The sequence below is a fragment of the Aythya marila genome (assembly GCF_965140915.1).
Source record: "Aythya marila genome assembly, chromosome: 1".
NCBI classification, from domain to species: domain Eukaryota; kingdom Metazoa; phylum Chordata; class Aves; order Anseriformes; family Anatidae; genus Aythya; species Aythya marila.
In genome coordinates, this window is record NC_139042.1 from 134,629,262 (window position 1) to 134,917,619 (window position 288,358).

Sequence of the window (288,358 nt, forward strand, 5' to 3'; positions counted from 1 at the left end):
CAACTCAGTCTTCAGGCCTTATGTATCCCGTTCTTCCCAGATCAAAGAAAAGCATATCCATCTCCTTTTCAAGTCCAATAGGCCTGGGTCAAAAGGCATGTTCAGGTCAACAGGGGGCGTAACAGCAAAAACCTTCGATGGCTGTGGCAGCAGAGGGGCCCTTGGCGATGGCATAGCAGTTGGATCAGTAAAGGAGCCCACGGCTCCCTCACTGTCTGGAAAGCCACACATTTGTGATTGTGGCTCCATAGGGCTCTTTAAAGCCTCAGAGATTGCTCGCCAGGTGCCAAGCAATCCCACTGCAACCTTGTCGTTTTTAGTTGCAGAGTCCCACACCTTGACCTCAGTTTGGTCCCATATTTCAGGATCATAAACTGTCTGATTGTTAATAAGGAGAATAAGCTGTAAGGTTACCAGGACAGTCTTTGTTCCTAAGGACGTATGATTCCCCATAACGCAGAACTGCTTACCAGCAAGAGGCAGTTGTGTGCACAGGTCTGCTTCTCTCAGCTTGAGCTTCTCTCCAGCTCCAGTGTGCCTATTTCCAGCGACTTTCTGTACAAGCTTCTCTGAGCAGTTTGCTGAGTTTGCCCGAACCTATCTTCATGAGGCAATCAAAGTGTACCTCTCACTGAGCATGCACTCTGAATTTCTCAGAGCCTATTACTTTAAATGGAGACAGGAGAACTTTTCACCAATCATAACTAAGATATGCTTGACTAGAGTCACTCAAGCTCCACCTAAAAGATAGAAAATAATATAAATTGGCCTAAGAGAGAGGGGATGTTAGGGAAGATACCACCGTCAGGGGAGATACCATCCCGAGGAAATACAACATCCTTAGGACCTCCTGACTCCTGGGACCAGTCGATGGGCTGAGCCTCTCTTCCCCCCCCATTGGGACGCCTTTGGGTGAGATTTGAACACTTGGTTATAAATCTTTCTAGAGTCTTTGATCCTTTTAATGCGTTAATTTCTAGGCTGCGCACCTGTCACACCTGTAACACCTGTGTATTTCATGCATGCTAGCTTGCTTTTGCAGACAGCCACTATCGCCGGCAATCCAAAGAACCTATGTACCTGTTGCTGTAATAAATCACACTTGATTGCATTGCTATAGCTCTCATTAAGTGCAACTAGGGTAAGGGTGGTTATTGGTGAATCTGTGACTGTGATAGGTCAGTGTTCTGAATCCAGCCAGACCCCTAACAGTTGATGCATTAATGGTGAATCTGACTGGACCCCTAACGGTTAATGCATTATTGGTGAAATCTGTGATTGTGATAGTTCAGTACCCAGAATGCGACTGGGCCCATAACGGTTAATCAGCTACACCCCTTAACGCAACACTATTTCTTTGTCTTTCTTTCTCCAAGCATACTCAGTTGAAAGGAATTTCATTTCATTTCATTTCATTTCATTTCATTTCATTTCATTTCATTTCATTTCATTTCATTTCATGCTTCATTTATTTTAATTTTAAAGATAGGCACAAGACCTGAGAGTCTGAGCCCTTGGAGGCTCAGCCATTACCAGTGCCACAGGCTCTGCCATCATCCCTGCCACCAGCCTCTCACTTTGTGCTTTCACACAGCAGCAAAGAAACCCAAGAGGAAAGGGCTGCAAAACTGCTACACATCAAGTGGTTCAAATAGGCAGAGCACTGTGGGGACAGAGTTGGAGCTACTATTAAACAGAAAGATTTCAATCCAATGTAGTCTTCATGTGCTGCTCATTGCCCATCAAAAACTTTCTCTGCAGCCTTATTTTGGAAGTATAGAGCCTGGGGCTCAAGGAATTAAGCCAGCTGAATTATATTTTATTTCCTCAGTACTTGACTTATGTCCTCAGGCTTGGCTCAGTCCTTGTTCCTGCTGACCACATTACTCTGTGGATGCCACCTCAAACCCTAAGGAACGTGCTTAAGCAAGTGAATTTATCTTGAAGGGCGGTGTAATGGTGATGGTTTGTGGACAGCAAATCCTCCATTTTGGCAGGTCTGCAGGTGGACACTTGGATCTCCAGTGTTGGTAGCTTTCCCTGGTTTAATGATACGACCCCCAAAGTCAGATCCCTACAGACCGAAGTCCTGCACAGGGCAGACTGCAGAGGTGATGATAATCACCAATACTAATCCCATCCTACAGCCTTCTCCAGCAGTCCAAGTGGAGAGCAGTGGAGGAGCTCAGTTACAGACCCTGAAAAGTTGCCCCTGCCCAAAACATAGCCTGGAAGGGAGGGCTTGTGCTCCAACAGAGAAATAAACATTTATGTTACTTGGAATAGTTCATCTCAAGGGTACACAGAGACCCAGTGGCATTTGTACAGGGATTTATTTGTATTTACAGTTCTACAGCACTGTAACAGGGACAGAAATGTTTACCCAGATCTGCTGTGCTGTTAAATTCCAGCGTGAGGGGGTTCACCACAGAGAACTGCTATTTCTGCACTGGGAGGTCTCTGTTTTTTTTCAGGCAGATTTGTGGAATAAATACAAATCAGAGATCACTGAGTCAATGCCCCTGGCAGCAGTGGCATCTGCCTGTCTTTGATAAGGATTTTTTAGTGGGAGCAAAGTACGTAGAGTGAAATTAAAAGCTCCGCTTTGTCTTTTTGTCTCACCATTATTTCATGTCTGCGTGCACGGCGGGGGGCGGAGGAAGGGGGGGAGGGGGGTCCAAAACATGGATGGATGCTCAGCACCATGGGTACTCAGCACCCTTGCCCCGCTGGGTGCTGTCTTGGCCAGGCATGAGGCAGGCAGCTTGGTGGAGGGGGGTCAAGTTTAGGCTTCACTGCTTGGACATGTACTAATGCCTCCACTTTGAATGCTGGTGGGCGTCGAACAGGCCTTTGTGCTCTGGGTCTGCAGATGGTGCTTGCCTTGTGGATAATTAAATACTTTTTATTTTTAGTTACCCCCACCCCCCACCCCCCAAAGGAAGAAAAAAAAAAGGAAAAGATTTGTCTTAACATTTGTCAGCTATTAAAAAAGTGAGGGGTAGGGAGGGACCCTCAGCTATCAAGTCTGTGTTTCTAAGGGCCTGGCAGCCTGACACCTTTGAGAGCAATGCCTCTGCCTTGCACTGACTGTGGAGAGTGGAGGCACTGCCCCGAGGCTGCCTGTAACAAAACCAGAGCCCGTTCAGCAGCCACAGACCTTCACAGTGGCTCCCTTTCCCCTGCTCTCACTGCCCTGCTCCCCAGCTCACTGTGCTGGCACATCAGCCTGAGCTCAGCACGGCCATCCAAATGAGCTTCCTCACCCAGGGGGTGGTCAGGCACCGGGACAGGCTCCCCAGGGCAGTGGTCACAGCACTGAGCCTGATGGAGTTCCAGAAGCATTTGGACAATGCTCTCAGACATAGGGTCTTTTGGGTGGTGCTGTGTGGAGCCAGGAGTTGGACTCCATGATCTTCATGGGTTCCTTCTAACTCAGGATATTCTGTGATTCCATGACTGGAACAACATTATTTTGACCATGCTGCAGGGGTTCTGACCTGTCAGATGTTCACTCCCATTGCAAGATACCTCCCAAGCCACAATGAAGTTTGATATTTAGGGTTTTCTGGCAAGTTTGCAGCTAAAAATGAGGTGCCACAAACCTCCTCCATGTTCTAGGAGTGGTGATATTGTATAAACTCACTTTAGGGTAGAATAAATCTTGTGGTTAAAAATGAATGAGAACAAAATAGACAACATCTTGTTATCTGTCGACTTTCTGTTATGTTGAAGCATCTTGTTAATTGAAACATCCCGTTATCTGTCGATCCTCAGTTAGGCTGAAACTTGAGATAACTTGAGCCAACTCGGCATTCCTGCAGCTTGGAAAACAACTGATTCAGCCAACTTGGCATTCTTCAGCAAAAGGTGAAAAGCACATCATGAGGAAGACCAACAGTCTTCCTCCCAAAGACCACTGCCCATGTCCCAAAGACCCCGGCCCACAATTCTTGGGAGGCTTTGCGCAAGCACAAGGACTGATAAGCTAATTAGCATAAGAAGCAAGAGTAGGTGGGTTTAGGTAATGAATATGTATAGGCATTAATAGAACATTCATTGTTTTGCTGTATAAATATGAGATAGTTTGTTACTTTGAACATGCACATTAGGTGGAAGGATCCCCCGTGCATCCAGCACTGACAATGAAGGATACTTCGTCACTTAGAAATTTTGGCTTCAGTCTTTGAATCAGTGGGACCCAGGAGTGATGCCGTGACGGCCTAGGTGGCACCCATAAATGAAGCCTGCTATGTGTGGGGGACATGTTCAGTTTATTTTTTGCAGTTGTGAAGCAATCAAGGAAGAGGAGAAGAAAGTAATGTGTAGTCAGTGGCTCATCACAGTTTTTTATGTGGCAATTTCAAACCATGAGACAATTATTAAGAGTTGTGCAAATGCACTTTAAACAACATATTATCCAAACCAGAACTCCATTTTTCTCAATTTGCTGCTTCGTGCACTTATTTCTGTTATAAATGAGGTCTCAATTCAGTCTGAATTTTGTAATATTTATAAAACAAATATTTTTAAAAGGTATAAAAGGCAAGTAAACAGCGCTGGGTGTGCGGGGAGTCTATGCTCCACCAACATGCACACACAAACATCAAACATTCTAAATATAAAGAACATAGCTTTACATACTAAACACAAGTACATGTATGCCTATATATACGTACAATACGGAAAGGTAACAAACAATCCTTTAAGTTCAATGACTTAACAGTCTCCATTTTCCACTCCTTTTCTTGATTACATACAAGTCTCCATTTTCCATTCCCTTTGAACAATATGTCTCGCTTTAAGTTGTCAAGCCAACTCGGTGTTCAGGCTTTACGTATCCCGTTCTTCCCAGATCGAAGAAAAGCATATCCATCTCCTTTTCAAGGCCAATAGGCCTGGGTCAAAAGGCAAGTCCAGGTCAGCAGGGGGTGTAACAGCAAAAACCTTTGATGGCTGTAGCAGCAGAGGGGCCATGGCGCAGCAGTCGGATCAATAAAGGAGCCCACAGCTCCCTCACTGTCTGGAAAGCCACACATTTGTGATTGTGGCTCCATAGGGCTCTTTAAAGCCTCAGAGATTGCTCGCCAGGTGCCAAGCAATCCCACTGCAACCTTGTCGTTTTTAGTTGCAGAGTCCCACACCTTGACCTCAGTTTGGTCCCATATTTCAGGATCATAAACTGTCTGATTGTTAATAAGGAGAATAAGCTGTAAGGTTACCAGGACAGTCTTTGTTCCTAAGGACGTATGATTCCCCATAACACAGAACTGCTTACCAGCAAGAGGCAGTTGTGTGCACAGGTCTGCTTCTCTCAGCTTGAGCTTCTCTCCAGCTCCAGTGTGCCTATTTCCAGCGACTTTCTGTACAAGCTTCTCTGAGCAGTTTGCTGAGTTTGCCCGAACCTATCTTCATGAGGCAATCAAAGTGCCTGTTCCCGTCCTGGTCTCCATTCTGCCAGCCTGTTCCCCTTCACTTCTTTTTCCTGCTTGTTTATTGATGTAACTTCATCGTGTTGCCTTTTTTATCTTGAGGGGAGGCTCCCCTCTTCTACCCTTCTCTCCACAGCAGTTCTTTTCAAAACAACTTTTCATTGGTCAAACAACTTTGAATGTAACAACAGCAAACACCCAGAAACATCCATGCCTTAACGGCTGGAGAATAAGAGAACCATCTGGAGAACAAGAAACCGGAGACTGCATGGAGTCTCCTGAATCACCCTTCTTTGTTCCCTCTAAACTCTTTTATATTCCTGATGGCCTCGTCGTTAAGAGTCTAATGTTATCTCAACCACGGGGCTTTCCAACCCCCATGGCCACATTCCCAAATCTCCCCCTTCTTTATTAATATCAACCATTTTCTCGACACAAATTACCATTCCATATATAACATCTTCAAGTAGCAGAGGATTGGAGGGAGCGGGAAGCCTAGCTGCAGCGCAGGCAAGGAGGCAGTTCTCAATCCCTCTTGCTAACTACAGCCTGAAATTAAATTATGACACAGTGCCAGCAAGTGAAAACAAGGTGTGTGTGTGGGGGGGGGGGGGGGGGGAGTGGAGGAGAACACACCTAGAAGCAACAGCCAAGCAAAAAATCCTCTCTTCTCTGGAAAACAAACAAAAAAAAGCAAATAAAATAAAATAAACAACAAAAACCTGCCCAATAGGTGCAAGCATTATTGCTGTGTCTCCCGCTCTGCATAAGTATTTGTGGTAGGTTTCATAGGGCTTTAACATTGGCATGCTCTATTTTGTTTGTTTGTTTTGATTCAAAGATCGAAGCTGAAATTCGTTTAAGTGGTATATTCTTTATTGCAGCGCTGGATGCACGGGGGATCTCTCCACCTATCGTGCATACCCAAAGCGGAAAGCAGTCTTGAATTTATACAATCAATCTATCAATATACTACAAGCGCCTATACATATTCATTACCTATCCCCGCCTTCCCTCGCTTCTCATGCTAATTAGCCTTTTGGCACCTTGCGCCTGCGTAGAGCCTCCCAAGAATCATGGGCAGGGGTCTTTGGGACGTGGGCAGGGGTCTCTGGGAGGAAGACCCCGAGTCTTCCTCACAGTGTACTTTTCACCTTTGGTCAGGAATCTGCTGAGTTGGCATGTTTCTTAATTGCAAGAGCTGGTTGTTGCTAATTCTTCCGTTTGTTGTACCTTTATAATGAATTCCAGTGTCCAGTTTTGAGATTTATAGTCCTTACATTTGTTTCTCTGTCCGTCTGCCGCTTCCTTATCATGAGTTCCAGTGTCTTGTTTCGAGATACACAGTCCTTGTCTGGGGATTGTCCTTGCCTCCCCAATGCCTCCCTAGTACCTCCTTAATATTGTCCTTGTCTCCCCAATGTCTCCTTAATCAGTTTGTTTGTTTGTTTGTTTGTTTTTATTGAAGTTGTGCTCTTCCACCTGCCAGAAACCAGATAGCTTCTGCAAAGGACCTAACCTCTCATTCTTTAATTGCTACATTTATACAGTGATTTATAAACAGTTTGGCAGACTGGGCCTACTGCTCTCGTCCCAGCATTGGACCAATGCCTGAATGCACAGGTCTAAATGCAAAGCCTGCAAGGCTGCCAGCACATCTGCAGCAGCAGCAACTGCATCTCTCAGCCCGCGGCAAGTCTCCTTCCAGTAACCTGCCATGAGCAAGAACCCAAAAATTTTAAGATGGTGTTGGAGAAATAGGTGCTGGTTGCTTGCCCTCACCTCTGCAGAAACTGGCCAGGAAAGGCTCACAGTAGTCCTGACCAAGGCAAACTGCACCCCTTCAGCAATGAATGGCATGACAACTGTTAAATTGTCAATCGAGTTTAATGCATCATAAAGAAGTAAAACTACATTGGCATATATAAGACAAACACTTTTTTTTTTTTTTCTATGCACACTATCCACTGGACAGTCCCCTTTTCAAAATAACTACTTTTAACAGTCCAAGACACTTCTTCAGAAATTCTTCACATATTCAACTTTCCACGCTTTTCTTTTTTTTTTCTTTTAATTTGTCTGAGAAGGAAAAAAGAAAGTTAAACCTGAAAACATTTACATTGCAAGCCACATTAGAATGCATAATTGGCATACAATAACCAATGTATAACAATTGTGTTTTATTTAGTTCACTTTGTTCATCAATAAAAGAATATAAAAATCTTGTTCAACCGAGTGTTGTGTATTAAAATAGATTTGTATAGTACTGCACAGTTTCTCCCGGAGTTGTGAAAATGGTTGAAGGGACCATGTGCTGCCTAGTGATGGGCAACAGAACAAACCAGTCCCCCACTTGTTTTTTTTTTTTGTTTGTTTGTTTGTTTTTTTTTTTTTTGTTTTTGTTTTTTGTTTTTAAATAAAAAAGAGAGAGAGAGTGAGATTCGGCACCATGTGATAATGCTAACGTGAGAGACTAGCTTCATGCCATGCTCTGGTGGCTTCTCACTTTCCTTAAGTATCTGTTGTGCTAATTGATGAAGAACTCAAATGACAGAGATAATCATATCTGGTGGGGGTGACACTGAGAAAAAACGGGGTGCCCGTCACTCACTTCCCAGGCTGGCAGTGGGGCTGTGGGAATGGTGGGTGGCCTGCAGGGGGCCGGTGGACCCTGACAGGATCAGGAAGACTAGCTAGTAAAACAAGCAGGCGTGCAAGGGTTTTCTCAGGCTAATGCCAAATGCTTCCCAAATGTGCTAAAAGCCAACAGAATCTTAAAAAGAAATTGTTTCCAAAAAAAACCTGAAAAAAGTAACCCCCCAAAACAGCCTACAAACCCTTACGATCTGCCGTTGCCTGTCACTCCCCAAGAACTCTTGATATTATCCAGTAACAACCCCTTGAGGCAGTTTTTTTTTTCCTCTACCATTTCAGCAGATATTTCTGCAAGCAAAAAGGAAAAAACAACAATAATAATAAAAAAAATACATACGATACCAAAAGTTACATACTTTTAACAATAAAAATGCAGTACAAAAATGTAAAGTTAACTTTTTGGCATATTATCTGTACTGTCAATAAACAAAAAACAGATTTTTTTTTTTCTTAAAAAAAATAAACTAACAAAAAAGAAAACCTCCAAAATAACCTCTTTAAAAAAAACAAACCCAACCTGCCAAGGATATCCACTATTAAGGTTTATGCTAAATCTTGCACAAAAACTCCATGAGAAAAATACACCAATAGCAAAATAAGTAAAAAGGACCTGCAAAAAAGTAAGGAGTTTTACAGTCACACTTTTTTAAATACTTAGGAACGCATATACAGAAGCATCAGCATGAAAATACTTCAATATTTTACTAGAAACGCTAACTTCATACAGTTTCTTTATTTAAATATCTGCAATTCTCAACTCTAATAATACTGGAAAAAAATGACCTTTTGTTTTGAAGGCTCTTTGAGTGTCCATTCTGGTCAAAACAGCCCCAGCTCCTGCTCGCCCGAGTCAATGGAGCCAACTTTGTTCCTTTGATAAGAATCCATGTCAAGTCCTAAGTAGCTTGGTTTCTTTTGATATCACCAGTCTCCCTCCCGCAGCTTTCAGCCCAACTACGTCCCCACTAGCTCACTAACTCTTTGCGTTTTAAATTTTCCCCTTCAAGCAGAACTGCAAAACTGCCTGTCTCCCCACAAAAAGGATATTCCACTTTCTATCGGCTGTACTCTTCCTGTTCATTCTCAGTCATAAATACATTAAGGCCAACATAACAAAAAAATCTCATCAGCACTGAAGGTCTCGGCAAACACATAACCACATCCTGCTCCCTGTGAAGCAGCCGCCACAGTGGCCTACAAACTGGACCTTGCTTGTTCCTTGAGAGTTCTTACGTGTACAAAACCCCAGATTGTTCCTTCGCTCCTTTGTCTCAGTTTAATCTCTCCTTTGCGCATGGGTGTAAAGTTTCTCTTCCCCCTTCCTTGTCTCTGGTGCAGCCGGCTCTGTCAGTTGTTGCCCTGTGACTGCTGCAAGGCTTTGTGCATGGCAGCAGAGGCAGAGGAGGGTTTGATCCAGGGGACGGTGAGCAGGGAGGAGGTGGTGGTGGTTGTCATGGTAACCTGAATCATCTGCTCATTTTGGATCAGTCTAATGAGGGTTTTGAGACGTTCCAGTGATGACTGAGTCCCTTTCTGCTGGGCCAACAGGCTGGTTTTTCGCTCTAAGCATTTCTGTCAAAGAGAAGGGGAGAGAGAAGGGAAGACTGAGAATACATTCAAATCGGTGTCAAACATCTCTCCAAACATCCTTTTGTGTCTCGAGTGCACATCCTTCTTGAAGTATATTCTCCTCTGGGGATAGCAAAAGCATGGCTTAACGAATGGAGCAAAAACGGTGTCACATCCACTGCAGCAGCTAAGGTAACAACACTCTTCCACGTCCAAATGCATGCAGAGGGCGTTTCTGACCTTGTCCTGTATGCAGAAATGCCTTCTGCACTCCAGACAGGTTGTCAGCCTGGGACTGTAATAGCTGTATTACTGGAAAGCCACAAAGCCACCAGTGAGGTCTCTCAATCTCGCCCAATGGCACTGACAAAGATTTGAGGGACAAACCTCACCATGGTGCATTTTGTGCCTGCGACAGATTTTATGGAATTGGTACTGTGAAAGTAAGATGTTCTCTCTAAACATGGTGTCAATAAATTTCTGGTGGAAAACTTAGAATCTAAGAATCTTATCTATCTTATCTATTATATTATCTTATATGTTATCTATCTTATCTATTAGATTAGAATCTTAGAATCTAATCTATTATACCACAACAGTCACAAGAAAACCTTTTTATTGTGGGGTGGCCAAACTGCACCCCACCATCACTTGAAATGTTTCACACAAACTTACATGAAAATGAGCATGAGAGCAGGAGCCAAACAAAAGCATCCCAAATCTCCCTCTTCTCCAAGAGGAGATGAGAAAGAATCACTAAATCTCCCTCCTCTCCCCAACTGCTGCAGCTACCATCCCATCCACTGAACACCGGCTGGCCCATGAGGGACTATGTCATGTACCAAAAACCAGAGCCTGCCTGCTAGATGGAAGGGGATGGTGGCCTCTCTATCACCTGACACCTCCCAGTTTCTTTCTCCTGTTGGTCTCAGAGTTTTGGCAAAACTGGTGACTTGTCCACAGATTGGTCCCCTTTGGCTACAGTGGGGTGGGGGAGTCTCCAGCTCTGGAGAAGTGGCAAGAGCTCAGCTGAAAGTCAAGTTGTTCAAAAAGACACTGTGTGGAGCTGCTCAGAGATTGGTGTACACAGGTGAAATGTCAGGTGAAAGATAAATCACGTTCTGTCTGTACCAAATAATACCATTTTACCTGGGGGGTATATGCAAGTTCTCTCTTTAATTTAAATCTCTTTTAAGGAAAATATCAGAAATGAAACTGCTGTGTGCTGGAACACCTTCAATTGCTTTTCTCCTTTCAAGTGGACATATCTCCAATAAATGTAACCATTGTCTGATATTACCATTTAAAAAAGACTGTCTCCCTCTAAAAGATCCTGATTCTGCTTAGGTAGAAAACTTATGCTTTTGACAATAGTGACATATAAATGATAGCTGAATGCATCCCCACATGCCTTTAATTTCATGAACACCTCATGCTACTGTACCCTCTGAAGCACTGGAGATATTCCATACATCAGAGTCACTTCTTCATACATGTTTATTTCCATTTGTGGTGGTGGTGACTATGCACAGTTACAGGGAATATTCCCCACTGTGATGCCTTTTAATAAATCAATACTTTTCCTTCTTTATTTTAAATGCAATAAATATTTTAGTATGCCTCCTCTGGATAATTGCAGTGGTAAAGCAAGTAGTGACCAGTTACTCCTGCAGCTGCCACTTTGATTTTTCCAGGGTAAGAAAGTTTCAAATATTTATTGAGCCTGCCATGCAAACTAACAGCTACAGCTTAAGAGTGGGCCTGAGGTGAGCTAGCCCCAGATAAGCTCCTTCCTCCATGGAGGACAGGGATTGATTATAGCTTTGATTTCAGCCCACTCATTATTGCCAGAGACTGGTCCTCATAGCACAGTATGCATGGAGACATCTCCAGCAAACAGAGTTGTGAATCCGTTTTCACTCATGGAGAGGTTGTAACACCATTTATCCTCTAAGACAAATAAGGATGGCTATTTCTACCCCATCTCAGGAGTTCTGGAGCTGATGGACAAGCAGCTACCAATGGAACACATGCTTGTGACTGATCTTTCACCTGGAGAATGGAAATGCCTTAATGTCACTGGATAGATCAGAGCTGTGTAAGGCACTACGAGGAAGGCAGGCACAGTTACTTTGTGTTTTTATGTGTGCAACAGGACTTCAGTCACCAGTGATTTCTCCTCCTCAGGCTGCCCAAGCAGTTTGCTTTTGTGTATAAAGCAAGTCCACATGTTTTTCCTCACACAGAAGTGTATGCATGCTTCAACATCTAGCTTTGGAGCATAAACATTTTTCTAGCCACAAAATACCAGTTTTTCAAGCATAAATTATTTATAAACATCTCTGTGGGAGACTGTCCCCAGTAAGCAGTCGTACCTTTACTGCATTGTTGAGAAGTCGATCTTTTTCTTCTAACTGTCTATGCTCACTCTTCAGCTCACTGCTTCTCTTTAATAACTTCTGTTTCTCTTCTTCTTTGACTATGGAACAATAACATTAAGGATGCAAAAGTTAAGAAAAGGCCATATACCAAAACTGTGTGTTTGACACCACAAAGCAGAAGCATGTGTTTTGAAAGGTGAGCTTAAGGTCTCAGAAGCCTTTTGTCAGCAAGTACAGATGGCTAAATCTGGAGTTTCTGTTTGCATGTCAACAACTAGCATGCAGGACAACCCAAAAGCTATCATGCACCTTTAAGATGAACTAGAAACAACCCTTGGACCACATGTGACCCTGGAAGTCTTCAAGAAAGAGGTGTAGGGTATTTAAGAACTGGTCAGCTACCTGGTTCAGGTTCAGTGACCCTGGGTGAAAAGCACAGATCAAAACAATGCCATACTTCTGAAAAGCTCCTTACAAATACACTCTAATGCCAAACAGCCAAACAGCCCATTGTAAAAGTGCAACAGAGAGCAAAACAAGAGTAATGGCCAATGTATAATAATACACCATCTGATACTAATGACTGTGATACCAAATAATAACAAAACAATTATAGACTGGTATTACTGTAGTACATGAGATACTAATCTGGCATCATGCTACAGACCCAACTGTACAGCTCTGCTTAGCCTGACCGTGTCTCTCTGCCTCCTAGCCTGACATGATTCTGCCTCAAAATCAAAATCCCATTTTTAGCCCTGTTCCCAGGAAGGCACCACTTCCATTATAGCCTCCTCCACTGAGTGAAATTCCTCTGAGATCAATCTCAGATTCCTCAAAGAGCAAAGATGGAGAAGGAGCAGAGAGAGAGAAGGGAAGAGAAAGTCACCTACTGTTCTCAGACATAGCCTCTTATGGCCCTTTGATTAATACTACCATGATAACTGGTAGCATTACAACACTACTTTAGTATCAGTGCCACGAAGGATTCAAATGGTATCGCCCATCACGAGCAGAGAATCGCTTCTCAAAAGCTGCGTCAATCCCTACCTGTTTTATGAGTAACATAGGAGTGAACAATAGCCAGAGTTCCAGTCCATGGCACATTGTCATCTTTCTTTAACACCTATAAGCCCAGGAAACAACAGAAAGTTAGGACCTCACAAAGGCACACATTAATGTTTTTCTTCCTCCAGCCTCACAGCTCTGCAAGACCTGTCTCTAGGGTCCCTGTCTCAGAATTCACAAGCTGAGAAGTAATGAGATAATAATTTGAGTAGCACCCTCCACTGGGGATCACTCCTTTTCACATCCTTGTACCTACCAAACAGTGCTAAAGGGGGTTGCAAAGCCTCTGTTTTGTGTTGCCACGACGAGAAGACACTCTTCAGCCCTTGACAAGCAGACCTCCACACTGGTGGAGTATACAGAAGCATTGTGGATGGTCCACAGGAAAACATGACTTTGCAGACCTAATCCTAGGCTGCTCTCCTCTCTATAACTATGTGCTAGAATTTCCCTTTGACATTTTCAAAGGAACGTAACAGTGATTTCAGTGCTAAACACAAAGAACTCTAAGGCACAAAATCTAACCCTCCACTCTACAGTTAAGTGACACTGCGCTGTTTTAGTAATTGTTTTACTGTTCCTGCAATCAGCATTATTCACAGCAACTAAACAAATTAGCATTTCTGACATAGCTATGATCAATAACTATCATGTAATAAATATGATTTAAAGAAGATGAAGCACACTCCTTACAGCTTTCAGATCTACTGGTGAAGTGTCTGCTTCTGACACTGTGTACTCATACATAATGTTTACATTACTTGTTTTGCAATCTACATGCTGGTGACTTTCTTGTAAAGAAGAGAAACAAAGGAAATGGAGAGACACTTTCAATCTTTTTCCAGGACAAACCTCAGCAGATACGATTACGGTGAAGAGATAATAAAAATACCAGAAATAAATGCTGCAAACTTTATTAAAACCTCCTCAGTAGTAGCTAATATGGTCCCCTAAGCTGTGACCATAGTTTAGTTTAATTTAGTGGTACACAGATTAAAGGTTTTTCCTATTTTCTCTTCTCAGTGTGCTATGCTACGAAGCTGGTGAAGGGCCTGGAACACAAGTCCTGTAAGAAGCAGCTGAGAGAACTGGGATTGTTTAGTATGGAGAAGAGGAGGCTCAGGGCAGACTTTATTGCTACCTACAACTACCTGAAAGGAAGGTGTGGGGAGCTGGGAGTCGGCCTCTTCTCACAGGTAATTAGTGATAGGACCAGAGGGAATGGCCTCAGGTTGTGCCTGGGGATATTTAGGTTGGAAATTAGGAGACATTTCTTCTCAGAAAGAGTAGTCAGGCATTGGAACAGGTTGCCCAGGGAGGTGGTAGAGTCACTGTCCCTGGGTATGTTCAAGGAAAGGTTGGACCTGGTGTGTAGGGACATGGTTTAGTAGGTGACATTGTTGGTAGCATGATGGTTGGACCAGATGATATTGGAGGTCTCTTCCAACCTTAATGATTCTATGATTCTATGTCCCATGTAGCTTACCTTCTGTTGGCACTTTGGACAGACCCAAACCCCCTTGGGGGCAGTTTTGAGGGGTGGGTCCAAGCAGTTGAGGTGATATGCCCTGGGACATGTGCCACAGGGCTGCAAGTTAACGCCACGCTTGCAAGCAGTGCAGTGTTCATCGTGGTGGATCTCATTCTACAAGAGAGGAGAAAGAATGGCTTGGGTCAATTCAACCCATTGAGCACTTCTCCCTAGGCAGCACTCACAGCCACTGTTCCAGCAGCTAGGCTCATTCAAACACAAAATCTACGTGTCAGAAGCACCCTGGCAGCTGTAGAAGGCAACAGATATAACGGTGTATGACAGCAACAAATACAAATAAACAAGACAGAAGTGAGTTCCCTAAATTGATATAGATAGAAAAATAAAAATCAACTAATCAAACACAGGAAGGAGTCAACTAAATAGCCAGTTTGTGATGTTAGAATTATTTCATTTGTTCTTGATAAAATGTCACTCTGACACATGTATCAACATGGGCAGCTCTACTTTAAAGCGTGGGTAAAAGTCAATATGTGGATTACTTGTTCTTCAAGTCCAAGGCAGAAGGAAGCAAGCAAGCAAAAGTTTCTGGGGAAAAAGCAGTTCCATGTTTTATGCATGATGCCTCAAAGAGCAGTTAAGAATACAGTGTGCTCGAGTATAGCTTTTCCCTACGTACCCTCCTTTTGTGAACTCCTCTAGAGGGCTCGGCTCCTCTGTCCCTCTGTTCTCCCTTTTGCTAATTGTTTTCTGTTCAGATTCTAACAAACTATCTCCAACAAGACTGATTAATACTTTGTCTGAAGCAATCTATAACATGAACTAAGACTCATCAACAAAGTTACAATGTAATGTAGTAAATAGCTATGCTAATCTGATGGCAATGCTAATTACTCTTTGTATAATTAAGTGCATTTTAACAGAGACCGATTTTGAAACTTTTATGGTTTGTGAAACATTACAAAGAAAATCTAAATTTTCCTAATATTTTTCCAGCAAGGAGAATAATAATGTTGTATCTTTGTTAATTCCAAACATATATTTTCACTTTTAGGGTTATTAATTATAATGTTTCATGATAATTTTAGTCAGGTTTACATCTTGAATTTGAAATCAGTCCTGTCAAAACCAAATCAAACCAACAAACAAAAAACCCAACTCTCCAAGTATTACTGTTTAAAAATTATCTACTCTAAATTTTTAAATGCAAACTAAAGAGATTTAATACATATAACCTATAATGGTCATTCATTTTTCTTAAAATATTCATTAAAAAAAAAAAAAAAAACACAACAAAACAAAACAAAATATCTGGAATAGCACTTTCTCATTTAGGGGATTCTACAAAGGGATTAAACTCAAGCTGTGTATATGCAAGCCCTTAAGATTCTGCCTCTGAAATTGTAACTCTGAGGTGCAAAGATTTACATAAATGAGAAATATTTCCCGAAAGTAGTATGAAAGGCAAAGAGAATACTGCAATTCTGTAGTAGAGACTACAATAATCAGAAGAAAGATCTGAACTACACAGTGATGAAAAAAGACACTGGTAAATACACAAATTTTGCTACACATACCTTCCAGAATGGATCCTCATTTGCTAGCATGTGAAAGAAGGGTAGAGAACAGATTAGTGGGAAATATATCGCTGCAATGAATGCTAGTTCTCAGCTATGGGAGAGATTTTAGTCAAGCTGTGAGGTGGGACATTGTCAAAATTAATGCAATAAATTCTTTTCTTTGGGCAGAAAAGAATGCAATTACAAACAGGAGAATGAGCAGCAGCAAGTATTTCTCAAATTGAGATTTTAAAATTTACATTGCAGGAATCCAGCACCCAAAGGTCTGATAATATGAGAAGCACAGATACTATTTTCAGTTTTCAAAATGTTTACTGTGGAGCTCTTCTCTGTGTGTCACTGGTCTGAAAGTCTTTCTTAAGGACTTCAGCTTGCTGAGTGTTTAACAATCTGGCCCTGAACCAGCAAGGCACTTAAGCAAGTGCTTAACTTGGAGTACAAAAGTGGTACCACTGACTTACTGTTAAATACGCTTAAATGTTCAGCTGATTCATGGCCAAAGTGTTCAGCTACTTGTGGGAGAGTTCTGTGTTATCATCAGCTCTTTATCATCAAGCTTCTCCCACCCAAAATGCTACTGTTTTCCGACCTTCTGATGAACTGAGCTCTGGTGATTGCATTCACAGCTTGATAGGAACAAGAAGCACCAGAGCTCTCTGGAAAACAGGCCAAGCCTTTCATAAAAATATTTGTGACATTGATCACACTTTGATCCAAAAATAAAAATGGAGAAAATTTTAACAGCTTTATGGAAACTGCACAGTAGCTTGTGATTTTTGCTGCTGACTCATAAGAGACAGGTACATGCTGTTCCAGTGACAAACAGATGATGGAGAGGCCTTTCTTTGGATTGGATTGGTGACAAATAAACTCATATTTCTGTCCTTAGCTCCTTTGGTTCCCTCCCTGACCACAACTGGGAATACAGCTGTCCCAGTGTGAGCCCAGCAACCTGTGAGTTGCACACATAGAATATGCAGACACAGAGACACCATGCTCACACACATGTGAAAAGAGGAACATAGCAAAGGAACAGCTTCACCTAAGTTGGACCAAAGGCCCAAGGTCCTTTGCTAAGAGCATCTAACTCTGCTGCTCAGGCAGAGTACAAGAACTGGACAAGCACAGCATAATTTTTTAAATAAATTATATTTTTTTTTCAAAAATTAATTTTCATAAATCACTATTATTATTTTTTAAATACTCCAGAAGTATCTTCCCAAATGCTAGCAGTCTGTAGTTTATGGGTTTCCCTAACCTGGAGTTTGCATCTTCATCTTTACATTTAACAGACTTAGATAGATTTTTCTTCCATAGATTTACCTGCCTTTCCCAACAATTGTAGCTTCCTTTGGCATTCAGTTCCATAAATAACCACAGACTTATAAAATCTGCAGATGTCACTACATACACAAATACACACAGAGAGATCCATGGGTATATGACACCACGATTACTCAGGGGGCATAAATGTTATTCAGATAAACAGAGGCTTGATAATTTAAGAGTCTTTTCTACAAATGATGTATGTCAGGGGATGTGCCCTCATTTCAGGTAAGACATTTTCAGATAAATGAATCCTGTTTAATTGACATTTTGCTGAAAATTTACAAGAAATGTTCTCTTCTGTATTTCTGGAAATTACAGTTGTTTCTTGTACTTCATAGAGGTATTTTTAGTTTGTTTATTTCTCTTTTCAGCTCAGTTTTATTGTAAAGTTCTAGACATTTTAAAGTATGTCAAACTATGCTTTCTAGTTAAAATTAAACCAAAGATGGATTTTTTAAAGGAGTGTTTTATAGCAGAAGGGGCAGACAGCTATGCACTAAAGGCAGACAGCTACACCTCTGTTATTTCAAGCTGTCTGGGACTGCATCTGCCTTTGGTCAGAGCTTACATCACATTGTGCACAACGGTGCCCAGTGCATGTAAGTAATTACAACCTCCAGAGGTGGGGGGTCTGCTCTAAGGAAGTTCAGCGTAAAATTGACAGAATCTGCAGAACCCCAGCACAGATTCTGGAAACTGGACGAACCAAAGATACAGGAACCAAATAGGAATTAACAATTAAGGAGAGAGTGCAGTGGCTTCCAAGCAGCTCAGTGACAGGCACATTGCTGGAACTATGTACCCTGCCTCCTTCCTTGCAAATCAAATGGTAAACGTGGATGAAAGAAGGTCAGAGATGTCAAATCCTAACTTAAAAGAAATCTATGAAGGGGCTAGAAGCATGGCTTGCAAACATTGCCATTCCCTCCAGATATGTGTTTACCAGGGAAAAACAAGTGGTATGATAAGACAAATAAAAATTATAATTTTAATTTTCAGGCTAAAACTGAGCTGAGAGTAACATTCTTTGAACTAGAGCTTACACGAGGATGGGCTCCTGCTAAGAGGCATGTCGTCATAGCTGTTTACCGTGTAATAACCTCTCCTGTCCTCTGACACCACATGCACTTGAGGCATATGGTAAGTAGGCCAATTGTCTGCATCTAGCACATGAAGTTTTGAAAGTAGAGAAGCACCGTCACATTTAAGATGGCGGTCCTGTGGTGCAGGAATGCAAGGCAAGGCCAGAAAGGTGACTAACACTAAACATGACATTTGACAGGCATACCAAACAACCACTGAAAAACTGTCAAAACTTCGAGACTTAATTGAAATTATTCCTATAAATACTCCTAAAATGGAAATAATATTTGAATCTGAAAAACGCCTGCATTCCCTTACTTTTAATGCACAACAACAGAGCCCAAGTTAAGAAGGCAGCACAAGGGCAAGGATATAATCACACTTCTCTATTTTTCTTCTCTTCTGAAATGCAACTAAAGTTTCTTGCATTGTCTCTTAAATTCCTACATGGGCCTCATCTAAAGAATTAAATTGCACTTAGTGTTGTCCTTGTTTCATCTCCCACTTCTCAACCCTTTGCCTTCTCTAAATGTTGCACATTTTTCCATGAATGCGCTCTTCTCATGAGCTATTCATCATCTTCACCAAATGGATCCTCTGAGCTGTTCTTTCTCAATGCTTTTACCATGAAATTTTCATTTTCTGAAGTTCTTATAAATACAAGGTTGGAAGGCGTCTTCAAGGCCATCAAAGCTAGTTTTATGTCTCCAGCTCTTGGACTGAGAAAAACTGTGGTTTTCAGCAGTTGTTTTTAAAGCAAAAGATGTGGTATATTTCTAGCCCTTGAGGATGGACAACAGCTTCTTAAAGTTGACAAGAAGAGGCAAACGAAAAGTCCAGAATATAATTTTTTTAGAGCCCAATTTTTCAACATGTTTTTAAGTAGTTGGAGTTGGCAATACTCTCTTCTTGAATCAGTCCTCTAACTTCATTCTGCTTACAATACTAGAGATCAGTCCTCTAACTTCATTCTGCTTACAATACTAGAGATCAGATTTGCCATTGATTGCAAAGTCTTTGGATCAGTTTCTATACAGTCGTGACCTTTAGCTTTATCCTTTACCCATTTTTGCAAGTAAACCATCTATTTTCACTCCACACTAAAAAGCGCAGGAATCTTACACAGAGCAATGCCCTATGGCATGCTAGTAGTAATTCCTATGAAATCCTGCTATTAAATATTTAATGTGTCATCAGAGCAATAGTATATTCACTTAAAAATATGCTTACCTCTTGTTGAAAGGAACAAGGGATTATTCAAATAATTTGAGGCAAGGCGTTTCCGCTGCAAGGAAAAAGAAACCATAGCATCATTGAAAGGTGTTCTAGTTGTCTCTTACTGTTCCATATGGCTATACTTTCTATGAGCTTCCTTCATACATAACCAAGTATCCAGAAGCTCGTTCAGTGACTTAGATTATTCATTACTTACCCTTAAGATAGCTATATAAACAGTTGCATTATTTACCTTTCTAACAAGTTCTTCACAAAGCAGTTTTACATGCATTAGATTTTATTAACAAGAGAGAAATACAAATTGCATTTTATTGACTGAATTTCAGTATATGTTCCAGGCAACTGCAACAGTAACTCCAAACCTAGCAGATAACATCCATAAATGAAAAATTGCATAATAAATTGTTTCTGTGAAATGACATCTTTATTTGCATATACAGAAATAGAGATGGATTTCCCACCTGCAGAAAAACATCACTATCCACCGTGACACTTGCCCACAGTTAGTAGAACCATATTTCCTTTGTAAGCTATGCATTAGGACCCAAGTCAAGTATTTCTCTTTCAGAAGTTAATGTATATGACCTCTAGAAGCTTGCAGTCATGTCAGTCTGCTGTGGTTATTAAAGACCTTCAAACTTGCAAACACAGTCCACTGGAAACCTGACTGAGATGTTTAACTAACTGTAATGCAGTCCATCAGCAGCTTAGAAGATGGTAAAAGCTGATGGTCAATAGCTACCTGGGCTTCATTAACAGTCAACATAACCCTTAAAGGCTCCTCTAAGCCATCATCGTACAGCAGGACTGAAAACAGTACCATTTTCCTCCATTAGATGTTAAGTCTATGCTTGGAGGAAAAGTAGATTTTTTTGTGGCTAATAAATAATTTTTTCTGTGATGAGTAAACCATTCTTTTCTAAACAGGTGCATGGCAGTTTGTTAAGGAATTTTGAATTGATGTTTCTTTGTTCAAAATATATCCAGTTAGAAACTTAACCCTTTCCTATGCTGAAGGACAACAACAAAGAAGCTACGAAGAGTGGGAAAATAGAATGGTATCTCAGAAACATTTTTAGAAAAAAAAAGCTGTGAAAATGAAAAGCACACCGTTCAATTGAAGACATAAGACTGTGATCACATTTTTGTAATCAAGGAAGGTAACATTACCACTACAGATGCTGAGCTCCTGCAGTTTTGAGGGGCATTGGCAAATAAAAAGTCTAATTTATATGCAATTTCAACTTAAACAATCATGAATTAAAGAGCATTCTGTAGACTAACCGTAAACTAAACTGCACCAGAATGCCTAAAATGCCTCAAAATACCTCAATTCACTGATTAGCAAATCGATCTGAGAAGCTAATTGATCAGTGAAAAAACATCTGCCTCCATTTTACTTGAACGGCATTCCCCATGGTCAGTACTTAATGACAGTTCCTAATGAGGACACAGCTGATCAGCCATAGGACTCTTTTACAGACATTTCTTTCTCTGTGCCGTCCTTCACTTCATGATATGCTTTTGAGAACAGATATAATAAGGAGTATGAACTAGGGGTGCAGCAGACCTCCTTCATCACCCCCTCCATCTCTGCTCCAAGATAACTGAGTTTCTCATGAACGTTGATTAGACTACAGTCACAAAACTTGATTGTAAGTTATTTTAATAAACTCATCAGGACAAAAAGGCCTAAGAGAAGACACTGCAAATGTAACGGTAGCAAGCCTAAGGTTCCTACTGTGTTAAACACTGGGTATATGAACATAAGTATTTGCTCTGAAGAGGTTGCTGGAGAAAAACTGAGTCCTGAAGAATTCAAGTGCCCAGAGAGGGAGCATAAAAATCATATTTCAAAAAAAAAAAAAAAAAAAAAAAAAAAAGAACAACCAAGTTATCACTGATAGCTTTCTTCTTAGCCTCATCTGTCTGCTGTCTGCTAACACAGACATTTGCAAAAATTTTGGTATTCCAAAATTTCATCACTGATACCTACGTAAAGAAAACTTACTTTATCTAGGCTTAAGGAACCCAGAACATGGAGTAATCTTGCTTAAATGGAAAGCTGGCTGCAAATCAGTTTAATTTCTGCAGAAAGTTCAAATAGTAACCCCAAATTGTGGTAAAATGTTAAAGATGGAATTTTAACATGCTAAATAAATAGAAACTTAATAAAAACACATTTTTAGAACAAGTTAAGTCTATTTACATGCTGACTTTATACCAGGTTTGCAATGCAATATTTTGTAGGGCCTAATTTTGCTATTGCCATAGATGTAACAGCATACACATAACAGATGATAGAGATCATGCAGATCCATTTTATTTTTAATTATGCATTATTTTACTTATTATGCAGGCTTTCTTACCCTCTGCACAGTACACTGATTCTTAAACCAGTATGTTCCTTTTATGAATGTCTATAATAAAAAAAAAAAAAAACACTAAGTGAAGTTCTCTGAAGATAGGAATAGGAAAAGAGGAATGGCCATGCAAGTCTGAAGATAATGCAGCACTTCTATTCTTCAGGTCTAACCTAATGGGATCATGTGTATAGGTAAAAGAGTAATTAGATCCCACATTAATTTAGTCCTCTCAGCCGTTACTAAAACTATCATGAGTGCTAGTTTGAAGTAAGTGATGTTGTGGGGTGAAAACCTGTTGCTTAGCTACTGAGATTAAATATTTTTTTTTCTTTTCCACATCAATATATCTTTACAACTGAATACATGGCTCTGCATTCATATATACTTTTGTAATAAGAAGTACTTAAACCTTTTATTGGCATGAAATAGCACTGTGGTAAAAAAAAAAAAAAAAAGTGAATTATCAAGTACCTCGGTTTCCAAGAGTCCACTGTAGGCTGGATTCGCTGTGCTTCTTCTCTTCCTTTCCTGACGCTTGCTCTGGATTTCTGTAACCATGGAAAAAAGCATGAATTGTATGTTTCTCATTCATCAGGGAAAAATGTAGCTCTAACTTCTTAATCAAGATGCTCTTACCCTCAACCTCTTAAGCTCTGTGTTCAGGTTCAGTTTCTAAAGTGTTAATTGGGTTGCATCAGCATTAATATCAATGCTGACATTAATAAGATTTTCCTTGTAAGACTCACAACACAGGCATGTTTTTATTTTTCCCTTCCTCCATGGTGGACTTCTGCTGTCCTACAAGATTTTTATGATGATCCCTTCAGACACACATATAACAAGCATCAAGAAAGAGCTTTCAAAATGCTATCAATGACTGCTATTAACAAAAATTAAGCATACAAAGCAGTTAAGCCTTGAAACCCATATCAGATGAAAGTATAGAGATCTTTTTAAGTTTCACTTATATTACTTTTTCTGTGCAGAGGGTAGATTCAGCTCTAACTAGGGCACTATGACTTATTCATCCAAAATAACACGGCTTCATGATCATAAACTTGCAAAGTATTTTTGTGAGCTGTACATATAACTGTGCCACTTGAAAGAGCAGTGCAAAAATAAGCTCATTGAATTGCTGGCCTGTTTGGGAAAGGGGGAAGAACAGGAGAACTCCCTTCAACTAAATGGTAACACCTATCGAAGATGGCACTTACTCGGGACTGCATTTAGCAAAAAATAAGTCATGTGAAATCTTCTGGATACACACACAGAAAAAATGAGCGAATTCCTGGCCCACTGAAATCTGCAGATTTAATGCCACTTTTATCTGAACTAGGATTTCATTTCCATCACACGGAATTTTTCCAGCTCTTTATGTCTGTTCAGAATGGTGAGATTATTATAAGCGTGTATTTTACAGTCTACTTTTTATTCCAATAATAAGGTAAGAGCAGACACGCTTTAGCAAGGAGAGCCCCCCAGCATCCATCCCATGACATGAAGTGTGTGCAGCTGGGCTGATGCTTGTTCCCCAAGTGAATATTTTATGGCAACGTTCACACTCTGCAGTGATAAACTACAGAACTCTTTTTAGTCTAAATGCCCCTCCCATGGTTGTGATACCTCCACTCTTTTTGTTCTGAGTAAATTTCTCAGAAGGAGCAGAACTGGCAGGAACACTAGCCTGTCAGCCCATCAGAGGACCAGGAGCACACCCAACAGAAACTCATGACACCATCTGTTTCTTCAGAAAGTCTAGCATCTTTTGCCAATGTGTGAGAGCCATCCCAGAAGGTCCTCCGGGCCAGAAAATGGTCTCAAGGATATTGAGCACTATCTCCCATTTGCAATCCAACAGTAAGATACAGTCCAGCTTTCAGGATGTCTACAATACACGGGAATTGGATTCCTGGCACACAGTTCTGGCTTCCAGACACCCTTTCCAAATTGAAGTTGATCACTTCTCCACAGAGTAAAAAGGGCAGTGTGCCACAGTATGTGGTTTGAGTATTGCTGGTCACGTCCTGAACACGGTGTCCGTAGGGACAAGGCCAACACTCTGCATGGATTTTGTACAGCCCTGAGTTCCCAGATACTGATTTGAAACTTCTCATTCACAAAGCACTGTTGGCTAAGCCGCCACTCTTGCAATGGTGGATGTAGCAGACAGAAACTGGATAGACAAGAAAAACAGAGGAGCAACTACTTATGTATTCTGGCTGGGTTTTCCCACTGGCATGGGAACATGTCACCTCTCACACTCAGGTGTCTCTCCTAAGGCAATTCAAAGAGTACAGGCAGGTCTGATTCACAGCCTGACATGAGACAGACATATGCTGCCATGCAACTCCTGGAGCTGTGCAGCATCTCAGTATGAAGAAACGTGCTATCTGGGACTGCACTGAGATGTGCAATAAACCCCATTTCTGAAACCACTGCCAGCATGTCGTTAACATCCTTGGTGCCATGAAACCTCCAAACAGGAAGCCATTGTATGGGTAACACTTCTGCTCCACCACTGAAGTATTCCCTACAGTGTGCTCTTCTAGCTATGAAGAAATTGCCATCCTGGAGCTTCCAAACCCTTTGGCAGCCTATGAAGGGAATCTGGCAACTGTAGCAGGATGAGCACTACATGTGGATCCAACAGCCTGCCACAGAGCCACGGGAAGGACGATTGTTCTCCATATCAGTTCTTACAAAAGGAATGTGCTCCTGGCCAGAAGTGCCAGAGACATCACAAAAGAAGAACCCATGTGCCTTGATGCTGGCAAAGAAATGGAGGAAGTGGAGCTGTGCTGACTTTTGACTTTGGTCTCAACAGCATGAGCAGGAGCCATGGTTTCTGCAGCCAGCAGCAGTAACCCAAGCTACAGGGTCAGTGCATCCAGGGGCTGCAGCATCTCAGCACTCACAGCAGCACAGGGAAGAAGCTGGAGACAGACTGACTGCCCAGACAGACTTACTCCTTTTCAGAGGTTGTCACAAGGATGCAAGATTGGGACTTTCCACTGGTCTGGGAAAAGAAACAAAGGATTTGACACAGCAGAGCTTTCTGTATGTTGGGGAGCATAACTGCGCTATCTTCACAAGAAGCCTGTGATGGATCTATAGTTCTCTGCCCTTTTGGGTCTCAGGTTTAAGAGAGAATTTCTTTAGGACATGCTCTCACCAAGGCAACAGAAATATTTGATGGAGCCTGACTCACACATGTGGTAGAGACCTGGAATACAGCTTTGGAAGAGGCATCACTGTGGTGCAGAAATAAAATCTGGCTGGGGGGAAAAGCAATTGCAGTGAAAATAGATGGAAAAAGAGATGGAGAAATGAACTAAAATAGCACTAGATGTACTCCACCTTATGCAGCCATCAGGGAGGGAAGGCACAATGTCAGCACTTCACTTATGGAAACTGTGAAAAAAAATATCCATGCTTCTGATAAAAGGAATATGTACATCCAAGAGTGCATCAGTAAATAATCACAACCAGCTAGACCAGAGGCATAGACTGGTACACTATCTTTGTTACTTGTCACTTCTGCTAAAAAGTATTGAGAGTGTTTTCTCTTTCTTTTTCCAAACAGGGCTTAAAAAAGTAAAAATAAGTAATTTGGTTTAACTTATTAAAGCATTCCAATAAGATAAATGGAAATACTTGATTTTATTTTCTTTAGCTAAGAAGTTTGTGTCTAGAAAGACATGAACTAAAGACTTCTTTTAAATATTCTGTTTTTGATCTAGATTTTTTTTACACAATGGCAATGATAAAAAACACTCTTATAGCATAGAGAAAAAGATTATGTCACAACCACAAGCTACATCACAGAATTATTTAGTTCACTAATTTAAAAAATACAACCAAAACAGAAAAGAAAAAAAAAACAACTAAATGGTAATACATTTGATAGAGACTAATAATCTTGAAGATCGCTTTATCTTGGAGGTAAAGCTTCAATAAACTAATGTATGTATAATGTAACACTCTGTATGGTCATTCTATGAGGCCTGTAATGACAGTTTATCTTTAGCGCACTCTGTATCCTGCAGAATGTCAGTGGAAGGGGCCCTGAAGAACAGAGCTCTTTTCCCAGTAAGGTGAAAGATCCTCCTCTAGAAGTTAGCTGGAAAGGCTGCTGGTCTGATAGAGAAATCCATGCAGAAGCGGATCACAGTCCCTCACCACAGAATTAGCAAATAAAATGAAGAAATGCAATAATGCTGTGGATTAATGATACTGAGTGAATAAGCTTTTAATGCCTGAATCCTGATACAGTTTAATTCTAAAAAATGTAAAACTGAGGAATACATTAGAAGTACTAAAATAAACTGAACTGCATAATGACCACTCCTTCCTGATAAACAGCAATGGCTGATAACTGTAAATATGACACAGCACTAAAATAATAACCATTAGCATGTGAAAGCTATAAGGGTATTTTTGGCAGTTGCAATCACCAACACTCATGAAGAAATACCCTTTCCATAGTAAATACCTCTTGGTGGGAGCTGTTTATTTCAAGGTAGTAGGAATATAAAAAGTGAATTTGTCTGAAAGAATTGATTCTACAGGATTAGTATTATAGCAGTTAGGTTCAAAATGTGCATCTCTGCACTCACTGTATAACAGAATAGAGTAGTACTTGGTGTTCATGAACATAAGCATTAAATCCACACAAACAATTTATTAGTTCCAATAAAATCCAAGGGCAAAGAATTATTCAAAATGAAGTTCTCTCTGCTGTAAGCATAATTTGCACTTCAGCCTAATTTCAAATGTTGTCTTATTTTCTTTAGAAAAAAGAAAACAAGAACCAGTCATCATTTGCACTTTTGGGATTATAAATCTTCTCCTGAAATTGCTATAGCTTTTTAATTTCCATTTCAATCCATTACCTTTAAGGGACTAAAAAGTCCGATGGCTTAAAGTTTCTCTAAACTGCTTTCAAATTCTCAGTCACTGGGACATTAAATGTTTTTCTAAAATGCAGATTTAAAGAAGAGAGAGGGGAAAAAAAAAAAAAAAAAAAAGCAATAAAACACCAGAAAAACTGCTGCATATATTGCAGAGACTTTATAATTAAGATGCTATTTTCTTCAGAATTCACAGCCTCTCTTAAAAACAAGGAACAGAAGCACAAGAAAACTTATTAAAAAGAAATCAAGCTGTAAATAACTTGGACTCTTGAGTCAGCAAGATATCTAAGAATGTGGCGAACTCTAAAGCAGTTCCATTTGGCTGCGGAGCAGCAGAGAGAAAAGATTTCACTCAAAACCTGAGCTGTAGAACATATGCCATCTTACCTTCCAAATGTTCTGTTGTAACCAGTCCTAATGCTACCATGAAGGCAATTTTCTATGGAAAGAAATAAACACACATTAGATTTTCTACTACAACAATTCTGGTAGAAGTAAATAATCTGGCATTGACAGAATAAACCCAATAAGGTCTTTCAGAAATGTCTATTGCTTGAATGCATAGAAATATGAAGAACTAATTGAAGATTTGCTTCAGATATGCCTGGTCAGTCATGCCCTACTTGTAGGACTACATAAACTTTAACAGTTCAGAGTCTTATAAAGCCAATGATGTATGATTATTAATTGTATATAATGCATGACCAAAATTTCATATTGCTAGTTGCTTTGTTACTCCATTCTTTAGAAAAGCAATTGTGTATTATTATTACTGTCTGGCACTGTTTTTATTGGATACAAGCAAGCTATATGGAGAAGATACGACACACTTGCACTGAACTTTTCAACTTTTGAAATCTCCCCCCCTCCCCCCCCAAAAAAAAGAATAATTCAGAAATTGTTTGTCCCAAGTTACAGAAAGAATATCACATGCATGAACTGTGAAGGGGTCCACTGATCCCTTATCTTGCCTCAATGGGAAAGCTAACAAACATCTCCCACTGATAGTGGTGAACTCATTTTACAGCGAGGAATGTGATCTAAAAAAATTACTCAGAATTCTTGGTACACTGTGTACACGCAAACCACATTTGCATACTAACAAAACTTTGAAATATGCCTATGCAGTTATAGGGCAATTACTAGCGCAGATTCTACATTTTCTGTCAGAGATTTTTCATTCGGAATTTTTTTCCAATGAAATTTCTTGCAAGAAAAATTTTTGCTGAAGATTCCTTTTTTTTTTTTTTTCCCCTTAAATGGAAAACTGAAATTCTGTTGTGTAGTTCGAAGCCCAAACTGAACCAAACTACTTGGTTTTGCATCACATCTATGGTACTGTGGGGTCTCCTCTCTCTGCTGTGCTGAACAACCTCATTGGATCGTGCTAATTTCAGAATTGGATCGTGCTTCACAAGGTGCAATTCCACAGAAGAGATAATCTGGCTAGAAAAAACAAGCTATTAGGAATCTAGCAAGCAAAACTCACAATCCAACTGTGATAATGCACACAAAGACCATTGGAACATGTAATTGTCATGCTCACCCAAAATAAAATGTGTAGATTTAGGTTGAACTAAAATTGAGTGTGCAAGTGGTAGATGGTCAAAATATTCTGTTTCAGAGAAGTGTCAGGACAACATATTTCAACACTTCCAAGTCAAAATTAGTTTGACCTTCTTGTTTGTGAAAAACCTGATGATTCAACTTTTCATTTCAGCCCATTGTAAAATCAGCTACTAAGTTATTGAAAGTACCATTTCCTTTGCAATTCTGACTTCCACATAGTGAAACTCTGAAAGTAAACACATCCTCATTTTATAGATGAAAAGATCTAGCTAAGGGGTAGGTACTTCACAAATCAGAGAGTCAGGATTGGATATCCTTATTCTTCTTACATTTGTGAAAATATCTACGTCAAAGAGGTGAACTAACAAAGTCGTAAGATAGGAATATTGTCATTCCATGATCTCCTAGGGTGTAATTCTTCCTGTAGATTAAAAAATGGTCACGTAGAATCTCATCACTGGCAATTTAGATAACATTCATGCTATATTTCTGCCTTCCATAACTGTGGTAATGACATGCACATATACATACGCACATCAGACCTTGATTTCATTAATGCTCACTCCTTACATGTCTAAAACACCAGCTGGGCATGGTGGGGGTTCCACACGTGAAGGGAAAGATGAATATTTGATCAGAGACCCACTGTGTAGATCTGAGAAGAAAATTTGTCAATTGAGTAGAATTACAAGCTTCACTTCACCCCAACTAGAAGTAACTTTATGGCAGGATGTCTCTGCTCTGAGCAGAAGTCATAGCAACATTTAGATAAAGTGCGAATGGTTAATGTGTGATTGTGTGATTTTCCAGTTGGAACACAGATTGCCTATATTACTCAAAATATTGCCTATATTACCTAAAGATTAGACTGTAAAGGGAGCATACATTTTCTGACATCTAAACTAAAATTATTTCAGTACTGGCATGCTTGATAAATTTCCTCTCTTTATACTAAATTTATTTGAATACATATCTAATTAAATGTAATGACAGCATACGTGCTTATGAAGAGCTTTCATAAATTGACTTGATAATTATCTCACTATTAAAGACAGGAAGGTTTTATAGGTATTTGAAATATGGTTTCTCTTTAAAAATCCCAATAGAAGCTGTATTCTTTTTAACAAGCACGTTATATTAACAGCATATTTGTTTTCATGGGTTTTGCTGTTTCACACTCTTGCAGCTCATTGGATTCCACTCAAAATACTAGTTCCACTGCAAAGCTTTACTGTCAAGCATCCCAGAGAAATGGCAATGCAATGTTGTTTCTGCTCTGTGCAGGAATCCGCAAAATTGATTCTTTGATTTCTCCATCTTTGCAATGCAGGCTCAACTCTAGCATTTAGTCCACAATAGCAACGTGTCTCTCTTCTCAGTTCTTAAGTAGGATTAAAATCACTGTTAGCTAAATAACCAGCATTTCTGGCAGTTATTTTTTATTTTAAGTAAAAGAATGTTAGAATATGCATGAAAATGCTGCCAGCAATGTAAAATTTTAGTAATACACAAGCTGAAGTGCAAAAAGTTTTGTGCAATTCTAACTGCTTCTTCTATGCTGAACTCAGATACTTTTAAGTAAAACAAAACAAACCAACCAACCAAACAAACAAAAACAACTAAAAAGCATACTGATGACAAAAATAAAAAACAAAACAAACAAAAAACAACAAAAACAGACATTTGCTCCACAGAGGGATCACTCCCTTGTGTAATTTCTTAATTTCTTTGCAGAAATCATTCTGGTGGGAGAGGCGGCAATTACTAGACGGGCGGCAATTTAGTTTGGCAGTTAATGGCCTCCATCCTCACCAGCACCTGGCTTAGTGAAGGGTACAGGAGACCATTCTGCCAGTCACTCCTCAGCCTCCGGGTGACAACACTCACACAGCTCACGTCCCAGGAAAAGGCTCTGACCACTGGACCTGGACATCCTGGCTGACTGGCTCCCTCCATCCCTTCTGGGAAAGCCACTCCATAGCCACTCATCCAGGACTAACAGCTGCAAAATGCAGGCACAGCGAGATTTTCTATAGTCTAAGGATACTTGGGAAAGAAGAAATCTTAGGTTTATGCAAAAGGAATACATATTTCAGGGCTGTTGTGTCCAGAGCTAGCTTCCCGGCTTCCCAAAAGAACAACCAAGCCAGAAACTAAAGACAACCAGCAGGTTCTCAGTCTTTTGTGTTTGTTCAGATATGCTTAGAAACTGCAGGCAGAACTCCTGGCTACTGCTAGGTCTGGTTATTTCTGGTTTATTTATTTTTAATTTTACATTTAATATGTTAAATCCCAGTCTGTCATGACTGACATTTATGTAGAGATACACTCAAGTTCATGCCTCAGTTTTGTGCTTTGAAGATAAATAAAGGTGTGGAAAGAAGTGCCTAGATTGCTTATTTTCTTTAAAAAATTAAATCATCTGTTAAACAGCTATGAATGCTTTTAGAAATGTGTGGTATGTCTTTTCACGAAGCAAAACAAAGATTTTTACAAAACCATTTCTTTTTGTAATTACATGTTCTACGTATGTCAATACATGTGTTTACACTAATTATGTTGTTAGTTCTAATTACACTAATTGCATAAATACATGATAATCAACTAAAGTTTACTTTCAAAGAACAAAAGAAATTAACTTTAGACTTACATATTTATGGCTGTGAAACAAATATATGAAAAGTCACACTTAAGGGCATAGCTTCAGCATCCTACACAGAAAATTGTGTTTGCCAAGACATCCTGTATACATGGTAGGAACAATGTTCTTGGTTACAAAAAAAGACAGTCAGAGGAGCCAAAGGCACCAGGATATACTAGTTAGCTAGTTATACTAGTATACTAGTTATTTAATGGAAAGCTCATTAAATTTAAGAATGCTGTACCACAATTTGTCCCCAGTTGCACAGTCTCTTTCTTTGCATTCCTCTGGAAGATTTTTGCTCAGTATTCTTTTGTGGGGAATAAATTATGGTCAAAGAAAAATTGATTTTTTTTTTTCTAGCATTTTCTTTTTAAGCAGGATCTACTAGCCTTTCTACCCCCTAAGTGTTGGACAATAAATAATCTTTTGGAAATAGTTTCTTAATGAAAACAGATGCAGTCCCATCATTCAGTGGCAATGAAGATTCACACAAGGGTCAGATTTTAAACTCAGGGGTTTCATATACACATTTCTGCAGGGCTTTTGCATAAACCTGTGATATTCTATGTTAAAAGCCACAATATTTATCCCCTAACACTGTTCCAACTTTTGTCTTCAAATGTCACAAGGAGTGACATTGCCCACATAACATTAAAAATTTATATTGTGATAGTTCTCTTAAACTTACAGCACCAAGGATGCTTTCTTGCTCTAAACTTATTAGAATAATAAGGTTAAGATTTCACATTATATGAACATTTCCGCACTATAAGTAAGTGCAGTTTGTATAATTTTTCAAATTGCCTCAAAAGTATGTACAAGCTAATTTGAATACAACTAGTCAAAACCCAAACACCTGTTAAACATAGATTCTATTTCTACAAAGTCGTCTGATTTGTATTTTCAGTTTACATAGTAAATATTGTTCATGAAAGAGATTTAATCTTATTACTTGCTTTCTACTCTCTTCCTCAATTTGAATGATTTTAATGTGTTTCAGGCTAGAAAGAATCTGTGTACATGTGGGAATGTGGGATAACGCACACAGCAAATGCAAGGAACTATATTGTTACACACAATCTAGAGATTGCAAGATTCATTACCAAGAAGATGAAAATGTAAAAGCCCATCTTACAAAAGAATTGTTAATTCAACCTCAAATAAAGCCTGTAAATCCGGTGTTACATATTCGATAGCATAAAAGAAAATATTTTCAGCTTTTATATACCTTTCACAAGGCCTGGATTTTTACGATGCCTACAATTCTTACATTTTGCAACACTGGGAGGTTTGAAAGATGCAAACCAAATTTGTCAGAACAACTCACAGGGGCAGAACATACCTTTTGCAGTGAACCATAAGCACAAATTCAGTAATTATGTATGCACACTGAAAAAAAAATTAGTAATGGCCCCTAAAGCTTAATCATACTGTAGTTCAATTATTAAACTAATAATTGTTTAAAAAATCACCTCTGGATTTTCTTCCTTTTTCTTTTTGGTAGCAGGGCATCCCTGAGCTGGCTCTTCAGGAAGTTTCTTTGTCTCCACTTTACTTTCTGTCTGAGTTTGGACTTGAGGCTGAATAATGATAACCTAAAAGACAACATACAAATAAAAGAACAGAATTCACTATATAAAACTGGAATTTTCTGCCTGAAAATGTGATTCTTCATTGTAGTGTTAGTTGATACCTATACAGGCAACAAATACAAGTCACAAGCCACAGAGTCACAAGCCACAAGTCACAAGCCACAATTCACAAAAATATTAAAAACTGGATACCTAGCTTAGGCCCCTAAACATTCTGAAAACAAATTTTTATAGATGCATCATAAACCAGCAGCATCCTAAGGGAGCCATTTGATCAGCATCTCTGAAAATTAGGACACTTTCTATTTAGAGGGCTCCTGAAGCTGATTCAGCGGCCTAACTTTGGTGTTCATGATGTCAGTGACTTTAAGATGTTTCCCTTGATTTTATTTCACAGAGACATAGAATAGAACTACTACACGTTCAAAACAAGAGTCTTATCTCAGTTATTCCAGTGTTATTACAGAGTAAGTACATGTGGATTGGAAAGAAGATGCTCCTTAGGAATATTAATGGTACAGATCAGAGTTCAGTCCTCAGCATTTATGGTTATAAGCAGTGGATATCCATTTTTGCATAAACAAAATAAAATATATGTTTTAAATTAAATTTAATTCTGGTTAGAACCTTAGCTATAGGAATTACTACACAGATCTCTTAGGCATGCACGTGTTTGTATGTACATCTGCTACTATTTGAATTACCACATAAAGATTTACAAGTTTCAGATAACATTACCTCAAAAGCTATTAAATTAGAAGGAATGAGAGACAATTTCTAACCACGGAACTATACATGACTTTACACCCATACTTAAAGCTTCATAAAAGATACAGAAGAGCTTCCCAAGGTCACCTTCTTGATGAAGGTTATTGGCTTTGAACACTGAGCCTCTTCCATCTATTTCACTGCTAACCTTCAAAAAATTTATTTAATTGTTATAATTTATCTCCACGCAGTCACTCTAGAAGACTCAAGAGCATAAAAAGGTATATTTATTTTTTTTTAACCAGTAGCCAGTTAAAGTAAGAAAAATAAATTCTGTTAGAAGAGTGTAGAAGGGATGCTTACTTTTATTTACCTCACAAACCATCCTATATCCTGTATTCTTTCTTAGCACTGTATGGGAACCTGTGCTGCCAACAAAATCCGGGGTAGGAGTACCTAGCAATAAATTACAATGAATGTCCGCTGAGTACATTGGCAGACTTTATTGAATCTGTTTCTAGTACATGAGTGGAAAAGTTCTTATATTTCAAAGCTAAAAAGACACACAAAGTGGAAACAAGAAATTTGTAACTTGATTTTTTCCTACTGATCTGCTGATCAGTTTTGAAACCCGGAGCTCTCATTTCATTTGCCCATGGAAAAGGGAATTCCTGATTATTTGATACACTCCCCTGGGATCAGTTGATATAATTGGTATCTCTGTATAATTGAAGAGGGAGTCCATGGGGAATTTGAGCCTGTACAGAATTCAGGGATATTGTTAGTAAGAAATGGTTTAAGTAAAGAGAAGATTGTATTGTTCTATTAACATCAGGCTACACAATGATACATCTAAAATCAAGGCATGTACACAGACAAATGTCTACTGGTGTCCATGTGTCCCCTTAAGGATTTTTCCACTGCTTTCTGATTATTTCCTTCAAAAGGAACCACAAGCACCACTCTGTCAGCGCTTTGCACTCCCAGAGGAACCACCAGTACACAAGAGATAAGGACATACTGGAAAGTGTCCAACAAAGGGCTTCCAAGATGCTGAAGAGACTGGAGCATTTCTCCTATGAAAAGAGGCTGAGAGAGCTGAGACTGTTCAGCCTGGAGAAGAGGAAGCTCAGGGGGGATCTTATCAATGTCTGTAAATACCTTTTTACAGAGTGCAAAGAGGACAGAGCCAGGCTCTTTTCACTAGTGCCCAAACTGGAAGACATGAGGCTCCCTCTTAACATCAGGAAGCCCTTCCATGCTGTTTGGGTGACGGAGCACTGGCACAGGTTGCCCAGAGAGGTTGTGGAGTCTCCTCCTTGGAGAACTTCAGAAGCTACCAGGATGTGGTCCCGGGCAGCCTGCTTTGGGTGGCCCTGCTGGATGGAATTTTCCAGATGGCCTCTAGAGGGTCCTTCCAGCCTCAGTTCTTCTGTGATTGCATGACCATTCTGCTCACATCTGTGCCATAATTCCTGAGTTTGGCAGATGAAACACAGCAAGAAGCAGAACTTACCTTGCTGTCGGCACTGATGAGGAGTGGTTGCACTTTGACACTGTCGTTGACCATAGAGACGGTAGTGCTGGTGCTGATAGGAGTTGCATTGTTGGGGGAGGTGGAGATGATGGCGTACGCCACACCGGCACTGCTCAGCGGTGACGAGAGAGGGGTAGGCTCGGTGATGTTTTGTGACTGGCTGTTAGGTGTCTGTACATGGCTGACGGTGTTGTTGGCAGTGGGGAGGGCAGGGCTGGGGTTTTTGATGCTGACGACAGTAGCCTTTTGGAAGGTAGAAGGCTGCTTGGATGGTTGGTCTCTGCACGGGGAAATAGGGAGGCTGTCTGGAATCAGGGTCTTTGGCCTAACCTGCAAAAAGGGTTAGATGTTATGAGGCATAATCCAACACTCTAGTGCAAAAACACTGCATATATGCAGTCTAGCCATAGAGCCTCCAGTTGTATTAACTACACAACAGGAGCGCCTAGAAAAATGCAGTGTAGCAACTTGAAGTAGACAGCCATTCATTCACTTGTAGATGTATTCCCAGCACTCCTCACCTGAGTCATTTTGTAGTCCCTGACTCATTGCAATGCTAAACAAGAAGGGAGAAAAAAGTCAATTCCTCACTTTTATTAGCACACTTCCATACACATGCTATTCAAGCCACATTCAGTTCTCAGTAGGCATGTTTAAGTCAAAGCCTTTTCCAAAGAATGGAAAACCCAGATGCAATAATTTCCTGTTCTGAAGGACACAACACTCTTGCTATGGATTAAGGAGTGGGAATTGAATCATTAAGGGAGTCGTGGGAAAGCATTTACAGGAACATTAAGTGTATGCACATCGTTTGTACTGGTGGATCAGTGAATGAAGCTCCTTATATTCTTAAGACAAGCCATGTTCAATGGACACAACCACTCCGCTCAACAACAACAGAGAGAAAGAGAGGGAAAAAAAGACACACAGAAACATACAGCTTAGTATTTTGTGCTGTAAGGAAAAAGCTGCTGTGCGGCTGTGGGTGAGTAAAGAAGGCACTTCTCCATGGATGGATGGGGAAATCGTTTGCCAACATCTGTGAAGACTGAGGCTTTACATAGAGCCATGAATGATAGCTGAAAACAATTGTCTCCAGCTAATGTGATGTGTTTCCAGTGGGGTAATTAATGTCACCCCGTCAACATGGCTCTGACTTAACAATGTGTTAAGTACAGTTCCAGAATTGAAAATAAATAATTTAAACTGCTTCACAAGAAGTTAACTTCACTCCTAGCTTATTCGTTAACATGGCCACATAAAACAGCCGGCTCCCTCTGTGCTTATTTCATCCTGTCACTTCTCGCACCTTCCATACTGTGAAACAAAATGACAAGCTGCAGCAGACAGGCGGTGGAAACAGCTGCCTGTGCCGCTGTGCGTCAGCCAGCAAGAGCCCTTCCAGTGATGCTGCCTCCAATCTCCAGCCTAAGTAAGCCATTTAATGAAAAGGCAGGGATTCACTGATGTAGGGAAAATCATCTCTCAAGGCTGGCTGTCGTCCTCTGTCATATCAAGGAGGAGCTGTACCCATTTCTCCTTGTAGAGAATATGAAGCATGGCAGCACATGTATCTCAACTCTTTCTATTCCAGCAGCACAGTGCTCAGTTGCCACTTGGCTCCTAAAACTGATGAATAGTATAAACATGCATTAGAAGCACAGTCCTGGTTAGGAGCACATAAACTACAAGTAATCAAGGTAGATGTAAAGTGAAAGAGCAAACAGAGGCAGACAGGAGGCTTTGCCTAAAGTACAGCGGCAGACGAGTGACAAAGCTGGGAAGCTGTTGTGTTTGGCTCACAACTTCAAATTAACACCAAAAAGCCTTGTGGACTCAGTGCAAAGTGACTCAAAGCTACACTAACCAAGAACTAACCATGTTCAAGATATTCTGACAGTAAAAGATTTTTTTTTGCTCTTTTTCCTCCATCTCATGAGTTCCACCCCACATATTTTATGTAAGGGTTATTTGGTTTTATTATTGAAGATATTAGACTAATACTCTGGCCAAGATATTTAAGAAGGTAGTCTATGTTTAGCTTCATATTCAAAATTAATTAATGGTCTTATTTTATTTTCAAAAGCAGTGCAGAGATGTTTGGTTTAGAACCATCCTAGCCCAGGCATTTTGCAAAACTAAGGCTTCTAACATGAACAACAGCCAGTGAAATAGCAGTCGTGAAGCAGAGACAGACTCTTAAAGCATTCATGTCTACATCAGAGTCAGTTATACAAGCAGATATTGTAATATCTATTTTTATATTTTCATAATAGTATTCTTTTTCCTCCTGTGTTATACCTTATATAATTCTTTCATATGTAAGCCTTTAACAAGTTGCTCATGCCACGTGCTCAGAGATACATGTACATTCACAGAAATAGTGTTGTTACTCAGAAAAAGTCCGAGACGCTTGGCAAAATACAGTTAAAATGCACTCTCATGGCCAAAAATAAAAATAAAAATAAAAAATTATAAGCTGTTTGGTAAACATCTAAATGATGGATCTCTCCTTAAAACAATTTTCTTGTAAATTGGTATAACATCAGTTACCAACAGAAATACTGTAAACATGGAAAGAGATAAGTCCATATATATATACAGGAAGAAAGATAAATAAATAGTAGCTCAGATCAAAGATTCAATGTAACAGTCACTGAGATCTTTAAAAAAAAAATCAAGTCTGACAAAAAGTCATCTCTGTAGTTTTTCTAGCCAAAAGCTGTCATGCAGTCTACCCAGATCTGCTGTATCTGTCACTCTCACTTGCATGTTTGTGTTTAATCAAAAGCCTAATTAAAACTAAATGCAAATATATATTCTAGCTACATAGTTATCTTTTCTACACCATTATCTATATATGTATTGATTGTCAGGTGTAATACTTCAATGAATCCTATACACGCTCTTTACACAATTATATCAATTCTGCAAGTTGTGGATGAATGCATATGACTGTGCTATATAATAAGCTATTCCTGCACAATTAAACAGCTGTAATTTTCCAAAGTAACATATTCCCTATAAAGCACTACCTATTGAAGTATTTGATCTGATTTAGCACACATGAACATAAGCTGGAGATTTTCTGCCACCTTGTGATATGAAGGAGGTATAGCGGTCTTCATTGTCCTGCAAATTCCCTAAGTTCATTTAACGTTGTGAAAGTAGATTTATTACAGAATAATAAAAAGGGTTGACTACAGAAAAGTTTCAGGTGCTCCTAGCATGAGTTAAAGCTAAAATAAGTGAAAATAATATTTATATCCTCAGCCCGTAGGCATGCATACAAAAAAGAAAAGCACAGAAAGCCCTTCCCCTCTGCAGTGCTCTAACACCTGTGAATTGAAACACTAGGCATAAGTATTTAAAAAGTAGCTAGGCTAACATTTAGTAGAGTTTCACATTTAAAAACTAACCTGCTATAGTACTCTGTGAGAATAAATGGTGCTATCTGGGAAGAAAAAAAAATGAAGGAAAGAGCTAACAAATTCCTTTCCCACACTGCAAAGCTGTAGCTTAAATTTGGGAGACAGAAGGAAGACAGCAGCACCAGTAGAAATCTGACACCTGACAATCACCAATGAACTGTATTTTACATGCAAGCTAAGAAAGAAGCCTTTTCTACTGAAAGTAGCATAGGTTGGATGGCACCAGTCCCTATTACAAGAGGCACAAATACAAGGTGCATAAGTTTGTAAAAGGAGAAAAAAAAGAGGAAGTAACAGACAGCATGTGTGTCACAAAGAGAAAACCACAACTGTTTCTCCTGTAGCTCAACCCTCCTTTCCCCAGATATCTTTAATTTAACTTCTGACAGCTGTCAAAACAGAATGTGATACTACCAGGGCTATAAATGTATGGGAAGAGAGGGCTGTTGCTTGAATGTAATGATTTCACAAAAGCCACGTTGTTCTCAAATGTGCTCAATAACCACAATAACAGAAACATTTGATTTTAGGCTGCAATATTCAGACACCCATGGTACTTCCCAAATAGCCTGCAGGTGAGTACAGTGTTTGAGAAGATATTCCCAGACTTGAGAATTCACAAGGTGGCTGTCTACTTTTCAGGCAGGGAAATAACATGGAGCCTGATCCTGTGACATGTACAGGGTGCACTTTTGTTCAGCAACCTCTAATTTCATATATTTTAAAGAGTTTAAGATCAGAAGGGCATCAGCTCCTGTGACTAACGTGACTTCTTGTACACACTATATCATTAAACTCCATCCAGATGTCCCTGTGTGAAGCCCAAAGGCTTCCATTATACCAAAACATCATTCCAGCTCTCAAGAGCACAAATTGTTGAATACCTCAGAGGTGCATGAATGGTTGAGTGGCAGAGGTTGGAGAGCCTGATATGTCACCATTGACAAAAGCAACTGATCATAGGCAATCTATTTCCTGAGCTATGTTCCATCAGATAAGCCACTCATGTGCTGTAGTGAAGAAAAAGATAAGATAAAGAAGACAAACCCTTACAAAATAAGCCCTCAAGATCCAACCCAAACAAGTATGGGGGAGAAGGAGAAGAGAACAAAGACACATGATTCCTCCCATCTCTGTGGGCAATGATATACAGTCCTAAAGGACAGGATTTAATTAGAATAGCTAACTCGGTGCAGATCTGCAGGTGCTATGAGAATTCTGGCAAATGTGTTCTCCTTACGGCCCAGTGAGAAAGGGAAGATGATAAAAAAAAAGTACTTCAACTACAAAACCGAACGGGATTATTGTGATCCTTCAGCTCACAAACCAGCCGTAGTACTTCCCCTAGAAACCAAAGGCTGATTTTAACAGAAAATACAAAGAACTTCTTAATGATGAATTCATCATCAGCCCAATAAACTGTTTTAATATTTCATTACACTCGTAACTGGCATTTTATTGCAAGGTTGAAATTGCTTAAGTTCAGCTTCCAGTCCTGGATCTTGTTATAGCTTTGTCAGCAGCACTGAAAAGTCCTCCCCCTCCCCATAACAGATATCAGCTGGATCGTGCTCAGCATCAATCAGCCCTTCATACTGGCAGGGCCGATCTGTATGAGAGTAAATTTTTCATTTCAACGCAATATCACATTGCCTTTGAGAGAAAGACCATTATTCACACTTTATTTTCACTTCACCCTTATACTTGGACCTTAAAAACAAAAACTCAAAATGGATTTGGCACAATTCATATGTCACAGTGGCAAAGTGCTGGGAGCAGCAGACAGAGCTTTCATTCTTGAAAAGCTTTAGAGGATCACACAGAAAACATTAGCAATGGCTGATAAAATGAGTGCAATGTGGTGTAATTATATCCTTCACCAGAATGAACAGATGCACACTGACTTCAGTAAGGCTGTGTCTATTTATGCCAGCTGAGGGCTAACTCTGTCTTTTTTTTAGATCACTAAAAATCAGGGAAAAGAAAAAATTCTTCATAACTTCACAACAGTGAAACACCCTAAAATACAGTATGCCCAGTAGACATGAATATGAGCATTTCCACCTTGCTTGATTGTTCCCTTCCTTATAAGCTCCTGTTGTCTTTGGCTTGCTCTGAGAGCACAGACAAATTAAACACAATTTATTTTCTTGCCACAGCACGTAGATTAAAAAACACAAGTGACTACGGATCCATATATGTTTTTTTCCTTCCCTTTGATGGAGCTACACAAAAGAGAAGTTTCTCTTCAGTGTGTACCACAAGGAAATGCCATGTAAGATGACCCAGTTCAGCGAGTCTTGTCTCCACATAACATCAGCCTCCCCTTATCATCTGCCGCTGTCCCTGAAATATGAGCTTGGAAAGCCACAGAAGAATTATATGAAATTCAGAACAAAAGCCAAGCAAGTTTACTATCCCACATTTTCAATCCTTGCTGCTCTGGACTGGGTGAGCTAGGAAGAAATCTTAATCTTCACTGAAATCAACGGCAAATTTTAACAGGCTTCAGTATGACCAGAACCACAGCTAGCACCTCAGAATGAACACCGGTCTCTCATTTTACATGCTGTGCAAAGTAAATACCACAAAATCACTCTGTGATATTTTGACATATATTCAAATCACATGCACTAGATTGGATGTTTTCCTCTGGACTGTATACCTACCATATTTTAGTACCTCAATTTGTTAGTCATGGTCAGCCAACTTTAGTGACAAGGTGATACCCAGATATAATAACCCCTTTACATTTTTTAAGACAACAAAGGTATTTCATAGAGTTTTATTTCTCCTTCAGCCTTGCTTGATACCAGAAACAGAAGTTTTGCTCAGATAAATGTTCATGCTGGAATCTGCCAACTCTGCTTTCTGCGGATGTTGGCAGAAGGCAGTCAGGAGGGAGTTCTTTATTAAAAACATTATCAGTATTTTGAACACAAAACTGTATTTTCAGAGGAACTTTACTGACTTTTGGTAATGAAACATACATCTCTCCTCAGTTATACTTCCTGTATTTTCTGGTTTGGCATCGCTGCTACCGAGTTGGTGATTCATTAAGTAGCTTTTTTCCATTTACAAAGGCGAAAACTACCATTAAATCAGCAAATTAAAATCAATATTATTTAAAACAAAAAACAAACAAACAAAAAAACACAACAACAACAAAAACCAAACCACACAGGGGTTGAAGTTGACAAGGATTTGTTTTTTTTGTTCTGCACAATGATTCTGTCCTTGAATATGCAGTTATGTGTCTCTGAGGAAAGAATTTAATCCTCATTGTTTAGGATTACAATACAAATATAAAAGTTAGACTGTGATTTAACACAACAGTCAATAACTTCTATTTCTACTCTCCTCAGTATTTCAAGCCAGCTTGCTTCTCTCTCAGATACTCATCTATGATTAACTTGCTTCAATTTAAATACAAAGTGTCTATGAAGCCTTTAGGCACAACGAACATCTGTCTGCTCTCTTTCTATCCTTACACATCTATAGGTGGGCTCTGGACCAACCCACACAACCAGGCTTTCCTTGGGCCTGTGAGATATGTTGATCTGATTCGTGTCAGTATGGAACAGTGCTAGGGCCGCATGGTATGATGAATGTGACCTTCTGTCTTACATACTCTTGTATAACCACAAGTCTAAGAAAAACAGAATGGTTAATGTATATAGTTCTTGTACCTTGCAAAGGAATGTTTTAACAATTCGTGTCAATAGAGAGCAGTTCTGTCTGTCTCTGGGTCCTGCACTGGCAATTTAATTCTTCCACAGATGTGGTTTCTTCCCTTTCCTCCCAGTGTCCCAGTCTCCCCCTCATTATAGTCAATTTATCAAATCTTCAGAAATATTCCTCAAATCCATGAGCCTACTTGCTTTTGTTATACCGAACTCTTATTCCTAACAGTTACAGCCTTTTTGCCTTCTTTGTGGTTGATTTAGCACTGCTATAGATGTGACTGGAGTGTCCCTGTGAATGGCCTGTGAGGAATGTTTTAACAACATCATGAAGTGTCAATAGAGAGCTATTTGTATTTGTATGTTCTTTCTTTGAAGTCTCTGATGTCTGGGGGTTTCAGAACAACTGCTAACAACTAGTAACTGTTATGACTTCTGAATGGGACACTATGCAAACCCCTGATATCTGGCCAGGTGGCCAGGAGATTAAGGAGAAGAAAGAAGCTGAAGGATGGCTAGAAGACAAATCTTGCAGGGAACTCTGTAAGCTTTTGACATGCTGCCAGGGAGTACAAAGGGGAAGGACAAGAAAAAAAAACCTGAGAGGAAGACTACAAGCCTTCAGCATGAAAGACCCCCAGAGACCCCCAGGGGGACCACCGGAGACTGATGCGCATGCTCCAGTAGGAGGGTTTGGATCCCGGAAGCTAATTATAATAACCCGTGTTTTTATTAGAAGTAGTAATGAATATGTATCAGCCTATGAGCATAAAAATCAGCTGCTTGATGTAACTGGCGTGCATCTAGGTGGAGTGGAGACTCCCGACGCACCCAGCGCTGTTTGCTTACCTCTATTCTTTTAATAATTTTTAAACTTTGATTATAATCCTATTTTGGGACTGAGCGATTTATAACAGGCCCAAATTCTGCTGTCACTTTAAAGACCAGGATGTCACTGTTTCATGCTGTCCATCATGCTAAGAGCTTTTTGTGATTCTGGACAACAATAATGGCACATTATAATAATTTGACCAGCCATGACTAGTGAAAACCAAAAAGTTTAAATGATGACATAACTCTGCTCAGGGTTTAAGGAGCTGAGACTGGATGAAGCATCACTAGTCCTTATGTATCGCGTCACCATTATCCACAATGACAAAAACAGGTTCTGTTTGCTGGCAGCCTGAACCAGATGAAAGCACACAAAAAGTTCAGATATCAAGAGGTGAAAGTGAAGGTTTTAGGGACATGAAGTGGTGCAGTGACTTCTTCCAAGCTTCTGTTGAGGTACGGCAGATTGGGAAAAACTTTCTTTCAGGCTGTTGTGTGACCAGAGTCCTACTGTAGGTTTATACAACTGACAATGAGGTTCAGAGAGGCAGCACAGTCCAGACCCAAACCATCCATCTGATCACGGATGCAAATGGTGTCAGTGGAGAAAGGGGACACTTCTCACCCTCCTGATACTCTGCAAAACAGCATTTGATTTGGAGAAACACGAGACTTTACCTGGGGAAAAAGGTAGAGTGTCAAGTGTTAAAACAACTTGAATTTTTCCTGTATGTTGTATAGTTTAGGCTCCTACTTGCAGACTATCATGGAGATGAGTCTTTCCAGATCTTTTACAAAATGTTCATGACACTGACTAGATCTGAAAGACTCAAGAATCAGCAGTCCCGGTTCTTCTTCACCACCACCATGGATAAGTTCTCTAATTAAGAACAGAAACTCAAAAAGGCAGAGAAGATGGAGGCATTGTGAAGAGTTTGCATCTGGGTGCAGACCTCTTTCCTACACACATACATTCAGCTTCTTCCATACTGCTGAAGTCTAGATTTCTTGTCAGTGCCAACTGCCAGCATATCACCATCCTCAAGGAACACTTCTTATCACACTGCCTTATTCATACCTTCATCTGTCTTGGTGCACATGTAAAATACGTAGCATGGAGCACTCTGGATGCTCCAGCAAACCATGCCTCTATCAGCAACACAGGCTACCCATCAAACCTATCCACTAGTGAGTAACCAAGATTCCCACAGATTTTCCAACAAAAGTGACATGTTTTCATCATGAGGGTGGTCAAGCACTGGAACAGGCTTCCTAGAGAGGTGGTTGATGCCTCAGGCCTGTCCGTGTTCAAGAGGCATTTGGGTAATGCCCTCAATAATATGCTTTAACTTTTGGTTAGCCCTGAAGCAGTCAGGCACTTGCAGTTGCTGATCTTTGAAGGTCCCTTGCAACTGAACTGAACTGTTCTGTTTTGTTCTATCCAATAGTCAAAGCTTCCCTTCAAAGGGAGTCTCTACAGCCAGACTAATGCTCATATAAGGAGGCATCTCAACCTTCTTCTCTAAGAGTTGAGGACACAAACCTCATCACTTTCAACAAAAAACATTTTCTTTGTTATCGTCCTCTGACAGAAATACACAGTGGCATGTAATTAATACTAATATGCTTATTTAAAATAAACAAACTGATAAAAAGAAGTCCTAACCAGAACCCTCAGCTGCACATGCTTCTTCCCAAAGGGAAAGGATGAGAGAAGAAATAGCTTACAACAGATGTTAATCTTTCTGCTTGATACATTACTGAAAGGCATTCCAAATACAGTGATGAGCACAGTATAAAAGCTTATATCACAGAATCACAGAATTTCCTAGGTTGGAAGAGACCTCAAGGTCATCGAGTCCAACCTCCAACCTAACGCTAACAGCCCTCCACTAAACCATATCCCTAAGCTCTAAATCTAAACGTCTTTTGAAGACTTCCAGGGATGGTGACTCCACCACTTCCCTGGGCAGCCTGTTCCAGTGCCTCACAACCCTTTCAGTGAAGAAGTTCTTCCTAACATCTAACCTAAAACTCCCCTGGCTCAACTTAAACCCATTCCCCCTCGTCCTGTCACCAGGCACGTGGGAGAACAGGCCAACCCCCACCTCGCTACAGCCTCCCTTGAGGTACCTAAAAAGAGCGATAAGGTCACCCCTGAGCCTCCTCTTCTCCAGGCTGAACAAGCCCAGCTCCCTCAGCCGCTCCTCGTAGGACTTGTTCTCCAGGCCCCTCACCAGCTTCGTCGCCCTTCTCTGCACCCGCTCAAGCACCTCGATGTCCTTCTTGTAGCGAGGGGCCCAAAACTGAACACAGTACTCGAGGTGCGGCCTCACCAGAGCTGAGTACAGGGGGACAATCACCTCCCTAGCCCTGCTGGTCACGCTGTTCCTAATACAAGCCAGGATGCCGTTGGCCTTCTTGGCCACCTGAGCACACTGCTGGCTCATATTCAGCCGACTGTCAACCATCACTCCCAGGTCCTTCTCTGCCTGGCAGCTTTCCAACCATTCCTCTCCCAGTCTGTAGCTCTGCTTGGGGTTATTGCGCCCCAGGTGCAGGACCCGGCACTTGGCCTTGTTAAACTTCATGCAGTTGACCTCAGCCCATCGGTGCAGCCTATCCAGATCCTCCTGCAGAGCTTTCCTACCCTCCAGCAGATCGACACACGCACCTAACTTGGTGTCATCTGCGAACTTACTGAGGGTGCACTCGATGCCCTCGTCCAGATCATCGATGAAGATATTAAAGAGGACCGGCCCCAGCACCGAGCCCTGGGGGACGCCACTAGTGACTGGCCTCCAACTGGACTTGGCTCCATTCACCATGACTCTTTGGACCCGGCTATCCAGCCAGTTTCTAACCCAACGAAGCGTGCGCCAGTCCAAGCCAAGAGCAGCCAGTTTCTTGAGGAGAATGCTGTGGGAAACAGTGTCAAAAGCCTTGCTGAAGTCAAGGTAGACCACATCCACAGCCTTTCCCTCATCCACCCAGCGCGTCACTCTGTCATAGAAGGAGATCAGGTTCGTCAGGCATGACCTGCCTTTCATAAAGCCATGCTGACTGGGCCTGATCGCCTGCTTCCCCTTCAAGTGCTGCATGATGACTCTCAGGAGGATCTGCTCCATGAGCTTTCCTGGCACTGAGGTCAAACTGACAGGCCTGTAGTTTCCCGGGTCTGCCCTCCGGCCCTTCTTGTAGATGGGTGTCACGTTTGCTAGCCGCCAGTCGATTGGGACCTCCCCCGATAGCCAGGACTGTTGATAAATGATGGACAGTGGCTTGGCCAGCTCCTCTGCCAGTTCCCTCAGTACCCTTGGGTGGATCCCATCCGGCCCCATCGACTTGTGCACATCTAAGTGCCGTAGCAGGTCACCAACCAGTTCTTCATGGATAATGAGGGCCACATCCTGTTCCCCATCCCCTTCCACCAGCTCAGGGTACTGGGTATCCAGAGAACATCCGGTATTGCCGCTAAAGACTGAGGCAAAGAAGGCATTGAGCACCTCCGCCTTTTCCTCATCTCTTGTAACTAAGTTTCCCCCCGCATCCAGTAAAGGATGGAGATTCTCCTTAGTCCTCCTTTTTGTGTTGATGTATTTATAGAAACATTTTTTGTTATCTTTAACGGCAGTAGCCAGATTGAGCTCCAGATGAGCTTTGGTCTTCCTAATTTTGTCCCTGAACAGCCTCGCTACTTCTTTAAAGTCCTCCTTAGTGGCTTGCCCACTTTTCCAAAGCTTATAAACCCTCTTTTTCCTCCTAAGATCAAGCCACAATTCTCTGTTGAGCCAGGCCGGTCTTCTTCCCCGCCAGCTCGTCTTTGGGCACGTGGGTACAGACCGTTCCTGCGCCATGAAGACTTCCCTCTTGAAGATCGCCCAGCCTTCCTGGACCCCTCTGCCCTTCAGAACCGCCTCCCAAGGGACTCCACCAACCAGTGTCCTGAGCAGTTCAAAGTCAGCCCTCCGAAAGTCCAATACAGCGGTTTTACTGGTCCCCTTCCTGGCCTCGCCAAGAATAGTGAACTCCACCATTGCGTGATCACTCTGCCCGAGACAGCTCCCGACGATCACGTCCTCCACCAGTCCTTCTCTGTTTGTGAAGAGAAGGTCTAGCGGGGCACCTCCCCTGGTAGGCTCACTAACCAGCTGTGTCAGGAAGCTATCTTCCACGCTCTCCAGAAACCTCCTAGACTGCTTTCTCAGGGCTGTGTTGTGCTTCCAGGATATGTCTGGGAAGTTGAAGTCCCCCACGAGTACAAGAGCTGATGATTTTGCAACCTCTGTCAGCTGCCTGTAGAATTCCTCATCCGTCTCCTCATCCTGGTTCGGCGGTCTATAGCAGACCCCGACCAGGACACTAGCCTTGTTGTCCCTGCCGATCCTAACCCAAAGGGACTCGACCTTGTCATTCCCAACCTCGAGTTCTACAACCTCGAAAGACTCTCTAATATAGAGAGCCACACCACCACCCCTTCTATGCTGCCTGTCCCTTCTATAGAGCTTATAGCCAGGCATTGCAGCACTCCAGTCATGAGACTGGTCCCACCACGTCTCCGTGATGGCAACCAAGTCGTAGCCTGCCTGCCGCACGATGGCTTCCAGCTCCTCCTGTTTGTTACCCATGCTGCGTGCATTGGTGTAGATGCACTTCAGCTGGGCCATTGCCTTATCCTCCGGCCTTGCCATTGTTCCCCCTGGCACAGCCCCAACAATCCTAGCCTCAGCCCCATCCCCCTTCCTACCTAGTTTAAAGCCCTCTCAATGAGCCCTGCCAGTTCCTGGCCCAGGATCCTTTATAGAATAAAACAGATTAACAGCTATATTTATTAAGGGCTACATTTTCAACCAGGCCCCTGCAAACCTTTCCTTTGAAAAAGCAATTTTGTTTCTATGTTTTCTGCATGCATACAGTCAATGAATATTAAATACTGCTGGAAAACCCTTTGCTTAGTTATATGCCATGCTGATTAAGTTACCTTGAATTGGATTATGCCTCCTCCTCCACTAGCATTCCAATACATCCCCCTGGAAGTGCAGAGGGTTGTATGCCAGAAAGGTGAATGACATCCCTTAGGGGATTATAGTCCTTTTCTCCTGTGACATCGTAATAACAACTTCACCCAATTCGATTATTCCATACTCAAAAAAACAATAAAATACTAATCTCTCTCTTGCACAATCCAGTTTAACTTTTTATACAGACATGCATATCTGCTAGCTTCTTTTCTAGTTTCACAGAAGGCTGACTCACATTTAGTGATATGATTTTTTTTTTTTCATTTTTTAATGCCTATGCACAGTCTTAACACATTACACTTAAAAATGTTTTAGACTTAGGACACACACAGAGGTTCTGACACAGACCAGTCTGATACGACACTTCTCCTGCAGTACACAGTGTCATTGCAGAGCTTGGGTTCTGGCTATAGGAGTTACTTTCCTTTTAAGAAATCTTCCAGAAGTCCTGTCACTGAGGAGGCCAGGAGCTGGTTTTGGTACACATGTGAGGAGAAGCAGCAGCTGTCAGTGGGACTATGCTGATGGTAACTATGACAAGAAATGTTATAAATCCGAATATGCACTTAGGTTTGGGGAACATCTAAAGACCACAGCCTCTGACAGGTTTCACACTGTACCTGTGATGAATAAACGTGGCAACAAAGCAGTCCTTGCCCCAAAGCAGCCTGAAGTGATCAAATTCAGACCCTACTGAACAACGCATATTAAATTCACTTCAGAAGATAAAAAAATAAGCAGCTCTTGGCAGTAGAACTGGCTAGGGGCTACTGAAAAACACGCATGTTTTATGTAAAGCAGCTGTGTATACCTGTTTCTATTCACTGCTAATCTATGTGATAATTCCACCATGGCCTTCTGCTGTGCAGCTCTGTGCTATTCCAGTCAGGAATGCCATCAACAAAGCAATCTCAAGCCCTGCCTTCAACCAAGACTGGAAAAATAGGTCAGAGAAATAGCATAATAATCTGATCTAACTACTAGTCAAATCTTCAGTATCTCTTCATCAATTTGAATGAAAATTGGATTGGGCCCAAATTACTTACAACAAAATGGGAGGCTTATTTTAATGTCTTTGCTGCTTTATTTAAAGTGTCCCACTGGAAGAACTTAAATTAAGATTTCTCACGTGCCTTCAGGTAGCCTACAGTGTGAGTGACATTTTTATGTAAAATGGTTCAAAATAAACAGATTGTCTGTACCACAGCTGGAAACTGGAGCCCTAGCCTGACATGGGGCCACCCCTCCTTACAGCTGACAGGTGCAAAATAGAGGAATAGCTCAAGAGTAAGAATGCATCATCCATATGTTTGAGTAAAGGACCTCCACAATTTGGTTCTGAGAGTGCAGCAGAGTCTACAGTTTCATAATGTCTCAGCCAACTGGAAACTTCAAAGGCCAATATAAGATGAAAAAGATGATCTGGAATTAAAATCCCGAATGTCATGGGTCACAGCAGAAATGTTATTTATTTGAGGAAAACAAAAATAAATTAATATTCTGGAGAAAAGTTTTTTAAAAAAAGGAAAAATGTCCACCAAAGAGTCTTGTTCCAGTAAATAATGAATGCCTAAATAAATATTATTTGTACTGCACAATAAGCTTGTAATTGATGTTTATTTGTTCTCCATTTAGTAGCAGTTCTGCACTAAGTGACAGGATTTTTCTGCCATTTGAGAATGTGCAGATTTTGAATCTTCATTCCCTATATGGACGAGCTCCTGAGGGTCATACCATAAACCCATTCAAATGAACAAAACAAATGACAAGTATCCATACAAATGTGGAAAATGAGAAAGCTGTATGTATTGTTTTACGTAAGTACAGTTAAGTGCCTCAGTTTATTTATGTGATGATTTTCTGCTTGACTGTAAAATCATATCAAAATGTAAACTTGATCTCTTTTAAGCATCAAGCAGAAAGTTTTGATGGGGAAACAATATGGAAATGTTAAATTTCTCTGCAAGCTTCAGGAGGGAGAGGAACATATAGACCGTGACAAACTGCAGAGAAAGACACAGCCTGTAAATGGGGCAAGGCAGTTGCCAAAGAAGGTGGTCTGGTGCTGTAAAAAGTCAGAAAATGCTCAGAACATAAGAAGTTCTCCTGGTACTGTGGTCTTCTTTGTAGCTGCATACTTCTGTTTTAGTTTTGACAGCAGTAAGATTGCTTCGTAGTTATTTCCAATGCTATCTGTATGAAGTAGAAAACTATGGCCCAGGGCTGCTGTAAAAGCACTGGTATTTCATCAATATTAAGTATGATTGCATAAACTGACCTGAAATTAAAGACTGTGCTAGGATACAAGTGAAAAGTGAAATACAAACACAAATACTGCCATGAGCTCAACAGCAAGGTAGAAGGAATCTGTGTTATTTTCAAAAAGTTCAGGAAATCAGCTTCTTCCACTTTTTTTCAATTCTTCAAAATGTAATTAACACCAAAGGAAAATTTTTCTTCTTACTAACAAACTTACTAACTTCTCTAAGTGCAACGTTTGCAATGTCATCATCATTGCTAAAACATAACCTTAATGATAATTTAAGCCCCTGTTACAGGTCTTTCCACTGCTCTTGAACCTCATCTATTTTCAGAAGCAATCTGCTAATCTTTGACACCCCAAAACGGCAAAAAATCAATGTGTCATTATGCTGAAAGAACAACTGAAAAGCAAAGTCTCAAACTTGATAAGAAAACTATGACCTTCCTTTACGTTCAGAACTTTGTTTTCCACAAATGTAATTTCAAGAGAGAATTTAAGAACTTTATCTTGGAAATACTCCTTCCTCCAGGCAGATTTAGCTCATAGATCTGCTACTAGATTCTGCACTAAGAAAATATTAGGAAAAAAAAAATACAGGAGCAATAGGAAGACCCAACATTGACTTCAGAGATAGATCAATGTTCATATAAGAAAAATAGACCTCTCAGGGCCACACAGGGAAAATAGATTTATACTTAATAATCACAAGCCTGAAAAGAAAATCATAGAACTGCAATAAAACACATGTTGAAAATGACATTTAAATTTTTTGAGAAAGAAGGTTGAAATGGGGAACAAAGTATATAGTAGTGGAAACTGTGCTGGATATTCAGAAAAGAAAACTCAGGTCTCAATCTGTGGGCATAACTTGCCTTTCATTCCTACCCAGCCAATCCTGCCTCAGTCTGGCATCTGGGTTGGTTGGGCCAAACACTATACTGGGATAGGCACAGAGAAAGCAAGTAAGTTAGTAAAAGAATAAAAGAATGCATGTGTCTAAATTTTGAACACAAAGGTTAATACCTCTACCTCTTTTTTAACTATACATTTGCAGATTTTTGCATTAGTGATTTCTGATTCATTTTATAAAGCATAAATTTAGAACCTGAGGTTTGCTTTTTTTTTTTTTTTTTTTTTTTTTTTAAATGGCTAAAACAGTATGCTTCCAAAAGAAAACTGATTTTTCTTTTCTTCATAAATTGGAGAAAATCACAGTTCTGCTGTTCAACTCACCGGTGAGCTGCCCAGTAATATACGGGATCAAATAAGTTAGTCTTTGTTCAGCCAAATGAGTGTGCTGACCTACACAGGCCTGGGGATCAGAGAGGAACAGAGCAGAATACATACAAAATGACATTAAAAAACAAAACAAAACAAAACAAAAAAAAAAAAAAAAAACAAACAAAAAAAAAAACAAAACAAAACAAAACAAAACAAAAAAAAAAAAAACAACTTGGAACTGTATTTTGTACCTGAGGTAGCACTGCTGGTCCTTGTCCTGCCAACCTCTGCAAGGAGCTGACCTGAGGAACCTTAATGGGCACTGCAGTGATAGTTCCCAAAGTCTGTTGGAAGAAAAACAGTTGAAAATGGTTTAAAACAATGGCACAACTTTCCCAGGTAAACTTTGCCCTACCCAGCAATTCCTTTTCCAGCTCTTTGTCTCTTCCTTTGACTTGTGGCAGAAGGATATACCATGGCAGTCCACTTGGAGCTCTCTTACCCCTTGTAAGAGACACTCTTCCTTCTCTTTAACTATCTCCTCAAAGCACTGTTCATTAAAGCCTGCTTTCTCCTCACCACAGGTCCTAATTGTGAGTGCAAAGGATATGCCTCATTATTGTGAAGTTTTCTTGGAACATGTGGCAAACACAACTGTGCAGCCATGGCTGAAGGCTGTCTAGGCACCTGCATATTTTCAAAAGAAAAAGATGAAATGCACCACAGTGAGACTTCAAAAAGTGCACTGGTAAGATGATGCATTTCATGGTAGCCAGGGTCATAAGTGAAGTTCACTGTGTCTTAGTAAATAGTAAATACTGAATTATTGAAGCTGAAAGATACTTACAAATCTACTGTAGCACACTATAACAAAACATTCAGCAAAGATAGCACCCATTTGGGCCAACACAATAGCTATTATCATCCACCTTCATTTTCTCTACTCTCTTTTCTCTCTGTTGCATAACAATTTTACTCAAAGCTTATTTAAGAGATCTGAGGTAGCTCCTTCTATGAGCAAATACATTGCTGTCTTCTACATACAGCTTACTTTGTAGGCAGAGAAGCGATATCTATTAATCGTGTATTGTCTTTATCCCTTATGAATTCAGAAAGACGCCAAAAGAGTAAACAAAATATGCTTTTGCAATACATTCAAGAACATATTACTTCCCCACCCCTAAAAATTGGTGTCTGCTCAGCCCCTATTCTTTGCTGACTTCTCATCCATCTATAGTGGTACAGATATCTATAGATGTACATTTATGAATTCTATTATAGGTGGTCTGAATGGCACATCTTTTTCAAGCCTCACCCACAGATGTTCCTAAAATACTGAATCTGAGATGTTGTAAATAACTTGTACTTCATTTTCTCCAACAAAAAGGACAGATAGTTTACAATTTTAAGATGGGGACCTAGGTATAAAGAATATTACAAACTTTTCCTTTTTACCCTCTTTCATTCACTCAAACCCAAGTAAAGTTCCTATTTTGGTTAACTGGCCAGTATTCTTAAGACAAAATTTAACAACTTCTATCTAATGTTTGTTAATTGCTATTGGGACGACACAGCAATATAAGCAAGCAGATGACTGTCATTACAAGAGCAAGAGACACTTAGTCACTGATCAAAAACTTATTAGGCTGCTAGAAATGGCTAATAAGGAAAGAAAAACAGGTTCAAGTGAATTTTTCTGAATTTAGCTTTCCTCAGAACAAAGGTATTGGATCACAGACAGTAAACATAAAGTATGCTAATGTTATCGCAATCTGATCATGGAATTTATCAATAAAAGTGAAACTATAGCATAGCCAGTTCAAGCAAAATGAGACTGTACCAGGTTTGTGCTGATATGTTATTCTCAGACTTCAGCATCAGAGTTGTAAAATAGCCTCTTTCATTTTAACTATAGTGTTTGTTAAGAATACTGCGTATTTTCATGCTGAATGTTTTTGATGTACCTGTCCTACTGATTTACTTTCCTACTGATTTCACATTTTCAGCACTGCCACTCCTCTCATATGGTGATGTGATGTGATATATTCAGGAAAGTTTAAAATTTGCCAGAGTTAACCACCAAGGAGAGTTGCACAGCTATACAGTTGTACAGTTATGAACATGCAAGTCATTTTTTTTTCTGAGTGGATTTTTTTTCTGAGTGGATTTCTGAGTGGATTTTCTTGTGGATTATCAGTACCCTGGATTATCTATGGAAAAACATACTCCATTAATACTGTATTGAGCCAGAGAGGGGAAAACAAACAAACAAACACAGCATTTCTATCTGAGGACACAAAAACACACAAGATTTACCTTCCTGCATAAGTGAGGATACTGGCAGCAGAGTGAGGTAGAGGGAGTGTTTCCACTGCAGTTATCACTATAGGGTGACACAAGGGATAACAAATATGGGGAGGATACTAAAACTGTCTGAATTAACGACTTCTTTGTCCTCTCTACCGTATCATGGTCTCATACATTGGGAAGGACAACATGATGAATTCCTGCAGTCCGGATGGAAGGAGAACCTGAGCTGCCACCTGCTGCTATCACCATTTACTAGATGTATCACCACCCCCTGCTTTATACTAGCATGAGCTAATTAATTCAGCCCAGTTATTTTGCTTTTTAAGGTCAATATCAAAAGGAATTTCCCAACCCATGCTAGAGGATCTAGAAGTTTATCGCACAGTATGATCTACATTTTCCCTCAATTCCAGCAGTGTTTATGAATAGAACAAGTTTTCTTTGGTAATGCAATGAGTCCAAGCCAAGTTTTCTCTGCAAACTCCAAAACTTCTCTTGGGCAGCACATATATCTCTACTGCAAGCTAAAACACAAAGTTCTTCCATCTGGAAGGTTGTGCCTAAAGTGTGGCTGCAACTCTCATTGTTTTTATACATGCTACCACGGGCCTTGGAAAAGCACATTCAGATATTCATATTCCTACAGATATGACTGGATTTGCAAGGATTTTCAGACTGGCAGACAGAATACCATGCATCCAAATCAGAAGTGCTGACACTGAGTGAAATTGTGAATTGACTATAAAGATATGAATCCATTTGCTTGGAAGACAAGATGTGGTTATCAGTTGGTAGGATGCAAAAAAATTCCATGTCTGAGTAACAAACCTGTACTACTTCAGATATCAATCACGAGAAAACTAAACTAACCTAAACTAAACTAAGCTAAAATAAACTAAAATAATAAATCTGTCTGGAATACAATGCCTCTATCCTGTGAGAAAGGAGCACATCTCAGCTGCTGGATGCATTGCTGTGCCAATTCTGCTATGTTTAAAAACACACAGCAACGGAATCAAAAGGAATGTGAATGGGAAGAAACAAGAAATGCCATAAAACTACTCTGCACTCTTCTCTTGGCTTCACTTGAAAACAAAGGCAGGATGTATTGTCTGTGGGTATCAGAGGAATGAACTATCATTAACTCTGTCACCTGCATTTTCAAAAAAAATTTTCCTATTTATTTTCCTGAAGTAGGAGTTCTGCAGCCATCTCAAGACAGAAAAAACAAATTACAGCATTCTCGGGTTATGAAATTTTCAGTGACAAAGATACAGCCTATTGCTTGCAAATGCTGTTACAGTAAGGATCTGTTATTTAATATTCAAACAATGTCAGTACAAAAATCATATGGCCAAGAGAAAATTCAAAATTTTAACCTCACATTAATAATAGCACTATAGTATGGTCAGACAGAAAGCTATCTAAGAATCTACTTTAATTTTCACCCTTTGCATTGGTTAGTTATTTTTTCTCAGCATGGGCAATAAATAGATCAGGATGTATTAGAAAAATTCAACAACAGAAATCTCTCAACTTTTCCTGCAACACATTTCATCTTTATCTCAAGGTACTTCACCTAGGCCAATCTCCATTTTAGTGATGAAAAAACTAACATTTGGGGCAAAATAACATTGTCAGGGCTAACCTGTTGTACAGGTGGAAAAGCCAGACTTCCTTTTTCCAGTTTCTCATCCCTATGGTTGATTAATATCATCTCATCTGTCAGTGCACAGTCACATTTGAGTCCCCTATTTTTTAGGTCAGTGACAACTATGTTGGTGAGCCTGGTGGATCAAACACTTGTCACTCTCTAATTCCACACTAACATTTTAATCGATGTGGTGCTTTTTTTTTTTTTCTTTTACCTCTCCTTCCTTTTTTCCAGTTTGTCCAAAGAGCAAGCTGGTGTACATTCTTACAAACCTTTAATTAAGAAGCTGAAAAGACATTTTTCTGGCAATGCCTGACCTTTAAGCACTTTGTATGAATTTATTGATACCAGCAGAAACAATAATTTAAAAGGTTATTTTATGAGTGCTGAATAGTTTATGGCAGCACTTTTGTCAAGATAAATGAGTTTCTTATTACTACATTTACAGCTCTGAGCATTTTAATAAAAAAGGTCCATAAAAGTCAAAGATAACTTCAAACCTCTCCTCTATCTAAGTCTACCTGGGCTTTTCTGGTGACCCTCTGAAACACCTACAATGTGGAAGGAGCACAGAAATGTGTAGTGATGGGGGCAAGTTAAGAGCCAAATTTATGTTGACCTCAAGAATTCTTTTGATTTTATACATATAAGACAGATTTATTATCTTTAATACTATGACGAGTTTTCAAATAAAAACAAACTTGTCAGATATGTGTCTCACTGCCTAATTTACCAAACTTTACATCCAGCAGCACTGATTACAGGTAAGCATCTGGGAGCTTGTGACCCCTAGGCCAACTCCTACCACAAGCACCAGCCCCTGTCTTGGACTGGAAGAGGAACCTCAACCATGCCATCACCCTCTGTAAGAGTTAATGGCTAATGAACGTGTATGGCCACAACACAAACCACTTCTAAACTTCTGTCTTTAGTGACCTATACAGGGTGCACGGCTACCTGGAATGCCAGAGGCACCTTTTTTGCTTGAGCAATCTGCAGGAGCCCATGGGGAGGAACCAGAGCAGGCCATTGTGTGGTGACCTGCAGTCTCAGTTCTTGGGTAGATGTTTAACCAGTAGCATGCTCTGAAGGATCACAATTGAATTGCAAAAACATGTGAAGAGAAGCAAATGAAACACTCTTTATAAATGGGCAGTTTACTAAGATTATTATTATTATAATTAACAATATTGTTAATTTTGTTATTATTAATTATAATCATAATAATAACAACGAGAACATTCTTTAAAAGAAAAGTAACCCCAAAGTCCCAAGACAGGAGTATACACTTGCATTAAAAGCCAAAAAACAGTTCACCCTGTGTTATCAAAAGAAAAAGAAAAAAATTAGAAGATACTGCCAGGTAAAGCCAAAACTAAATTCACTTCTTGACTTCAATTCTTCTATTAATGCCCAATAGCATTGTGGCTATTTGTTGTATCTTCTCCTCTGATGTTTCTTCTGCATTAAATCAACACTGTTCCTAGATCAAGGCACTCAAAGAGAACTGAGGGACAGAAGTGTGTAGGGACAGTGGCAAATGGAAGACATAAAAAGTGAAACAAAGCATGATATGGTCAGAGCATAAGAATTCAAAGGATGAAGGCTAGAGATGGTTAGATGATAAAAAAATGCTGAGCCAGAAAAAGGGATGAGATTTGCATTGTTGGTGATCAGACTGAGGGCCATACTTCAGTTGTCTACTCTTTGTTACAGTGTTATTAGTTAACTCCTGAGTTATTAAATTCATGGCTTGGATACCTTTTGATTTTAATCAACTTCTGCATCTCAGTCCAGAGTATGCAAGGCATATATCTCGTTTTTATTGAAACCTATTTACATTTTACTCAGTTTGGTTAACTATATTTTTATTTATGTATTTATATATTTCTGTCTGACTATGTCTTACTAGTTTAGCTTTGAATTATAAATTTCTTTCCCTCCTCGTTGGGATGCACTTACAAAAGCCTGTTCCTACAATTCATTATCCATCTAAACTCATTGTTGAGCCTGGGTACAGGAGGAATTTTGGTTTAGATCACAAATGTACAACTGTCAGGGGACACAACTCTCTTCCCATTCCAGAATTATACCAGACCAGACAAAACCACTGAAGTCAATCCCTGAAGAGAATCAGACTTGGGGAGCAGCAGAAGGTTAAATAGCCACGTAGTTTCAAAAGCCTGCCACTACAGCATGTTACCAAAATAAATACTTAACTCAGGAACATATGGGTTTGTTGTAGTTTAGCAGAAGAGTTCAATTATTTGAGTTCAACTGACACTGCGTTGCTGTATTATTTACAAACTATTTTATATTGACATCAATACTGCAGCACAAATATAGTGTTCTTACAATATATTACAAAAATACTAATCTTTTTTTTTTTTTTTTTTAAGTACACATCCATCTCTTTAAGATCTAGTTCTTCCTGTTGCAAATAATATACCTAAGCTATTAAAAAAATGTTTTTGTCTGTTATGTGTTCAATATTGGCAACAACAGTTTTACAGAATGGATTTTTAATGTGGTAGTGACAGGGGAACAGATTGCTATGGCAACAGCAAAGATGAAAATTCTTAACCTGAATGGATCATCACTGAAGTAATTGCAGGTTTTTTTACTCATTCTACATCCATTTTACAACTTGAATGCTGCATTCAACCTTGAGCTTGCTTTATATAAATGCAAAGCACTATATGCAACCTCCAAGTTCATTTGACTTAAAACTTGCTGCACCTTAGCTCAATAATCCCACATAGTTACCATTCTCTAGATAACCTAAATATCTGAATGCTATTATTTTTCCATATAGTCATCCAGTAAATGCACTGTGCACTTGGATGTAACTTTGAGGCTCCTGCAAGACATGCACATACATATTTTTAATTTCCTTCTGGACTAAATTGCTATGAAAAGCTATGGACATTTTTCCTCATTTTCAAAGTATGGTGAAATCACTGTACATGGTATTTCTAATAATCTGGTAGAATAATGGCATATTTTAGTTTCACACTTGGATTGTATCCCAAAGAGAGTGCACTTCAGGCACATATTTTGTGTAAACAGTAATTTAGCTGGGATTTCACAGAAATTTCTATTCCAGCTTTTAAAAGTGCTTATTTCCCCCACTTCCTTTCTTTCCACTCAGAATTCATTAATCACATTCTTGTGTGCACATTTATTATTGTTATGAAGTAGACAAATAGAGACGTAACAAGACCCATTGCTTTTTTAAAGTACCAGGTTTTTTTGAAACCTTTCTTTCTCTGGGCTCCAACAGTATCATTTAAACCACCCCCCATTACAGCCAAATAACAATTCAACCTATGTCAGACGCTTTTGCACTGTAACTGTGCTACTGCTCCCACTGCCTGTTGCATGGCCCAGCAGGAGGGTAGCAGCAAGCAAGCAGCAAGAGGCAAGGCACCATCTTAAATCCCAAACCTGCTCTGAATGTGACGGTGTGACCCAGTTCTTCATTGCTGCTGCATTATTTGTGCTTGTCGTCAAGGAATCCCACAGGTGGTATAGAAGCTCACAAGGGTATCAGAGGGGAATAAGAATAAGCAGAGATAAAACAAAGAGTTTTCTGCTTTTACCACAGCTCTCAGACTTTTCAGAGCACTACCTCTACTTTTTGCCACTTGCACATTCCCATCTGGGCATCAGAAATACAGACTCAGTTTAGCCACACTGTGGACAAGTATTTTGCCAAAGGAAAGATGCTGAATGAAGTTCAAGGGCTTCCCTGCTTCAGAAGCCCCACTGCTTACTTCCAAGATGGTAGAGAGCCATGCCAAATACCTCTTCTTAAACACAGCTTCCATCACATTATTTCCTGGTTAGTATCTTGTTTTAAGGCACCGTTACTGGAAACACTCAGGATTAGATCAGTCTAACTTCTTTAAAAAAATAAAAAGTTCAGCAATGCAAACTGTTTTAGCATGAACATACCTGTTCTGTGATTTTAAGCTTTATTCAGCAATCATATTCAATTAATTAAGTCTCCACCTCCTGCACAAATGAGTATAGTCTCACCAAGTTGCAGCAACACTGCTCAGCAGCTGTGATCACACCTATAGTCTCTTGCTCAGCTTATTCATAATAGATTTGCTGTTTAACTACTGAACTGTTCCAGGTTGATGATGTTTTTAATGACTAATGTCTTCAAATTACTTGTTCTCTGTTCACAGCCTGTGAAAATATTTCTGAGTATGGGGAAAAATGTATGTACAGCATGTCGCACAAAGCAGAGTCTTGCCTCTCTCAAGAGAATTCAAGCAGGTGCAAAATCTTCAACAGCAGCCTGGCACCTGCTAAGGCACTGCTGCTCTGTCCCAGGGCATGAAGGTTAGAGCATGGGAAGAGAAGGTGGTGCAAGGAAAAATTATGGAAAAAATGAATGCCACTCCTTACAGATTGAGGAATCCTCACACACCAGAATGGCCCATGCGGCTACTGAAAAACAAAGACTACCTTCCATCCACATTGTTCCACATCATTCCACCCAAGCACCCAAAGGGCTCAGAGCTGCTTTTGTAGTTCTGGCTGTGAGTTTTTATTATGCATTCTTCAGTTGCTCTGAAAACATGAGGGGAGTGACAGCTTGAGATGATCTAATTGCTCACTGCCACACAGGCCCTTTTGTCAGACCCTGAGCTAAGGTAATTCAGCTTTCGAACCACAAAGAAAGTTTTCTGCTCACTGAATTAGCTAAGGAAAGTGTCCAACAAGCACCAGAATAAAGACAAGGGGAAAAGCAACGTTTCCTAGCTGGGGGGAGGAAGGGGAAGCACAAAACACAAAGGCAAAAGCACAGAAAAATGGCTTGATGGTTCCAACCTTTCTGGAGAAACCAAGCTCTTAGAGCAGCTCAGCCATAATGACTATAACATTGTTACTGAAGGTAACATCCTTGAGCACAGAACTTGGGGAAGGAACATGGTTTTGCCCAAATTCCACACAAGGTGTGTATAAATATGACTGATCTTAATGTTTTACTGTTAATACAGTTAGCTAGAAGAAAGAAAGCAATAACTTTCCCAAGAAATGTTAATCTGATTGTGCAAAACATTCCATAAGCTTGCAGTATTTATTTTTAGGCAGGCCACTCAGCAATATTGAGCCACCTGCCCATCATCAAAACCCAGTGGGAAATACTGTTGTAGTACACTACAGCTGAATTACCCACCGCTATTGAATTCTCAACTTTGCTATTCAACAGTTCTAGGATTGCAGCTGTTCAAAATCGTTGTAGATGGCGTTATTTAGGTGCCTTCTTCTAATTAAAAGGAAATAATGCAGAATAGAGCAGCACCTTATTTAGTTTTGGAGGGTGATAAACTCTATAGAATTCACTTTAAAATGTAGTTGATCCTTTGATGATCTGAACAGAAAAGCTGAACTTTTCTGTTGATTTGTACAGATAGTAATAGGATTTGGCAAATATATATGTATATAAATAAATACATCTAGATACATATATACACACTGTGTACAAGAATACACACACACTTCAGAATACATCATCATGTATTACACATAATATTTTTTCCAGAGTTATAAATATACTAAAATGAACACTAGTATTTTCCCACAATGACAGAGCCAGAAAAATCTGAGAGTTAGTAAACAGAAAAACTCCTCTACTTCCTGAGGTTCAGCATTTATGTTAGTGCTAGCAAAACTAGCCTTCTAAATGCTAAAATCAGTAAATTCTCCTTTGTTTGACTGCCTAGAAATTGTACCTGTGCCTCGAGTGCAGAAATCACAAGTCAAAAACTAGAAAAAAAATCAAACCACAGCTCTAGCCTACTGTATAGCTGTGTGACTTTTTCTGGCTCCTGCTTAAGAGGTTTTGTCCTGCTAGTCCCAGATAAACCTGGATACTGGGCCGTTTTCCACAGTCCTAGTAGGTGTGAGTTTCAGAAAAAGCCCCAGTGTGCTTGTGTCCAACCTCACTCCAAGTGAAGAGTTAAAAACTACCTTCTCATTCCTCCTCTTAGCTGTTGTCAAGCCTTAAAGACATTAAAATCTTAATGCACTTTAAGTTTAACAAGTACTATTATCAAGATACCTGAAGGTTCACTTCTTGGCAAGCCTGGAAGCAAGGTGTCAGCATCCTAGTGTCTAGAACTGAATCCACAAACACAGGAAGGTGTTGTGACATACACTGTCCACCTGCTAGGGCCCTTACTGTAGTTCTTTAGTAGGAACCCACGTGTCTCGGAGCAGGTATGCAAAGAGTATGAAGAGACACCTTAGGAAGAAATCTGCAAATCGGCACCCTGGGTCAGAAGCTGCCTAGATAGACTTGTTCAATACTGGTGTTTTACTACTTACTCCAGGTCTTGTTGGTACTTTGCTCTGAAAGAGACCTGCTTCAGAGCAACTTGGATTCATCTCCTGAGAGCCCACCTGGGGGGAAAACCTGTGTTTAAGCAGTTTCATTCACAACAAACTCCCAGAAAGCAGTGCTTTCCTTTCTTCTTCCTTCCTGTCTTTTCCTTCAGCCAATTTCATGGGAGCTGAAGTACCTGCTTGACAGAAGGAAGATTTCAGTTCTCACATTGGCCAGGACTTAGTCTCTAGTAACCAATTTAACTGTCAGAACATACTTGGGAGCTAGACTCTTCCAATCTTTTCTGCTAAATTAGTCAGTGAGATAAGAAAGAACATGGTCTTGTGGCTCAATGGTCTGAGAACCCTTGGGGGAAGAAAGGACCAATAATTCTAATCAATGCTTTGAACATCTTGCTGTTTAACCCTTTTTGACTTGACAAGAGTTCTTGCACTGCACCAACACTTTGGCATACAGGGAAATTGACAAGTAGGAATACAGGCAGTTACAGATTTCACCTGTGTCAAGACTTGAAAACTACTGAACAAATAGTTTGGGACTCTAAGTTTTGAACTCAAGACAGTTAGGTTCACTTCAGCACTGAAGTACTTTCAAAGGTCTACTCTAAATCTCTTTTGCTAGAAATTAAAGACATATGGAAAAAATACATCCTGTTTTCAGTTTACATCCGTTGCCAGTTTGGCAGCAGAGCAATGTATTCGTAAGGCATAACCACAAATCTCTATGAGCACTAACTTGGTCCCAGTGAAGGTCTGTCCATGTATCCATGCAGAGATCATTGCAGAGATCAGAACTTCACTCCATGGTCATTCCCAGAACTAAAAGAGGAAATACTTTTTTTTTTTTTTTTTTTTTTAAACTGGAGATTGGAGTTTTAAACTCACAGTAACTATCAGGGAGATGTAGAGAGAACTTTACTACCTGAAACGTTTTTAATTTTTTAGACTAACTGGCTGTTACTCAGCCAGGGTCATTTATAGTATGCTGTTGACCCCAAAAGCAAAACACTGATAAAAAATGCTACATGGGTTTTCAGTTATATTCTACTTGTAGACATGAAAGTTCTGTGTAGTCTACATCCTGATGCTATAAATTGAAAAACGTGAAAATTAGGATGAATGGGTCACAAAGATGTTTTTTTCTTTTAATGGTTAGTTTCTTCTCAAAGACAATGTAGTAATCATTAACGACATATTAAGCCAATCTTATTGCTATTAGGAAAATGGTTAGAAATGTTATCTTGCAGACAGTAATAAAACTTCCCGAGTAATTGCTGCTCCAAGTCTAGCAACATACTAGACTTCACTGGAGACATTCCAAATTCACATATTTGAAAACACTTACAGAATCATACTTTGCTCTTGAGAAGACTTACGAACTGAAACTTATTAAAAGTATGTCTTGAGTAAAGACTCTACATATCAAGACATAGGTTGTTTCTGGTCCTGTGTAATAATTTCTAAATGCAGAAACAGTTTTTGGCCTCTGTCTAGGAACCTGTTTGATCTCATATTCCCCAAGACCTGAGAACAAAGTGTAAACACTGAACATCGTAGGGTGGTTCAAAGCCACTTACTCTTGTTTTGAAGCCCACAGTAAGAACACAGATACAGTAGAAACCTGAAACTTCTTATCTGCTTTTTCTTATTAGGAAGGTTGGACTTTTCCAGCAATATCCAATGCAGTGTCCAATTTCCCATATAACAAGAAATATTAAGAAGTGATACAAGTTGATAGAACATTGATTATTGGCTGTATATTTTGAAAAGACAAGGGCGGGGGAAAATGAGTATAGTAATATTTCACTCTGAAGTTAACACTGTGAAATCTGCAAATAGTGGGATTTTATTAGAGCAACTGCAAATTAATTACCACATACATTCTTCTACTATCATACCCTGTAGCATCCCTGGCAAATTTCTCTGAGATTCTCGCTACTGTTAGGCTAAAACAGTTGCTTTTTGGAATGTTTTAACATACTCATTCCTGAAAGAGAAATGCATATTACATTAATCAAATAAGGCTGTCTAGTGTGTTCATTTTGTACACATAAGGACAGTAAATATGCAGGTAAGATCCTTAAATCCTCCTTGCCACTTCAGCAAACTACAGGAAATACAATGTTACTTATATCTTATCAAAGTTGTCAGGTACTTCCTAATATTACCTATTCAATCAGTAAAAAATCAAACTTATCTCTAATGCAGCCAAGTCTCATTGAAGCAGTGAGGGATACAACAATCAAATTGTTTGTATTATCACAATCAATCACTATATGTGCAGACTTGATGACAGTCACTGAACTAGGGTCTTAATAAAATCATACTGAAGTTTACAATAAGGACCTCACTGAGGTTGTCCTCGTTAACTAAATGTCTTGTATAAAAACAATGGGGACATGTTTTTGCTTTCACCGGTCAAATCTCCAAGGGCAATATTTGGACAAAAAATCAGAAAGATTAAGATCGAGCACAGAAAAACAGGTAAATACAAACTCTGTTACAAGCACAGGATTAATCCTACTGAAAACGTGAATTACACACATGGAAAACTTAAATTCAGGGTTATGCTCACCTACAGGAAAAAATCTGAAGTTACTGTTTTGAAGCCCAATTGTAAGAGCAACAAAAATAAACTTGGTTTCTCTTACCTTGCCTGGTACCTGGCCTATTTCAAAAGGGTCTACATTTCAATTTTCATACTGATAAAAATCCAAGTCCAATGCCAGTCTTTCTACTCAGAGGGCAAAAATATGACACAAGTCTACAGCGTACCTCCTGCATAACAATTATCTGCACTGAAGCAAGATCAACCCTAAGACTGATTTAAAATCAGTCAAAGAAGAAACAGGCTCACGATAAATGAAAGTTAGTAGCTAGTCTTTTCCCACACATACACATATATGAGTATCAAAAACACACTATATAGTTGTTAACAGCCATCCGCCAACACTCTGTCCTTGTCACTGATGGAAATGGAAGTATATCTGTCCTGCCATATTCTCTATTCTCTAAATTTAGAGATGAAAAACTTTGGTTAAATTTGGATCAGATCACTCTCTGACTCACATTATCCTGCAAGGTAGCAATCCTTCACACGTCATACAAAATGGCCTCTGAATGTTTTGTGTAATTTCACTGCATATAGTCAAAGAATTCAAAAACATATTGTTAAACAACAGGAAACCCATACAAATAATTCTGATATAAAAAGCAGAACAGTGCTTATGTGTTTAAATATGCATTCAGGGAGCAAGGTCTTCAGCTAGAGTAAACTCACATAACTCCATTACTTTGAGCACACCTCTGCAGCTTCCTAAACAGTGAGGGTCTGGCCTTCCATACAGAAATACCTCCACAGACAGGTTTGTGTTTTTTCTTCTTCTCTCTCTCTTACATACACAAATGCTTTTAATTGCTTATTGTGTTGCAATTTAACTTGGTTTTTGTTTGTTTGTTTGTTTGTTTGTTTTATAAAATGGCTGTGATGTGAAGAAAGGATAAAAACTAAACTCTAACTTCAATAAGTGCTAATAAATATTAATAAAACATAAGCATCATTTTTATTGCAATGTGAAACCAATTTATTATCCACAGACGAAATCAAATTGCTGCCTTTATTACTGCTAGGAATGACTTCTAAGATATTTCTATTTACTACTTGAGTATTTGTCAGCACTCTGTATTTACAGCATCTACTCTCAGTCTCTCTCTGTGTCTCTGCTAGTTATACATAAAATAATTTAAGAACAGCGTTTTCTGATACAGTTTTCCAATTAATTTAAATATAGACTCAGATACACATTATGAGATTAGTAGCAGACCTATTGCCAAATCCCGATACAGCTATAACAGCAGCAGGAAATCTTATCATGCTTGTATTTGCAATATAGACATTGAAAGAAGATAAATACAGAGTTTACAGTCTGGTACCAAACCCTGAAATTCCTGCAAATCATTCAACTACCCCACAAACTCCATTGATAATGAAAAAAAAAAACACCTCTTGATGATAAATAGAACTAAGACGTTTGGCTAGATTCCAAAGCCTTTCATTTCCTAAAGTGGTGCCTTTTATTAAAGTAGCAGTACACGTAGAATAAGTGGATGTTTTTATTCATCCTATAATTTAGAAAACCTAAGAGATGATTTTCCCACCCCCAAAGCTGATCATCTTTCATTATTACAAACTGCACTTCAAGTTTGAATCACACATCCCTCACATTTTCTATCCATCCCTTTGCATTCTTGTTCCCCCGTTTTAAATAGAACTAACTTGAAAATTCTGACATTTTCAAGAATGCTTGCCTGGTAATTTCCGTGAGGCATAGACAGCCTCCAATTACAACAAAATAGCTCTAGTGTATTACCATTTATAGAGCATTCTTTGGTTTTCTGAAGTGAATCAAAGCTCTCTGTGGGAGCTACTCCGATTAGCATCAAAATAGTAATGTGCTAGAAACTCTTAGCATTAGAACAAGGGACTCCAAACTTTGTTTATGTGTATGATATATAAGAATGTATAAAAACATCACAGAAACTTCCATAAGAGGATTACCTATATATTCCTACACATGAAGACTTTCTGTATTAGGAAGTTAAAATAGCTCCCAAGGAAAGGTGTGAAATTCAAGTAAGTGCATTTCCCTCCTTTCACCTGGTCACTTCTGGATTCTCTGTACACCAGCCAATTAATTAAAATGAACTGTCCATAAGGACCTGAAAGATATACAAACAAGCTGAGAGCTCAGTCATTCTTCTGCAGGATCAGGAATCAAAATGAAAGTCCCTTTAGTTGCCTCCTTCTGCTCACGTTCTTCAGTAGGCACTCTTCCCAGACACTTGCAGGAGGGAAATCTATTCCATCAACACTAGAGCAGCATATCCAGATCTACATCTCTGGTCACATGAACCTGCAGAGGGTCATTAAGTGACATGAACGTAGCAGAGGACAGAACCACAGGACAGTCTCCAAAATTGGGACTTTGTGTTGTTTCCTGGTACAACCCACAGCGTGCTGTTTGTCCGTCCCCACAGAAACAAAATGGGAAGGGTTGCTCCTACGTTCTTAAAATCATCAGGCAGTCAGTGCAAGTCCATTTTTGCTCATCCTTTCCTGCTGAATACTCCACTGCTTTCACTAGAAATATTTGGCTGTGTAAGGAATACCACATTGGGCATAATGAGGTTTTATTCAGCTGTTGATAGTCTTTATTCAGCCTTTGATACCAGTTGGTGTTTGACCCTATTGTAGGCCAAATGAAAACACAGATTGAGAAAAGAAGAAATCCATGTACTTTAGATGTATTGACCACATGCATATGTCTGGGATATTTAAAAGGAAGCCATTTATAATCAGGAAGCATAAGTGCTTATTCTGAATCTGACATTTAAATATTCCATCAACAGCAACCAGCATTGCAAAATTGTTTAATTAACCTGAAAGGATGTAATTTTATGCTGTTTAGCAAGAAATACAAATTTTAAAGTGCTTTTATGCAGTATATATCAGAGCAGTAAGGCCGAATTCTGCTCTTAAGCTACCCCCATTTAAATATGGAGTAAATTCATATACCTCTCTTAATAAATCTGCAGCTAAAATGGTGCAAATGCAGGCAGAATATATCACACACTCCCTGTAATCCATTTCCTTAAACTACCATGCTCTTTACGACATTCTAGTTGTAGAGTTAAAAGTCAGTAAAGCCTCAGGAACTGAATGGATCACTGTGTGATCCAACTGGATCACTGTGTGAACCAACTGAATGGTGTGTGGGGCTTTGAATCATTGGGGTTCTCCCTCCCCTTGTCTTTTTTTTTTTTTTTTTTAATTTAATTTGGCTGAGACACCTCTCTTTTTCTACATTTACAAATACATCCTGAACATAACAAGCCTTAAAGCTGTCAAAGTATGATCTAAGAGACTGAATACATTATATTAAACCCTTTGAGGTCCCATACTAAAGCAATCCAATGTCTTTGTGCTATTCATATTTGCAGTGTGTCTGACTGTCTGACAGCCTTAGAGGTGTGGTCCAATGGACTAAACACAGGACTGTGATGGATGAACCTGTACTCTCTCCTATGGTATGACCCCAGAAGTAACTTCATCTCTCTGTGCTTCAACTCCCCCATAAAATTTGTCTTACCTCCTCACATTGTGTGCTCCTTAGCAGACATACTCTCCAACAGATATGCTTTCAGTATCTACCATGGAGACCAAACAGAAAGGCTAACTGAGTGGTTAACAGGCTCCTAAGACTGCTTCAGCTCTCTCCTTATTCAGGGTGTCTGTGTGTCCGCAGGCAAGACCCTTGGGCCCAGGTATGGCAAGCAAAATTGCCAGTGGGATTTAGGGCAGGGAATACTTCAGAGAACCTAGATCCCTATCACAACCTCAGCAAAGCCCATGATGCAAAATTTCCTGTCCATCCTGCTGTTCTTCACAGCAGCTCGAGTAGGATCCCAGAGACGGATTTTAATCCTTAGGTTCCTCTAGCTCTGTCTAATTGTACCAGACATCAGAATTCCTCTGTCTACAGTAACTCTGCTTTATGAACCTGTGTCCGCAGGGCATGATGACATGGGCAGCACCACAACGTCACCCTTGGGCTTGCCTGTTTAAAATGCCACAGGCTTTTTGTGTAGTTCACTCATGCACTGTTAGTCACATTAGCTCATGCTGAAGACCAAGCAGCAGGTCAAGAAGTCAGTATGAAGCAGATGGTTATAGACCCACAGCAAGAACTGAAAAGGGTCGTGGCATGCTCCAAGGGCACATGGGACAGATTTTGTTCCCATAGATGTTGTGTGTAACATGAATATATCTAAGGGCATTCTTGAAATGACCAGAAAGTCCAGTAGTGTGGATGCCAACACATTGATTCTGCCAAAGGCAGCCCTTGGGAGTTTCCTCTGAAGCAGCATAAATGGATCCTTTATTTCTCAGTTTTCCAATGGTGAAATGTGGAATAATAGCACTTTAGTCATAGTAACTCCATATTGGGAGGATAAATTAACTATTGGCTTGTACATAGAAATTGTGGTAACATGGATCATAGAAGAAAGCTATATATAGCCACATAACCAATACAGATAAATGTAGCTATAAATAAACCCCTAAGTACTACTGCAATACAAATAATAAATAACAGGCAAAAAGACTTAGTCATACATGCAGGTGGATTTCCAATTATGGAAGAAGCACTTTTACAGAAAGCAGAGTGGAGCACATTAAGTGGGATGGAGAAGAGAAAGGTAATAAATCATGCTACAAATAAATTATTCTGAAAAATGGCCATCACAGGCAAAGGTATGTTCTTACACTTTTGGAATGCAGTTTTTGTAGTAAATTGAATAAACAGACAGCTAAGAAGTATATATGAGCATCCGATGTGTATAAAAGCCACTTTTTTGTGGAAAAAAAATGGATACCCATGTAGGTTGCTCGATCTAAAGGATACAAGTATTTCTTTGAGCAATGGAGTTAATGAAGCATTTGTGGAGAACAGTTTACTATCTTGCCAAGAATTTATAGCCCTATAAATCCTCATACTGTATTTTACTTTGAAATAACCTCCCTGTATAAAGCCCCAAGATGCAACAGCACATGTGCATGGGGAGGCTTGCCAAACTTTCTTCCAGCTGATTCAGGGAATACACGCATCAGAAGGAAAGAATGGAGAGGAGCAGAAGGCAGATTTTGTGTAGTCAATTTTGGAGTCCTAATGGACAGGGAGTCAGTGCCATGCAAAGATCTTTTCTCATAGCCTCAGAGTAACAGGGAACAGAGCACCACACCCAGATGATGGATAAAGGCCAGCTCTTTTATTACCAGTATCCTAATGTTCCTGCATCTGATACCCGCTTCACATTTTGGAAGCCTTCAGGAGTTGCCGTAGGTGAGCAGTGCCCAGACAGCAGATGACAGGTAAATACAGAGACCTCTGTCTCTGATGACAAAGCCAGGGCCAGGGCCAGCAGTGCTCTTGCTTCAGGGTTACGGGTAAGCTTAAACCCAGCAATGCTGTGCTGCCCAGAGATAGCTAAGCTGGCTGCAAACAACCTGTCTGGAACTACAGTGGTGCAGCTGCCAGAGAGGCAAAGGGTGCGTTGAGCAGTACCCAGCATGATGCTTCCAGGACATTGACTGCCTCTGCAGAGCCACTCTGTGCACTTCTGTGAGCTTCTGCGGAGCAGCTCTGTGTATCCACACCTTTGCGCTTCACAGCCCAGTGCAGATATGCCCTCCCAGTGCTTTTTTCTTTCATTACAGCTCCCATAAAGCAGCCAAGAGGGCTGACAGCTGTATCCCTCCTCTTTGCTGGTTCTCCTGATAGCTGACTGATCCAACCATCCTTTGAAAAGCCGATAGGTTTTCTGCTTTTCCCAGAACTAGGTTCTGGGATGCCTGCTGGCCCTCAGTTTTGCTATTTGGAAGAGAATGAGGAGGTAGCAGAGGGGCATTTTCTTTACCCACTGCATTGTTCCAGCACAGCAGATGGGACTTTGTCCTTCAGCAAAGCAACCTCGGATCCTGCTGATCTGATTTGCTGTTAGGAAACAGCAAATACCACGTAAATACGATTATAGTCAAAACATAATTTGAGAGGTTATAGTAAAATTTGTTATAGTAAGAGTACTTTGTAGGTGCAAGCATACTGCTATCTTATAACTATCCAGCAGTTCTAGGGCATTCCCTATAAAAGCAATAGTTATACTCTGAAGGCAAAGCAACTTCTAGCATGTATACAGCATATGCCAGCAAAATTCAGTTTATGCCAGCAAAACTCAGCTTTTGCCAACATAACTTGTTCCAGGTCAGACAAATGAAACTCTAAGCTTCGTTTCTCAGAGCTGGAGAAAGGGCTATACTCATGACATCCCTGCACGTAGACTTTCATCAGTGTAGCTCCATCAGTCATATCTTCATACACTGTATTGACACTGAAAGGCTGCCAAGGAAATGCATAGACCTAGCACTAGTTTCTTGAGCTCACGATTTCTGATGCTTACAGATTTAAATCATGGTTAATACCACAATGTTTCCTGTTTCTAATAAAAGATGTGATAATATCTAAACAATCCTCTGGTATCCATTATGCACATAGTTGTTTAGATACTTTTTTCAATGCAGATATGGCTTCTATTATAGCCAACGATGTTTCAAAATCACTTTAAAAATCTGCTTGGTAAACAACAGCCTAAAATGAAAGTGCTGACATACAGCTGCCCAAGTAAAAATTCTGTAACAACCTTATATTTAACCCTATCTATACTTAAAAGTTCTGTATTTAAATTATAGTGTTTGATGCCCTATTTTTTTCCACTGAATTTAATTTAGCATTTCATTCTTCCTGCTAGATACCACTTGAGATGACCGTATGCACATGCTGATCCCCTTAAATGCTTTTGAGCAGAAACTACTGTGTCTAGATGTGGTCTACCTTGACTTCAGCAAGGCTTTTGACACCGTCTCCCACAGCATTCTCCTCAAGAAACTGGGTGCTCTTGACTTGGACTGGCGCACGCTTTGTTGGGTTAAAAACTGGCTGGATAGCCGGGCCCAAAGAGTCATGGTAAATGGAGTCAAGTCCAGTTGGAGGCCAGTCACTAGTGGCGTTCCCCAGGGCTCGGTGCTGGGGCCGGTCCTCTTTAATATCTTCATCGATGATCTGGACGAGGGCATTGAGTGCACCCTCAGTAAGTTTGCTGATGACACCAAGCTAAACGCTTGTGTCGATCTGCTCGAGGGTAGGAAGGCTCTGCAGGAGGATCTGGATAGGCTGCACCAATGGGCTGAGGTGAACTGCATGAAGTTTAACAAGGCCAAGTGCCGGGTCCTCCACCTGGGATGCAATAACCCCAAGCAGAGCTACAGGCTGGGAGATGAGTGGTTGGAGAGCTGCCTGGCAGAGAAGGACCTGGGAGTGATGGTTGATAGTTGGCTGAATATGAGCAAGCAGTGTGCTCAGGCGGCCAAGAAGGCCAACAGCATCCTGGCTTGTATCAGAAACAGTGTGACCAGCAGGGCTAGGGAGGTGATCGTCCCCCTGTACTCGGCTCTGGTGAGGCCGCACCTCGAGTACTGTGTTCAGTTTTGGGCCCCTCGCTACAAGAAGGACATCAAGGTGCTTGAGCGGGTCCAGAGAAGGGCGACGAAGCTGGTGAGGGGCCTGGAGAACAAGTTCCTACGAGGAGCGGCTGAGGGAGCTGGGCTTGTTCAGCCTGGAGAAAAGGAGGCTCAGGGGCGACCTTATTGCTCTCTACAGATACCTTAAAGGAGGCTGGAGAGAGGTGGGGGTTGGCCTGTTCTCCCACGTGCCTGGTGACAGGACGAGGGGGAATGGGTTTAAGTTGAGCCAGGGGAGTTTTAGGTTAGATGTTAGGAAGAACTTCTTTACCGAAGAAGTCAGACATTGGAACAGGCTGCCCAGGGAAGTGGTGGAGTCACCATCCCTGGAAGTCTTTAAAAGACGTTTAGATGTAGAGCTTAGGGATATGGTTTAGTGGGGACTGTTAGTGTTAGGTCAGAGGTTGGACTCGATGATTTTGAGGTCTCTTCCAACCTAGAAATTCTGTGATTCTGTGATACTGTTCAGAAACTCATAACATTATATTTCATGCCCTTGCCCTTGCCCTCACTTTGCAGATGCAGAGGAATAGGCTATACGACACCAGTAATCTCATTTACTACTATCAGTTTGCCACCTTAACCCAGTTTGCAGAAGGCCGTCATTATCCTCCATCTCACAAACTTCATACATTTTCGCTGGAAAAAAAATAATTCTGAGCCATAACAATACTGCCAAAAAAAAAGGAAATGCTTATTAATAAATGTCAACAGTGGAACAAGTTCCCTCTAAAATTGCAGTGCTAGTAGCTAAGGTGTTACTGCTATTGATCTGTAATCACTGCTCCGGGAACAATCAAGAATACTGAACATGAAGCAAGAACACTTTTTTTTTTTTTCATTTGACCAGAAGAAGAAACCTTGCAAAATAAATTTAATTTGGGTAGAAGAGTGATAATTAACATGCAATACAGCACTAAACTTCCCAACAGCTTAGGGCCAGAGGTCAGCTTGCATTTTTATACATTTACAATTCAATATTTCTAACTGTTTTTATCCATGCTTGCTGACTATTCTCAAAAAGATTAAACTCCTATAGTCCTCTGCTTCAGAAATGTGCCATTGCTCAGCTTTTTATTCCATAATTTACTAACATAATGAGAGATACTAAATCACAAAATTACAGTTCTTGAAAACTTGTGAATGTGAGGACTTTACTAAAAAAAACACTGGACTTCTTCTTCCAGCAAAATAAAGGCAAACTCCACGTGCTGGACAATATTCCCACACTATTTTGATGACAGCAAACTTCTGCTTAAAATGAAACTGTTCTTTGCAAAAAAAAAAAAAAAAAGTCCTAGTACTGGGGCAATACTGCAGCTGCACCTGGGCTTTATTGCTGTGAGGTACAATACGCTGCTAAACACAGCACGTCTGGGGAAGTGGATGGTGGAAGTGGGACCTGTTTGCCCTTTTGAAAAGGTAAATGGGAAGCACCAAGGGTAATTCAGCAGCAGGATGGCTTACCAGGTCAGAAAGTCTTTCCTTTAACAACTTACCCAAATTTCAAGTTTGCAGCCAACTGTCCTAGTCTGTACTGTTCCCCAGCACCTGCGACTGCTATTTCATAATTCAGGCTAACTAGGCTAAACAGCGTTTCAAACTTCTTCTTCCACTGCTTAGATTCTTTTATTCCTATAGCAGGTAACAGTGACAGTAAAAGACAGTCACAAAATGATAGACTGTTGAAACACTGAAACTTTTATCATTCATGTGATTATCATTTATATAGTTATTTTCCAGAATTCTAGGAAGTATCCACTGGAACAGCTTCAAGTATCCTTTCAATAAAGCACAAACACCTTCAATGAAGGAAACTATCCAGCGTGAATACAGAGGAGAGATCCCAAGTCGAATTCCCCATGCAGCTACCTCGATGTAAGCAAGGAAATCATTAAGGACAGTGATGCTTCGGCAGGGACAAGACCACTTGGTTCCCCAGGTGGCTGGGTGTGCTTTCCCTGTTGATAGTGAATGAAAAATGGGATGGCCATTCGCTCACTCCAGCGTTTCGGACAGGGGGCTAACTGAGCACCCCGAAGCCTTAATCCTGTAACATGAGGTGCACTTACAGACATGTTCAGTCAGTTTGCCCTAATTCCTGCTATCCTCTTCCTTCCCCATCTCCAGACTCACACCCTGAGCTGGTGCACACACCAGGTACACCACCACAGCCTCTAGTGCTGAATGGAGGCGAGAGATTTTGCTCCGAGTTGGACACCCGAACCTTTCAGACTCAGAATCACGCTCCGACTTCACAAGCTTCGCTCCCCACCTCCCAAGCCCCTCGGGCTGCAGCACCCCCTTCCCCACTGGGGCCATGCCCTGCCCCTCAGGGCTCCCCCCTCCCCCAGCTACCCTGGGGCTCCCCCCCGTCCCCGTGGGCCAACCCCTGCCCGTCTCCCGGAGGCCCCTCCCCGCCGCCGGGGCCCTCCCGCCCACAGCCCGCGGCGGCGGAGCCCCCCCCCCCCAACCTGCTCCCGACCCCGGCCCCGCCCGCCCTTACCTGTGCCCGGGAGCCGAACTCGGGCGGGCGGCGAGCGGTCGCCAGCCGCGCCGGGGTCTGCAGGTTGATGGGGGAGCTCTGGGGGAGCTCCACGCCGCCCAGCCCGCCGTTGAGGTGCGCTGTCACCATCGCGATGGGCGCCTTGGCCGGCACGACGGAGATGGCCAGGTTCTGCGCGGGGTTGCCGCCGGGGCTCCCGCCGCCGCCGCCGGGTGCCTTGAGGAGCGCCGGGACGACGCCGCCGCCTCCGCCGCCGCCAGGCTTGGCGCTGCCGCTGGCGCCGCTGCCCACCAGCAGAGCCGCGGGGCGGCTCCGCACCGCCAGCTTCTGCCGGGGGAGAGGAGAGAGAGAGAGAGGGGCCATCGTCACCGGGACGAGGAAGGACCGGGGCCCCGCCGCCCGCCCGGCGGTGTCCGAGGGCGGCTGCCGCAGGGTGGCGAGAGGGGGAGGCCGGGCCAGAGCTCGTGGAGCAGAGCCCTCCGGCTGAGTTCCTCTTGGGCTCACCCCAAACGCCGCCCGAGCCCTTTCTCGACTCCCCTTAAACTCTCCCTCTTCTTCACAGCTCTGCTTTCAGGTTGCTCCAGAGTGGTTCCTCTCGTTTGTAACACCAACACACTTGTTACCATCTAGGTAGGGTATCTCCTCTAAGCACTGTTTGAGATTTGTACAGCCACTGTGAAGCTGCCGTCTGGTGTCCGCTACTGCTGCTGTCTGGTACTTAATCCTGCAAAGGTTTCTGCCCGTGTTTAACTTTATTCACAGCGTGGTCCTGAATTGGCTTTAGTGAAATTGCATCTACTGTGTAACCTTCCAGGAAGGTTCCACATTTGTAGGTCTGCTGCTGTACTAGCAAAGCTATTGAGTCTTGTCTACTTGATTAAAATACTGCATATATGTGTATGTGTGTGTGTATAAACACACAAGTGTGCTTAGTTCTTTTAAGAACGAAGACTGAAAACTGTTCTGGGCATAAGCAGAAGCTGTGTAGTACAAAACAGATGTTTAAGGAAATACCTACCTTCTTCCCTTTAAACCTGCTATATACTTTGAAGCTATAAAGCCTTAGTGGTCAAACATGTTTGCTCTAGGGACCGTAGGTTTTGTGTTTGTATGAAATTAAAAGCATGCATTTTATTAGAGATAGCTGCTTCATTTTTATATAAAGAAACGTGTGTTTTTTTTTTCAATACATCAACATTATTCTAGTAACTGTGACTTCATAGAAATTGTTTTAAGCTTTGTTTGGTTTTGCTTCATGCTTTTTTTTTTTCTCCATTAACCTAACAGTCATCCCAGGAACCAGTGGCAATGCTTTCCGTGTCATCTTTTAAAGAAGAAGGGAGAATCTTTACTCTCAGCACAAAAATACATCTGTCTGTCAGTTTTAAAGTACTTTAGTGAAGGTTAACAGCTCAAGTGCATTTAATGTGTGTGCAGAAAGTTACTTATGACAAAATTCTGTAAAACTTGCATTTATCTGTTCCACTGGTGCTCCTTGCACTATCTCACTGTCCTGGTAGTATGTTGTTCCAGATGCAAAACTACTGCATGCAGGACAGCTGAACACTGCCTCTTCCCAACTCTACTGAAAACTTCCTTGCATGGTGGCTTACAGCACAGTACAAAGCTTTCAGATTAAGATTTCAGCTTTGTGGTTATGTCTTTGTTTTATGTCACGTGAACACCGCTAAAAGCTTACAGATGGCATGAAAACACTGTACTCTGTTACAGGGATGTAAATCCAATACTTAGAGTCCAGTGGAGTTAGTCCAGGAGTGAAATCCTAGCTCTGTTGCAGACAACCAGAGTTTTACTGCTGACACCAGTAGCCCTGTGACTTCTTTTTCGTGCGGCTAAGACCACTCTGCCCCTGAGGAGCCCATGTATTATTAAAATATATTTTAATGTTTGTCCCCCAAAAAGCAAACATATAGGTTACTAAATGAATGAACAACTTATGACAAATATTTGGTCTTACTGCACTGATTGCATATTTTCACTTAAATAAAACTTTTAATATGTAATCTCCTAATGGCATTAATACAGCTTTGCCTTTTTTTTCTCAGGCAACAGAAAACATCAAAGCAAACAAATCTCCAAGATCCCAAAAGATACACAATATGTGGCAGATCAGTGGTACAGGCAAGTAAATAAGTAGGAGTAGATTATTACTTTCCTGACAGAATTTAATAGCTAGTAATTGCTTTTTCTCTTGTTCCAAGAGGGGAAAATATCCTGAGAAGTACAAAAGCAGAAATTCTGCAAACAAACAAACAAAATAAAATCACTACTCAAACAACCATCTGTCTATTTTCTGCCGTTCTCCCTACGTACATTAACAATGAGTTAGTTTTGTGACTCTTTGCACATGATACGTGTTAGTGTTTTGTCAATAAATTGAAAAAAATGTCTACATGTATTTATGGAACAAAAAAAATATTAAAGGAAGTAAGTGCTACTGCTTGCTTCAAAGTCTAATTTGACATAAACATTAAACACTCAACATTGACTGTTCACCTCCTAGTGGAAAGCTTATGTTTTGATTTTGGTTCTTGACCTTTTGGAAGAAAATACAAAAAATACATGAATTCTGTCCCTGGGCTTGAAAGGACCAATCCACCCATGCCAGCTACTTCCACAGGAATCAATGGTATACGAATTTTATTTAAATAACTGCAAATTGTAGAAATCAAATATGAAAGCATACACAACAGATCAGGTGTTCCAGGTAAGCTTCCAAAAAGGAGTTAAAGAAACTAGGGAAACAGAGATATGGAATCTCTTCTGTGTCTCAGTTAATAACTTTCTGGAAAAAAAAAAACTTCAAAAATGTCCCCCTTAATCAGATTATGCTAGTAAGAGAAGAGAGAGAATGCCCTTTTTCTTTGTAATGATCACTTTTACTTACAGAATCATAGAATGGCCTGGGTTGAAACTGACCTTAAAGATCATCTAGTTTCTACCCACCTGCTCTGGGAGGGTTGCCAACCACTAGAGCAGGCTGCCCAGAGCCACATCCAGCCTGGCCTTGAATGCCTCCAGGGATGGGGCATCCACCACCTCTCTGGACAACCTGTTCCAGTGCCTCACCTCCCTGTGAGTGAAAAGCTTTCTCCAAATTTCTAACCCAATCCCCCCTGTTTTAGTTTAAAACCATTCCCTCTTGACCTATCACTATTGTCCTATCACTATCAACACATATAAACAGGCGTTCACCCTCCTGTTTATATGCTCCCTTCAAGTACTGGAAGGCCGCAATGAGGTTTCCCTGGAGCCTTCTCTTCAAGCTAAAAGAGTCCAATTCCCTCAACCTTTCGTCATAGGAGAGGTGCTCCAGCCCTCTGATCATCTTAGTGGCCCTACTCTGGACCTGTTCCAAGAGCTTCATGTCCTTCTTATGCTGGGGGTCCCAGGCCTGCACGCAATACTCCAGGTAGAGGTCTCACAAGAGCAGAGTAGAGGGGGACAATCACCTCCCTTGATCTGCTGGACACCCCTTTTTTGATGCAGCCCAGGACATATTTCTGGACTGCAAGTGCGCACTGCTGGCTCACATCCAGCCAGCTTATTTTCCAAGTCCTTCTCCGCAGGGCTGCTCTCAAGTTCTTCTCCCAGTCTATATAAATACCTGGGATTGTCCCAGCCCAAGTGGAACACCTTGCACTTGGCCTTGTTGAAACTGATCAGGTTCTCATGGGCCCACTTCTCCAGGTTGTCCAGGTCTCTCTGGATTGCATCCCTTTCCTCTATTGTATTGACAGCACTGCTCAGCTTGGTGTCATCTGAAAACTTGCTGACAGTGCACTCAATTCCATCGTCTATGTCACTCATAAAGATGTTGAAGCGCACCGGTCCCAAGACTGACCCCTGAGGGACGCCACTTGTGACCGGCCTCCACCCAGATGACCACAACCCTTTGGCTGCAACCAGACAACCAATTCTTTATCCACCTAACAGTCCATCCTTCAAATCCATACCTTTCCAAATTAGAGAGAAGAATGTGGTGAGGGACCATGTCAAAGACTTTGCTTAAGTCCAGGCAGATGATATATCCATCACCCTTCCTTTGTCCACCAATGCCATCACTCCATCATAGAAGGCCACCAGATTGGTTAGGCAAGATCTGCCTTTGGTGAAGCCGTGCTGGCTGTCTCGGATCATCTCTTTATCTCATGCATGCCTTAACATGTCTTCCAGGAGGATCTGCTCCATGATCTTCCGAGGCACAGAGGTGAGGCTCACTGGCCTGTAGTTCCCCAGGTCTTCCTTTCTCCCTTTCTTAAAAATGGGAGTAATGTTTGTCTTTTTCCAGTCTCCATGGACTTCACCTGACAGCCATGATTTTTCAAACATGATGGAGAGCAGCTCGGCAACCACATCAGCCATTGCTCTCCACACCCTTGGATGTATACCGTCTGGCCCCACGGACTTATACACATCCAGTTTCCTTAGGCAGTGCCAGACTTGTTCCACAGTCACACTGGGTTGGAATCTGCTCATCTCACCGTCTCCTTGAGGTTCGGGGTCCTGACAGACATAGGAAACTTGAGCACCAGTGAAGACTGAGGCAAAGCACTTATTGAGTACCTCAGCTTTTTCCATGTCTGATGAAGTCAGTTCTCCCATCTCATTTATCAGAGGGGGAACACTCTCCTTGGCCTGCCTCTTCCTGCCTATGTATCTGTAGAACTCCTTCTTGTTATTCTTCACATCCCTTGCCAAGTTCAGCTCCATCTGTGCCTTGGCTTTCCTGATCCCATCTCTACACATCCAGACGACACCCCTGTATTCCTTCCAGGCTACACAACCCTGCTTCCACTTCTCATACACTTCCCTCTTTTCCATCAGTTTTAGCTGCAGATCCTTGCTCAGCTGTGCCAGTCACCCACCTCCTTTGCTCGATTTCTTCTGCTGGAGGATGGAGTGCTCTTGCGCCCTCAGAAGGGCATCCTTAAAGAGCTGCTAGCTCTGTTCCACTAATATGCCCTTAAGGACAGTTTATCAGGGGAAACCAGCCAGTAATTCCTTAAGCAGCTGGAATTTTGCTCTCCTGAAGTTCAGGGTCCTGACTCTGCTTTTTGCCAGACCCATATTCCTCAGGATCACAAACTCCACCAGGGCATGGTCACTACAGCCCAGACAGCCTCCACTCTTAACCTCTCTAATGCTCTCCCACATCGGTGAGCATCAGGTCTAGTATGGCTTCACCTTGGGTTGGTCCATCTATTACCTGGACCAGAAAGTTATCCTCAACAGACTCCAGGAATCTCCTGGATTGCCTGGAATCCGCTGTGCCACTACCCCAGCAGATGAGCTGGGTAGTTGAAATCCCCCATCAGGACAAGTGCTTGTGAGCATGACAGTTCTTACAGCTGAAGCAAGACCTCATCAACAGACTCCCCCTGATCAGGTGGCCTGTAGCAGACCCCAACCACTACATGTCCTTTACCAGACCAATCCTTGATTTTCACCCACAAGCTCTCAACCTGGTCATGGCTGTTTCTCAGGTGCAGCTCTTCAAAATCTATCCACTTCCTAACATAGAGGGCAACTCCTCCTCCCCTCCTTCCTCGCCTATCCCTTCTGAACAGTTTGTAGCCATCAACAACCATACTCCAGTCATGGGAATCATCCCACCAGTTTTCTGTGATAGCAACTACATCATACATGTAGTTCCCTACTGGTGGCCTCCAGCTCCTCCTGTTTGTTACCCATACGGCGTGCACTAGTGTAAATGCACCTCAGCTGGGCCACCTTTTGGGAGGGAGAAGCCCTAATACCCTCTTGACGATACTCAGGTGTTTCCATGGTTACCAACCTCTCATCAACCCTTGTGTCCTTCCTGCAAAATGTTATGTCACCCTCATCCTTCACCAAGACACAAGACTGCAAGGTCACATTCCTCACCCACAAGAACTGGCATGTTACATTCAGGCTCCTTTATAGTGTTCCTGTTTCCACCCCCACCCCCCTTCATGCCTACTTTAAAGCTCAATGAGCCCTGCCATACTCCCATCCTAAAATCCCTTTCTGCTGGAGGAAAAAGCTATTCCTGTCTGTTGTCAGCAGGCCTGGTCTCATGTAAATTGACTCAAGGTCAAAAAAACAAAACCCTGCCAGTGACACCAGGCTTGGAGCCAATTATTAACCCACTGGCTCATCATGTCCAGTCCCTCCTTATTTCCTATAACTGGAAGGATAGAGGAGAACATGACTTGTGCCCCTGAACCCTTGACCAGTTTTCCCAAGGCTCTGAAGTCCTTCTTCATAGCCTTTAGGGGAGTTCTTCCTATTTCATTGCTGCCTACTTGAAACAACAAAAGAGGATAATAGTCCAAGGGCCATACTAGCGAAGGAAGTTTCTTTCTTACATCTTTAACCCAGGACTCTGGGAGGCAGCAGACCTCCCTTTGTAGCAGGTCTGTTCTGCATATCGGGCCCTCCGCTCCCTTCAGCAGTGAGTCACCAATGACAATGATCCGTCTTTTTACTGAGGAGGTTTTATAACCCCATACTTCATACCCCCATGAGGGCATTGAAGGCATCAAAGTGCTGGCAGACACAAAGATTATGAGATGAGAGGTTAAAAAAATCCTCAACAAAACCTACATCTGCTGTATTCTATTTCTGCCAGTTTAATTAAAAGAATAATCATAGTTTTTAAAGAGCGAAAATCTTCATTTTGAGAATCAGGGAGCATAACATATTCTCTGATACTTTTGGAATGATGAATAATAAGAAACTAAACATGCCTTGGACACTGCAATGGAAAACATGCTGATATAATGGAAGAGAAAAAAGAAAGGAAGAAAGGAAGAGAAAGAAAGAAAGAGAGAAAGAGAAAGAGAGAAAGAGAGAAAGAGAGAAAGAGAGAAAGAGAGAAAGAGAGAAAGAGAGAAAGAGAGAAAGAAAGAAAGAAAGAAAGAAAGAAAGAAAGAAAGAAAGAAAGAAAGAAAGAAAGAAAGAAAGAAAGTACTATTGGCTCTAAATGCTGGAAAGCAGGTCGCTGTTTCTTATCCACAGCATAACAGTCCTCACAATACACCAATTTTGAAGCAGCACCTTTTCAATAGCAACACAACTTTCATTTTCACTGCAGGATGCCACAGGCAAACTGGAGTTTGAAATATGTATGCCAGTCACATGCAAACACACCACAATGTGCTGGAAAGCTGCCGCTTGTTTATGATTTCCTATCTTGTATGTGGCACAATCTCAACTATTCAAAACAGAGCTAATATTTTTTCTATATGTATCAAAATAGCCTTGGCCCTTCTATTTCTTTTCCCACGTAAGCCCCCTCCCCTCCTTTCCTCTGCAGGCTTACAGGTGAGAAGCCAGCTTCTGCCTCTCCCATCACAAAACGGAGACCTTTCTGCTCAGGGGATAAAGAAATGCAAAAAGCCATGGGAGAGAGGGGCTGAAGACACTTGTGGTGTCGTGATACCCACCCTGAGCAGCACAATGCATGGCTGCACATTCTATAGCTGGGCTCCACACTGGCAGCACCGCTGCTTCTAGCATGAGGTTGCAATTTCTTCATTTTTCCTCTGCTGCAGTTTCCATTGCTTCTTCAAATCCATACCAAGCTGATGCCGACTTTATTTTGCACATACATCTCAAATAAGAAGAATCTGGTCACGTTCTTCAATGGGGAAAGACCCTGCTATTGGCTACTCTTCCCTGCGGCAGGGATTTAAAACAGATGCGTGCCTCCCAACAAACCCTCATGTTTTCCTAGTAAAATATGAGACATTCAAGAAGGACCTAAAAAGCATTGTCCGTCACATTTATATTTTAACACCTGTACTGGAGATAGAGACTTCAGTCCATTAATCTTTCGAGAATGATACTCTCCTGACAAAGCAGTTTCTCTGTGAAAATTTGCAATTGTTTTCACAGCAAGATCAATTCTTTTCCTTAGCAGCCCTGTGGCGGAGAGAAAATATCTAGCATAACCCCAAGAGTTTATTTAGCTTGCAGAAGAACAGCAATCTACTTTCAAACCAAAATGATGGCTTATCAATTAATAATTTGTCACTAAACATTTGTCACTAATCTGAAGCCCTGCATGGAAAACAACTGAACAGACTCCTCCAGCAAGGCAGGCCATGACCTCTGTTAATTTACTCAATTGTCACAATAAAAGTTACTTGAACAATGGAAATAATATTCTGAGAGTGACAACACACAAATAAACTGCAGACAGGCCACCAGCCATGGCACTTCAGTACGGTGTTGTAGGGTTTTGTTGCAGTCCTATGAATTTCCATGAGCTTATCATACATGTCCAAGCTGCTGCTTACATGCACCTCTTGATGCTGCCTCATCTGGGTTTTAATTCACTGCATGACTACTTTGAACACTGAAGCAGAAATGAGCGGAGTTTAGGCTGAGTGTGCATATACACACATATGTGGGTACCGAAAGGAGCCTAGGGGATGTTCATGGAGGAGCAGGGCCCCGTGGCCTGTGTTTTGTCTCCGGGCTCCCACAGAAAAATGCTTCTCATTGCATACAGCCCTGAGCAAGAGGTTGCCGGTGCCAACGACAGGACAACATAGTGTGCTTCAGTGCAACCAAGACTGGGGACACTTGAGTGGAAAAGTTTCACATGCACGTTCGTGAAACATAGCATTTTGATGTAAACTGCTCAAGTGGTGCAGCTGCAGAGTGGGGGAAGGAGGAGAAGAAGGAGGAGTAGAAGGAGGAGGAGGAGAAGAAGGAGGAGCGTTTATAAGGAAGCCCAGGGTAGTTGCTCCCACCAGTTTCCTCCCCATAACCCATCAGAACCATCAGAAAATATTTTTAATGAAACCTTCCTCCTCTTCCTCCCCCTCCTGCTCCTCAGCCTGGTGCTATGTGGAGTGGCGTGGAGCCCCCTTGGCTGCTCCTCTACCATTACCTAAGAAAGCCCATTCAAAAAAAAATTTAAAAAGCTATAGATGAGGAAGTAGTGACTTGCTGACTATGTGGAACTCGGGTGTTACTTTTGGGCAGGAGGATTCCAAAAACTACCTGAGGCAGGTATGTGAGTCACTCATACTCATGGGCAGCACTGCGCTGCATGGGGATTGACTTTTGGGCAAGCAGTGCTGAGTGGAACATGGAGGCAGAGAGGTTTACATGTGCTGAAGTACAATCACAGTATTATTGTTTTAAAGTTTCTTTTGTCTGATGGTCTGTTGCTTTCTTCTCTTTTTTTTTTTTTTTTTTTTTTTTGGACAGCTTGCTGCCTGTCATCAGAAGAATGTATTCATTTTTCTCTATCAGATCCCAGTTAATTAGCCATCGCTGCAGCAGGCGCAAGGAATTAAATTCAAAGTGAAACTCATTCTAATCAAAACTGCAGCAAACTGGGGGTTTTGTTTGACTTTAACCTGAAAGTCAGTTATTGTACCACTGATGCACATACCACATTACCAGCTGAGTGCTTTCAGCATCCCTCTATCAGTGTGAAATATTTAATCGGTGCAAGGATCCAATCAGTGCAGCAGAGGGGAATCTAGTGTGTGCATTAATTTACTTTCAGCTGAAAAGCAGTAAAGCAGGTCAGAAACATATAACCTTCTCCCTTCCCCCCTCCTCCTTACCCTCCCAAACAAATGCACAGCACATCACGAGAGTTTTGGCGGTGGGGGAGGGAATGAAAGCCACCCCGGATGAATTCAGATTGGAGAGTCAGACAATAAATTACCCGTCTTGCCAAAGAACAACAAGCACTGCTGGGAACATAAGAGAGGAACAGCCCCCTCCCTAACATAACCTCAAAAATCCCCTTGCAAATTAATTACATTAGGTAATTGTTTTTTAATCTTTGACTCTTTCTAAGCTAAAAAGATGGCTGAATGATTAGTCCTTCTGTGTATGACGTTAATTAGAAAGAAAGCAAATGCCAGGAAATAATGAATCAATTTTTCTATTAAGGTGCAATGGCTCTGGGTTTTCTGACCAGGCATGTTCTCCAGAAATGGCTTCCATTAATATTATTAGTATTAAAAACCTCATTTAGAAGCATTACCAAGCTCTTTTACACATCAGCAATTCTATATATTGCAGAAGCATATTGTAGCTAAACAAAAACTTTTCCCACCATCAAATTTACAACCTATTCTCTGAAGACCAGCAGGGTGCTTATCTCCATGAAACCCAGCAAGACTATCTATACGCGATTTTCTTTCACAAGGGACCATTCACAATGTAAACGTGGCATGAACAAAACTTGCAAACCCTTACCAACTGAACTGCCGTGCAGAAACGCAACAACAGGCAACAACTGAAGTTGCACAAAAAAGCTCACCCCGGCTCACCAGGCTGATGTCGCCAAAACTCTGGGGGTGGCTGCTCTCCTGGGCAAGGCAGGAATGAAGAATTAGCAAATTTATGTTAAGGGAGAAATTTCAAGAGTGGTAAATACCCTAATAATGGAAACAGTGGGCTTATAAAAGCACATACTCACTCAAGTGCAATTATCCTTTAATTTCTGAAGCCATTAAACAGCTTGCTGATGAAAAACAAAACAAAACAAAACAAAACAAAACAAAAAAAAAACACCACATTTTCAACTGTATAGCTGACTGGCAATCCACTCGTCAAAGCTCTGAATTATCCGCTTAGTGACTTGTAAACAGCAGTTTTTAACTAACAAGGAGTAGGGGAGAAAGAGGACGATATTTAATGAGAAAAGTCAGATTCATATGGTAGAACATTCTGGAAGTGCCCGTGTGTCTTGAAGGAGAGGAGGAGGGGGAGCTGGATTTTTTTTTTTTTTTTTTAGTAACCTCACGAATAATCCCTCCTCCTTTCTCTCTCTCAAACCATGTCAATGATCAAGGAAATGACAACAAGGCGCTTGATTCACAGCTGACTCTCTCTTCTTGTTACATCAGATCAAGAAGGAGCAGTGTAACAGGGGGGCTGATTTCTGCAGGGGAAACAAATCTACAAGCTGGCATTTTGTCTCCTACTCCTATTAATTAGCCCACTTTTCTGTCAGGAAAAGAGCTTTTAAAACTTGCAATAGAGTTACCTATATACACAAGTGTGCCCACTCATGTACACATATATAGGAAATTTAATATTATGCATGTGGGATAAACCTCTCCTGAAAAATCCTCAAGGAAAGAGTGGCTTGTTTCAGATTTTATTTGATGGATGGATCTCCGTTCTTTCCCTTAATCCCAAGAAAAACTGCACAGTACACCACTAATAGTGAGATACAGTCCCTGCTAACCCCCCCGTTAATGATAGCCTTTGGATGGGCTTCATTGTGTTTGGGATTGGGTCCACAGGAGTGAGGCTGCAGCTCAGCCTACAGAGCTATGAAACGCTAATTTTAAATCCAAACTTACAACAAAGAAAAACTTGGGCTTGATCTCACTTTGAATAAACCAGAAAGCATGCAGGCATCCTCTTGGCAGGTCACACGGAGATTTAAATGGCTCCCTGCTGTGTAATGCGGGTTCTCCACTAGCCCCAAAGCTGGAATCCTACTTGCCATTAGCAGCTCAAAATTCACATCCTTTTGCTGTTGCCAGCTCAAGTTTCCCATGATTTGCCATGTCCCAAGCATTCACAAGGACTGCATTCTTCTGGTGTATTTAATGATAAAAGAGAAGAAAAGAGAGGAGAGGAGAGGAGAGGAGAGGAGAGGAGAGGAGAGGAGAGGAGAGGAGAGGAGAGAAAAAAGAAAAAGACGACACAAACACACACAAAAACAAGTCTCCCCAAACATATATACAAAAAACAAAACCAGAGTGTACACAATATAAACACTAATGTGCTTCTAATTTAAGTTTTGAAAAAACAAAGGCAGAGTGATTAAAGGCCAGGAGCATGCAGCTCAGCATATGGAGCCACTGTAAATGCCCTAGTACAAGTTGAATGTTCCCATTGTGTGAAAGACTCATTCATTACAGCTACAAGATGTAGTGCAGCCATTTGCATTTTTAGAGGGGCATCTTGTCATTTTTAGATAAATCATGGGATCCAGACCCTTTTAAATAGCATCAAAGCCCACATTTCTTGATATCCTACCTCCCTTTGTTTTGGTACTCTACTTCACTGTTTTCTTTTCCTCTGTATGAATGTCATTAAACTTTGCATTCTAGTATGTCTCCAGACCCATACCTGAACTCAGGGGCTTCTGGTTTTTGCTTAAACATATGTGTGACTTCCTATGATCAAGCAAAGCAAAAAGAGATGCAACGGCATGCAATCAGAAAAACAAAACAAATAAACAATAAATTAGAGTAATTTATTATACCCAGTTCCAAACCTGCTGCCTCCTGATTCACGCTCCCTTCCTGCATCCTCCTTCCCCTGCCTTCCTACCCCAGATCTAGTAATCATTTCTTTGATTCCTCCCTCTTCACCCCATGTTAAAATTAAATTTGCAAATGCACATTTTCCTTGGTGTGGCAGAAAGAACTGGCAATACTATTAACTAAGCTAAATCATTTTTTCATTTTTTTTTTTTTTAATTTTTCTTTTTCCCAGATAATACAGAATCTTCCTGAAATGAACAAATGTAACTGTGAACAGATACAGACTTCCCATGGGATCAAACCATCAGTTCCTCGGTATACATATAAAGCAGAAAGAAGTTAAATGGTTGCATTTCCCCCCAGGGGAAGGCAGAGCATCAGTTGTGAAATATTCCCATCAGAAATTCTAGATAAGTTACAAAGAAAAAAAATCCCTGCCTCCTCTCCAGAACTCGTATAGAAATTTCCCCAGGACTTCTGCGTATGCACATTTCATCCTGACAAGCATCAGCTTTTAGTATTACTGCATTAATTGGGAGTGATTACTGTTTTCCAGTGGCAGGCATATTTGCATGTTGCTCATGAAAATGCTTGGAGCAACCTTTTAATTTTCCAACGCCCCAAAGTATAGCTTTGGTGAAAGTAAACAAAGCACGCCCACAAAAAAGCCCAAACTGAGTGCCTCCATTTAGGTGCCTCAACCCAAACCCAGCCACTTGTGCCCACACGGGGAGCTGCCAGCTGGCACTGAAGCAAAGTGAGTGTTGGTTTGTGGCTTAGGCTGAGCTCAAGATTTTGGTGCAAAACCTGAAGTTCGGAGGACAGGGGAGGAGGACAGCATTATGAACAGGTTTTTTTGGAAAGCATGGGGACTAACAGAGCTGTCGTTCCACCAGTTTTTATATTAGCACCTCCTGCTAATGAAGAGCCCATATGTCCTGGCAGCACGTCGAGCAGTATCCTTCCCCTCTAGCCTCTGGCTGGACCTGCATCTACTTCTGGTTAAGCACAACAGAACTGAAATCTAATTGGAGGCATCCCCTGAGATTTAGATAAATCCTTTTGCCTCAGCTTCCCCACTTGATAATATATAATTCTCATAAAGATGCTGTGAAAGTTAACTGGCTAGCATCTATTAAATACTGTCTGTTCACTACTAAAGGTAAATTAAACCATATGATCTCATTTTAATCCAACTGGATAATGGCTGCCATATCAAAGGTAGTGCAGTATCACACTGTATACCTTGTCTACTGATATTTTCTAATGTCAACCCAAGGAATCCTTGTGGAGATGAAGTTGAGTCCTCACAGGTCCAAGTATTTTTCTGTGTGTGTGCAGGCCTGGCCACACGCTGAACTAAGTGGAAGGCACAAAGTTAATTGTCTTTTCCTTTCCACAAGGTGCACAAAAAGCAATCAATAGATCCAGAAATGCAGCAAAGCCCAGCACCAGAGACGACAAACATGCAACTGATAGCTAGTAACAAGAGGTGCTGCAAGTCTGAGGAAGAAGGTGCTCAAGGAAGCTGGAAAGAATGGAAGGAGACATACAGGGACCATGTTAATCACAGTAGAGCTCTCTGAGCTCAGTCTGTCAATGGACAAAAAAGGTTAAAGTGGCAAGTCTGAGAGATTTTGCTCCTGCACTGTAAGATAAAATAACTTATTATAAATTATTATGTGGAATGCAAACAACGGGAACTGTGCCAGGTGCTTTGCAGGTGTAAATTGGAAGGATGAGTTGACAGGTGTAAATTGGAAGGATGCATTGACAATGGATTTCCACTGTCAAGGCTACTTCGTGATACACCTTAACAATGACAGCCTTTCTCTGTCCTTTCCCAGGATCTCTGAGCACCCCAACATCATTCATTGAAACCCCTTTGACCCAAGAAAACATCTTCAGAGGTGGCAGCTCAGAGTACACCCATGGAAAGAAGCTGCAGGAGTTAAAACTGAGGCCAGAGAGACATGGCTACTTGACATAACAAGTCAAAGTCAGAAATTGTACCTTGACATCACAAACCCCAAACTTTGGTCATCCAGACAGCACCCTCACTCCACTCTTCCTTCATATTCGCTTTAGTTGCACCACTTCATTTGTCATGTCAAGGTACTTTTCAAAACCTGGACAAATGGCTATCACCTGATCAAATATACTCCCTTATAGAAGTAGAGGGTACTGGAAATCAGGAACTCCAAGCTCTCTCTCATGTGTCCAGACCACTGTACAATTTGCTACTTTTTAAATGGGGAACATACAATGATCTAGCTCCTCTAGTGACATGGCTGTTTTAGGCAGATTTAAAAAACAAAACAAAACAAAAATTATTTTCCCCTTAATCTCCCTAGTCTGACAAAGAATGCTGTGAAAGTACATTCATATGAAAAATCAAAAACAAACTTTTACAGTTTGAGAACCACAAATAATACCACTTGTCTAGATACAGGTAATTGATCAGTCATAATAAGAGGGGGATGCAGCATATAACATTTTTCTTTTAATGAGACTTCAGAGAATGCATAAAACAACAACAACAATCTATTTAGAATGACTGAATTGTACAAATATATTAGCAGAAGTAGGAAATATTGGGCAAATTTAAGAAACAAGGCAATGATATGCTTTCACTCTAACTAAATGGAAATTCAAATGATAAGATAAGGGAAAGAAAAGTATATGGAAGCAGTGTTGGCAAAGAATATTAAAAAGAGACAAAGGATCTGCTAATGAAGGACTGTGTAGATCTTAAAATGAAACTAAGACTCTTCACAACCATTATTTCAGAGGCCAAAGAGAGAGTAACAAGCAATAAATAATGCAGATCATGCCAATGGCAGTAAATAAAATAGAACTTAGAGGAGAGAATGAGAAAGAACAGACTGGGCCCACTTCAAAACAACAATAGGAAATGAACACAATGGATAAGGAGAAAGCAAGGACACACTATACAGTAACTCTGCATTTACCTCCACAAATAAAGATGGAGATGATTACATAGCACATGGATAAAACAGAAATTATCTGGAAAATGTAGATGTTAGTCTGCAGTGGTGACTATCTGAACTAGTTTTTAAACTACTCTCATGAACAGAGTCAAGAGAAAGACAGACATTTTGTATGTTGATTTTTTGCTGTGATAGTGGCAAGCACTTAGATACTTCAGCCACAAGGGCTATATAGGGAGCTACACAGAGTGACACAGATCTGTGTGTATACTTAGAAAGTATTCAAGGGCACAAAAGAAAGGCTAGAAGAGAATAAGAGAAGCTTCAACAAACTTTTTCACAACTTTGTTATATTTAAGGATACGAATAAACAATGCCCTCTTGGCCTTATTTCCCATTGTGTGCTATGGAGTGCAAAACATCATAGCCACTTATTACAGACTCTACCTCAATCAGTCACTCAGATCCTTTGCCTGAAACATTTATCATAGCTGATAGCTTTTCTTCTGATAAAAGCTATTGTGCAAAGAAGCTGAACACAAAAAATCACAGGATGGCCAGTAAAAGATTGCATGCTCTGCTCTCTAGTTCTGCAGTGCCTCCACTTTTTCTTTTCTTTCTTTTCTTTTCTTTTCTTTTCTTTTCTTTTCTTTTCTTTTCTTTTCTTTTCTTTTCTTTTCTTTTCTTTTCTTTTCTTTTCTTTTCTTTTCTTTTCTTTTCTTTTCTTTTCTTTTCTTTTCTTTTCTTTTCTTTTCTTTTCTTTTCTTTTCTTTTCTTTTCTTTTTTCTCTCCTCTCCTCTCCTCTCCTCTCCTCTCCTCTCCTCTCCTCTCCTCTCCTCTCCTCTCCTCTCCTCTCCTCTCCTCTCCTCTCCTCTCCTCTCCTCTCCTCTCCTCTCCTCTCCTCTCCTCTCCTCTCCTCTCCTCTCCTCTCCTCTCCTCTCCTCTCCTCTCCTCTCCTCTCCTCTCCTCTCCTCTCCTCTCCTCTCCTCTTCTCTCTTCTTTTCGCATTTCCATTTGGGCTATTGTCTTCTTCTGGAAGCGTGGAGCATGTTACATCTTGTCAGAGTAGAAGGCAATGATTAGGACATGCCGTGGAGTACTGTGGCATGTTTGTGATGCAGCCTCTAGAGATCAAAGTTCAAATATAGGTCAGACCATAAGTGGGAAATAAAAAAGTAGGCCTTGTTCTAGTTCCCATGCTCCAAAACAATCTTGGGTGTAACCCTCCGTCCTGGGACAAGATTTGCTGGCAGTTGTATGAATTGCAAATATGTGATGTAGAAAAAGAATGGGGCAAATAAGGTACAAAATGAAGATTTGCTCATTCCACTGGATTCTAGCTGAGCAGGTGGTGAGGATGTTAACAATACTCAATGTGGTAGAAATACTTCTCAGCTCAGCTTCTCTACTGATACCGTGACTGCATCCAGCCTTGCATTATTTTATTCCTGCTTTCACCTCTGCTTTTATTCGTTTATTTTCTAAACTAAAGCCTCTCAGGGAACTGTGGAAAAATAAAATAAAGCCCTATAATGATGACATTCTCCAGGAGGTAAGTGTTTTACCCAACACTGTACTCCAATATAGACTGGCAGTACTTCCAAAGAAAGCTATCTCCTGGCTTCTTCATCCTCCTCCTGTGCTGCCCCCTCTACATGACTGCATCAGCATTTAGCTAGCTGTGCAAAAGAGCAGGAACTCCTACTAATTAAAGCTAGTCTGGCAAAGAAATAATGTAAGTTTTAACTCAGACCAGTTACCCACCTCAGCTAACACCCTAGCTGGAAGAACAACAGGGCCAGCACCACAGGAGGAGCCAAGCAGGAGGGAAAAACACTCTTTCAGAAAGAGGGCTGGTGTGGCATTTGGGCAGCTATGGGCATTGGTAACCTCACAATTGACTGTGAGGAAAGTGAAAAATATAAAAGAAGGGATTAAAGAATAAAAGAAAAAAACAGAGTACGCAGAATTGCTCATTAAGACAAAGCATCTTGGCTAAAGGTACCAAGTAAAAAGCCACAGTGCCTTTCACCACTAGGCCAACAAGTTGCTTCCAGCAGTAATCAATGCTCACTTTCTTCAGCTAGGTGTTTAGCAGCCCGTGTGGAAACAGTCCAGTTTCCAGCAGACAGCTGCCTACAACATAACCAGTAATAATAAGCAGACTCAGCAGAGAGGCTAAGGACTGCATGGACACAGTGAGTAAATTACCCTCTCAACCCTTAGAGGATTATAGGTCTCTGTCAAGTCATTCAGATCTAAAATTTGACCTGTCTTAAAGCATTTATAGCTTGCTAGGGAATACATTCCATATCCTCAACAGCCATTTCAAAGAAAATAAATCTCTTGATTATAAAAATGCATTTAATAATTCTACTAACAATTTCCTTCTGCAACCAACTTTTACCAAAAAAAGATTATGTACTCCTAATTCACATTTCAGCTTAATATTTACTAACATCCCCGTTAGTAAGCCCTAACAAATACCACCCTGAGACTTATGCTGACATGAGAAATCAAAACCACAAGAACTAGAGCCATCAAAAAACCAATTCAACAGAAATGAGTAAAAAAATCATCCAAATGGAAAGGGAGAGAGCAGACAAGGAAAGACCTGTTTTCAAGAAATAGGACTTCAAGTGAAAGATATTCAAACCTAAGAATTTTTGACAGTAGTCTTTCCAGGAACCAAAAGCAAGATATGCTGGAATGCAGCGCTGTGCAAGGCTAAAGGGAAACACATCTGATTTTTTAACCAAAAAGTTAACCAAAGTTAAAGGAAGAAGTAATTACAGCTTCAGTGATACTTTCTTAATGCGAAGATGCACGAAGTGGCAAGACACAAAGATTGCTGAATTCAGCAGTGGCTAATCCTATAGAGGGGAAAAGCAATCTGTAAATGGAAACTTTTCAAAGCTGGAAAGAAAAGTGAAGCTCCTGTGTATTTTAGTGGTAAGCACGACTGAATCTCCTCCTATCTATTATTTCAGTATTATCCATTAACATCACTGCACTTAAGAGCTTATCAGCATTTCCTTTCAAAAACTCAAATGATAAAGTTTATTAGTTGATTGCTTATCTGGGGAGGGCATGTGTCCTGGTTTTAGTTAGGACAGAGTTAATTTTCTTCCTAGTAGCTGGTAGAATGCCGTGTTTTGGCTTAGGATGAGAAGAGAGCTGATAACACACTGATGTTTTAATTGTTGCAGAGCAGTGCTTACACCAGGCCAAGGATGTTTCAGTTTCTTGCTCTGTCCTGCCAGCGGGCAGGCTGGGGGTGCAGTAAGAGCTGGGAGGGGACAGACCCAGAACAGTGGACCCAAACTGGCCAAAGGGGTATTCCATCCCATATGGCGTCATGCTAAACAATATATAGGGGTGGCTAGTCGGGGGAAGGAGGGACAGACTGCTCGGGGTTAGGCTGGGCATCAGTCAGCAGGTGGTGAGCAATTGCATTGTGCATCACTTGTTTGTACTCATTATTATTAGTAGTACTATTATCATCATCATTGTTATTATTATTATTAGTTATTATAATTTTCCTGTCTTAATAAACCGTCTTTATCTCAACTCACAGGCTTCACTTTCCCATTTCTCTCCCCCATCCCAGAGAGGGAGGGGGGAGGGTAAGCGAACGGCTGTGTGGTGTTTAGCTGCCGGCTGGGTTAAACCACAACAGTCCTGATGAACAAAAGATGGCACACATGTTGGAATAGGACACATACATTCATATTGGGCCAAGGAGATCAGTGCCTCAGAAGTTGTGATTCCTACTCATCTTCCAAGATGTATGTCTCTGCAGTTCCCTCTTCACTGATCATGGTAACTGCAGATTCAACACTGCCACACCTCCAGCTCATAGTGCTGCTAGACTACAGAGACAGAGGAAACTTCTGCTTTAGTTTATATGCTCACTGAGCTTTATTTTTCTCTCGTTCAGTGGTGTAAAACCCATCAACTTCAGAAGAATTAGGCCTGGTTTGTAAGAGCAGAAAGAAATCAAATTGAATGTATTTAAAGGCATGTAAATACATGAACAATTCTACTCCTTACTCTCCGGTCTCTGTTTTATAAAGGGCAGGCAGACTAGCTCCCTGAGTGTCCCTCCACTACCAATTGTGAGAACTAGCTTGAACATGTAGCAAAGCAGGAGGCTCCTCAATCATTTCAAGGGAACCCCACAGCCCCACTGTGAGCTGAGACCCATACTCCCTAGTGTGTATTAGACCCTGGGAACACCCTGCTAGTGCCTTTGCATGGAAGGAGACAAGGGAAAAATCATCCCACCTGATAGGTGACCTGATGGATTCTCCACTGACATCGTGCGTGTGGGCTTTTACATTTATTATCCTTATTAGGTGCTGAAAGTTGGAGAATTCAAGCCCCAAAACTAATGTTCAGCCATGCAGACACAACGTTCTTTATCTTGGGGGTTGTGCTCATATAAAATTGGGATGTCTCAATGGGGATTCAGCCTTAGGAAATCTGTGCCAAAAACACAAGTTAGATGAAAGCAAGAGAATTTATGTACTGACCTCAAGGACAGGTGATTTGGGTATGTACATTGCCTGTCTGGGTGTTCAGGACCCATGATGGTGCATAACGCATCTGCTGACACAAAATCTCCTGCCACCTCTGATCTGGATCTTCTGTCACCATGCTCCTGCAGCAATAATCTCCCCCACACACAGATGGGCTGCTGACCACACAGCATTCCCCACGATGGGGACAAAATTGCCTCTGAGGCTTGGCAACCTTACCTTCCACTTGTCTGAGGCTGCCAGTTAGATGTCTCTGCTTTAGGGCAAAATGGCTCCTCAGATGTGTTCCCTTTGGGATGCAGGCAACATGTATGTGCCTTTCTGGCATGGAAGCCTTCCTAGCTTGGAAAGTTCTGGCTTTCCTTGAGAAGCTGCAATGTTAATGTGAGAATGAATTTGGCTAGGAGGAAGGTTGACACAGTCAAGGTTGCCCATGCTGAGCAATGAAGCTTGGTTGTGAACTTACTGATAAGGATTTTTACAACTATGCAGGAGGCGGAGCAAAACAATCTGGACAAACTCAGTGTCCTGGCAAAGAGCACAAGGACAAGACATAATCAAGCAAAGGATGGCTTGTGGCAACATAAATCTACTCGCACATCATCGTGACTAAACTATAATTAGATACCTTTTTTTTTTTTTTAATTACATGTGATTCTTTCGAAGAGCTGCTGATGTGAGAGTAGATTTACAATTCTACAAAGAAGTATTGTTAAACTGACTTTTTAACCCTTTTCATGTTGATGTAAGTAAAAATTCTCACAATACCTGTTTTCTTTCAACTGACTGATAAAGAATAGGACAGATACTGTAAGGTTTGAGCCTGGTACATTAAGAAAAGACAAGTGAGTTTTACTCTGCATTGCATTATATTACAATATCAAGAGGCATGTAAAAATACATTTTTTCGTGAGAAAGAAAAGCATTTCAAGAGTAATAACAAACTTTTCACAGCAGTCTGCAGAAGAGGGAATGCTTTTAATTGTTGCCTGCCAGCACACCTGATTTCCAAAACAGGAGACAACAGGAAGCTACAAGAACATTTTTATTTTCTTTGGTTTCTCACTGTGTTTCTCACTCTGAAAACATGTGGACAAGAGTGAATGGAGGTTGCACACCTTCATTAGCACCTTGAGAATGTGTTGTTTCTGAAAAGCAGTCATATTTACCTTGGAGACTAGCCCAAGCACTCCAAAACTCTTTCCATTTTTCCTGGAAGTTTCGTCCAATGAAAGAGCATTTACAATGACTGCTAGAAGAAGCCTGACAGATGTGTAGAACATTACCTACATGCTCATTGTCCATCAGTGCCTTAAGCCATGGGATGTGAGAGAGGTTCTAACTCCAAAAACCTTAACTAGACGTGTACAGGAATGCATATCTTCCAGAAAACCTGTTGAAGGGACAGAAGTTGTTGGTACAGGTGTACACCAAAACTCCTCTGGACCAACACTAGCTCCTATCTCACAGGCTATTTCATTCTGCTGGCTATCACACAGTGGTCTGGACATGACTATATGCACAGCAAAATGTTTAAGGAAACTTTAGGACTATGTAAATATTTGATCACATAGCACCAACCAGAAAACCTAACTCTGAAATTCTTGCTTGAAGCTTACAATTTCTTCCCAGAAGCCAATCCGAAAACAAAGTTAAACCTCAATTTAAGGATTTTGAGTAACAGCATCTACTGCTTTATGAGGTTAAGGACTTTCACTGTTAAAAAAATCCTCATCTTATTTCAAGCTTTAGCTTCTGGCTACTTACGCCTTTTTTCTCAGCTACATAGAAGAGCTGTCTGCTAACCCAGAAGTTCTTTTCCCAGAAGAGAGTGATGATGATTCCATTTTTCTTCATAAGAACACCCATACCCACAGAGGGCACTGAAGTGGGATAGAAGGAAAGGGGGCATTTTGACTGTTTCAGCCTAGGCCTGGGCCAAATTAGCTCTTTGTATTCCTGGGAAATGAAATGCTTGCTCTACCAGTCCCTGAATCCAGTTCAATGCTAGGAAAAACAATGAACAGGGCATGAGGACTCACCAGGAAGTTGTCTTTGGAATATTGCACATGAATGCCAAATTTTCTTGATTCAAGTCAGGAGATTTTCCCAGGAAATGGCTGCTTCACATAAAATTAACCCATTATATTAGCTAATGGTGTGTAAATAAAATTCATTTCAGCTACACTAAATCTATATTCAATGAACAGTTATTCATAATAACTGAGTCAAAGGGAAGCTTGCCTGTGGCACTGTGTTAAAAACTTTCAGTAAAACGCATTGCTCTTTGGTAAAATAGCTTTGCAAACCCTTTTATCATTGAATTTGCTTTCAAACCTATGAATATAATAATAATAACTAGGAGCAAATTAAAAGAATATAAGCACATCATCCAGGTACCTGTAACATGCATGATATGCAGACCTTGAAGATTTAACAACACACTTATGGACCAATGCTAGAATTAAATGAATTCCCATCCAGGCAAAGACCCTGTAGCAGTAGTAGTACAGCTGAAGGGAAGATGGTTGCCTTGTTTCTGTAGGTTTTCTGTACTTCTATCAGACATAGCAAAGCAGGCTGAGAGGGCAGAAGCATGTGGTATTCATGTGCAATGCAGCATACAATCCAGCCTTTTGCCTAGCTGTCAGCCATTCGCATTCTGGCAACATACCTTTTTTAAGCCCCCAAATACCCCAATCCCAACAAAGAACAAATACCAGTTTCTGTGAAGCTACAGCAGAGAAACGAGTAGCTAAAAAAAAAGAAAAAAGAAAAAAAAAAAAGGCCAATTTCAAAGTTGTTGAATTTGGTGCTTGGACTTTGAAAAACCTGTCATTTTGGAGGAAGGGTGGGAGGCTGCTCTTTCCCCCTCCTTTTCATTAACCATCTCTTCAGAACTTGAGAGAGCTACTGCTCTCATTATACATTCCTCCTTCTGGAAATAAATACTTGTGTGGGTTGTCACATTAGTCAGTAGATAGATGTCAAAAACAAATTACAGCCTGGCAAGAAGCCAAACGTGTGTGTGTTGTAATGGAGTATCTGCTATTAAGAAGGTGATTGGTTCTGTGTGGCAGAGGGTGGCGTCTTTCCCATGATCAGAGAAGCCTCTTAATGAGGAACTTTCTAAAGAAGGAACAGAGAATCACGATCTTGTTTCATACTTTCCCCACAAGGAGGTATTACACAAACTCCCCATATGGCTCATCTCTACACATAGAGAAATCATACTCCTTCAATGCTTCTTCCAGCTCTGTGAAGTCAAAAACAAGCTAAGCAGTCCCACAGCTCACTTCAGTCTTTAAATAAGCTGAGGCTCTCCAAAGGGACTGGAACCAAAAATTCATTTGTCCTTTCAAGGTCCAGAGACTCTCTTGCTATCTCACACACACATATATACATAGCCTCCTGTTTTACAGGCTTAAATCAGTTCTGCTGTCAGTTATGATGAGCTACCCCACTGATATTCTTTCACAAAAATAAAAAGATTTAAAAAGCATACCCAGTGTCCAATTCTAACTCTACACCACTTTTGATCTGAGAGATCAGCATCCTGGATTATTACCAAACTGGTTCTGCATGAATAAAATGTGCTTCACTGCGTATTTCTCCCTCCACTTTTTGCATTTGTATAGATACAAGCTAGGCAAGAAGTTCAGCAAATAGTCAAAACTCTGCACTAACCTTGGAGGATTGCTTTTGTGAACCTAAAGGCAGAGGAGACAAAGTTCTGTAATTAGATTGTTTGATGTGAATGTTTCAAAGAATAAATACAGTTATTTCACAGAATCACAGAATCACAGAATCACAGAATCACAGAACTGTAGGGGCTGGAAGGGACCTCGAAAGATCATTGGGTCCAATCCCCCTGCCAAAGCAGGTTCCTTAGAGCAGGTTGCTCAGGTAGGTGTCCACATGGGCCTTAAATATCTACAGAGACGGAAACTCCACAACCTCTCTGGGCAGCCTGTTCCAGTGCTCTGTCACCCTCACCGTGAAGAAGTTTTCTCATGTTGGTGCGGAACTTCCTGTGCTCTATCTTGTGGCCATTACCCCTTTTCCTGTCCCTGCAAACCACTGAAAAGAGGTTGGCCAAATCCTTCAGTCTCCCACACCTCAGGTAGCTATTTTTGATGAGATCATTTGATCTCATTGATCAAATTGATGAGATCCCCTCTCAATCCTCGTTTCTCCAGGCTGAACAGACCCAGGTCTCTCAGCCTTTCTTCATAAGAAAGATGATCCAGGCCCCATATCATCTTTGTGGCCCTCCGCTGGACTCTTTCCAGAAGATCCCTGTCTTTCTTGTACCAGGAAGCCCAGAACTGGACACAGTACTCCAGGTGAGGCCTGACCAGAGCAGAGTGGAGGGGGAGAATCACGTCCCTTGACCTGCTGGCCACGCTCCTTTTAATGCACGCCAGGATCCCATTGGCCCTCTTGGCCACCAGGGCACACTGCTGTCTCATGGCCAACCTGTCGTCCACCAGGACCCCCAGGTCCTTCTCCTCAGTGCTCCTCTCCAGCAGGTCATCCCCCAGCCTGTACTGATACGTCCGGTTGTTCCTTCCCAGGTGCAGGACTCTACACTTGCTCTTGTTAAACCTAATTTGGTTTCTTTCTGACTATCTCTCCAGCTGGTCCAGGTCTCACTGAATGAGAGCACAGCCTTCTGGCGTGTCAGCCACTCCTCCCATCTTTGTATCATCAGCATACTTGCTGAGGGCAGACACTATTCCCTCATCAAGGTCATCGATGAAGATGTTGAACAAGACCGGACCCAGCACTGACCTCTGGGGAACACCGCTAGTCACAGATCTCCAGCCAGACTCTGCACTGCCCATCACCACCCTCTGAGCTTGGCCAGTCAGCCAGTTCTCAACCCACCTTACTGTCCACTCATCTATCCCACACCTTCTCAGCTTTGCTATCAAAATGTCCTGGGACACAGTATTGAAAGCCTTGCTAAAGTCAAAGTAGATGACACCCACTGCTCTCCCCACATCTACCCAGCTGGTGATGCCATCACAGAAGGCAACAAGGTTGGTTGAGCACGACTTCCCCTTGGTGAATCCATGCTGACTACTCCTTACAACATTCTTCTCTTCCAATTGCTTGGAGATGGCATCCAGAACAAGCTGTTCCAACACCTTTCCAGGGACAGAGGTGAGACTGACTGGCCTGTAGTTTCCCGGATTCTCCTTCTTGCCCTTCTTGAAGACCAGAGTGACATTGGCTATCCTCCAATCTTAAGGCACCTCTCCTGTTCTCCAGGACCTGTCAAAGATGATAGAGAGTGCCAACTCCTTTAGCACACGTGGATGCATCCCATTGGGACCCATGGATTTCTGTGTGTTGAGCCCACTCAGATGATCCCAAAGCACTCTTTCATCAAACAGGGGGGAGCCCTCCATTTCCCAGATCCTTTCTCCTCCCTCCAGGGTCGAGGAATTGTGGGGGGGAGTCCTTGAAGCAAAGACCAAAGCAAAGAAAGCATTCGGTATCTCCGCCGCCTTGGTGTCTCCTTTTACCAGGACACCCCCCTCATTCAGCAAGGGACCCACATTAACCCTAGTCTTCCTTTTACTGTTTACATACTTTAAAAAAAACAAACAAAACAAACAAACAAACAAACAAACAAACAAAAAAACTGCTTGTTATCCTTTACCTCTTTTGCAAGCCTCATCTCTAGGTGGCCTTTAGCCTTCCTTGTCGCGTTACTGCAGGTCCTGACAACACTTCTATACTCCTCCCAAGATGACAGGCCCTTTTTCCACATTTCATAGACCTTCCTCTTCCTTTTGATCTTTTCAATGAGCTCCTTGCTCATCCATGCAGGTTTCCTGCCCCCCTTCCCCGATTTCCTACTCTTAGGGATGCACCAATCCTGAGCTTGGAAGAAGTGCTGTTTAAATGTAGCCTAGCTCTCACAAGCACCCTTGCCTTCTAGCAGCCTAGCCCATGAGATACCCCCAACCAGGTCCCAGAAGAGGTCAAAGTTGGCTCTCCAAAAGTCCAGGGTAGCAATCCTACTCCACCATCTCATGATCGCTGCATCCCAAGCTGCCCCCAGTCTTCACATCCCTAACAAGCCCATCAATACCATTTTAGGTATTCCTGGAACAGTTTGAAGCTCAGCTGTTGTTATGCCATAACTTCCCATCACTGTGCTAAAGTAACTGTGGAATTGTAGTGGAAACTAGAGTGTAGGGTCTACAACTGTGTCATTCCTCACCATAGAGGGATGAGAGGATGAGAAAGAAACCCACAGCCTTCCTTCCATTTTACCAGATATTGTTCCATTGGCTGCATCTCCAGTTTGAGACACCTTTACATGCTGCAGTGTAAAGATGGCACAAGATTTCTAAGAGGACTCCACCTGACATTACTTATCACTGTTTAAATATTTCTGAACTGTTTCTAGTAGTGAATGCAAATGAACACATTTAACAAACAAGCAAACACTGTGTCACTTAATTTAGATCCAGAATATTGACAGAACTCACATGTTCAGATATTGTAACACCAACAAATCACGAAAGGGATTTTAAAATATGAGACTTGAAAAGCAATAAATGATCAAGGCTTTTTCCCTGCTTCTAATCACTCATTCTGTAGGAGAGATGCCAGGCTTTCATGAGTAATCACTAGAAATCTAATTGTTCATACAAATTAGAATTTACACAGTCACATGACTCCAAAAGCTAGGACTTCAAAAATAAAGTCAAGTGTGACAGACAGTATTGCCACCACAGTTGGCAATGCTTCATTTATATGCTGTATACTCAAACTGGACAATGAAACTAAATTTCCCAGCAGCGTTTTACCTGATGCTGCTGTTCAAAACCTGTATTTCAGTCCTTACTAATTCTTGGTGAGTCATAACCTTTTCAGGCTTCTGGATTTCACCCTTCTAACATTCTAACATAAATGGACTGGGACTTCAATTACTGCAAGTGGTGACAGTGACTAATGTTTCTGTGGATCATCAGTAACCACATCCACATTTGAAGGATAATGCATGAGTGTTAAGGACTACGTATGGTTTATAACTGTCAAAATTCAGGTGACTGTAGTAAACTGAAGCCAATTTGGACTCCCTACTCAATACTCATACACCGTTCACAGTTGTAGAGACTACGCCTGGCAATGTTTGTCGGTTTATGACATCTCTGCAAGGACACCATGTCCTGGATTAACAGAGAGAGGATCTTGAATTCCAAAGTTCTAAGGGCTTTCATGATGCTGAGCCCAAGTTTTCTTACAGTGCTTAAAACACAGAATTAACTAATAGTGCTATTATAAAATACTAATATTATGTGATAAAAACAAACAAACAAACAAAAAACCAGTTTCTTACAAGACAACCACACAACATTGCAATGTTTGTCTTACCAGCAACTCAGAATAACATAGAAGTATGTTTATTTGTGGAATTTTTGTTTGTTTGAGATGTCATATGTCCATATTTTATTCTTTATAGAGTTTTGCTAGTTGCAGAAAAACTCAGAAAGAACACAAAACAGTTTTAAAAACTCCTCTCATGAACTATTACAAACAAACAAAAATGCTAGCTAATGGCCAGTACAAGGAACTTACAACCACCAAATCAGAAAGCATTGGTTTTGTTATTGATCCTTTATTTTTCAGCTATTAGAAGACCTAGCTCCTACAGTCCATTGCTAGCCCATGTATACAAAAATGTACGTTTGATAAGTACCCTGGAAAGCATCCATGTAGGTCTTACTGTCTTAATGATTAGCCTCTATTGAAATATTTTAACTCTCAGGGCTGTCTCACAATATACAGAATCTCAGAATCACAGAATTTCTAGGTTGGAAGAGACCTCAAGATCATCAAGTCCAACCTCTGACCTAACACTAACAGTCCCCACTAAACCATATCCCTAAGCTCTACATCTGAACGTCTTTTAAAGACTTCCAGGGATGGTGACTCCACCACTTCCCTGGGCAGCCTGTTCCAATGTCTAACAACCCTTTCAGTAAAGAAGTTCTTCCTAACATCTAACCTAAAACTCCCCTGGCGCAACTTAAGCCCATTCCCCCTCGTCCTGTCAGCAGGCACGTGGCAGAACAGACCAACTCCCACCTCACTACAGCCTCCTTTAAGGTATCTGTAAAGAGCAATAAGGTCGCCCCTGAGCCTCCTTTTCTCCAGGCTGAACAAGCCCAGCTCCCTCAGCCGCTCCTCGTAGGACTTGTTCTCCAGGCCCCTCACCAGCTTCGTCACCCTTCTCTGGACCCGCTCAAGCACCTTGATGTCCTTCTTGTAGCGAGGGGCCCAAAACTCAACACAGTACTCGAGGTGCGGCCTCACCAGAGCTGAGTACAGGGGGACAATCACCTCCCTAGCCCTGCTGGTCACACAGTTTCTTATACAAGCCAGGATGCTGTTGGCCTTCTTGGCCGCCTGAGCACACTGCTTGCTCATATTCAGCCGACTATCCACCATCATTCCCAGGTCCTTCTCTGCCAGGCAGCTCTCCAACCACTCATCTCCCAGCCTGGAGCTCTGCTTGGGGTTATTGCGCCCCAGGTGGAGGACCCGGCACTTGGCCTTATTAAACTTCATGCAGTTCACCTCAGCCCATCGGTGCAGCCTATCCAGATCCTCCTGCAGAGCCTTCCTACCCTCAAGCAGATCGACACACGCACCTAACTTGGTGTCATCTGCAAACTGAGGGTGCACTCAATGCCCTCGTCCAGATCATCGATGAAGATATTAAAGAGGACCGGCCCCAGCACCGAGCCCTGGGGAACGCCACTAGTGACTGGCCTCCAACTGGACTTGACTCCATTTACCACGACTCTTTGGGCCCGGCTATCCAGCCAGTTTCTAACCCAACGAAGCGTGCGCCAGTTCAAGCCAAGAGCACCCAGTTTCTTGAGGAGAATGCTGTGGGAGACGGTGTCAAAAGCCTTGCTGAAGTCAAGGTAGACCACATCCACAGCCTTTCCCTCATCCACCCAGCACGTCACTTTGTCGTAGAAGGAGATCAGGTTCGTCAAGCAGGATCTGCCTTTCATAAACCCATGCTGACTGGGCCTGATTGCCTGCTTGCCCTGCAAGTGCTGCGTGATGACTCTCAAGAGATTCTGCTCCATGAGCTTTCCTGGCACTGAGGTCAAACTGACAGGCCTGTAGTTTCCTGGGTCTGCCCTCCGGCCCTTCTTGTAGATGGGCGTCACGTTTGCTAGCCGCCAGTTGATTGGGACCTCCCCCGATAGCCAGGACTACTGATAAATGATGGTAAGTGGCTTGGCCAGCTCCTCTGCCAGTTCTCAGTACCCTTGGGTGGATCCCATCTGGCCCCATCGACTTGTGCACATTCAAGTGCTGTACCAGGTCACCAACCAGTTCTTCGTGGATAGTGAGGGCACTATACTTTGCGCACAAATCCAGACCACATCAGAAATACATGTATGAGCACTGTCTTTCAGGGAGCTGCAAGTCACAGTACAGCATCCTAGTTTTGGGGTGGTTTTTTGTTTGTTGGTTGGTTGATGGGGGTGGGACATATATATATATTTTTACAAGAGTAGTTAACTTTGCTTACAGTGCTCTTGTAATGATCTTCATGCCCTCCTTTTTGTCCTCACTAAAACCATTTCAAAGACTCTAGACTAAACTTGTCAATATGCTCCTTATATTATGTGGCTATACTAGTGACTTCCAGCACCATGTTATCCTCTCAAAGGACCAGACCTGCAGGACTCTTTTTCTGGGTGTCACTACTTTCAGACATCAGAGACGACCCCTGGGAATGACATGCTCCCATGTCTGAACATAACATAAGATTTGGGAATCTGGAATACAATGAATTAATTAAGATCTCTCACAAAATCATATTTTAAAAGGTATATGGATACTGGAATTGATTAATTATACTTTGGGCTCTATATTCTGCCTCTCATATTTCTATGAATCAAAAACAACATCAGCTTCTGAACAATAAAATCAGGGAAAGTATCTGCACAACTTCTGTTGGGAACACTCCAAGCACTGTTTTAAAGGGAACAGCTTCTATGCTGAATTTCTGTCTTGGTGCATAAGATCCAGGCTTTATCAGAATGCTGAATCAGTTAACAAATAGCACATGGTGCTTTTGTTTTGGGTGACAGGTTCTCAACACTTTTTAGAAAAAGCTGGACAAGTGTATGTAAAATAAATTAAAGCAAAATGGATATTTTAAATTATTGTGTCTCTTTTGTGGATTGACTCTATAGAAATGCTGCTCACAAAATGAAATTATTTGTCAGGCTTCCAACTGTGGTCCTAATTCTGAAAACTTGGCAGGGAAGACCAGACATCATGAAAAGCATCTCACATGACTAAATATGTCAAATGAGGACACAGAGTGGAATTGGAAAATAATAAGCTCAGCGAGACCAACCTAGAGGTGTGTCTTTATCTTTGAGGGTTTATCCATTTAATAGGAGAATTGGCTGTATGGTTATCTTTCAAAGCACAGAGCCATGGCTTTGCTCAAGGGAGCTGTGTTTTAGCAGATATTCCAGAGAATCCTGATATGCCCCTGTTTCATGCCTGTGCACATCTGAGGTGCTTTTTTTCGTTTGATTGCCTTCTCCTTTCACTGAGGCCATCTTGGCATGTTAATAAATATGGGCATGATGAGGTTTTTTTTGAGCTTTTTTCTTCTTTTAGCAAACCACTCAGTTTCTAACTTTCTAAATTTCATATTATCTAGTAGGTACTCTGGCTGGTTCTTAAAGTTGCCTCCTAGAAGAAAAAAACACAGACCCCAGCTTGTGGGTATTTCAATGTAAAAAAAAAAAAAAAAAAAAAAAAAAAAGTTCCTCCTTATTGAAAAAGTATTAAAGGGAAAACAAATCTAAAAGAAGCTCAAGAAAAGTTTTTAGACCATTTCTATTCCAAATGTAAGTTTTGCAAGAAGGAAGAAAGAGAAAATATATTCTTTTTAGTGTGCAACAGTAAGCAATCTAAGACCTCTCTGTTTTTCTCTTTTTCCATTTTTCTACTGTGCTTTTCTTCTCAATAGTAATCTCCGTCTTCTTTTTCCCAAGGAACCTTGAGTCCCTCTCACTTCCTCCAAGTTCTCACAATTTGACCCTGGTGGGTTTTTTGTTTGTTTGTTTTGTTTTGTTTCTTTTTTTTCTTTTTTCTTGTTTTCTCCTGAATTAGAAAACCAATTGAAGGGGATATTCTTCTGTAATCATTTTCATTCTCTGTATGTTAGAGGAACACAAACTAAGGACATTACAGATTGAAGAAGCAAGTCCTGAAATTCTGCACCCTGAGCACTGCATACTGTTCTGATCCTATCATCACAAAAGGTTACTGTTAGGTTGGGAAAAATTTCAGAGATCAATAAGGTACTTGAAACAGCTTCACATCAAGAATAGAGGTAAGGAATATTTTTTTTTTTTTTGTGCAAAGGATGACTAACATTATGATTCCTGTTTGGAAAGGAGCTGACAGTTTGGAAAAGAGCTGAGTATCATAAAGATTTAGTGAATCTTGAGTGGCTTGGAGAAGGTATGCAAAGATGCATCATTTGTGTCTCACCCAGTACAGGTTGTCAAATGAAACCTGTGGGACCCAGCTTCAGAATGGAAGGGCCTTGTGAAAGGACACTGGCTGCCGAAAGCTAACAGGGGATTAGAGAAAACTAGACATGTTCATGGTAAAGAAAGACACTGAGAATATCTAAATACATGAAGACTACATTTGGCTTAGAAAACCTACGATTAAACAGTTGGTGGTTTGGGAGTCTTAGAGAAAGCATCCCATATGCATGTCTTGCTCTTCTGTTTGTCCCTACATGTTCACTTCCGGCTGCTAATGCAGAAAGGAAGCTCAGCTGGATGGACGTCCAGTCTGATTCAGTGCAATCACTGCTGTGTTCTCGTAATAGTAATCAGGCCTTTGTTTTTTAACTTGATTTTGTGGATGGATGATACATAATTGAGAAAAACTCAACTTTATTTGCAAAAAGCAGGATGGTGTTGATGTTCTATTGTTTAAGAACATTGTTTTTGTTTGTTTGTTTGTTTTTTCTAATGCAAACTGATTTTGAATCAATGAGAGCTAGTAAGTACAGGACTTCAAGGTGCCAATTACTCTTAATCATTTTATAAGGATAAAAATGTGGATATTTAAAAGACATAAGAAAGAAGAAGAGTTAAATCTTTGATGATGATGAGAAAGAAAAATCAAAAATAGTTTAGAAGTCAATGGAACAAGAGCTATAATATTCAGAAAGGCTTATTTCTGATTAAGGTCAATCTGAAAAAAAAAAGTATATTTTTATGTTTTTGTTTGTTTTTTTAAGGAAAACCTTTTTCTAATTAATTGAATTCCTTATGGGGAAAAAGATCATCTTTCCCTTTCACCCAAATGCTAGGTAATCTGTATTTTATCTCGGTGGTTATTGTGCTGCTTTCAGCCTAACCTCAGTGAGCAGGACTGAAGAAAACAGCAAAATAGTCTGGCAGGAGAGTGAACCATTCTCCAAGTTTGTGCTATCTATCTGAGTTGAGAGTGGGAAAGTAACTGTAAGCTGGCAAAAGTTTTGAGGACATTCCTCCATCTTTTGCAGGCTGACTGGGTTCACTGTTTTCTCTCCTACTAGTTTGTTGTTTCTTCTGTTTCTAATAGAAACTGAAGTCAAGAACACAGTGGACTGTCCATAGTCTTTGAACAGAAATAAACTGATTATCTTTTCCATACTATATAGCAGGCAGGTGTCAAATCACTTCCTCATGTAAATTGTGGTTAAGTGACACAGAGGAGGTGGGGGGGGGGAACTTTTGTAACTACACATTAAACGGTAACATTTTCTGCACCAGTCCTACCTTTCAATACTCTTTTTTTTTTTTTTTTTTTTTTTTTTTTTTTTTTTGTAATGTGTGAAAGCAACATTCAGCTTTGATCAAATGCCAATGAGATTGTCAAGAAGCCAACAGCCCCCACTGCTTCTGCACACGACATTTAAACAAATTAAATCAAGCTCAGGGAAGACTGAAATGTTTGACTTGGGCTGAATTGGGAGGTTGTAATCAATTAAAGCACTAGCTATGTCTTATATCTTGCGACTGGACCCTGTGCTGCTTCTGCTGAAGTCAGAATTTCATCAATAACTGCAATCAGATGGGAACTTTACCAGCTCCATCTGCATTTTTTTCTCCCGAAGAGTGATACACATGAACATTGAAGAAACATTAGACAGGGGTACATTTATTCTGTCACCGGGGTGGTTAAAATTGCAGTACTTCAGGGTTAGATCTTACTCCATTAAAAAGTTAAGAAATACATGTATGTTCATATTAGGTTTGGACTACTATTACAATGCACAGGGAAACATGAAACAGCAAAGGTATATTATCCCTAGAGTGCTGGCTTGTAGTTATTCTCAAAGTCGCTTGTTTTTAGACAATACAATTATTAACAAGCATGCTAAGAAGTGACAAGTTAGCAGCATCTGCTGTGCTCATCCTACACAGCCTAATGCAACACATCAAATTTCTCTTGACACATTACTGAAAGAAACATCAATATATACCTGTGAGGTAAAATGACTTTCAAAAAGTGAAGGAATAGAAACTCAAGGAAAAGTGTGAAAATGTGCATTGTATTTCTCATAACATCTCTATAGGACACAAAAGTCTTGTCTACATGTGTAACCATTCGTGTTAGCTGTTGTAATTTAAATTTACATTCTAACTTACACAAATGTAAACAGGCTGAAACACTGTAACAGACATAAAATAATGAAAGCAAGGAGATAAATGCATACACAGACACATAGATATGAGAATATACATATTTATATATATATGTTGTATATATGTGCATGCATATATATACATATTCATGTGTATGCAAAAATGAACCACTTAACTGATGTGTACTTGGATAGGGATTACTTCTTTACTATGTTAAGTACTTCTTATTATATTTTGTTAAAAGAAAATTGTAGAATGGAACCTGACACATTAAGTATCATTTCAGTAATTAAGTAATAACTGCATCAGCTCCTTAGTAGATGTTTCCTGACTTTGTCTTTGACTGATCTTGTGATACTAATTAAATATTATTAATTAAAACTCAAAACTTGCTCTTCAAATACAAGTGTTTTTTGTTGTTGTTGTTGTTGTTTTTCTAGTTTAATCTTCTAGAAATTAAAAGTTTGGATTTGTGCAGGAAACCAGTGAGATTCATAAAAGAAATGTTTCATATTTTTATAATATTTTTCCTCCAAATGATCACATAAAAACAATAAATAACAACAAAAAAAATCAGCAGAGGGTAGAATAACTTTTGACATTTCTCTTTGTCAAATTTTTCTAAAAGGCTTAACATATATGTTATTTCTGACTCAGATTTTATATTGCATTTTGAAAACGGACTAGATATTTGTATTTTAAGAACATTCCATTCCAGGAAAACAACAGGCATAAAAATAGGCAATGCAATGCATTATCCTTCTCAATCTTCCCTCAAATACTACTGTCAGTGTAACATATAAAGTATTTGATTTTAAAAATGACAGAGTGTATCTCTGGCCTTTTAAATCTCTCCTTGGCCATACATCCATATAAATTTAGCAAGGATAGGGGATAAGGGGGGAACTGCCTCCAAATGTCATGCCAAGAGAAATGCCAAATTCATATATGACAGCATTACAAAAGAAGATGCTGTATAGCAGTGGCAGTGACACACAAACCAAGCATCCTTGCAATCCTTCACTCCTTGCCTTTCTCCTTCAATATTCAGCCATTATTTTAAGCAAAGCCCCTTAAAAAAGAAGGAACTTGTTTCTCAGTCCACACTGAACCTTTGTTGAGCCATGAATCCAACCACATCAGCAGCTCCAAACAACACTCAGAAAGATATTTGTAGCAGGAGTTATGCGCACACACGGCTCCCAGTTAAGTGGTACTAAACATTCTGTTCTCCTCCAATCCTGTATTTTTAGAAAGAACAGCACATTATACTGGAAATATGTAGTAAGTTGAAAATAAGCTTCAGACTTTTAGTTAAGATGTACCAAGAAAAAAAAATATCTTTCCCTGATAAATATAGTTCAAAATTACTTTTACAGTATGAGCTGTACTGAAAGAACCTCCACTGTTTTTCCACCACAAGAATAAATTGATTGGGCATTTTCTCCAGGGAGACCTATAGTAACACTGGCTGCTGCTTCCATTCTTTTCAAGTATTACATAGAAATGCCATCCAGGAACTTTCCTAAAGCTTTGTGTGAAAAAATAAATAAATAAAACATGCTGCTGTGTTACAGGTATAAAATGAGAATTTGGTAATCAATATGTTGATTAAAAGGATTCTTGAAGATTTTTTTATTTTGTTAAAACCTGTAGGCTCAAATCTGTTCCTCCTGCTCTGGAGACCAAGAATTTCTTTGTGTGTTACTCACATTTATTCAAAGCCCTTGTTCTATGAACATGTGCATCTACTCAAATGCAGTGCTTTTTTTTTTGCAAATGATGCCATCTAAATACTACAGTTTTCTGTCTCACGTAGGCAAAAATGTAATTTTTAAATTTATTTTCCCATGCAGAATGTCTTTCTGTTCCACCTTCCATGACCCAGATTATACTCACACTATTTTAAATTTTACCATACAACCTCCTACTGGGGAAGCATGCACTAAAACTGAAAATTGTTCTACATTTCAAGTGTGTTGTGTTCCTCCAAGGATGCTATCAGGGATTATTTTAACACTCTCACTTTATACCTTTCATCTTCTCTTTGACACCAAGCAATCCAAAAAAATATACAAGGTGGGGAAAATACTTACTCAGTAGTAAATGATCCAAAGCAAAGAATGGGAAAAAACAACAACAACAACAACAAAAACACACTGCTGATTCTGGATCAAGATTCATTCATGCAAGTAAAGCAACAGTAGATTGATTATTTTTAGCCTCTTGGCACATTTACAGTTAAATTGCTTCATTTGAAATGGAATCAATAATTTTAATTAGGTCAATTACAGTATTAAAATGATCTAGGGTGAAAGTGAAGCCAGGATATATCCTAGTAAAGAATTTTGGATATGTTCTAGTACAGTTTTCAGATCAATATACAATGTTTATGCAAATAAAGAAATAGAAACATAGGAAATGTTGGGTCCCAGGGACCTTACGCAGTTATCTCTCTGCACTTTTGCTCAGAGCCAGGCTCAAATGCACTCAAGTATATCTAGACATTCCCCCACAGATGTTTGTCTAACCTAGCTAGAGAGGGATTGATTCTACAAGTTGAATTTAAATGACTGACACTTTTTAATGCTCATTAAAACAAATCTGCTACCTTTTTCACCTCAGCTTCTGAACTAGTATTCCTATTTTCCCATGTTTTAGGAAAGACGTGTTTTTTTGAAGTGATCTTCTGCAGCAGCCTTTTTTAATTGCTGTAACTTAAGAAGCCCTTGATTTCTAAATGCTGAGATATACAGAAGCATTTGCTGTGCATGATGATGCAGGAGACTGTGCCTGTGCAGATCTCTGGTGTACGTCGTGAGATTGCTGTGTCACTGAGTGCCTCAGCCTGTCATATCCTGACAGCATTTCTCCATGCACTATTCAGCCTGCAGACAAGAAATGGCTGCTGCTTCTTGGTGGCTCCAACTCAAATGGTATCACTTAGGACAAAGGGGTGGCCAAAGACTGAGAAAAACAGTCTGGCCATATCTGCAGGGGAATGACTAAAAGGGGTGGAGTGGGGGTTGCCTGTAGCCTTCTCGTTAAAAAGAATGCCAATGTAGAAGCTGGAGCTCAAAAAAAAAAAAAAAAAAAAAAAAAAAAAAAAAAAAAAACAGCCTTAAAATCATAAGTACCACGAGTCTGTTGAGGAGCAAAGTCATGCTTCCTAATACAGAGAAACAGCAGGTATGGGTGAAGAAAAAAAAAAAAAGGAAAAGAAGGAAGGGAGGAAGGGAGGAAGGGAGGAAGGGAGGAAGGGAGGAAGGGAGGAAGGGAGGAAGGAAGGAAGGAAGGAAGGAAGGAAGGAAGGAAGGAAGGAAGGAAGGAAGGAAGGAAGGAAGGAAGGAAGGAAGGAAAAGAAAGAAAGAAAGAAAGAAAGAAAGAAAGAAAGAGAGAAAGAGAGAAAGAGAGAAAGAGAGAAAGAGAAAGAGAGAAAGAGAGAGAGAAAGAAAGAGAGAAAGAGAGAAAGAGAGAAAGAAAGAAAGAGAGAAAGAAAGAGAGAAAGAAAGAGAGAAAGAAAGAGAGAAAGAGAGAAAGAGAGAAAGAGAGAAAGAAAGAAAGAAAGAAAGAAAGAAAGAAAGAAAGAAAGAAAGAAAGAAAGAAAGAAAGAAAGAAAGAAAGAAAGAAAGAAAGAAAGAAAGAAAGAAAGAAAGAAAGAAAGAAAGAAAGAAGAAACAGGACTTAACTGGGGGGAAAAAATGTAAGAGTTCATAATTTTTTCAAACTCTGTATATTACTAGTGCTAGTTAAAGCATGATTGCTTTTGTAATCCTCACAAAATTGATGTTTACTGCTTTATACAATGACAAATTCCCTAAGGAAAATTGTAAACAAGGTGTTCAATGCCCACAAATCTCCTGGAGACATGGATAGGAAATGTATGCACTCAGCACTGGAGACAATCAAAACATACTTGTCTAATGGTGGTGACATTTACCAGTGAGCTGTGAAAAAATGGGTATTCTTCTGTACCTACTGAAAACTTTTCTCTGCCCTGTCTGGCTTTTTTCAGGGCTTCAGCACTTTGAGCACTGTTTACAAGGATGTGTAACTGTACTCCACAAACACAGAATTCAGAGGTTCTGCTTCCTTTACAGTTGCAGAGGAGAGCAGGTACAAGTTGCACTTAGTGGCCCCACTCTACACTGTACTCACTGATGCCTTGCACTCTGTGTCTGCATCACAAGAACTCAAAACGAAGATCACCTTAGGGCTTCATCCCAGGGATAGCCTGATGGTGAAACACTTGCCTTGACATAATTATTTTAACACCATACAGATTACAATCTGAATGCCTAAATTCTGCTTCTGAGTTCCTACCTAAAATTACTTGACTGCAGAATTCCTAATGACAAGTATTATCATTTCTAATCTTCTGATGCTTTGCCTGCTGTATCTGCACCCAAGCCATCACATTACAAGGTCCTCTATTGTCTTGCTGCATTCTTCTCAGGCCTTCAAATGTTAATAAACCAGAATAATGAAAAAGGAGGACAGTAGTAGGTCTGAGTAGGATGATAATACATTTTAATTTTAAATTTAGGGCTTTCTAGTAATGGGGGACAACTGAAAGCTAATGTAGGGTTAGCATAGGCAGACATCAGGAAAAATCTGAGATTTCCTGATCTCACTGTAAACTGAACTGAAGCAAGCAGAGAAGGAAATAAAGGTGAAGATCACTGAAAGACTTGGATTAAATATAGGCACTAAAGTGAAACAAAATAAATAAAACATATGCCAAGAAGAAAGTCAAGGGGCAAAGAAAACTGACACAGACATAGCCAACCACATTCTTCTGTGGTAAATAATGTCTCTAGCAGAAGTGGCATCACATGGGCCAGGGGGCCTCAGGACAAGTAGCAGTAGGGACAGCTATGGCTATCGGACTGGAACTTCAAACTCCCTGTCCTTGAGCTTCTAGTCTCCAAAGTTGTCTGCGTACCACCCAGGACAAACAGAATTCAGTGTATGGGCTCTCCCAAGCCCAACAGATGATCAAGTGATGAGGAACAGAAAGCATTTTGGAATCTGTGAAAATAAAGCTTTTATGGTATGAATCCAAATATGAAAATGCAGTAAGGAAAGGCAACAGAATTCTGGTACAAATTGATAGAGTATAACTGCAGGGGGAATATTAATGTTATTACACTGTTAATCCCTGGCTCCATTTGTCATAGTGAATTGTTAATGTTCTTCCTAAAACAAACAGGTCAGTCCATTTTTCTCCTTTTTACCTTGGCAAGCTCCTTTCATTAAATCTCAACATCCCTTCTGAAATAAGCCACACCATGACAAGTGTTTAAATCTGTAAAAGCTGAAAATCTTTACAGTGTGGAAGAGGAGCAGCAGAAAATTATAGATCACATGAATAAAGTACAGCTGGCCAGGGGAGAAAAAAAAAAGTTTAATTTGTGTATGCTGGGGTTGTGGATTTGGAGTGCCAAAATTATTAAGGTCAGAACGCTGCACTGAGTAGCAGGCATAACAGTTTCTCAGTGTACAGCCATGAACCTGACTGTACACAGTACTGATCAAAGTCAGCTTTGAAAGGACATGTAACAATGAGATCATCCTTCAGAGACGAAAAGAGGAGATTTTGTGGAAAGGAACCGGCCAAATCCTCTATCATCAACCAGAGAGAGATGTCTGTTCCCTTTGATGGGGCCTGCTGTAACAAGGAGGAAACTATCAGCTCCTGTGGTGACTCTGCATTGCAGTAGGCTGATGTGAACAATACTGCCACTTTCACCTCCACCTGTAGCACTTGAGGTAAAGCAGTCATCTCTGGGGACAGGAAACACTGGATCAAAACATGGCTATATCCACTTTCCTGACCCCACCTCAGTCCCCGCTGAAATGGTTGCTAATGCTGGAACTGCACGTTCATCACTAAAGCAGCTTTACACATGTCAGACCTAGGGCCTCATCCTTAGTCTAACCATGGCTGCCAGTGAGTGGTTGGTTTTATGAACCACTCGTCTTGTAACCGACAACCCGAGATAGAAAGCTCAACCCAGAAGACTATAAAAATGACCATTGCTGAAATCAGGAGGAGGAAGACTGGAAAAAAAAATGTTACAGTCTGGGTAATTTAATTTGTTCTCACACATCCTGTAATATATGATTACTGAATGATGCCATGGGAAAGGAAAAGGTAAGGTCATTTTGGTTTGCTTTAATTGCACATCTCCACAATTACATAAAGCTATAGTTATTCTTTGAGATGACCTTGGATTTCTGCTGATTTTACTGGGTTTGTTTTCTAAGACCTACATACTGTAGTGATTTTTACTTTAAGATTACTTACACATGCTTTCAAGGTTTAAACCACTTTACTATTCCCATTTGTCATTACAACAATAATAGAGGGAGAAAATGTATGCTTCAAAAATCTTGGTAAAAAATAGTGAATACGTTCAAATTCCATCTTCCTTATTTTCTAACCAATAATAATGATAAAATCTACTGGTGTCCCTCCTGTCCCATATCTCATTTCTTTCCTCTGCCTGTGAGATGTAACATTATCACAGATGTATAATATAACATATACCAGCTCATGCAAAGAAAAAAGTACACAGCAGTTGTAAATCATCCTTCACAAACAACACTAACAAATCATCTTCCAAATGAGCTTGATTTTCACCGGCAGTTTGATTGCCTATTATCCTAGGTGGATTTTTGTTTGTTGTCCACCAGTTGTTATTCCAGTGTCACATGGATGCCACTGTTCAACATTTAAACTGCATTGTCTTCCCCTGATATATTCCTCTTCCTTCTCTTTCCTATTTCATATCAGTCTTTGTTCTGTGTGTGCAGAGGGGCCGGGCATGCTGAAACCCAGTGGGACATGACTGGAGGCAATAAGGATGTCAGTAAAGCAGCAGGGTTCTGTGTAGTAAAGTCTGTTGCAAAGTCTATTGCTTACACAGGTGCCACGTAGATTGGCTCAGAGAATTCCTCTCTCTCATCCTAAAGAAACGTCCTTGAAAACTGAGCCACCTGGCTCAGAGGCAGCTCCCAAAACTCACGCATGGCCTCTTCAAGCTGAATTCTCCTATGCTTTGCTCTCTTACTGAAAAGAGGCTTGAAATGCAATGTAACACTCACTCCCTTCCAACAGTTTTCAGACCTCTCTGAGCATGGACAGAGGGAAGTAAAGGAACCCTCTGTATAAAAGAAACATCTTTTCTAAGTGCCCAGTTTAACTAACAATAATTATAATACCATTATGTGGTCTTAAAACCTTAGTGAAAAACAACAGAGCTTTTCCAGTATGTGTACCCCTTGAAATTTGCCAGTGCACATGTTAATACCAGGACAATAAATTTAAGTATAGCAATAATGTGATTGTTTTCCCCAGACCTTCTGAGCCTTTTGTTACTTCTCCTAGACCCCTTAGGTCATGCTGAAAACCATTGATCTGGTTATAACCTTTTCCTCAGGGAAGCGGAAGCACCAGTCACAATAAAGCACTAGTAATAAACAAAGTCCTAATGAGGCCAATTTTTTTCTGGGATCCCAAAGAATTTCTCAAACACTGATGAATTGCATCTCACCTCATCCTTTATAAAACATCCAGATATTATTATGATTACTACTTTTATAGAGGAGACAGATAACTAGCCTTAGGATTATAAACAGAGAGAATCTATAGGGTGACATGTATTTCCTAGATACTCCTAAATAGGTTCTGAATAGCTACCAAGACCAAACAGAACTAAGGATGCTTGGCACTGTGTGGCTGTACACAGTCTTTTTCAGCGTAGTAAAAAGAGCTGGGTCAGGAACTGAGCCAAGACTCTGCTGCGAAGTTGATCTGTAAGAAATACATGATGTAGAAAAAGGATCTGTAAAACCCATATCCAGTGAAAAACATTACTGAACTCAGGACAGCTCACAAGACTGTTTTACTCATCCTCTCTGATTTGGGACTTATAAAACTCTTAAAATCTCAGGTGGGGAAAACTCTGCCGGTGTATCAAAGGATCTTAACAAAAGCAAAGGAGCAAAAGAAATTTGAAAGCCCTCTTTTCTGTCTGTTTTACAAGTTATTTACACATTGTCCAGAAAGGATCTTTAAACATCTGTGCTTTCTCTGCACTAAAGTGAGAACAGTAATACAAGTGAAAGCTGATTTTTCTGTTATATGAAATTAGAGCTGACTTCAGACTCTAGTTGGAGATACAAATGTATGAATTACAACAGCCCCATTCTCATTCACATGCTTAACAACACAGCTTTTATTAACATCACTAGAAACACAAATGAGCTTGGAGAAGGAGAGTGTTTTCTACAACCAGTATAAGGTCATGTAAATCAGGTGCCTTTAATAACTACAAACAAAGCAATACCAGTGGAGGATCTTTTACTTTCTATGTTTGAAATTATGGCTCAAATAATACCTACAACACCATTTTAAAAAAGTAAAGCATCTTACCTAATTTTAAGATTATTATTTCTACTTGCTCCTTGCTGCCTAAAAAGTGTAGCTACATTGCCCTGAATGCCTTGAGAACTTCCAAAGCTGCATTCACTTCTTCACATCCCTATTGAAAGCCATAGGAAAACATACAGCCTTCTTTGTCTCTCATCACCAGATTTTCAAAACTCACATACTTGAATTTCTGCTAGTTAAATCAGAATATCTAATAAAAACTGTGTTAGCAACCATAAACCCAGCGTGCATTGGGAGGGGAGAAGAGAAGGCTAGCTTGTCGGCAGCTGGCACTTTTATTATGAGGCATTTAAAAAGCCTGACAGCTAATGCACTTTACTAAGACACTGCAAACTACGTACCTTCAGAAGAAATTATAATAGATAATGAGGTTTGGGTTTGCTTGTACTTTATATTCCCTGCTTTCCAGGGAGATGGATGCAGCATTCTATGTATGCTCTCTGTGCAATATGAATTCAGATGGTAGCTGACAGGGATAGATTTGGAAGTAAGATTTATCTCAAAGTATGTTTCCATGCTTACACACTCAGCATCATTTTTCATATCCACCTTTAGCCATTATTCCTCCTTGGCAGTAGAAGTCAGGTTCTTAATTATGTGAAATTTTTCATTGTAATGAAAGAAAACATAAAGATCCTTGTGAACACACTCACATTTGTAACTTATTTACAATGTATTTTCAGAGTTCCAATAATTCATGGTGCTAAAGGTGGAAGACTCCACACACTAGCTGCAGTATTAATGCTTTGAAAAATTATTAGCCAAACCAGAAATTTTATTAGTCAGCTTTTCATGTTAGATGTGCAGTGCTGGGATTTCACAATACCAATCTTTACTTCTTGTTCTGACAATTTTTCTAACTAACCCAAGATGGTATTGTACTAGATGATGATTTACTCATTCTATTAAGCCCTGACACTAAATACATTTTATGCTAAATTAGTTCTTTCTTAAAAAGAAAGACTTTTCTCCTGCTAGAGGGAAGAAAAAAAAAAAAAGAAAAAAAAAGATGGAAGGAAGGAGGGAAGGAGGGAAGGAGGGAAGGAAGGAAGGAAGGAAGGAAGGAAGGAAGGAAGGAAGGAAGGAAGGAAGGAAGGAAGGAAGGAAGGAAGGAAGGAAGGAAGGAAGGAAAAGAAAGAAAAAAAGAGAATCCCTCTCTAATTAAGAGACAAAAGTAAACCTCTGCAAGATCTGAAAGATAAACTTATTAATTGTCACCCTTTTCATGAAAGAAATACTTTACTTGCATGGAACAAAATTGTGATTACAAGCTGTTTTTGAGGACAAACTCATAACAGTATCTATGCATATTTAAGTTTGCCTGCCAAACAGCATGTTTCAGAGGAGTCTTGGTACCTCTTTTCCATTTGTTTTTCTGTTTTGAATGTAAAACAGAGCAGTATTTGTTAGTTGTGCTTTCAGGAAGGCCACAGGAAATTAGGTATCACACTCTTGACTCTTGTGCTCTACAATGAGTGGCAACAGGAGACAAAGCCATAGCTTAATTAGTAAACCCCCAGACAAACCAACTGGGACTCTAACACCAGCCTGAGGGCTATGCTGCAAAAGCTGTGATTTTTGTCTACAGTAAACCTTGTTTCAAGTATTACAATAAACCAAGAGCCTAACATACTGAAAGCGGAGTAAAGCTCAGCTATGGTGTCAATGACAGGTGGAATTTTGTACACAGTCTCACAAGGGCTACACAAGGACAAGGGCTTTAGTAAATATGGATCTAATAGAAAAACTATTTCAGAACACTGTTCTTTTTTAAACGAAGAACTTCTGACCACCTTTGAGAACTTTTTTTGGTCTGAATCACCCTACTCATAAATGTTGATCATCCTATTGCATCCAGGTCCATTTGTGGTAACTAAATACACATTCCCTGATGAAATCAGTGAAAATCATAGCCATATGTAAGTTATTTTCCTAAGTGACAGCAATAAGCGCCTACTCCCATTAATTATATTATTTTCATGACCAAAATACTACTGGCTTCTATTTCAGACTACTAGCACATAGAATCACATTTTTTCTTATCAAAGAAAACATGGATTGATATCCTTCTTAATCTAGAAAGAACATAGAGAACACCACAAAGTGTCTGGTAAGGTATTAATCTTCCTATCATACTAGGGTTTGGAAAGAAGGCTCTCATAGTCTATTGTATATTTTTGACTTTTGAGTGATGGCTACCCAACAATAGATGTCTGACCCTGCTCTTCTTTGGTTGCTGATGTAAAACACTGCTATCGGGCTGCTTATATAATGATTTTATTTGAATACTTAAATTCTGAAGATCTAAAGACTCACTTCCCCTTCAGGATATTTTGGCATAAGTACCTCAACAATCGAGCACGAGAGACACAGATCTATTTGTTTTTACTGGATCAGATTCACACAAAATCAGCTATACTGTCAGGGAACAGAATCATGTTATCACCATATAAGGGTACTTGGTGCTTTCTAGGGTGCCTTGATAGTCTCTCAATCTGGAATAAATCCATATAACTCCACTGAAAGGGTAGTTTATACCTGCCAGTGCCTGGTGGCAGTACTGTCTTTTGACCAAGCATCTCTTAGAAACTTGTCGCCTTTAATTCTTGCCTCTGGTTCTGGTTTATATTCACAATCATGAACATTTTATAATGCATTCTGATTAGATAAACTGATACTTTGAGCAATTTATGATGAATCTAAGGTCTAGCTTACACACATTGAAATTACACTGATTTAACTAAATCGGTTTCTAAATCAATTTAGTTAAATTGGAGCAGCTCCCAAGCGAGGACATATAAATTGGTTTAAGAATAGCTAATATTGTGCTAGCTTAATTCAGTTTTAAGAATGTCTGCACAAGAGGGCTGCAATGATTTTATTAAATTGGTTTAGAAACCAATTGATTTCAACCAGTACTGTTTGGGTATAGGCCAGGACACACAGACCAGTGCAAACTGTAAAATGTAACATTAATTGTCAATATTTTTGCTCCCAGGAACTAAAAAAGGAATTAGTCAGAATAAAGTTTTAACTTAATTTGTTAATGAACAGCACACATGCCAGACTAAAGCCAACAATGTTTTCTTTACATGACACTTTTCCTCTTGGCAGCTTATATGCCATTGGTAATTAAAAGTCACATTTTGTTACATTACAGCCAAAGTGTGAAAAGGTTAAAATATAAATATATTTAAACTTCTTAGGGCTCCTTGTGATTGTTGTTAATTTTTACTTATATTGCAGCACAGATGAAAAAAAGCCTTTGCTTTCCATTTATGGCCTTATTCACCTCGATAAATAAATAAATAAATAAATAAATAAATAAAATTGGGTTTTGGATAAACTAATTCCTGAAGAATGTAATATTTATTTCAACAGTTGGGTTAAGAGATTAGTTCTGTATTTTAAATATAAAACCTACAGATCAGTTAATGCTGTGGTTATAAAAGATTCAGGTGATTCCTGTTCCATTGTAATTGTCTACAATCAGTTAAAGGCACCTGAGCAGCGGTTGAATATGTATGCAACTTAAACAGTATTCTGACAATTCCAGTGATAATTCCAAGGCAAAAGGGAGAACTAAAGTTTCCTGACATGAGGACAGTTCCCTTAGTAGCAGTGACCTGAGTTTGAAGAGAGGTCAAACACCTTTTGATCTGGAGGATATCAGAAAAAGTCAGATCAGAAATCCCTTCAATTCTCTTTCAGTAGCAAGGCTGCAATCCTGATGTCACCTAAGAAAAAGAAGACATTGCTGTGAGACTGCCTCGTGTTCCACAGGCCTTAAAATCATTTAACACTAGGCAACTGGAAGTGAGGGAAGAGACTCTAATTTTGTACCTCTTTCCTTATGGTATACAGGAAGCCACTAAATAGTGATGATCACGGGCCATTGAAGTGTAAATGTCACTTGAATAGCCTGGACAGATGGGCCTTTTCATGGAGGTTAGACTATGCCTGTATGTCCTGGGGAGAGAAGCAGACAAGACTTCTGTGCATGTATGGTAGCACATGTAACATCTTTGGCTTTTCAGATTCATAGATACAAGGTCTTGTTCCTTGCTCAGGATGCTTGCACCTCTTGCAGGTACTTTTCTTGATCACTGCATTTAGAAAATGCAAGGATTTATTGACAAGCTGTAAGAGGGTCTCAGAAATGAATAGCTGTTCACATCAGTTATGATATTCCCCCTCTCCATCCCGCCAGCCTCCCCCTAGCCCACACACACACACTATCTTTAACAAGACTCCTTCCAATGCAAGCTAGGTCTTGGGGCAGCTCCCCTCCATCCTGCACACCCCCAGCACTAATGCCAGTAGTAATGCTGCAGCCTTGCCGCTGCCATGTGGCTCAGATGCTTGCCCTGGCTGTCTCTCTGCCTCTCAAGGATCAGTTCAGAATCTGATTAATTACTTAATGTTTGCAAGCACTTAGAAGATGAAAAGAACTGCAATATCAGTGGTAAGTACCATGATTAATTACTCTCCTGGCTTCCCTCTCCTTGAACTAGGTGTTCAACAGACTCTTAATCCCAAAAAGCAATGTTCCCACTTTTCCCCAAAAAAAAGCTACTGTAGTTGCTTCATCCTCATTCCCTAGCAGACCAGCCTGCAATCCACACCTGAAACCCCACGGTCACAGAAAGTTCTGGATGACTGCCATGCTGACTTTAGCCCACTTGTGAAAAGAAATGGAAACTTAGAATTTGAAGCTAATTACTTATTCTGTTTACTAAATGTGGGTAATTACACTTTCTCCAAATTTCAGCCTTAATCTGATGTTTTCCAAACATAAGTTTAAAGAGAGAGATTGTCCTTTGCAAGACGAACACTTTCCTCCAGGCTGTAAATGAGACCATCCTTGACCCAACTCAGGTTTGAGCTTCCCAGGTAGCCTGGCATAGCCAGCAGTCCTCTCAGGTGTAATTGCAAATCTTCTGATAGCTAACAAATGAGTGGAAAAATATCAAATTTGATTTTTTTTTTTTTTTTAGGAGAAAACAATAACAAAACAATCCTAGCCACAGAGCAGACAGACACAGGTGCCAGCATTAGCAATAAGGGAAAGAAATACTGTTTTCATATTATAAGGTGCTGACTGCTACACAGCTTAACTGTAAGCATAAGATGTGATTAACTGCAAACAGGTAGGATTGCTCTTGCTGAGCTCAATTATAAGAAAGAACTGATGGATATACAAAGAAGTTTGGTATGACTGCACATGCAATGCACATGCAACTTGCCTCGAGGCAAAAGCCTTACCTATTTGAACCATAAATCATTCCCCTGACAACACACTTAGAGCCGGGGGTGTGGAAATATTCTAAAGACAACTCTGGACTGCCTCTAAGATGTTTCACAATTAACGTTCAGCAAGAGTTTCAGCCTATAATACTCCAGAACAACCTCTTCCAAATCCGATGGAAAGACATGTTCCCAATGAATTTTTAAATAAATCTATTAAAACTGCCTGCTGGAGGAGGGGAGTATCTGTTCCCTTACATTCAACTGTCTTTTAAGTAGCTTCATGCAACATATATGAAATTTAGAGTTTCATCTGCATGAGGGCAAGGAGAATGCATGCATTTAAAGGACTTTTTTGTTTGATTGTGACTGAAGTGCAATACCTTAACGATGAGCACTTGTGGATTTGTTGTTGAGAGTTGCATCTGTCTTTGGTACATGGGGGCAGAAGTCCATCTACCAGAATGTGTTTGGTAAATCTCTTTGGAGGCTGCCATTTTGTGAGCAAGAATATATACATCCTCCTGGGTGACCCCTCCCTAAAACCATTTGTATAACCTGCCAGCTGTACCTTTTTCTGACTCTTCCTCCAATTATCCTTTAGGAGAGTGGAAAGGGGGAGTAAACCCTGTACACACATGCGCATATGCATGCATAGCCATGAGGACAATGAGAGGGACAAGAAGACATCCCCCTGACAGTGCAGACTGGCATTCTTCTGGTGAAGTCAGCAAATTGCATCTTCCACTGGGGGTCTGCTGCAGCAGCAATGCAACCTGCAGTCTGCTTTTTTTTTCCCCGTATACATCCTCTTTCCCTTTCTATCACTCCGTCCAGAGCTGCCCAGTCTGGAAATCCATCCCCTGGGCAGAAGAAGGGGAAGGGGACAGGGGACAGGGGAAGGCGAAGGGGACAAGGGACAGGGGAAGGGGACAGAGAAAGGGGACAGGGGAAGGGAAGAAATCCCAATGAACAACTGTCCCAGAAAGAACTGCTGCAAAATTCTGCTCTTAATTACATGAATATTAAATGATTCTCTGGAAGATACTATAAGAACAATTCTTTTTGAACACTTCAATAGATGAGCATGGCTTTCCTTTTCCCACTTCAGAGTGCTCTTTATTAACTTCTGAAATGTTTTAATTGTTTCTAACGTTTCTTCTAAGAGGAACTTCTTGTAGTGGGGTAAAATCATTTGGTTGTGTTTTTTTTTTCGTGAGCAATTCTCAATGGAAATACTCATCATTATAAGTCTGACCTTACATTTAAAGAGCTGTGAGGAAAAAAAGCATAATTAATTAGTCACATTATTTTTCCTTCAGCATATTTTAAAAATTTAGCAACCAGCAAAGGAAGGAGATGAGGTCTGATCCTGCAGCCTTTTCACACAATGGTTGCTGCACTGTTGCCTCTGGGAACGCACATCGGGACAGCAGAATCAGGCCTTTAAGCATAAACCAGGCAAAAGTAAGGCCTGCAGATAAGAACAGATCAGGCCTCCTGCCATAGTATCCTGAGCATCCTCATTCCACATTAAAGTCCATGGGAACAAAAGGAGTTGCAAGGGTACTTTATTGAAAATCATCAGCATTTTATGACACATGGATGTACCTTAGCAAGTTGTAGCCCTCCTAAAAATGCAGTCCTCTCAGGTGTAATTGCAAATCTTCTGATAGCTAACAAATGAGTGGAAAAATATCAAATTTGATTTTTTTTTTTTCTTCACCTCATACACCAGTGCTATGCCTGTGCAATTCTAGTGACTCTAATTGTGTGCTATATCAGCTTACTCTAGTGTAACAGACATGAGAAGGAAGTTCTGACTATCTAATCCACAAGCAACTGTACTTCAAGTACCTCTTTATTTGCATTTCTACCCTGAGGCATCATTCATCACGACTACTATTCAGCACATAGGATTTTAGAGTTCTATGCTCATTCTAGTAACAACCTCTCCCGAAACAGAATAAAAACAGCATTTTGTGATAGGAACAGTGTATGAGATTTTGATCTGAGCTTCAAGATTCAGTTGTGTTTGCTCACTCCTAGTTCACACATACTGAAATATTTTCTGTGCTTCAAAAAATCGTTAGTTTAGAGATCTCCAACTATCATTTATTTCACATTGCATTCTCACTATTACATAGGTAGAAAAGCAACTTTATGGCAGTCTAGCTCATGCAATTGGAGAATAATTATTCAAATCTAGACCAAAAGTCTATCCTGATTACAGGTCTGTCCAGTGGGCAGAACCCTCACCGGAAATCTGGATTAAGTGCTATCGCTTTTTTGAAACTTAAGGCACACCTCTCTGCTTCACTTTCCTAAGTGTAAAATGGAGGCAATGCAACCCTCTTTCTCCACCTTTTACCAGCTTCATCTAAATTGTCAGATGATGAATCCTTTCAGCCTGAGCTTGGTCTAGTGCTCACCTATCCTCTCCAAGACTACCATTCCATCTACCCTCTCCCTACAGACTGCCATTCCAGAGTTTGTGATAAAAGGTACATAGGTACCTCTGATGGTTTCAATGCAAAGTCTAGGCTTAGATCAAACCTGGTTTTTATCATTAGTTGAAGTGAAATTTTGTACTTAATGTCCAGCAGGCTAAGGGGAATTCACACAATCTAAACCATTCCAGATGGCAGTACTTTCAACTCTATTTTGGTGAGAAACCACTCCAAAGCAGTAACAGCATTGCATCCTGTCCTGCTACAGATTGCCTTTCTATGGCTTGTGGATTTGAGATCTCATGTATCTTTAGAGGTTACTCCATTGAAAATGGTATTACTGACAACTCGCACTTCCAACAGAACAGGTATTCTTTCTGTCCTGGAAACCGTTCAAATTTTTTTTTTCAACTTTTCTACTACCAGTGAAGATTTTCTGTTTTTGGACCACCTTATAAAATTAAAAATAAATTATTAAAAAAAAAAAAAAAAGAAAAAAGGCAAAAAGGTTTTCAACACAAAGAGAAAAAAAGAAAATAACTTATGATAGCATCTTAAAATGTAAACGAATTTAAAACAACCAACCAGTTCAGAGTCTCTGGTTTCAACTATTATCAAGAAAAGAAGATTGATAATAACAACAACAAAAAAATATTGTAATTATCTATTTTTCTGTTCTCTCTCTAGTGAGCTTGTCTTATATTTTTTCTTGACACTAGCAGCTTTACTAACAATTTTGAATAAACACACATTTGTTGTTTGAGATTTATATCTAGCTGATTATCAAAGTGCAAAGAATTGTTACGAACTTAAAAAAAAAAATCCGTTCACTCTGAGAAACAGGAAAACAAGTCTTCAGATGGTGTTAATCAGCATAATTCCATTCACTCAAAAGGAATTACATAATTTATACCAGCTCAGGATGTGGTTCACTATTTTAAATTAGGATCTTGGTTTATTTAATGTGTTTTTGCAGAGCTCTGAAACTCCAAAGCCAGTCTGTCCTAACTTTTATCTGTTTACAGATAAGCATGTTTGCTTAAAACAGCTTCAACTGCCACAGTTAAAATCTTAAAACTTGCTTGGGTCTAAAGTTATTACTTCCTGCCAGGAATGTCTGAAAGGAATTGGAATATTAATCTCCTTAAATAGGTCTCCTGGGAATATATCAGTGTTTTTCCTCGATAGGATTCTTTCTGTGGAATTTGATAATCCCTGGCATTTTCAGCATTTCACACAAAGCATTATTCTTAAGGAATGTCTTGTTATACAATCATCTTTAAAATGTTCAGAAAGGACTGAGAACTGGTTCTACCTTTACCCCGAAGACAAATTGTTTATAATTCCTTCTTTAACAGAGATAAAGACAGAATTTGTAAAAGAGCTATTTAGGGAAAGTCTACCAATATCTTGTATTAACTGTGCATACTAAGCCTTTAAAAAAAAAAAAAAAAAAAAAGGCTCTAGTACCTTGCTTTTCTGCTCACAGATTGTTTTGTGTGCTTGGTTCAACCGCAACATTTATAACATACCAGAGCTCCTTCCAAACGTGCAGCTGACCATCCTATTGCTGGAAACATAAAATCTTTTCTCTCCCATAAAGTCTTAGTTCTAATAGTCCACAAGTCAGAAAAGGGTCTGCGTTCAAAGAGCTCAAGGTCAGCATGGATTACTTAGTCTTACTTTCTATCTCCTAAACAGACATCAAGTACCACTGGGGAATTCCCATACCTGCTCAATAACTTCTGATTGAGTCACTAATTCCCTAACAGTTGGTCCAAATTAAAGGTCTACTGATTGTACCAGCAACCCACAACTACTCTGGAAACCATATACCTGAAAACTGTTTTCAGCCTGAAAACAACTAGAAGTCTGGAAACAACAGTATTTGCTGAAGCCTCAAAATGTTCGTATTTCATCATCATGGTATGTGATTCAATAAGGTATGGAAAACACTGAGAACTAGTGCAATTTTTAGAAAGATTTTCAGAGTCAAGAACAGTGTTCAGAGATGTAAAGGCTTTATCCTGCAATCATATATCCCCCAAAAAATAAGTCTTTGCTCACTGAAAAGCAGAAGCTGGAATTTTTCCATGATATGGTCCTTGGAGCATTCTGTGTAGAGGTTCTTACGTATTTCCAGATATTCTCTTGTTTCTCAACAATAGTCATTTAAAAGTAGCTGTACCCATGTACTGAACGTTTCTTTTATCACTTTCAGCAATCGCCATATTTCAGCCTAATGACAAAACTCACCATTCCCACTTTATGCAAATTAAGACAGTAAATGTGTTTCATTGTGTTCTAATTGTATGATAAGTTCACTTTTTTATGCTTTTTTCATCTTCATTTTCATTTCCTTTTAGCTGATCTAATTAATTAATTAATCAGCTCTCTTGAAATATAATCCAGCCATAGTGTATTTCATTTAATGCAATTAAAAACCCTGAATGTTTTCTGGAGGGAATATTTCTCAAATGGAGTAGGTCTTCCCTCTGGGAGCTGCCAAACAATTTAGAGCAATGTAATCCAGAGAAGACCGTTCTCACTGATGAGGAATTTTGTTCATTGATACTTTTCTCATACAGAAGCTAATTTCTGGGCAAGACAAAGGACAAAATTCTGAAATCTTTACTCGGTGACTGAGTAACTGTACTGGGTCTGGCTGGAATGTTAACTTTCCCGGCAGCAGCCCATACAGTGCCGTACTCTGTACTTGTAGCTGGAACAGCAGTGTTATCACACCAGTGTTGTGTCTACTGCTGAGCAGCAGTGGCACAGCATTGGGCCTTTCTCTAACCCTCCTACGGGGTGGGCAAAAAGTGAGGAGAGAAACATCACTAGGGCAGCTGACCTAAACCAATCAAAGGGATATTCCATACCATGTGCTGTCACACTCAGCAATAAAAGGTGGAAACAGGAAGAAGAGGGAAGGGGTGGGCTCTTGTTGAAAAAAATGTCGGTCCTCCTCTCGAACACCGGCTGCGTGCGTTGAGGCCTTGCTTCAAGGACGTGGTCAATCATCGCTCATTTGTGGGAAGCAGAGAGTAATTTCTTTCCTCTGCACTTCCATATAGCCTTCATTTATTTTGTTTGTTTGTTTTCCTCCCTTCTTTTTATTTTTCCTTTTCCCCTCCCTTTTCCCCTTTCCCTTTTTATTTCTCCTTAGTTAAATTGTTTAGTTCATGGTAGTCTTTATTTAATTATTATTATTATTTCCCTTTAATTAAATTATCCTTATCTCAACCCGTGAGTTGTTCTTTGCTTTACTTCTCCCCCTCCTCATCTAAAGGAGGGGGAGTGAGAGAGCGGTTGTGGGGTTTAGCTGCCCAGCACGGTAAAACCACCACAGTAACTCGTTCATGGAACTCATTCCCCATAGACCTTGGTACTGTTGTTTCCTTCTTAATTTACACACAAAAAAATTCAAAAGGAGTTTAGTGCTGTGCACCTGAAATGCCACTGATTTTAATGGAACATGAGGGCAATTGGCTTGCCATGAGATCCAAGCGTTTTTTCTTTTTAAATGAGACAGCAGTCCCCAGGAGACAGCAAAGCTTTCTGTTAAAGAGGTGTGGGTTCTAATAGAGTTGGCTGAGCAGTAAGCAGAAAGTATCTCTGAAAAGGAAAAAGAGAAGATACTCTATGTGTGCCTGAGTTGCATAACACTATCCCAGGCAAAACACAGCAGGCCATATTACTTTCCATGATAAGCTTGCTGAAGGCAACGTCATTGATGAGAGCTGTATCTGGCTCCTGGGCACAGTTGTCCACTGGCAGAGCACAGGCTCTCCAAAGAGCACCAATTCTCTCTGCTAGCTCATACAAACAGTTCTGCTGGAAATAGAATGGGGTTGGAGCTCTTGTAAACAGAGCACTGAAGTTACCAAATCCTGCCATGTTAAAAGGGATGTGAATGCTGCCACAACAGCTGTTCCTAGCAGCTTTGTTACAAATTTATGAAGTCCTGACACAGAAACCCAAGATGAAGTCAACTCCCTTACTCTTTCAAGTGCATATTTTTCTCATTATTCAACACTTCACAGGGATGACAGCCAAGATTAAATAGTCACTCATCTTCTGTGCCGTTATAGTTCCTGCATGATTGCTTCAAATTAAATCTAACAGTCAATGAAATAGTCAATATTTAATTTACTCATTGCAGGTGGCGATTTAGCTCCAGTTACAGTATCATTTAATGACAGAAATATAGGTATTTATCAATTTTTATGAGTCTTCAGTAGATATGGTGTTCCTTTATTAGGCAAAATGTCCATACAGCTTTAGGACATATGTCACTCTTTATGAGTGTGGATTTTGAACACTAAGGCCTTGTTCATTTTGCCTGCTTTACTGGGCACTCAGTGCCAGTGAAGAGGCAAAAGGGTGCTGCGGTGAGTCTCCAGGGGCCTGGTAAGCTCATCGTGACAGCACCTACACTTCAGTTCTTCTAAGAGTGCCCATTGACTAGCTAGCGGCGCACAACAGTTGGCATTAGAAGAACCCAATATACCAATGACAACCACGGGCAATCAGGGTTAATTTCTACTCTTTTGACCTTGCTGGCTTAGTTACATAAAAGCCATTACAGAAGTAGGGGGAGTCCAACCAGACACATTTTCGTGACGTTCATTACTGACTTTTTGACCACTTAAGAGTTCATCAACTGAAGACAGATAATTTTCGCCCTGCTTTCCAAGAGGAGAAAACAAGCAGCGATGTTATTACACCCTTTTAATGAACATGCTACAACTCTTTTGCTTTTTTGTTAGCACTATTTTGGGTGTACTAAAATGTTCACTTCAGCTCCCTGATGAGACACACTTTATGATGAAACCCTTTCCCCCCGAAAAATTGGATGACTCCATGCATCTCTTACTGCATCATACAAAACCTCATCATAACCACCACAGACAGTTTAGTGTTTCCCTAAAGGTCAGAAATTAGAAAAACAAGGCACACCTGGGCTGAGTATTCATCCTTCTCTCTTCTCCTCTCTTGCTGAGAGGGCACAGAGGGCCAAGTTTGCCTTAATGCCCACACATCTCAAAGGAGTATTTGCTTGTATAAAGACCCATATTCAACTCACACGGGGGATGAGCTAGGAGGATTTTGTAGGAGAAGAGGAGGCCAGCAAGCACCAGCAGAAAGCTGGTACAGAGCATCAGCAGACAAGCAGAAAGACTTCTCCCTCTAAAAAGCTCCTCTGTCCTGTGGGACCTAGACAGATTTGTAGGGGGCTGCCTGAGGATGGCCTCTATCACCCCCAGTCCCCTGTGAATTTCTGCCTGTGGAAAAATACAGCTGAGATTTTCCAGCATGGCCTTGCACAGAGTCCCTTCTGCACTATGAAAAGTGGCTGCACATAATTACTCCCCATGCACAGGCTCAGCTGCAGGAGCATGCCCATGAAGGGGCTCTGCACATCCCTTGCTCCTTGCTGGCTTGAAGGGAGAAATCCTCTGCTCATAGCAGCCACTCACAGGCAGGGCTTCCCAAACTGAGATGCTAGCACATAAAAAGTTGTCCTTTGTATCTGCCTGCAAAGCAAGAAACAGCTCAGCCCTAAGATAACATTGCAACCTGTGTAATTAAACAGTTGATAAAGAAAGTTGCAGGAAATATACCTTTGTTTCCTCTAACTGATTTAGTGAAAAATCTGCTTTGGGATTAATTTGGGCAACAATCTGCTTTGCTAATCATGTGTTTGCATATACTTGTTTGGAATTCCATGTGTTGTGTATGTCATTAAGGAGTGCACAGTTTTGCTTTTTACTTTCCTTCCTGTTAATGTGCAAAGATCTAGTTGAGAAACGGGAACATTTCACAAAAAATGTATCTGAATTTTTCCCTATTTTCCATCATAAACACTTCGATTGGTTGGTCCTGGCATAAGCATTTGCACAAAACAAAAAAAAGTTCTGGTTTTCATTTAGAATTTTTTCTTTTAAATTTTTTGAACCAGACCAAAAGTATTTATTATCTTTATTAAATTGACATAACAGAATAATGAGCTTGATACTGCGAAGATTTTTATGCTTCACAAAGCCAGGATATTTTAATAGTTTTTATGGTGCATTGAATTTCCAGGTCTAAACACAGACTGATTATCATGGGGAGTGGGGGGAAGGGGAGCATGCACTGAAAAAGGGAGAAAAGGATTTTTGTAGCCATATGCTCATTCTCGTAAAGCTGCACAGTCAATTAATGAGTTGAATAATTTCATATTTGTAGCTGTTTGAAAACAAATTTGTGCCCACAGCCAAAGAGCCTTCCTTTCACCTGGAGAACAATTTTTATTTATCTGAACTTTGAATGCAAGTCCCCACAAACTGTGGCTGCGTTGTTTATATTTATACATGCGTTAATGATCCCATGCAAAAACTACACCACTAACAATGGAGAGCCAGATTGTATCTTTGCCCCAAGCACTGTGGGTAACTCTGCCTCCTCAGTATCAGAAGAGAATCAAATCTCTGCCTCCCCTTTGCTCCAAGGGATAGTAATTTGCTGCTGATCTACAGCAGCAGTAAATTACAATGCACTAACCCCACTCAGCAGTACTCACTGATACCCTTGGGTGACCAAGCAAAACCTTCTCCCACTCCTTCTCCATCATCTTATCAAGGACATGGGAAGAGACAGGAGGAGGTGCACTGCACCTGTGTGGCCAAGTAGAAGCACTACTCTAGGGATTTATAGGTCAAGTGATGATTTAGCAAGGGTTTCCTCCACATTTACCACACATGCATTTGCAGCCTGACCTCATGCTGGCCTATGGGCTGATTGAGTGTTTACATTCACTTTATCTCAGGCCCAGTTCTGTTGCCTCAAAACGCTTCATGATGGCCCTCAGCTTTCCAAAATGGTCCTGCTGGCAAACAAATGCTGCAGCAAGTCCACGAATGGTGAAAAGAAGTGTAGGAGAAGGAAGAATGGTTGGGCAAGAGAGTGCTTTAAGGATAGCATCTAGGCATTGACCATAATTTATCGGCCAGCTCTCCCAAACTTTTAGCTACAAATAACAAGAGCCTCACCATGAGGAAAAGAAGGTAGACATGGCATGCTCTTGCATGCAAAAAGCAGGAGGGCTGGGGAAGCCACAGCAGCAGCAAACCTGTTCACCTGGTGACTGGCTCTGTGACTTGCGTGGATCAGTCATCCATGTGACTGCTTCCTCAGCTCTCAACCCTCTCAGTTAGCTTCACTACCATGCTGCCAGCCATGGCTCCACCACTGTCACAGTACCTCAATGGCAGCTTGGGGCTCATTTGAAGAGCCCAAGTGCAGTAAAAACGGCCCCTGACCATCTGACAGGGCTACTGAGACTGCAGACCTAAAGGTCAACCATTCAGAAACCCTTCACAAGTCTGAGGCATGTTTTCAAAGGTGCTTCAAATGCTGGGAACCAAGCTGTTCAGAAAATCCAGCTATCATCTTCCAGTGAGAGCTTCGGGTATTGAGCACTCTGGAAAACCTGGCTGTAAATCCGCAGTCCACTCCTTTTGCTTCACTAATTGGCTGTGGGGTTTAATTTCTTCATCTCACTTTCTCCCCTCAAGTGTAATACTATAATGAAGGCAGCTGATAGGGGTTCATGTTTCTGAGCCCAGCTAGATATGCTGCCTGTGGTGATTCACACGTAGCAATATATTCTGAGCTATCCAATGGGCCCCTGGCCTTCAATATAAATATGCCTCAAAATTTATGTCAAGTCCAAGTAAGCAAATGATTACTCAAATTTCAAATAAAGACATTGCTGAGGACCATTTCAGAGACATTAGAAATAGACCACTTTTGGCTCATGAAGTCCCTGAGCCACAAATTGTGGGAGGTTGAATGAAGTATCCCTGTTTGCTTGCCCTGCTCTTCCCTGTACCTGTTATTGACCACTCCCCTAACAGAGATGGGATACTGGCCTAAATGGACCTTTGATTTAACCTTGTAAGCCACCCTATAAGTTCTTATGGATATTTTTGTTATTAAGAAGCCATTATCAGTAAGAAGTGAGCCCTGAAAAATGTCACTGTTTCAATTTACCATAGACAGAATACAAAATATCAGGTAGGTACATGACAAACCTTAACACTGGGTTTCCATTTGACTAGTGCCAGGAAGAATATCTAACCTTCATTCCCCAGTATTTCCTAGTATTTCCAGAGCCAGAATGATTGCAGATATGTTCTTCTACTCTGGAAATTACATTTTACAAGGAGTTTATTTCTCCAAACATCACTGGCAAAAATAGCAAGCTGGATCCAGTAAATTGCTGTGGCTGTGACTGCAATTTGAAAATAAAAATCTTCAACTTATGTTTTCTCTCTAAGTTACTTCCATTTCAGGGAAGCCTGCAGAATAGACAACATAGATAATTCTAAGTTCTTTCAGGGATTTTAGAAACTTTTATTCTCTCCAAAAGAATCTGACCCCTACACTGCTTTCAGAGAAATAATAACCTGGACTGTGAGGGTACAAGCTAGTATGAGGTTGGAGATCAAACTCTAAAAGGTATTTAGGTGCTTATACTCCCTTTGATTTCAATGTGAGTTAAAAGCTATCATATGTCTAAAAACCTGGGCTTATAACCTATATAAAAAGCAATGCTGTCAGCTTCAAGCATTCAGAAACTTAGGACCTAGTTCCATTTCCAAACATATAGGAACAGAAATGAGCTTGAAAATTATAAGAAGTAAGCAAAATAATATAGGTAGGCTCCTTTAAATCAACAAGTTTTCAAGTTTCTCTCAACCATCAGGTGAGCTAACAACTTTTCTGTTTTTAGAATGAAATGTTAACATTTGCTAACAAAAGCTGTCAATCTGAAAAGTGTTCACCACTGTGATACCTATGATAAAACCATGAGGGCTGCCAGTGATGTAAGCCTCAAAGAGTCACAAGGTTCTCATTTAGGACATCAGGCTGAGTTTGAAGCTGAGTTTGAAGCCACTTCACCTGGGTGAAGTCACAAGCAGTAAAAAATGTGTTTTATCTCACCTTAATCCCCATCTGTCAACACCTCCAAATCACATAACATAGTGGGACAACAAGCAGTGTCTCTCCAATGGACTGCTGGAATTGCAATAACAGCACCTCTGCACTCACATCAGCCAGAACAGAAGGACACTTGCTAGGCAACTGTCCAAAGTAAATGTGGCTTTTGCCAACATTTCAGTTCACCAAACAGCAGAGCTTACAACTGAAAAAATAGAAAAGCAAGATCAAAAAAAAAAACAAAACAAAAAAACAAATGTGAAGGTGTTGTTGGCATCTGTAAACTATAGGCATAAAAGTCACTGGCAAAATACAGGAAATGTTTGTATTGAAGTCAATACTTTGGGTGTGCACTGAAAGGATCAAAGGAGCATCACTGCCAAGTCACCAAAGCAGCTGATCGCGAGCTTGTGCTTCCCCTCTTTATAACAGACCAACTCTGCCACACAACAAGGGGACGGGGAGAGGCACGGGGGAGCTACCCCATTGCTAGCAAATATGAGCCAAAACTTCTCCAAATGAATCTTAGGTGATCAGTGAACCATGGTGGAATTTGTTCTATTTCTAGTCCTGCCAAAAACTCATATTAGAGATGAACACTCCTGGAATTGACCCTGAAAACCCAGAGAGAAGCAAAAGCTGATTCCACTCTCAGCCACCCCAGTCTCTTGCACATGCCATTACATCTCATTGGGCTCCCCAGTAATTCTTCATCTCATGCCAATAGGGTACAGGGTAATAATTGCACAAGAGTGTCTCTGAAAGCTAGCCAGTAAATTCAGACCAAAAGAGTGCCTAAACTCAGTGTGATTAAACCAACAGAATAAATTCTAATGACCAAGTAGCTTGGACCAATATTTACCAGTGCATGCTGTTGAGTTGATCAGAATACAGAACTCTTTGTGCATGGAAGAGATAGTCTGTTATCACACCGCAGCTTGTCTTTCACACCACATGCACCACTTACTATGCAACTGAAGCACAGCTTAGCAATTTTATAATTTTATTCAGCCGGTCTGCCACAAAAACTCAATTTAAAAGCTGCATTATTGTAACTTGTGGATATGGATCCCATTAACTAGCTCCTTGTCACTTCATATAAGCACCATTTCTTCACATTTAAGGTACAATTATAGTAGGAGCTTCTTTTTCTGACTAAATTTTTTCTACCTGCTTTGCTGTACTTTTCCTGTCCCTCTGGCATTTTAAGCCAGGAGGTACATTTTTAGAAGGCTGTTTGTTCACTGCAGAGCGCATCCTTGCTTAACAGGAAGGGAAGCAGGGAGGAATCTCTTCAGGTACCGTGGAAGGGGTTTAAAGACACTTTGTTGCTCTCCAAGTTTCTCCATTCCCCAATTACACAGAGTGAATGCTATATAGAAAAATCAAAAACTGGCATTTTCAGGTCCTCAGTTCTGGGCAGATAATTCTATATCATCAGTATGTGAAACATGAACCTCTTTTAGCATGAGGTAGCCTTCTTGAGTGAGCAGGGTATTTATACCCCACTAATCACCATGCCATCCTGGTTCCTTCACTCCCCTATCTCCTTCTCACCTCCCTGGTCTTTTTTCGTAGGAGCTGAAGCTCGACTCCATACTCAACACAGCACCGTTGTCAAAGCTCTGCCAGCCCTTCCATCCCAAACCCTATTTTTTTTTTCTCTCTTTTTTAATCTGGGGCTTCTCTTTCCGCTGATTCAGAAACAGATTGCTCTGAGCTGAAAACATGGGAAGCGACATCATTCCTGTAGTATTTTCACCCACCAATTATTACCTTATTTTGCACTCTGAAAAAATGTACTTTGACATGGTTCCAGCTCATAAGGACACTCAGCAAGGTAGACTCTGGCCATGTTTATAGTCTTTATACCATGGCCTTTGCAATTTCCAGCTGGGCCAGTGGCCTGAAGGCTGCTTGAATTTGCACCACAGCTTTGAAAGCCAGGGAGAAGCAGAATGCTAAAGTGACCTACATTTCTCTTCACAATTTCTTAGCTTGACAGAAAACCAGCCAGTCTCAAGGCAGAATCTCAAAATACTTTGGCTTTATTCTGTGCTCTCAGACAAACACAGTGCCAAGTGGGGAAGAACAACAAACATGATGCTCTTGCAAGCGGTGGCCAAGAGGTGTCAGGCGGCTTGCAGAGGCTAGAACAGGGCAGCATTTCAGTTCTGCACTGTGTGTATCTGTCAGCACCTGTCCCTATGCCACTACTCCCAGAAAAGCAGCAGTGCCAGATCCCCACACAAAACCATTCCACATCTCCCTTCTATTTCCAGGGATTTCCCAGGCTCCTGGGGGTTTTGTGTGAGGGGCAAGGCTCAGTACTAAATGGGACGTAGTCCCTAACAGGATGCTGTCAGCTCCTTTACAGGATTTGTAGCAAACTAAAAATAGCAGAGTAACGCAATTATTTCTTTGTATTATAAGATTACATTTTTAAAAATAGATGCTGTTAGCTGAAAGCTGCGTGGAATGCCTCATTTATCCTAATACAGTGTCTAGGATAACAAAGCCAATAAGAACTCAATTTTATATCAATAATATCCACTCTTCCTACTGTTTGCTTCTATTTCAATCAGCTTAGGCACTAACAGATCAATTTCCAGATATAGACAGATTGTCATGATGCTGTTGGCCACTGGAACACGCCACCAAAGCCATGTGAAGAAATGTCAATCCTGGCAGTTAATGAAATTTCGGTTCCAGGTTAGTAAAACTGAGATATAAGAAAAAGGGCCAAAAAAGCCTTGACACTGAACACTTGTTTATTTCAAAAGAATTGGAGTAATATCTACCCATACTATATCATTCGTGCTCATTTCTCATGAAGATTTATAGTCCCCAAGAAGGAATTCTAACATTGCTGACCTGACTTCTCTCCCCAGGACTTGGTCTTCATTGGTAAAATTACTGTTGTCAACAAGACTTTCCTTAATTTAAAGAAGATTGAAACCAGGAATATACCTCAAATTACGATCCTAAAGCACTGCTTAAGTAATGAAGAGGTCATGTATGGTGTGTGGCAAAAGAAAAAAGAAGACAAAGTCAATTTCTAATTGTTGAATTTCATGAAATCATGCTGGTATGTGGTTCATATTGCTAATGGTAGTGAAGATCTCCTGAAACATCTGTACTGAGTTTTGGTAAATTACTTTGAGAAGAGATGTTGAAAGTTAGAAAGAGATCAGAAATCACAAAGTTATTCACAAGAATACAGATGGATTTTTATATGTCACAGCATCACAATCAACATGCCAACATGTTTACCTGATTTGTAACACAAGCAAATCTGCAACTTTAAAGTTGCCAATGTGACTGTGTCTCTTGACCAAAACACCTACTAGAAGCAGCAAAACATTAATGTTTTGAGAGAGAAGAAAATGCAGAAAAGAACTAACAACAATGATCTACTGTTCTAAAGAACCCCTTCCTTTTCATTTCTTTGATCTCTCTACAAATATAAACCAGTGTTTTCAATGCTTGGGTCCCCGTTTTAACAAACAATAAACTGAATGATGCAGCCAAAGCCATATATGACTTCATGCTGAAGACAATGGGAATGCCTTCACTGGGAATCAGATGAAAAGTCACAGTGAAAAAGCCACAAGGCTGCAAGGAGGAACCCTAGAGTCCTGGTTCCCACCCCTGTGTTCTACTTATTAGACAGTATTTTCCATTATTATTTGTGAACAAAGGATTTAAAGCACTCAGGCTGCAGATCAACAGGCACATACCCTCATTTGAGTGGAGGGTAAAATCACTTCACAGTAAAATGTTAAGCAACTGAAACTCAAAGCAGGTTAGATCTCTCTCAACCTGATCATATGTTTCCTTGGCTTTCAGAATATAATTTTTATATGGGAGGACTAAGGTCAAGTAATATTCCGCAGAATCAAATTTGCAAAGCTCATCTAGGTTATCTAGCCGAAGGTGGTCTTTCTAAAGCTGGTCAAGTGGGCTTCTAAGTGATCTTCATCACCCCAGGAACTCCTGGGATACCATATCTCAAGTTGCTTGCAAAGTTCCTTAGATTCTACAAGAAATCCTGCATCAGCTGACCATCATGATAGAGTATCAAGGACTATAGTGTATCTGCTCAAGTTCTTCCATTGCCAGCCAATGTGTAATTCACTGCAAACCTAACAACGATATTTATTAGGGATACATGTACATAGTTGCCTTACCCCCTGCAATTATTTTATCAAGTGTCTCATGTTGAAAACAAAATAAAAAATAATTTTGTTTCATAAACTTATTTCACTCAATTGCCATCAGTATATAGGATTAAGTATCTCACTCAAAAGAAGAAAAAAAAAAAGACACTATAGTACTTTCTAAAACAACCTTCCAGTATCCCATGCACTAAAAGACAATGTTTAAGCATAAATATTCCTTTTTGCAAAGCAAGAACTGCTTTGAACTCTTTGCTGCAGTTAATTGATACATTTTGGCATGTCAGAGAATCAGGGAAAGGAAAAAAAAATAAAATAAAAATGTACAATCAGCCTGAAATTCTAACAAAGGTCTAAGAAAACCTTTTCTCCTTGTGCATCCTGTGTTTATTCTTTCCACACTAGTCCTGAAAACAAAAGACCAATTTTCAAGGCAAAGGGCACCTAGGGGGACTTTATACACATGGCATTTATCTTCTTAAAGTCCTCTTTCACAACTTTAAACCAATGGGTGATGTTAATTAAGCTGTACAAAAACCCCTCTGAATCTATTCCGCTCATTAAAGAACCACAACAAGAAACCACTGGTATGTTCCACTGATCTTTACGAATGTACACAAAAAGGCTGGAAGTCTCAGTACAAAGTTTCCTCAGACTATCACATGTTCCCCACGTAAAATAATCAGGGATGGAGCTTCAGTTATCGGGGAATTCCCATTTTGGAAGCTAATAAGATGCAGTGTTGGGCTGCTAGAGGAACATGCAGCAGTAATCACACTAAAGAACTGATATGGAGGCAAATATATTGCCTTGCCATTGTGTCTACCCAGTTCTACCCTAGCCTGTCTCTACAATAAGACAGTTTACAAAAGGAAAGCTCTCTTTTAATCAGCTTAATGCAGCAGGCAGTTAATAGGTTGCATAAAAGCATTGCTCTTTAAAACTTAAAAAAAAAAAAAAAAAAGTTGCAGATTCCTTTCGCCTAGCTTTTAATTAAAAGGAGAGATGAGTTCTTAGATGGGAATGAAGCAGGCCTGTGGGGACATGCTCAGGACCCAGATGATGCTTAGATGATGCTTTCCATGCACTGAGATTGAGGATGGACTGTGACCACTGGGGTGCTGCTGCACTGCTACAGCTTCTGCTTCAAGTGGTCGTCAAAGCAAGTTCAGGCACAGTTCATCATTATTATTTCATCAATTAAATGTGCTATGCTCAGCTGGCAGGCAGTGAAGTAGGTTGTCACAGATGCATCCAAATCCAGGTCAAAGGGGGTTTTGTTCTTCCAAAAAAAAAAAATATATATATATACACATATATAAGTCCACTGCAGAATGAGATATTCCATACTAATCAAAACAGAAATGGTGGAAATAAATAAATAAATAAATAAATCTTAAGATCTAGAAGAAGTTGACCAAAGGGAAAAAATAGCATACTTTTGTCTCTCTTGATATCCACTGGAAACACTTTATCTTCTTGGGTTCAAAGAAACTTTCATTAGGCAAAAATTCAATACTCAGTGCTACTTCTGCAAAAATGCCTTTGCTGCAAAAGACACAGAAGAAATCCTAGGCATTTGAGGATTTTTTTTCTTCCCCAGAAGTCTTTTTGTTTGGTTTGAATGCCAGAGACAAATGAAGGATACTTCCCTATCACTGGAATGCCCTCTAACCCTCATTGCAACCCAGAGCCTCTGTTACAGGCAGCTTTGCTCTCCTGAGGCACTGATAGAGGTGCAGTGACCTCAACAGACCTGAACCACACAGGTTTTCTTGCCCTCTGAAACAGCCAACTGCAAAACTCCTTTACGAGCCATGTCACTACAACTGAAGATAAACTCAGGCACTGCTGCTATTTTTTTTAAGCACACCCTTCTTTTACTCCAAAACCAATTTTTATATAACCTTCGTCTTACAGATTTGTGAGTGGTGAGCAGTGCTGGCCTTTGAAATCTAGTAGCTTTGGAGCTGTTTAATGTTAGTTTAGTGTCTGTTCCTACAGACTGACAGTGATTATTTGAGGCACCAGATGGGTCACAGAGACTTTTTAAATGAGTTATGCATATTTTGTGCCTCAGTTCTGTTAGCTCATGTCGTGGATATTCTCACTTGTTTGCAGTCACTATATGCATGGCTTTATATAACATTGATGGTAGGGGTGGATGACAAATATGTTTTCTTTTCAGAGGTTATCTGCTGACAAACAACTACCATTAATTCTGGTTCTCCATCTAAGACATAACGATTTATCCCCCATCTCCTTCAGAAATTTATATTGGAAAGCATTTCAGAAGAGGAAGGGGTGTACCCTTCCTTGAAGGGCAGCCAATGAGCTAAGATCCCAAGCAGGAGGAGCAGTGCACAGCCAGCATCGCTCAACAAAATAACCAAAAGACTGATACAAAACCAGCAATAAACAAAAAGCTACAGATATTCAAGGAATGTTGGGAGCTGCAATCTCTGAAAAACAGAGATGCTTCTATATACAGTTTACAAGCCCATCCCTAATTTTCTTGATCTCCTGAGAGAAGCTACAAGCTCCCATTATCTCTGGAAATATTGCAGACCCTCTCTCCACTCCAGCTTAGCCTTCTAGCTTTCATTTGTTCCTACAGCTCTGACCACAACGGGACCAAGAAACACTTTCAAAAACTATCTGAACACACACCCCCTGTATTTCAGCACCATTTTGAGCCATGAGTCAGGAGAAGCAGGCACTCAAGGGTGCCTGGCAGACAGTGTGTTTTCCAGCAACACTCCAGCATCTGGCTCTGCCACCTCTTGCCCCAAACAGCTGACCAGCCAAGCCTGACCCTGACTAACATGCTGCATCCGTGTCGTGGTTTAACCCGGCTGGCAGCTAAACACCACGCAGCCGTTCGCTCACCCTCCCCCCTCCCTCTCTGGGACGGGGGAGAGAAATGGAAAGTGAAGCCTGTGAGTTGCGATAAAGACAGTTTAATAAGACAGGAAAATAATAATAATAATAATAATAATAATAATAATAATAATAATAATAATAATAATAATAATAATAATAATAATAATACAATGATGATAATAGTACTACTAATAATAATGTGTACAAACAAGTGATGCACAATGCAATTGCTCACCACCTGCTGACCGATGCCCAGCCTAACCCCGAGCAGTCCAGCGCCCCTCCCCCGGCTAGCCACCCCTATATATTGTTTAGCATGACGTCAGATGGTATGGAATACCCCTTTGGCTAGTTTGGGTCACCTGTCCTGGGTCTGTCCCCTCCCAGCTCTTATTGCACCCCCAGCCTGCCCGTTGGCAGGACAGAGCAAGAAGCTGAGATGTCCTTGGCTTAGTATAAGCACTGCTCTGCAACAATTAAAACATCGGGGTGTTATCAGCACTCTTCTCATCCTAAGCCAAAACATAGCATTCTACCAGCTACTAGGAAGAAAATTAACTCTGTTCTAACTGAAACCAGGGCAATCTGGCACAGATGATGCTGGAGCAGGATACTGACCACTGCACACTGCTGCACTTGACTGTGGTGTCCAGTCTGCTTGAAGGAGAAGTGAAACAAGAGGTAAATTCTGTGAGACCTTTCTCTAAGCAAGAGACGCAACAGGTCTGACCATAAGATGTGAGTCAAAAAACTCTGGAATCAATAGAATTGGCCTCTCCAAGCCTTGCATCTAACCCATCTGGTGCAACACCTCTTTTAAACTACTACTAATGTGTTTTAAAATGTATTAATGAACACTGTGCTCAGGAAAAGTTTGTGATGTTAAGCTCTCTGCTTAAAACGCACTTTCAACTAAGCTCACACAGCTAGAACTTGTAGTACACTCTAACTACTATAACCCCAGTGGAAAGATGGTGTGATAAAAAGTCATGCAGCAGAATTTACCAGTCAGTGTTCTCATGACAAGCTACTGCTCCTTGACAAAAAGATTAATGAATATCTAAGGCTTTTCTGGAGTTTCAGTATTGGTATTTTCAGGGCTGCAAAAACATTTTTCTTAATGTATAATTCATTTCATTATTCATGTGAAATATATCACACTTGTCTAGAAGTCATTTCTTTATAAATGTAGCTCATTGCATTATTTCAGGTCACACTAATACTGTGTGCTAATTTTTATTAAAATTGTAGGTAACTTAGACTGCAGGATCTTGGGAGTGGAACTATCATTTTTGTTCTGCATTTTTGTATAGGCTCCAAGGATCTTGAGCTGTGACTGAGATTCATAGGAGTTGCCATGATACTCGTGAAATAGTAAGAAGAAAGCAACAGGTTTGTAATCACATTATTTGTGTTAAAATTTCACAGCTAATAGTATTAGATCTCTTTTGTACATTTTAGAAAGATATATGGCATGAAATCAGGTCATCCTTTCTCAGACCTGAAGTGACAGCACAAACACAAATATAAACAAAGGACAAAAGTCCTCCCGTGTTTTGAAACAAATCAGATTAATCAAAAATAGCGTTAAAAAAAAATAGTAATCATAAGTAATCATAGCTGTACAGTTAATGCCGGACACTGCTTGAATGTAGACTTAAGAACACCTGTGTGGCTACATATTCCAATTCCATATTAAAACATGCTTGGTACATTTTTAAACTTTAATCTGTTAACTTTACTTCTGTGCATGCATAATACCTATTTCTGGGATAATTATAACAACTCTGCAATGTTTTAAGTATTTTGACATATGCAGAAGATAACAGCATATTTTAACTTGAACTGCAAAATACTAACAACATCAATCTGTGTGAACACACTGAACTTCATAACGTTTTAATAGACATCCACAACCTTTAGCATTAGTTAAGTAGCTGTACACATGCACTCAAGATAGTAAAAGACTACTAGAAGTATATCTTGTCAGTGTTTCATTTCAATTTACCCTATAAAAAGGGTATATCTGCTGGTTCAGAGTTCAGCTGCTCCTTGTTTTTCATATTTCACAACAAAATATGCAAATGAGAGTCTCAAATCAGAATACTGTCCTGTGACAAATTGTCCAAAACCCTCACGTATTCTTTTTTAACACAAATGGATTTCTAGTGCCCATTAATTTTGCAAAAGTAAAACTAAATTGAAACTCAATTTAAAAAAGAGCTATTCCAATCTTTTAGAAGAAGCATACATTTAATACATATGGAAATTGCAGTACTGTATATTAAAACACAGAAGAACTGGAATTAAAATACACATTAAATATTCAACAAAATGGCTTCAAAGAAGCAACTCCTGTCTCCTGGATGAGAGCACAGAGGTAACTATGTTTAGTTAGGGACTTTTGTGGGCTTCCTGGGCAAATAATGGGCCCTAATCTCAGTTATTCACAATGAAAAGAAGCCAATGTCATAAAATAGCATTAAAGGCACATTATCTGCCAAATCAGCCTGCTGCAAATGTGATTATTATTTGTAGAACATCAGCTTTAACAAGAAACCCATTTGAAATCACCGGATTTTTTTTATTAGTGTTTGTTCTGTCATAAGTCAGTTACTTGTGATTCCTGCATCTCTCTTGTTCTTAATAGCATCAGAGAGGCTGCTGTCATGGAGCAGACATGGGTGGTACAATACCTGGCAAATAGCTTGGGTGCTTCACAAGGCTCTCCTAATGTACGGGGAGAGCCTTCCTGCCCATGGCCAGTGAGCTTTCCTGAAGATGGGTCAAATCAAAGACTAATTTGGAAGTGCCTGTTATTTACCAGTGTAGTCTCTTGGATATCAAATAGATGAAAAAGACACTTTCCCTTTTTCTTTTTTTTTTTTTTTTCTCTTTAATAATTCAGGAGTATTCGGTTAGCAGTCTTTCATATACTTATATAAATATACATCTTTGTTGTTGTTATTTAAATGTTTCCAGGAATACACTAACTTTTTTTTTTTTTTTTTTTTTTTTCCCAGGGAGTTCTCTCTACATCATTACTGGTCAGGAATGGAAGCAGAAGCTTGAGAAGACATATCTTCAGTTAGATCTCACTTGTCTCTTCTGATGCAGACTTGTTACATGCAATAAATATGTGAAAGATGCAAGCCTTGTGTGGGCTGCCATGCAAAAGCTATACATAATAACAGAAGTTTACCCACTATGCCTTTATTTTGGGTGTAAGATTAACACAGATTACAAACCCTGAGTATTATAAACTACCAAGCACGTACCCTTTCAAGATCAAGCACACAAATAGGTTTATGGTATCTGGCTCACACTGCAGTGACAGTCCAACCCCAGCTTCCCCCAACCCATCTCCCCCCAACACTATATGACCCCTCCCTCCCTTTCCTAGCACTGCAGTCACTCTTCTGACCAGCACACATGAATGCTGTATACCTTCCAAAGATGAAGATCCTAAAATTCATTGCTTCTGCAGATCATGCCCATCCTCACCCCATGCTGTGGGCAAAAACTGAATGCAACAGCATAACTACTACAATATTTCAGCAATGGAAACATTTTATTTTCATCCCTTTCCAAAATCCCAAGGGCCAGCAGACCCTGCTATATACTAAATGTTTTCAAGTATAGCAGGGATCAAGTTTTTACAGCCATGCACAAAAAAAAGAAAATCCTGAAAAGAGGGGCATTCACATACAGGCATTCTCGGTCACAGCAGTGGAAGCACATAGTGATTACCCTGCATTGACATTAAACATTCTGGAAGCTGACAAAGAACACAAAACCTACAAGGACAACCCTGACTGGCCTAAACCCAGGGGGAATGGGACTTTGAGAAGTGGGGGGCTGTTGGCTCAGGTTTGCTGAATGACATCCAGTGCAAGGGCACCCAAGTACTGACCCTGCCAACAAATCCTGGCACCTTGCCTACATTCATCTGACAGCAGACGTGTCCCAGGCCTTACCAACCCAACTGTGGTGTGGGGTCCCGTGAATTCCCAGAACAGAAGCCAGTCTTCATGGCTGCACTTTGGAAAAAGACACAGGGTCTGGGATGGCTGCTGCTATTCTTCTGGTACATTATCATCTTAGCCAAAACAGAGTCTACACATAAAATGCTGCCATCACGTGATAGCATGCCTTTAACTCCCTCCTCTTTGCAGCTAGTATTGTTTAAAAAGTTGGATGGAGGCCAGGAACCTTCTTTCTGTTAGCAAGTAAAACCAGCATCTATTGGGACCCGATATCGTGCATCAGGAGTGGATTATTTTAACAAATAAAACTTACATAGAAACAGATTTCTAACAGATAAGATAACCAAGGTCTTAGTGCTGTCTTACAACAGATCAAACTCTGAATGAAGTTTCGAGGACTTCATATAATATCCTCAAGCACAGCTAGAGCATGTACACTTTGCATGTGTTACACACACACAAATGGAAAGGGACAGTCTCTGAGAAAGCTGTAGGAAAACAAGCACAAGTGCACCACTCAGTAATGACACCAGGGTTACTGTCACTTTAACAAGCTTCTACCATAGTGCTATTATCATTCAAAGCTCCTTATCATGCCAAGTGCAAATATTATGACTAGCTGAACATCTAGAGCAATCATTGCCGTAACTGTGTACGTATATTTGTATTTAATATTGAGGGCTGTTGCTGTCACCAGGCTATAAAAACCAAACTGGCATTAACATCAGCACTGAGGATTTGCATAACGCTGACAAGGATAAAGACTGGCATAGTGCTCGATGTGAACTACACGCCTGCTTCTCACTGCAGCACTCAGCAAATGGCTGACCAACACAGGCCAAGATTAGAGGTTTTCTCAGTAGATGCCAGCTTGACAGCCAACTGAATAAAAAGGGGCACAGCAAACAAGCACTGTTCAAAATGGGGAGCCCCAGATACAAAGCTAGAAATGATCTTTTTCTGACGTGTAGCCAACAGTAGCCTTCTCATGGTGCTCCTTTGGGTGGGAGGTGTGCCAGTGCTGGGATGCTTCAAGGATGGGTGTCTCCTAGATCAGGTCTGCTAAAGCTGCCAGGGAGGACCTGGGATGCTGCATGCTGGCACCAGCCAGATGCTCAGTGATGAAGGACAGGTTCCTATTTTCCAAAAATGATCAACCCACTTGATTTAGGTGGGTTTTCATAGAACAAAAGCTTCTGAGCTGCATCTTCACCATGGTCCACAGAAACTGCTTAACCCTGTGTGAGAGACATTACCCTGGGACTTGAGACAAATGTGCTGTGCTCACCTCTGCCACAGAGCTTCAGATCCCAGAGTGGTCATGGGTTCCCACTGACAAGAGTCGGGGAAAGTGCTGGGCATTCTTGAAAATCTCTCCATTCATCTCTCAGTGCCTTAGCATAAAAACCAGTAACATCTTTCTGCCTGGGTGACCACAAAGTTCAGACATCACAGAAAGGGATAAGAGGCACTGTGACTGCAGTGACCTCTCACTCTTACAACCACTTCTTTAATTAAAGTAGTGTAAAACTGTCTTAAACATACAAGGTCTTGTATTGTTGATCAAATAAGTACTGTCAAATTTATGTGTCAAACTTATGTCTAAGTAATATTTACTGCTTTATACTAGAAGCCCCTGTTATTAACCAAGCTCTGGTCACAAATTAGGTGGATTTTGCATCTTCTTATTCTTACAGAGCAGACAGAGCAGAATGTCCTCTGAATTATTTTATAGTAGGATTACAGAACAATATACCCACATAGAAACCATGGATGTGTGATTGCCATTGCAACAACTACCATTATCAACAACTTCCATCTTGTGGAACTCACTCTCCAGAAGGAAATGTGCACACAATAAGGCAGGAAGATTTAAACTGAAGAGGAAGGAGCATAAGCGCTGCAGCACAGGGTGTCAAAAAGGGAATACAGGCTCTATGACACAGAAACACACATTGTTTTGGCTGGATTGTTTATATCTTGCTTTTCACTGGCACTAAATTCATCAGTACGAAAGTACAAAATTGAGAGCCCTCAACAGTGGCACTAATTCATTTTTTTAAGTGATGTTATATCCTAAATCAGATTTTGCAAATTGTTACTCACATCACTTTTGCTGGTACCAAACAAACAGGGTGATTCATAACAATGACACTAATCAAATTCTGAAAAGCCAAGTGACCCCCTGCTCTTGCTTGATAACTGGGAAACAGTGTGAAAGAAGGCAGGAGGCTGGAAGATTAAAGTTAAAGAGGTTCAGGAGGAAACTGAAGCCAGCAATGCTTTATGTAGCTACAATATGCTAGGAAAGCAAGCTAGCAGGTTTGTTGTCCTAGAAAAGGAGAAGGAATTTGCAAAAGTTTCCAGTGCACAACTTCCAAAAAACACCAGGTGTAAAATATAAGAACACAGCTATATTTTGCAGTTTTTAAAATACACTCAAGTCTTTTGGATATGCACATGGATGCTTTCAGTGCTAAAACAAAAGTATATAATTTCTAATGAGTTTGGGTTCATAGTCCTGAGCATAGCAGTATCTAGCTCTAGAAAATAATCACCAGTATAATATTCCTGATCTGTGAACAGCAGCAAATGTCTGCTACTGGCATGTAACTTCAGACACTTCTAGATTTTTAATGTTTTGTGAACAGATAGACAAGCCTACACTCAATCTTCTCATCCAATCTTTTAATACAGCTGCACACAGCCACCATAATGCACCTGGTTGCATTGGCTTCTGTCTGTTCACTCAGTCTGTGGTATCACCCAGTGTGACCTAGTGTAGGACACTGTGCATAAATGGTGGTAGGATGTGGAAGAGGAAGAAAAATGGTTCTTTTAAGTACCAGGCATGGTTCCATTCCATGCAGAAGGACAGTTTAAATCACGGTTTCCTAACTACAACAATAATTGAAATTTAACATGGCAAGTATTGTATAGCGAACACTGCCAAGTATGTTTTATATAAAGATTAGATGTAGTAAGACACTTGTCATATATTCTGCGACTGCCAAATTATTTTTAAAAACAGATTCATTGAGGGTGACCAGCTGTATAAAAGACTGTATGACCTGTAACACTGTAGTTAAACAAAATCAGCTTCAAAAAATAGTGAAATTACTTTATCAATTATGGCTGCAAATGATGACTATCTCTGTTACAAATGAACTACACTAGCAAAGGAAAAAAAAACATTCCCTGTATTTTTTTAAGTAAGCTTTATTCTATATTCAACAGCAGTTTGCATCTAGATGGGTTCAGAGTTTTGCTGTTGATTAATTGTCTCAGGCAGTAGCTATCTGGAGTTGCTACACTCATATCCATTTACCTTCTCTTGGCAAATGACTCCAGAAGCATCAGTGAGGATGCTGTATAAAGCTTTTACATTTTAAAATTATGCATTTTAACTAAATTGAGGCCTCTATTTTTAAGGACAATTCTATAAGGAGATTCTATGAGTCAGTTCCAAAGACTTAGAAATTTGCAGTGACTCTAAGCTTTATACTTATGCTGAGATTACATACATATACATGTACACATATATATATATATGTATACATGCATAGGCATGTACACACACAAATTAATATATGTAATAAAGCTACAATCCAGATCCAACTTCAGACTTTGAATAAGATACTGTCATGAGTGCTAGAGGGGCTGCCATTTGGCCAAGTAGCTAAGAAAAGATATAATTATGAAGTTGGACTTCGAGCTGATTTGGTTTCTCCAAACTTTCTACCAGCTTTTTGAATGGAGTACTGCAGACCATGGCAGGCCATTAACGGAAAGTTCTGATCAATGCAAGAATACAAGTAATGATTTGTTGTTGTTGTTGTTTGTTTGTTTTAATTTTAAGTAATTTGGCATAAGGCTGTCTCTAATTTCAAACTTTAGGGATGTTCTAATCTCTTATTTCTTTTTCAGTAATGAAAATATGCGCTGTTATATCTTAGAGCTTTCAAAGAAACAGTTGCCAGTGTTGATTGCTACAAATGTACACTGTCAGCATGACACCATTATCACCTCTTCTTAAATTAATATCAGATAGTTTACTCTGTCTCAAGCATATATCCTGAGACAATCAGTTTAATGGTCTATGCAGGTGCACTGCCAAAATCAGGACAGATACAATCAGACAGACAGAAGGTTATCTTATGTCTTTTCTAATGTCTCATTTTAAGTTACCTTTAAGTCTGCAAATCCATTTTTTCCATATTTTAAGCTCCTCATAACAAGATTTACATAACCTACCCTTCTTCTCCTTCATTTTAACTTCCTGTTTTGGTTGATCAATAAACCTGTCACCTTCTACATTTCCAGTAAAGGAAATTTGCTATGGGCTGCTGTCCTGACATTGTACTTTACATGCTAATACTCCAAGGAAACCATGCACTCACAGATGGCTTTCAACTCATTATATAGACCAGCTAACTCTAAGCATGTAAGACTCAAACTGGAGAAGAGTATTCTGTTTGCAGTGGGAACATGCAGGAAAGCTCATATCCTATTTAAAGATACACTGTGCAGTTCCTGTTCACTACAGCTGCAAAGCCACATGAGCATAATTATTTCAATGAAGTCTCTTCTGCTGACTAGGTGCATACCACAGAGACAGTGCAGCTGTTAGAAATAAGGTCCAGATCCATAAACATATCTATAAGCTGCTGACTTAAAGGGGCTATTAGCTGCAAAATGCCTCTTTGGATCTGCATACAAGTCAGGAAGCTCTTCCCACCTCTGCCACCAACTCCTCACATGACCTTGGTCACATCACTTAGCCTCATCCTTTACCTCACCCACCTGTGAAGAGAGGAAAGGGGGACAAGCATTCTCTACAACAAGGGCTTTGGGAGTTTGGTATTAATTTGTACTTATTAATTGCTTAGAGAGCTAAGGAAGAAACAGAAATCTAAAAATGAAGTCTTTTTATTAGAGGGAGTTAGTTGGAAGATGGGTGGGACAACTTCTGTAATCCTGAAGGAAGGCTCCCAGCTGTGGAAGCGCACACAGAGGGAAGCAGTGATTGCAGGAGGGAGGGCTGTGGCAGAGTTGCCATCAGACTTGCAACTAGTCAGCCTCCTTCTTTCATTCTTGCCTTTTGCAAACTCTGCCACTCCCTGTTTCTCATGTACTCCCCAGATTTATTTCATTTCACACTTTGTGTAGTTCTTCCAGCCTCTGTGATTGTTTTCTCCTTGAACAAGATCAGAGCTGGTGCTCTGCCACTGCCACTGCAAGCTCTGGGCTCAGTCCTGCCCGGTGCTGAGCTCCCCTGTGAAATGCCCCATGGCCACAGAAGTTGGAAAGCACCAAGGATGTTCAGAGCTTTGCAGAAGTGCTGGATCCCACCATCAGAGAACAAACTCAGCAAACAAGTCTCTCCTAACATTTCCTGATGACATAGGTTAGCTGACACTTTCTTACCTGCTGTGCAGTTCTCCTCATTTTACTCTGCAACCTAACAACTGACCTGGAGAATTGTATGAGGTACAAGTCACTCAGCATGATCTCAGGGACATCACAATACAAAATAATCCTACAGCATAGGATTCTGGGCTGCTGAGCACAGCAGTCACAAGGGATAGGTGATCTGCCAAATGAAAAAAAAAATAAAATACAGCCTTATAGGTACAGAACACAAATATCTCATCTCTAGAATGACAAAGCAGTGCCTACATACTATTTTTTCTAATTATTATTTGACTCATGACTTTGCTTGGATGGAAATATGCACACATTTCTGAAAGACTTGATAGGCATGAAGAGACTGGTCATGCAGTATTAGTGACCAAGACATTTCTAACAGAGCTATCTGTCCAGAAATCTCCTAATATTTTTCATGGACCATTCCAGAATTGGAATTTTTGGCTTTTGCTATCTACAATAACAGTAAGTAAACGTGTTACATATTTAAAGAATCCTTTTTGCTGTGACCTACCATGTCTACCAACTGACAGAAGTGCTTTGTGGAGGCTGCAAACCCCTGTTTTGAGACAAACAAAACATAACAATACATAAGATATACAATAACAAAAGATATGTGTCTAGGAGAAGCCCCAACACATTTGGCTTGCACAAATTCATATTTCTAGCTTATCTGTCCCCAAACAGCTCACAGATGGTGCACAGGTCTGTATTAATATATATCATAATTCAGTTTATTCTGGATGACTGATAATGGGATTATTGCTCACACACCAAATGGAAGACATCCAAAATTGTATCAGTTCATTCCTAAGGAACAGAATGATTGTCATAGCCTAATATGTTTATCATCGTGAGGTTGAACCAGTGGGGTTAGGTCTATATAGTGCCTGGAAATTAGTGAACATGATTGTGTCACAGGATTCATAGTCAATGTTTAATACAGCAACTGTCTATGGAAAAGGACACCCAACGAGAAAAGTGACTCTCTTTGGAATGGTATCTGTAATTTACAGGATTGTTTAATAATCCTTTAACTAACAAAGCAGTGAATAAAAATAATAAATAATAAAATAATAAAAATAATAAAAAGTGGTTTATAGACATATAAATGGTAGCTCCTGAATACTCCCTCTCCTCCCTGCTTCTACTCAATCTGAAAATGGCAATTTGGTTTCCACATTTCTCTGCACAGGTGGGCCTGAGCAAGCCAACTGAATAGGTCATTTCCTCCCTGTGGGATAGTGTCCTTCAGAGGGTTTTACTGCAGCTAATCCAACCCTGAGAAGCATCTGTTTTCTAGTAATCCTGACAACACCAGCCATCCCCACTGTGTTTTACAGAGACCAAGGGCTGAATGATCAGGGAAGCCAGATTCACCTCTCAATGCAAGTATCTGATATAAAATCTTCTGCAGTCAAAGGAGACACTAGTGGTATTTAATGGGTTTGGGATCAGACTTTAAGGACAGGGCTGGTCGGCAGGAGCAGGGACGATCAGCTGGGCTGTAACCATTTCCATGGAAAACAAGAGGCCTTATCTAGGGCTATCAAGCATCAACATAAAAAGACACACTACTAATGCGTATTTTAGCAGTTTAAATTTTACTTTAAAAGGAGTATTTGTATTTGCAAAGCCACAAATTACAGTAGCTGCACCAGAGACTTCGTTAGCAAACAATGACATGACAAAAATATCACCAGAAGGAGAACTAAGAACCACCACAAGGATAAAGCACCCTCCTATTTCAACACTGTACCACAGAAAAACATCTGTCTAACAGTATTACAGTCTGAAGTAATCAGTGCAACTAATTATCACTAATTGTAATATAGTTTCTGTCTTGCTGCTAATACATTTAGACTTGCTAATCAAATCAAACCATTCCACCTTGCCATGCTGCTTTCAAATAAACATTTCAGCAAGGATAAAAAATGAAGTTTGTTTGTTGTTGTTGTTGTTGTTATGGCTGTCTGGAGAGGCCAATGGCTTTTTTCATTTATTTCACAATGCGACAAAAGTAGTAGAAAATGCCATAAGGAAGACTATTTGGTACTGTGAACGTTTCAGTTTAAGAGGCAAAGCAGGTGAGCAGACGTGCGCATAGCACTGCCCCGCCTGGCAGACTCATGCAGCCACCGCAGCTTTTGTCTACAAAGAAGGGAGGGGAATGGCACAGATCACTTGCAGCCGAGGTGCAGGTGAGCAGCACCTTTTGAGAATGTCCACCCATGGACTCTGCTAGGGAGTTATTGAGAAACACCTGATTTCAGTGGTAGAAGGAGCTAGTTGAAAGATAGAAAAGTGTTGTAGGCAAACCGTTAAACTAGACATAGAAACCCTGGATTTTCAGTTTTCAGCTCTGCTGCAAACTTTCTAGTGCAACCCTGACTGCCTTGCTAAATACCTCTGTGTCTCAGTGGCCTCTCTGTGGAAGTGGAATTGTCTAAACTCAGAATTCTTCAGATAGCAAATTCTCTCCACTGTGTGCCTGTGCCTAGGTTGACACAGAGATGTCTTTATCAGACTTCTGGAAGCTCTTTCAATAAAAATAATTAAATAGTGGTTTCCAGAAATGAAACTACATTTGCAAATACATGATTCTTCACCCTGAAAATATATATATATATATATATATATATATATATATATATATATAGGAACTTCTTTCTTTGAAAATGGCACCATGCTATACATTTTTAATAAGTGACCATACTACCAGGGATTTCAATGCATACTAGGCGTGCACGATCTGGAAAGGAGTTTCAGACAGGTAAATAATTCCAGAATACTTACACTATTGAACTGAAATCAGCTCTACTACCCCACTTACAGACATGCACAACATATAGCACAAATTGCCACAGATGCACGCTTACCCTGAAGTAAGGTGGGAGCTTATTCCCCAAAGTGCTGTTACTGCCCTTAGAAATCTTAAATGTTTCTGAAAAGTCAGACTCTCAAACTCCTTCCTGTTTTTTTAGAGGATAGTCTCCCTGAGACTAAGTCCAACTGCTTCCACGTATGAAGCCAAGAGCTTTCTGAGGGAAAAACAACAGCAAACTTTTTGTATTGTGTCACAACAAAAAAAAATGTTCCCGAAATGCTGTCATTAGTATTTATGCACTCATTTAACTCCTGCTGCAAAATGTTAGCCACTATTTTTATAAATGCAAATGCAGAAAAGACCATAGTTATTGTAACAATGGGACTACATTTGAATATTTAGCAGCTCCTTAAAAAGCAATAACTAAATTAACTTGCAGCTAACATTAGTTGCCAATTTAGCATTAACGTCTGACATTCCTAACAAAGAAGAAAGAAAACAACTAAATATTTTATACTGAATAGTGCCTCAGATTTTAATTAATTTTTAGTCTTTGAACTTTGCAAACAGCTACTTGTAGCAGAGTTTAGAGAGGCCATTTAAAAATGTGATGTTGATCTAGAATGCATTTTCACAAAAGGCAACTCATTAGGAGTAAATATTCATAAATGCTAAGTTTTCCACATACAAGAAGATGCACCTGAAGGCTACTGAAGCTAAAAGTAATCAGAGAAGGGGGGTTAAAATCATAACAAGATGATCAAAATTAGCTGAATATACCTGAATATTTTTAATAAAATACAGATTTTAAAAAATGTAATCTGAGTATAGACATTAAAAAAAACTGACCTGGTTAAGAAGAATCCAGAGTTCTTAAAAATCAGACACTGTATCTATTGTCCCCTATATTTTTAAAGCAAAGTAATATTTTGGAATGTGAAACTTCTGAGAAAGTGTGACTCAACCTGCAAGAGTCAGTGGCACTCCACTAAACACAAGTCATGCAGACCATATTCCAGAAATTACCTGGCAAGCTGTAGACCCATTCTGTAATGTGCTTAACTACCCTTCACAGGAGATACTATACATCCTCAGCTCCTTCCTGTTCAACAAGAATGTGAGCCATGCAGCATCTTCCTGATGTTTGACAACAACAAGATAAAACATGTAGCAGTAGACAGATGTGACTATTACTATTATTAATACACTATTGATATTGTATATGCATATAGCTATCTATATACTATTTATATATAAACACTATTGATGCCTCATCCCTGGAACTGCTCAAGGTTAGGTGGGATGGCGCTTTGAGCAACCTGGTCTAGTGGAAGGTGTCCCAGCCCATGGTGGGGTGTTGGACTAGATTGTCTTCAGAATCCCTTCCAACCCAAATCATTCAATGACACTATGATCCTGCACTTCAAAACGCTTAAAGTCCAGCACTCAGACGCAGTATCCACTTGAAGAGGTACAGGGAAGGGAAGGAATCATCTAAAAGGCAGGATTCATGTCAAACAGTTTAATTGCATTGCACAACCTTCCAACTGTATTTATCTGTTGGTCCCAACTAGGAAGTGAAAAAAATCAGTTTCTCATGCTATCACCACACAGAGTATGATTTGAAGGAAACTGAAGCTAAGAGAAGTACTAGGATGTCTGATCAGTGCCTACAGAAAAGCTTAATCCCCAAACTACAGAAGCAATGTCACCAGAACCTCCATCTAGCCATAAAGTTCTTGCTTCCAGCCTACCAAAATCAAATAAAGTCTTTGAACCAAGCCACAAAACTAATATTACACTTCAGCAACCCACCTATCTTCCAGACAATGCATGCTTTTTACACAGACTCTGCATCTCAACACCACCTAACTGTGCATTGTTAAGTTTAGTAGGGAACCCTTTCAACAACATAAATCCCAGAAAGAAGTCAAACTTTCTCTGGTGCAGGATCCATCAGGAATGAATTTAACACATGGTATGTTATAGAACTGGAGCTGTTCTGGCTTTGGGCAGGAACCCGTACTGTGGATGTGAGTTCACAGATGAGTGAGTTCAAAGAAACTGTGTGAGAAGGAAAGAGAGCATGCGCAGTACATATCTGTCAGCTCTTCCAGATTTTTAGCTGCAACTCTGGTACCAAGAGACACCCATGGATTTTGCATGACTTGTTGAAGGTCTATGCAACTGGTGATTACCATGTTGATTACATCAATGTATACATGAAAAGAATTATTTCTAGGAGGCAGAATATGGATAATATTCCTCATTTGAATTTTCTGTGATTAGGCATGTAAAAATTGAAGCATAATTTACTATTAGTTGCTAACATGGTTATAAACAGCATTTAGTTAACTGCTACAGAACATTTTGTGAAAGAAAACAATCAAATGGAAAGATTTTATATGCTAGATCTATGGGGATTAATCCACTGTGTGGCACTCTGTAAACCTACCAGTAATAACACCAGGCATGTCACGTTTCTCAGACACAAAATGTTGCCATCGCATTATATGTGACTTTTTTTTTTTTTTTTTGAGAGGGGATGGTGTATTAAGGTTAGTTTGGGCTGAGCTGGCTCATCACCTAACTGCAGGAGCATCATGCCAGGGCAAGGTAAAAGTTGGGAACATCCTCACTTAAAATAGCACCCAAAAATATAACTGCTTCTAATAATAACTGTCACAGCTGAAGAAAAAATAAATCATAGAATTATAGAATGGCTTGGGTTGGAAGGGACCTTAAAAGATCACTTAGTTCCAACCCCCACCCCCTAGATCACGTTGCCCACAGCCCCATCCAGCCTGGCCTTGAATACTTCCAGGGATGGGGCATCCACAGCTTCTCTGGGCATTCTATCTTGCCACTGGTTTCAGTAACAGCAAGAACTGTAATCATCATGAAAACAGTGTTTGTCTTAGGGCTTCTAGAACAAATGAAATGAACTGTATGAAACTCCTAGTCTCATTTGGCCCTTTCCAGACACATGAGTATATGAAGAGCTCTTGACAATATATTGGCCCAAATTAGTCCACCAGGCTTTTGGTTCTCCCCTAAAATCTTTTGTCAGAACTACTGACAGAAATAAATCAGTGCACAAGTGTGGTTGTACCATACTGAAGGAAAGAAGAATTTTGGTTTTTGTTTTGTATTTTACAGACAAAGAGTTCTCACTTTCTCTGGGATTTCTGTGTTGTACAGCTTTGAATTTAGATATTTGTTTATCTTTGAAATCAGATATTTATATGACCATCGCAAAATTACAGCTTACATGTATGAAAATAACATTTATATATAAATGTATATGCATGGCAATTGGACTAGTCAGCATTCAGCTGTGCAGCAATATTTAAAGTATTTATTCTGCAAGTACTACAGTGATTATTTGAAAAAAAAGAGTGATCTACTGCTTCCATTTTAGAAACAGGAAAGAAGGCTCAGGTGCCTCAAGGGACCTACTAAATTCCACACAAGAATGAAACACCAAAATAAGAAACTGAACTTATCTCTCCAAAGACCAAAGGCAACAAGCCAGCCACTAGAATCTTATTTCCAAGTCACGTCAAATGTGGGGCCTTTCTTTACTTTCTTATTCCTCCCTTTCTTTGTCACTGTCACAATTAAATTAAACTTAAACCTAGATATCAAATGATCAGCTGCTCTGTTGCCCTTACTCAGAATTAGTTGCTAGATAGAGGACTAGGATAGTAAGCTATGAAGAACAGATGGTGTTTTAGACCTTTATCTGCAGCACATTGCACCTGTGCCTTAATTTTGGCTGGTATATCACTTTGGCTGTAAATAGCAACATTAAAGCAAAGTCCTACACTTTCCAGAAGACATTGCTTCATTCATGAGGGTCTTAGAGTGGCTTCTTCTGAGAAGCAAAGCAAGACAGGACCTCCACTTAGGAGTAAAACAGGGTGCTTGGCCCAGTCAGTGCAAGGAGTTTCCTATATTGTCTCTGTTCCTTTTTAAAATTTTACTGCCATGTGCAAATTCCAATTTCAAAATTCAAAATGCATTTTCAGTGGCACACTCTGAAGGCAACAACATCTGTGCAGAACAAAAGCCAAACTCTGCTTACTGAGAGGGAGCAGAAACACATCCAGCAACTCCTAGAGCAGGTGTCCTGGACAAAGAGTTGTCCCACGAGATTCTCAGCCCTCCCTGGGACAGCAAAATGCCACTGAAAATGCTACTGAAATAACCAGGAAAGCAGAAACATTGTTCACTACTGCTGAAAGGGGTGCTAAGATTCTTCTTACAACTTATTAAGTAGGAGAGAACAACAAACAACCTTAACAACTTGACACCTTTCAGCTCAAGAAGTCTACCACTCCTACTGAATGGCAGATGAGACTTAGATAATACTGAGAAGAATCTACTGTGAAATTTCAGGGGAAAAAAAAAAAAAAAGGTTAAAGATATAAGGCCATTAAGTTATCAACAAGCTCCATGAAAACATGGAACTTTGCATTTGGCCTAACTGAAGGTAAGGCACCAAGGGCACTAGAAAATCTGTAAGAAGTGGAAATGAGTCCATGCTGTATGCCAGGGACCTTTCAATTGACTGTGAAATGGCTTTGGATCAAAAGCAAAATGGCTTTTGGCCCATTCTCTACTGGTAACTCTAACACTTACTAAATCAGGAGAGGGAAGAAAAGCGTCTTAAAGGTAATTGGGGAAAAAAAAAGTCTCTTTTGAACATGTTCCTTGGCCAGTTCCTACAAATTTAGTGAATTTTAATGAGCATTGGTCCTACAGTCTATTGTCCCTTCTCAACAAGAAAACTCCAGGGGCTGCTAGACTAAAGCTGAAGGAAGTTCGCTGATTAAGAACTTGGGGCTAGGAACCAGAGGTACTCCTGTGATCAGACTCTTCTGGGATAACTTACACATGGGATCATAGTTACAGATAGGTTTCAGCAAAAGGTCTTTCTGCAGAAGCACTTTGTCTGCTTCAGCTGAAGTCAACAGTAAAACTATTGACTTCAGCAAGAGATAGTACAGGCCATTGTTGAGAGCTTTTGAAAATCCAATGCTACATCATTAAGCTACACACACACACACAAAAAAAAAAAAAAAAAAAGGCAGATCTATTGAGCAAGAAAAGTTGAGCTGTACACACTGACACTTCTCAGAACAGAACTGTTCTTAACTGTACTACTTCTTACCCCATAAGGAATCCACCAAAGAGCATACTGGAGAGGCAATGCACCTATGAATACAGAACTGTATTTAAAATCCTAGTCCATGTATTCCTTAAAAACTTCTGACAGTAATCCTGTAATATTAGCTTTATATATACACAGTGTTTCCTACCCTCACTGTGTTTAGCATAATTTCAGTTTGAAAACTACATTTTGTTACATCATCCAAAGACTCTTTATACTTGGAAGCATCCCATCTGCAAAGTGATTCACATGGTACTGCAGAGATATAAAATTCCAGAATGATCCAACACAATGTTTACCTCTGACTAGTAACTAATCCAACTGAGACAGAAACAAAACAAAACAAAACCGTACAAACCATGACGCAATCCTTTCTTCAGCTCTTTCAGATTGTGAAAATACATGGACAGCTTTTCTAACCTGTCAACCACCAGGGAGTTTCAGCATCTTTAATAGATGTTCCAAGACCCCAGTTAAGATGAGATTTTCTAAAGAAGTTTGGAATAATTATTCAATACCTAAAGGCTGGGGTAAACGATGTAAAGAAATCACTGCCTCTTTATACTTCTGCACGCACACAGATTATTCATGAAGTAAACGCAAATGAAAAACCAAACAATACACATCTGAAATGTAGAGTGCTTATATATATATGACTGCCTCAGAATACATACCAGTTATCTCAGGAAATGAAAGACAGCATCTCAGGAGAGCAAGACAATCTAAATGACAAAGTAGACAAACACCCGTCCCAGTTGGAGGGGGCGCCTAAGACAATGCGACCTACACGTCGCATTGCCACATCATCCTTCAAAAAAGAAAGAAGGGCTATTGTTATGGGGGGCTCCCTCCTGAAAGGGACAGAGGGACCGATATGCCGACCGGACCCAACCCGCAGAGAAGTCTGTTGCCTCCCTGGGGCTCGGGTGAGAGACTTTGCCAAGAAAGTCAAGCGCCTGGTACGGCCCACTGACTACTACCCGCTACTGGTCTTTCAGGCTGGTAGCGATGAAGTAGCAACGAGAAGTCCGAAGGCGATCAAAAGAGACTTTAGGGATTTGGGGCGACTACTTAGAGGATCAGGGGCGCAGGTGGTGTTTGCCTCTGTCCTTCCGATAGGGGGGATCGAAGCTGAAAGGCGTGCTGTTTACATAAACTTGTGGCTTCGAGACTGGTGTGACCGGCAGAATTTCGGTTTCTTTGATCATGGGAAGGTCTATGCTACACCGGGCCTGATGGCACCGGATGGGATGCGCCTCTCTCGGAGAGGGGTAAGGATCTTAGGTCAGGAGTTGGCAGGGCTGATAGATAGGGCTTTAAACTAGAGTCGAAGGGGGAAGGGGCTAAAACCAGGCGAGCCGGTGAAGACCTAAGGGATGGTATGCTAGAATCAGAGGGGCTGTGTGCCAGTGGGGTCCTTTGGTCAGATCCACAAGGTGCTGAGTGTAAGGAGACGCACCTGAAGTGCTTTTACACAAACGCACGCAGTATGAGGAATAAAATAGATGAGCTAGAAGTCCTGGCCCAGTCCCGCAACTACGACATCATCGGCATAAGCGAAACCTGGTGGGATGAGTCCTGTGACTGGGGTGTTGCGATAGATGGTTACAGGCTCTTCAGGAGGGACAGGCAGGGTAGGCGAGGTGGTGGGGTGGCGATGTATGTGAAGCAGGGGCTGGACTGTGTGGAACTTCAGGTCGGCGATGGCAAAGTTGAGAGCCTCTGGGTAAGGATCAAGGGACGAACGAATAAAGGGGATGTCGTTGTGGGAGTCTATTACAGACCGCCTGGCCAGGACGATAGCGCCGATAAATTATTCTTTACAGAACTAAGAGAGGCCTCGAGATTAACTCCCCTTGTCCTTATGGGGGACTTCAACTTGCCGGACGTTAACTGGGAGTGCCACACGGCTGACACGAGCAAGTCCAGGAGGTTCATGAAGCACCTAGATGATAACTTCTTGGTACAGGTGCTAACGGAGCCAACTAGGAAAGGTGCCCTCCTAGACCTGTTGCTAGAAAACAGAGAGGGTCTGGTGGGAGATGTGGTGATTGGTGGCCGCCTCGGTCATAGCGACCATGAAGTGGTTGAGTTCAAAATTTATGGTGACAGAAGGAAAAGTGCCACCAAAACCTCATCCCTAGATATGGGGAAAGCGGACTTCAGGCTGCTCAGGGAACTAGTCAGTAAGGTCCCCTGGGAAACTGCTCTTGAAGGCCTCGATGTCCACCAGTGCTGGTCACTCTTTAAGCGATGCCTCCTAGAAGCACAAGATCAGGCAATTCCAAAATATCGCAAGTCAGGCAGGCGGGGCAGGAGGCCGGCGTGGCTGACCAGGAATGTTCTAATGGAGATTAGGCGGAAACAGAGAGTGTTTTGCTACTGGAAGGAGGGCCAGGCGTCATGGAAAGAATACAGGGATGCTGTTCGTGTTTGTAGGGAGAAAGTTCGAGTGGCCAAAGCACAGCTAGAGTTGAAGCTGGCTGTGTCTGTGAGAGAAAATAAAAAGGGTTTTTTTAGATATGTAAATGGAAAAAGGAGAACTAAAGAAAACATAGGGCCGCTCCTTGATAGGGAAGGTCTCCTCACAGACGATGACGTAGGCAAAGCAGAGACGCTTAACGCCTTCTTTGCCTCTGTCTTCAATGCCGATGATGGGCTTCGGGACCCAGGGTGCCCTGAGCTGGAGGACCGGGACGGTGGGGATGACAAACTCCCAACTGACCCTGAACGTGTGCGGGATTTGCTACTCCACCTGGATCCCTACAAGTCCATGGGTCCGGATGGGATTCATCCCCGGGTGCTGAAAGAGCTGGCGGATGTCATCGCGGAACCTCTATCAATTATTTTTCAACGATCCTGGGAATTTGGAGAGGTCCCGGTAGACTGGAAGCTGGCAAATGTTGTGCCAATTTTCAAGAAGGGTCAGAAAGAAGACCCTAGCAATTACAGGCCTGTCAGTCTCACGTCAGTGCCTGGTAAAATCATGGAGAAGTTGGTTCTCGGACTCATTGAGGCGCACCTGGGGGACAAAGCAGTCATTGGTCCCAGCCAGCATGGGTTTGTGAAGGGTAGGTCCTGCCTAACTAACCTGATTTCCTTTTATGATAAGATCACCCGTATGGTGGACCAAGGGAAACCAGCTGATGTGATTTTTTTGGACTTCAGCAAGGCTTTTGACACGGTTTCCCATAGGATCCTACTGGACAAAATGTCCACCATACAGCTAAATAAAAACATCATACGATGGGTGAGCAATTGGCTAACGGGCAGGGCCCAAAGGGTTATGGTAAATGGAGCTGCGTCAGGCTGGCGGGCGGTCACCAGTGGGGTCCCTCAAGGCTCCATTTTAGGGCCGGTACTTTTCAATATTTTTATAAATGATCTGGATGTAGGAATAGAGGGTATTTTGAGCAAGTTTGCTGATGACACCAAACTTGGAGGAGTTGTGGACTCAAATGAGGGCGTAAAGGCCTTGCAGAGGGATCTGGACAGGTTGGAGAGCTGGGCGATCACCAACCGCATGAAGTTCAATAAGAGCAAGTGCCGGGTCCTGCACCTGGGACGGGGAAACCCTGGCTGCACGTACAGACTGGGCGATGAGACGCTGGAGAGCAGCCTAGAAGAGAGGGATCTGGGGGTCGTGATAGACAGCAAGTTGAATATGAGCCAGCAGTGTGCCCTGGCAGCCAGGAGGGCCAATCGTATCCTGGGGTGCATCAAGAACGGCATCGCTAGTAGGTCAAGGGAGGTGATTGTCCCGCTCTACTCTGCGCTGGTGCGGCCTCACCTCGAGTACTGTGTGCAGTTCTGGGCACCACAGTATAAAAAGGACATGAAACTGTTGGAAAGTGTCCAGAGGAGGGCTACGAAGATGGTGAAAGGCCTGGAGGGGAAGACGTACGAGGAACGGCTGAGGTCACTGGGCCTGTTCAGCCTGGAGAAGAGGAGGCTGAGGGGAGACCTCATCGCAGTCTACAACTTCCTCGTAAGGGGTTGTCAAGAGGCAGGAGACCTTTTCTCCATTAACACTAGTGACAGGACCCGCGGGAACGGGGTTAAGCTGAGGCAGGGGAAATTTAGGCTGGACGTCAGGAGGGGGTTCTTCACAGAGAGGGTGGTTGCACACTGGAACAGGCTCCCCAGGGAAGTGGTCACTGCACCGAGCCTGTCTGAATTTAAGAAGAGATTGGACTGTGCACTTAGGCACATGGTCTGAACTTTTGGGTAGACCTGTGCGGTGTCGAGAGTTGGACTTGATGATCCTTAAGGGTCCCTTCCAACTCAGGATATTCTATGATTCTATGATTCTATGGAAAGAAGAGGTGTGAGTGCATTTATCCAACAGTTCTGTTAAAATCCCACCTTTACTCATACTGAGCCAAGTTACCCATTGGTGTAAATGTACTGATTTCAGGAAGTTTTAAACCAGCAGAAAATACAAGCCATCCCCAAGATGTTCAAATGTTCCATTTGCAGAAACAAGCACATGGGATGACAGAGCAAATCACGAGTACCCTTTAAGTACTGTGGTGATTCTAAAAGCAGTTTCATGTTACAGCGCTCCATCAACTTCTGCGGAGTTACACATGGTGTACATCAGAATCAGAGGCTGTCTGGAGTTCTCCACCTCAAGAATTCATACAGGACCAAGTCATGGAGGTAAACTCAACCTGCCCTTAAAGAGGAAGCACTAGTCTCTGGATGTGATGGGCAACAATATACAAGTATGTATTCTCAACCTTAGCCACACAGGTTTTCTATGCATTTTACAATGCAGTGATTATCAGCCACAGCAACTCAGACATTCTCACAGGCTGAAACAATCATGTTAGAGGAGTTTTTTCTATCTGGCTTCTTCTTCTGTCCAAATTCATACCTGTACTAGTTAACTTTTAACCAAGAATTTGTGTAGTTCTTTATAATTTTGTAGTTCTTTGCAGTTTTAGAAGGCTAGAGAAATATTATATTTTAGTAGTCCATGATCTCAACAAACTGCTGAACTGAAAACTCCTTTGCATTAAACAAGCAAAAACCCATAAAATAAAGAGCTTCATCTGTGGGAAAGCAAACTTAGGGTCCAGTAAAATGTAGGCAATCCTTTTCTTCCTATATATGATCAAAGGAAAAATTTCGTCTTTCAAATGTGCCCACATGCATTACTGCCTCTTAGTAGCCTCTCTGTCTGAGCTTTTCAAACACTGAAAAATAACATAAGCATTTATCTGCTGGCTCAGTTCATTAAAATCAAATTAACAGCAGATTGTTCCTTCACATCACACACAGCTCCTCTTCTGTTCTTTTCTTCCTCCCAGGGGAGAATCCAAATACACTTCTGTCTCTGTTTGTAAAAAGCAGATTATTATTTGCACTGGTCAGGCTACGGTGACTCTAAGAGCCGAGGCTCCACCAGTTCTCCTCCCACTGGATGACAGCTGGGTTCCCTATGTGGAGAGGGGCAGCATGAGGTGTGGAAGCTTCTTGCCCTCCTCCAGTGAAAACACTGGGAGGCTGTGCAGAGCCCATCAATGTTGCAGAATCCCACAAAAATACCTTTTAAAAATACACTCCTACTTTTCCTAACATTAGGATTGCTTTTAAGATGAAACAAATACTGTACTTTTACACCCTGAGCCCCTAAAGCTAGCAGGCACTGGCACTTCAGTCAAGATGGTAAGCTACTATCTTACTACCCCGTGCTCCTCACACCGTGTTTTCTGGGAGCTGTGGGGAGTGAATGGGAAGTGAGTGAGATAAAGGTTATATCAGGGTTGACTGACAGGTTCCTGAGGACATACAAAAAGGTTTATGTCAAAATTTTTTAGAGAAGGTGCCATGTCTATCCATTACCATCAATACCTTTTTTTGTTAGGCTGACCTCACTGCGTTTTTTGCACCACAATTACATCATTTTCTTTCTTTTCACTTCCTCCTTCCCTTTTCTGTGCCATTTAAACTCAGAAAAGGATAGGCTGGACTTCATTGCTATCCTTTACTGGTAGAAAGAAGAAATAAGGATTAAAATACTGCACATTCCTGCTTTTCTTTATGATAGTGTTAAACACCCTGCCCAAGATTATTAAAAGCAGTTTCACAAGCTCACTCATTCACTTTCAAGCATGCATCTGTACAAACCATGCCATCTTCTGGTGCTTCCTGGCAGCAAAAAAGAAATACCAGTGTTAGAATTTACACTCACCCTCATCTCTGAGTCTGTAGAGCGCCCTCTGTTTACCCTTCTGTTTCTAAGTGCAACATTGAACTTTGGAAAAATGTTTCAGGGCTTCCAGGTACCAAAATCACAGTGAAAAATAAAGTGCCAGCAACATTCTGACTCTGTGAGAATACCAAGTATGTCCTGCAAACTGTCAGCAACCTCTGTTTTGGAAAAACAACAACAACAAAACACTGTGCACTCAGGTTATTATAAAAGACACTCCAATGACCAGAAGAGAAAATAATTTTGAAATCAGTTTCTTAATATGACAAAAGCATCTGCACATCAGGAAGTTTATGATAACTGGAACTGACTTCCCATATGCAGTAAATAAAAACTGGCTAACACTTTGAGTTACCCTTTCATCTCTTAACATTTTTTCTGTGTCCTGCAGAAATATTTCCAAACATTACAGCTTATAAACAAATGCAATGTGCTTTCTTCCCCTGCAGCCAGCCAAGCCTCTGCAGCACCTCTGCATGTCACAGATTCCTCTTGCTTTTAACAGTAGTTCTTTGCTTTCACTTTCTCTGTTTGAAAGTTGTTCCAGAGCCTCATTTTTCTCATCAGTTCTTTGAGGGTAACACAAGTCCCAACCTTTATTTCTACAGTAAGTGCAGTAAGAGGCCCACTGTACAATTTACCTTTACATACCATGCATCTCACAAAGTTTTAAAGAAACATTTGTTATGCACTGAACACACTAGTATGCCCTCATCTCTTAGCATACACAGTTCTCCATCTAACTGAGAGATGTAGTCATATGTTTCTCTGCAGACTCATTACTGCAGAGGAGTGTCACGACATTGAAAAACATCCTGACGGGATGAAATCATGACTATGTACCAGGCAAGAATTGTATAAGGTCACCCACTCCCACCCCTACCTGTGGTGTCTGAGCACCTGCTGGGAGCAGAGTGGTCAGATACATTATGGCACAACCTAGATACTGTTCAGTTTGTGTGAAACCTAAACCAATCTATATAGTCGCCAATCTGACAGGAGGAAGCACCATTGGCATTTTGATCCCCTTCAGGCTGCTTGCACAGCTCCTAGGAACACTAAAAGTCTTCATCAGTAAAGTTTTTGGACAAAGAATGCTAAGCTGGGTAACTAATACTGGGCAACTAGCCCTCTGCTCCCTTGTTGTATAAAAGCCACTATTATTTGACATTAAAGAAATCTAGGCACTAGTATGCTTTCTTCCACTTACGTTATTTGCTTACTTTTCTACAGCAAGCAAAATGTTAAAGGCAAACCAAGTCAAAGAAGTTTTAACTGTGTATATGAATCACATTATTTTTTCTGGGTCTCATGTTCTGGACAATGCTACGAGCATTAGGAAACTGACAAGAAAGGAAATATTCCTTACTAAAAAAGTGAATTGGTGGTATTTCTTCAAGAAATACAAGGAGTTCCAAAGTCTTCTGCTAATGTTATACCCAAGTAAGGTAACAAAATTCACATTTGCTAACTGCCATTAACATAGGTAAATTGCTTGCAGACTGCAGCCCTAAATACTATTATACCATGGAAGAGACTTTCTCCTTGAGGAACAGTGTTCCTTGCCAGAGTAAGGTATAAGCTTCATGTCTAAAATTAAATAAATGAAAGTTTTAAGTAGGATTTCAGAATTCCATTAGATCTGAAATGGTCCAGAGCTCAGAGATGTAAAACACTTGTAGCCCTCAAAATAGTGTGGAAAAGATAACAGGAGTTGATTCTTCATTCCATTTCCCTCTATCATGAAGAATACAGAGGAACAGAGTTGATATATCCATGCTCACAAGGATGTCAGCTGTTTTCTTCTCTCCTCTCCATTCATGCCCTGTGATATCATTATCAATAAAGACAGAAGAGCTGGAGTTGAGTGATGCTGTGTTGAGTGAGGAACCCATCAGAAAGGAATACACACTGAGGAAATCCACATTAATTATCATTTCCAAATCAAGAACTCACTTTGGAAGCAGACCACCCAGTGCTCAACCCTTCTTGTGCTTCAGTTTGCATTATAAAGCTACCTTGGAGCAGACCAAGTGAGACCAAGAGTAGACTTTTGGATTAAAATAATTGAAAAGTACTCTTCCAGAGGACACTTAATGTGTAACAGACATTCACTCCCTGGGCCCAGACCAGAGCTAGCTTGACCCCAAGTATGTGTATAGTGCAGACAACAGGTTCACAGCACCAACTGTTCTGCTTTCCAGATCTTCCATTGCACTGCTCTGCTTGCTACTGTGGACATAGCTATTCTCCTCCTACAAACCCCAAGAAGCTAAAGAAAAGGATCATATCACAAGAGTGCAGCTCACGTTTCAACATAAAAATCACTCAGAGTGAAGGAGCAAGAAAGGTAGGAAGCCAGTTGGGAGCCAATACAATTACCAGCAACTAGCAGAAATTCAGTTTTCACTATACGATTACTCACACTACTAGAGAGCATTCTGAATATCCACAGTAGAAACAGATTGTCTTAGTCACGCCAAGGGATAGCACCAGATGGGAACATTTCTCAAGACAACACTGATATACACGTATATTCTTATCTGCCCAATGAAAGCCCAGGATAACTTTGTTTTAGTTTAGGTAAGTAAACCTACAGAAAACAAGAGTTTTGCTAGATCAGCTTTTTATTATCTCTTGATATATAGGTAAGGTAAGAAACCTGACTCATCCAATCTGGGAATTAAGAATAAGTATAAATAAAATGACTTATCTTTATATTACCACTCTGAACAGAGACATCGTAACTGTAACTAGAGGGTTAATCAAACATTTTAGCATGGACATCCAAATACAGAAAGGCTAATAATGACACTACAGTAAAGAAAATCAATCCAATCTCCACTTATAGCTGGTAATTAGGAGAAGATGAAGTGTATCAGTCTTAAGAAACAAAAACACACAGCATTTTGGCAATTCCAGCCACTGCTGATTTGAGTGAGATTAAAAGTCAACTCACTACACATTTCCTGGGTATGTATTCAGTAAAATTTTGTTCCATGCAAATCAACTTCGTGCAAATAGAGTAAAACTGAAATGTGTGCATAGGAATACCAGTCCCCATCTTAACTCCCCACCTAACATCAACCTTGCAGAACAGAATTCCTGCCTCTTATCATTAGCTAATTTGTCATAAAATGTTAGCTTCTGTTTCTTCCAGGAAAAGAGAAAACATGAGAAGACAAAACTCTGCTCTGAGCTATGCCAGCTAGAGGTATGCATACAGTCACAAACTGCACACAATCTCCTCAGCCTCCCCTTTGCTGGGAACTGGGAAAGGTAATCATCCACTTAAACTTTTACCTGTTGTCCTACTCAATTCTGTGTCCCAGTACTTGGGCCTCCCTGCTTTGTTCACAAAGAACCCATGAGCTTAAACTTTACTGTATTGACTCTGGACATCACCTCTTACTCCTGTTTCTCAAGCTCTTTGGTTGTTTTGATGTGTATGCAGCATGAAAACCTCTCCTGCCAGGTGGAGACGAATCTTTCTCCTTAATAAGAAGGTCCCAAAGTCCTTGAGTTTGGCAGAATCTGGCCTTGAAACATAAATGCGTGTGTCTATTTCTCCCTCTAAGTCATTGTCACTAAAACAAAAGAAAACAAAATATTTTGGATGTCTAAACCAGGGATAGATCTCTCAGAATAAGATAGAATGTGCTTGTAAAGCAACCAAATAATTTTTGTATAAGACTGATTCATTGTACATTCAGCATATCAAACCAAATTCCCACACAAGTCCAGTACTTTAATGCTAACTTCAAGCCTTTCTAAGCTGCTAATAGTGTAATGATTTTGGATAAATTGTTTCAAACTGATGGATCCTTGACCTGGGAAGGTAAAATTTCTTCAGTGGGTCATAACCCAACAGACTAAGAGCTCTAAGCACTTTTGTGTCAAGAATCTGCATCTTAATAAACCTCAGGTCATGTATTTGTCCAATCTGGTGGGAATTATGCATTTTAAAAACATTTTAACTGTGTATTTATGTGATAGTTTGCAACAGCCCAGAAGCTAGCTGATGAATACACAAGCGCTTGATGATTGCAAGATCTCTTTTAAACAATACTGAATTGTTAAGTAAATATGTAGCATTTGGAATTATGTATTATTTGGAATTTCTTCTGGAAGAACAACATTATTAAGGCTATTTTTTTTACAGGAATAATAAAAGTAGAACCAAAATCTGAAGATTTAGCCACAGTTTTTACACAGTCATTTGAGAAACTCTAACTAGCAAATTAACAGTGACTTTGGTGGAAACTAGCTTAAAGAAAGAGTAAGAACATTAGGGATTAAGTCATACTTTGTATCAGTGGTTGGTCAATTTATGAGTTGTTTGTTTAATGAAGTTGTTTGCTTTTTTTTTAATAAAGAGTAGTTTGGGTGTGGTGGGGGAAGTTATGTCCACATGGTTCAGATGCTCAGCAACTATCAAGAGTTACAGATCAGCTGAATGCAACAAAACTACAGGATCTTAATCTAGCTGCTGAAACAGCGATAACTTTCCTACTTTTTTTTTTTTTTTTTTTAATAATAATAACTGTGAAGCAAAATGGGAGCCTATCAGAAATGGTAATTATGGACAAAGCATTTGCTCACTGCTTTGTGCTCAGTTAACACTAGTACAACTAAAAGATGTCATACAGTAGAAAAACCTTTAGAAGATATATTAGTGGATTTCAGTCCAGCTTTCAGGACATTGGACCATCTTACAAAATCCATCATTATCATCTGACAGAACTCAGTTTAATAAGTGTCAATTTCCAAGAATAACAAGGGACTGAAATGAAAAACAAAACAAAAACAAACAAACAAAAAAAACCTCAACTTTAAGAAAATAACTATACATGTTATATTCTACAAAACAACAAACTTTTTTTTATAGGATAACAGATCTACAACTGTAGATGTAGTGGATTATCTCAGACAGCCTGAGACAGAAAAATTCAAACTTGCTTGTTCTGTATTTGTAACATACTTGGCAAAGACACTCAAAGATGAGCTTGGGGAAAGTTTATTCTGTCACTGGCTAAACTTCAGTGACTGTTGCCTTCAACTTATTACTCACTATTTGCATTACCTTATTGTCTGGGAATCCTGGAAAATCAAGGAAAAACAGCTGATGTGATCTTTTTGGACTTCAGCAAAGCTTTTGACACAGTTTCCCATAGGATCCTACTGGACAAAATGTCCAGCATACAGCTAAACAAAAACATCATATGATGGGTGAGCAATTGGCTGATTGGCAGGGCTCTAAGGGTTGTGGTAAATGGGGCCATATCTGTCTGGCAGACGCTCACTAGTGGGGTCCCCCCAAGGCTCCATGTTACGGCCAGTCCTCTTCAATGTTTTCATAAACGATTTGGATGTAGGACTAGAAGGTGTTTTGAGCAAATTAGCTGACAACACCAAAGTTGGAGGAGTTGTGGACTCTGTTGAGGGTGGAAAGGGCTTGCAGAGAGATCTGGACAGATTGGAGAGCTGGGCAATCACCAACTGCATGACGTTTAACAAGAGCAAGTGCCACGTCCTGCACCTGGGATGGGGCAACCTTGGCTATACGTACAGACTGGGTGACGAGACACTGGAGAGCAGCCCCACAGAGAGGGATCTGGGGGTTCTGGTTGACAGCAAGCTGAATATGAGCCAGCAGTGTGCCCTGGCAGCCAGGAGGGCCAACAGAATCCTGGGGTGCATCAAGCACGGCATCGTTAGTTGGTCGAGGGAAGGGATTGTCCCGCTCTACTCTGCACTGGTGCGGCCTCACCTCGAGTAGTGCATGCAGTTCTGGGCACCACGGTACAAAAAGGACGTGAAACTGTTGGAGAGTGTCCAGATGAGGGTGACGAAGATGGTGAAAGGCCTAGAGGGGAAGATGTATGAGGAGAGGCTGAGGTCACTAGGCCTGTTCAGCCTGGAGAAGAGGAGTCTGAGGGGAGACCTCATCATGGTCTACAGCTTCCTCACGAGGGGAAGTGGAGGGGCAGGTGCCAATTTATTCTCTTTACTGACCAGTGATGGGACCCGTGGGAGTGGTGTCAAACTGTGATAGGGGAAGTTCAGGATAGACATTGGGTCTGGAACAGGCTCCCCAGGGAAGCAGTCATGGCACCAAGCCTGTCACAGTTTAAGAAGTGTTTGGACTGTCCACTTAGTCATATAGTCTGAATTTTTAGGTAGACCTGTGTGGTACCAGGAGTTGGACTCGATGATCCTTATGGGTCCCTTCCAACTTGGGATATTCTATGATTCTATTCTATGATTCTATGAAAAGAATCTCATTAAGCCAATCACTGAATATACACAGGACAAAGAGAGAACCAGATCCAAAGAGCTTACAGTTAAGTACCTTTAGAAGAAAGACTTTAGTTAAGTAAATGCAATGGGAAGAAAGGAGAAAATAAACAACTACAGCTATTTTTTTTTTCAACCAAGAGGCCTGAAATCCCAAGCTTAAACCCAAATCTAGTCTCATTAATAAAAATGATATTCCTAAATGTAACAGAAATGTGAGTTCACTCTGAAGACCTCATAAGCTCTCTGACATAAAACTCCTGAATGCTCAGAAAATCAGAATTGCAGCTGAGAATAGTGACTGACATTCAAACTTTATTCTTAAATCAGGTCTTCGGACTTTCTTCCACCTACCTAAGGCATGCATTAAATCTAAGTGTTGGCCTAGATTTCAACCTGAGTTCCATCAGTTTTATGAATTTACACTCAAGTCTCAACATCACCACACAGGAGTTGCTGATGACTTCCTTCTTTAATCATCACTGCTAGTCCTCTGTGTGTGTATGTTGGCGCATACATGTGGGGGAGAGAAAGGATGAATCTCCAGTGTCGAAAAATCAGCTGAATGCTGCACTCCCACACTGAGTTTGGCATACTAAAATCACAGGCTTTTCACAACCCTCAGTTATATTATTCATGCAGAATGCACTCAGCTTTCTATTGTTCCTGCTTTCATTGTTTATAAATGAGTTGTTGCTTCATCTGGGGATGGAAGTTCCTTTAAGTTTCTTTTAGTGAAAGTACTTCTGTAACAAGGTGCAATGCTATTACTCAGAGAGTTAAAGAAGTCTCTGGAAATGTTAGTGTTTCTGGAAAACAGCATTTTCTTTCTTTATTGATACAAAAATGAACAACTCAAGCTGGATGTTTTGCTTTGGCCAATCAAGACACAAGTTCCTAATTGTTTCCTAAATGTTTCAGAACACAATTAAATGCTTCATTTTGTTCCTTGTTAATGCACTATTTGCAGAAGAACTTTCTAAATGTGTTAAGTCCCTTGGTTTTCCACCTCACTTAAACATTCCCAGCATTAACACACACACACACACCCTGGAACACGGACTTCAAATGTTGTGTGTGCTGTAAGTACTATTTCTCCTGACAGGACATGAAATATGCCAGAAACTGCTACTCCCTTCTGTTATGGCCAATACAGCTGCAGAAAAGCATATAACACATTTGTCTAGCAATATTGCGAATTTCATGATTTAGCTTGTTCAACAATTCATGCTGTCATCATTAATCGTGGTGATTGTGCAAGATTCTGATGCATTCCCCAGCTTAGAGGTTTTTTTTCAATCCAATCTAAGTTAATAAAGAGTGGGATGAATTGTGAAAGAAAAAAGCAAGTTAATCACATGGCAACATAAATGCTTTTGGTTTCAGAGGACATCCTACCGGTTTACGTCTAATATTACAGTTTTTTAAAGGTAGTTAGGAATGTCTTTTATTTCTCCTTTTACAGTACACTTTGTTTTTAAGTTTAGAGGGCTTCTTTTATGCATCTTGATAAGGCTGAACTATTGCAATTCCGAAGATACAGGCAAACTATCACCTGACATACTGAAAACAAAAAACTAGAGCCAAATCCATCTATATTCCGTAGTGAAAATAAACTTCTGTTTTGAAATAAGGATTTAAGAAATTTAATGGTTTGTCAGTTAATGCAAATACATTTAACTACTATTAAGCATAGAAACAATTCCATCTCTTTCAAAAATCTTCACCTGTCTACTTGCAAATACCAAAGGACTTCATGAAATGGATGTCTCCTGACTTTTTAATATCAACCCCCAACATGCTACTTGTTAAAAGAAGTTTAATGAAACCTTCCCCAAGAGCAGTATCTTTAAGGCAACAAGCTTACCCCTGTTCTGTGGGTTCACCTAATGCTCTGGACTGCCCTTCTCCTCACCTTTTCTCACCTGCTTTTCTTTCTCTGACCAGTTTCTGATTTTTATCACAGCAAAGCGAACTGTGGGTAACTCCAGCGAACTCCAGGGAAATATATTTCTGGATTTACATCTGCCTAGCCTGCACAAAATGCAAATTGAGCTGAATGCTATTTAGTTTGCTCATAAGAAGTATTTTTCCCTTTAATTTATGAGGAAAAAAGAAGTCTAGGTTCTATTGCTCATATATATCTTCAGTAGTATCTCATTCTTCAGCAGACCCTACTGAAAAGAGCTACTCACAGTATTTTTCAGTCAAAACATGCAAGTAGAACTCAGTCTGCAATTAGTAAGGTAAGGGAAAAAAAAGTATTTCTTTCAACAAAGAAACTCTCAACTCTTTCAGGTCATTTGAAAGAGAGACAGAAGTGCACTATTTTAATTGGCTTTAAAACAAGTTATTTTTTTGATATATTTGCATTTTAAGTGCAATGTTTTGACTAAGAAGGAAGAAAAAAAAAAGCTTGCAAATGTTCTTGTCACTACTATATTCCAATTAGCTTTCAAAGAGGAAAAGGTGATAGATTAAAACAGCTCCATGTAACAGTGAAGAGTAAATAACCTATAAATCTGGAAACTAGTTTGTGTGTACGAGGACTAGCACTGGACAGAACACTTACTAGCAAAAAAAAAGCACATTGAAATGAGCTTGGTTTGTTTTTAATTTAAATCCATGCCTATTCAAAACAGTCATATCTGAATTTCTAAGACCAAGCAAAATCACTATGCATTTACCACGCTTTTTCATCAACTAACAAAACAGAACAGATACAAATGAACCAACCAGGGATTTTGAGTGAGCTACCAGTGCTAGAAAAACCAGTCTGCACATTCCAGTTGAGTCACCGCAGAGGAGTAGGGAAAAAAAAAAAAAAAAAAAGGAAAAAAAGGGGGGGGAAATAAATTACTGTGTGCAACTGTGCAACTACATCTGCAAACTGATTCTCTCGCACTGGTATGTAATAAAATGTGTTGCTAAGATACAAGCTGCTACAGAAGTTCATTAAAGGACACTTTAAACAAAGCTGACAGACTCTTTTCCCTTTAAAGGCTGCATATTTGGTTCTATCCCTTGTGTTTACAATTAGATCTTCTATATGAGAGATTGTGCTCCATTCAAGCCCACTCAGCAAAGAATGTTAATAAAATAATGTAAATAAGACACTGGCTAAGTTTGTATATATTTATGGGCTACAGAGCTGCTGATAAAAATACATCTGGATTCCACTTGTATTTTTAAACAAGAAATAAAGCTTTACAAAATACCTATTCTCCAAGCTGGAGAGCAGAAATGTTAGCTTCTGTATCCAGCACTCTAACCTAACTTTTAGAATAGACAGCAAAGAAAACTGGCTTCTTGCCTGAAGTTTGGAGTTTCTGAGATGTTTCTTGTGTAAGCTTTTACGTGCAAGACTTTGTTATCTACAATGAAATACAGGCCAAGATTGTTTATGTATTTCACCTGGCAATCTATCTTTTTTCATCTGTATTTCAGTTCCTAGATATGTGTTAATGATTTGCAGAATCTCCTTCATCTTAATATATTAATGACACAGCCAGATCTATTTTGCCACAGTTTGTATCCAAGAAATATATTCTATCAAAGAGGTCTTTATCTGACCTTATATAAGATAGTTTTAGTGTCTGTAGTAACATTTTCGTGATAGGTGTATTTTGGCTTTTGTTTTGGGAGAAGAATGGGCAAGGCATACTTTGCATTCATTCACTGTGGTGAAATTATATCTTTAGAAATAATTCCAGCATTTATCTGTTCAGTACTTAATAACATATGAGATGCATAAATCAGAGATGAGAGTTAGTATCAGTGATTATATAGGAAATGTTACTTGTCACTTTGTAACCTGCATCTCATATAAAATTATGTATCACAGTCCTCAATATGTATATATTTTTAATTATATTTTCAGGCTCATTTACATGCGCATATTGGCTTTCTGCCTGAATGATATCAAAGAGAAAGACCTTATGCTCACACCCAACCAATACACACAAACACAAACACATTTAGACACAGAGACTCTCTAGTCTGTGCATTTCTGAGAATGGAATCTTCTCTCATCTTTTTCATTCTTAGAAAAGCTTCAGTTCACCAATAAATCTTTAGACAGTCTTAGCTGATTCAGAGCACTTTAGAAAAATGTAAAATTACAGAAGCTGTGGGTTAATCTCTGCTGTGTGTCAAAAGTATCAACGATTCTCACTTGAGTCACGTTAATCAAAATATAATATACATTTTTACTTTCTGTAACCTCATACGATTTGTCATCAATAGCTGAGTTTGCTCAGAAAGGCTATGCCATTCCTTCTCTCTGGTTAAGAAGTAAGCTATATCACAAAGTACCTACACGATCAAGTTAAATCAACATGGTAAGGTATAGATTTAACTTCTGTTTCAAGACCTATTATACCCTTCTCTTGATGAAATGTAAGCAACCAGACAAATTTCCAGACGAACATACTGTTGCCGCAGCCTCAACACCCAAGCTCTTAAGGCTGAATTCCAATTCTGAAAATAAGACTGCCTTGCAACACCTCAAATTAACACCACCCATCATATCTACAGATTTCCCAGATACTTATTGTTTTGATTCTCCCAAAGCCACATGTAGGGCTATTTCTCTGGTTTACTTTCCTTCAGTCAGATGGGTTGTTCTGTAGTTTAAACTCAGGCATACACTTAACTCCTCCATGGCTTAAAAAAAGAAAACGTCCTCATATTTTTTCAATTGTCACTGTATATTAACCAGAAGGGTCTGCCTGTACTTATGCAAAAAAGCCCTGTAATACATATTAGATTTCAATAGATGCTTACTATTGACAGTTGCAGGTTGTAGCTAAAACTAAGCCACATCAGCAATTTCATGACACTCTGGAAATTGCTACTACATAACAATAAGTAGCTGATTCAAAGAGAGAGAGAGAAGGGGAGAGGGAGAGAGCATATTTAAGGAAGTACATTTTGGCTCAAGAAAAATATTTCCAGATAACAAAGTAGCACCACCTTAAGTGAATAATTTAAAAAAATAATAATAAATAAATAAATAAAATACACATACATTTATATAGATGCACATAAGGGAAGTGTGGTTGATTTAACCACAAGGACTGGATAGACCAAATATAATTCTGCTAGGTTGAAATAACTGACTACTTTACTTTAATGGCAGAAAGATAAATTTGCATTTCAATTAGTCCAATTCTTTTTTGTTTGTTTGTTTGTTTTTCTTTGTTCTTATTTTAAACTTGCAGCCCATTTTTGGTACTTCCCTTACCTCCAACTACTATGCATGTACAAACTGCCCTCTTTGACATCGTGATCACACATATACCATTTACCATGGCCTTGTCTTATTGATTTGCAAACTTCTACCCTTTAATTCTATTGATGAGAAATTGTGTTAATGCTTCAGATTTTGTTTTGGGGGGCTGAGGGGAGAGGGAGGTATCATTTTATAATCAAGTAAAAAAAAATACTGCATATTTTATCTTTGATCACAAAGAGAAAGGCATAGAGGCAAAACTTAAAAGTAACTCTGTATTAACCTGCCTTTATACGCCTTCATGCTTTCAACTTGAAAATCAAATCTGGAATGAGATGAAAAGGGATTTTCTCTACTTGAACATACCAGAAGTGTTTAGAGTGATGCAGTATCCTACTGGAAATGTGATTTAAAATCACAATTCAAAAACCCTTCTCTAACACCGTGATATGGAAAGGAGACATTTAGAGACATATTCTACTTTTCTTCTACAAGCAGAATGAGTCTGTGGGCTAGATCCTGGAATGAATTGATCTGATACAAGCATCTAACTTGATAATGCAATTCCAAATCAGCTGCACATATGGCACGAACCAATTGAAAATTTGTCCCATTAAACCAGAGCTCTAGACAAAGACTCCTGTGAAAGCATAGCTTTTAACTGTCCAAGTGTCTACTAGGAAATTAAAGCAAATTCTAACTCCTAGAAAGAGTTCCTACACAGAACTAAAGTTTCTTTGAAAGGGTCTGCCTACTAAAGTATTGTATACATCTGAACAAATACCTGTTTGCTGCAAGTATAAATTAGGTATTTTACACTGTGTAACAGGTAGAATGTTCTGTTAGTGTAAAACCAGAAGTGAAATAAAAAGGTATTGTTGCCATAATCCCTTTTTTTTTTTTTTTTTTTTTTCTTCTGAATAGACAAAACCATTGTAATGAAAAAAATGCTAAATCACAGGGATAATCATCATAGCCAGCTCCTCTAATGAGGCATCATGGGATTACTGGAGTTATTATAAAAGTCATCTTATTGAAGAAATTCAAAGTTAATTGAAATCAATTGTACTGTTCTGACAGCAGGTGTTTTAAGTGGCAAAAATATCAAAGTGAACTCTTTAAAATGGTTAAAATGAAAGTAATGCTCACTTTTCAACTCTTAGCCTTGCCAAGTGATATACTGTACAACTACAGAACATCATACAGTCAAAGAAAATTGCTAGAACAAAATAGCATTTCACATGCCAGTCAAGCAGCTACCAAACAAAAGGTGGTTCTAACCCCTCCAGTACACATTTTCATTACAGATGTGTAATTTCCATGAATCTTAGATGGACTAGGCAGAAAGCCACAAGGATACATACATGTATTTCCATTGTGGTTCACCTCTATGAAAATGGTCTTTATTACCCTTTTTCTCAACATAGTATTACTGAAAAAACAACAAACAAAAAACAAAAAACAAAAAAAAAAAAACAAACAAAAACAAACAAACAAACAAACAAAAAAAACAGAAAGCTGGGCTTGCCACTATGCAAACTGTATTCCCAAGTTTCTCCTCCAAAGAGCTGAAGGTAAATTCTTTCCTAGTTTTGTCACTTCTTCAACAGATGGCAAAGCAACTAATAAATTGTTGCTTTCAGCAAAAAAAAAAGATGAGGAACAGAAGCTTTCTGAATTACAGTCCCGAACTAATCATTACTTTGATCCAGTAAGTTCATTTGACTCTTCAGTCATACAGGTTTCCCAGCAAAGTCAGTGGGACCTCAACATGCAGAGGAACTGTAAGGTCAAGCCCAGATTTAATACCTGTTGTCTTTATGTTTAAAGACTTGTGATTGAAAAGTTTAATATTTCACCTTGGGGCTCATTGCCCTGTCTCCCTCAACTTCGGTGAGTACTTGGTAAGGCCCTTTGAACCAAATTCTGCTGGGATGAACATAAGTAGATACAATTCATGCCACAGTAAATGGGAGTGCTGTGTGTGCCATGTGACGGAGTTTCACATTAGGTTCAACTTGATTTGGAAATGCCTTTCAGGTTTTATCTCAGTTTTCACTGATGCTGTTTGATTTCAACAATTCTGAAAGTACCAAACAGTATGAAATACTGAGCTTTGGCAAATGTCAATAATTTTCCCTTTAATGTGTGTAAACAATGTTGCCATTTCCAGGCACAGCACATCCCGAATTTCAACAAACCAAAAAAACACCTCCTCCTTTTCCCCAAAACAAAGACACGACATGAGTAAAATCAGACATCTTGAGCTAGATCCTTTCCAACAAGTCATACAAGAACTGTATTTGAGTTTTAAGAAGCCTAACACTTTCCACAAACAGGCTTTACTGGTGATCACCATAGGCAAAATACAGTCAGTGATTTAATTTCAGACATACTACCCAAAAATACAAGCCAGCAATAGCAAAGGTTGGGGGAGTCTGCCTGAAACTAATGTTGATTTTCTGCATAGATAGTAAATTATGGTAAAGAAATGAGGTAGTGCACAAGTGAATGGCATATACATAATGTCTTTCAGGAAGACATATTTTTATTACTGCGCTCCAGGACAGGCTGTCTGAATTCAGAGTTCATCAGAGTCAAAAATATAGTAGCCCACACATGCTCATTGTTAATTTTTAAGACCTGGCTCGCCATCTAATATTTATGTCAGTAACAATTAATTTCTGACTGGAGGTGAAAGGTTTCTTTATTTGTTTATCTTCATCTATTAATTAATAAGAGACAACTTTCTAAAATGAAAAGACCCTTAAAGACTCTTTAAGGACATAAAGCAAGAAACACATGTAGCAGACACCTCTGGTGTGCTTTTAAGACCAACACTGGCTCTTTCTTATGATAGTTCTTTTATTTACATATAAATGCTTGTTGCTTGACAATTTAGATAAAAATGTTACTGCTGCTCTGCATGTGCTGTAGATTGAAGGTGTAAAACCACTGGACCAACTAATGGAGTCTTCACACATCATATCTTGTTAAAGAAGAGGTAACCCACTCTCAAATGCTATTACAATTCATCAAAACTATAGTATATGAAGGATGGACTCTGAACAAAAGTCTAACTTCTGTCTTTCTGAGTAAGATGCCGAGTTAAGTATTAACTTAGGCTGCACCACTTTGGTAATGAAAATAATGGCTCCATACTGCTTATTTGAAAAGACTGAGAAAATAGGAAAACTATATAAACTATATTCCATACTATATAAATTATATTCCATACTATATAGTTTATTCCATAAACTATATTCCATACTATATAAACTATATTCCATACTATTTCCAACAAGAAAAGGAAGTACCAATGACTAGCCAGGGATCTTTAATTAGGCTGCAACTTAAAAGACAACTGTGCACGTAAGTCTCCCTTATACATTTACCTCATATGCCAAAAGTTGATTTTCTCATTCGATTCTTTCTGGTTTTATTTGTAATTTTAAATGAAAAGAAATATTGCCACAAATTCTAACAGCTACAATGGAAAACTGAGGAGTGGCGGTACTGAAAGGTAACACTCCCCCCTGCTATTTTTCTACCAGATGTGTTATTCATTTTACTACCTGCTTCATCATCCACACATGCATTTTAATTGAAATGTAATTTCAGCATCTTTTGTATTCAGTGCATGCACAATCAAAGATATGTTTTAGTGCATTATGAATCAGTTGTGCCTAAAGAAATTGGGCATGAATGTGGGTGGGGGGAAAAACATATGTAAAAACAACTTCCCTACTTACACAGCCTTCTTAAGGTTACTTCTGTGTTTTGGTGTATCCACAAAAGTGAGAGCCTGAAACCAGTAAACAGCTGCAGTATTAGTCAAACTATTGTCTCAGCAGCTTTCACTGCACCTCAACAGACCCTCAAGAGCTTTTAAGCCAGTACCTCACTTTTAAGCCAGTACCCAAGGAGCAACTGCTAATTACCACCTGGTCTGTAAAGTTGCATGATGGTTTTGTGATTTGGTCAAAGGCTAAGACCTCCAAACTCATTTCACTTGTGACCCAAGAAAGATTCTAGTTTAGACCTCCAGAGGTGGCAGTCTAGAGCAAGAGGACAGTACATCACCAGCTAGACTTGTATTAAAAACCTCCAGATTCTTTTACTTAAGAGCTAGACTCTTTATTTATAAGCCCTTGTTGCACAAGATGTTGAAATCAGTAAAATATATTTTTTTTTTGCCTAACCATAGTAGGTTTCCTGCTAGGCCAAATCTGGTGTGTTTACAGGATGTTGGTATTTTATGTTTAATTACTCCATAGTTTATTGATTTATTTATAAGATTATGAGAAGGGCAAGTCATAAATATATGACAATTGTTTACTAGTTAGTTTGGATTATGCATAAATAGATTGTGTAAGCTTAGCACAAACCTCTTTCACCGAGCTGAATCAGAACATTCAAACTGTATTTTCAAATGTGTCTCTTTGCCTTATCTAAATTCCAGCATGACACATAATAAATAGCTTCTCATTTACTATCATCATAAAAATTTAAACAGCCTTGAAATAGTTGCTACAATACAGGGGAAAATGATCAAATATATGTTCTAAATACCCACTTAGAACAGTAAAACTATTTCCATCTTGAAGAAAGAAAACATAAAGATGCATTGTTGGAGTAAAAGCTGTTACCTTGTTTAGAAAAAAAATCTTATACTCAGTATAGTAGTACTAGAGTCAATAACTTGCTGTTTTACACCACAAAAACAAAAAAACAAAAAAACAAAAAAAAAAACTGACAGCCCTTAGCTATCATGTAGTGTCAGATTTGCTTTTAAGAAGAAAGTATCTGATTTGATTCTATACAGTGATTAAACATCTTTGTGCTCTGCTGAGTAGGGTATTCTATCCCCTCCCCCCTCCAAAAATGGCATCAAAGCAATCAAAATGGTAATGTTCAGCATGAATGGGGCCCCATCCCCCACCTTCAAACTCTGCAGACTTTTCTCCATGTTAGAAGAAACCAACACCCCTTCCTCACAAAATGGAAGCTTCCACTACCAAATTGAGAGTGCTGACAAATTCTGATTACAATAAACCGGGAGGAAAAGGGTGGCACATAATCACCGTCACCTATGGACACAGACTATATATATGCATGGATCACTTTTCAACTTTAAGCACAACTCCAGGAGAAAAAGAGGAAAAAAAAAGAAAAGAAAAAGAAAAGAGAGAGAGAGAGAGAGAGAGAAAGGAAACAGGAAAGAAATAAAAGAAATGAAAAAGGAAAGAAGGAAAGAAGGAAAATGGGAAAGCCAGAGGGGGTCCCACGAGTGCTCCCCGCCCTGCCCCGGCCCCGCGTGCGCTGTCCGTGACCGTGGTGCTGAAGCGGCCACCGCGTTCCGCAGGAACTGCGCTGCCGGGGGGTGGGGAGTGGAGGGGAAGGGGAGTGTGAGAGATGGGGAGGTTGTGAAAGATAGGGGGGGTTGTGAGAGATGGAGGGAGTCGTGAGAGTAGAGAGTGGTTGAGAGCAAAGAGGGGATGGAGAGGGAAAGTTCAGTCCTGGGGAGGGGGGTTTCATGCAAACAGATCTGTCTCCGGCTTTGTCAGCCACCCTTCGCGCAGTGGAAGTCCTGCAAGTGGGGACAGGGGCCTTTGGCTAGGTTTTTTGGGGTGGGGGGCGGATAGTTCGGCAGAGAGCGAGATTCCCCCCCCCCCCGCTGCTGTCCGCGGTGCTGAAACGCCCCACGCCGCTCCCCGCCCGCGAGTGGGGGGCGCCCCCCTGCAAAGCCAGGGGACGGGAAAGTTTGGGGAGGGTCTGAGAGGTGGGAGAGAGAGAGGGAGAGGGAGGGGGGAGAGGTTTCTGGGTTGTTTTGTTCCCCTCCTCCGATTATTTAATTCCTCTCCCCTCCCGCCCCCCCCTTCCAGTGGCTGAAACTGAAACAGGTTAAGCTCTTTTTATTTATTTATTTATTTATTTATTTAATTTTTTTTGGGGGGGGGGAGAGAGTGAAAGTGCCTAAGTGAACTCGAATCAAAAGCTAACACGTCAGATCAGACCAAGGGAAGAGAAAGGCAACTGGGGAGGAAAAAAAAAATAAAGAAGTAGAAAAGAATTAAAATAAAGTGATCAATAAAAAATAGTTCTGTAATCAAACACAGAAATGGCTCCAAACTGTGCTCCAGCCTCCCCGTTCCCAACTCTTGCTTTGCACATTACACAGAAGTAGCCCAAGATAGGAGAATTATCCATATTCCTAAAACATGTCGACCAACTCAAAATGGACGCCTCTTTTTTTTTTTTTTTTTTTTTTTTTTTTTTTTTTTTTTACGTTTTAACTACTGCTTATCTTTCTACAACAAGTAGTGCTAAAATCATTCTTTCCCCCAGCAAGACATCCAAGAATCCAACCTCATTATGAAAACATGCATTTTCTTACTTTACGCTTAGGAAAACGGATGTTATATTCTCTGCTGTCGGTATTTTTCAGCTAACACAGACACTTTTCGGATGTTTAGAAAGTGCATTGTAAAAACAAGAAGAAAAACCAAACACGACTTAGTCGATATGTTCCTTACTTGTTTCTCATTAAGAGCTGCTATTCTTGATTGCCTTTCATGGATTTGTTTCTTAAGATCCCCGTTCTGCAAAAACGGCAATAAGATGCATATTAAAGGCAAAGTGTAAACTAACCCCTGTAATGAATAAACTTCCGATCTAGAAATTGTTCAAAGGCAAAACCGTTCCACCAAAGCCGTACGAAAGCATGCACACACAAAACACCCTCTTTAGAAAGAAAGCTCAGTGCAGACTACAAAATGAGATCTCTTACTGATAAAGTTTCTCATCCTGCTGTCCCAGCACAACTGCGCTTATTACAGCAGGGATAAAATACTGAAGAAGAGAAAAAAAAGGATCTGCATTTACCTGTGGATCTTGCTTCATCTGTGCAACTAGTTTCTATTAAAAAAATAATAATAATAATTAAAAAATAATAATAAAAAATAAAATAAAAAAAATCACCCCCCAAAAAGGAGGAATTAGAAACTGTTTCAAGTTTAATGGATTTTTTTAAATGTATGTATGTGTGCGGACGGGGGAGGGAGGGGGGTAAGGAACAAAGAGGCAAGTAAACACTGCGAGTCAGTTTCAAGCAAAGCTCATAAATATTCAAGTCTCGTCCTAATCTCTCCAACACACACGCACACACACGCACGCTCAAACACACGCTCTCGCACACTCACTCCCGCAACCCCGACCAACAACTCCGGCTCTCCCCAGCACAGCCAGAGACACACACACACATAACAAGAGAAAGAAAGCAAGGAAAGCCAAGACAAAACTCGAGCCAACAATCCGAAAAACTACTTTGGCGGAGTGCTCGCCGTTGCCACGGGGGGCCGAGTGGGGGTGGCCCCCCAGCCTCGCCACCGCCCCGCGACCCCGCCGCCCCCCCGGCCCCTCGCAGGACCCCGCGGCAAGCGGCAGCCGCTGCTGGGGAGCGTGAGCTGCCTCCTCCTCCTCCTCTCCCTCTGGAGAAGCGCCGGGGAGAACGAAAACGATTTTTTTTAACTTTATTTTATTTCATTTCATTTCATTTCATTTTTATTTATTTTTTTTTTACCTGGTGACATTGGATTTCCACTTTTAACGCCTCTTGCAAGCTGTGTAGCTCCATTCCTGCAACTTGCCGGGCACTTTTCCTGCCACTTTCAGATCCGAGGGTTTTTTGTTTGTTTGTTTGTTTAGTTTGTTTGTTTGTTTGGTTTGGATTTGTTGTTGTTGGTTTGAATTGTTTGGATGGCTGTTTTTTTTTGCTCCCTTTCTTTTCGCTTTTTTGTTGTTGTTGTTGGTTTGTTTTTGTAATATTTTTTTTGCCTTTTTTTTTTTTTCCTTTTGGCAACCGGGCAGCCACCCCTCCCTCTAAAAAATAAAAATAAAAAAAATAAATAAAAGAAGCAAAAAAAAAAGACCAGAAAAAAAAAAAAAAAAGGAAAGAAAAGGATCGGCGATAGTGATGATAAATTAAAAAAAAAAAAAAAGCGCCCCCGAGAGCGGCGGGGACCAACTCCTCGGCGTGCCCAGCAAGTTGGCCGCCTCTTTGCTGGGGACACAGACTCATCACTCACTTTCCGCCAAACTGGGACTGGGGGGGCCCCTCCCCCGCCGCCCCCGCCGCCCCCGCCCGCGTCCCCCCCCCCTCAGTCCCCGCCCCGCCCCCTTGCCCCCCCCCTTTTCCTCCACCCCCCTCCTTCCCCCGCCAATGGGACCGGGCGGAGAAGGGGGCCGGGAGGGACTATATTTCCTCGCAGCGCGCGCGCACGGCTGCGCCTTGATTTCACTTTGCCGGGGGGAAAAAAAGTTGTGCGGAAGCTCGCCGGGCGGCGCGGAGGTGCCCGGATGGTAGAAGGGGGAGAGGAGGAGGGGGGGGGGGGGGGGCGGGCGGCGCTGCCGGCCGGCGCATGCGCACTGCCCGCCCCGACTCGGTTGTGGTGGCCGAGGGAACAACGGAGCGCAGCCACAGGGCGGTCGGGGGAGGGGCGGAGTGCATCCCGTTACACCCCGCTGTCTCACACATCCCCCACCAGTTCACCTGAGGGGAGCTGCTGTGGGGCAGGCAGGTCTTAACTGTCTCCCTAACACAGTTTCCCAGTGGGGGGCTGCAGGTCTGCACCAAAACCCATTGTGAGCCAGGAGTTGGATGGGGTAGGGGCTGCTCAGCACCACAGCCTGTGTTCAGTGACCACATAATCAACACTTCAAACCAGCATGGAAGAGTTGATGTACACTTGTGGGACTTCATCCAGTTGAATCAAACCAGGCCATCAGTACCAAACACATGTGGGAATAGAAATGTTGTTTTTGCAGAGTTACATTGTTTAGAAGGAGGGAATGTGGTACTGAGATATGCTTACAGTGATAAGAAAGTTTAGCAGGCGACCTTGTAAAATGCAGACAATCAGACTCCTTAGGACAATTAGGTGAAAATCATGGTGTCAAGTCAAGTCAGATAAGTGAAGAAACATTACCACTTCAAGCAGTAAAAATGTCAAAAGAAATTTGAAATTTAACAGGCCGGCGACTGAAGGCCATGCATTGTTTGTGAAGCATCAGATAGATTGTGAATCTGGATTACCCACTCAGTGGGGAAACAGGGGAGGGTCCTGCCATAAAAAGGTATATAAACTGTGTTTTGGAACTAGTAGAGGCGCTCTCTCCTGCTTGTGGGGTGCCCGCCATTGCAATCGCGAATAAATTACTACTTCACTGAGATCCTCGCCTGAGCCTAAGTTATTGGCTACGGAGTGTTTCTCACAATTTGGGGGCTCGTCCGGGATCCAGTCACCTACTGGGGAGCCCCACCGCCGCAGCAGCAGGAAGGCATGCCCCGCTGATTTCAGTGGTCCTGTGCATCGACGGTGGCGGTTCTGCGGAAAGCTGACAGAGGGCCCGAGACTGGTTAAAGAGGCAGGATCCGTGAAGTAGTGGGGAAAGGAAGAAGGTAGGCACTCCGGGTTTTTAAGAATCGATCCGGTAACTCTGTGCACAGACCAAGGTAAGAAATATTGAGTATTGCCTTGGGGGTCGGGTGATCTGGTGTATGGTAAGCCCTTGCACGGGGAAGTGCTGGCACTACACCAGGGGAATCTGGTGTACAGTAATCCTTGCACGGGGAAGTGCTTGGAAGTACACCAGGGAATCTGGTAAACTCAGGTGTGCGGTAACGCTGGCACGGGGAAGTGCTTGGCGGTACACCCCCATCTTTCAGTACGTTGGTGTGTGGTACACTGCAGAAGGGAAAATTCTGTAGCACATACCGGCGAGGGTTAGGAAAGATGGGAAGTACGAGTTCCAGGGAATCTGGTAAACTCATAGGTGTGCGGTAACGCTTGCACGGGGAAGTGCTTTGCGGTACACCCCCATTTTTCAGTACGTTGGTGTGTGGTACACTGCAGAAGGGAAAATTCTGTAGCACATACTGGCGAGGGTTAGGAAAAATGGGAAAATATGAGTTCCAGGGGACAGGGAGATATCCCTGGGGGAGTGCCTACTAATAGTTCTTCCTGAAGAATGATAAGAAATTGGAAACATAATCCCAAAATTAGAGGGATTGTAAAAGAAAAATAATTAAAAAAAAAAAAAAAAAAAAGGGTTAAATATTGTGTATCAGTCTGGACAAAAGAACCAATTAAGGAAACAGCAGTATTTTGGCCAAAATACGGGTCTGATGAAAATTCAGGCTTTAAATTTATGTGTAAACAATAAGATTCCTTTTTCAGAGAAGGAGCCAAGTTATGCTCCCTATAATCTTAATATTGAACTGGTGGCAGCAGCAGTCACTCCGGGAAGGGAGACAGGGACTGTAATTAACACTGTCCCTAAAGAAGGATTGTACTCTAGGCTCTGGCAAGAATTAGAACAAGGTAGAAGATATGTTGAGAATTTTGCCTTCCCTGATACTAACAGTACTAACACTAACTGTGTATCCTCTTAGGTGAACTACCCCCTCCTCCTTACCAGCAGAGAGGTTAGGACTTTTTAAGAAGGAGAGGAAGTCTTTATTCAAGGACCCCAACAGCCTAGCTGAACAATTAGACCAGTTCCTACGACCTGATTTATACTCTTGGGGGAGGGAATTATGTCTATAAGTATGTTGTTTACAGGGAAAGAAATGTGAATGATCAGGAGGAGAGCTGCTATACAAGAATGGGAAAGAGCTCATCCTCCAGGACCAGGGGTAATACCGGCAGGGCAGAAATACCCACTTGCCAATCCTGGCTGGAATAATAATAGTGTGCAACACAGAAATCATATGAGAGACTTCGGGTTAGAATGAGAAAGTACTTGGGGATGAGACCTGAGGACCCAGTATCCCAAGGGCTCTTGAAAGTTCATTGTGTGATTAAAGCCTTGCAAAATACGCAGAAAATGCTTCAGAAGGTGGGGGAATGTAGTGAACAGTCACTGGGGGACCCTCCTGCGGGAGGCCCTGGAGGGGTGTGTCTGGAGGGGAGATAAGAAGGGAAAAAAAAAAAAAAAAAAAAAAAAAAAAGATCGAAACTAATGGTATTGACAGTGCAGCGGGTAGTGAGGCAGAGGGTTGGAGAAAGATGAAGAAAATCTTCAGGGGGAGTCAGGGCCAGGATGGAAAGGAGAGGAAGAGAGATGAAGGAATGGCAGGCAAAGAGGGCTGCCTGTATTGTGGCCCGAGTCCTAGCAGAGACAGGCTTTGATAAGATGTTTTAAGTGTGGCCAGGCTGGCCACTTCAAATAGGAATATCTGGAGTGGAAGAAGGAGGAAAGAAGGAAAATGGGATGAAATATGCTATATTGATATGTTGTTTCAGTATCTTGGAGGGAAAAGGTACGGAATTAAGTTGGACTCTGACTGAGCCTTTGGTGCTGGTATTAGAAAAGTACAGTCTGGAGAAAGATGAAGGAAGTGTTAAAAGTCTTGCCGAAGGTGTTAAAGGTGTGGCATGTAATATTTAACAGAGCTGTTTGAAATTGATGAGCAGGGAAAGGTGATGTAGGCGTTATCTAAGTAACAGTCTAGAAGTTTTGGTATATTTGCATATTTGCTGTGGTGTTTGGTCAGTTTCCCAAGCATCGGGGAGGGGGGAACAGCCTGCTCCACCAGGGGCCTCTCCAGCGGCCGCAGGGGGGTTTCGGCTCCAGCGCCTGGAGCGCCTCCTCCCCCTCCTTCTGCACTGATTTTGGTGTCTGCGGGGGGGTTTCTCGCTCTCTCAACTGCTGTTGAGAAGCAGGTTTTTGTTTGTTTCTTTGTTTGTTTGTTTTCGTGGATGTGCTCTCACAGAGGCACTGACTGTATTGCTCATGGCTTGGCTCTGGGCAGCAGTGGGCCCCTTAGGGCCAGATGAAATTGTCCCTTATCTACCACGGGGAGGCTTCTGGGTTTTTCTCACGGGGGCTGCCACTGCAGTTTCCCACCCCCCTACTCACAGCCCCCGAACCTTGCCATCAAACCCAATACACTGGGGAACAGCTAGGTCATTACTGACCTGTAAAGTATCAGGGATTAAATTAACTAATGAAACCCTAAAAAGTGGGGCTGGGATAACAGTGCCACTTTGGGGGGGATACCAAGCTGAGACTAGGGGATAAAATGATCACTGGGTAATTACTGTATGTACCCAAGGCAAGGACTAATTTGTTGGGAAGGGATTTGATGATTAAATTGGGCATTCAAATAGTAAATTGTTAGACTGGAATAACAGTGTTATTAATGGAGTGCTCTCTGGCCCTGAGAGCAAACATACATGTATATTCACCTCTGACTGGAAAGACCCTTAAATGGGGGCGGAAGCAACAATATAGGTGGACAATTTTACCTCAGGGGTTTACAGGGCCACCTATCTATTTGGGTCAGTTTAAATAACAAAAGATTTTGGAGCAATTACAACCTCCCAAGGAGGTATTAATGTTAACAAATATGTGGATCGTTTTCTATTGTCAGGACAGGAGAAAAGAGTTGTGAAGAAAGCTACTAACAAGCTATTCAACTTTCTGGGAAAGCAGGGCTTGGGAGTATTAATAAATAAATAAATAAATAAATTACAATATGGAGAAAGAGAAGTCAGGTATTTAAGGCATCTAATGTCTGAAGGAAAACAGAATAAATGCAGAGAGGATTCAGGGAATTGTTGAAAATTAAGAAAGAACTAAAAAGTTTTAAAAGAAAGATTTTTTTAAGGAATCAGGAGCCATGAAGTCTGAAGGAAAATCGATACTCCCTGATGGGAGAGAAATGCTGAATAAAGTGATAATGAGGCAAATATTAACTGTTTTACATCAGAAGAGTCATTAGGAGGTGCAAGCAATGTGTGATGTTGTGCTAAGAAAGTATGTCTGTGTAGGAATATACACTTTAGGGAAGCACATATGTAGAGGATGTACCATATGTCAAAAGGTAAATAAAAAGGTGTTCTGTAACCCATCTAGAGGGGGACGGGAGCCAGGGGTTTGACCTTTCCAAAGTATACAGGTAAACTTTACTGAGTTACTTGTTTGTCCTAATTGACCACGTGACTAGATGGGTGTAAGCTTTCCTGCAAGGGTTAAAGCAGGCCTTAGAGATTGAGTGGGATTTTCACAGCCCCTGGCACCCCTCCTCTTCTGGGAAGGTGGAGCGAATGAATCAGACATTAAAGAAGCAATTAACTAAACTAGTGTTAGAAACCCAACTTCCTTTGGTAAAATGCTTACTCCTACAGGTTTAAACAGCACCAAGAAAGGATATAGGAATTTCACCATATGAGATGCTGTTCAGATTGCCCTATCTGGGCAGAAGGGATGAGATACCACAATTCAAAATAAGAGAGTTTCCTTAAGAACTGTATTCTGGGGTTGTCTTCTTCTTTGTCATCTCTCAGGACCTGTGGGTTGTTGGCTCAAACCCCACCTTTGGAATTCCCCATTCACCACCATCATCCAGGAAACTGGGTCCTGATTCGGACCTGGAAAGAGTCAACTCCGGCCTGAATGGGAAGGACAATTACTGACCACTGAAACAGCCGTAAGAACTGCGGAAAAAGGTTGGACTCACTATACTCGAGTGAAGGCATCTGTCGACGCTAGTACCTGGGAAGCTGTTCCTACAAAAGACTTGTTGGAAGTTGAAATTGAAGAGAAAAATCTCGTAGTGGACTCTGAGCAGGATAAGAGCTTACAATGTAAACTAACCTTTTATTTTCACAGGTAACTAACGAGTGTGACTTGTGATTGAGAGAAAGAACAGACCTATAGCGAACTGCAGTGCTCCCAAGGGGGGGTTGTTATAGTAGTAGTGTACATCTTATTTTTGTATCGATAATTATTTGGAAACCTAAGGTTTAAAAATAATGACAGGGAAAAATTGATTACTAATTTTGTTTTTAGTGATTCTAGGCCTCAGAGAAGGCCTTGGTCAATTGGTAACTTGGAAAAGGCATGACCAGATAATAGCAAAAATGGGATACCCCATCAAAATATGGGTGACTGTGACAGAGGGTTATGTACCACAAGCCGTCACGTTTGATGCTTGTGAGGTGTTAGCTTGTGGAGATTTAAATGCCCAATGACAATTGAGCAGAAAGAACAAATAACTGGGAGAGACACAACAGCCAGATTGAGAATAGCTGTATGGAAACAATCCTCTATTGCCATCAGAGAAAGGGAGAAACTCAAGGAGAAAACAGGAGAGTAAACAGGAGGCCCTCTGAAATGTGGCAGTTCAAACATTTGAGATTCAAACAGGGTATGGGGATGTGAATGCCTGGATAGAATGGGTCAAATATACTGTCCAGAGTCTCAACCGTAGCTACTGCTATGCTTGTGCCTCGGGATGACCGATTGCCCAGATAGTGCCCTTCCCATGGGGGTGGACCAAAGACTCCCAAGGGATGCGATGTATGATTGCATTGTACCAAGAAAAGACTGCCTGGGGAAATGAGGCCTGTAAGTCTCTCTTTGCTGTTTCTTGCATGATAACAATATCACAGTTCCCCCTGCATTCTCTACAGCTATAGGTAACCATACAGCTTGCCTCTCATGGCAGGGTGTGAGTGCTACCTGGCATCTGGGAGAATTTGCCTTGTGCTACCAAGGACTTGATGGGAAACTGCTCAAGACTAGAGATCCCCAGGGCAGATCTCTGGTGGTACGGTGGAGGGAAGATCTTACGGTCCACCCTACCATCTAATTGGGAAGGCACTTGTGCACTTGTTCAATCAGCTATACCCTTCACCCTGGCATTTGAAAGAGAAACATCACAAATACCCAGAAGAAGTGAAGGAGGCTTAGGAATATCATTTGATGATAGAGTATACATAGATTCTATTGGGGTACCTAGAGGAGTTCGGGATGAATATAAAGCCAGAAATTAAATTGCTGCAGGGTTTGAGTTACTGTTCTGGTGGGTAACAATCAATAAAAATGTGGATTGGATTAATTATTTCTATTATAATCAGCAGAGATTCATCAATTATACCAAGGATGCGATGAGAGGAATCTCTGAACAACTAGATGTCATCAGCAAAATGGCTTGGGAAAACAGGATAGCATTAGATATGATGCTTGTGGAGAAGGGTGGTGTATGCGTGATGCTGGGCAACTGTTGTACTTTTATCCGTAACAATACTGCCCCGGATGGCACAGTAACAAGAGCATTGCAAGGGCTTACCACCCTTGCCAATGAATTGGCAGAAAATTCGGGAGCAGACACTTCCATCACAGGATGGTTGAAATCTTGGTTTGGTAAATGGAAAGGGATGGTAACGTCCATATTTACATCCTCAATTATAGTAGCAGGAGTTTTGACAGCTATTGGCTGTTGCATTATCCCCTGTGTAAGGGGACTTGTCCAGCGGTTAATTGAAACCACATTATTGAAACAAATGACCATAGATCCACCACCCTACTCAGATAAAATGATATTAGAGGAAATGGAGAGCAAAGAAAGTGAAGAGGAAGATATTTACCAAATTACACTTAAAATAAATAAATAAATAAATAAAAATAAAAAGAGTTTTTGCAAAAATCAACAGTTTATAAAAAAAGAAAAGGGGGGAATTGTGGGAATAGAAATGTTGTTTTTGCAGAGTTACATTGTTTAGAAGGAGGGAATGTGGTACTGAGATATGCTTACAGTGATAAGAAAGTTTAGCAGGCGACCTTGTAAAATGCAGACAATCAGACTCCTTAGGACAATTAGGTGAAAATCATGGTGTCAAGTCAAGTCAGATAAGTGAAGAAACATTACCACTTCAAGCAGTAAAAATGTCAAAAGAAATTTGAAATTTAACAGGCCGGCGACTGAAGGCCATGCATTGTTTGTGAAGCATCAGATAGATTGTGAATCTGGATTACCCACTCAGTGGGGAAACAGGGGAGGGTCCTGCCATAAAAAGGTATATAAACTGTGTTTTGGAACTAGTAGAGGCGCTCTCTCCTGCTTGTGGGGTGCCCGCCATTGCAATCGCGAATAAATTACTACTTCACTGAGATCCTCGCCTGAGCCTAAGTTATTGGCTACGGAGTGTTTCTCACACACACGTGCCAACAACACACCCAGCACCCTAAACGTAGTCTTCATCACCTGCAGTCAGAACCACATCACCTCCACATCACTCCTGTACCACCAAAGTGTGACCCACCTTCAGGAAATCCCAACAGCACCTGATCCAGCTGACAATTTAAGTGTGTTTTAGGGCAGCAGCACAGATTTATACCCAATCAGTGCTTGGCTGTGTAGCTGCAGTATTTTTGATGCAGTAATAGAGTTAGATTTACTGTCTTGTTGACGCATGGCTGGAGTGGGGTTGGAAACCAAAAGTAGTGCACAGAATAATTTTACTGATGACACTCAAAATTGAGGGCACATCTTAGCATGCTGGTTGATGACAGAGTGCTGGAGACAAGAACCTTAATGTGCAGATGCTCCCATTCCTGCAGTAATTGCACACTGACATCTTACTTAAACAGCACTGAAACATGAAGTTTAAACTCATCCTAAATGATTAGTCAGTAGTTAAAACACCACTGTGCTCCAGATGTGCTTGGATGCACAGTGGTGTGGAATTTTTGGATGGAATTTTCATAACTAATTAAATTCATCTCAAAACTAATTAAAGACACCAATACACACCAAAACCAACCTAGGTCAAATATACTGTAATTAGAGCTGTTTTGAGATATAACATGCTGGGAATCCAAAATTTGTACCCAACTTTCAGTGAACTCCTCAAATATATTCTGTCCAAACATGATGTAACTTTTTACATTTAAGTCATAAGAAAAATTATGGTGAGATATTCTCAGCCTGGCAAATTTAGAAGTAAAGACTAAATTAAATTTTATTTTTCTATTAACCTTAAGATTAAACAAATTATTTTAAAAGACCCATCTTAAAGTTAGCAATGTAATAGTAGTGGCTGATGGTCTACCTTACTGTAATGGTAATGGGCCTCATTTTTAGTATTTGTTTAGGGTTTGCATACATCTTGAACAGGTAAAATCAAGGAGCTAGTTTCATTCTTATTATGGTGATAATTTTTAAGGCAGTTTATTTTCTGTAATCAGTGTATCTGCTCTCTGGATTGAAAATATTGGAGGGGGTGTTTAATTTCCATTCAGTGAAAATGGCTTATCTGCGAAAAAGATTTTTAAAAAACAAACTCTGCGCACACAAGTAAGGACAAGTAGGTCAATCACAGAAACTGACAAATAAGATCTTTTAATATAAAATCAATGCCACTTCTCATGCCTTCTGTACAAAAGTATTTTGTAGTGCTATGTCCAAAAAAATCAAGGCTAAATAAAAGTAAGGTAAATAAATACCAGATCAGATTTGATGTCAGATATTTAAGGAGCAGGCTAGGCTTCTAAATGGTTATGGGATTCTACTCATAAATTTAAAGTGACTCTACACAAGCTAATTAAGCATTTGAACCAACTTTTGAAAAAGGGAAGCTTGAAGGTTTTTGTAAATTTGGAACTTTAACTTTGTAGTATCTTTGTAAACTCTGCTTATATCAGTGCAAAACTTCTGTGAATTGAGAATCAGGCCATCAACTAAAATTGAATAAACTAGGCAGATATGATTTATTTATGTATTAATTGTTAATTCATTGACATTCTGCTGGTTGATTTGTTTTAATGCATTTTTCATCGGTAGAGCAAAGAGACTTTTTCTCAGCACTATAAAATATTTGCTTGTTCATCAGAATAAAAATAGCAATTACTGTTAGAAGCCTAACTTCTCACAAAGAAGTGTACAATTTCAAGAAGTGTACTATGTTACGTTATTAGCTCAAAGAGGCAAGGGTTATTGTGTTGTCCTCCCCACATCAGTGAGATGCCAGGATGAAAATTTTAGAAATTTGTTTCAATCTGCTTGCCATTCAAAATTGGTTTATATTTCTACAATGCTATGATGGGTCACAAATTTTAATATAAATATAAATTTTAAATTATAAAGCATAATGCAGTACTTTGTTTTTCATTTATTGATACTGCTTATATTGTTTCCTAGTGAAGTCGTGTAAAATACATTAATCTATCAAATTCATTTACGCAATAATGTTATGCAGTCACCTATAAAAATGTTAACAGCTTTCTGCAATTTACTTGGAGATTGTGGTGGCAGAAGTCATCCTACTTGCTTCATGGATATGAGAGCTCAGTGAGCTTCCCTTCCACCTCTGCATCTGCATAAGGGACACTCCAATTTAGCTGGAGAATGCAAAGGGAATAAGAGATCAAGCAGACTGGCTGACAGTGTGGCAGAGAGATCTGCTTAAGCATGGAAATTCACAAGGTCAGAGTTAACCAGAAAACAAATAAACAACAAAAACAAAACAACAACAACAACAACAAAAAGCCAGGCTATATGAAGTATAGCATGTCATGTGATTAAACGCATTTTAAAACACATTTTTCATTCATCCCTGGAAAGGCTGTCCTTGCTCATACAAGTTTTGGAACTTAGGAAGTCCTCCAGAAGAAACTATACCCTTCCTTTCTCCTCACAGTGGAGATCACATTCAGATCCTGGATAGGGGCTTTCACATTTTAAAGTACCCACGCAATCCCGGGGTACAGGTATGTCTTCTGCAGTGAAATACAAATGTTACCACTCTGTTGCTAAAAGTTTTGTTGGCTTCCGTATTATTATTTTTTTCTGACAAATAAGGGAAAAGAGGGCAATTTTACAAATACATCTACTTATTAAAAGTTTTATGCATGTGAATCAATTTAATAGGCCTTGCTAATAAAGTTACTTATGTGCAAAAGTGTTTCAAAATCAGACCATTTTCCTACAAAAAGTTACTGCAGAAATGTGTGGACAGATTAGATTGTGTTTGGGAGATCCTATTCTGCCTGATAGGATTACCAGAATATGAACAGCACTGTATCAACAGAAGATGAATAAATGACACTCTCTGTAACAATATTTCCTGCAGACAGAGACCTGGGAACAATTGTTGTCCCCAGAACTCAAAACAACCAAAAGTTCTTGCTTCTTCTATATCTAATATCTAATTACAGGTAGACCTGTAGCAAACACCTAGAAGTCGAATCTCACACTTCAAATACTCATGTAAGGTAGGTGATAATGTTCCTCCACCTGTTCCAGGTACTATCACTGCTTCAGGAGAAGACTTGCAAAGCTACAGAGGAGAACAAGACACCTAATTGCTTCTGGTAATGTTTTATGTCTATTACAATTAACTTAGAAAATCCACCTTCCTCATTCCTTTGTGTAATATGCTTCTTCTCCTTCCTTCAGAGTGGTACAAAGATGTGGAGGAATAAAGTGCTGAACAGCGATTTGTAAAGTCAATCAATGGCTTTATTGCAAATTCCATGCACTTCAAATTCCTCTTCCCAAACTAGCATTGAAAAGTGTCTGAATATAATAAGATCATGGGTAGCCAAACAGGAAGGGAGCAGCTGCTCAACACGGGGTGCCCTGGAAAAGCACTTTGTTCAAGTCAGTACTAACTTTCCTGCAAGAGCAAGGGCTCTTTATACAAGTGGGAGAAGACAGTGGTAATAAACCACTGGAACTAGCCAGGTAAGAAAAAAGTAAAATAAAGAGTGGAACTTGAAGGCACATTGAAGGACTTAAGGTTGGCTGATCTATCCAAGACATGTAATTTGTCCTGTATTTTCTGAATGCCTTCATTCTACAATCTGTTCCTTCCCCTTTCAAGATCATCTCTCCAGCTTAACTAAGAAGATGCTTTAGAGAACTGGAAGCATTCTATGGAAGTAACATTTTCCTCATCACAAATTCATCTTAACTGGGGATTAGAGACAATGTCTGTCTCAATGAGACTGAGAAAAGAAAAACTCTCAGTAGAGGCAGAATGAATGAGGAAATTAATGATTTCCCTCCAATTATAAGAGTGAAGGTACACAAAGAACAAGGAAATGCCAGTGTCTAGGATTTGCTGGAGGCTACAACATTCAAATGAAGAAACCATCCCCCAGGTTCATTTCTAAGTCCTTGGCCTCCTCACCATCTCATTACCTGGGAGTGCCCACCTCCCAACAGTTCCTTCACCACAGCTGCAAATCATCCATAATTTCTAAGTTCATATGTTACTCCTTACATGCAATTTCAAGAGGAATTGTGTCCTTTTCCTCCCTTTACTTGAGTAAAATCAGTGCCACAGAGTAGAATTTACTTTCCTTTGATCTCTTCTGCATCATGCACCTGAAAGCTGAGAGGACCCCAACTATTAGTAATGCATTACTAGACAAGAACAACATCAGAAAACATTTAAATCCCTTTGGAGATTCAGTGTGGGTTAAAAAGAGCTTACCCTACCTACCATGACGAAGACTATGGTTGAACTTTGCAACCTCTACTTAACTGGAATTCCTCAAGCTATTATTCCCACTGTGCAACTTCCTTCCTCATCTTCTTCTTTTTTGTTTTGCTTTGTTTTCTCCCCATCACCCTTTCAATTCCCTCGTTGCTCAACTCACATAACTTTATCCAGTCTGATCCTGCTTCCTCTGATGGTTCTGGAAGTACAATGCTACAGCAACATCAGGTGCCTGCAGATGAAGCAACTATTTAAGATTCTTCAGCATGTCTCCAACAGTGGTCTGACATCTAGTGATCTTTTGTCAATACAGAAAAATCCTTTCACCTACTTCCTTCCCTGTCTCCTGCCAGAAAATCTTTGACTCCAAATAACATTTGTTCCTCTAAAGGTTGAAGGAAAGAGAAGCAGCAAATCAACATCTTGACAGATATCTCATTCTGCCATTTATGACTTTGTAATATTGTCATTTATGAACTATATGATGAAATGGGGAGTATTAAATTTGGAGACAATCTCAGCTTTGGAGGGCAATGTGTGTATTAAAGGGTAGGATTAGAGCTTAGAATGATTGTGACAAATTGGAGAAACACTCTGAAAAAGTAATCTGTGATTCCATGTGAACAAGTGTGAGGGATTAAATTTAGGTAGATGCAATCAACTTTACAAACACAGAAGTAGGAACTAACTACTGAGATAGTAGTTCTGCAGGAAAGGGTTTGGGGCTTATAATGGATCAAAAGCTGAGTAAGAGTCAGAAACTTCAAGTTGTTGTAAAAAGGACTTAGATTCTTGAGCAGGAGTGAAGTCATTACGGTAAATGAGATGATCCCTGTGCTCTACTCACCAGTGACAAAGCCTTAGCTGAACAACTATGTCCAGTTTGGAGTACCACGCTTCAAGAAATGTGGCTGAACTGGAGAGAAAGCAGAGGAAACAAGAACAATTAGAGGTCTGCATAATATTTTATCTACAAGGAAGGAATTCTTTAGGAGCTTGGAGTTACTTAAACTAACAGGAGGACTGAAGAGAGACATGGTAACAGTTTTCAGAGACCTAAAAGACGAAGGAATAACTGGTTGTCATCCGAGGCGGGAGAACAGGAAGGGTTGAATTTACATGGCTGTAAGAGAGAGTCAGACTAAACATTAGGAAAAACATACCTAAAGTTGAAAGTACACATGCTGGTACACATTCCCTTTGGAGACACTGTTATTGGAGATCTCTAAGAAGAGGTCCAAGAGAAGAGGATAGACAAATGACTTTTTGAGACCTTTTCCAGACCAGTATACTGTTATTGCTCTGATAACGCAGCTGATACATCATATCAGTATACCCTAAACTGTATCTACTACCAGCTCTCCTTCCTCACAAGATTCCTCCTATTGATACTCAGTTGTCCTGTCTTATATTTCATCTACTAAGTGATTCTTATTCCCAGTTAGCTGATGGCAATAAGCATTACTCTGTGCCTTGCAATCCCAGACATGAGGACAGACTGGGAGAATAACTCATTGAGAACAGCCCTGCAGAGAGGACTTGGGGGTTCTGGTGGACCAAAAGTTTGGCATGAGCCAGCAGTGTGCACTTGCAGTCCAGAAGGCCAACTGCACCCTGGGCTGCAGCAACAGAGGGGGGAAAACAGCAGCAGGTCAAGGTAGGGGATTGTCCGCCTCTACTCTGCCTTGTGAGACTCCACTTGGAGTGCCGCAGCCAGCTCTGGTGCCCCCAGCATCAGAAGGATGTGGGACTGTTGGAGCAGGTCCAGAGCAGGGCCATGAGGTTGATCAAAGGGCTGGAGCACCTCTCCTACAAAGAAAGGCTGAGAGAGCTGGGGCTGTTCAGCCTACAGAAGAGAAGGCTCCAGGGTGACCTCACTGCGGCTTTTCAGTACTTAAAGGGGACATAAATAAATGAACAGCAACTCTTTACTCAATCAGGTAATGACAGGACAAGGGGGAATGATTTAAACTAAAAGAGGGGAAATTTAAATCAGATGTTAGGAGGAAATTCTTCACTCAGAGGGTGGTGAGGCACTGAAACATGTTGCACAGAGAAGCTGTGAATGCCCCATCCCAGGAGGAGTTAAAGACCAGGTTGGATGAGGCCATGGGCTACCCAGTCTCTTCCAGCCCAAGTCATTCTATGATTCATTCTATGATTCTCCTTTAGTGAGGAGATTCAGGATTTGCGTCATGGAATTTTTCTGTCATGCTACATTCATTCATATCAGCTACACTCCATGTTCTGGAACATAGATTCCCTCAACACAGAGGCTTAAGGGTCCAGAAAGACAGATTCATAAATATATTTACACCTCTGACCTGGATACCAGGCACCTTTAAAAATCTGAAAGCATTGATTTGTTTGATTTCAAAGGGTGTTAGGTGCCTGTATGCTTTTAAAATATGACATTTCCGTTGAGAAATGATCTCTTCTGGTAGTCTCAAGTCCATTGCTTGCAATTAAATGGTTTCCTTTCCATTATCATCTCTAAGCATTCTCCAGTTATAACACTCTCCTTTGTTCTCCTGTTGTGTTATAAGCACATTCATTTTCTTCCTTTCATCCCATGCTTCCATCTCTCTCTTCTATTTCCCCCAGTTTGTCCCATCTGTCCCATTTTAGCCTCCTATTTGGAGCACAGTATCAGACCTACCGAGCAGACTGAATCTCAAGATAGAACTAAATTCTGTTTCATGTGCAGGTGACTCTTACTGACTTCTGTAAAAAAAAGGCTGATTATACCTACAGAAAAGATTTGGCCCCTAAATGCAATATGCCATCAGTTTTTAATGCACTGGACAGGGGAATACATGACACTGTAACGCAACAACTGTGCTTTTGATTTCAGTTCAGTCCTTGGGAAGTCCTTCCCTGTGCTGTCACACCCTCATGTAAAGGCAATTCTGAAAATTGCAGACATTCTGATGCAAGAGAAATCTATTAAAAATAAACCTTTGGCACATTTGCAATTCTCAGCAGCACTGTCCCAATGCTGTTTTTGTAAGTTAGTTTGTTTTTAATTAAAAACTACTATATCAATAAGTGTAACATAGAACTTCAGGTAAGAAAGATAAACAATACATTTCCTCTCTCTTTTGTCTGGAGTGATCATGAAAAGTTGACAAGGTCAGATGCTCATCCATCCAAAATCACAGGCTAATTACACACTCCTTATCTGGGGGCAAAGAGGTAAAGTCAAAACAATTCTTTACCCAATCATTTTTATCCTACATACCAAACTTACTTTTTGTATGCTGCTTTTCGTAATATGGCATACTTTACAGTGCTTGGTAAAGTAAATGCTTTTTGGAAGCATGATTCCCCATTGGGAATTTGGTGTTCATTTTCACTGTGAAGAGATCGATCTTTTCTCACTCAACTCTCTTTGTTTAGATAGAACAACAGTTTTAATATAACTAAATAAACTTTTACAGTCATGTTTATGATCATACAAAGTATGAAAACCCCATACAAACCTATGAAAACCCCAGCCCTATTACTGTCCCTGTATTATAAAGCAAACTCTGCAGAAAAGTGGCTAAAGTCCAAGTAGTCCCAGACATTTGGGAAAAGCTATTCAAGAAAATGCTCTTTCTGGAAAAGGTTTCCACTATCTCAAGGAAATGTACAGTGTAATCAGTGCAGAAAGAAGACCTAGCATCTTTCTCAGAGGAGGAGATGTGCCCAGGCTGAACTTCTGAAACAAGTCCTGAGGGTGTTACACACCCCTGATTTACTCCTGTAGTGTCAGTGCAAAGTATAATCGCTGTCTGTGAGATTTAAATCAATAAGGTGTGATTTTAAAAAGCTCTCATATTGGGCTAGCATCACTAACTTTGAACTGAAGGATAAAATTCAAATGAGGTATAATAATGCTAGTGCTGAGCACTTCTGAAAACCCCTCTCATGACTTTGAGGCTGAAGGAATACTTTAAAAATTTGATCAGGGAATTCTGGATCCTATTGGAAAGAGTACTTTTTATTTTCTTCTTTTTTCTTTTGTTTGTGTGGGGTCAAGTCGCTTTGAGACGTATCAAATTATACATCTGTAAGTAAAGTGTAGTCAAATTCTCTAGTTTTTTTTTTTTGTTGTTGTTGTTGTTTGGTTGGTTGGTTTGGTTAGTTTGGTTTTTATTTATTTATTTATTTTTAAACTTAGGCCACAGGCATAATAACCAGGACATATAGATAGTAAAGCAGAAAATTGTGTCAAAGTTTAAAGGATTTAGAAAAGGAACTTACCTTCTCCAAGTGACTTAGTCACTTGGACTTACGATGATCCATTCTTTTCAAGATATGTGCATTTACATTTGAGTCCCATTGACCTTGAGTGAGATTTGGGCTCCTAATTTTCTTTGAGAAAATAATCCTGCCTCTGCTGAATATCTCTTATTCCAAGAAGTTTCATATTAATGAAGAAATCAACAAGCTATTGAAGTTCATCTGAAATTCTCACTTTTAGTTGATCTGTCTCCTTCCCCAGGAATGAGGAGTCCATACCTTCCAGCATCACTCTCCAGAGTGAGCCTTGACCTCTTTTTCAGGCAGGGGGTAATGAGCCAACTGTTTCTACTAAATGCTTTCTGAACAGGTTCATCTCCCATTAGCACATGGGAAAACTTGGGCAGCTTGATACTTAAGCCTGGCTGAAAATTACAGTAATACAAAAAATACATGTATGTCTCACACTATGCCTGAGGTTTCCCAGGCTGCCAAGGAGAATTTAAGGCCTATTTCCTTAAACCTATTTCCTAAATCCTGGAGTTATGAATTTAAATCTCTTGGAAAGCTTGGAAAATCCTTTATTTAAGCTTTCTAGTAGGGAAAGATAGGAGAGAATAACCAAGTATCAGCCCAAACCTACTAATGCTTCAACCACATTGTTATAGCAGAGGTGTCTGTGCCACTAGCGTCTTCACTCTACCAAACAAGTCACCTCTCACGGGGAAAATTTTGTGTTTGTCCTAACACTCAGGCCTGACTCGGGCAGAGGCCACAGACTTTCTGATCTCTGTCTTCTTCTCATGGTCAGTATGGAAAAAGCACTCTGACAACCTGTCATCTTGGCTCCATCCCAATTGATTTTGCTGCCTGATGCCACGTTTTGTTCTCACACAAAGTGCCTGCAAATGTATTCTCTAGGTTTTGTTCCCCTGAGTGCTGCTGGTAATTTTGACACTTTTACTTCAGATGAAAATATTAAATTAATTTTTGTGGTAGAATGCAACAGGGCTTTGTAGTGCCATGAAAAGACAGTGACCTAGCAGGGAGCAAGAGTAGTATTACAACAATACCTTCACCTCTCTTTGGCTCTGTGCAAAAGTCCCCAGCAGTACTGAGAAACGTTTTCATGGGACAGTCAAATTTCTGCTGAATATAGGATGAAAAGATGAAGAAACCCATTTTACTGTATTCAGCACACTCCTGCACATATAAGCCCTGCTTAACATCTCTGCTGAACAGAGCCTTAGGGCAGAAAATATATCGAACTCCCATAGTGGAGTACTAGTAATGGCTTTTTAAAACTGTATCAATTTGTATCATTAGCAAAGCACGAATATTTAATCTGGTTTTAATTACTGGAGCCTCCTAGATATTGTATTTCATTTTCACTCTTCCACCCCACCCCCTCTTTCAATTTTGATGTTGCTGCTGTTGTCCTGCACTTCCAGCCTTGCTCTGATTTGCAAGGCTGATCCAGTCACCAGAATCCTTTTATCACTCCTCTTTGAAAAAAGAATTGAATTTCTTTTGTACATTGGGATGAATTTGTAAATAACACTCGTTCAACAAGTTTTGCTCCAAGGATCACTCTGGGAATATACTCAGATCAGTATCACCCCTGTTAATATCACTTGAAAGTAATGCTGCACAGCACCACTGTGAGGCTGTGGGAATATCATTTTCAAAATAGGGGGTCTGAGAAAGCCAAATGAGAAGTGTTTACCAACAGGATATTGTACACACAGTCCATGCACTCACTCTCAGAAACAGGGGATACTAATTATCTCCTAGTCTTGCAGCAGCGCACACATAGACTTCCCAGTGCTAGAAGCTGTACATGCTCAACTTAAAAAAATATATATATATTTTATGACAGAAAGACCCCATGTCCAATGCAATTATTGGCCATCATGTCTTATTTTCCATGTAATCACAGGGAAAACCTCCAAAGAATATTAAAATGTATAGTCTGCATCCTCATTTTTTTCTCTTTAAATAAACACACTGAAGTTCTTTAAATAGTCCTCTCTGCACTAAGCATAAGCGCAACAAAAGATTTGCAAAGGCTGCAAAACACAACAGAGCACCAGAAAAAAATAGATTAAACCCTGGCGTGTAAGAGTCTTTATCTCCTGACCACCAATGTTCTGCTAGGGTATTCAAATGCTCTCACCTCATTCAAAGGCTGATAAAACAATAGGCTTTTAAAAGTCCCCAGGGCTGTCAAAATAAAGCAGGGCGTGTTTATACGCCAGGTATATACACATTGCTCATTTTGCTTTCCCCATTGAGCATAGAAAGACTTTAAGAGCCTTTGCAGGTCTCAGGCATATCCTCCTGTGGGAGGATATTGTCTCCCAGCCAGGACCATGCGACACATATAAGAACAAACAGATTGAATTAAACACCGGCTGAAAGTTGATGCAGATCTCTGAGCTGCAATTCACCCAAGTTGGCCCAAAAGCCCTGAGTGTGCTGATTTTTCCCAGTCTAGATGCTTTCCCTTTCTTATTCTGGTCTAAATGTCAGCCTCCCTGGCTTTGTCCCAGTTAATACTCGGTGAGTTGTATAAAGATGTCAAGTAATTCACAGTACTACATTTGTAATGCCTGTTTGACTTTGTTTATGTCTCTGCAGAAACTTTTTTTCCCCCATTTTGCCTATGCTTGTAAGACTAACATTTGACTTGCTTTTTAAAATGTCCTTTATTCTGGACTTAAATCCACTTCTGGTCCTTTTACTTACCGAGAAATAAAATAAAATAAAATAAAATAAAATAAAATAAAATAAAATAAAATAAAATAAAATAAAATAAAATAAATAAATAAATAGAGCCTAGCCCAGGCACATGACAAAACCAGAATCAGAAAGTGAGCAAAAAGAAGCCCAAATTTACTTTGAGAACATCTCATGATTTTTTTATTCAGCCTCATGATTAGGTAGGAACAGGCTGACTCATGACATTTGAGTGCCCTGGCTCAGCAGTACTGACTGCTTTTGCTGTCAGAACGCCTGTGTACATCCTCTGCTCCCTACGCTCCTTCTTCACACCCTCAGCTGATTTGCATTGCTGGGCAGATACATGATTGCAAAAAAAGAGAAAAATAATATGGAGCAAAAGAACATAAGAGGAGAGGTCTTTCGTGTAATGGCTGCCTTCTGTTCCTGTAGGCTTTCCTTCAAAATCCCAGACATAAAACTACACCATAGAAAAGCATCATGAAAATAAAGCACATCTTACTGAAAGGGCTAGCACTGTGACTTTCTGTCAGACGAGCTGATCTTACTCGCTGATGGCTGTCAATGGAACTTGTACAGCAGAGAGCAGTGAAAGTAGTATGGGGCTAGCAGGTCCCTGCCAGCCCTCAGGGGAGCAGACTCAAGCCTTTCTCTTAGCTCCAGTGGGAGTGGAGTTGAGGCCAAGGTGGAGCCAGTTACAAGAGCAATGAAGAAACAGAGAGGTTTCTTTCATATAGTTTCTCCTGCTATCTTAAAAAGACAAAATAGATTCTGTAGTCAGAAAGCAAAATACGTTTAAATAACGTCAACCCTGTAAAATATATTCCTTACTTTCCCTCATCGATTAACCCCTTTAGGACTACTTTGTAGCCATCAAGTTAAACACAGAAATGAGTATTGCTGGGAACCAAATTTTCCCTCACTTGATTCTCTAGGAATGGAAATGAACCTGTTGAACTCTACTTCTCCCTTCCATTTCTCAACTTGTATTGATTTGCTGTAGTGTCAGCGATACAATGCTTTGTGTTAATCTTTTTTTTCTTAATTATCTTTATGCTAGGCTCTAAAACACATGACTTACCTTTCTGAATGCATTCCACGCTCATCTGCTGTGAAGTGATAGGAAAATAAAAAATGTATATGCCACTAACAATAAGTTTGTATCTATCTAATCTAAAACATCCTCAGTTATTGGCTATAATATTATACATAAATTATGACCAGGAACGCAGCAGTAATCAAAAGGAGAATAGCAACCAGCTATCTAGCTTCAGGTTTGACCATCTGTTTTACAGTATGAAATACCATCCATTTTGAGACACAATCCTGCAACTCACATGAATAAATCTTGACACATGAGATTAGAACCACTGAAATCAATGAATTCCTTTATTCAGCCTTAGCACGCATTGACTTCAATGAGGCTTGCCTAAGGACATGCAGGGTTTGTTCCAGTGGTCTAGCTTGTTTGAGTGAGAACTGCAAGACTGGGTTTGCATTGCCTTTCATGAAAACAGTAGTCCTGATCCTTCTGAAAGCTAAAAGATCTTTGTTTTCAAAGCCAGATCTTGGCTCGTTACACCAACAAGGCAATAATATTACCTTTTTAACTGCACAATTACAGGAAATATTAATAAAGTAATAGCAGAACAAGCAAGAAATTCAGCAAGAAAGGGGTAAGAAGAATAACATTTTCATTAGCCACATGTTGAAAGGGAAAAATTTATGTTTGCATCCAACCTTAACACCTTAGAAACATCATATTCCCATTGAGCTCAAGAACAATTAGGTGACTGTAAATATGGGATGGATGTCTTGACAATATGAAGCTACGTAGAAAGAAGAGCTGCAGAAAAGATATTTGTGGCAAGAGAGTTAAACAGGAGGCCAACAAGGCCAGGTTGACCTAACTCCTGCAATACAGAAGGCTGCAGTGGAGAAACTATACTCAGTTCCACACCCAACTTTAGGAAATCTGAGAATTATCTAATCAGCAAATGGTGTAGAAAATATAACCTTAGACATAATCTGAAGGCACTTGAATATCTGAACATCTAGCAAATGTGAACAAATGTTCTTGACCTGGCTTTAATCCATAGTTTCTATAGCAGAGCTGGAGAAGCCCTCAAATTTGTCCTACAAAGGGGGTATAGTTAATTCTAACCTCAAGATGGAATCAAAAATGCAGTTTAAAGGCTTGCTGTTAAGCAAACATCCTACCAGAGCTTCATCACTTCTAGATGATGAGACTGTGACTCATACTACAGCTCAGCCACAGGAATCTGAGCAAATCCACCATTACCACCACACACACAAAACACACAGGAGCTTGGAGATCAAACAGAAAATAATAAGCTCAGATATTTCTACACTTAGTGCAGGTGGAAAGGTGAGGATGGGCAGAATAGACAGAACCTGCCACCATCCCTCCACCACTCAGTGGATTGGGCAAGGAGGGATTTGGAAAAGGTAGGAGGTAGCAACATGCTTTTGGGGAAAACTATCAGCAAATTACTTTTTCTTAGGAATAAAGTGGAAATGGGGAGAAGAAGAGATTCCAAGGGGACTTACTGAGACTTACTGCCTCCTTACCACCTTTTAACCAGGTCAGTCACAAATCTGGTTCAAGACTATGTTTGTTATGATAATAATGTAATAAATATAACAACTACCTAATCCCTGCACAGTTGATATAAAAATACTACCTTGATATTGACTTTAATTTTAGTGAAAATAATGCTGTTTGTTAATACATTTTAACAATTCTCTATAAGGTTGAAGTCTAGACATCAGAGACAAAAGTGAAGGTATAATGGAGTGAAACACATTTGACTGTTACCTTTGTGCATGCTGCTACAATACAAAAGTGAACAGAAAACACTAATGTGAAAACCATAGATTTAAAACCACTCCCTCTGGAATCATTTATGGGCTATCAGCAGCACAGGCAATTATTTTCTGAATGTATATATGGAAAGATCTTTAAAATAAAATAATCATGACAAGGTATGCTAGGGTCAAGGATAAAATACACTGATGAAAACTACAGCTGAACAAGAATATTTTTTTTCTGCCAAACCAGCCAGAGAAGTTAATCTTCTGAGTTTACCATTTAGAATAAAATTCAATCTCATGTATACTGACATTATATTTGTCTTTTGTCGCACAGACCATTGTTGTACAATGGATATGTGGTATTTAAATATCTATATATCTTATATGTCTACACACATGCACATTCATATGTGATATCTATGCACACTCACAAAATAGGCATGCACCCACATGCTTACATGTAAGGTTTACTACTAAGTTTTGCTTTAGTCATTGAAATCTGGCTGCTAACACATGTACACACCACAGCACACAACTGTGCAAGTTGAATCAGCTCCCCAAGGAGCAGAGGCTTGGCTAACAGAATCCTTAGTTCATTATAATCCCTGCTTTCAACCTCTCATTATAGAGAAACTCTATCACCAGGATTCTTTAGAAACCCGAGGCCAATGACTCTTCATTTAAACTAGCATCACTTAGCTGAAGTCAAAGGTATAACCAACAGGACAGTGTTTATAGGAAAACCACTTAAATCCACCAATTTTTAACTTTTTTTTTTTTTTTTTTTTTTTTTTTGTAAAGCCTTCATAAGATTTCAGCTTCCGCTAAGTCTCTGTTAGTACTAACCACTCTCAAACCAATAGGTTCAACATTAATTAAACAGACCTCATTCTCTCCAGTGTAAAAATACAGGGACTAAATATAAATCTGTTACAAAATATGTATTCTGTTTATACATATTTACATAGACCTCAGATCCGAATATATGCAGTACCAGAAGGCTAAAGCCATCTGATGCAGAAGATCAGTAAAACAATCTGCAGGGGCTCTAAAGCGGCCAGAAAATGAGTATTTTTTCTGGTGACAAACAACATGATGCAAGACATATATGGGCTTTAGTTTGTCAAGGGGAAATAGTTGCATAAGTTATTTATCTGGAGTGACCAGACAAATCTTCATCCCTGCACACAAAGGAGAGAGTATTGTCCCTCCTCCGTATGTTTATTAACATTTCCAAGGTTAGGGGTACCTTCTTGTTACTCCAGTATTTAACCATTTTGGCTTCCTTTTATCTTCCCACCCCCATTTTAAAACTTGACTCTGGAGTTTCATTTTGGAGGCAGTAAAGTCCCCCTCATTTTCAGTCCTGTCTCTCGCAGCCCTGCTCCTTTTGCATGCTTAATGCACACGATGTGTCAGCAAAGTGAAAGTGTTTTTTGTTGGTTATTCTCCCCCCCACCCCCCACACCCAGTTCACATTCCCCTTACCGAGAAGGATTGTGATGGGGAGGGAATATGAAAGCTGGAAAAGCTTGCTGGGAAACGTAGTCTAGCCTCAGCTGCCTTGGAACAAAAGAGCGCAAAGCTCTGTGCATCCCCGCAGCCCCCGCGCAGGGTCCATGATCTGGGGATCTGGCCCAGGAGACCATGAAGAACAGGAAGCGAGGGCGAGCCCACAGAAGAGCTCATTCCTTTGGGTCACATTGGCTGTGTTGCTCTTGGGTTTGGGCCAAATTCACAGAAAAAGCCTCACGTGAGGATGGGATGCTATGGCTGGGACAGGGAAGGGGACACGCCGCTGCTCCCTGGACTAGGGCTTCAGTAGCAGGAGTTGCTGTTTCCAATGCTTCATATGTGCACCTGGCAGTGTGGGGATGCCTAACAGGAAAACTTTCACACTGCTTTTTCTTCGTATTGAAGACATATTTAATTTTAATAGGAGCAGGACAAATTCTCTCTTGGATTTGGTTTCATTGTTATGCCTCCAACTTCGCATCTCAACAGGAAAACAAAACTTTCTTCTTAGCTTTAACACATTCGTTTAAATAGTCATTCATGTTTCTAAGTGAAAAATGTAGTGGATCTTCCCACTTACTGTTGGTATTTTTAATCCACACCTAGTTGCATGATCACACCCTATACCACCACTACACCACTCACCATCTTTATTTCTGTATTTATGTTGTACCTAGAGAAAAAAAAAAAAAAAAATCTTCCTTTCAGCCTCATGGGCAATCAACTGTGGGGGTAGAAAATGCAAATTCTTGGAAGCCCTCTGGGATTTATTTATTTATTTATTTTAAAGGAAATCAGGTGTTCAGCCTCTTGTATTTAATGGAGAGGGGCATTCGCTCTTGACAACGCAAAGGCTAATGTGTGGACGGGGGTTTCCCTGGCAATTTTATTTTATATACCGTGATTGTAGTGCATACAAGGCAATAGCCCAATAGCCCAGATCTCTTTCTCTTGCTTTCTCTTTTGTCTTGGCAATTACTTGAAGTTTGATCTCCCCATGTCCTCCTCTCTCTCTCCCCCTCCTCTCCCCCCCTCTCCCCCCCTCTCCCCCCCCTCCCCCGTTAACCTTGGATCCATAGTTTCTGCTGATGACTCTGCTCCTTTCCTCCAGCACATCAGCTGTTACTTTTCATTTCATGGCTCACTGGTGAAACTCTTGAACTCTTTTCTCTTTACATGTCCAACCTGTTTTCTTTCCCTAGATTCTTTTGACTTTTCTCAAGGTCTCATCCTTTATTGCACAACAGCCGTGCTCATTCACTACAGGCACGGATGTTCCATGTGCGCTGTGGCGAGACGAAGGGAGGATGCAGGATGTGCTGGGCAGTGGTGAGAGTGGCTGGACTCTGCCTCTTGCCTTGTTTTGGGCAGTGAGAAAGGAGGGAGCTCATGGCTGCAGCTTGCCAGGACGGGGGCTTTGTCCTAAAAACAGGGCTGGCAGAGTGTGGCCAAGTTAATCCCTCCATTTACAATACCAGCATCGCAGACCTGGGCTTGCCCAGGACTGCTGTAACTCAAAGCAAGCAGAGAAAGGAACGCTCCACCCCTCCAGGCCCGCAGGAATAATTTTACACCCCCCTCTCCATCCTTCAATCTGGCATGGATTGGCTGGCTAAACATTGCACTGCCATAAGATCCCTGCTATTTGCACGCCTGGCAATGCTGCTCCAACCATAAAGGTGTTAGCAGCAGTATGGTGGTGTTTTTTCTATTCCCCCCACACACCTTTTTTTTTTCCCCTTCTTGTGTGCGTGTGTATCTTTTAATAACCAAAGCAGCAAAGAGCAGAGACTACATGAAAGGACTGATCAGCAGGCATTCGTGGTAGCTGTGTCAGGTGGGGGAAGGGAGACATCTGCCTGATTTAGTGACTGTCTGGGGAAAACATGCTCTGACTGGGGAAAGGGGCTCTTTGGAGGAAGGTGAAGAGAGGAAAGGTTAAGGAAGAAGCATCTGCCAAGATGAGCAGGCAGCCCTGGAAAAACATCTCTGCCTTGTGCTCCCTGAGAGGGAGAGGCACAAGCCCCTCCCCCTTGGGCACAGTTTTTGGGGATCTGGGAGTTCATGCTGTTGCAGAGGCCCCAGATATCTGGCTTGGAAGAAGTCATCAGAACTGCCACCAACTTTGTTACAGGGCCCTGATACCACCAGCCTGGCTCTGGGCATCTCCACACCAAAAAAGGACAGGTACTGGGTCCTACCTCTGGTCCTCAGTTCAGGACAGCCCTGATCACATGAGAATTAAAAACATTATAGTTGTTATATATGGAGTGGTAATTCGTGTCAAGAAAATGGTTGATATTAATAAAGAAGGGGGAGATTTGGGAATGTGGCCATGGGGGTTGGAAAGCCCCGTGGTTGAGATAACATTAGACTCTTAACGATGGAGTCATCAGGAATGTAAAAGAGTTTAGAGGGAACAAAGAAGGGTGATTCAGGAGACTCCATGCAGTCTCCAGTTTCTTGTTCTCCAGATGGTCTCTTGTTCTCCAGCCGTTAAGGCATGGAAGTTTCTGGGTGTTTGCTGTTGTTGTTACATTCAAAGTTGTTTGACCAATGAAAAGTTGTTTTGAAAACGACTGATGTGGGGAGAAGGGTATAAGTCGGGAGCCTGCCCTCAAGATAAAAAAGGAAGGCAACATGATGTGATGAAGTTATGATCAATAAAGAAGCAGGAAAAAGGAGTGAAGAGGAACAGGCTAGCAGAACGGAGATCAGGATGGGAACAGGCACTTTGATTGCCTCATGAAGATAGGTTCGGCCAAACTCAGCAAACTGCTCAGAGAAGCTTGTACACAAAGTCACTGGAAATAGGTGCACTGGAGCTGAGAAGAAGCTCAAGCCGAGAGAAGCGGACCTGTGCACACAACTGCCTCTCGCTGGTAAGCAGTTCTGTATTATGGGGAATCATACGTCCTTAGGAACAAAGACTGTCCTGGTAACCTTACAGCTTATTCTCCTTATTAACAATCAGACAGTTTATGATCCTGAAATATGGGACCAAATTGAGGTCAAGGTGTGGGACTCTGCAACTAAAAACAACAAGGTTGCAGTGGGATTGCTTGGCACCTGGCAAGCAGTCTCTGAGGCCTTAAAGAGCCATGTGGGACCACAGTCAGAAGCATGTGGCTTGCCAGATAGTGAGGGAGCTGTGGGCTCATTTAGTGATCCAACTGGTACGCCATGGGCCCCTCTGCTGTTACAGCCATTGAAGGCTTTTGCTGTTCCGCCCCCGGGTGACCTGGATGTGCCTTTTGACCCAGGCCCTATTGGCCTTGAAAAGGAGATGGGTATGTTTTTCTTCAATCTGGGAAGTACGGGATACATATGGCCTGAAGACTGAGTTGCTTAACAACTTAAAGCGAGACATATTGTTCAAAAGGAATGGAAAATGGGGGCTGTTAAGTCATGGAACTTAAAGGAATGTTTGTTCTTTCCTGATTATACGTATGTATAGGCATACTTGGGTTTAGTATGTAAAGCAATGTTCTGTATGTTTAGAATGTTTGATGTTCGTGTGTGCGTGTTGGTGGAGTGTAGACTCCCCGCACACCCAGCGCTGTTTACTTGCCTTTTATACCTAATAGAAATATTTGTTTTATAAATATTACAAAATTCAGGTTGAGTTGAGACCTCAGTTATAACAATAGCCAAAATTAGATTAACATTGTTTGGTTTCTCCTCACACGCTCTGAAAAAACTGCCTCTTTCAATGGGTACTGAAAAAAAAAAAAAAAAGTATTTTCCATATTTTCCTGTTAAACAGTTTCTTTTCTTCTGTCTCCCAGCCAGCTCTAGTGACTCAGTGTCACTTGGAGATGCAGACCCAAGCCATGGCCTGTCAACGTACCACAAGGACAGTCACCATATTGCCTTCAACCACAGGCTTCAGTCAGGAGAAGGCGGAGCCAGCAGCGCCCCCTCCCCAGGCGTTCAAAAGCAGCCCTTAGGGAGCGCGAGCGACCAGGAGCGCGGCGAACAGGGCGTGGCGCGTCAGAAGGGAGTGGCGCGGCAGTTAGCGCGGCAGTTCGCGCAGGCAGGGCGCGCAGGAAGGGCAGAGCGCTCCCCCTACACACAAACAACACCTCGTTAACAACAGCCGTAACTAGGCGATAATGGTCGCCACCAGGCACAGAGCGCTCTCCAGAAAGTCGGTACACACGCAGACCGACTACCCGTTAAAAAATGCCGCAGTTCAGGTCACCGGATGCAAGGAGTGTCTGAGCCTGTTGCTGCCATCGGCGGGAGGCAGAGAAACTGCGTGCGTGAGGTGCGAGCAGGTGGATGATCTGGTCCGCATGGTGGCGGAGCTCAAGGAGGAGGGGGAGAGGTTGAGGGCCATCAGGGAGTGTGAGCGGGAGATAGACTTCTGGAGTAACTCCCTGCAGGGCCTCAAGGGGAGGTGCCGAGGTGAGACTCCCCAAATGGGGGCGGACCCCCTGCCCTGTCCCCGTCGGGCAGAGGGAGGGGATCTGGGAGCTGAGGAGGAATGGAAACAGGTCCCTGCTCGACATCGCAGGCGATGCTCTCCCCTTCCGGCCCCACCTTCCCAGGTGCCCTTACACAACAGGTTTGAGGCCCTAGAGATTGAGAGGTCGGTGTGTGAGGAAGAGGTAGCAAATGTTCCCAGGAGGATGCCTGGGGCGAGGAGGTCGACTCCGCGCCTCAGGACTGCCTCCACCAAGAAAGACAGGAGGGTTATTGTTGTTGGTGACTCGATTCTTAGGGGAACAGAGGGCCCTATTTGTCGGCCTGACCCTACCCGTAGGGAAGTCTGCTGTCTCCCTGGGGCCAGGGTCAGGGACGTTGCCAGGAAGCTTCCTAACCTGGTACGCCCCTCTGACTATTACCCCCTTTTGATAGTCCAGGTGGGCAGTGATAACATCGAAGAGAGAAGCCTCAAGGCTATCAAAAGGGACTTTAGGGGAATGGGTCGGTTAGTGGATGGAGCGGGAGTGCAGGTGGTGTTTTCGTCCATCCCTATGGTGGCAGGGAGGGGTTCAGAGAGGACACGGAAAGCCCACCTGTTAAACACGTGGCTCCGGGGCTGGTGCCAACGCAGAAATCTTGGTTTTTTTGATCATGGGGCACTTTACTCAGCACCTGGCCTGATGGCCGCAGACGGGTCCCTATCTTTTAGGGGAAAAAGGATCCTGGGCCAGGAACTGGCAGGGCTCATTGAGAGGGCTTTAAACTAGGTAGGAAGGGGGATGGGGCTGAGGCTAGGATTGTTGGGGCTGTGCCAGGGGGAACAATGGCAAGGCCGGAGGATAAGGCAATGGCCCAGCTGAAGTGCATCTACACCAATGCACGCAGCATGGGTAACAAACAGGAGGAGCTGGAAGCCATCGTGTGGCAGGCAGGCTACGACTTGGTTGCCATCACGGAGACGTGGTGGGACCAGTCTCATGACTGGAGTGCTGCAATGCCTGGCTATAAGCTCTATAGAAGGGACAGGCAGCATAGAAGGGGTGGTGGTGTGGCTCTCTATATTAGAGAGTCTTTCGAGGTTGTAGAACTCGAGGTTGGGAATGACAAGGTCGAGTCCCTTTGGGTTAGGATCGGCAGGGACAACAAGGCTAGTGTCCTGGTCGGGGTCTGCTATAGACCGCCGAACCAGGATGAGGAGACGGATGAGGAATTCTACAGGCAGCTGACAGAGGTTGCAAAATCATCAGCTCTTGTACTCGTGGGGGACTTCAACTTCCCTGACATATCCTGGAAGCACAACACAGCCCTGAGAAAGCAGTCTAGGAGGTTTCTGGAGAGCGTGGAAGATAGCTTCCTGACACAGCTGGTTAGTGAGCCTACCAGGGGAGGTGCCCCGCTAGACCTTCTCTTCACAAACAGAGAAGGACTGGTGGAGGACGTGATCGTCGGGAGCTGTCTCGGGCAGAGTGACCACGCAATGGTGGAGTTCACTATTCTTGGCGAGGCCAGGAAGGGGACCAGTAAAACCGCTGTATTGGACTTTCGGAGGGCTGACTTTGAACTGCTCAGGACACTGGTTGGTGGAGTCCCTTGGGAGGCGGTTCTGAAGGGCAGAGGGGTCCAGGAAGGCTGGGCGATCTTCAAGAGGGAAGTCTTCATGGCGCAGGAACGGTCTGTACCCACGTGCCCAAAGACGAGCTGGCGGGGAAGAAGACCGGCCTGGCTCAACAGAGAATTGTGGCTTGATCTTAGGAGGAAAAAGAGGGTTTATAAGCTTTGGAAAAGTGGGCAGGCCACTAAGGAGGACTTTAAAGAAGTAGCGAGGCTGTGCAGGGACAAAATTAGGAAGGCCAAAGCTCATCTGGAGCTCAATCTGGCTACTGCCGTTAAAGATAACAAAAAATGTTTCTATAAATACATCAAGACAAAAAGGAGGACTAAGGAGAATCTCCATCCTTTACTGGATGCGGGGGGAAACTTAGTTACAAGAGATGAGGAAAAGGCGGAGGTGCTCAATGCCTTCTTTGCCTCAGTCTTTAGCGGCAATACCGGATGTTCTCTGGATACCCAGTACCCTGAGCTGGTGGAAGGGGATGGGGAACAGGATGTGGCCCTCATTATCCATGAAGAACTGGTTGGTGACCTGCTACGGCACTTAGATGTGCACGAGTCGATGGGGCCGGATGGGATCCACCCAAGGGTACTGAGGGAACTGGCAGAGGAGCTGGCCAAGCCACTGTCCATCGTTTATCAACAGTCCTGGCTATCGGGGGAGGTCCCAATCGACTGGCGGCTAGCAAACGTGACGCCCATCTACAAGAAGGGCCGGAGGGCAGACCCGGGAAACTACAGGCCTGTCAGTTTGACCTCAGTGCCAGGAAAGCTCATGGAGCAGATCCTCCTGAGAGTCATCATGCAGCACTTGAAGGGGAAGCAGGCGATCAGGCCCAGTCAGCATGGCTTTATGAAAGGCAGGTCATGCCTGACGAACCTGATCTCCTTCTATGACAGAGTGACGCGCTGGGTGGATGAGGGAAAGGCTGTGGATGTGGTCTACCTTGACTTCAGCAAGGCTTTTGACACTGTTTCCCACAGCATTCTCCTCAAGAAACTGGCTGCTCTTGGCTTGGACTGGCGCACGCTTCGTTGGGTTAGAAACTGGCTGGATAGCCAGGCCCAAAGAGTCATGGTGAATGGAGCCAAGTCCAGTTGGAGGCCAGTCACTAGTGGCGTCCCCCAGGGCTCAGTGCTGGGGCCGGTCCTCTTTAATATCTTCATCGATGATCTGGACGAGGGCATCGAGTGCACCCTCAGTAAGTTCGCAGATGACACCAAGTTAGGTGCGTGTGTCAATCTGCTGGAGGGTAGGAAAGCTCTGCAGGAGGATCTGGATAGGCTGCACCGATGGGCTGAGGTGAACTGCATGAAGTTTAACAAGGCCAAGTGCCGGGTCCTGCACCTGGGGCGCAATAACCCCAAGCAGAGCTATAGACTGGGAGAGGAATGGTTGGAAAGCTGCCAGGCAGAGGAGGACCTGGGAGTGATGGTTGACAGTCGGCTGAATATGAGCCAGCAGTGTGCTCAGGTGGCCAAGAAGGCCAACGGCATCCTGGCTTGTATTAGGAACAGCGTGACCAGCAGGGCTAGGGAGGTGATTGTCCCCCTGTACTCAGCTCTGGTGAGGCCGCACCTCGAGTACTGTGTTGAGTTTTGGGCCCCTCGCTACAAGAAGGACATCGAGGTGCTTGAGCGGGTGCAGAGAAGGGCGACGAAGCTGGTGAGCCTGGAGAACAAGTCCTACGAGGAGCGGCTGAGGGAGCTGGGCTTGTTCAGCCTGGAGAAGAGGAGGCTCAGGGGTGACCTTATCGCTCTTTTTAGGTACCTCAAGGGAGGCTGTAGCGAGGTGGGGGTTGGCCTGTTCTCCCACGTGCCTGGTGACAGGACAAGGGGGAATGGGTTTAAGTTGAGCCAGGGGAGTTTTAGGTTAGATGTTAGGAAGAACTTCTTCACTGAAAGGGTTGTGAGGCACTGGAACAGGCTGCCCAGGGAAGTGGTGGAGTCACCATCCCTGGAAGTCTTCAAAAGACGTTTAGATGTAGAGCTTAGGGATATGGTTTAGTGGAGGGCTGTTAGCGTTAGGTTGGAGGTTGGACTCGATGACCTTGAGGTCTCTTCCAACCTAGGAAATTCTGTAATTCTGTGATTCTGTGAGAAATCTGCAGGAAGCACTGAGCACACAACTGGAAAATTGTCTTTCTGTGGGGAAAAAGGATATTGCAGTGGGTCAATAGTGCTCCCAACATGGTCTGGGAGTGCCAAGCCCTGCCACCTTTCCTGCTTCCATTCACATATCCCTGTTCTCCTCCAACACCAAGAGCGGCCCTTCCGGTTACATGATCAGCCAGTTCAGAGAGCTGATCCAACAACTACCCTCTCAGCAAAATAAGTAAATTGCTTTTTCAATGCAGATTTTCCTTTCCCCATGTTCTTATTCCTTTAAAGTACCTATCAGCACTAGCCATGGAAAGGTCATCACCTGGGGAGCCATCAGCTACATGAAGAAACCATCTGCTGCATTGAAGACGACACCTTCCTTGCTAACTTTAAAGAAATCTTAATCTCATTTTTTCCTTTTATCCAGATATGTAAAGTAGCTCATTTCCACATGCCAAAGTGCTGTTAAGTGTCGTATGTATTAACAACCTACAGTATTTCATTATGCTTATTCTAATTCTGTACCACCTTTAAGGTACAGCTGTACTTTGGTGACAAAAATAAGAATTTCTGAACACAGTGTTCAGCACACATGGCTACAGTGTTCCAAATGGTGATGGCAAGTGCAACCCTTCAGCAGAAACATATGATAAGAAAAACAGACTTATCATGTTTATAAATTAGTGTTAAGAAAGAACTAACAAGCTTGAATCCACGTGTCAGCTGGGTCCAAATAAAGAGTGTCTGACATTTTTAAAAGGGGCAGAAAACCATCTTTCAACTAGTAGACCCACCCTCTGCATGCTGTGGAAATAAGTGTGTGTATGATAGATCTAATAATAGGTAGCTGTCATGGTGATGGGTGCCCAGAATAACTAGTATACCCCCTCTGTCCTCTCTGCTTTCCTCTCTATCTCCCTCTGGTTTACTCTATATGTCCCCAGCCTCTCCTCACTGAACACAGTGGGATTCAGGGCAGACCCAGGATTACCTCATCTGGCACCATTTTCACAGACAGATGCTAAAGGGTGACATACCATCACCAGGTTTAGACTACCAAAACAAATTGGGCATGAGCTGTCTGTGCGGAAAAAAATCACACTGGCACAGCGGCTGAAGAAAATCTCAGAGCTGCTCAGCTTCATGCACGCAAAACTGATGGAGACCAGGTCAGGCTGACCAGCCCATCCTCTGAGAAGCAGGAAAGAGTACAGCACAGAGAATCTGAGAAAATGTGCTGTGGAAATAGGAGTGTGAAAACAGAAAAAATATATCATTTAATCTGGAAGTCCTAAGGAAATGCCTTTCCCTGTGTGAAGGCAAACTTCAATGTAATCTTTGCATTTTCCTACAAAATCACCCAACTCCTATTTCTCTCTCTCTCTTTTTTAAGGACATCAGTATTTTTCAGTCATAAGAGTCTTTGTAATGTACTCATTTTGTGAGGCCTTTTGTTACCTCCATATAATTCTCCCAGACAATTATTATCAGCCATTGTTACACAATCCAGTTAAAGTACTTCTTTTGCGCCTCTGTCTCTTCCTCCTTCTACAAAATGAAATGTTTGAATGAAGAGTTATATTCCTCAAGACAATGAACTCTCCAGAAGGAAGGTAATGGAAAGTACATATTAATTAACAACACTGAATTATGATATGGTATTTATATCACACTGAGAGATGAGGAAGAGAAAAAAATTGGTTTGTTTTCTCTATCAAAGGCCTTCTTATTTAAAATAAAAAATAAAAACCGAACCCATAAACAAACATGCCTCTTCTACTCAGCTTCTCTGCACAAATAAATAAGCATAAACATTTAGTGTCTGTTGATGACTTGCTAGGCAATACGGTGTTACTGGCCATAGACAAGTGAGAAAATTTCAAATCTAGAAGTCTCATAATATCCCACCAAAGACATTTTACTTTGCTTTCTGCATCATTGGAATGGACAGTAGAATTACAAATGCTTTGCCATGCCTACCTTTGAGGCAACGCTGTCCCGTGTGGGTAGACTTGTAGGGGCCGAAGAGGTGTGCTATCTTGGTGTTTGGCCACTGCTCCACACAAAGGCAGGCCTGGTCCAAGACTAGCTCCAGGAGCAGCTCAGCACAGTCAGGTGCAAGCACAGACTTTTTCAAACTACACTAATTTTATACACTAGCTTTTATCACCCCACATTTCCCAGGCATCCCAGAAAGTTAGTTGCACTGCTATTGGCAAAACATCTCTCTCTTCTTTCTCTAAGAAGACCAGTCCTTCCATGGAGTATTTGAAGGAAGTTCCACCTCTACTTAAAAAGAGACTTCAGACAATGCAACCATTAACTTCCAGAAAATTAGACCAGGTTGGTGCTTGAAAGCCTTGTCCATATCACAGACCACACTGCTCTGAAAACATAATTGTGCTGCTTGTGCTCCCTGGAGCAGTTACAGCATCCTGCCACGGGACAGCAGCTACAAACGCAGCAGTAGTTTTGCCAGGGCTGTGGTGGCAGTAGGCCTGACGCATAAAACAGCCTGACATAAATGTGAGTAAATTCACTTTCACTTAGTAGACTAAAAAGCTTCCAGAAGAGGTCTTCAGAACCCAAAGTTGTCGAGTTCCAGGCTGTTTTAGGGTTGCAATTTTAGTAGCCATGAACTCTTACTAGCTCTTTCAGCCTGCAGAATTTTTGAACACAGAGAACTTTGCTACTAGAGTTGTCTCAGTTTGTAACACCTTCAAGTGTTTTCATTAAAGTTTGGCTTTTTTCACTAAGATCTAAGCAGTCAACTTTGTTAAAGAACAACTCTATCAAGAAAAGTTTTTAAAAGCTTTAATTTCTTTCAAATTTAAACTCAGCAATTTCTTAACCAGTAGAAATTTCAAGGTACTGGAAAAGCTCATGTGCCAAACCTGCCATGTTTTCTTGACTTATACTAATTATTCTGAACAAAGATTTATATCTAGTTTATATTCTCATGGTCACAACAACGATGCAACTCTACCATGGACCTAACCCTTCTTATGTTCACAAAACAGGTAGCTATTTGTAGCTATACTTTAAAAACTGACATGGTTTCAATCTGGCTTAAACTCTAATTGAAGCCTTGTCTGTGCAGTGGGAACCAGATACTATTTTTTATTACACCAGGCAAATTCATTGATGAGACTCCAGATTCAAACCAGCATGAAAGAAATACTCTGGTTTGTTTGAATGCCATAATTACAGTCTTTCTGGCTGAGGATGATCCTGATGAGCATAGCTGCTAAAGACATCAATCTAAATATAAACTAGTTCCACATGACTATATGGCAGATGTCAATTTGCTATTTAAACCCTGCTCTCCTGTGACTTGTAAAGAATAAGTGATCAGAGGAAGAGGGAAACTCCAAGATCTTACCCATTTAATAATATGCAAGGTTAAATCTCCTTGAAAAAGTTGCTAAAATTCAGTAACAGTAATTGAATGACATGGGGAACACACATCTGAAGACCAGAGTGGAATTATGAATTGAGTCACTAGTGAAATGACTTTGACCGTGTCATCTCCACCTAAAAAGCATATTTGCCCTTCAAATAAAGGAAGAACAGGATCACATGCAACTATGTCCCCTTGGCTTTGGTGTGGACCCGCTGACAGCACTGCTACTTAAAAGAGGAGCTTAATCTCTCCTGTGGCATGGCAGCATGGCTCAAATACAGTAGAGACTGTAGAGATCATGTACCACAGTACTGGGCCAGAAGTGAAAGCAGGGACAGAAATTAGCATGGACCCTTCCTGTTTTTAGCTGGTGTAGTCACTGCTTTTATCTCCAAGATACACTGCAACATATAGGTTTATATTAAAAATAAGTCTAATAGTAAATGAACAGTAGGTTAAATACTGAAGAAGAAGCGACCCTAAATCTGATGTAATATAATAGAATATGTCAGAGATTTTTTAATCTATATGCCTTTTAACCTGAATTCCTAAAGACAAGAAACAGTAAGTAAAACAGATACTAAGGCAAATCACAAAGGCTGTTATCGATCACCTTGATTCCCCCCAACTTTTTTTTTTTTACTTTTTTTTTAAGGAAATACAACACATTGGTTTGCTGTAGAGTAAATTTTGCACTGCCCTATCTTTCACTCAAATATATTAATCTCAAAGGGGCACTAGTCCAGCAGAATTTTCTAGAGTGATAGATCCCAAATCAGACCTGGCAAGAGGAGTGGAAGAAAGGATGCTATGGAAACCCCTTGGCAGAGAGAGAGGAAAAAGAAATGTTCTCTTCCTGAGCAGGAAAAATTTCTGCAGGAGTTGTTTTGCATCTAGCAGTCATGCTGGCCCTCTGTATACACGGCAAGAGGTGATGCTCTAGAGCTGGTAGCAGAACAACTCCTATTTCAAAGGAAACAAAGGATCTCTATAGTTTTTCTTCATTTATTTGTTTTTTAATATAGGGAAAAGTCTAATCTGGTAGAAAAGCAAAATTTTCAGCCTAGTATTCATGTGGAGTTATAGGCTAGATTTTGGTAGCATCTAGTAATCTACTTGAGATGCCCAGCTACAGAGTGTACAAGAACATGATGAGATGAACAGGCCCATGAAATTCAGACTCCAAGGAGGCAAGGAGGAGCAGGTGAAACAGAATCAGGAGGGAAGCAAATAGTTTAAAGTCAAGCAATAAATGATCGAAATGAGGCTAGAGGCCAAGACCTAGGATACAATGCACCTAACCTTAGGCATGAATCTAAAAATTTGCCAACTATTTTGATTACCTTCAAAGGGATCCTCAGTCAGTTTAAGCAGCTCACAGAGGAATCTGAAGTTAGGTGGAGCAAGTCTCAAGACAAATCTTCCATCTCCTAGGCTTTCAACTTATCTAGTACACCCTAGACTACTGTATCTGCAGCTTGTCTATAAGCACAGCAAATGCAGAGTGAAATATTTACAATCACAGTTTAAGGTTTGTAGAGATTTTTGATGAGGACAGCTGATAGGCAGATGTACAAAAAGGAGATTCCAAATTTGCTAAGAGTCTGCTCTTAACATTTCTTCATGCTTATGAAAAGTTGAAGGGATTGAGGAAACTTATCCTTTGGTTACAAAAATCCATGTATGTATGCCCTACTACCTATTCTAAAATATGTCAAGAACCCTTAATACAATGCATGATTGCCAATCCTGCCTACAGTAAGTATAGCATATCAATTTCCTAGGCAATATCCTCATGAAAAGATGTCCCTTTGTCAAATGAAATCACTGTTTAGTTCTTCCCTACAAAAGACCTTGGTATTCACAGTGCCTGGAGAGATGGATGTACAGCCCTGGGATAACACTTTCCCCAGTTTCATCCCAGTGGGCATGGGTTGCTGAGCCAAGAAAACGTGCCTGAGAGCAACATCTGGGTATCTTCATGGTCAGTCAAAACCCCTTGCCTTTTTCATACAAGTAATCATGTTGCCTTCATGGAGTAATCAAAAGGGTTTAATCAGTGATGTCTGATTTGCCCCTGACACTGTTGGAAAAGAAAGAAAAAGGACTTTCTGCTGGCTGCTGGTCTCCAGAGGAAGAGAAAATGTATGATGATATCGTGGAAATATTTCAGTTTACATCTAATAGGAATTCGAACAGAATGTATCTCATTGTATCGGATAAACTAATAAGCTATAGAGATCATTGACATGTGTTGTTTATTCTGTATGTATTTTTAAAATTTATTTTTACCAGCCAATAAAACAGTCCCTCCTATGAAGAAACTGCTTGATTTTTTTTTTTTTTTTAATTGATTACTCTATCTTCTAAACATTTTCCAGCACTGATGTAAAATTATGTTTCTATTCTGGTATAAGGTATTTTCATTACTACTGCATAGTGTTACAACCTTAATTTTCCTTATATTCCACTGCATCACACCAAAGACTTGATCAGTTGCATGAATGTCAAAGCAAATATTGTCTTTGTGCTTAACTCAGCTTTATTTCAAAGTTGTTTTCTCTGACATACCTTGGGACCACAAATTTTAACAATGGACAAGCTTTAAGTTATTGGACAAACAAACAAACAAATAAACAAAAATAGAACTGAAACCATATTTTGGGTGCCAAACTAAATATTTAGCTCTTGTCCTATTTGTATTTAAAATGCATTTAAAAGCATTTTAAAAATGAATTATTACTATGCCAAATATAGCAATTTCAATAGTTAAAAAAGAGACAGATTTCTTGCTATTTCAGCCCAAACCCTACTTTTCAATGAGTAAACTCTGTGTTTGAAAATTTCACTAGTGCTACTGCTGAGAGATCTTCTATAAAATACAATTTTTCTATGCAAGCACTTCACCTCATTCATAATCAAAGGAACACTGGCCTGAGCTGTCAGTCAAATTTAAAAGGGCCATTTGTGATAATATTAGAGACACCACATGGGAAGATTTTGTCATTCTGGTAACAAAGGCCTTGAAGCATAACTTTGACTTAAGAATGGGTACTTTCAGGATTGAAATTGGGATACACATTCTCTTAGATGCATTTATCACAAATGCTTTGTTTCAGGTAGGATAATCTTAGCTTCTATTTCTGTAACTAAATCAAAATTATAAGGTCCTCCAACAATTCGTGCTGTTTGCTTGTCTGCTTTCTAAAGGGTATTTTCGTATGGCTTTCAGCACAGAAAACCTAAGGAAGATTTAAAAGCATTTGCACTGAGCACACTGGTCATTATTCCCAAATTCCTTACACAGTTATTTAAGTACTAAATGCCAACTGTCAACATGAAAATTGCCTAAACAGATTTACATAGCCCCCCTTCTTAGTGTTTACAAACTTGCATTGCTCCATAACCCCCATACCTGTTTTTGTTTGTTTGTTTGTTTGTTTGTTTTTGGTTTTTTGTTTTGTTTTGTTTTGTTTTGTTTTCTGGGATAGTTTGCAGTCTGGGTGTACTGAAGTGACAGAAAAAATTAGAGGTTGGAGGGGAGATTAGTGAGATTGCAAAGACCCATTATCTAGCAAATATCTCATACGGACTGTTTTTTCTGCCCGATGCTCTGGTAGACCCAGGAATAAGGAGGCTTCAGTCATCAGCAGCAGGGAGAGAAGATTTCCAACAGCCTCAAAAGTTGGGGACCTTAAAAATGTCTGAAATTGGGGGTTCCTAAAATGCCTGTCAGGAGAAGCCACCTGAGTCCCCAGGTGAAATCCACAGGGGTGGTGGTGGGGTGGTGGTGATCCTGTGCCACCTCAGGGGGATGTGCAGCACACATGGGGACTCCTCACAAAACTGAACAAGAGGATCTGGGATTGTTGCAAACAAAAACATCCAACAATCAGACAGCATCCACAGGAACAAAGGGAAGGGCCCCATCCTGCTCTTGTGCACTCTGTTGTCAAAATTCCTGTCAGTGTCAACTGGGAACAACACTGGACTCAAAGGAGAAGAGTGACTCAGAGCACTCGCTACATCATGAAAACATTTTCCCTATCAGCGGTTTCACAGCCCATTTGCTTTGCCTATTGTGGTGGGTGTTTTTTTTTTTGTTTTTTTTTTTCTTTTTTTTTTCCATCTTCTTCTCTTTCATGTAATTTTTGTAGTTTTTCCTACTTCAGCTGAATAGTATGAAGCGCTGAGGTTGCATTTTTTGTTGCTTGCAAAACAGTTTAAAATATTGCAGGGCAGGAGCCAATCGGAGCAGAGGGGTTACAACCACCAGTCAAATAAGAGAGATTCATATATTTTCCATCTCATTAAAGAAACAGCAAATCCCTGTGCTCTGGCTGTCTATTAAATGTACCAGAGCAACAGGCTCTTTCGGAGAGCTACTCAAATTAAGTACAGAGCTACATGCGAGTAAAAGCAACCAACCTCAACTCCTTCAGGAGCATCCTTGTCTCTGGAAGAGCCACAGTAACTCCAGTTTGGTGCAATAGTTGTTGCTCTTTGTTGTATATGGAGTGGTAATTCATGTCGAGAAAATGGTTGATATTAATAAAGAAGGGGGAGATGTGGGAGTGTGGCCATGGAGGTCAGAAAGCCCCGTGGTTAATGATAACATTAGACTCTTAACGATGGAGTCATCAGGAATGTAAAAGAGTTTAGAGGGAACAAAGAAGGGTGATTCAGGAGACTCCATGCAGTCTCCGGTTTCTTGTTCTCCAGCCATTAAGGCATGGAAGTTTCTGGGTGTTTGCTGTTGTTGTTACATTCAAAGTTGTTTGACCAATGAAAAGTTGTTTTGAAAAGAACTGCTGTGGGGAGAAGGGTATAAGAAGGGAGCCTGCCCTCAAGATAAAAAAGGAAGGCAACATGATGTGATGAAGTTATGATCAATAAAGAAGCAGGAAAAAGGAGTGAAGAGGAACAGGCTAGCAGAACGGAGATCAGGATGGGAACAGGTACTTTGATTGCCTCATGAAGATAGGTTCGGCCAAACTCAGCAAACTGCTCAGAGAAGCTCGTACAGAAAGTCGCTGGAAATGGGCACACTGGAGCTGAGAAGAAGCTCGAGCTGAGAGAAGCGGACCCGTGCACAAAACTGCCCCCTCACTGGTAAGCAGTTCTGCATTATGGGGAATCATACGTCCTTAGGAACAAAGATTGTCCTGGTAACCTTACAGCTTATTCTCCTTATTAACAATCAGACAGTTTATGATCCTGAAATATGGGACCAAATTGAGGTCAAGGTGTGGGACTCTGCAACTAAAAACAACAAGGTTGCAGTAGGATTGCTTGGCACCTGGCAAGCAGTCTCTGAGGCCTTAAAGAGCCATGTGGGACCACAGTCAGAAGCATGTGGCTTGCCAGATAGTGAGGGAGCTGTGGGCTCATTTAGTGATCCAACTGCTATGCCATAGGCCCCTCTGCTGCTACAGCCATTGAAGGCTTTTGCTGTTCCACCCCCGGGTGACCTGGATGTGCCTTTTGACCCAGGCCCTATTGGCCTTGAAAAGGAGATGGGTATGTTTTTCTTCAATCTGGGAAGTACGGGATACATATGGCCTGAAGACCGAGTTGCTTAACAACTTAAAGCGAGACATATTGTTCACAAGACTAGCCCTGGAATTATGGAAAATGGTGACTGTTGTTTGTAATCAGGAAAATGGAGGCTGTTAAGTCATGGAACTTAAAGGAATGTTTGTTACCTTTTCTGATTGTACGTATGTATAGGCATACTCGGGTTTAGTATGTAAAAGCAATGTTCTATATATTTTGAATGTTTGATGTTCATGTGTGCGTGTTGGTGGAGCATAGACTCCCTGCACACACAGCGCTGTTTACTTGCCTTTTATAGCTTTTATACTTTTTATAAATATTTCTTTTATAAATATTACTAAATTAAGATTGAGATGAGACTTCACTGATAACATCTTGCCTCTCCATTTTCTTTCTTCTTTTTGCATAGGAACTGTACATCTGGCTGCCCTGTTCCTCCAAGCACCTTTACACGGCAGTGGCAGCACTGCCACCTTTCAGTCTCCTTGAAGAGTGGAAAAGTGACACATCACCTGAAGTGCTCTGCCCTTACAGATGGCCCTCACGCTACTGTCTTCCAGTTACACTATAGGTAACTGCCAATTAACCTATTAATTCATTTTACAAATACAGAATAATTTCTTCACCTTCCCGTACTGCTGGAAAGCATATAGTGAAGTTGCACAAGAATCTTGACGACAACTTTTGGTCATAAAAAGTCAGCCACCAAAATCAAAGTTTTTCACAGCAACACATGAGTTGCAATGAAAGAAAAAGCCTTCTCCGTTCTACAAGAAAACTTTTGGAGGGAAGGGAGGTCTGACAGCCTGGCAGGCACCTGAGGGTTGAAGGAGCAGCAGACCACACTCCAGCCTCCCTTTCCCCAGACAATACTCCAGCTAGTGGGATGTTGTAGGGAAACATCATTTGTTCTCCTTGCCTTTGTCATCTTTTTCTGCTTCCCTAAGCTATGAGGGGACAGGAGACTGTCTTTGGGCAAACTGAAAGCTCAGACACTGTTTAAACAAGAATCAATAGGTAAGACCAGAAAAGCCAGAAGACTGCCAGAAAGAAAAAAATGAACCAAACCAAACAATAAAACTCAACCCTGGGAGTAAACAGAGGGAGAGGGAAAATCTTTTGAGACACACCTGACTAGGAGAGGACTTGGAGCTGTGACTGAGGGTGTGGGTGGCTCATAACCTCCTATTGTTCCTGTTGTACTCAGGGAAAATTGGACAAGGCCACAATGTTATGTAATGTCACTTTTAGCGTATAATCTTACTACTTGGCGCAATTTCACTGATGGGGGAACACAACACAAGTCTTCAAATATATTATAGTGTACATAACAGTCAAAGTGCTCTCAAAAACAAGATCCCAAAGTACATCTTTAGTTTTGTTTACAGTGGACTTTTTCTTCTGCACAGCTCTTTAGGACATCTATTACTAGTTATTTCTATTATTAGAACTAAAGTAATCCAATAGAACACATGTGTGCCATGTATTGTACAAACACACCATGAAGTCAGTCTTCCCTTAAGAAAGCTCACATTTGTTTAAAGCCATATTCTCCACACTTAGAGTGTTCTTTGAATTGGAGATTTTTTGGAAAAAAAAAAGTCCTCCAAAACAATCTAAAAACATTTTCACTGAAGACATCCAGGCCCACAAACTCCATGCTTGCTTCCAAAACAGCAGTATTGTCTATATAGTACTACCAGACTTCACACAGGGCTGCCACCACTGCACTATTGCTGTGCAACCCCCCGAAAATAACACCAATCTCCATCCTGCCCTGCAGAACATATTTTTCTACCCCTCTGTTGGTCTGGTTCATGCACCAGCCTCCTCCAGAGGCACATGAGAGAGCAAATAATAATCTTTTTAAACTCCCATTTAGAGCCACCTAAGTGTACTTCTGCTACAGGAACAAAATTTGCCACCCCAGTCATTACAGAGATGCATGCTTTTTTCCTCATGGACAGTGATGGCAAAGCTCACCATCAATGCTTTGGCAGAGCATATCCCAGGGGCACACTCAGATGGTTTGGTTGGGCTTCTAGTGTGGCACAGTGGGGTTCTGGCAGATGTTGGGCCATGTGTGGGAATGGCTCATCTGTCCTCCTGTCCCCCTCCAGCACAGTGACTTCAGTGAAGGGACAACAGGATCTGCCTCCAGAAAGTTTGCACTGTCTGGACATTGGGGAGGTAGAGGAATCCCCTCCTGAAGCATTGCTCCCTCAGCCTTTCCTATCCCATGATATCCTCTTCTTTTACTCTGCTTTCTCTCTGTATGTAGCCCAGAGCCACCCTCAAAATCATTGGCATTATAAGAAACCACCCACAGTTCAATACATCCCTGTAATACTGCAAAGCCCTTCACTACAGTGATAACGTAGTCCGCTATAGTGGACTTCTCTTCATTAACTTCCTCTGTGTGTTCCCTGAATGCCTTTTATTTCCCCTGTTATTTCTCTCTAGCTCTTTTTTTTTTTTTTTTCTTACCCCATCACATCATACCCCATCACTATTTCTGTGTTCCAGGACTTCTGTACAGTTCAAAAATTGCCTACACATAATCCGTTTAGGTGAAGTATTTTTAAGGTGCTAAAATAATTTATTAGAAATGTAGGGGAAAATAATCAAGATAAGTTTACCAGCTGCTCAGGCTTCTCATCCTTCCAAATAATTTCTAGTTAAAATATATAAATACACTTGGCAGGAAATTTTCCTTTTAAAAAACTAATAGCATTTGGTAGCTTGAAAGTGTCTTTCTACGGCAAATGAAGAGCAAGTGCACATATGCAATGAAATGTTTTTTTGTAAGAATTATTTTTGTACCTAAGGAGATATTTACAGGAGCGATTATGTGGTCTGAAACCACTTATAAGCTATAGTTAATATGTATTTTTGTGCATGTGTGGAGAGAACTTGCAAATATCAACAGATAATTTGGATACAGTGGAATTTTTTCAGTGACATTATTCACTGTTTCTTCTTCACACGCACACACACACACACACATGCAAATCATTAAAGAGTTTTCAAACTTGTCATTAGAATTGCTGTCGCTAGGAGCTGAGTGGAGCCAGTATTCTTGCCCAGGTTTGTTTGGTCTGGCCGAGAGGACATACATCTGCGTTGGGCTTGTCTAGTGCAGACAGGGTACTGCAATGGCTGGCCAACTTGAAGAAAGTCATTGTACGTTGTTTCTCTATGTTTAGTATGAGCAATATGTTCCCTTTTGTGATCTACTGGTGAGGAAGGCAACGTAGGAGATGATGTGTTCTGATTACTGTGAGACGTTGGCATTGCAATAGATTTTCCCCACCACCTGGAGTTTTGCCTTCCCCCCCCCCCCGATTATACAATGCTACTCAGCCTCTCAGCAGAAATTCACAACCAGCCTGAGCTTTCCCCACAAAGGCAACAGTAGAAGCCTCTCATCACCCATAGTGCAGCTCCATTATGATTTGTTCCCTGTAGGTATTTGTGCATGCCCTGCTTCTTCCCTAACCACTGTGCACAGGGGACAAGGCATTTTGTCCTTGCGGTGGTCTCCCCATGACCTTCAGCCTAGGTAATGGATCTTCTTCAGCTTTTCCCCAAATACACCTTCTTTGACTCTGTGAATGGCTGCTATGGACACCAAAAACATCTTGTCTTTTATCCCTTTTGATTCTGGTTCAGGTTTATTGAATATTATGTGTCACTCTTGAGACAGCCACTGCAGAGAGTCACAAGAATCCCAGTTCAAAAAGGGAGGTTGTTTCACACACAAATGATGTTAGCTTAATATTGCAATATAGTCTTTGGCCCTAGAGCTTGGGCCAGACTGTCCCATTTGATTGCCACTTTTAGGGGCTTCTGTTTTCAGTAGCTGCCTCAACAGGCTACAAGAATCACACCTTTTGCTTGGTAAGCTCCATCTCCTCCTTGAAGACCTGACATTGCCAAGAGCAAGCAGAGTGTCCTGAAGTCTGGCTGGTGAGGCCAGGACAGCAGTTCAGAGCTGACTTTGTCCCCTGCCCCTCAGGGGCTGAGAACTATGAAGATAAGAACCGTCTTTGAAACACATTTCTGCCTTTGATAAGACCCAGCGCAGTGCTTGCACTAGGAGAATAGTCTAGCTCAGCTCACATGAAGAAATTGCCATCAGTAGGTTTGTATTTATGCTGTGTCTGGCACAGTATTGACTTTCCTAAGTAAGCATGTTTTAGAGATATTTAATAAAGCACAGAGGACTTTTTAAGTATAAGCATTACAGCTAAACACTATGTGTAGGATCTGCCCTGTGTACAGAGCTGCTCTCATGGCCCATAAACTATATTCTGTTCGACCTCCATTTTGAGGCTGGCTTGCGTCTCTTCCAGCTGTTGGACAGGGATGATTTCCCCCTCTACACTGAGTTCCTTTACAATGGGGCAATAATGACCTGCTGCTCTGAAAACCTGAATGCATAGAGCTCAACCCAAAATGCAGAAGGGCAAAACTCAACATGATGCAAGCAGACTCCATCCACAGAAGCACCATGTGTTTGGAGGAAAGCTTGTGCCCCTTGAACCCAGATGAAACACCACACTGGAGCCAGGGGATAGACAGGGCAGAAGGTATGCTCGCCCAGAGCTGCTGTTTTCACTGATTTTGCCCCATGGGTGAGGAGCAGGAAGGCAACAGCATTCAGTGGCAGATGAGAGGAGCCTAGGGAACAAAACCCAGGACTGAAGGCAGCAGGGAGAGAGGAGGGGGGGAGGGAGGGAGGGGCAGGGGAGCAGCAAAGTCATTGCAGGCACCAGCACGTATCACTGGCACCTCAGCTCCTCGCACTGCCAGTGAAACCTTAATTTAGCACGAGGTTTGTTTTGCCCCTGCAAGAGTTCATTTAACTTCTCTTACCTGATTTTGGAGAGGAACTGGCTTCTCACAGAGTGAGAATGCCCTTGCAATATTGCAGACTCCTAACTCAGCCTGTCACACTGCTTTTTCCATTAACATAGACCCCTTTTTAATAAGCCCTGCAATCCTCATCCTGCAATCTCTGTGCAGCAAAAACACCCACTGATACCTCTAGGATATTGAAGCCATATGGGATCCCTTATTGACCCAAATACATGACACGGATGAACAAACACTCCCATTCATTTAGAATTTGTATGGTACATGTAAATACAACTATCACACACTAGGTTTTTGAAATAACACCTCAATAGCTCTGAAAAAGTCAGCTTGCATTTTTTTTCCCTAGTTCATTATGGCCCCAATACTGCCAAGACAAGCAGGTACTTTATTTTAAGTCATTATTCATGCATTATTTTAATTCGTTTGACCTCAATGAGACTATTCACATATGTAAAGTTATGCACAAGCTTATATCTTCGCAGAATCAGGATTTGTGGGCTTAATCTAAATCCTACTGAAGATTTCAGTTGGTTTTGGATCAGGCCCCTTTCCCTGCCAGCAACAGAGTTGCATTTCTAGCAAAATATGTCATGCCTGAAATGGAAGCCTGGCCCAGGGACTCAACTAACCTGGAGTCGGTTTCTTCTGCAGACCTCAGACAAGACACTTGGGGAATTTTGCTCACACTACAAAATGTTAAGATCCTGCAGCTAACAGAGAGCAGGAGCTTACCCTACCACAGCTGTAGCCTGTTCATTTCTACCTATCTCTCAGCAGTCAGCCATGGAGTATGTTCCCTGTTTTCCCCATTGCAGGGCCAGCAAGCTCTTGTCTCTCCATGTGTTCCAATGTAGATGTACTTTAGGCACCATGCAGCAAAATGAGTATGCTATTACTTTTCCTTTTGGGAAACTGGATGCATTAAAACCATGAATGAATGCAACAGGCATAAGCAGATTTGGAGTGGGAGTAGTCAAGCAGCGTATCATGGTCCTAAGTCGTTATCTATAGGAACATCTGAGTTTATTCCTTTGTCCAAACACTTCTGCAAGGCCATGCAGAACTATATAGATAAGTGGCAGATGTTCATATGTTTTCCTTATTCTTTAAAATTCTTAACAGTAAGAATTGTGAAATTCAAGAACATTAATTATGCAATCCAATCACCACTGAGCTTCATTCTCCTACCATTCAAGTGCTGTCTAGTGGAAGATTATAGACACCCTACCCCTGTTTTCCCCAATGCCAACTAACTATATTATAGCTGCAGTAGCAAAGTCGCAGCTGTAGGACTTTGGGTGCAATTATACCAGCCACCTCCATCTTCCCCAGGCTGTTGTGGGAACCCTTGGGTAGGTGGGTCTTCTGCCCTTGGGCTCACCAGGATAGCACCCTGACTTAAAATCAAGAAAACTCTGCCAATAGGGTCCACCACAAGTCCAAAAGTCATCATTCTTCCTGACCTCATAAGACATACACCAACTTCTACCACAAAGCTGACCAAAACACAAATTTCAGAGGTAGTTGAGAAGACATGATAGTGGCTCTCTGACGGAGTCACAAAACATCCCTGTATAGTCCACAGCCACTTTGAGCGTGCCTTCTGCTCCCATGGCAATGCATTAGCCTCAGCCTCTGATGGCTTGCATCCTCCAAGAGCGAGGAATTCCCAGCAGCCAAGCCCTCATGTCCACACAGCCCTGCACCAGTGATATGACATAGCTGCAGTATGGGGTCCATGTGTGAATTACTCAAGAGCTTGAGATCCACAGGATAGACACCATGCCTGCACTAGTGCCCCTCGTCTGCACCTGAAACACAGAAGTGCAAATCATCCTGAACTGGAATAAGCAACAAATAACCATGCTGGACTGCCAGATGTGGCTCAATTCAAAAGCATGGGAAACCACAACAAATTACCTGAAATTATCTGTAACAGTCTTTGGAGGTTTCCTTAACTTGGAAAAGTCCCCATTGACTTCAGTGAAAAATCTACCAAAATAAGATATGTTTAGGACATAATTTAAAGTTTTCAGAAGTCAATACAAGAGATGTAATTTATTTTAATAGATTTGGATCAGGTCCTAGAAACCACAGAGAAAGATTCTTTAAGAGTATAGAATTAGAAGGTAAGATTCTACTTTAAAATACTTAGGAGGATATTGACATCTCTTCAGAAATTCCTTATTTTTCCCATAAAGCAGGCTGACTTTCACCAGTAGTGAAGGCAATAAGGTTTTATAGAAACCACACTGCATCTTTATGTTCTCAAATGTTCAAATCTTTACAAACACACACACACACAAAAAAAAAAAAAAAAAAAAAGACTTAAAAAAAAAGACCTTTACAGTCAAGTGTTACAGGCATGGCCCTCATCCTACAGTTGAATTTTGGGTGTGCTTATTTATTTTTATTTTTTATTTTTTGAGAGAAAAATCACTGCATTTTTAAATATTGAGGTATTAATTTTTTTCTTAAAAAAAAAAAAATCTGGTGACTTTTCTCCCTCTTGTTCCTACAAAAATATAATATTGAATGGATGGCATTCATGGGATCACAAAGGAGATAATGTTGTTTTGAGACAAGGAAATGTAAAGATTCTTCTCACTTATTAAAACATGCAAAAGATCCAGCATTATAGAAAAACGCACACTGAAGTATACACAGATGGCTCAGAAGAGCTCATACATTTATATTAAAAGACTTCAATAACATTAAGCACTTTGTACAAATCTAAATTTTGATTGCATGAGTTCTTCAAAAGGGACCATTGTCCACAAAATAAGTTGTTGACCTGTAATAGGGTCTTTATTGCTGCTGGATCACTTATGCCAAGCCATCTTTAAAGGGTCTCTACTGTATAATCCCATTAGTTAAAGACTTAACATCTCATTTCTTAAAGTGTCTTCATGCTTTAACTCCTTTTAAGCATTATGAAAAATCCCTCTGCTTATTAAAGCATCAACTTAAAATAAACAGTTATGCTGAAAATGGGAAGAAAAGTGGCCAGCTGGCTGTTAGCGTTATTTGTTTTACACAGTGAAGAGAAGGGAGGATCGTCTAGATAGTCCATTCTATTCCAGCTGAAAGTGATCCTTTCTGACCAGATATTCTCCGTGTTTTTCATTTGCTTGTTTGTTTTGAAGAACACAAACAAGAAAACAAACAAACAAAAAAAAAACACAGCAGAAAATGGAAGAAAATGTTTAGTCTTTTCTGAAAGTAAGTGCAATTCTATTACTTGCTGCTGGGGCACATGCCACTCTCTCCCTTTCACTGTAGCTTTGTGTCTGAAGTCAACTACAGTCTTTTGAGGTGTGATATTGCAAACTCCAAATGTACCAAGATTCATTAGCCAGATCCCTAGAATGCCTGTAAACTGTTTACCAGTGAGAGGATAAAAACAGGGGAAAAACAAACAAACAAACAAACACATTTTTGAACATTGTCATAACCAAGAGTTTGGGCTAACTTTCCATTATGTACTAGAATTTTCTTATTGACAAAAGATTAATTTACAACAGGCACCTTGTTGATTTGACAGCCAAAAATCCTACCTTTTTTTTTTTTTTTTTTTTTTAATTTTATTAGCTTTAGGTTCCTCAGGCTTTATTTTTTTTTTTTAAACTGGAATTAAAATGGCTTGTAAGTTACCGAGGCATACTTCTGAACCTCCCCTTACACCCCCCAAAAAAAAAAAAATAAAAAAATTTTGGAAAAGGTGACAAATGTAGCCCTGTATCTCCTACCTACATTGGAGGTGGGTTCTAATAGCAGAATTGTATTTGTGGCTAAAACCACAATACACACACTATGAAGACATTTTTAGAACCTGTGCAACTAGTTTCATGCACTGAAATAGTTATTTGGTCTTTTGTCTTCCTTCTGAAAGGATACACAGAAGAACCCCTATGGGACTTGCCTACTCTGCTCCATTTACTTGCTGACATTGACTATTCATCTCTACCCATGTTAAAATACTCAATATGCACATTCACTTCATCAGCTGTCCTGATGTTCTTTGTGCTACCTTGCAGTACAACCTTCCTACAACTCTGAGCATCCAAATGGGATCGCACAGAGGTGTTGGGTTGGGGCCAACGCAGAGGAGAAATAAAACTGAGCACTCAGTCTTACACTACCAAAATGTCACTGTTGTTTTGCCTGGGTGTGGACTACAAAATTAATTTATATTCACTTACTCTTTACAAAAACAACCTGTTTAATTCAATAACAGCCATGGAAATCAAAAACATACTGTGGCTGCATGAAAATCGCTGTCTTGATGAATGCCTTGGGAATTGGTTAAGGGGTCCCCAGAGCTTGCACAGACTACCAGCTTCTGCACAAACCGAAATCTCTTCCAAACCGATTGCAGAGGGGAACTCTTAACACACTCATCACTTGGATGGATGTAGTTTTGGAAGTTAAAGATATACTCGAATACATAGATGCAGAATGGTACAGGGAATATTTTAGTTATTCTTTGCAGGGCAAGGAAATAAAAGGAAATAAAAATCTTCAGGCGTGGGCATAAAAGGAGCACATACAACCCATGTTGCATGCAGTCACACCACATTTTTCTAAAACTGTGCATTTTTGTCACTCTGTGTTACCTGGTGGTTGTTTTCCTGCTAGATACATCCCTCCATTGTGGATTACCTTCAGAAGGTATACCTTCTGAAAAGTTTTTAGTGCCACCTCTGCTAGAAGTGAATGTGAAGTTCTCAAAATGTCATTTTAAGGGTTAAATCTTAAAGGATAAATCAGGCAATAAACAAAGGCCTCAGAAAGGCCTTATTGCAAATAATCATGATTTTTGTTCATTTACTGTACTATAGAACACAGGGTTCTATAGGTTAGGTTAGGTTCTATAGGTTCTATAGTGTCTCAAGGTTAATACAAAATATTGTAGTGTTTTTGTTGTTGTTGTTGTTTGTGTTTCCCCCCCCCCCCCCCCCCCCCCCAGGGGAAGTGTGAAAAACTGCATATGGTGATCAAATGAAAACCACTGTCCAAACTTAATGGTTTTCAAATTTTAAAATTATATGTAAATGTCAAACCAAAAACATTCGAGTTTTTAAGACTTTATTTTTATTTTTTTTATTTTTTGACAATGAAGCAATTTAATAAATCCAAAGTATTTTGGTGAAATGTGCCAGTAAGAATAGTTACTCTGCTGTCATGTTTACGTCCCAAGCACAGCTGGGGTCATCATAGTATTCCCATTCAGCACAGGCTTCCATGCTTTATTCAATTTCACTTTATTCGCTTCATTTCTAGCAACACTTTCCCAGATCAGCCTCAACCTTTGAGGTTTTCTGCTGTTCTTGGGTACAAAGATTTTGTCATGGGAAACCTAACTTCCACTGCTGAGGTGAGTTACTCCACTTCCCTTGTTCTACCTAATAGGGAGTAGCCCCCTCCTTTCTCCCTCCACCTCTGCTCAGAGGGTGCAGCCACAGCCCTGTAAGCACATAACGTCCTCAATGACCGACAAAAGTTTTGATGAGATCCCTGCAATGCTCGGTGTTATGGAGAGATTAAAAAAAAGCTCACAGTGACCACTAGATGGCTTATTCTGGTAAATGTAGCCCTGGTGTGCAGGAGGACTTTTTCCTCTTTTGTGCACTCCCCCCAACCCCCTTATGATTTCACTCTTAACATGAAAAAAGCTCTGAATTTTAACCACAGTGTCACTATAAGCTGTCACCTTTAAGTTTCAGAGCAATCTCCTCTCTGCTGCCTTACTGCAGTGAGGTGAATACAACTGAAAGCCTCACAGGTGTTTCCTTCCAAAAATCTTCCAGTCAGACCAGAAATGCTCCACACTCTCCTGGCAGCCAGACAGCTGATACAGTGACAACCTGGAGGTTCAAACGGGTCATATTGCAATGGCATTTAATACTTCTTCTCCCAAATCCCCCACTCAGCTTTACTTCCCTTTCACGTAACCAGGCTGTAAAATTAGATGAGACAAATTACAGCCATGTGGCTATAATTATCAGACCTTAGCAAAACAACAGATAAGAAGGGCATTTCATTTTATGATTTTAGTATGTATAAACAAAAAAAACCAACCAAACAAACAAAAAAAACCAACAAACACAGATAACAGTTCATGCTGTGAAAAACACCACAGGAAATGCACAGGCAACAACCTGATATTCCTAGAGCAGCTTTATCTATCCCTGTGCTCTCAAAAGTGGCAACCACACTTCATACCACAACTGGCTGTGTTGTGGTCTCACAGTTCTTCTCAGCAGTCAAAACATTTGCCTGTGTCATGATCACCTTTTGCCTTGATTAATACCATTTCATTTACTCTGATGTCTGTTCTGATTTGCTTTTGGCTCAGCCAAACTGCAGCTGTCAGTTACAGTCTTCTCAGGTCCAAGAGAAGAGAGAGGAAAAAATGGATGCGTCTTCTGCACCAAACATGTCGCTGGTGTTAGTGTCGGCAGTGAATATAATATTTTATATAAATTAAATGTGTATCTAAAATTTTAGAAAAATGACTATCATAACACAATGCTGAAGACAGGTAAGAATTTTAAACACAGAAGGTGAAGGATTACAATACTGTTAACACCATGCCTACTATAGATATTTATTCAATCTTTGTTTTGAAGAAAAAAAAACATGTTTTTTAAAAATATTTTTTTTAAAGATAGAAAAGAACAATTTGTTTTTGCAAGTAGACAGAAAGCTCAAAGACTCTGATCTAAAGTACTTTTCTTCATGCAACATTTTAATAAATGTTCCTCAGTTCCACGTAGTTTTGTGGAACTTTATGTTGGCTGAGTTGGCCCAGGTAACTCAGCTGAGCTACACATCCTCCTGAAGTTAGGTGGAGCTGCTGGACCTGTGCAATCTTTGTTTTCTACAGGCAAGCACTTTTGGTTATATACGAGCTATTAACTACATACCATAAGAGCAGAGAAGTGACCCAAAACGGAGAAGGAAGTGACAGAAGATAAGAAAATTGCTTACCACTGACTGTTTCTTTGCATCAATCCTATTGGAGAGAATGAGTCTTTACAAGGCTGACTCCTGCTGCTCCTACTCCTGTTTTCTATAGCCTGATGCTCCACCCTCACTTAATTACAGACATTTCAGAGAAGTGACAGTTTATGCCTGCTAAACCTTGGTCTGGTAGAATTATTACATGAGAAGATACAGCAAGTCTGGAGGACAAGTCTGCGCTGGCATAAAATAAATGTGCAATGAACAACTTGGGAAAGTTCCAGTCAATAAATCCCCACTACCAGACAGCATCCATACGGGTATTCTCAGTACATTAATGGTTATGAGTACCTGAAGCTACCAGCAGATATCAGAGCATCTACGGCCTTAACATTGTAGGTTGTTTCCTTGAGAAATTTGCTGAACTCATGTATTGGGGTGGAAACAAGGTTATAGGTCTTATTATGAAACTATAAAAAGTCACTACAGGAGCACTGTGGCAAGTAGTATGGAGAAGAAAAGATCCAACATAAATAAGAACAGGTAAATATCTTAGAGTGCAGTTCTGGATACTTTTCTGTCAGTGATACTTGTTTAAGTTGTCCCAGTGCCTATTCAAGAGCATCTGCCAGATGTACATTTAATATCTGTAGGCAAAGACAACAGGATCTGAATGACACAAGTGAAAAACAGGCACAGCAAACCAGACCAAAAGGTTACTCCAACATTTATTGAGAGAATCAACACACTTCCTCTGTACAAAACCACTTGTTACGGTTATTTTGTTTGATACATTCCTTTGCTGCCCAAGGATTAAAGCAGGGAAATCTTTAGTCTCTAACAACGTATTTAACATTTACTTCTGACTATCCTGATTTTCAAGAAGGCTGTTTCCAGCTCGCACTTCCCAGTGTTCTTTGGTGCCTCTTGTTCTTGCAGCCACCCCGCTGAGCAGGCTGAAGTAGGTATCCAGGCTTCATCCAGCCGTTAGAATTGCTGGCATCTGCTCTGTAGTGTGCAGTTTTTCAATATGATAATAAGCAATTAGCCAGGCATTTATGAACATGGAGAATGGAAGATTTGTTTGTAGCACAAGATTTTCTGCTGAATGTACCAATAAATACTGTAGGGATAATAATAGGCCAGGTACCCAAATCTCCAAGTGCTTCAAGCATGCTGCAAAAGGAAGAGGTCATTGAGTGCAGTAAATTATCTGCTGCTATTTGATTGCCTAGCAGTTAACATGAAGTACAACGAAGCTTATTCACCTATTAAGATTATATAAATATTACAGTTCTTAGACTAGCTTCCTTTCATGTCTCAGATACGAAGTTTACACATAAAAGCTTCATTATATATTGTAAAAACAAGAGAAAACAAAGCAAACCAAAAACATTATTCCGTTAGATACACTCACAGTATTTAATTAGAGATAAGCAGGACCAGCCAAGCTTGTTTCATGATGTTTCTCAGTCTGCAACAACTTTGCATTCCCAGTTTCCCACATTTGACAAAGAAAGAAATGAAGGGCTGAAGTTTCCAAGGTCAAGGCTCTCTAAGTTGGTTAACCAATACATTTTTTTTTTTAAAGCAAGCATTCTTATGCACTGCAGTCCCACATTAGCCTGATGCATCTAGGAAGGTGAGGTCCCTAAGTGTACATAAGAAACAACCTATTTGTCTCCCAGGGACTCCCCCCCACCCCCCCAAAAAAAAAAAAAAAAAAAAAAAAAAAAAAAAAAAAAGGAAAGTCCTTTTCTATGTGCCATCTCCTCTATTCTAAACTACTTTTGATTTGTGGAAACAAAAACTAGATGCAGAATTGCTCCTACTCACTGCTCTTCCCCCCTCACTAGTGTTGCAAGGCCTTTATTTTCACTCCCACCATAACACTGAACACTGGAGCTCATGCTTTTCCTTACCTCCTGTAAGTTTTTTTCCAGACTTTTACCCATGGAGGAATAAGGGTGATCCCCAAGACCTTGTCTTCAGCCTAGTGTTTGTGCTTGAATAAAAACATGTTGTCTAAATGAATCCTTAACATTCACTGGCCTAGAGGGACACAGGTGCCCTCTGGATTTTCTACTGCTGTTCCAGTGCTTTTGCCACATGAAAGTCTCATCAGGAAGGATTTTATACTTTCTTCTCATCACTAGAAAAAACAAGCAATAGCAGTGGACCAACTGCCAGCCCCCGCAGACAACTGCAGACAACTGCAACTTTTATTAATCAAATTTGTATTTAACAAGAACAACATTAGAGTTATTCATTGTTCTGGGTTTGGCATAAGATTTGGATTTCTGTCAATTACATTCCAATCTATGAAATTTGATTCTTCATAAATGGATTCTTCACTAATTTTAATAATTTTTCCCTCCTCTGGAATTCACCATAATCTAACCAGCCTATAACCTGACTGCGTGTAGGCATCAAAGTGTTAGTAGCAGGGTTGGCCTCTATGAGAAGATACCAGGACCAGCCCCATGCTGGACACAGATGTTTCCAGCTGGCTCTGCAGCAGGACACAGCTGAAGTCATCAGCAAAGCCAGTGGCACCTTTGTGAAATTGTAATTAAGAAAGGACAGGAAATGCCACAGGGAGAGAGGAGGTAAAAACAGAGTTTGAAATGGAGGGAACACAAAGGTAGGAGGAAGAAGGTCACAGCTGAGCAGGTATTTCCAAAAGGACTGCAGCCCATGGAGGACTATCAGAGAGCAGAGGAACAGAGTGAAGGGGAAGGACACAGAAATTGCTGTGTACTCACTGCAGATCCCCCTCACATCCCTTGCCACCACTCATTGCCTCACTGAAGGAACTGAGTGCAGCCTCCAGAAATAAGGCAGGAAGAGAGGAGGCTGAACTGAAACTGAGCTTAGGAAATGTGGAGGAAAAATATTTTCACCACATGGTTTAATGGGTATGTTTTTAGAATTTGTTACCCAATACCCAAATCAGTTACATATTAAATGGTAATAAAGTAGCTTAATTCCCCTGCAAATTGTCTGCTTTGCCCATGATGATAACTAGTAAGCAACAACCTTGTCTTTATCTCAACCCACAAGCTTTCTTGATCCTGTTCATCCCATTTTCTTCCCCCGTCCTGCTGAGGCAGCAGGGGAGTGTGCAATGGCCAAGTGAGAGTTTGCCTGCTTGCCAGAGCCAACCCACTACCTTTTGCTTCCCTCATATCTTTTTTCTTTTTAATTATTTAAAAGAATTAACATACTATGCTCACTTTCCTATTCCCCTGCAGTTTCTCTGGTGCTCAAGACCTATTGAAAACTAGTCAGTTGAGGTGTTACTTCCAAATTCTTGGCAAAAGGTGTTTCCATTAAAATTTATATCTCCAGCAGAAAACTGAAGGATGAGAACAGCTGGTACAGATTTACTTCTCATGTGCTTATATCAGCACTTCTTACCCCAACAGAAGGGCAGCACACTTCCACCTGAATCTTCGAAACTTGTCTAAAATCACTGAGGTTGATGTAAAGACTTTGGTTCATTTTAGGTGTATTTAGATACTAGCATATCTCCAGGCCTGCCCATTCCTGGGGCTTTTCACATGTACTGACAATAGCACAAACCAGTATGGGTATGAGCACTTCTTCTGTCTAGTAAAGAACGGGAAGTTTTCATAATACTAAATAATACATGGATACATATACACACTGAACGTAGGAGTTAGTAAGTTTCTTCTAATGTCAGAATAGATTTGGCTGTGTTATGCAATGTTCATGCCTCTAGTGAAAAAATTGTCCTAAGAGCTTATGAAATCCTCCATTACCATGAATGCAGCCAAGAAATATTAACACGCCAAACATCAATTTAACTTTAATTTCCCATAGGATTCTACTGGACAAAATGTCCAGCATACAGCTAAACAAAACCTGATCCGATGGGTAAGCAATTGGCTGATGGGCAGGGCTCTAAGGGTTGTGGTAAATGGGGGCACATCAGGCTGGCGGATGGTCACCAGTGGGGTCCCCCAAGACCAGTCCTCTTCAATGTTTTCATAAACGATTTGGATGTAGGACTAGAAGGTGTTTTGAGCAAATTAGCTGACAACACCAAAGTTGGAGGAGTTGTGGACTCTGTTGAGGGTGGAAAGGGCTTGCAGAGAGATCTGGACAGATTGGAGAGCTGGGCAATCACCAACCACATGAAGTTTAACAAAGGCAAGTTCCGGGTCCTGCACCTGGGACAGGGCAACTTACTGTTGCCCTGAGCTTAGGAAATGTGGAGGAAAAATATTTTCACCACATGCTTTAGTGGGTATGTTTTTAGAATTTGTTTCCCAATACTGAAGTACAGGGCAACTTTTGTACTTACAGACTCAGTGACGAGACACTGGAGAGCAGCCCCACAGAGAGGGATCTGGGGGTTCTGGTTGACAGCAAGCTGAATATGAGCCAGCAGTGTGCCCTGGCAGCCAGGAGGGCCAACAGAATCCTGGGGTGCATCAAGCACAGCATTGCTAGTTTGTTGAGGGAAGGGATTGTCCCGCTCTACTCTGCACTGGTGCGGCCTCACCTCGAGTACTGCATGCTGTTCTGGGCACCACGGTACAAAAAGGACGTGAAACTGTTGGAGAGTGTCCAGATGAGGGCGACGAAGATGGTGAAAGGCCTAGAGGGGAAGACGTATGAGGAGAGGCTAAGGGCACTGGGCCTGTTCAGCCTGGAAAAAGGGAGTCTGAGGGGAGACCTCATCATGGTCTACAGCTTCCTCGCAAGGAGGAGTGGAGGGGCAGGCACCGATCTATTCTCTTTAGTGACCAGTGATGGGACCCATGGGAATGGTGTCCAGCTGTGACAGGGGAGGTTCAGGCTACACATTAGGAAGATGTTCTTCACTGAGAAGGTTGTCGCACAGGGAAGTAGTCACTGCACCAAGCCTGTTGGAGTTAAAGAAGCATTTGGAATGTGCACTTAGTCACATGGTCTGAAATTTTGGGCAGACCAATGTGGTGCCAGGAGCTGGACTCGATGATCCTTATGATCACTGATGATCCTTCGAACTCAGGATATTCTATGATTCTACGATTCTATGATTCTATGAACTGAAGGAAAGCATGCTTCAGTGGATCTACGATTTAAGGTGCAGATATTAAATAACACTAACACAAGGTAATACAAGATTTTAATATCACACCAGTAAACACAAAACCTCCAGTCACAGAACTCCAATGAAGGGAACTATTATTGATTTATAAATTAAATAAATATTAATTATATTATTATATTATATATTAATTATAAATAAATTAAATAAGTATTATTGATTTATAAAAAGATTTTACCGTATAAAAAATGGAGCAGCCACCAAAAGAAAGTGCTGAGACTGCAGCTCTGGCTGCTGTCAGGAGAACATCAAAGTGGAAGGCACCCTCCAGTCCTAGACTGTGGTGCCTACAAGAGTGTTATTACAGAATGGAAGTATTGCAAATGGAGTAAAAAATGAGTAACTGTTCTGCAACAAAAATTGTGTAACTGCTGGGTGAAATATTTTAAATTTACTCGATAGGAGCATGAGACCTAGCGCATGATCATCTGCCAGACAGGACAATAGACAAAAGAACAGGAGGTAATTATTAAACATTGTCAGGCTGGGAGCAGAGCTGATGACACAGGCAGAGACTCTTCCAGTCACTGAATTATTATTAAAAGCAATGTGAATATTTTTTTAACTGCAATTAAATTCAAATGCTTTATATCTGCTTTTTTTTTGAAACAAAACTGTTTTAATTTCTCCCATAATTATTTTGAGTTAGTGTGTATTTGTAATGAAGATCCCAACATGAAGAAAAAACTCTCCTTTTAAAAATAGATGCATACTGTTTAAGTGATTTTGACATTACGGGGGAACATGAAGAAGTTGATCTTTTAAACAACTTGAAGGGCTGACTTCTTCCCCGTCTTTAGGTCATATCACAGCACTGATTTTAAACCAGAAATCAATTGCAAATTTCAGAAAAAAATCAGTGCCATGATATGGTTTGTGAATTGTTGTCTTCTCAGAAAGTTGGTGAACTACTTCAAGTCTATGAACTCACCCTTTTTCCAGGGATTTTATTCTATTAACTGATGTGTTATCTTGTTAATTTAACTCAGAATCCTGCTCAGTTTCCTCTATAGCTGCTTCACAAAGGCTCATCTGTTCATGCTGCACATCTTTTCTGCCATGGTACTTCTTGTTTACCTCACTCCTATATGGGACCTAAGCCAGGTCCATCATTAGTATCCCTGACTACCTCCAGCCAGAGAGATGCTTGTTAACAGGGTGCAACATCTGAGGCCACAACCACCAAACAGCTGGGACATACTTGGAGGGCAAAAGGAGCCTTGTTGGTTGAAAAAAAGTCTTAAAACCAACTTTATATCCCAGACTGAATCGCGTTTTCAAGTATGTCCTAAAAGCAAAGCATTAAAGATGAGATTGCTGTTGCTTTTCATTACCCGTAAGAGTTTATTCCTGTAAAAAAATTATTTGAAATATGACTTTAGCATTTTGATGGTTATAGCCCCAGCTGCTGGAGACATCTGAATAAGTATTCCCAGATTTTTTATATCCTAGCTGAAGTTCATTTTCCTATACCATTGTGATAGTACAGAAAAGCCTGAAAACGAGATCCACAGCTTAAAACTTGAGCCAAAAAGGCAGAATTTAACAATAAAACCAACACAGTATGTGTTGTCGATGGAAGGAAGACACAGACGCTCAATATGAGTGAACAGTGAACTTCAACTTTAATGGATAGCTCAGTCGCCTTTTATCTAGTTCGAACATAATCAACTCATACATATTGCAAAAACTAAGCTCAGGATTGGCTAACATTTCCTGCTCTTTTCAGGTAGTTCCTCCTTCTTTTAGCCACCATCCAGCCTTAGGGACTTTCCCCATCGCTCAAGGGCATCGTGTCCTTGATCCTGATTGGCTCTCAGCCAGCTGCGTATGTGCCAGACTCATGTGAGTTGAGTAAGGTACTTCACTAGCCCATTGCCTCCTAACTGCCCAACATCCACATGTCCTATTTCACTTAACCATTCCTCCACAAGTATGAACTAATTATTTCATTTCACATGCTTTCAGAAATTTGATTGTTTCTGATTTAAGAGTACTACATATAAGTCACATAAAAATTGGTAGGAACATCACTTTTTATCACTTTATTGGGAGGCATACAGCAAAAATAATCATTCACCACTTATATAGCATTTTGAGACACTTTGTACTGTAGAAATGTAATACCTAGTTTAGACCAGCTCTTCTATATTGCAATTCTCATTTATTCTATGTGTACCCTTGTACTACTCAACTGAAAAAAAAAAAAAAAGACAAGTGTAAACACAAGTTTTTCCTCATTTTTAATGCCCTACTGCTTTACCAGTACAGCAAACTAACTTGAGTATCCCATCTCACCACTCTCAAAAGGTTTAGAGTAGATGTGAAGAGTTCCACATCTACCAGCTTTTCAAGCTATAAGTTTATTTCCAAAGGAAATTCAGAGTAATTGTTTTAATGTAATACCTGCAGAAGTTGTGACCTGGGTGCTGGGAAAAGTATCTTTATATCTCCTGTCACCCTGGCTGAACTTCCTGCTGCAAGGAGTTTGAGCTAGGATTTTCACACTCCTGGCATGGTAAGAGGCACTGTTTAAGAATCTGTAGTATAATCACAGTATTTAAATACAGCCACTTGGTGATGTGCTCCTGAGCATGTATGCATGGTATAATTTAATTTGCTTAAATAGCTATCAGCATAGGTTGATCTTATGTGCATGATCATATAGGACATGCTGGTGATTTTCATCATAAGCCCATAGTGCAAGTATGCACTTAAACTCCAACTGGGCTTTTACATCCCCTTCTGAGGTGCATTCCTGCATTTCTGTCATGTTTGACAACTGAGCTATCTGGTTTAAAGATAACATATGCATGACTACCTATAGTGCAGCAGCCTCTTTGACCTCTACATAGCAGCACTCTAATCATTTTTAAAGTTATAAGTAGCAGCAAAATAAGTACAAATTTAAATATAAAGCATAGCTAACTCTAGAGTTGCTCAGCAGATCATCTCCAACTGCTGTACAGTAACAACACAAACCTGTGCACTAAGAACATGGCTGTCTTGATTCTCTAAAGGAAGCTCCTAATGACATACAGAAATAGCTCATGAATGTAGCCCAGGTGTCTAGCATGCCAGCAGCAAGAAGCAAGTAGAGATAGCTTAATAAGTTACTCTGTGGGCTCTGAGAAACAATCATAATCAGCTTGTTTTGAATAACATTTGGAGATGACTGGAGCATTACAGGAGGACTCACACACAAGCACACTTCATGTAACTGACTTTTCTGACAAATGGAATGCGCTCAGGTATGAGAGGGGAATTATTAAGGCTCACTGGATATTTAAGATGAGACACATCTGGCTTTCTACTCCGAGCATCAATGTAACTGCACGGTCTCTTCCAATGGAGAAATTTCTCCTCAATCCTTCTCTGATATGCCAACCACAGAGGGGGTTCTGATCTCCTTTGTCTCCAGCAGTTTAACTTAATTCCATTGATGTCTCAGAGTTTATCAACTACCACTCTGATCCAATCACCTGGATGAGTGATTGGAGCGGAGTCATCTAATTTATACCAGGAGTGGGAACAAAGCACAAGGTAGATGCTTGCTGAGTCCTTGCTACACAGAAGCCATTTTGCTCGTGCAAAGGAGAGTTCCACAGCCATTCAGATTCAGGGTCATCTGGTTCAGGATTGGACTAACTTCTCAATCCACATTTGTTGTCAATAATCTTTTTTCCTAATGTTTTGTAACAAGAATTAAGAGCAGTGACTGATGAACAAGTCCATCAACTAGGAGTAGGTACCATGGTTATCAGGCAAGATTCTGGACCCCAGCACTCAAAGAAAAACCTGAAAGTTGAAGAACAAGCTCTCACCTGCCACAGGTTCAGCAAATACCTCATAAGCTGCCCTGTCCCGTCCCTCCCTGCAACACACAGAGATGTGACCCAATACAGACTATTAGCAGTTTCCTAATTTAATAACTCAGGAAGGTTACACCTAGAGTCTTCTCATGAGCCACTTGAGCTCAGTCCCAAGAAGTAAGAAGCAGCAGTCTCACAAGGGAGACAGCTACAATTCCCTGCTACAATTCACAGCTACAATTCTCACTGCTGCTAGAATAGCAAAGAGATAACCAGAGTGTGATTTTTGAAGATGAGAGCTGCACATTTCATTCAGTAGAGCACCACTGTAAAAGTGAACTACATGCAAAACCCCTTTCCCGTGGAGTCTGCTGAGAGTCCCGCACACTGCCTTTACAGGAGGGTGATGAGAAGCATCATCACCAGGACCAGGGTAAACCGCATAAGGTTGATTTTACTTCACTAACTGGCTACACTTCTATTACACTTAAAAAAAAAAAAAAACACACAAAACAAGTCTGATCACAGCAGCTGTGCAAACACAACTGCCTGACCCTTTATACAGATGTGCAAAGAGACATGAAAAACCTAATTGCCACCCAAGTCTCCAACTTCATTATCCCCAACTTTCATAAAAATCTTCTGTCCCAAACACTCTGATGTTTCCTTTACCACTTTTTCAGCAGTCAGATAAACATCCTGAACTCAAAACTAATCTTATCTCCTGCCTGAGCTCTCCTATTCTGCTTTGGGTTCAACACTGAACTCAAGTAAGGATGCAAATTGAAATCAGGAAACATGAAACTAAGTGCTTGTCCACTGGAGTTCATGAGAAATAACAGTTCTCATAGGACTTGTTCAGGAAGCAGGGCATGGTTAGAACATAATAACAATTTTCTGACACTATAGCATCCTTCATGAAAACACATACTTTCCTGGGGAAAAAAAAATAAAAAAAAGTGTTTAAAGTAATAAAAGTGAACAAGAATTGCTTCCAAAATTTAAGGCTGGTTTAAAGAACATGTTAAAAACAAAAACAAAAACAAAAACAAACAAACAAACAACAACAAAAACAGAAAAGCAAACATGTCATTGAAACTAATAGGAAGATCTTGAATAATGACCCTTGGAAGATGTTAGAACAATCTTGATAGAAGCTTGCAAGGATCAAGCAAGAGCTGGAAGGTGTCTGAAAGAAGAGCTTTGAGAAAGTCAAACAGCATTCGTGTTTATGACATTTACCTAGCCTGCAACTCTTCCTTGTTACTTGAATCAAGAAACTCTCCCAAACAGTACTGTTTTGCATTTCTCTAATTAGCTTTGCAAAATTTAGTGATTAAAAATAGCAAAATCAGAAAGTTGATTTATCCTTGCTTGTGCCTTCCAAGTCAGCAGAAAATAATCCTATTCTAGCCCTTCAAATGTGTGCCATGTGAGTCAGTAACAAAGCAGCAAAACATGTCTATTTACAGCTTCTCCAAATGTGTATCAGCATGCCACAGCCATGGGAAGCTGAGGGAAATTCAAAGCATAATGAAGAGAGAAACATGCAACAGAAACATCATTTTACTTGCACCAGTAGGTCCTTATTCAGTCCTAGAAGTAAATTTCTCATCCTCAAATCCAATCTGAAAAACAATTGGCTTGACAGCTGGAGCTGCAAATACAAAAATACATGCAAAATGGCAAGTCAAGCACATGTGAAAACTCAGCCAATGCTTCTTTCTATAGAAGGGCCACCTCTCCATGTATAGATCACCACCTAAACTTTAGGCCATCAGTTACTTGCCACTCTGGGAGTGGGACTGGTCAGGGAACCTAGCTCTGGATGAGAAATGAGACTGGCTGATAGCATCCAGAATGGAAGTACATCCAGCAGGTTGGGCATCCCCAGCAGGACTGAGAGTGAGGCTGGTGGGGACACCTCCTCAGCTCATGTTTCATGTTTTTTTTTTTTTTTTTTTTTTTTTTTTTATAATGCTCAAGAAAATGAGTTTTATTTTCCCTTCAACCATCACTTATTTGTGTAAGCCACCTGTTCCACTGTTCCACTTGTTTAATTGTAAAATAAGCTCAATAGCACCATAAGCTTCCTAACAGGCCCTGATTTGAAATATCTTCAAGTTCTAGTGTAACTATGATTGTATTTGTGCCATTCTTGTTGCAAGAGCCCTTGCCCTAAACTGGATTTAAATTGCTGAATTCATTTGTTGCAGGAAACCAAGAATACATGTATCATGCTGTAGCAGCCACTGGCTACTATTGGCTACTTCAGCTCCTACTAGCTGCAGACCACGCCCTGTTACTCCAGGCATGTGTCCTAACAGAGCGCATTTTTCACACCCCAAAGCATTGCTAGCTATGATCCTACATTGCTAGCTATGATCCTATCCCCTTGCTAGCTGTGATCCTACAAGGAAATGGAAGTTAACACCTATTCTGGTAACCTTTCCTACTCCTGTTATTCAGGAGATAATTGCTATCCTACTTTACAGGTCAAACAGAACACTTAAGCTTATAACATTAAGGACAGGGTTCCCATTTTCTCTATTAGGGAACAGGTCTTCAACTTCTATCTTTGATTCAGTTCCTATCTTTGACTTCCACAAAACACTTGATCTGCCTGTAGAAATGACTTTTCCTGCCAGCAGTAGTACCTCAGAAGTAGTTGCTAACATACCTCTCCCCACCCCCACCATTTCAATGCCATGCACATTTGCCCTTGTACATGTAGGTGCTGTTCTGGAAGAGCAAAACACAACTCTGATTAAAGAGGTTTCTGCTTCTTCCATCCCCTTTCCCTTCCCAAGTTTCCAAGAGTTGCTCATGCTAATCACCACAGAGATCTGTTAGTCTCTACAACTTTATTTTAAGATTCATGCTTTTGGAGGTCATTTGACTCATTTATACATCCACAGGGATGGCCCGATTTGCTCAGCTCAGCTTCATAGCCCTCACTTACAGCTGGGCTGCATTATTGGCTTTGATGAGCTCATGAAAAGAGACAAAGCAAAAACTGTATAACACTGTGTGTGTGCACGTGTCTGTGTGTGTGTGTGTGTGAGAGAGAGAGAGAGAGAGAGAGAGAGAGAGAGAGAGAAGCTTCTGTTGGAATGAATCAGAAAGAGCTGACTGCGGCCTGCCGTTCCTGCCCTGGATTTGTTATGATTTAATGTCCCAAATTTTTGTCTGTGTTTCTCTTCAAGGCCACTACCACCTTATGGCCACAGGAAGGTGCTTCAGTGGAAGTTATACATGTACATGTATTGGTGCACCCTAATATTCATGAAGCAGAGAGCACAATAGCACATTTTCCAAAGTACTCAAACCCTTCACAAGAAACATCTTCATGTCAAATATTTTGGAAAGCATCAAAATGGAGATTTCAAATAACCCTAAAACAAGCCAGTGTGAACAGTAGTGTACATATGCTTGTGATAATCACATTATCATTATCAGTCAAATTAATTTGATTAAGCAGCAAGGCTAAGAAAACAGTATAAAGAATTACTTTTCTGCAAATATTCTTATTAAATGTTATAAGAATCATGTCCTAGAATCATATCATAGAAATAAAAAAGCACTAAGAAACAGAAAGAGAGGAAAATGACATTTTCTGATTTTGAAAGACTTTGCTTTAAAATGTAATGTCAATGCCAAGCCAGGGATGGGCAGAAACCACATTCATTTCAAGTCAGAATTAAGAGTGTACCAGCAAGTGTCACTTTTGAAGTTATTCATTTGTGTCCCATAGGATTAGAGAGTTCCCACTGCTATATCATAGAGCCTTATGCTTTTAACATGTTCATACATTATAGACCTCAACACTGCAAAACAGTTACTCTTCTAGTTTTAAAAGCTGGAAACTGAGGCACAAAGGCAAAACTCTGTTTGGCATTGCCAGGGCTAAGCACTCTAGGTAGATTACTGAAGCACTGCTTTTCCCAGGCAGCTGTTACCTTGTATATTGGAAAAATCATGGATCTGGAACCAGGCGTGTGACAAGGGGCCAGGACAACCAATAAAGCTGAACAATGTGGACCCCTATGCAAAATCCAACCAGGGAATCACAACTGATGGAGAAACTTCCTGGGAGGTACACTTTATTGCTGCATAAATAAAAAAGTTTTTATCCAAGTTCTGACTCATTTTGTGAAATTCCTAACGGTCTGTAGCAGTTCCAAAAATACATGGAAGGAAGGTGACAAAGGTGACAAAAACCGTACATACCCACCTCTACAGAGGTGGATGGAATTTTAATTCAGGAAAGACTGGCTGAATCCAAGCTAGCAAAGATGGACAATATCACCTGTGAACAATGTCATCTGTTGCTGGCTAGGTAACGTCTACCAAAACAGAACTCCCACCTCAACACATAACACCAGTGCTAGTATTTAACACTAAACAAGTTTCAGGGGAATTTTGCACACAATTTTCATTTTGCACTACTTCTCACATTTCAATTCTATGTGGAATAAGGAGAAGAAACAGGAACATACCAATACCAAAACTAGAGGTAGAAAGGATCACATGTTCTCAGATTTCTAGAGCAGCTAATAGGCTCTAAACATGCATGCGATTAAGCAAAACATCGAGGATTTTGGATGTCTATTCATCTTGATGCAGTTTCATGGATACAATTAGAAGATAAAAAATAGAAACACTTCACATTTGCATTTACAGGGAGTTAATAATTATGTTATGGATAACATCAGTTTGTCAGCATGTAGTAAATGGATTGCTTGTCTTTGTGATTACTATTTTAACACAGGTTTCTCAGGTCATCAACTACGTGCTTAGAGCATCATCTGCTTATTTATCATCTACTAATCCCTTACAATCAGTCAATCAATGAAATTTTAAGAGAAATCCTACTTCAGTAGACAACCCATTGCCACCCATTATCCTTACAGCCTTTCCAGGTACTCAACACCACTGTTTATAAACAGTGGCAATTGAGGGAGAGCTTTTAGTCTAACTAGTACCTTGACTCATGAAGTACCTCAGGCCTTCTGTCTGAGAGAATATTGCCAATTATGGTGTGAATCTTTGAAACAAACCCACCAAACTGATATTTCCTTGTCATCTGACTGGATTGTTTCAGAAAAATATCCAAAGAAACCTTAATGTCCACCAAAGAAAGTATGTTCTTGTTGGTGTATTTTAATCCTAAAGAGAATTTGACACAGATAATTTCTGACAATGGTTTGTAATCTCACAATGAAGAAGTCTGAAGAGGCTTCTGGAGGAAAGAATGCATTAAGTAACCAGAGACTTTCCATTTACCATCCTACACTCTTTGCTGATGCAAACCTCACACAGCTTTTACTTTTGCCTGTACTGTTGAACAGACTGGAATCTCTCTTTATTAACCGAGCTTTAACTAATACTCATACAGAGGTGACAGTCTACAACTTTTCATTGCACAAATGTTCATGATTTTTTTTGGCTCTTTTGTTGTATTTTTTGAGCTGTGGTCATTGCATTTTTGTTCTTCTCCTGGAAACTATCATCCTGGTCACTGTTTTTTTTGTTTTGTTTTGTTTTGTTTTTTAATTATGTGTCTGATTGTGAAGTGTGTCATGAAGTTAAGTGTTTCTGGAGTCTCTGCTAAGAAAAAACCTCTGTGATGGTATTTACCAAATGCACGTGTGCTCTGGTGGATTCAATGAGCTTCTAGGCTCCTGCTGCCCTTGCCTGACTGTAATGATGATGCAGCCTCTGCTATCATGATGTTGGCTTGACCTTCTCTCACCCACATAGGCTCCATGGAAAACAGAGCCACAAGTGCAGTTTTTATTCAAAAACATGGCCGTAATGTAAGGACTGAGCAACAACATAATTCTCTTTCTAATTACTGCAATTGAGTACTTGGAAGTGCCAGTGGAGTACTACACCCTAGGTTAAAAAATAAAACAAAACAAAAATAATAAATAAATAAATAAACAAACAAAACAAACAAACAGGTTGAGGTTTCTATTCTGAACTAGAATCGACTTTTCTGGTTTTCTACAGGAGTCCCATCAATGTTACATTTGTGTTTGTTCTCCCATACTCATCAGCGATTATATTTTTTTCTTTGCCAGCAGAAAAAGCTGCTTCTGCCTCAGACAAGTCTGTAATTTAGGGATTTCTGCAGATATGGAGAATCAAATATATATTTACAATGAACAGGTTTAATACCAGTGGTTTGAATCAGCGAAGTTTTTCTTCAAGTTTTGGTAGGAAGTGTGGGATTTCAAAAGCAGCCCTGATCACAGCATGTCATCTTCTTGGTCTTGAGTGGCTCACTTGTTCATCCTGGCAGCTGGTCCTGGTTCTCATCTCTTCTGCATGCCCCATGAGAAACACCGCCACTTACAAACACACGTCCATGTATATGTAAGTTTATATATACGCACACACATACTTATATATACATATATATGTAGGAGACTGAGGAGCACAGCAACTGCTAGCAAGAAGGAAGGATTTAAGACCTTCAAAAGGACTCTTCAAAATGTGCTCCTTGGGGCCAAAGGTTCTCCCTCCCTTATTTAATGGCTTAGAAGATTTCTGCATGCGTGCCCAGGAGTGGTTCTTCAAAACCAAATGAGATCTCTGCTGAACAAAGCCATCAAGACCATGCGATGGGAATGAGAGATGGAAAGCATTCCTCAGCTCTGAAGAAGCGCAACACAAATTGAGTGTGAGGCAGGTTGCACTCTGCTGCTGAGAGCACTTATGAGGCTCTGTGACATGAAAATGCAAGTTGTGGGCAGACGTAGTGTCCACAGGACAAGAGAAGAGTTCCTTCACACCTGGCAGGCACGTTTTTTAAACTGTCCACATAGTGCTGCTCTGCATTCATAACTTATTAAGAACTTCTTTCTGCATCTTTTGCTACCAGTGCTGAAAGAATGTACTTACCCAACTTCATTTCCTGTCTTCCTTTGCTTGCAACTGAAGTGCAAGCCGGTGTGGATTGACTGCAGCTATCTGTCAGTGAACTGGAAAAATGTAGTTAAGCAAATGGCCCTGCATAGTAGCCAGATAACATGAGACCTTTGAAAGACATGACAGGAATGTGTGATCCAAACATTCTGTGTTATTATTTGCTCTTAATTACACATTGCCTTCTAACAGCTGTTTGGCAAGCAGCACTTGTTTGAATGTTGCTGAAATACAGGGTCTTTTAGCTATTACAATGCCATCACTTTACCCTAATTACACTTATTACCAAGGACCAGAACTTGACCTGGGCTATATGCCATGGCCATGCAGAGAAGCACCTTTGGACTAGTGGTTTCTCTAATATTATTCCAGGATACATCCTTTCTTATTTGCATCACAAAGACTGTAAAGTACTTATACATGACACCTCTAAATCCTTTATAATGCATCACATCAAACAGCCCATTTAGTAGTGACTCCCTGGTATAAAGTAGCACAACACACTGAAGTTGCTATGCTGAATTGTGTCAAAAGATTGGCTTTTTTAGTTCCTCCATAATCCTACAGATAGAAACAGCACATTGTAGCAGCTCAGATGCTGTTCCAGTGTGGCATGACAAATGTTACTGCAGAACTATTTTGATGGTGAGTCACCATGCAAGACAATGAATTAAGACAAATATTGATGTGTCACTAGGTTTTCTCTCTCTCTTTTTTTTTTTTCCTTTCCTTTTTTTTTTTTTTTTCTCTCTCTCTATTTCAAATTACCATGGTGGAGAAAGGAAATAAAGCAAGTGGGAGCAAAGCACAAAGTACAGTTCTGAAGCAGCTGACCCATCATTAACCAAAAAATTAGATGCTTTAAAACTCTAACTTGCATCAAGCAAAGGAAGAACATTTCCCATCGAGGCTCCCTCTCCTCTAATCCTGTTGCTCCAAAGCTTTGCTCTGATGCAGCATCTACTCCAGGTTAGCATAGCAAATTGAAAGTAGTACAGCAGCTTGAACCTAGGTCTCCTCACCACCATCAAGACAGACCTTTGACATTGTTTTGGAATACTCTATGCACATAACCTATAAGACTTGGACAAAGGGGATGTTTCTGGTTAAGACTGGGGTTCAGGTGCTCTGGGCTCAGCTCCCAGTTCTGTCACTGGAGTTGGCCTCTTCCAAGGCAATGTCTGGACAGGAAGTGTGCTTTTAGTTGGTATCTAGAAAAACTGCGTTAAGAGCAGAAACATGGCACTCCATCCAAGGAATAAAGGGACAACAAAGTGGAAGCAGTGCATCTAGACAAAAACCTTGTTACCTGCAGAAAAGTGTCAGGATAAAATCTTTGCTCCCTTCACAGGAAATTCACATTTTCATTTATGTAGATTATTACAGTTCAAATTGGTTATGTAACTGGCAAACAAATTCACATATTAAGACCCAATTCACATGTAGGCACAAAAATAGAGCTGGCTTATTGAATTCACTTTTTCTAGAAGTGTATCATTTATGCAGATGTCAGTGTTTTGTATGCAGCTCCTAGCAGCAAGGAGAATAAACTGATGTCCTGAACCTTACCCAGTTTAAATGAGAATGGAGCTACTCTGGTTTACTTTATGTATCTGTCTGAAGAGATTTGTGTTTCAGACTAAACCCAAGATAGTTGTACAGGTGTACAAAGATAGTTGTACAGGTGTACAACTATCTACAAAGGGAAAGTAGAAAAACAGGAGTGACTGTGACACGCACATTATACCAATAACTAATGCTTCATATCCAGTTTCTGTTCTGCTTCTCTGCTTCTTCTGCTTTTCTTCAGCAGAAGGTGATCATTGCCTGTTTGTGGCTAGTACAGTGAAATCTGTGCCAAGTGAAAGCAATTGAATTATATTTGTTGGCATGCAAATACAGCCTACTATTGCTTAAGTGGCTTCAAAAAACATAGTCCTACTATTAATTAATATGTGTTATAAAGTGAGATAAAAGCCATATGCAGAGAACTTTCCACTTATTACATATCAAATGCATTACTGGCACACAAATCTGATGCCTGATGCCCACAGTTAGGTTTCCAGATGCCTTCCAAAGATAAGTGATCAGCTGTTGAGTCCACTTTCAGCACAAAGAAATGGAGTCAAGCCATTTAAAAAGAAGCACTTTAGCAGTGGGCTAAGCATGTGCACACAGTAAATAGCTCAGCTGGCAGGCAGTCATCTGGCTGATGTTTTTGAAGACCTCACTGGAAACACAAGACCTGTACAGATTTGGGATCAAAGCCCCTTTAGAAAGAGTACCTACCTGGACAAGGAGGGAAGAAAGTGTTGTTTTGGCAGCTGTCAAAGAATCATACAGTGACACAGTATTGCTCTTGCTTGAATGGCAGTAGGGGGCCATAGTGGCTGAGTGGTGTGGTGGTTCTTGTGTTGCTGATCTACAGGCAAAATTAAAGCATCAAATGGAAGGCCTGAATGTTTGTTTTGGTGGTGTTTTTTTTTGTTTGGTTGATTGGTTCATTTTTTCCTCACATAGGACTCCCCCTATGTGACAAAAAGAACCCAAACCATTCAGGTCTTCCATTCCAAGGCTGGACTTTCCCAAGCAGTTAACTTTCTATAGCATTTGCAGGTGTTTTTGAACTTGAGAGCGACATACTTGTCCTCACCAATGGGCAAAATGAAATATAAAAGATGTTGTTGGTTCAAGATAACCTATGCTGCTGCACAGAGAAACAAGAGCTGATGATCTTGTCCATCACATGAAGACACAGACATCCTCTGCACACATGGCATCCAAATTTCACTTAATTTTACTGCATTATCTCATGTACACCAAATTTTTCAAGTCATTCCAAATATCATCCAGAATGAAAGTGTGAGAAGCGCAAAGCTAGGTTTTTATTATTATTATTATTATTATTTATTTTTATTTTTATTTTTTATTTTTTTATTTTTTTATTTTTTTTTGTAGGAGTGCTTTTTCCCCCCACAGGTGTGAGCCCAACTCTCACTGTTTTTATGCAGTCTCCTGAAAAAGCCTCTTGTCTTGCTGTGTAGGAGGATTTCCTTTCTGATAGCTAATAACTGCTGTTCTGTCTACAGAAGGGTTATAAATGCTTATTACACAAATACAGTGAATGTTACCTTGAGACTTCAGCGTGTATGTGAAACCTGTTTATTTACTAACTGAATAGCTATTAATATTGTTGCATCTGTAGGGTGTCCTCTTTTCAGTTCAGCATTGAATTTGTTCTGAGATAAATAGAGGATTTCTGTTTCTTTTGTTGTCAGCTTGGTACTAAATCCACTTCCTATGAATGTTAGTATTTCATGTTTTTCCTTTCATTTGTGGTGATTACTTTATTGTGTACTTATGTCTTGCCTTAAACATCTTTCTAGATAACATTCTCTAGCAATATGTCTGTCCTTTAGCAGCTGAGACATTTTTGCCATGATGAGATGCACATCCAAAGTGCAGCTGGGCTTTGTATTTGTTAGAAAAAGAGTTGATAAAAATGATGAAGAAAAAATATATAAAGCCACAAAATCTATAAAATAAAGATAAAAGAGCTAAGCTATGGATCTGCATTTTCTTCTCAACATATGAATCTTCTCAATGAAATCTCTAGCTGATTCTACCAAATCATTTTCTTACTTCAAGGTATCTGATGATAGTGGCTTGATAGTAGGAAAAACATTTCCTTCTGTCTCATAATTAATCACACGACTCTTTAAAATCAAATGATGTTTCAGGGACTCCACACTTGTGAGTCTAATTTCCTTGGTAGCTGTCCTTAATCTCATTGCAGTGCCTGTGCCAACATCATATTCACGGTATTCAGTAAAGAGACAGGTCTCCAGTCTGATGTCTTCTTTCTCTCCTCTCTTGTAAATCAGTGTGATTAACTTGTCTTGGTTCATCGATCCTGTCAGCTCACTTTTCCACAATGCACTGTTATAAACTTCCAGCAGCTTCTTCCCTGAAACATCCCCAAGATTCCAATAAAACTCCCCAGGAAGCCCACTGCTCTGTGACTTCTCCCTGGCTCTAATGCAAGTTAGAGGCTTGGATGTTTTCTGCAGGCCAGAATGCAATCAGCTTACTCACTGCATAATATCCTACACTGTTAGTAATACCCAGTGAGCCCAATGGGGCTGTTCATGAAGCATCGTGTTGCTCTGGAAATGAAAGGGTGTTATGGTTCAGCCCCATCCCTGATCCACCATAAACCCCATGGCATAAAGTCCACATTTCCCAGGATGCGGGGCTAGAGCTTGGTTATCCAAACAGGTTATTTGTAGATACAGTTCTCTCTGTGAGAATGTTCGCTTGTACCAAGTTTCTTACATACAAGAAAGTTTACAAAATTTGGCATTCTTTTAGTCAACTGCTAACTACTGAAAATCAGTACTGCTTTTCCAACTCATAGAATCATAGAATGGCTTGGGTCAGAAGGGACATTAAAGACCACCTAATTCCAACCCCTCTGCCATGCACAGGGACACCACCCACCAGATCAGATTGCTCAGGGCCTCATATAGCCTGGACTTGAATACCTCCACTTGTTCCAACAATACTAATCCCAGGACAAACCCCCGAGGGACACCACTCATCACTGGCCTCCACTGGACTCCTCAGCCCTCTCTTCCCTTTCTTCAAAGTATTGACATTTTTACTGTAATTTCAGTAAGACTCACTTCAATTCACTTGTAATCAAGTGAATTTCTATACAGAGACACACAAATCTTCCAACTGTTGAAATTAATGGCAAAATTATTGTTGACTTCAGCAGTACCCGATAAACTGTTTAGAGTAGTAGCTTGGTAAAAACAATAACTAGGTTTGATGATAGCTCTGATTAATGCTTACAGTTTTGTGTCATATATTTTAAATGTTCATCTTCTATTAATCATTAACTTTATTTTTAATGTTGTGTTCTTTCATTCCCAGGTGTATCAAGAGCCCCTGTTGGCATTTGGGAACATGAAGGATGTAGTGCCTTCCTCAGAGGCTAGAGGATGTCCCTTGGAGATGTTCACAGAGGAAATCTAACAAGCTAAAAGGGCTTAAAAAGAAGATTAGAAATCATTAGGGCATGTCAGAATTTACTAAATTAGAGAAAATTAAGCGCGATCAGGGCCCGTCTAGGGGAAATGTGAAGAGTACTTAGGAGAAGGAGTGTCAGCCTTGTCTATGTTTGCTGACATTGGGAAGACTGAAACCTTGGGACTGCTCTAGGACATACCCATCCTGGAGTTTTGCTGGACCAAGATTAAGTTCTGCAACAGAACATCTCCCTGAGTTCACACATGCAAAAAGGAAAGAGAATTAGAAAAGACAGCTGGATGGAATTGAGCTCCACGGAAAGACAAGTGAGAACCATGGTGCTCTGGCTGCAGGATGGCTGGGAAATGAATCCAGAGTGGAGAGAGGATGGCACATTTTTGCTCCTCATCCAGAGCCAGAGCAGGACTTCTGCATCACTCCTCTGTTGAGACCTTTTGTGCGCTTCTGGGAAAAGCAGCCCCCTGAGGTGGCTTTTAGCCTTTGAGGGGTAAATACAAATTATCAGCTAATCACCCTAAACCTTGAGGATGGATGGTCTAATCTCCAATGATCTTGTTTAATGTGGAAATGCCATAAGCACCTGAAGCCTGCAGTGCATACATCCTTGATGAATTTTGGCTCCAGCAAGGTATGATGAATCATTTTGTACTTTTTTAAGCAGATCTGCAAGGCAGCAATAATGTTTCCATTTCAAGTGGTCATCACAGTACAAAGTAAATATCTTATCAGTGTTTTACAAACCAGACTCCACAATGGTATATATATTAACAGTGTTAGGAGTGCAATTATTAATTTTTCATATGCTCTTGAAGTGTAATTAATAAAGCCCTGCTTCTTTTCAAACCACAGCAGGCATAGTTTCATGCTATAGAACAAGTTTCATGCACTGGAAAGGAGGAGGCCAGCTGCTGGGGGATACCCTCCACTTCCAGATCTTGCAATATAGGTGGTGAATAGTGTCAAAATGAACCCTTGGCTGCAGACCACCAGACAGTAAATTTGGTGCAGGGATAAAGTTGATCCATTGCATCTGAGGAAAAAGGGGCTTCTGTGATTGTGTGCCTGCATAAAAGGGTGGAGGTCACTGTGCTGTGTGCTGCTAGCATCAGCCATAGCCTAGAGGAGGGTTGCAGTGTTTTCTTGCCCCATATGGATCCTCAGTACGTGCTACCCCGCATCCCAGTGCTTGGCTGGCAGTGGAGTGAAGGTCAGGCACATGTCTGTGGATTGGAAACCATCCATGTGGTCATTGTCCTGGGTGAAATCCAAACCCAGAAGAGGCTGCTGTGCTTCATGTGTTTGCAAATGTTGCTGGTGGCACAGCCATGCTTCACTTCCTTGAGTGCTCAGCATCTGCTGGAACACCAGGTGGCCCATAAGCCCATGCCAGGTGGCCTAAGAAGCAGATGCTGTGTAGAAAATGGTAAAGATAACAAAAACAATCTCTCAAAAAGGCTAAAATATTTTTTCCTACATCAAGCCTTTCCTAATGCTTTACCCTGTCTTAAAATAAATAATAACAAAGAGGGAGATCAGGAGAGAGAGGGAGAAAATGAAAATGCAAAGAAATTGAAAGTAGATTTAAAACCAGGACATGGGACCAAACACAACACAGGCAGAATAGATTGGCTCAAACAACTTTTTAAATCTCTAAGTAAAACCGAACCATTTTGAAAACAGTTTGAACTTCTTCTTGACGTCAGACTGAAGTGGAACTATAACATAGATGACCTAAATCTGACCAGAATAAAGAATGAAGTGATTCAACTTCTAACTAAGATGTTGAAGTGATGTAGATTCAACATCTAAACTAAGGTTTTCAGAAACACCTAAGCAGGCTACAAGATTGAAATCTACTGAATTTCCTAAGGATGCAAGTCACAGGATATGAAAAAGCCATTAGGTACTTTTCTCAATTGCGTGATAAACTCCTATTAATCTAAAAAATGCTAATTAAAGCTAGATGTGTAGTGATACCTGAAAATCTGAGCCTGGATGGTTAGAGTTCTTTGCATGAAGTTAAATTTATATATGTGTGTCTATGTTCTGCTTGTCCTCAGCATAAGTGGTCAAATATCTTAAAAAATATAATTGCCAAGTGTTTGCTCTTCTCTAACATTCATTTCCTTCTGTCAGAAAACTAAAGTTTTGACTGACAACTGCAGAGAATGGTTATTGTAGCAATTTTCAGCTTTATTTATTTATTTTTTTTGTCAAAAATTTGCTCATATCTGTTTTCCTTGCAAAATTAAATCCTTTTCTGATCAAGTTTGCTCTTAAATTCTGTACTAGTGACATTCCAGAGAACATTTGCAATATCCTACAGATCTCTGTCCCTCTGTCCATCTACCTATAAAACCATGCTAATAACAATATTTATCTCCCTCGCTCAGGTTTTGTGAAGCTTCATTAAGGAACATTTTTAAAACACTTTGAGATTCTTAAATGAAGGCTGGCCAGACAGTATAAAATTCAATTATGCTAGAAACTAAAAAACCATGATTTAATCTTTAGCATCTGGGTAAAACACAAATCTAAACCATACATATTATAACTAGAGACCAGAAACAAACAAATAAAGGCAATACAAAAGGTGGAGCCATGAGCACAGTTAATATGATAACTGCTTTCATATAATTTATCTCAAGTAAATTAGTTATGGCTTGTCAAACTGAATCTGTGGCCAGTCCTGTGGATAACAGTAGAGAAGCAAGGCACTAATGTGCATGACTATAAACAGAGTGGCTTTGCTCACCTAGAGGATTTGAGCCCAGCAATCCAGCAACATGCAGCAGATGATGGAGAGTTAGGGAGCAGGAACATGAACTTGTATCTAGGCAACACCAGGAAACATGTATTTGGAAAAATATCCTTTTTTTTTTTTAATTCTTTAGTGAAAAAGTGAGTTAGTAAGGACACATAATTTGAGGTCTAATTGGCTAAGGGCTATTAAAAACCTCTTCACTCCAATTTATAACATCACTTCTGGGTGACCGCAAAACAGAAAGAGGTAAGAAGACAGCAAAACATACCTGTGCCAAAGAATTTCCAAAGAGGCTATAGTCTGACTGAAGTTTGAGGTTTGTTGCTCTCCTTTGTGTTTTCTTTTCCACAAGGTAAACACGTGATCACAACACATAAAACATTCATTCTGAAGATTTACACCAAGCTCCTATCACTCATGTGTCAGGCAGTGGTTTCAATAATCTTCTGTGAATCCAGCTTTCCATCTTCCAACAGCAATCAAAACTGCCCTGTCTGTGTGACACCATGGTGCTGATCTAGTATCAACTTCTGCTGCTTTGTTGCATTTTGGGGTTAGTATTTTAGCTAAGAATGAACAGACATCTTTGTAATGGATGCAAAGCCAGCATAAAAGGAGAAAAATCTATGCTCCAAAGTTTTGTATTTTGGTTAATTCAGCATAAAAGCTTGCTCTGTCTGCTGCTGGTGGAATAGCTCAGTGGGCTGATCTCCGGGCTCACAGATCTGGCATTACTGATGGTGGAAGCGCCCAGGTGATGGGCACTCAGGTTAACACAAATCAACTTGCTACCTCACTACCGTCTGCATGGATAAGGCTAACACACATAACAGCATTGTATGGTTTGCTGTGCAGTCTATGGCTTGATTCAGCAGATGCTCATACATTCAAAGGGGGTGGCTGACATCCTTTAAGTTACTCAAATACATAGGAGCCTGCATGGTGGGAGAATGGACTCCTCACGGTTTGTCTTTCAGAGATTTCTCTTCTCTAAAAGGTTAGAAGGAGCAGCAGAGGTAGCTTTGCATTTTCTGAAGACCTAGATTTCTTTTAAGAATGACATGGACAGAGGTATGCTTGTCTGATAGGTGGACCTTCCAGTACATCTTGGATATATACACAAGGGTTCATCAGGTGGCTGAGCAAAACACAATTCAACCTTGCCAAATTTCAGCTGATGTTATGCATCAGATGACATTTATTTCAGCCCTGAAATAGGTTCGATTCAAATATATATATATTTTCCCCTTTGTATCCTTACTTTACATCTCTCTGTTTTCTTCTGAGTGTGTCGGTATTTCTTGAACTTACAAAGAGGAGAGCAGAGGGTTTTTTTAAACGCCTATTGCCTATTCTCAAGGGACGTCAGCTATTTCTGCTTTCAGTCATTCTTGCCTTGAGCCCCATCCAAGACAGAGGAACAGGAGCATCACATAGAGAGCACAGGCCACAGCCGGGCAAAAGGCTTACAGGCGAAGTGATCCTGTGTGATGTGCTATGGTTCAGCTCTTCAGTAAAGAGTTACATGCCTTTGCTTTTACTGAATATTTTATGAACTAGTGATTGTTTTTGCTCTTGTACCCCAGACTGCCGTGTACCAGGTGTATTTTAATGAAAAAGAGTACTTAAGTGGTCATTTCCTGGTGTTCTATCTTTAAAGCATGAATTTTGAGTACAAAAATAAGAAACCACAACATTTCTGATGCAACCTTAACTCTTCCTTATCAAAACACTTATACTAGAGCTTATACACTAGCCTAACCTTCCTGTGTGTGGGGGATATTTTGACTTTTTTGGTCATTCTCCTATTTCTTGGAGGTTATTTATATGACAGAAGGTAGCAAAACTGCTTTTTATTTAACCTTGAAACAGGAAGACTCAAGGACATGTTTGTGATGATCCCTACTACACAGACAAAACCACTCAGTTCTTCCTTTTAGGACAGCAAAACACATTAATAAATCTTTTCCTTCACAGTATCCAGATAGAGATTAGGAAGACAATTCTTCCTCCCAGCCATAACACTGTATGATTGTCTAAATACATAATTGTTTTAGTTTCCTTTTCTGCAAATCCCTATGGCCACAAGACAAAGCCAAAGATATCAGGCTTGAAGCTGATTACAGGTTCTTATTTCAAGAACAATAATCAGCTACCTCACAAAAATCTTAGTGGAACTAGCCGTACAGTCTCTGTTTTTTTATCCATTTCAGTGCTAAGCTGTCTGTCTTGTCTTTTACCAATGGGAGGTGATAATGAAATTTCAGTAATAAACAAATAAATAAATATCCAGGATAGTCAGAAACCGCAGGGTTTTGTCCTCATATGAATTGTTTGTGAGAATGAAAACAAGTGCTTCCATGTTTTCCATGGAAAACTTCAACTTCCCACAAAACGCCAAAGCCTGAAAAACTCCAATTTGAAAAAACGGTCATCTAGAATCAGCTGTCTACTGTCTGCAGTGAGAGAGTGGATAAATCTGCATTAGGTGGAAACATTACCTATAGAAAATCAAACCACAGAGTATCAGCATTAAGGGGACAAGAAAGGCCAGATATCCCACCGCTGTGATGATTGGAATTTCCTTGGTCAGGACCAAAGAAAGCAGCTGGGTCCATGGGATACAGAGACAATCAGACAGAACTATAATGCTTGCAGTACCAGGCTGCTTCATGCAGACCTAATTTAGGTGCCTTTGCTCTCAAGGTACAGCTAATCTAAATAAAGCCATCTTTTGACTTTTCATGGTAGGACTCATCAGAGTTTTAGGAAGGCTGCTATGGTGCAATATACAAATTATAGTTCAGGTGTTCCCATATTGCTGTTTTTTCTCTGTGGGACAGACTCTATATCGCACAGTGTAATGTGGCCAAAGAATCCCACGACACCCATTAGTAAGTAGGTCAACAAGAAAAATGTCTCTTTTTTCCTGCCATAAAGTGTGTTCTACCATGTATATGTTATAGTGCTATAATGAACTCTAAACTGGATAGGGTTAAACTCAACATTCTGCAGAAAAACAGTGGATAATGTTTTTATTTTTAATTTTTAGCCACTCTGGAGTCAGGAGAGCATTTTGCGCTCACTTACTGGTCAGTAATCTGGCCAGAAATTACCAATGATTAAAGATTTGTACTGTAATTAGCAAGTACTGAGATACAGCAAAACACATGTGTGGTGTTTCCATGCTGTGATAGGTACCTAGATAAACTAGAAGCAAGAAGTGTATGGTTCTCCATGCAATCCCATCCCTGGCTCTCAGAACTGTAACCAATTCTGTTCTCTGCAGCCTGCCCCCAGCTTTGCAGCAATTTTTGATTTTTTAACCTTAAGGGGCTTTAATCATTTTACAATGTGTTAAGGAAATTCACTCCTTCCCTGTTGAAGGCTGGAAGAATAAGACACACTGACCCTTTTTGGATGCAGTTACATTTTGATCTTTGCCTAATAAACTGACTCTTTGCTTAAGGGTCATCTGTTCACTTCCAGGTGTCCCTGATTTCTCCTAGGTTATCTGTTCTTAAAGCCAAATGAACCTACAAATCAGTACAACTTTTTATCCTAAATGATGACATGTAACTGTGCTAATAATTTCTTTTTGTCTCATGTCCCCACTTCAACAAGAGTTTTGTCCTTGTAAAAGCAGTAGGCATAAATGAGAGTTTACATTTTCTTTTCTATTTGTGTGTTCTATAACACTGTGGGGTTACTTGCTAGGAGACAAAGCTTAAAGATAGATTCACCATTTAATGTTAGGCTTGGATATTTTGGTCACACAGACAAAGAGATGCATCAAACTTAACAGTCACTAAATATATATTTTGCTTTGAATAGTTATTAACACCTAAAATTAAATGAAATCCTACAAATATAAAATAAAACTGGGACCTGGAAGCTGTATTTTTTCTTCTATTGCAGCAGTGAAATGGTTAAGGATTATTTTTTTAAGAATTTTAGAGGCACAATGGAGAAGCATAGAAGCATAAATCTGAAGGTTAAATTTGTATTGGCTTTGCTCCTCCTTCCCATAGGAGCACAGATGGTAAAAACCTTAAAGCTACTCCTGTTATTATCATGGAATAAATGAATTATCAGGTTTCTCCCTCACAATGCTAACTATGGAAGGTGCCTTCCTACTCACATCACGAGCAAGATCATTTAAATGAAGAGCTGCTGTTTGTTTGATCTGAAAAAAAGAAGAAGAAGGAAGGAAGGAAGGAAGGAAGGAAGGAAGGAAGGAAGGAAGGAAGGAAGGAAGGAAGGAAGGAAGGAAGGAAGGAAGGAAGGAAGGAAGGAAGGAAGGAGAGGGAGAGGGAGAGGGAGAGGGAGAGGGAGAGGGAGAGGGAGAGGGAGAGGGAGAGGGAGAGGGAGAGGGAGAGGGAGAGGGAGAGGGAGAGGGAGAGGGAGAGGGAGAGGGAGAGGGAGAGGGAAAGAATCTCTAAAAGATCACTCTTTAGACTTGGAGCAATCACTTCCATGCAGTTGCATAAAGCTGCAAAGCCAGCCAAATGAAATTAATGGAGTTACGTTGTTCAGGTGAATTATAGCTTGTGTTGTCAATGATACAGGTAGGAGCTTAAAGAAATGCAATTCTATACAAAGTAAATGGGAGAGTAATCAAAAAAAAGGTGTTTTTCTTCAGTAAAATCATATATAGGTCCCTTTTCCCTCTAATTGCCACAGTATATAATTTGGGAAATATTAGTCATTCTTCTTTCAAAAATACAAGTAGGGAAATTACATGGGCGTTGAAGCATTCAAATGTAAGTGATATCATTTTAAAAATATCAGAAATACAGTAAGGAGAAAATTAACAGTTGTTCTCTTCAAAAAGGTTCAGCAAAATTATGGAATACTTCCTCTGATTTATGAAGGCAGTCATTTGTGTGGCAGTATGTGTACAAATGAAAGTAAGTTATTGTATGATTGAATAACACAATTAGGTTTTTATTGTTGAGATCTACTGAGCCATTGTCTGCAGCACTGCTGCAGTCCAACCAAACAAGGTCTGGGGGCTGGTACCTGGAGGCATACCCCAAAACCTATAGGACAGGAGAGCAGTCACCCACTGATGATCACCACAGGTGAACTGATGAAGGAAAGCCAAGTTTTTTTAGGACTGTCCTTTGAATCAAACCCTAAAGTAATAGGTTTGTTTTCCTGCACTAGTGCTTTTTCGTTTGTGTGTTTAACATGGCTGGCCAAGGCCAAGGCTGCCTGTGTGTGCCCATGGTCTGTTTTGTTTGACACCAAAGAATCTCTGGCTTGGCAAAATCTTCTCTTTACTTCTTCCAAGTTCTAGAAGCTCCAAAGAGGAGCTCCTAGTGCAGACAGCAAGAGGGGTAAAGCTAGTATTTCCAGTGTTTGTGACCTCAGATAAGTGCTTTTAATGTCACTGGGCCTCATGAAGACTATGCAAAAAGCAGAACGGGTACAGAAAGAGTCTCAGAAACAGTGACTCTTGTTTGCACTTCTTGTTCACATTGCTTTTCTTGCAACTGAATTTGAAGCTCACAGCATTCCTCTGTTAACGTTCTGCATCCCCTAAAGCTAGAAAAGCAGTGAGGACACAGCAGCTATTCCCTCACAGAAGCTCCCCTGGTACATGGCTGCTCCTACATCTTTCTGAGATACAAAACCTGCTGGCTGCCAAACTACAGCCACTACACTAACATGCATTGAACACCACATCACTTAATAGCTTTATTGCATAGTGCAACAGAGGAAAAAAGGCTTGTTAGAGAGACAGAATAAAAAATAGCAAGAGGAAGACAGTAGTAGTGCGGAGATCACCTTTTAACCCTGAGGGATAAAAACTCTTAATGGATAAAGAATAATATTGCATCTCTACCCAAGGTGAAATTTTGGCAGTGGATACAAAATAGAGACAGCAGAGCAGTGGCATGGTGGGGAGATAGGAAAGGTAACACAGGAGGGAATGTAGCTCACCCAGGCAGACTTTCCATGGATAGACATGTCAGTTTTCTGGTTTCCCACCTCTACATCCTGCCATGAGCCCTGCTGTAAAGGCACATATAGGCAAAGTGCAGCCAGAAATTGCCAGGCAGGTGACTTGTATGGACATGTGGTGGTTTTACTCGGGTGGGCAACCAAGTTCCATCACGGTCGCTCTCTCACTCGCCCTCCTCAAAGAGGAAGGGGGAGAAAATATGATGAAAAGGGCTCAAGGGTTGAGATAAGGATGGGGAGATTGTTCAACAGGTATTGTGTCAGGCCAAACAGACTCAGGGTAGAGACACAGTAAGATTTATTGCCTATTACTAACAAGTTAGAGAAGTAAGAAACAAAGGAAAAAAAAAAATGCCTTCCCCCATCCACCCTCTTCCACCTCCTCCCCAGAGTGCGGGGGAATGGGGGAATGGGGGGTTGTGGTCAGTCTATGGCACTTCATCTCTGCCGCTCCTTCTCGGTCACTCTTGTCCCCTGTGCTGTGGGGTCCCTCCCATGGGATGCAGCTCCAGCACGGGGTCTGTTCCGGAAGGGATCCTCCACAGAACGCAGCATCCTTTACAGAATCACAGAATTACAGAATTTCTAGGTTGGAAGAGACCTCAAGATCATCGAGTCCAATCTCTACCTAACGCTAACAATCCCCACTAAACCATATCCCTAAGCTCTACATCTGAACGTCTTTTAAAGACTTCCAGGGATGGTGACTCCACCACTTCCCTGGGCAGCCTGTTCCAGTGTCTAACAACCCTTTCGGTAAAGAAGTTCTTCCTAACATCTAACCTAAAACTCCCCTGGCACAACTTTAGCCCATTCCCCCTCATCCTGTCACCAGGCACATGGGAGAACAGGCCAACCCCCACCTCGCTACAGCCTCCTTTAAGGTATCTGTAAAGAGCAATAAGGTCGCCCCTGAGCCTCCTTTTCTCCAGGCTGAACAAGCCCAGCTCCCTCAGCCGCTCCTCATAGGACTTGTTCTCCAGGCCCCTCACCAGCTTCGTCGCCCTTCTCTGGACCCGCTCAAGCACCTCGATGTCCTTCTTGTAGCAAGGGGCCCAAAACTCAACACAGTACTCGAGGTGCGGCCTCACCAGAGCCGAGTACAGGGGGACGATCACCTCCCTAGCCCTGCTGGTCACACTGTTTCTGATACAAGAAGGCCATTGGCCTTGGCCACCTGAGCACACTGCTTGCTCATATTCAGCCGACTATCCACCATCACTCCCAGGTCCTTCTCTGCCTGGCAGCTTTCCAACCACTCATCTCCCAGCCTGTAGCTCTGCTTGGGGTTATTGCGCCCCAGGTGCAGGACCCGGCACTTGGCCTTGTTAAACTTCATGCCTTTCACCTCAGCCCATTGGTGCAGCCTATCCAGATCCTCCTGCAGAGCCTTCCTACCCTTGAGCAGATTGACACACGCGCATAGCTTGGTGTCATCTGCAAACTTACTGAGGGTGCACTCAAGCCCTCGTCCAGATCATCGATGAAGATATTAAAGAGGACCGGCCCCAGCACCGAGCCCTGGGGGACGCCACTAGTGACTGGCCTCCAACTGGACTTGACTCCATTCACCATGACTCTTTGGGCCCAGCTATCCAGCCAGTTTCTAACCCAACGAAGCGTGCGCCAGTCCAAGCCAAGAGCAGCCAGTTTCTTGAGGAGAATGCTGTGGGAAACAGTGTCAAAAGCCTTGCTGAAGTCAAGGTAGACCACATCCACAGCCTTTCCCTCATCCACCCAGCGCGTCACTCTGTCATAGAAGGAGATCAGGTTCGTCAAGCAGGACCTGCCTTTCATAAACCCATGCTGACTGGGCCTTTAGTGCAGGTCCACCTGCTCTACCATGGATGGTCTCCTCCACAGGCTGCAGCGTGGAACCCTGCTCCACTGTGGTACTCCATGGACTGCAGGGGGACAACGTGCTTCACCATGGTCCCCACCACAGACCGCAGGGGAATTTCTGCTCCGGTGCCTGGAGCACCTCTCTCCCTCCTTCACTGACCTTGATGCCTGCAAGACTGTTCCTCACTCCTCTCACTCTCCCAGCTGCTGTGAAGCAGTGTTTTTGTTTGTTTGTTTGTTTGTTTGTTTGTTTCCTTTCTTAAATATGCTCTCACAGAGGCACAAACAACATCACTTATTGACTCAGTTCTGGTGAGCAGTGGGGTCCTTACCTAACATGGGGCAGCTTCTAGATTCTTCTCACAGAAGCCACCCTTATGGCACCCTGCTACCAAAATATTGCCACATAAACCCTCTACAGGACAGTAGGTGAACACCAAGCAAAACAGAACATGGAAGAAGGAAGCATGCTTGTCCTAGAAAATGTCCCAAAGTCAACCTGAGGCATGTTTAACAGAGTAGGAGTAGTCAGAGCTTTTAGCTGCACTGGTGTGGGGCTCTTTGAATAGAAACAGCAAGGCAAGGTAGTTCTGCAGCGGCAGCACAGTGGACAATCAGCTCTGGCATTGAACTGTATTGCAAATTATGCATTCAGTAGATATTTGTCCACCTGAGATCCATGGCATAACCTGTTCATGTGGGATATGTGAATAGCCCTTCTCCCATCACCCATGCCTTCAAGGGACAGTCTGTGATGACTAGGATTTCCTTCAAGCTTAATTCTGGGCTCATTATTCAGACACTTTAATAGCAAACTGATTGCTGTTCTTCAGGATCTAATGACATCTTTTTCTCTGAACAGTCAAAAATGAAATTCCCTCTGACCACGACTAATCAGCATGTGAACTGCTATCTTTCATTTCCAAAGACTTGAGAATGAGCTTGCATGGGAGAGTTTTAAGCCAGTACAATCAGGCATAAAAAGAGGGGAAAAACCCACAAGTTCAACCTGAGGACCACAGCATTTTGCACAGAAGCAGTCCATTATGTTGAGTTGGGGAATGAGAATTTTAAATCCTAAAATAATCTGAGAAAAGCAACATGTAGAGGGTAAGTTTTCATTCATTTTCTATTGAATATTAAAAATAAAAATTTTATAACCATAATAATGGCTTGTGGACCAAATTCCAGCTAAATATATTCAGAACAGGTGCTCTCTGAAACAATCTGACCAGAGAAGGTTTTCTACAAAATAAACTGAAGGTTTTCATCAGGAGTGGTCAAGTAACAGGACAAAGAACTATTCAAAGCATACCAAATTTCATGGCAAACATTAAATTATTTTTCCCTGGACAACAGAGGGGGTTTAGTGCTGTAACATTCACTCAACATTACATTTGTCAAATGCTATTTGTCTGGCCCTTTGCTTCACCATGATGTCTTGTCCTGCCTGATTTTACACGTTCTGTTTAATTAGCTTTCTGTGATAAAAGCCTGAAAAGGTATTTGTCAGTGTTCCAGGCAAACATTCTTCACCTGCCTCTCCTACCAGGCTTGCAAAGTTGTGTGTCCCTGACTGGCATTTTTCACTCTTTAGCATCCACTCAAGTACATTCTGGCATCCACAGCATTAATGACACCTATTATATACAAAATTGCTTTAATTAGTTGTTTGTCTAAATGAAGGAAATATGTAATCTAATAGCATGAGCGCTAAGTTTGGGACTTACATTTTTCAGCAAAATACTGATATCGAATTCTTCTCTGGCCTTGAGACAGTCTTTTCAGTGCTTTGCTTCAAGTTCCCCATCTGTACAGCAGAAACAATACTTATCTCATTGAGGTGTTGCGAACTGAGTTCCCACTCCACCATGCTCACTTATCCCTCCAGATTGATAGCTACAGTTTTTAAAAGAGAATGCTCTTATTTAAGGAGGAAAGGGATTTCAGATTAAGGGAAATGATGGCTGAGTCTGAAAGCAAGCTCTCCCTTTAGCTCCTGGCATTGTTGATTTACCCCGGCAGCTTGTAGGCTTTACCTACAATAAAAAAGGGGATGCAAAACCTATGACAAATTATTTCCTTGTCAGGTCTTGGTACAAATTGCAAATATGGCTGGTGCATTTCTCACCCACCAGTGTCCTTACCAGAGAAAAGACAAAGAAGCTGCAGAGTGACCACACTCTGTCCGATTGCTAATCATCAGTGAGCATTTGAACACCCAGAGAAAGCTGCTAGAGGTTTGAACCACCCCACCAATAAGCTTAGTATGTGCATATTAAGCTGATGCACTGGTAGTACCTCCAGAGCAAAGACCATATGTGAATGTTTCATCTCACAAGAGCCTTCATGAATGAGGACCTTTGTATTTTTCAGACTATGGTAACGAGTCTTGGAAAAATTGAATCCTTCTCTTCTTTTACTCTCTGGCCACAATCAGTCTGAAGTTGTATGAGGTCCAAATGTGAGGAGCCTGCCTTCATCTATGTTGGGCTGAACAATTCACTGTATCAAGAACTGAGCTTCTAACTTCTCTCCCTGCCACATAAAGTGATTTCACCTCAAACCCAATGAATCTCCCTACAACTACCTCAAACGAGGTTGTAGTGAGATGGTGATTGGTCTCTTCTCCCATGCTTCAAGAGATAGGATGAGAGGAAATGGCCTCAAGTTGCTCCAAAGGAAGTTTAGGTTGGCTATTAGGAGAAATGTCTTCATTGAAAGTGTTGTGAAGCATTGGAACAGGCTGCGCAGGGAGACAGTTGCGTCATCATCCTTGGAGGTATTCAGAAGATGCGTAAATGTGGTGCTAAGGGATATGGGTTAGTGGTAGACTTGGCAGTGCTACATTAATAGTTGGTCCTGATGATCTTAGAGGTCTTTTCCAACTTAAATAATTTTACAAAAGGCTTGCTCCAGTAGATCATCAGTAGATACCTGTCAGTAGGGATTCATTACTGGCATTCCTCTTTGACGGATACTTTGAAAAATCACTTTGATCCCTCCTTCAATAAATTTGATATGCAGTTTTGATTGAGCAGGGTGTGTGCCTCATTGGCCTATGCATGAGAAGCGAGGTCACTGTAGTTATTCAACCGTTAGTTAGCTAAGCATGTTACTTTTAATCTTTTTCCTTCCCCTACTCCTTAAGTCAAATCTCAAAGAAGGTACAACATCTAAAAGTGCTTAATAATGGTCTTCCATATAATGGATTTTTTTTCTGCCTTGTATTGAATGCATTGACCTCTATTTGCCTCATTCAATAGATCTTGATTTCAGTCTCCAGAGAAATTTGTGTATGCTAATTATGATCACCTTCTTCATTATGGAGACCTTGTTATGACAAACTAAAATGCTGACTTCCAAAGAGAAGAATGAAATCATGCACGTGCAGACGTGGGGTTCCCTTTGTCCAAATATACAGTATGGATTTTCAGCAGATGTAAGATAGCCCTAGCTGGAGATATCTGTCTGCAAAGAACCAGCCTTGTATGGCTCTCAGCATTGAGAGCTCATCCACAGGTTTCCCTGCTCCTGAATCTCAAAAAAGACCTGCAGAGACCCAAAGCACTGCAGCTGCTAATGTACGGTTTGCAAAGAGCTGATGTTTGATCCTTCTGTTTGTGTCATGGTAGCACAGTGTGTGGTAGAAAGGGCATCAAAGAGAGAGAGCAAGGAGAGTGCCTCAGGCTTTCATAGTTTGATGAAGTTAGGGTGCACAAGTGTCCACTAGAGCCTTGCACTTCTGTGGGTCTGATGTGCAAGACCATCAGATCCACACAATCCCGTACATCCAGTTGTTCCTTTCCTCTGCCTGGCCAGAGGCAAAGCTGTCTAGTCCTGATCAAAGTATCCATCACTCAGTTCTTCCAAATGCAAAGAAGAAGTCTCTTTGTTAGGGTCAGGAATAACATTAGCCCTTCTAATCCCTCTGGGGGACTGCCCAACAGAAACTGGAGCAGTAGTTTTCCTAGGAGAACAACTTCAGGCTGCTAGTTTTCCCTGCATGTCATGTATCTGAGCAGCTAGGGTTGACATAGGTTTGCCATCCCAATTCCTTGTGTCCTCTCCATGGTCACGTAGATAAAACCACAGGGTACTGTGTGCTGTGCATCCATGGTCCTCTCTCCCTTGAGTAGAAAAATGCTTACTTTTAATAACTGAGATACTGGTCTGTATGAGTAAGGAGGAAGATGTGTTCTTCAAGCTGTTGGACTTGTGACAGTTTCTCCCCAGCTGAGAAGCAGACCCATTGAGGGAGAGAGAGCTTTTCTTCATATTGCTGAAGCTGGCTAGTCATAAAATCCAGTGTTGGTTCCACTCCATCGCTCCAGTTCTTCGCTGCCAGCCTGCAGAGTGTTCCTTAAACCATCTGCCATGTGGACTGCTCGCATCGGACTTTTATCTGCATCCTTGGTTCTGCGCTCTCACTCTCCCTCCTCAAAGGTGTGTGTGGGGGAATATGATCGGAAAGAAAAAGGCTCACAGTTTGAGGTAAGGATAATTTAATTAGGGAAATTAAATTTAATTTAGGGAAAAGAAAGTAAAATGAAGTAAAGGCTCTGCAGATGTGAAGAGAGAACAATTATTCTCTACTTCCCTTCAATGAGCAATGTCCAGCTGCATCTTGTGAAGCAGGGGCTCAGTACATGTAGGGGTTGTTGGGAAGACAGCCATTTTGATAATGAGCATTCATCCCCTTCCCCAGCTTTTATTGCTGAATGTGACACCACACGGTATGAGATATCCCTTTGGTCAGCTTAGGTCATCTGCCATGGTGATGTCCCCTCCCCACCCCTTGCCCATCTCCAGCCTGCTAATACCTATACGGTCAGCCCTCTGGTTTAGCTACTGTGTTATATTTGTCAGAGACCTCTTCCCCTTGAGGGTGCTGAATTGTGTTAACCACCATTTGATAGGTGCAAGCCAGGTTCCAGCACAGCGCAGCATGCTGTAACTCTGTGGCATTGCCAGGGTCAGGCCATACATCTTTCCAACATTGTCAGGTTTTCAGGGTTCCACACTTGTTCAGGGATGAAGTTTAAAGCCATCCAAGGAGACCACTGTAACAGGTACCTGACCATACCCTCCCTGACACCTTGCCACTCACCACCGTGCTGCCTTGGGGCAGAATCCTGGTGGTAATCTTATTCTTATCCTTGGGGGGGGGGGGGGGGGGAGGGGATGAAAAACACATTCTGGAGACCTAGCAATGGGACTATGTTGGTTACCTAAGGATGTTCAAAGTGCTGAAAAGCTGCTGTAATTAGCCCAGAGAGAAAGGAGGAGGTACCATTCCTCATATCCTTCACCACTTGGTTCCTAAAGGAGGAAAAAAAGAGTGTAGCTGTTCATTCTCTCCAGGAAATGGTTCCCAAAATATGGAGATGGTAGCAATGCTGGGCATGAACACTGGACAAGGCTAAGGGCCAGTACTTTACAGCACAGTGAACTGAAGGAAACAAACAGCCTTCAACAAGCTCTCCAATGTGGTACATAGCAAAAGATAGAATATGGCACAGGTCACATCGAACAGGATCGCAGAACAACATTAAGAGCAAACCAAAGCAGGGGCTCAGTACACATAGGGGTTGTTGGGGAAGACAGACATTTTGATAATGAGCCTTGTTCCCCTTCCTCAGCTTTTATTGCTGAGTGTGACACCACGCAGTATGGGATATCCCTTTGGTCAGTTTTGGTGATATCCCCTCCCCGCCCCTCTGGCCCATCCCTAGCCTTCTGGCTTTGGGTTTGGAGGGAGTCTCGGTGCTGTGGGGCACAGCTCAGCGACAGACAAAACACTGGTGCAATATCGGGGCTGTTTGAGCTGCAAGTGACTGCTGTATGGGATGCTGTGGGGGAAGTTAACTCCATCCCAGCCAGACCCAGCACAGGCATCTATCAGGAACTCTGTGTGTACGTGTTAGATTAGCACTGGCTCTCCTTGTCTTTAATCATGAGGTTCTGGTAATTCAGTTCCGCAGCCAAACTCCTTGTTAATCAGTTCAGTGTTACACAAATGAGTCATAATGAAAACAGTGCCGTAATGATATCTAATAGTGGGAGGCAGCCCGAGATCAGTGTTCCTCTGTGCGGCCTGGGACTATTTCAGGAAGGAGATGGGGATAATGAGCACTGCGGGGTTCTTCCTTCCTCGGGAAATAAGGCATTGACAGCTCCCCTCCAGAGTCTGCTGAATCCCTTGTGGGAGTGGGTGCCCAGACCAGTTGCGCTGATCCCCCAGTGAAATCCCAGCTGTCTTCCAAAGGTTTGTTTCAAGAGTAGAAATGGTGTATGAAATTGTAGAAGGTACTTGTTCAAGGGCCATGGCAGAAGTTGGGAAAACACAACCAAATGTGCCAGCTTCTGGAGAGCAAAGACAACACTCATCTCCGAAGCCTTAGGGAAGTTTGTTTTATCTTTCCTCTTGTGTTTCTGCCTCTGTTTTTGGCAGTCATCAAATGAAGATCAGCCAGGGGTATGTGTCAGGACAAGCTGTGCAGCGCTGGGAAGCGGACTGGGGCTGTGTCCCCGTGGTGCGTCCCAGTAAGTACTGCTCCCCAGTATGTTGCTGTGGGGATGCTGTATCACAGTGGTGGGGGCTGGGAGGCACAGGCCATGACCCACACTCCTGTGACAACCACAGAGGTGACAGGATGGACAGCTCTGTGGCTGCAGATTGTGAGTGGCACAAGCATGTCCAGGCTTTGCACACTCCTCGAGTACGTGGTGGTGAGCAGCCCAGTGGCCATGCTGCACAGGGAAGGGAAGAGGAGCGGCCATGCCAAATGTGTGCGGATCGTGCTGCCCACCAGGGACTGGCAGGAGGAACGCGAGTGGGAGTGGAGAGAGGCTATGGCCAAGCATCCCTGCCTGCCAGGGTGGAGGAGCCCCAACGGGGCTTGAGGGGCACCAAGGATGTCTGGCCATCCAGAAGATTTCTGTGGTGGAGGCGGCTCATTGCTTGTGTGTGATTGAGAGGACCCCTACGTGAGGTAGGGTGGCTTGCGTACGGCCAAGGATGCCACCTGTGTGACAAGGCACGGCTTGTGTACTGCCAAGAATGACCCCTGCATGGCCAAGGTTAACCCCAAACCCTCATGTGGTGTGGGATTCTTCTCCTTAGGGTGGAACCTGCAGATGTTTAGGAAAAAATAGATAGGCTTCTTAGTTTGTGAACAAATGTCAGCTGTGTCTCTGGTGATGTGTTGTGGTGGCTCTGTAACCCCCATCACAACTACTGTGCAAAGTACTTGTGTCCAAATTGTGCACAAGCCTTCACGCTGCACCTCACCCATCCACAACATGCTCAGGAGGGCTTCCTGAGGTGAAGCAGTTGAGCTTGAGAAGCTGAAGTCGTGTTCCTGGGCAAAGTGAAGCTGGAAGATTCCTGGCTGCGTTTTTGTTTTATTTTCAGCTTTTCCATAGTATTTGTTTGTTTGGTTTTCCTCACAGCACCTTTCCACAAGGCAAATTATCGCTATGGCCATGTAGCACAGTGCTATGATGCAAGTTCATGCCCAGTGCGAGGGCAGCTCCTGTCCTTCCAGCCCCCAAACCCCAAATTGAAAAGCTGCCCTTTATTGCACCCACCAGTGAGTGGCATGCTGCAGCCCTGAAGCTGGGCTCCTGTCCATGGTGCTGAGCCTCTGTAGTTGGTTTACGTGGCAAGGTTTTGGTAGTGTAGGGTCATAGGGGTAGCTTCTGTGTGAAGAATCTAGAAGCTGCCCCATGTTAGGTAAGGGCCCTGTGGCTGACCAGAACCGATTCAATAAGTGATGTTGTTTGTGCCTCTGTGAGAGCATATTTAAGAAAGGAAAACAAACAAACAAAAACATGCTGCTGCACAGCAGCTGGGAGAGTGAGAGGAGTGAGGAACAGTCTTGCAGGCATCAAGGTCAGTGAAGATGGAGGGGGAGAGGTGCTCCAGGCGCCAGAGCAGAAGTCTCCTGCAGCCTGTGGTGAGGACCATGGTGAAGCAGGCTGTCCCCCTGCAGCCCATGGAGTACCACGGTGGAGCAGGGTTCCATGCTGCAGCCTGTGGAGGAGCCCCCAGTGAAGCAGGTGGACCTGCATTGATGGAGGCTGCAGCCTGTGGAGGACCCCCACCAGAGCAGGCCCCATGCTGGAGCTGTAGCCCGTGGAGAAGAGCCTGAGCAGGTGACCTGGCAGGAGCTGCTGCTAGTGAGGGATCCATGTTGGAGTAGCGTGCTCCTGATGGATGGACTCCGTGGTACGAACCCATATCTGGAGCAGTTTTTGAAGAGCTGATGCCTGTGGGAAGACCACGCAGGATCAGTTTGGGGAGGATGGCATCCCATAGAAGAGACCCCACTTTGGAGCAGGGGCAGAGAGCCACTGAGAAGGAGTGGTGGAGATGAAGGTCTATAGATTGACCTCAACCCCCATTTCCCCGTTCCCCTGTGCCACTTGGGGTGGAGGAAGTGGAAGAGGGTGGATGGGGGGAAGGAGTTTTTGCTTTCTATGTTTCTCACTTCTCTAGTTTTTTAGTAATAGGCAATAAATCTTACTGTCCCTACCCTGAGTATGTTTTGCCCATTACAAGAATTATTGAGTGATCTCCCCATCCTTATCTCAACCCTTGAGCCCTTTGCATCATATTTTCTTGCCCTTCCCTTTGAGGAGGGGGAGTGAGAAGGTGGCTGTGGTTGAGCTCGGCTGCCCACCTGAGTAAAACCATCACACAAGCAGAAGGCAGAAATGAGAGAGAGACATTCAGCCCTTTGGACGAGGACATGGCACCAAGGAGCTGCATGGGAGAAGGGGACATGCTGCAGGATATCGCAGACACCAGTGGGCTTGTGGAAAATGTGCTTGCATGCATGACTGCAGGCCAGCTCACTCAACCAGCTCCAAGCAGGCTGTGGTGCAGGCAAGAGCCACACAGACATGCTCTAACACCACCCATAGATGTCCACGTGTATATCTATGCCATGTAAGTTAGGGCTGTGGAGACACTTGGGGTAGCTCTGGGAACACCTGCCTGCTAGCTGTGAGGACTCGGTCAAGACCTCTCTAGATCACCGTAACACCCCTGGCACCTGCACAAGCTCATTCAAATCTCACTTCATTGTACATGGACTGCACTGTGCTTTGCAAAGAGGTACTTTAGGCTACTCCTGAAGAACAGAAAGAATCTAGTTCCTCATGGCAGCAGCCAGCTCCTCTAGACCACAAAAACTTATTTTCCCTTCCTAAGCCTCCCACCCAAATAGCAACTTGATATTTCAATAAACAAGTGACATGGAGGCCTTATGAGAATAACCTTCCACATTATAAAATGCTGAATATACTACATCCCACTATTGACATGGCCCCATAGGGAAAGAAAACAAACAAAAAAAAAAACAAAAATACTCAAACCTATTACTAAGGTTTGTTCTGCTATATACACTGGAAGGGCAACCTTAACACTGACATTTCACAACCTTTTTATGCTGTACCTTTCAACTCAGGTGTCATTCTTTCAAATACCATTGTTAGTAAAGGCACAAAAGATGGCAAGTGTCTTATTTGATATAAGTACCCTCTTAGCTTAGCTTCTCTACCTGTTTTCTTCCCTGGAATTATTCCTTCTAGGAACTGACAATGAGTGACAAGCAGTAAATAGAGCTTTTTAGGACTCCCACAATTAGCACCGGGCTGGTGAAATCGTGCATGTTACATCTCTTGCCTCTCTCCTGAGGCGCGAGCCTGCCTGGGTGGCACATCCAGAGCCATGAGCAAGCAGAGTATGCTGGGCAGGCACCCATGGGTGGGTGGCAGGGAAGGAGGTGCCTGGGATAACCGCCCTCCAATACTTGATCTTGCCCTACAGTGCAAGTACTGCGGTACTTCACCTATGACAGGGTAAAAATAGATGAGCAGATTGCAATTTTGGGGCCATGGCTGCATAGTTACCTTTAAATACACTCTTAATATTGTGTATTTGGATTATGTCCCATAGCCTTGGTCAGGGTGATGGGACCTACCTGGAACCACACAAGGTCACAAACACTGCTGCTGAGTTTTGGAGTGGACTTGTACTGCAACATAGTGGTATATAACAAGGGCTGTTCCAGAAGTGTCTTGCTGATGAGCTTGGACAGACTGGCTAGTGTTAAGGACCCTCCTTGCCGGCATAGCAACCAGTCCCTAGCAAAGAGGGAAGTCACAGATGCTGGATCAGCTAAGACACATTTACCTAGGAGAACTTTAGCCCCTACCTGCCTTATTTATATTGAATTCAATCATTTCTTTGAAGGAAGAAAATGGTGTTCCTCATATTCCTGTGTGCTGAGGCACTTCCTCAGGTCCAACCTCATGCTATAAGTCACTTGCAGATATTCTTCAGTGTTTATTACAGGAATTACACCTTCTGAATAGATGCACATAAATTCATTTTGGACAAATAAAAGAAAAGCCCTCTCTGTGTAATCCATTTTTTGTTCTGTTTGACTAAGGGATGGCATTTTGTACTAAATTGTTGGCTGTTCTTTTCCTCTGTGCACACACAGCTTTTCCTATAGTGTAACCTTAGCAGTTAATAGGATGCCTCCAATGGAAATGGCTGATCTCCAGCATTTCCAGGGTGTTGAAAAAAGCCTTTATGAAAGAATGAGACACATTGTTCCTTCCTGCCCTAGGTCTGCTAAGTAGCAAAGGTTCACTGGCAAAGGGGTGCTTGGACATGTGTGATGACTGAGAATAAAACCTTTTGATTAGAAATGCTTGGCTACTGAAATAAATACTACTCATTTCTACCTACAGAAACTTGATAATAACTTCCAGTTGGTAGGCTACCTATCTTGGCTTGCAAACTAAAAGAACTGGGGGCAAATTTAGTGTCTGTGAACCACTTAATAACTAAACTAAGAGTGAGCCAGGATTATAGCTAAGGAGAAGGAAGTTGAGAAAAACCTAAATTACAGCAAATTTACCCTTGGCATAATTCAGCTCATAGCTATGTTCAGAAATTATTTTTAGGAAAAAAAAAAAAAAAAAAGAAAGAAAAAAAAATATTCAGAAATTATTTTTAGAAATATGTAAAAGGAGAATATCATATACCAGATTCAAAGGGGAAGAAAGAAAATTATTTCACTGAATAAGGTAATGGCTGGAGTACTTTCTTTTTCATTGATACTTAATCTTAGAGTTTCTGCTTTAGACAACAACTTTGCAGCCCTCTGTGCTCTGAAACCTGGAGGATACAAAGACACAACTGGGTTTGAAAGATGGAGCTGCTGGATCCATCTGAAAATGAAGCTGCAAAAAAAATCCAAGTGACTCACCTGGGCACCCTTGTGCTGTGGTGTCCTGAACAGCCTGCTTGTGGTGCTCAGGACAGCCTGCATCAGCACACTTTGGGCTGAATCAAGCAGCATGCATTTTACCTCCTAAGGGAGCCATACAGGCAACCAGGGGAGCAACACACCCTTCCCCTGGACAGAGGCAAGAGCTTAAAATTCATAACATCTGTATGGGAAAAAAATAAAAAAATAATAATAAAAAAAAAAATAAAATAAAAAAGGGCAACAAAACCACAGAACAGCCATTCAACAGCCACAAAACAGGGCTTTCCCAGAGGCCCTCTCAGTTCAGTACTTCAGTCCGCATTGGGCAACCGAACTGGGCTCACAAGAAACACCAGCCACAGCAGGTTAGTCCACCAGCCTTCCCCCTCCAATCATAAGTGGGCAGTTGGCAAATCCTCAGGAGCACATCCTCTCCAGCTCCTCTGTCTTGTTTGCACCAAGAGGTGCAAATATGTTTGTGTTTTGCACAAACACACCCTCAGGAGTTCCACTAGCAGCTGGAAGAGATTGTTTCTGGAGTAAAGGTGGCAGATCCATGGGTGGATCACACTTTGCAAACAACATAGCAATTCAAGAGGAAGATCCTCAGCTGTAGAGTTTAGGGCTTTTATCTGTTTTTGCTTGTATATAGCTCTTCTGCTCTTCTAAAAGCCCACATAAAAACAGATACAAGTGCTGATTTTTTTTTATTTCTTACAACCCTGCATTCCCAAGTTTCTGAAACAAATAAAGGGCAAAAAAAAAAGAAGGGAGGCAGGAGTAAAGTGTTGAGAACCAGAAAAAAAAAGGGGGGGAAGTGCAAACAGATGAGCAACTTTAAAAAAATGGCCCCAAACCCAGTTCTCCATACAAGCTGTGACACAATCCTTAGCCTGGAGATATTGTGGATATGCCACCTACCTGCGTGACCAATGTGTTCTAGCAGTACGCAGCGCTTTGCTAGCCTGCAAATACTTGCATGCTCACACACCAGTTACATTTTATGGTTTGGAAAAAATAGTAATGATGATAAGAGAAATGCCTATAATACAGCAAATTAATATTGCTAGCAAACTGTTCAATATTACCTTTTTTTCCAGCAATGTTATAGGGATTGGAGAGAACCCTAACAAATTATGTGTGGAGTATAAAAATAATAAATTAAATTACAAGTGAAGAGCAACTCAATATTTTGCATGAAAAATCAATTTTCTCTCTCAGCTCTGTTATACAGCAGGCAAAAGAAAGAACCCAGCATATTATCTCCTCAGACTCCAAAGCTGCTGAAGTAGAGACCTTATTGTTATTTTTTTCTAAGCCATTAAAGCTTCTTCCTTTTGTATTGTTTTTTGTTTTGGGTTTCTGCTTTCACCCTCCACTGGATCCATGATACAGTAACTTTATAGGTGGAGCTGATAGCATTGCCTAATTTTATGTCAGTCAATGTTTTATATTGCAAGGCTTGTTTACTCTGCTTATAACTTTGCCAAACTTCAAGCATTATGGGTGAACTTCATCATTCTGGTTATCAGGCTCAGACAGGCTGCAGGGTGTTTGCATTTTTTTAATTTCATTTTAGACCAAGAAAATACACTCTTTCTGTAAACAAAATGATGGAAATATAGGTGGCTCTCTCCTGGTAAAAATAAACACATAAACTTAGCACTTCTTTTCTTGAGTAGCATCCTTTCTTATGATTTGTCTCCTGAAATTCATGGGAGACTTCTTGCTTGACATAGCAACATATTTTTTCTGGGGACATTAAATTTTGGAAAAAATTGGCCAAATTGCAAGGCCATTAAAAAATCAGTTTGTATATGCTAAGAAGACACTTTTCAGGCTTCATGGCTTATTTCTTTAGCTATTTTATCCTCACTGAGCTTGATACAGAACAGATTAAGTTGGACCTTCCTTGCAACTGTAACTTTAATTAAAGATGTCAGAAAAGGTGTTTGGAAATAGCCTGGAGCACACCTACTCAGCATGACAGGAAACCCAGCTGGGAGAGGAAACCAGCCAAGGAACAAGAAGGTGGGAGCTTGGGCTCAGGAAGAGCCTGAAACTGGGATGAGGAGTGCAGAAAATAAGACCAGTGAAGGCTGACAACTTAAAATTGTGTGGAGATGCCTCAAAGACAGACTGGGGCAACCAGGTGAACCACAGCCAGGAACAGGAAAGGAAAAAGCATATGACACTGTCTTCTAGGATGGAATGGGACTGAAGAGATCTCACCCACCCTTAAAAATTTAATCCCTGTTTATGATCAGACTGAGTGCCAACATAATGCTAAGCAATAGGATTTTTGTTTTGTTTTAATTTGCTACTAAAATCCTTAGGCAATTTCATAAGTGCATTAAAAGGACATTATTATTGACCTTAATAACATCAGAAAAATGCCCTTGAGTATACAACAGTGACACAGAATTATACTGCCTTCATTTTGCCATTTATTGTGTCTTTATTTGACTTTATAACCCTTACGATGCTCTTTCACAGTCTGTGTGTTTGTTTGTGTGTGCACAGGCAAACATCCAGAGATATTCACCAGTGCCGATTTTATGTGGGTGGGCACAGAAATCTCTTCCCTCTGCCTGCCAGTGGAGACAGCAAACAGACTGCATCCCGAATTCCACCACTGGACTCACGCAGTTTAGAGACAAAAAACAAAAGCACTGTGGGTAAAACATCTCCCACAAGACTGGCCCCTTTAGAGCTTCATCCAAAATCCAATTCTGTCTTTGAAAAAGCATCAGTTTATAGCCCTTTCACTAGGATTCATTTCAATTAGATTTGGATCAGGTCATTAGTAATTTTTTACTCAGCCAGGTGGCATTTTTTTTTTAACCAATGCAGATTTCACATTGAGAATATCAGAAAGCCATTGAATTGCCATTGAGCAGGCTGTGCAGGGAAAAAGGACCATGCTGTAAATCAAAACTTATTCAGAGACTTTTTTTCTTTGGATCTTTCACATTCCTGCTGAAGCTTTCATCTCTTCACAAAGGGAGCAGTGTTCCCCATTTTGCTATTGATAGTCAGGAATGAGTTTACCAGTGTGGTCTTGACAGGTTTTATTTTATGGGGAGTTAATGTCTGCTGCTGAAGGCAGTACACAGCTGTAGGTGCATGTTGTTGCTGCTAGTTTTGGAAAGTAATCTTTTAGGGATTGTGTAAACATGATCTTAGTTGAAACAAATATAACTTTTTCTCGGAAGTCAATGGTATGTTAGCCCAGTTGCATAGCATACTGTGTTCATGATACAGTACTTTGGGGAACAGTTGTTACCCAGTTCCTTACCCTGATAAAAATTTGTAAGCTATACAGTCTTTTACTGTCACAAATCCACTACCACAGGATGGATTTTGGTGGAGATCTAGCTCTGTGCTTAGTGGACAATGCAGAAAACACCTGCATGTACTCATCTCCCCCTTCTCTCCACTCAGGTTTTGTGGCAGAAGTAAGATACACATCTTGTCCCAGCACAGTAGCTGCAAAATCTAGAGGAAAAAGATGCTTGGAGGATGCCTTTAGCCTCTGTGTGCAGCAGGGAGAAGCTTGCCCCACAGCAGCAAGGTAACAACACAGCGTGCTGTACTGCCATCTAGCCTATGCACGATGCTGCAGAGAGCGCTGCAGATTTAGCTAGAAGGATAATAATGATCGAGACCTGCAATTTTCAACCTGTGGTTGAAAAATCCCTGCAGAGTAAGAGCAACTTCTAAAGGGTCTGTGAAAGGTCACACAGGGAAGAAAGCCTGTTGTCAACACAGTTACATCTGCTAGATAACAGGGTGCAAAACTGCTGGAAAATATTTAGGGGACTGCAGTTGGAAAAGGTTGAAAACACAGTTATTTAAACAGATCAAACAATACCTCTGCTTTCACACCAAAACAAAACTCACAAAAGTGCTGTGAAAGAGGACAGCAGTGCACTCACTGTGAGCAAAAGTATCTGCCAGGATAGATAAAGTCAGATGAGTCACTTCTGCAGTACGTGCTGGGCCAGAATCTAATAGCCCATATTTCCTAGTGCCTTTGAGTGCCACACCATCATACTGCATTGGTGTTGCTTCCTGTTTAAAGATATCAGCTGTGGCCTCCTCACTTTCTGGAGATTTTTTATGAGAGTCACAAGGGCAATATAATTCTGTAGGAAACTTGCATACAGCAAGAGAATTTTCTGACCCCATCAGTACTAGTATGTTCTTCGTGAAGGCAGGTCTTTCCAGGGTTGCTGTAGCAGGCACTTGTCCTTCAGATTTTGGAAGAAATGCAAGTCGCTAAACCTCTTCAGAAGGCACTGGGATGGCAATGAATGCTGTGTGATAAAAACATAACTACTTTTTTGGAAAGGCAATGTGTGTACTCTGTGCCATCAAACTCTGTGTCACCAGTAGGAGCATCTATTCCTGGGTTGTGCCACCTGATACCTGGCAACTCCATGGCTGTGTGAGGGATGTATGTGATGGATGTCAGAGAAGGAGCTGCACAGCCAGCTGAGATGCTGCGCCACCCCAGGGAGAAGGTGAACTTAATGAGGATAGCTTTTATTGCCCAGTTCAAAAGCTGGCTGTGATTTATCTGACTCTGTCAAACCTCTCCAGCAGAGCCCTAGCTGATTCTTAGCTAGGAGCAGTATATTTTCTGTTCTATATTGGGAAGTAATGTATGGAGAGAGAAGTGGGTAAGTGGCTGTGAAGTCAGCATCATGTCTATGCTGCTGTGCAGGTTTGAGGTTCACAGGTACAGTCCTGCCGTTGACACAAGGCCACAGTGAAGCCTTGCCAGAAGATAGGGTTTTTGGAGCCTCCTTCAGTAAAGCTATCCTCAACAACACCATGCTCGGCAGCAGAGATTGAAAATGTCCTTTGGTCACTACAGAACACTTGCAGGCTTAGGACAGCCCAGATAATGATTCACATCCAGGTTTTTTGCATACAAAAATAAATAAACAATTAATCATACATTTCTAAAAGTGGCATTTTTATAAGTATCCAAGACAGATGCTTCATCTGTTTCGTAGCAGTGTCATCTAGCTTGTGTAAGTGGGTAGAAATGTCAGAAATTTCCAAACAAAGGTGCTTTAGGACACCTTATTGGACAAAAGTGTCCAATATCAATTGGACATTTCCTCTTCCAACCCCCTCTCTGAGTTTATATGTATTTGGGTTTAGTTACATTTTTGAGTGTCATTCAGTTGAACTGCAAAGAGAGATACGAATACTTTTACAGTGCTATGCCTAAGCCTTCGTTTTGAAAGGGCCACTGTAACTGTCAGTGAAATACCTAGGGAACAGTAAGAGCTTATTGTCAAAATTAAGTGGCCCTTGCCACGGGAGAAATAAAAAAAATATATATTTTTACCTCTCCAAGCAGACAGATAAGGCTTAATGAACAATCAAAATCCCATATAAACTTAATAAGCCTGAACAGATAATGACAAAGATAAAGATAATCACAATAGAGAAATGTTCTGCTCCCATGGCAAAACCAGACTGGGTGGGATGATCAGGGCACCAGTTCCTGCTGAAGTCAGAAGCAGGGAAGCTTCTCCCTGAAGGATGCTGGGGTCTTGAGGTGCATCATCTCACAGCTCTGGAAAATTATCAGCTCCTCAGGCATGTCCTGAAACAGAGCAGGTTGTGCTCAGCCAGCTCACAATCTGGTTGTCTGCACTCAACCAGCTCAAAATCCCCCACTTCCACCCACCAACATAAGAACGAGAGTTTACTTGAGTTTACAGTTCAAGTTATAAAACTTCTTGTTTCTGACAAATATTTCCTAGAATAATGCCTGGGGCCCTTCCACTTGGCAGTCCTCAGGTGCACACTTCAGTGAAAACAATTCATAGGCCTATGAGAAGAGGAGAAAGAGAGACAAAATCTTTTTAAAACATTTTTTAAGGTGTCAATACCTAGCTCTTTATTTTATTAATTCCATAACAGACAAAGTGTAAGGTTTAAAGAGTAGACCAATGGTCCATCAAAAACAACCATGCAATAAGACTGCTTCTCTGTTTGCTGCATGGGACTCTTGCCAGCTCCATCATTTTGTTCTTTTTACCCTGTTGCCAGTCATGAGAAGAAATGGTGTTTGTGAGAAAGCTCTTCCTCACTACTGTTAGAGACAAATCTTTTGTGTGAAATTTTACAAATCTTTGGCATAGGAATGTGAATTTCTCACAGAAGTAAACAGTAGTTTGTCACATTGTTTTTCTTATGGCTGAATTTTCTTTGAATGCTGACTATGTATTGGTATAGGTTCCTGAACAGCCATGGCTTGCTCAGCATGAGCATACACACCTCCTTGCCTCCTGTAAGCAGTCTTCCATCATAAAAAACTTCCTCTGGTGAGTCAGCAATGGTTTTGATCAATTTTCATAACCGTTGCCTTTATTGGAGGAACAAAGAAACCATCGAGGGCAGGACCAATGGAAACAAAGATGCAGGGGGGACAGGGCAATGGTGTTTTTCAGAAAAGTCTCCTGGCCCACCCTAGAAAATAGGCCACAGGAGGTTATCTCCCTCAGTAAGTGCATTCCTCCCATAAAGGGCTAATTAATATCCCAGGCTACTTCTTGATGTAAACACAGCTCAATCCCTACCTTCTACACTCTGTGCTTGTTCATATGCTGCAGTAATAAGACACTGATAGTAAGATTTACAAAGGTGAAAATAGACAAATAAGCAAATTTACTACACGCTTTTTAAATCTTTCCCTGGATATAATATTCAAACTATGAAGTTTTCTTTGTTCTTCTTTACCTCTGGTTGTTACTTGGGTTTTCTGTGTTTAGATCTCTCAAAACTCATGTTTTGCAACTTGATTGCAACACCAACAGAGTAAATTGCTTTTATTAATTCTTTCACTTAAGAAACATATATTCACATTAATTGAAGTGCTGATTACAATCTTAAGTTGTTTTAGAACAAATTCCTAGTAGAATTTCTTTTAATCAATTTAGAACTGTTTTACTTTTTTTGTTAGAAATAAATTTAACTATGAAAACATGAAGTCATTTGCAAATGTTTTATGCTGTTTTGACTGAAGTGTCACTTAACCTGAAAGTTAATTAGTGCCATCTTGGCATTAATGTCATTTTGATTTCCTTCACTCTGAAATATTCTTTCATAATTTGTTGCCACTTTGGTAGGAAACAAATTATTTGCAGAGCTCTAGCTGTAGCCCTTGTAGCATGTGTGAGTCTGTGTGTTAGTCCACAAACGTTCATCTATTCTAGGAACTTGATCTTGGATCAAATCACATAAATTCACACTGCTGAGTACATGACAACTAAAATAATTATATTCTTGCTAACTTTCAAATTAATTTGAAAAACAAAACAAAACAAAACTTTGTTATGTGTTATTGCATTATAGGAAAAGAGTTATCCAGTTCTACTCCAACATTTAGATCCAAATCTCATGATTAACCCATCCAGTAGGATGAAAGATATTAAATGCTGAATAATTTTTATTTGTTTTATGGTCTTCAAACATGACTTTCTTTTGCTATGAAGTTAGAAAAAAAAAAAAAAAAAAGATAAGTATATCTTGCATCTAGTGTTTCACAATGAAAAAGGACATTCTCCAAGAGAGCCAAACTAAACCTGTTATAACAGAGGCACAAAACAAACAAAAAAAGCTGCTGAGGAAATGTGCATTTAGGAACATTTGCCAGAAAAATGGTGCATCTTTTGCTTTGTAGGCACCAAAAGCAGAATTCTTCTTCCTAGATTGCAGAGATTGTCTGTCTGATTTGGTGATCTACTGTGAATCCTTTATGGATAGTGGAGAGAAATACAGTTTCAGAAAAAAAAAAAAAAAAGCATTACCTTGTAAGAGTCACTGTACTTCAATAATACTGTTTTCTTGTTGTTGACTAGGTGATCAGGTGGTCAGTCCCAATGTATGCCTCTAGGCTGTAGAAAATTTAGATGTCTAAACATGGACAGACAAAGACCATCACAGATGCCTGCATATCACAGCAGGGAAGTTCTAATGCAAACAATCAAACAAGCAGGAATTAAGTCTTCAGACTTAGCAATTTGTCTTAATATCTCCAAATATCATTATCTGAAGACTCTATTATAGAGGAATCTGGCTTCTAGTCAAACAATACACCATCAGACTTATTGTGTCCCATGTTGAGAATTGCTAATTAACACCAGAAATAATTAACAGCAGGTCTTTACAGTCTCAGTTATATTAGAACAAAACTTTGTAAGTGTGATATTCATACTAAACTTCTTCAGATTTGAAAAGTTCTGCCCAGTTCTATTTTCCCCTCTCTTGGGTATAGAACAAGCATCTTAAGCTTCAGCAATTGATACAACAGAGTTCAGAGTGTCCTTTAGTACATATGACATCAAACAGAACAGCAGAGTCCTCTGGAAATGAAAGCATTTCTCTAACGCTGGAAGAAATGTTGGGAAACTGAGTGCTTGGAAGTGGAACAAGGGAACTAAAGCTAAAAGAAATGAAATTATCCAAACATGACAGGAAAGGAACATGAGGGATATACACTAAGCTGATGAAAAGCAATACAGAATAGGAACGATAGCTGCTTGTCAAATTTAACTAATCAGTAGGCAAGCATTTGGGTGGAGGTTCTCTAAACAGCAAGTATCTGTAGAAAGAGTATTTGAACTTCACAGCATTGCTGAAATCCCTTCACATTAGCCAAGGTAGTTTGGCACCCCGAGCTGTACAGAGTGAAGAATTTTCAGTGTTAGCACTGAATTTTCTGGCTTTTGTGAGTTCCACTATTACTGTAGATTATTTTTCCCTCCATACATACACGCAGATTATGATTCTACTCACAGAGCTGCAACAAGGGAAGAGCTGACTGGGTGATCTGGCAGTATTCTGCTATATACTTTGTTCAGCTACTGAATGCATTCATGTTTTTCCCACAGCAGCCCCTGCCTGCAGTAAGAAAAACACACAGATAGTTAAAAAATGCCATCAGAGCAATGAGCTTTGTCTATTGCCTGGGAATGTATGCAAAGTGGAGGGGGATTGTGAGGAACCTAACCATGACTATTGTTTGTGAATAAATATAAATTTAATGTCTGGTTGACCATCTCCTAATTGCTGCTGAATTTTTTATTTTATTTTTTTTCTCTCCATTGAAGCTGACTTTTGAAGCTGGTTCTTCTTGTGCAGCCCACATGGAGCTGGTGCCTGCTAGGAGGCAATTAACAAAAATTAACACAGGTGCTCCACTTGGCTCCCATCCACAGTAGTCAGCAGCGCAGTTCCTTACCCTCAATGCCAACCTAAGAACATTCCTCTGGCAAGGATGTACACTGCTGTGCAACATGATCAAAACTTACAGGAAACAAGATTTTTGTCTGTCTGTTTACTTAAAGCTGAGTTTTCATTGTAGTTACTATCTCTGCATCATGGGTAAGAGTGCTTCGCTTATTGGCCTTGTTGCTGATGATAGTAGTGATCTGAAAAGTAGTTATAGTCATTGTATATTTAGTGTCTTTGGGAGACAGAGATGAAAAAGTACTGATTTATACATGTTTCAGTTCCAGTTAATGCAAGTCAGTCACAGGATAAAC

At 41.0% G+C, this 288,358-nt stretch overlaps 1 protein-coding gene across 3 annotated transcripts; it reads right to left on the reverse strand.

Moving 5' to 3' along the window:
* Positions 1-9,434: 9,434 nt before the first annotated feature.
* On the reverse strand, positions 9,435-183,297 carry PHF21B (PHD finger protein 21B; the record flags this gene model as incomplete). 3 transcript variants are annotated; one of them, XM_082756823.1, is made up of 15 exons in its annotated part: positions 183,013-183,297; positions 182,316-182,348; positions 181,967-182,032; positions 74,570-74,896; positions 51,856-51,948; positions 35,134-35,484; positions 32,790-32,912; positions 27,492-27,543; positions 22,663-22,739; positions 19,820-19,874; positions 16,175-16,197; positions 14,592-14,750; positions 13,088-13,163; positions 12,032-12,135; positions 9,435-9,659 (listed from the first exon to the last, which is right to left on the reverse strand). In XM_082756823.1, exons 1-15 carry the CDS (start codon positions 183,064-183,066, stop codon positions 9,435-9,437), a joined length of 1,818 nt encoding a protein of 605 aa, XP_082612949.1. In that variant the 5' UTR covers positions 183,067-183,297. The 3 variants fall into 3 exon arrangements, with proteins under 3 accessions (XP_082612949.1, XP_082612950.1, XP_082612951.1); XM_082756824.1 differs by lacking the exon at positions 74,570-74,896; XM_082756825.1 differs by lacking the exons at positions 74,570-74,896; positions 182,316-182,348.
* Between the last annotated feature and the right edge of the window lie 105,061 nt (positions 183,298-288,358).